This window comes from Panthera tigris, chromosome B1, assembly GCF_018350195.1.
Source record: "Panthera tigris isolate Pti1 chromosome B1, P.tigris_Pti1_mat1.1, whole genome shotgun sequence".
NCBI lineage: Eukaryota > Metazoa > Chordata > Mammalia > Carnivora > Felidae > Panthera > Panthera tigris.
The window spans coordinates 27968625-28256982 of NC_056663.1; the positions used below are offsets into that span (position 1 = coordinate 27968625).

The 288358-nt window shown below is 41.8% G+C and overlaps 2 protein-coding genes, 1 long non-coding RNA gene and 2 pseudogenes across 11 annotated transcripts in view; 1 reads left to right on the forward strand and 4 right to left on the reverse strand.

The window, feature by feature from the left end:
• Positions 1 to 72064: 72064 nt before the first annotated feature.
• RBPMS (RNA binding protein, mRNA processing factor) lies at positions 72065 to 238758 on the forward strand. 6 transcript variants are annotated; one of them, XM_042983128.1, is made up of 9 exons: positions 130904 to 131044; positions 139865 to 139972; positions 140712 to 140769; positions 149891 to 149968; positions 152945 to 152983; positions 154241 to 154303; positions 181125 to 181275; positions 218485 to 218615; positions 221319 to 221545. In XM_042983128.1, exons 1-9 carry the CDS (start codon positions 130971 to 130973, stop codon positions 221448 to 221450), a joined length of 834 nt encoding a protein of 277 aa, XP_042839062.1. In that variant the 5' UTR covers positions 130904 to 130970; the 3' UTR covers positions 221451 to 221545. The 6 variants fall into 6 exon arrangements, with proteins under 6 accessions (XP_042839065.1, XP_042839061.1, XP_042839062.1 ...); XM_042983129.1 differs by having other exon boundaries at positions 140715 to 140769; XM_042983131.1 differs by lacking the exons at positions 130904 to 131044; positions 139865 to 139972; positions 140712 to 140769 and adding exons at positions 72065 to 72081; positions 73207 to 73543.
• Positions 96804 to 102509, reverse strand: LOC122237864. 2 transcript variants are annotated; one of them, XR_006216566.1, is made up of 4 exons: positions 102343 to 102509; positions 101212 to 101317; positions 99254 to 99327; positions 96804 to 98065 (listed from the first exon to the last, which is right to left on the reverse strand). It is a non-coding gene; the product is annotated as an uncharacterized LOC122237864 (long non-coding RNA). The 2 variants fall into 2 exon arrangements; XR_006216565.1 differs by having other exon boundaries at positions 101212 to 102509.
• On the reverse strand, positions 127846 to 128525 carry LOC102965743 (annotated as a pseudogene).
• Positions 238759 to 258885: 20127 nt separating the features above from the next.
• The window catches only part of GTF2E2 (general transcription factor IIE subunit 2), a 78869-nt gene continuing 49396 nt past the window's right edge, over positions 258886 to 288358 (reverse strand). For 2 of the 3 annotated variants that reach the window (XM_042983134.1, XM_042983133.1), the window contains exons 6-8: positions 283659 to 283752; positions 260649 to 260764; positions 258886 to 259393 (exon numbers count right to left, since the gene is read on the reverse strand). In XM_042983134.1, coding sequence (XP_042839068.1) covers positions 259277 to 259393; positions 260649 to 260764; positions 283659 to 283752 — 327 coding nt within the window. In that variant the 3' untranslated portion in view covers positions 258886 to 259276. Of the gene's footprint in view, positions 259394 to 260648; positions 260765 to 277869; positions 277952 to 283658; positions 283753 to 288358 lie in introns of those variants that run through there. The other variant, XM_042983135.1, reaches the window with a different exon arrangement.
• Positions 267921 to 269453, reverse strand: LOC102964476 (annotated as a pseudogene).

The following is a 288358-nucleotide window of genomic DNA, read 5'->3' on the forward strand; positions in this document are numbered from 1 at the left end:
CTTTCCATGTCTCCAACATGTCTCAAAACTAGATGGAAATGGTGTAATCTTGGATGTTTACACTGTGTGTCCTTCTTTTGGTTTAACTGAGAGTCTTGAATTATTCCATCTCTCTAACACACATTAATTTGGAAGTTATATACACTCTGCTTCTATTCTTTGGGTGGTTACCCTAGAAATTCCAACCTGCACCCGTAACCCACCAAAGTGTAAGTTAATCAACATCTTTCCTCTCCTCTCAGGCAATCCAAAAACTTCAGAACATTTAAATTCCATTCCTCCTTAGCTACTTATAAATTGACTTTTTTATATAGTTTAAGTCAACTTTTTTTTTTTAACGTTTATTTATTTTGAGAGAGGGCGAGAACATGTGCTTGCGAGAGAGCGGGGGAGGGGGACAGAGAGAGGGAGAGAGAGAATCTTAGGCGAGCACTGCACCGTCAGCACAGAGCCCTATGAAGAACTTGAACTCACGAACCGTGAGATCACGACTTGAGCCAAAATCAAGAGCTCAACCGACTGAGCCACCCACACGTCCCATGAAGTCAACTTTTAACACACAACCAAGAATTATTCCAACATTTTATTGTCAGTGTTCATTTGCGTCTGCCATTTGCTTTGCTCTTCACTCATTGTGTGTCTCAAACATTCCATATGGGACCTTTTTTTTTTTCTTCCTGCCTCAAGCATTTTCTTTAGCATTTCCTTTAAGAGCTTTTGTTAGTGATGAACTAGCAATTTTTATTTCTCTGCAGTATTTATTTTGTCCTTATTCTTGAAAGACTTTTTTTACCCCTGCTAGATAGAAAAATTCTAGGCTGGCACATTAGTTCTCTCCGTGCACTAAAGGCGTATCACTGTTTTTCTCACTTCCATTGTTTGCTGTTGAAAATCTGCTGTCAGCTGAGCTGCTACTCCTTTAAAGTCAATCTTTTCTCTCTTTTTTTCTGGCTGCTTTTAAGATTTTTCTCTTTATCTTTAGTTTCCTGCAACTTCAGCATGATGTGCCTAAGTATGTTTTACTTACCCTGCTTGGGATTTAACGGGTTTACCAAATCTCTGGATACGTGTCTGGCAGTTCTGAAAATGTTCAGTTATTATGAATTTAAATATTGCCTAGTTCTTTCTCTCCCTTTTTCTAGAACTCCTATTTAACATTATCTTGCGTGTCTCTCAAACCCTCTTTCCCATTTTTCATCTTTTGGTTCTGTGTTGCATTTAGAAAAAATTGTTTTTCTGTTTCACTGTTTCTCTAATTGTGTTTAATCTACCCCCTGAGCTTTTAATTTTGATAAACTTAAAGTTAGTTATTTTTTAAATGCACTGACACTTTTTATAGTAACTTATAACTGCTAATTCATTAATCTACATCTATATGGGTCTTTTTGTGGCTCTTTGTTACTTCCGTTGGTTTCCTTGTAGGCTTGAATGTTTTTAATTATCTGCTGCTCACTGCCCTTAGAAAATTATTTGTGGGGGCACCTGGATGGCTCAGTCAGTTAAGCATCCAACTCTTGATTTAGGCTCAGGTCATGATCTCTCAGTTCATGAGATCAAGCCCCATGTCAGGCTCTGTACTGACAGTGTGGAGCCTGCTTGGGATTCTCTTTCTCCCTCTCTTTCTGCCCCTCCCCTGCTTGTGCATGTGCTCTCTCTCTCTCAAAATAAATAAATATATATTTAAATATATAATAAATATATGTTATATATATTTATATAACTTATGTAATTATATAAATATATATAACATATATTTATTTATTTAAAACAAGAAAAAAAAGAAAATTATCTGTGGAGATGTTCTATGGTCGAAGATGGAGGTCTAAGAGAATTTGAATTTGTTTCTTTGAGGCGTGTGGGTACCTTTCTGTCCGCTACCACTTTATACTTCATTTAGGGTTTAAAGTTTCTTAGCCCACTCAAGTCTTTTGAATCCACAGGAGTAACTATCTGTAGTTATAACTTTTTTTGTGGATTTTGGTTTTCTCCCTTGCTCCTTCTGGCCCAGTTAAATCTCCTCACCCTCCCCAGGGGTGAAAGCAGGAAGGTGGTTTCACTATTGAGAGTCCGCCTTAATGTGAAGGCCTCCACTAAATCTTTATGTTTAGAGGACCCTGGACCTAGCATCTGTGCCTCTCACACCATGAGTCTGTGAAAACCACTGCTCTGTCTCAGGCCAAATTCTCAAATACCATCAGGACAAAAGTAGTTCAGAGAGCTCTGTTTACCGCTGGATTTTTGCTTTCTTTTCGCTTTGGGCCTGATATTTCTTTTCCATCTCATCAGTAATGTGGTCCTTTTATGAAGATCTTAAAACTTTTTTATTCATTATTTTTAGATGCTCTTCGCTGAAAGGTATCTCCTAATAACCTGACTTACCATAAAAAACAGTATCTGGCCACAGAGAGTGAATGCGCCTCAGGCCTTCATTTGATTTAGCTCCTTTCTTGGAAGTTAACACCTCATTCTCTACGGTGAGGCAAGGGCATCCACTCTGTGTCAGTCAAATGTTTAAGGATCTTTGGAAAGCTAGAGTTTTACAACTGTCTTGAGGCAAATAATCCTAAAGGGATTGGAGATAGTCAGAATTTCCACTCTGGAATCTCTTAATACTTCCTCCATCCTGTACTCAAAGCGCTCCCTCCACGTATAAAGTGTACTCTTGGGAAGAGAAAACATCTGATGGATAGGCTGCCTGCTGTAGTCCTTTCCCTGTGGTCTCTGGCTTTCAGCATGGTGAATATGCTGAGTGTTCACCACACTTTATTCCTCCTGCATGGAATCTACCTGAAGAAAGATGGGCACGTGCACCCCACAGTCAAGTTCTGTCCTTGTTTGATTTTGGATCCTGCGATATCCATATGGAGCCTATGTGGGATTGAGAAGGCCGAGAAGCAAGGTAGATGGTAGGGAAGAAGATCTTCTGCGGGAAATGGAGAATTTGGAATACTGTTTTGCTCTTAGTATTCAAATGCTCATTCCTATATCTCCAACATTTTCAATAGGTTAATAATTTCTCGTTACTGTGTTGAATTATCTCAGTTTGGGGGGGATGCTAAAAAATCAATGCCATGTCAAGATTGGTATTAGCCTACCTGGAAAGCTGATCATAACTGCTTTACTACTTTGTTTGCCTGCTTGGCCCCTGTTGCAATTTGAGTTTGCAATGTTTGATGAAGTCATTAATATTAGGTGCCCAAGAGAAGGAGCCCAGTGAAGAGATTAGTAACTTCCATTTAAACAGCACAGAGGAATGAAACCTTTAGCTAGGGAGATTTTGAAAACAGATGTTACTTAAAGAGAAGACAACATGATCATCATTTATAGCTATAGAACCAGGTTTAACAAGCATTTATACAGGACCCATTATGCTCTGTGCACCAGGTTGGTTTTTTTTTTTTTTTTAATGTTTATTTATTCTGAAAGAGGGAGAGTGTGTGTGTGTGAGCAGGAGAGAGGCAGAGAGAGAGAGGGGGAGAGAGAGAATCCCAAGCAGGTGCTATGCCGTTAGCACAAAGCCCAACTCAGGGATCGATCCCATGAACTGTGAGATCATGACCTGATCCATAATCAAGAGTCAGACGCTTAAGCAACTGAGCCACCCAGGCGCCCCCAGGCTAGGTATTTTTAAAACCACAGTCCATTAAATTCAGAAAAAAAGAGTCATGCCCCTTCTTTGGTGTTGAGCAGAGAGATGTGAAAAAAGTAAACTATTTTAGGATTAAGGAAGGAAGAAAATTCTCACTAGACATTATCCCATGTAGGGGAAAATATTTCAGGAATATTTCCTGGAGGCTCAAGGGCACATTTTAAAACTTAAGTTTGAATAATACACTACTCAGTTAAGCCTTTAGTTTTTCTAAAGAATGTGGTAAGAGTCCCGGACATAAGAGATTTACATTTTCTCCGTATTAGTTCATCTTACGTGTTAACTTTAAGGAAATATTGTGCAATGCATGGGGTCTGTGAAACCCATAGTTCGTGGGTTAAGGATTCTCGGCACACAGTGCAACACATGGTGTGCCGGTCTACCAAGGAAGGAGGCACTAGGTGTCTATACGGGGAAGCTTTTCCATCGGGAACAACGCCCTACTTCTTTCTTTTTGATGGCGTACGTTCTACACTATGTTCCTCTGTAACGATTCACGTGTGCTTTCCGTGTCATGCTAAATCTCTGCTTTCTTCTGGGGAGTTATTTTCCCACAGCACCTCGCTCAGTGAGTTGCCCGTGATAAGCAATAAATAATCAAAGGCAGTATGGAATGTAGAGATGTAAGTGCCGGACCTGGCTCTGCCACTCAAGACAGGATAAGCTCAAGTGAAGCGGATGCTTGTTCTTTTTCTCTACTAGTTTTTGTTCGTCCTTCCTTTTGACCAAGAATCCCAGTTCTCGTCAGTCATATGTTCCTTGCTGAAGCAGTCAATGCCCTTTGGGAAAATCTGACCCTACTCTTGGCTCCAGGAGTGAATTAGTCAGGGTTCTCCAGAGAAACAGAACTGAGAGAAAGAGAGAGAGAGAGAGAGAGAGATAGGGAGAGGTATAAAGAACTGGCTCATGTGATTATGGAGGCTGAGAAATCCCACAGTCTCTTGTCTACAAGCTGCGGAACCAGGAGAGCTGATGGTATGAATTCCATTACGAGTAAAGGAAGAAACTGATGTCCCAGCTCAGGAACGGGTAGAGAAGAAATTCTTCCTTACCTCACCTTTTGTTCTAGTCAGGCCTCCAACAGATTGGATGAGGCCCACCTACATTGGGGGGGAGGGGGTCAATCCGCTTTATTCAGTCTACTGATTCACATGTTAATCTCATCCAGAATAATGTTTAACCAAACATCTGGGAGCCCCATATCCCAATCAAGTTAACCATCACAAAGGACAAATCCAGTTTGGCTTAAACCAGTCACCACATCATGTCACCCTGTGGGCCGCAGTGATTGGTCAAAGAGGGGCAAATACCCCACTCTAGGCCAATGAAGTGCAAGACAAGGGGACATTTGCTAGAGACTACAAGGAAAGAAACTTCTTCATCCTTCCATGGAAGTGATGTACACGGATGCTCTTATGTACCTGGACATGAATGAAAAAGTCCATGAAATTTGCTGGTAATCATCTTATGACAACACAGAACCTGGCCTTGATCTATAACAGGCAGTGTAGAAGGCAGAGAAAGATGGGAAAATGAACTGGACCATTGTTGAGATTACTCCACATTGTATGTGGAGCCTATGAAATGAAATGAAATGAAATGAAATGAAATGAAATGAAATGAAATGAAATGAAATGAAACAAAACACAATAAAATATTCCTAACTAATACAATTGGAGTTTGGATGTTATGATCACCAAAGACTCCTTTCAGCTTTTAACATTCAATGAGTCTAGTAAAAACTCTACCCAAAAAGTAAACCATTTTTATTACGAAAAGTGAGTATTCGGTAGGTATTAACCAAGTTGGACCACCTGCATCAAGAAAGTACATCCACTCGGCCACACTGACTCCTCACCCGGAGGGGAGGACCTGGGGGAGGACCAGAGGGAGCCTCGTGCACCTCGACAGTTACGGGCGCAAGACTGAATCTAGACGCTGAGAATATGTGAAGACTGTGTACAAAAATCTCCACCTTCATGGTGCTTACATTCTAGCTGAGGGAGACAGACTATAAACAAATACACGAATAAATAAGCAAATAGCTAAAAGATAGTGTGTTGGACAGTAACGAGTACTCTGGAGAAAAGGGTATAGGGAGTGCAATTTTAAACGGTGTGGGTCAAGGAAGGTGTATTTGCTCTCTGGGGCTGCTCTGATCAAGTACCACAAACTGAGTGGCTCGAATAAGAGAACCGTGTTGTCTCACAGAAGTGTGCAGTCAGAGTCTCAGCAGGGTTTGTTCCTTCTGAGGCCTGGTTCCTATCCGTCTCCTCGCTCCTGGTCACCTCAGACATTCCTTGGCTGGTAGATGGCTATCTACTCCTCGTGCCTTCACACCATCTTCCTTTTGTATGTGTCTGTCTCTGTGTCTGAATTTCCCCTTTACATAAGAACACCAGTCAGGGGAGCCCAGGGGGCTCAATTGGTTAAGCGCCTGACTCTTGATTTCAGCTCAGATCATGATCCCGGGCTTGTGAGATGGAGCCCCGTGCCAGGCTCTGGGCTGGCAGCACGGAGCCTGCTTGGGATTCTCATTTTCTCTCTCTCTGTCTCTCTCTGCCCTTCCCGTTCCCCTCTCAAAATAAATAAACTTAGAAAAAAAGAAAATGTTTAAACAAAAAAAAGAACACCAATCATATTGGATTAGGGGTCCACTGTAATGAATGACTTCACCATACCTTGATCGTCTGGAAGCACCTTCTTCCCAAAGAAGGTCATATTCACAGGTCCTGGGAGTCAGGACTTCAACATCTTTTGTGGGGCCACAATTCAAACCCTAACACGGTTTTACTGTGCAAATGACATTCGAACAAAAGCTTGAAGGTGGGGGGTGGGAGTGAGCCACATTGTGATCTGAGGGAAGGGCATGAACAGCAGAGGGAACAGCATATGCAAAGAAAGACACTGCTTGCTCCTTCAGAACAACATTTTGGTGAGTTGCTATAGAGTCTAAAGCACCAAGCTCAGAGATGACCCATCTACCTCTTAGTGGTGTCCTCCGTAACCTCATAGTCCATTTATTCAAAATGTCAAAGACTCTTCCGCTTCCCAAGAGTATAATATAAGGTCACTGAAAGCAGGGAGTGAGTCCCCTACCTCTTCATATCCTCGTGATGCTCAGCGAATGTGGGTGATGCTGAGGGTGCATTTGCCACACCGTCCTTTGCCTGCCCTCCAGGAACTGGCTTACACCCGAAAGCACAGAAAGAGGCCATGTGGACAAAAGGGAATTTGGCTGGAGGCACTCAAGGTGACAAAGGTAAGAGAGTCAGGTTTCTCATTAAAAGGTGCCTATAGAATTTTGTCGTCATCTCTTGCTACACTGCTTGCACAATCAGCTTCAGTATGTGACCGTCATTGGTTTTTTAACTCACATTTTCTTATCTTTTAAAATCCTATTCTGCCGGTGAAAATTAGAGAAGTAAGAAAGAATGGGCAAGTTTTCTGAAATTAAAATTTAGAACAAGGGGACCCGTCTTTAGTGGAAATCTGACAGCAACTGATCTATTTCAGCTTTAGGTAACGGCCAATGCAGCACCAAAGTTCTCTCTAAAATACGTCAGAGGCGGAACAAGCAGTTCTGTAGACTTCCATTGAATCATCCCTGACCTCCTGCCTTCACTTATCTCCAAGCTGGAATGGTCTCTTGAGCCATCAGCCATCACCACCCAGAGGGCCTCCCCCGTCCCTTCTGTCCTGCTGTGGCCTCAGATAACAATCCTTTCCAGACAGGTTTTGTTCCCACCATGTTTGGAATGCTTCAGAGCAAAACTGAATGTGAATAAGAGCCTAAGTCCCCTCTGTTGTTACTTCCTTTCACTGTCACACCTCACCCTTAGCCGGAGGGGACTGGTGGTTTCTGCTCATGACGGCCCCAATCCCACCTCATTTGGTCCAGGCTTGTTAGGAGACTCAGTTCTTTGTTCCCTTCCTCCTTGTGGCTCTGGGCACGCTTCCTTGCTGCCCCATGCCGGCAACAGTCTCCTCCTTGTCTGTCCAAAGCCCGTTGTGTATCCAAATCCTCATGTAAGACTCTGGCCCTGCAGCTATTTTCGGGTGCCATGTACCCTTGGCCTTTCCCTCAGGCTGGGACAGGAAAACAGAAACATGTTTAAAGGGTAGCAGAGGGAGAAAAAGAACAAATATCAGCTTGGTCCAGAGCCTTGCGCTTTGTAGGGTTTTCAAAGTAGAAATGTTTACATGGCTTCCTTTCTAGGGCTCCCTTCTCTCCTCCGAAATGGAGCGGCTTCATGGAAAATGGGGGTGGGCTGCCCTACGCCTCTTGTGTCTGTCTCAGCAGGAATGCTGGGACGGGAAAGGGTGAAGAATGAACAAAAGGCCTTGTGTATGCCCAACAGAATCTCCTTGGAACCCATAAATACCCAAATATCTTTAAAGGGCTCAGAAATTAATCCATATTGAACATCCTCCAGGCGCCTTGCACATTCATACTCCTTGTGTAGTTTCATCTTCACACACACACACACACACACACACACACACACACACAAAACTATCGTGCGGCAGGTTTTATTATCCTCATCTACAGATACAGAAACTGAAGCTGGCCGTGCTAAGTGCCTTGCTGGGTCACATTAGCTACCTAAGGGGTGGAACTTGACTGCATTTAGTTCTGAGTCCACAGTCTGTGCCTTTTATTCTCGTGACTTATTCATTTTGGAACTGGAAGCCTGTATCTCCCACTCCTCTTCATCCATTCTGTTTATCTTACACCCCCTTTCCTCTGGCAACCATCAGCTTGTTCTAAGTAATACATATTCTTTATAGAAAATTTGGGAAGACAAAACGAAATATAAAAGTAAGCAGTAATTCTACCATCCAGAGATAGTCACTGTGTCCTTTAAAAATTTTTTTTTATTTAAATTCAAGCTAGTTGATATACAGTGTAGTATTGATTTCAGCAGCAGAACCCAGTGATTCACCTCTTACATAAGACACCCAGTGCTCGTCCCCACAAGTACCCTCCTTAATGCCCATCACCCATTTAACCCATCCCTCCACCCAACACCCCACCAGCAACCCTCCGTTTGTTCTCTGCATTTAAGACTCTCTTATGGTTTGCCTCCCTCTCTCTTTTTATCTTGTTTTTCCTTCCCTTCCCCTATGTTCATCCGTTTTGTTTCTTAAATTCCACATATGAATGAAATCATATGGTATCTGTCTTTCTCTGACTTATTTCACTCAGCATAATACACTCTAGTTCCATCCACATTGTTGCAAATGGGAAGATTTCATTCTTTTTGATTGCCGAGTAATATTCCATTGTACGTATATACCACACCCTCTTTGTCCATTCATCAGTTGATGGACATTTGGGCCCTTTCCATAATTTGGCCATTATTGATAGTGCTGCTATAAACATTGGGGTGCGTGGGCCTCTTCAAATCAGCACTTTTATATCCTTTGGATAAATACCCAGTAGTGCAATTGCTGGGTCCTAGGGTAGTTCTATTTTTAATTTTTTGAGGAACCTCCATACTGCTTTCCAGAGTGGCTGCACCAGTTTGCAACAGTGCAAGAGTTCCTCTTTCTCCACATCCTCACCATCTACTGTTTCCTGAGTTGTTCACGTTAGCCATTCTGACGGGTGTGAGGTGGTATCCCATGGTGGTTTTGATTGTATTTCCCTGCTGATGAGTGATGCTGAGCATCTTGTCATATGTCTGTTAGCATCTGGATGTCTTCTTTAGAAAAGTGTGTATTCATGTCCTCTGCCCATTTCTTCACTGGATTATTTGTTTTCTGGGTGCTGCGTTTGAGAAATTCTTTATATCTTTGATACTAACCCTGTATCCACTATGTCATTTGCCAACGTGTTTTCCCATTCTTTCAGTTGCCTTTTAGCTTTGTTGATCGTTTCCTATGTGCTGCTTCTTTTGATGTTTTGGTTTTTGTTTGTGTGTATTTATTTATTTATTTATTTATTTATTTATTGGGGGCAGGGGAGAGAGAACGAGGGAGAGGGACAGAGGGAGAGAGAGAGAGAATCCCAAGCAGGCTCCCTGCTCAGCATGGAGCCCAATGTAGGGCTCAATCCTGTGACCCTGGGATCATGACCTGAGCCAAAATCAAGAGTCAGATGCTCAACTGACTGAACCACCCATGTGCCCCTGTGTTTATTTTTAAATAGACTTTATTTTTTTTTAGAGAAGTTTTAGGTTCACAACAAAATGGAGAGAAAGGTACAGAGGGTTCCCATATTTCCCATACCCTCATTTATGCTATTGAAATAGTTGCACCACAGTGGTATATTTAACGCAATTGATGAGCCAATATTGATGTGTAATTATCATCTAAAGTCCACAGTTTACAGTTCATTCTTGTGAATGAGGTGTACATTCTGTGAGTTTTGACAAATATGTAACAACATGTATCCATTATTACAGTATCATACACAACAGCTCCACTGCCCTAAAATTCCTGTGCTCCACATATTCACCCCTCTCTCCCCCAGCCTCTGAACTTCTTACTGTCTCCATAGTTTTGCCTTTTTCAGAATGTCATATGGTCGGCATCAGACAGTATGTAGCCTTTTCAGATTGGCTTCCTTTCACAAAGTAATATGCATTTAAGTTTCCTCCATGTTTTTTCATGGCTTGGTAGCTCGTTTCCTTTTTAGCCCTAGATAATATTCCACTGTCTGGATGTACCACAGTTTATTTTTCCACTCACCCACTGAAGGACATCTTGGTTGCTTCCAGTGTTGGCCATTATGAACAAAGCTCCTATGAACATCAGTGTGCAGGTTTTTGCCCGGACATAAGTTTTCAACTCATTTGGGTAAAACCAAGAAACATAATCACTGGATCATAGGTGAGTGTATATTTGGTTTTGTAAGGAGCTGCCAAACTGTCTTCCCAAGTGGCTGTACCATATTGCATCCCTACCAGCAATGAATGAGAATTCCTGTTGTCCCACAGCCTCACCAGCATTTGGTGTTGTTAGCGTTTTGGATTTTTGCCATTCTAATAGGTGTGCGGTCATATCTCATCCTTTAACTTTGCAATTCCCTAAGGATGTGTCTGTTCAGATATTTTGTCCCTTTTTAATTGGGCTGTTCATCTTATTGTTGACTTTTAAGAGTTCTTTACATATTCTGGTTAATAATTATTTTATCAGATGTCTTACGTAAATATTTTATACCATTCTGTGGCTTATTTTCTCATTCTCTTGACAGAGTCTTTTGCAGAGCAGAAGTTTTTAATATCAGGGAAGTCCAGATTTAAATTATTTCTTTCATGGATCATGTCTTTGGTGTTATATTTCAAAAGTCATTGTCATAACCAAGATCAACTGTATTCTTTCCTATTATCTTCTAGGAGTTTCATAGTTTTGCCTTTAAATTTAGGTTTGCTCCATTTTGAGTTATTTTGTTGTGAAGGATATAAGGTCTGTGTCTAGATTTTTTTCTTTCTATGTGAATGTCCAGTTGTTACAACACCATTTATTGAAAGGACCATCTTCTCCATTGTATTGCTTTTGTTCCTTTGTCAAAGATCATTTGCTGATATTTATATGGGCCTATTTCTTTTCTTTGTTCTGGTCTAATTTTATGTTATACTATACTATTTTATGTCCTGCTTCTTTTGATGTTTTGGAGTGTGTGTGTGTGTGTGTGTGTGTGTGTGTGTTTTACAGAAAGAGAGAGGTGGGAGGGGCAGAAAGAGAGAGAATCTCAAGCTGGCTCAGCATGGAACCCAAAATGAGGCTTGACCTCACAACTCTGGGATCATGACCTGAGCAGAAATCAAGAGTCTGATGCTCAACCAACCAAGCCACCCAGGTGCACCCCCCCACACACACACATATGTTCCTCCATGTTTTGATAAATTTTGAAAAATTACATTTTTATTTTCATTTAGTTCAAAATTTTAGAAGTTCTCTTGAGATTTATACTTTGAACCATGTGTTATTTATTTTTAAATATTTATTTATTTATTTATTTATTTATTTTGCAATCGCGCGCGCATTGGCAAGAGTGGGGGGGGGGGGCGCGGGGAGAGAAAGCGAGCATGGGAGGGGCAGAGAGAGAGAATCCCAAGTAGGCTCCGTGCTGTCACCACAGAGCCCCATGCAGGACTTGGTCCCATGAACCAGGGGATCATGACCTGAGCCAAAATCAAGAGTCGGACACTTTAACCGACTGAGCCACCCAGACGCCCCCAACCATGTGTTATTTAGATGTGTACTGCTTAACATTCAAATATTCCGGGACTTTTAAGGTATCTTTATGTTCTTGACTTCTAATTTAATTCCACTGTGGTCTGAGAGTACACATTGTATGATTTCTCTTCTTTTACACGTGTTAAGGTGGGTTTTATGGTCCAGAATGTGATCTATGTTGGTAAATATTCCATGTGAGCTTGAGAAGAACGTGTATCCCACCATTGTTAGATGGAGTAATCTATGGACGTCAATTACATCCGGCTGATTAATGGTGCTGTCGAGTTCAACTACGTTCTTTCTGATATTCCGTCTGCTGGATCTTACTGATAGAGGGGGTGTTGAAGTCTCCAACTATAACAGTGCATTCATCTGCTTGCAGTTTCTCTGTGCAGTTTTATCAGTTTTGCTTCACATATTTTGCTGCTCTGTTGTTAAGCACATACACATTAAGGATTATTTCTTCTAAGTAACTTAAGTCCAGGTTTATGCCATGTTGTACAATTTTATGTCCTGCTTTTTCTCTCACTAAAAACATGTTTTTTTCCTAAGCAAAGCTCTTTTTATTCCATAAGTCTAATATTTTTCTAAGTTTATGTATTTATTTTGCCAGAGAGGGAGAGAAAGTGCACGTGTGTGCATGCACCTGCGCGAGCAGGGGCGGGGCTGAGACAGAATCCCAAACAGGTTCAGCGCTCTCAGTGCGGAACCCTTGGCGGGGCACCACCTCCCAAACTGTGAGATCACAACCTGAGGCGAAATCAAGAGTCCGACGCTTAACCGACTGAGCCACCCAGGGGCCCCTAGAAGTCTAATATTTTTGTAATGAACTTAATTCAGAACAATTCGTGATGACTCCCAGTCCTGCCGCAGCAAGATTCCGTTCAGGTGCTCCGGGGCGCGATGGGAAGGGGTACAGGACGTCAGAAGGAGAACAGGCGGAGAGAGAGCCCTCGCAGACATCAGCAAGAGAGATGGCAGAAGAACAGGGGGAAGCTAGTCACTGGGTGAGGGAGCAGGTCAGCAGCAGCATAGAAGGAGCCAACCGTGCTACTTCCATCCTGACACCACCTGACTCCTAGCACAGAGTGAAGACCGGGAGTCCGAGGTGAAAGGAAGTTCGAGTGCTTCTTGACAGAGAAGTCAAGGGCATGCGCGAAAAGAAGGCCAAGAGTCAGAGTCCCTTAAACTGGAAACCAAGGTCAACCCTACTCACCCTGGCTGAGTGTCCAGGACATCTGCTGGATGGGGCCTACCAGTCTCTATTCTGAAACTCGGGGAACTTTCCTATCAGCCACGTCAGACTTCCTGGGCAGCGGAACTAGTTTAAAAGTGAGCTATGGTAGGAGTGCCTGGGGGGCTCAGTGGGTCAAGCGTCCGACTCGGGTCATGATCTCACGGTTGGTGGGTTTGAGCCTTGCCTTGGGCTCTGTGCTGACAGCTCAGGGCCCGGAGCCTGCTTCGGATTCTGTCTCCCTCTCTCTGCCCCGCCCCCACTTGTGCTCTGTCTCTCTCACTGACTCTCAAAAATAAATACACATTTAAAAAAATTTTTTTATAAAAAAAGTGAGCTGCGATAAATGTTGGACTCTTTAGTAATTGCCTTTGGGAATCGCTTCAATCACTGTTCCATTCTATTGGTGTGGGTATAGGCCAAACATTTCCTTATCTTCTGGAACCCTGGCTTTGATTGGCATGTCTATGCTCAGAATGGAAAAGGGGGAAGGGCTCTAAAGGCAGGACTGGTCATTGTTAAAAGAGGAGGTTGGGTGAGGGGTGGAGTCAGTGGCAATGCCCTGTTGCTACTCAATCATCTGGGTTTCAGGCTATTCTTCGGTTCCGGTTCCGAGGCCTCCAAGGTGTACCCACAGTGCAGTTACACCCCGGGCTTCAGGACTTCCAGGCTCCTTAAATGACAGGGCCCCTCAGCACGCTTTCAGTGCCAACCAACTCACTTAGCTACGAAGATAAGACCGGCCTTATCTTGCTCTCTGAGAGAGACTTTGGCATCTTTTATGGATTAAAATTCCTCCTGAGCTGTGTTTTGTTTTTGTTGGAATACAGCTGTTGCTTTTCCATAACAGAATAATAAAGAACACTCTATAATTGGCAATAGGATCCTCTAGTAAGCAACACCTTGAAGCAAGGAGACATCATGTGGTGGAATTCAGAGGAGGACTTTTTCAGCATGAACATGTGAAGCCTCAAACTTTAGATCAATGTCTGATTCACACAGAGGAAGGGCAGTAAGAACAGAGCAGAAGCAAAAAGAAGTACAGTGATATGGTCAGGGTGCAGAGTCAGACTCCCCTGGGTTGTCTCTTGTTTTGTGATTGTCTAGCTTGGTGCTTGTTATTTTCTCTGAGCTTTATTTTCGCAACGTGGCCTCTCAGAGAAAGGTCACTTATTCAGCAACTGTTTATTGAGGATCTACTAAGTACAGTGAGCTCCTGTAGAGCAGAGCCATGTGCCCTTCACCTTCCATCTCAGAGGCTTAGCACAGTATCGAGCAAATTTTAAGCATTCAATCAATGCTTGTTGAATAAGCAGATAAATGCATGGGTGGAAAAAGTAAATGAATGAAGAAGAAATGAATCACTATAGAAATACTAACCTTTGAGAATCTGCTTGGAAGAGTTGAATGAAGGTCAAGATGAAGTGTAAGTTTTTTTTTGTTTTTTGTTTTTAGTTTATCTATTTATTTTGAGAGAGAGAGAGAGGGAGAAAGAGGCAAGGAGGAAGGGGAGGGACAGACAGAGGAGAGAGGGAATCCCAAGCAGGTTCTGCACCGTCAGTGCAACTTGGGGCTGGAACTCACGAACCGTGAGATCATTACCTGAGTGGAAATCAAGAGTTGGACACTTAAGGGCGCCTGGGTGGCTCAGTTGGTTAAGTGTCTGACTTTGGCTCAGGTCATGATCTCATGGTTTGTGGGTTTGAGCCCCGTGTAGGGCTCTGTGCTGACGGCTCAGAGCCTGGAGCCTGCTTCAGATCCTGTGTTCACTCGCTTTCTGCCCCTCCCCTGCTCCTGCTCTGTCTCTCTCTGTCTCTCAAAAATAAAGTTTAAAAAAAATTAAAAGAAAAGAGTTGGACATGCAACCAACTGAACCACCCAGGTACCCCTTGTTTTTTTTTTAATTTTTATTTTAATTCCAGTTAGTCAACATACAACGTTATATTAGCTTCAGGTACAATACAGTGATTCAAAACTTCTATTCATCACCCAGTGATCATCACTAGAAATGCACTCCTGAATCCCCATTGTCTCTTAACCCATCCCCCACCTCCCTCCCCTCTGGTAACCATCAGTGTGTTCTTTGTAACTCAAGAGTCTGTTTCTTGATTTCTCTCTCTCTCTCTCTCTCTCTCTCTCTCTCTCTCTCATTTTTTCCCTTTGCTTATTTGTTTTATTTCTTAAATTCCACATATGAGTGAAAACATATAGTATTTGACTTTCTCTGACTGACTTATTTCACTTAGCATTATACTCTCTATAATTGCTAATGGCAAGATTTAATTCTCTTTTATGGCTGAATAATGTTCCATTGTGTATATATACCACATCTTCATTATCCATGCATCAGTTGATGGACACTTGCACTGTTTCCGTATCTTGGCTTTTGTAAATCATGCTGCTGTAAACATAGGGGTGTATGTATCCCTTTGAATTAGTGTTCTTGTATTCTTTGGGTAAATACCTAGTGGTGCAACTGCTGAATCATGAGGTAGTTCTGTTTTTAACTTCTTGAGGAACCGTCATACTGTTTTTCACAGTGGCTGCACCAGTTTTCATTCCCACCAACAGTGCACAAGGGTTCCTCTTTCTCCACATCTTCACCAACACCTGTTGTTTCTTGTGTTGTTGATTTTAGCCATCTGACAGGTGTGAGGTGGTATCTCATGGTGGTTTTGGTTTGCATTTCCCTGATGATGAGTGATGTGGAGCATCTTTTCATGTGTCTGTTGGCCTTCTGGATGTCTTCTTTAGAGAAATGTCTCTTCATGTCTTTTGCCCATGTTTTTGGTGTTGAGTGATATAAGTTCTTTGTATATTTTGGATACTAACCCTTTATTAGATATGTTATTTGTAAATATCCTTTCCCATTCCATGGGTTGTCTTTCAGTTTTGTTGATTATTTCCTTTGCTGTGCAGAAGGTTTTTATTTTCATGTAGTCCCAACAGCTTATTTTTGTTGTTTCCTTTGCCCCAGGAGAGATATCTAGGAAGAAGTTGCCACGGCTTCTGTCAAAGAAGCTACTGCCTGTGTTCTCTTCTAGGATTTTTATGATTTCAGGTCTCATATTTAGGTCTTTATTCCATTTTGAATTTATTTTTGTGTATGGTGTAAGAAAGTGGTGCGGTTTCATTCTTCTTCATGTTGCTGTCCAGTTTTCTCATCACCATTTGTTGAAGAGACTGTCTTTTTCCCATTAGATATTATTTCCTGCTTTGTTGACAATTAATTGACCATATAGTTGTGGGTTTATTTCTGGGTTTTCTATTCGGTTCCATTGATCTGTGTGCCTCTTTCTGTGCTGGTACCAAACTGTTTTGAGGACTACAGCTTTGTAATATAACTTAAAGTCGGGAATTGTGATGCCTCCAACTTTGCTTTTCTTTTTCAAGATTACTTTAGCTATTTGGGGTCTTTTCTGATTCTATACAAATTTTAGGATTGTTTGTTCTAGTTCTGTAGAAAAATGTTGTTGGTATTTTGATAGGGATTGCATTAAATGGATTGCTTCGGGTAGTATAGACAACAATATTTGTCCTTTCAATCCATGAGCATGGGATGTCTTTCCATTTCTTTGTGTCATCTTTAATTTCTTTAATCAGTGTTTTATAGCTTTCAAAGTACAGGTCTTTCATTTATGTGGTTAGGTTTATTCCTAGGTATTTTATTATTTTTGGCGCAATTGTAAATTGGATTGTTTTCTTAATATCCATTTATGCTGCTTCATTATTGGTGTATAGAAATGTAACAGATTTCTGTACATTGATTTTTTTCTTAGAATTTTTTTTTATTAAGTAAACTCTATCCCTAACATGGGGCTTGAACTTACTACCCCAAGATCAAGAGACACACGTTCCACTGGCTGAGCCAGCCAGACACTCCTCTGTACATTGATTTTGTATTCTGCAACTTTACTGAATTTGTTTATCAATTGTAGCAGTTTTTTGGTGGAGTCTTTCAGATTTTCTATATATAGTATCATGTCATCTGCAAACAGTGAAAATTTTACTTCTTCCTTACTGATTTGGATTCCTTTTATTTATTTTGTGGTTGTTGTTGTTGTTGTTGTCTGATTGCTGTAACTAGGACTTTCAGCACTATGTTGAATAAAAGTGATGAGAATGGACATCCTTGTCTTGTTCTTTACCTTAGGGGAAAAGCTCTCATTCTTTTCCCCATTAAGGCTGATATTAATTGTGGTTTTTCATAGATAGACTTTATTATGTTGAGGTGTGTTCCCTCTAAACCTAATTTTTTGAGTGCCTGGGTGCCTCAGACGATTAAGCATCTGACTTCAGCACAGGTCATGATCTCACAGTTTGTGAGTTCAAGCCCCACGTTGGGCTCTGTGCCGACAGCTCAGAGCCTGGAGCCTGCTTCAGATTCTGTGTCTCCCTCTCTCTCTGTCCCTCCCCAGATCGCACTCTGTCTCTCTCTCTCTCTCAAAAATAAATAAACATTAAAAAATTTAAAAAAAAACTAATTTGAGGGGTTGTGGGTGGAGGGATGGGCTAAATGAGTAAGTGCCATTAAGGAAGACACTTGTTGGGATGAGCACTGGGTGTTATACATAGGGGATGAATCACTGAAATCTAATCCTGAAATCATTATTGCACTACATGCTAACTAAATTGGATGTAAATTTAGAAATAAAAAATAAATTAAAAGTAATTACTTGAGGGTTTTTTTCATGAATGGATGTTGTACTTTGTCAAATGCTTTTCTGCATCTAGTGAAGTGATCATATGGTTCTTATTCTTTCTCTTATTGGTGTGCTGTATCACACTGATTGATTTGTGAATGCTGAACCACCCTGGAAGCCCAGGGGTTAATCTTGCTTGATCATGGTGAATGCTTTTTTTAAGGTATTGTTGAATTCGGTCTGCTGGTATTTTTTTTTTTTTTTTTGAGAATTTTTTGCATCTATGTTCATCAGGGATATTGGGCAAGGCCAGAAGTTAATCAGTTCCATTGTGTAAGGAGCAATGTGGCCAATTGGACTGATTCCACTAATACCCTTAATGATTAATTTCTTAGTTAATAATTGTCATGCTATGGCAAAGAAGCCTGAGAACTGGAAAGTCAATAATTTCATCATTTTGGATTCTTCCTATGTGTCTGGGCCCTGCTAAGAGTCATGTGGTACATGGAAACATCAGCAAGGGAATGCACATTTTTAGCCTTCTCAAGTTTTTAAATAAATTCAGATAAAATAAATTTAAATAAAATCTCCTGGGTTACCTGAAGAAAGCTGAAAGCACTCAAGAAGATGTACTGACTGTCCTGAATATCTGGGTGCTCTAAACAGGTCCTCATTTAGGATTCGAGACTCTCAGAATGGGGCTGCCATACGATAGAGTCACCCCACATGTAACTGGCTGGGGGACTAGGTTAACAGGGACAGCTCTAGGGATTTTTGCTTTGTCATTTCCTCTTTAAACGTAACAGAAAAGTCCATTTAGCTGGGATTCTGGAATATTGCCCACTCCTGCCCTATTTGACTGTAAAATTCAACAAGAGATCATAGATAATAGACTGTAGTCCCAAAATACCTTTAGGGAATCCTGTCAAATGGAACGACTGACGTCAATGACTTCTGCATGGCCTCTGATATTTAGTCCAAACAGTGAGAAGGGGGATCACAAATCCAAGTGCAAGTTCTGCTGAGCGGAGCTAAGTAAAAGACATGCAGCAGAGCCAAGGCTCAGCACAACCCAGGTAACCCTGATGTTCACTTACCTATTTCTGCATAATAAACCACTCCGGAACTTAGCAGGTTAAAACAACATTCTATCTCATGGTTCTGTGGGTCAAGAATCTGGGAGAGTTCAGCTGGACAACTTTTCTGTTCCACACGACATCAACTGAAGTCAGTCAGTGTGATTGGATGGCGATGGCCTCGCCTGGAAGGTCCAATATGGCTCCACTCACATGTCTAGAGCCCTGGTAGACTTCACTAAACGGCTTACCACAGAGCGTGTTCATTTGGCCTCTACAGCATGGAGTCTCCAGGTACTCAAGGACTTACATCGTGGCTCAGGGCTCCGAGGGAAAGTGTTCCAAGAGACTTAGGTAGAAGCTGCAATTTTTCAGAATGTCACTTATGTAGCATTTTTCCCAACCAAGCAAGTCACAAAGGCCAGCTCAGCTCCAAGTAGAGGGGCACTAGACTTTACCTCTCAATGGGAGAAGTAGGAAGAATTTGTGGCCATTATCAACCTAGAACATTGAGGAATGGAAGAAATTTCTACCCAGTGGAAGCGGACACCTACACAAGCATCATTTCACTTTTCTGGGTCCTTCTTCAGTAGCAGGAAGGATAGTGTAGAGATGCAAGGCAGGTTTGGAACCCGTCATCCCAATCCCTCTCAGAGACCACGGGATGCTCTAAACACCCTGGAGACTTGGAGACCCAGGACCTCACCTGGAAGCAGCTTTCTCTGAAACAAACAGCTTACTTTGACCTCTCTCACTGAGCTTCCAGCCCATCTTGTCTACAAATTCTTACACCATTGGAGGTCTCGAAAGACTGGAGGGCCACCTAGGTGGCTCAGTCAGTTAAGCGTCCAACTTTGGCTCAGGTCATGATCTTGCATTGGTGAATTCAAACCCAGCATCGTGCTGACAGTGCAGAGCCTGCTTGGGATTCTCTCTCTCTCTCTCTCTCTCTCTCTCTCTCTGCCCTTCCCCTACTCTCTCTCTCTCTCAAAATAAATAAATAAACTTTTTAAAAAATATAAAAAAAGAAACTGGAGATGCTCATCCTACAGGATCACATTAGACTCAGTGAATGAATCAAAGTACAGGCCCCAAACTGGCACGTCCTACAAACATTCAAGTGCAGGCCTTTCTTCACACTTTAAAGATATATTATTTCACAAGCTTTTCTATTATGTTCTTCCAGTTCCCAAACACTATCAATCAAGATCATGGGTGAAGACAGTCCATGCATTCCACAATAGATGTCTATTTATCAACCAAGGGGCAAGTGCAGAGCTGGACCCAGCAGTACAAAGAAGAAAGGAGAAACACATGGTCCCCTCACACAAGTGGCTCTTGGGCAACAGCAGTAGCCCAACACTGTATAAATATCTTCTCAAAACCCTGAGTAGGGACTATCATGTAACCCATGTACAAATGAGGAAGGAATCAGGCTCAGAGAGATGAAGTGACTTACCTAAGAGCACACAGCAAGGTGCTGGCAAAACTTGGATTAGAATCTGGGCCAGGTTGTGCAATCTCTCAAGAGTTAAAAATTGTCTCGTAGAAAAGCAAGATGCACTTCTGGGTAAAACAGAGAGGCCTACTGAGGGTGCTTGTCTTTGACACCCTCTCTCTCACGTGTAGAACCGTGGAGCTAAGGGTGGAGGACGAGGAAGGAGTTCTGATATCACAGGCAGAACTACTTTTCAAGTCAAGCTACAGTTCCTCCAGGCCCCACTGTCTTATTTAGGACTTTTGAAAAGTATCTACCCCCTCTAGAGCTCAGTCTGGCCATATATATAAAAAGAGCTATAAAACTGTTCATACACTTTGACCCAATTGTCCCATTTTTGGAATACACCCCAAGGAAATATGCAAAAGAGAAAGGAAAGCAAATAGCACAAAGATGTTTGTGGTAACACCATTCATAACTGGAAAAATGGGACGCAGCCCAATGCGCAAAATTGGGAAAAGGTTATGGAAACCATGGTACATTAAGACATTGGAACGTTATGTCGCGAATAAAAGGAATTAAGGTTGCAGATTCTGTTGAGACACCAAAATGCATGTGTAACATCATAGAAAGAGAAAAGAGAAGAATGCAAAAGAGAGTGTACATTCTGTCTACGAAATATAAATCAACATGTGTCCTCACTGATAAGGATCCAAAGTGAACTGTGAGCTGCAAATAGCTGGTGCTCCAAATTACGGCACTTTTCCCTCTGAAGTCCACAGTACCGTGAAAATTCTGAATTTTGGTTTGGGGAAAGAAAGGGCAAAAAAGATTCATCATTCCATTTTTCTTTTCTTTTTTAGTTGACAAACCATGTTATGTTAGTTTCACCTGTACAACATAGTGATTCGACAATTCTACACATTATGAAATGCTCACCAGAGTAAGTGTGGTCACCATCTGTCACCATACAATGTTATTGCAATACTATGACTATAGTCCCTATGCTGTACTTTTCATCCCTGTGACTTATATATTTTATGACTGGAAGTTTGTACCTCTTAATACCCTTTATTTACTTTGCCTGCCTCCCCTCAGGCACCCACCAGTTTGTTCTCTGCATTTATGAGTCTGGTTTTGTTTGTTTTGGTTTTTTAGGTTCACATATAAGTGAAATCATATGGTACTTTTCTTTCTCTGTCTGACTTATTTCACTTAACATAATACCGTCTAGTTTCATTCATGTTGTCATGAATGGCAAGATTTAATTCTTTTTTATAGCCAAGTAATATTCCACACACACACACCACATCTTCTTTATCCATTCACCTGTCAGTGGACACTTGGGCTGCTTCCATATCTTGCCTATTGTAAATAATGCTGCAATAAACATAGGGGTGCAAATATCTTGGTCATGGTGAAGAGAGGGGATTTCCTGATCTGAAGGTTTAATGTGTGTCTTCCATGTGATGTGTCTACAAGAAGCCCCAACTCCATACTCATCTACTTAATAGAAATGCAGAGCTCACTTTGGGGGGTGGGGATGCCTGACCTATACTCCCCAGTCTATGTCTTGATAATTACATATAGTTCTAGGCACCGCACCCCAGGGGAGACTGACAAACTGAACCTCATTTTAAGGAGGATAACTAGAATGTGGACTCACTACAGACCCTGGCTACGGAAGAAGCTTGAGAAGCCTAAGGACTTCTGGCCTGCAACAGAAAAACCTGTTGGGGAAACAAGAAGTGCTCTTAAAGCCCTTGGGAAGCATTTATGTGAAAGAGGTTTGTTTGGAGCTGGGAAGCTCTGAGACTCATGAACAGAAGTTATGGAGGAGCAGAGTTCAAGTCAATATAAGGAGAGTCGTTCAAAAGAGGCAGTGAGTGGCACACCAGCAGAAGTATGTAAGCAAAGCATAGAAGTTTCCAACATGTAACAACTAACAGCCTGTGCCCCCATGACCCTCCGGCTTCACATTTGCCAACTTAAGTGGCTTTATGCTTCAATCAGGGGGCAGGTACAGCTTCTCTGATTCATGAAGCCCAGAGGGGAAAGCGTATATTGAATATGGAATATTCTGCCCTTTATATACTGAGATAATTCTATTGACCCATGTCAACGGGACGTCTGTTTTCAGTTGTTTTCCTAGGACTGATCCTAAGTGTTTAAAGTGCTATGGGGAACCACAGACAGCCCAGAGCTACCACCTGCTGATTTTATTTTTTCCAGTGAAAAGTTAATTGTCCTGAAATGAGCAGCATCTGTGACCTTTGACCTCATTAATCAAGCAAATGATTAATGAGGGGAAAAAAATCCAGCAAACAACTATCCATCACTTTTTGGTGTCTTCCAATCACTACGCTGGGCCATCTGAAGAATGCAAAGAAGTATTAGCCATGATCCCTGCCTTCAAGGAACTCACATAAACATGATGTTCTTGTCTAGTGGCTTCCATACTTTTTAGATTAAAAACTCCTATCAGTAAAAAAAAAAAAAAAAAGTGAACATGTAAATATGTACCCCCTTTGTATGTACGTTAATGTACAAATTTTTTTTGAGTTTATTTATTTTGAAAGAGAGAGCATGCATGCACGTGTGTGTGTGAGGGTGAGTGAGTGGGGGAGGGGCAGAGAGTGGGACAGAGAGAATCCCAAGCAGGCTCCATGCTGTCAGAGCACAGCCCGACCGGGGACTCAATCCCACAAACCGAGAGATCGTGACCTGAGCCGAAATCAAGAGTGAGCCGCTTAACCAACTGAGCCACCCAGGCTCCCAATGTACAAATTTATACATGAGCTACTGTCAAAACATACATTAAATATTCATAAAGTTTAATTTTTTCTTATCTGTTGATAAAAGTATATAAACAGGGGCGCCTGGGTGGCTCATCTGGTTAAGCTTCCAACTTCAGCTCAGGTCATCATCTCGCGGTTCGTGAGTTTGAACCCCACACAGCGCTCCACGCTAACATTGAGGAGCCTGCTTGGGATTCTCTCTCTCCCTCTCTCTCCGCCCCTTCCCCGCACACACTGGCACTCTCTCTTTCTCTCAAAATAAATAAACTTCAAAAAAAGTATATAAACAGAAGTTCCAATATTTTCTTCCCAAACTCCTTACATTATTTTGCTCCCTCACCTCCCACTGCCCTCAAAGTGAACACTCACTCTGGAGACCATAGTTCTTACAACTGAGAAGTAAGTCTGATAATAGCGGGCAAGCTGCAATAGAAACCAGCCCTTCAGGATTTAAGGGAATGGGATATCTGATAAATACCACCATCTCTGAAACATTTTTAGGTCTATTGGTGGATATTGGAGTTGAGGTTTGAGCAACTTTTCCCAAACCAGATTAAAAGAGTTGACTAATAAAATTTTTAAATATAGGTAACTTTATAACAAACTTTATAAAAGGAAGCTTTAAAGAAAATAAGGGCTCTGGGGCACCAGGGTGGCTCAGTCAGTTACACATCCGACTCTTGGTTGTGGCTCATGTCATGATCTCATGGTTTATGAGTTCGAGGCCCGCATCAGGCTCTGTGCTGACAGCATGGAACCTGCTTGGGATTCTCTGTCTCCCTCTCTGTCTGCTCCTCGCCACTCATACTGTCTGTATCTCAAAAACAGATAAATAAACTTAAAAAGAAATAAGGACTCTCATCATTGGATTTCAGTCTAGCTAGCACTTAATGATTGATTCATTAATTCAATATTTTTTTACTGTTTATTTTTGAGAGAGAGCATGTGTGAGTGGAGGAGGCACAGAAGGAGAAGGGGACAGAGGATCTAAAGCAGGCTCAGAGCTGACAGCAGTGAGCCCGATGTGGGGCTTGAATTCATAAACTGTGAGATCATGACCTGAGCCGAAGTCAGATGCTGAACCAACTGAACCACCTCGATGCCCCTGATTCAATATTTATAAAGAATCTGCTATGTACCACTTAGGCACTGTGTTTTAGGCACTGGGGACACAGTAGAAAGAAAATAAGGAGCAGACAGAGTCTCTGAGCTTGTGAGATAATAAACAAGTATGAGGCAGAAAATACACACACTAGCAAACAAATATCTAATTACAAATTGTGGCTCATGTCATCAGAAAAATAAGCAAGGTGGTGTGAGGGAGCTGTTGGTAGGAGGTAGATGACTGGTTTAGATCAGGAGCCCACCAGGCATCTCAGAGAAACCAGATCTATCCCAAGAGCTGAAGACTGAGAAGAGATGGCTGCACAGAAGAGGGGAAAGCATATTGTCAGACACAAAACATGACACCCCAAGCCCCCTACACCCAAGGACAAACTTAAACCATCTTTCAGACACCCTTGGAGCCCATCATGCATGTGTAAAACGCCCTCTGCAGAGCCTGGACCAGAGCTATGCTCGTGTTAGGTACTCAATACACTCAGTGAACGGACATCTGGCCCTAAGAAGAGCTTTCCTATTATTGGACAATTGAGATCCCCATCAATGCCTCACGTACACTCTGCTTTCCTTGATCGAGGCTTCTTGGCAACCGTTACAGATGACTCAAAGTCCAGACGATTGACAGCTATAGACAAACCACCCACTCGTCCTGCCAATGATGAGCACTCTTAGCTGAGCAGGGTTACCATATCCCATACCTGGAGGTAAAGAAAACTGTGGATTTGCTCTAAACTTGTTCAAACGCCTAGCAAGAACACCTGCTCTGTTTCAGAATGAAACAGAATGAGCTCGTTGTAGGTTCCATGCACACCGAAGATGTTAATATATAGTAGGTAGGTTGGATTTATGATGTGGTATCATCTGGGAATCACATTCTGTCCATTAGGTCGAGCTAAGTGCTGTCAGGAATGCAGGGCAGAGCGTGAGGAAGAGAGGGAGCAAATAAGTGGTTCTGGTGCCTTAAGTGAATCCATCTGGACCAGCAGGCCCCTTGGTGGTGGCTCTACAATGGCCGACATGGCTGAGCAGCCGGCAGACTCAATCTTCAGAAGTTTGGAGTTCAAAACACCAGCCCTTTGCTGTTAAGTTTCACTTGCATTTTATGTTCACTCATATGACAAGTAAGCTTTGGGAGAAATCACCCAGTACACACTTTATTTTTTTTTAATGTTTATTCATATTTTGAGACAGAGACAGAGTGTGAGTGGGGGAGGGGCAGAGAGAGGGAGACACAGAATCTGAAACAGGCTCCAGGCTCTGAGCTGTCAGCACAGAGCCCGACTCGGGGCTCAAACTCACGGACCGTGAGATCATGACCTGAGCCGAAGTCGGACGCTTAACTGACTGAGCCACCCAGGCACCCTACCCAGTACACACTTTAGATTGAAAATAAGAACTGCAAATCTGCCCTTGAACTCAAACTTGTCTCACATTCTAGGGTCTTGTGGAAGACAGCAAAACCACTGCAGTTCTCAGAGGTAAAGTTAACGCTCATTTCAGTTCTGAATATCTTTGATAAAAAAAGAGTGAGGAGGAAAGTCCCTTGACTCTGTTTATAGAGAGATAATCCCAGGGCTAGTAAAGTTGGGCATTAAAAAGTATTACAAGAGAAAGATGTCTTTCTAACAGAACCAGGAATAGCAAAGACACTTCTAACATGAAAACCTTGTCGCTTTAACTTCAAAGCAACATGAAATGCATCCCATGGTACTATAAGAAAGTAATTTGAGCCTTTCTCAAGAATGATTCACAAACTTAAAACAGGTAGCGGCCAAATGTGCCAAAATTCAACACGAGAAGAACATTTTCCAGAAAGGGTAGACTGGAATGTGTTTGATTTTAATTCCCAGCAAAACCCAAAAAAAGTTATAAAAAACAGATGGTAAACTAGCACCAAGAAAAGGAACAAATAAAAGGTATAACCAAACTAATTTCAGTTATTTCTTTTAATTTTTTTAATGTTTATTTATTTTTGAGAGAGAGAGAGACAGAGCATGAGCAGGGGAGGGGCAGAGAGAGAGAGGGAGACACAGAATCTGAAGCAGGCTCCAGGCTCTGAGCTGTCAGCACAGAACCCAATGAGGGGCTCCAACCCACAAACCATGAGATCATGACCTAAGCCGAAGTCAGATGCTTAACCAACTGGGCCACCCAGACCCCCTACTTCAGTTTTTTTTTTTTAAGATTTTAAAAGATAAGTGTAAAAAAACATGAAAAGGCCGTGTACGATGTACCATGATTTGCGATAGACATGGAACAAAATCTCTCGCGGTATCCTCTTGCTCAGAGTAGATATGCAGGCTCCACGGGAGGTCGTGGACTCCGTGAGTCCAGTTGTTCGCCCTGCATGAGCCGAAAACAGAGCGATCCCAGGGACCTACGAGGTGTTTGTCCTTGGTCCACTTCCAATAGTGTTGTCAGCCTCCAAATGGAAACATGAAATACCAGTTTATCAGGTTTACTATTGACCCCAGGTTATGAGAGACTGCTGCCATATTGGAAAATGCCACCCAGGCATCCCATCACCTGCTCACCAGCTGCAGCACCTTCTGTGAGCTTCAATTTCCTTCTTTGACTTTCAGGAAAAGGAGAAAAACTTCATGAGAAGGAAACTACACAACAGAAGCAAAATACCTAGGAGAGAGCTGCTGTACATGAGGGTTTCCTCGTGGTCTTAGAAGGTGCCAGGATTCAGTATTGTCTCAACAGCTGAGATGGGTTGATTAAAAATCCAAAACAGGGGCCCGTGGGTGGCTCAGTCGGTTGAGTGTCTGACTTCAGCTCAGGTCATGATCTCACAGTTTGTGAGTTCGAGCCCTGCATTGGGCTCTGTGCCGACAGCTCAGAGCCTGGAGCCTGCTTCAGATTCTGTGTCTCCCTCACTGTCTGTTCCTCCCCTGCTCACATGCTGTCTCTCTCTCTCAAAGATAAATAAAGATTAAAAAAAAAATTTTTTTTAAATCCAAAACAGAATATAATAGGGCAAAAAAACACTTTATCTTCTTTAAGTATACAAAGGTAGGCTATGGGAGAATTAATCTAATATCAACTTGGATTAAACAATTGTTTTTAAGTTCTTGGAATTGTGTAATAAGCTACAAGTTCAGAGTAAAGAGGTTGTATTTTTAAAAGATATGCACAGAGACACCTGGATGGCTCAGTCAGTTAAGCATCTGACTCTTGATTTCGACTCAGGTCATGATCCCAGGATTGTGGGATTGAAGCCTGACTCGGGCTCAGCGCTGAGTGTGCAGCCTGCTTGGGATTCTCTCTCTCTCTCTGCTCCTCTCTTCTGCTCTCTCCCTCCCTTTCTCTCTCTAAAAATAAAAATAAAAATAAATTATAAAAACACATGCACAGTCTGAAGATATGGTTTTAGTGGTGTGGTGTGGAAAAGGGCTAATGGCTGATGTGGCAACAAGACAGAATTTGCTCAATAAAATGACACATTTTCTAGAAGTAAAAGCTGTGAATGAAATTGTTTTCATTCACAGAGATAGTGGCACCTCCATCAGGCTCCTCAGGGGAGTATTCTTGTGCTCGAGGTCTCTCAAGTTCTCTCTCAATACTTGTGTGTGGGGGGGCCTCTCTCTGGGCTCTGGTCTTCCGGGAGGGAAGGATGCCTGGACTGGGCCTGAGTTCTGGGCTCCTGCAGAGGGAAGCTCGTCCCATATTTGGAAACCTGACCTGGCATTATTACCAGGTAGCTGTATGATTCTGTTTCTCACCAAGGTCAGGGCAGTAATTAAAGTAAACAGACTCAGAGTCCCTCCCAGTTTTAGAAAGGTATGCATGCGTCAACCTCCACTCACTTTTAAGCCATGTTGGGGGAGTATCAAATACATAATTATGTGATCGGTTCTTATCACACCGAAGTCTTGTATTTGACAGCACTGATAAGTCATCAGTTCAAGCTACTGTATGTTTACTAAGTGATAAAACCGATTATCTCTTGATAATGAAGTATTCTGTAATTCAGATGTTACAATTTAAGGGTCCTTTTCCTTTCTTCTCCGTTAGCCAAAAGTATCTTGAAGATTTGTAACCTAGTCTCATAAATTCATATCAGGAAGTACGATTGAGTTCTTCCTGGAGCCTAATTATTATTATTATTATTATTATTATTATTACTGTTTTTTGTTTTGAGAGAGAGAGGGAGCAGGGGAGGCGAGAGGGAGAATGCCAAGCAGGCTCGTGGTGAGCAGGACTCCATACCCTCACCCGGAATCATGACCTGAGCCAAAATCAAGAGTCAGTCACTCAACTGACTGAGCCACCCCTTGAACCTAATTGTTTTTAAAACGTCATAATGACTTAGATAACATAGTGTACCTTTTCTTTTCTTTTTGTTAAGTAATTTCCACACCCATCTCCACACCCAACGTGGGGCTTGAACTCCAGACCCAGGGATCAAGTGTCCTATGCTCTACCAACTGAGCCTGCCAGGCGCCCTCATTGTTTTCAAATTTTATTGTTTATAGAATCAAGTTATCCGTGCATCATGTATACAGTGACCATAGGCAAAAGGACAGTATTTATTTATTTATTTATTTATTTATTTATTTATTTATTTTTAAGGTTTATTTATTTATTTTGAGAGCACGCACACAGCAGGGAAGGGCAGAGAGAGAGAATTCCAAACAGGCTCTCCACAGTGCAGAGCCCAATGCACGGCTCGAGCTCATGAACTGTGGTGCCGCTGAGCCGAGCCACCCAGGCACCCAGGACAGTAACATATTTAAGTAAAAGTAGCAGACTGCATCGGGTATGTGCAGAAAGACATTTTAAAAACATTCACAAATATAGATACTCAAAATCTGCTTTCTTTATATAAGACCTTATTCTTCATCTACGACCAAATTTAGTACATGCCAAAGTCATTAAAAACAAAGTCATTGTTCAGTTTTAAGTGTAAAAATGCATCAGCTTTCCCCCTCTCGACAAAAAAGGAAACATTTTAATCATTTTAAAGTGATCAGAACCAGCCAAATGGATTTTTAGGGAGTTTTCCAAGAGCAAAAGAAAGGGGGAAGTGAGCTGCCGTGGAATAAGAAACATTCTGGGTACCTGAATGAATTGTATCCAAAAACATCAAAGATTAGGTTAGCAAAAGTCAAAGTACAGCAGGTCTCATGAGCTCAGAATTGCTACTGAAATATTTGGATACACATATGGTCTGTTATACAGTTTATATTGCTATAAATGTGATACTCATGCGAATCTGGTGTTAAGACATATTAAGAGTGCAACCTTTGTAAACCAAGTGTATTGCAATTTTCTATTGTTAGAAGTTGTTATCAGTAATTTTGTCTCTCAGCCCTTCTCTTGTCATGTTTTACACTAAGCAGGGCTTCCAAGTTAAGAAAATATTCAAAACAGTTGAGAAAATATTTGAAACACTTTTGAAACAGTTAAGAAAATATTTGAGACACTTTCTTTAGCTGCCTTTTATGTGAGACTCCTTGAATGAATTAAACCTGCTTAGCGCTGCCCACACTCATGTTTCCATTGGCAGCTGTCTTCTCTACATTTCACTGGTATTTTTCAATTCAAGTTGTCTCCTTCCATGGCTGTTGTCTATGAACTAATCCATCTTCTAGGCACGGCTTGCCTTTCTCTCAAAATTCTGTTTGCCTGGAGTTCTTCCTTCCTCTGCCCAGAAATCTGTTGCCTTTAGTCTTTCTCTTCTACTGGTTAGCTGTCTGATTTAAAATGCAGATATTGGGGTGCCTGGGTGGCTCAGTTGGTTGAGCGTCTGACTTCGGCTCAGGTCATGATCTCGTGACTGATGAGTTCAAGCCCTACCTCGGGCTCTGTATTGACAGCTTGGAGGCTGGAGCCTGCTTCACATTCTGTGTCTCCCTCTCTCTCTCTCTCTCTCTCTGCCCCTGCCCCACTTGCACTCTGTCTCTCTCAAGAATAAATAAATATTTTAAAAATTAAAATAAATACATAATAAAATGTAGATATTGAATTTAACGTGACTTCTCAGTGCTGTTTGGAAGGGTTTCTAGCAGCAAAATATCCCCCAACCGAATAGAGCAGGGAATTAGTCTAGTGTGCTATATACCTACTGCCATGAGGGTAAATATGAGCGGTGAAATTTAACTTCTAAAAGGGCCCACTGAACTATTACCTTTTATTTTGAAAATCAAATGGGGGCGCCTGGGTGGCTCAGTCGGTTAAGCGTCCGACTTCGGCTCAGGTCATGATCTCGCAGTCCGTGAGTTCGAGCCCCGCATCGGGCTCTGTGCTGACTGCTCAGAACCTGCAGCCTGTTTCAGATTCTGTGTTTCCCTCTCTCTCTGCCCCTCCCCTATTCATGCTGTGTCTCTCTCTGTCTGAAAAATAAATAAACGTTAAAAAAAAATTTTTTTTAAAGAAAATCAAATGGGATTTTATTACGTGGATGTTATACGTGCATCAAATCAATAAATGAGAACCGCCTGGGGCACCTGGGTGGCTCAGTCAGTTATATGGCCAACTCCAGCTCAGGTCATGATCTCGTGACTGATGAGTTCAAGCCCTACCTCGGGCTCTGTATTGACAGCTTGGAGGCTGGAGCCTGCTTCACATTCTGTGTCTCCCTCTCTCTGCCCCTCCCCCACTTGCACTCTGTCTCTTTCAAGAATAAATAAATATTTTAAAAATTAAAATAAATAAATAATAAAATGTAGATATTGAATTTAACGTGACTTCTCAGTGCTGTTTGGAAGGGTTTCTAGCAGCAAAATATCCCCCAACCGAATAGAGCAGGGAATTAGTCTAGTGTGTTATATACCTACTGCCATGAGGGTAAATATGAGCGGTGAAATTTAACTTCTAAAAGGGCCCACTGAACTATTACCTTTTATTTTGAAAATCAAATGGGATTTTATTACGTGGATGTTAAACGTGCATCAAATCAATAAATGAGAACCGCCTGGGGCAACTGGGTGGCTCAGTCAGTTATATGGCCAACTCCAGCTCAGGTCATGATCTCACAGTTCATGAGTTCAAGCCCACATCGGGCTCTGCACTGACAGTGTGGAGCCTGCTTTGGAGTCTCTCTCTCTCTCTCCCTCTCTCTCTGTCTGCCCCTGCCCCACTTGCACCGTCTCTCTCAAAATAAATAAGTAAGCTTATTTTTTTAAAAAAATAAACAAGAATCAACCCATTTATGTTCCATTATATTAGTAAGTCTTGCATTTCACTGGGGCTCTGTTTTGAATTTGCAGCCCTGCCTAAGCTCAATGGCAGATATCTCAGTTTCCAAAAACCCTTTGGCTCTCTCCATGTACATAAATGAGATCATTCTTTTTTCTCAAGGGGGACAAAAAAAGAATAATGACAATCACACTATTTGTAGATCAAACCAAGGACACGGGTGGCAAATTTAAGAAAAGGGATGGTAAAGAAACGGGAGTTGAGGTTGATGCTACAAGGCTCCAAGCCTGGGCCACCGGGAAAATTAATGAGCTCAAGTGTGAGGACAGGTTTGACGACCTGTAAAATGCTGAAATAAAGTCCATGGTTGGGAGAGGTACAGAATAACCAGCCGAGAAGGGAAAGGCTGGGGAAAGAGTGAGGAATTCAGTGTGGAAAGTTCCCATCTCGAAGAGTGAGATGGTCAAGCAGAGACTGGACACGATCATGGTTTCTAATGTCAAGTCGAGTGAGGTAGTGAGTTTGGAACAGAATATCAGGAGTCTTCCTCATAGGGCGATGCTGGAGGTCCCAAGTGGATTAGGAAGAATGTGTACAGGAAGTGTCATCGGTGATGATAATACTTTGATTTCCACAGTATGTATCTTTTCATTTTTTTAAGTTTTTGTGTTTTTTTGTTTTTTTGTTTTTGTTTTGTTTTGTTTTTTTTTTTAGCAATCTCTATACCCAATGTAGGACTCAAACTCACAACCCTGAGATCAAGAGTCTCACGCTCCTCCGACAGAGCCAGCCAGGTGCCTCTGACACTATATTATCTTTTCAGTGCCTTTTCCTCCCATATGTAGTCAGTTGTTATGTCTCTTCTATGCCTGTCTTATTTTAGCTTATATACTCCCAAAGAGCAAGAATGTGTTTTCCTCACTCTGAACAGTGTGCAGTTCAACGTCATTGGGAAGTAGGCTCTTAACTTGCATACTCCTTATCCAGACATGAGTTGGTTTGGCATGGGCTTGGGGAGAGGGGCGTCAGGATCCAGGATACAGAGCACGGAGCTAAGGGTGAGTAGAGAGGGGTTAGAGAAAAACAAAAAACAAACAAACAAAGCAAAAAACAACAAACAAAAAAAACCCACTTAAAAGCCAGCCCCATCGTGAAGGTGCTGAGGAAGTGTAATCCAGGTAGAAGACCACCAGAGGGCATACAGAGCCAGGTAGTAAAGGAGGGCAGAAGGTTTCCGAGTAGGGAGGAAATGCATATTGCGTGATGGTTTTTCCTAACCTCCCCCTCCACTTATGCATTCCCGTTCTGGTGGAAGCTTGGACATACTGTCTTCATATTTTACCCAGTATTGCAAGGCTTTAGATATCATCCAGATCTATACTTTCCCATGTGTAATTTAAAGTCCTTCAAGTCCATTGTGTGTTTGGCCATCTGCAAAGAACCAAACGGTAAAAACATCTCAGAGGCAGGGATGCGTCAGTGGTCTCTTCTGGAACCTTCAGGAACTGTCTCAGCCCTCCTCCAACCTGTCAGTGGGTGTCCCCTGGATCCCCAGATTCATGGACTTGGTTTCCTATACCAAGGGCCTCACCCTCACTGTACCGTGTTTCTCACACCACTGTCTTCATCCCACCAGGCAACCATCTCACAGGTCATCTATACTTTTTGGGCACACTGCCTTCTGCTTTGGTCTCTTTTCGGGTCTGTCTGCATCTTTCTTCCTTGACTCAGCACTTTCTCAGAAAACCATGCCTCGGGGGAAATGCTTGACAAGGTTCAGGAATCTCAGTACTTCTCTGCAAGCAGGCCCTGCCCGGTGCATCTGGTCATTGCAGGGTTCACCCGCACCCTTGGCTTGGGCTGGTTGATTCCATGTTGCTGACGGTCTTGCCCCCATATCGTCCACTATGATGATGCGTGAAGAGTTGAAGGTTGAAAGAGTTACAGTTGTAATGAGAACGCATACGATCATGAGCAAACAAATTTAACACCATATAACTCAAATGAATAAATTAAAACAGCTCAGCTTCATGTGAATCTGCAGCTTTGGGGTCATATTTTCCTTTTTTGCATAAAATTAGAACCAGTTGCTGTGTTTACAGAAAATCCTTTGCTCTGCCAAGCAAATTGGCAGAGAAGATGTTCTTGCAATAAAAAGACAATATCCTAATATCTTTTCCTAGCTCCAACCTATAAAATGCAGTCTCTGTTGCATTGCCAAACATCAGGGAATTATAACTTCCTCCCATCGCTACCAACTCTGCTACAGACAGAAAAGGAAAAGCCAACATCTTTATTAATTCTTTGAATAAATTGTTACAATGCACATGTCAGAGGCTGGAAATTGGGCTGGCCACTAGGAGAGTTACAATTGCAGGGAAGCTGTGATCCCTGGCCCACAGGCACTCACCATCTAGCTGGGAAGATAAGACATGTACAATTAGACACTCTCCTGGGCAGTGCGCCATAAATGCCATGGGAGTGAATGGTAGGGAGCTCAAGAGCCGTAGGATTTCAGAGGAGGGAGAGAAAATTTCTGGCTTAACAGAGGAAGTTCAAGTTGAGCTGGGCTTTTGTTTATTCAATAAATATTTATTGGGTGTCTCTGAGGTCTGGGTACTGTGCTAATTGCTGGGGAAACACAAGAGTGGGCATTACAGACATGGTCCATGGGTCCTCTGGGAGCCTAGGAGGGAAATAGACATTAATCAAGTGATCACACAATTATTTAATAATTACTCATGGTAAGTTGTATCAAGGAAGCAGAGGGAACTATGAGGGCATAAAGGAGCAGGCAGGGAAGACTTCTCTGTGGAAGGGATGTGGTGGCTTGGATTTATAAATGAGTAGGAGTCAACTAGGAGAAAAAAGAAAAGTAAAAAAGAAAAAGAGAAGTGAGTATTTCTGATAAAAGGAACAGCACAAGAAAAGCTCTTGAAATAGGAGTAAACATGACAACTTAAAAAAAATTTTTTTTAATGCCCCTGGAGGTAGAGCAAAAGTGATAGGCAAAAAGGAAGAATAAGAAAAGACTGGAGCCAGACCTTCAGGGTCTAGTGAACAAGGACTTTGGTCTTGATCCCAAGAGCAGTGATAATCTCTGAAGGGATTTAGGAAGAAGGCTTACCATCAGATTCATCTTAAAAATGCTATTCTGGCCTCAATGTGGGGAATGACTGTTCGTAGAGCTCCGGACAGGGTGTGGGAGACCAACCATAGCCAATTGCCCTAGTCCAAGCCATGGATGATGGTGGCACTGGAGAACGGAAGTGGTTGCATTTGGGAGATACTTGGTGGTAAAAAGCTGGTACCAGTTCGTAGCAATAGATCCTTAGATTGTGGAAGCCTTTTCCTCAATCCTGATATTTTCTACCTATGAGAAGTGTTTATCTCAGACCTCCTTCTTGGGAGGGGGCTGCTACAGAGAGCAAATATTCTCTTCAGTTCCCCCTGCCCCCCCCCGCCCCCTCCCCCCGCCAGCAATGACTAAGCTCTAAGTACTGCTCAAGACCAAGTGAGTGGGTCTGCTTTCTTCTTTCCATCTGGCCCTCACCTCTTCTTCTTTTTAATTTTTTTAACACTTATTTTTGAGAGAAAGGGACAGAGGGTAACCAGGGGAGGGGCAGAGAGAGAATGAAACACAGAATCTAAAGGAGGCTCCAGGCTCTGGGCTGTCAGCACAGAACCCAACGCCGGGTTTGAACCCACGAACCATGAGATCATGACCTGAGCTGAAGTCAGATGCTTAACTGATTGAGCCATCCAGGTTCCCAACCCTTCGTTATCAATAAAGCCACTATAAGGTTTTCAATATCCTGGCCTCCATATCTCCTCTGTTTTATTTCTCAAATTTCTTAATGTGGGCAAAGAGATGCTATTTATTAGGGAATCCTTTAAGACTCCCAACAGACTAGATATGGGGATTCCTTGGTGGATGAATAAGATTTTGATAAAAATGGAAGGAAAAGCATTATAGGTGTGGGAAAGGCACAGGGAAAGGAACAAAATGAGGGAAACATTTAAGGTGTGAGTGTGGAAAACTGAATGAACTAGTCCGACTAGAGCTGAAAATCTATGTGGGGAAGTCACTATAATCCCGAGGGAAAGATAGGCTGGGTTAAGATTTGGAAGGTCCAGAGGGCCTGCTAAAAATTTTGGATTTTATCCTATAAGCAAAATAAAAACAAATCACTGTAAGGGGTTCAAGCCGGCGGCATGAGCCAAACAACGGGAGGTATGTAAGGTAAATTGGAGCGTAGAAATCAGTTAGGAGGTTATGACAAGGTCCTGCACTACTGTGAGAATGAATGATAGAGAAGGAGTAAATACAGACAAATGAAAGGATTAGCAGGCCTTCTTTGGAAGATAGATGAGATGGGTGGCATGAAAGAAGAACTCAAGATGGCTCCACAGTTTGCCTTCTAAACTGACAACTTTTGAATGTTTGTGCAAACTATTACCTATTTGTTCAACAGGATATCTTAGTTCCTTAAAATATTTCTTAAAGAATACGGGGAAATACTTTTTATAATGTGGAGTTTAACAAGTTGCATACAAGGCGGGGCACCTGGGTGACTCTGGGTTAAGCGTTCAACTTCGGCTCAGGTCAGGATCTTACAGTTCGTGAGTTCGAGACCTGCACTGGGCTCTCTGCTGTCAGCACAGAGTCTGCTTTGGATCCTGTCTCCCTCTCTCTGCCCGTCCCCCACTCACACACATGCTCCCTCTCTCAAAAATAAATAAATATATATTTTTTTAAAAAGCTCGATTCAGGGGTGCCTGGGTGGCTCCATCGGTTAAGCATCAACTTCGGCTCAGGGCATGATCTCACGGTTTGTGGGTTCGAGCCCTGTGTCGGGCTCTTCAGAGCCTGGAGCCTGTTTTGGATTCTGTGTCTCCCCCTCTCTCTGGCCCTCCCTGGCTCGCACTCTGGCTCTCTCTCTCTCAAAAATAAATAAACATTAACAAAAATTAAAAAGGGGCGCCTGGGTGGATCAGTCCGTTAAACATCTGACTTTGACTCAGGTCATGATCTCATGGTTTGTGAGTTTGAGCCCCGTATCAGGCTCTGTGTTGACAGCTCAGAGCCTGGAGCCTGCTTCAGATTCTGTGTCTCCCCCTCTCTCTGCCCCTCCCCAGGCTCACACTCTGTCTCTGTCTCAAAAACAAACATTAAAAAAAAAATTGTTTTTTAATTTAAAAAATATAAACCAGGGAGTAAAATAAAAGATTTTCTTTTTCCACCTTTAAATGTGGTATGTTCTTTTTCTTATGCCTTTAGAGCACTACTGTGATTTTTTTTTTTTTTTTTTTTTTTCTTTTTAAGTAGACTCCACACCCAGTGTGGAGCCCAGTTCTGGGCTTGAACTCAAGACCCTGAGATAAAGACCTGAGCTGATATCAAGAGCTGGACGCCTAGCTGACTGAGCCATGCAGACGCCCGGAGAGAACACTAGTGTGATTAAAGGAACTGATAAATGACCAAGAATTCAAGAGTCATCAAATATAATTCCCTGAAGAATAAGGAGAAAACCTTAAACTACCCCTTGAGGGTAGTATTAAGCTAATATAAACAATTAGTCATGTAAATCTACCAAGACTGAATATTCAGTACTTCATTTACTGTTTAGTTATGTGAAGACATACCAATGCTGTGAAACGGAAACGAGTTTTAATAACAAATAGCAACAGAGGCTTCTTCGCTAAGGTAGGCAGAAACCCAACCAGGAAGACTTGAGAATGATTAAAATCTTACAATGAGCTGAAGACAAAGTCAACAGAGGAAGCCCCTGGATGATGTAACTAACAGTCTGGATCACTCCAGACTCAAATTAGTCCAAGTGCGTCAGGTGATCTTGAGAGAGAGCTGGCCGAGAGGTGGGGAGGGGCTGATGACTCAATCAAGCTGAGACTCAGGTATAATTAGGTGAGCCCTTATACTAAATGGACACCACAAATCTGTGATTTGGTCTGCACGAGGCTTTATTTTTTACCTCAGGCTCTGTCCTGTGTCAGAATTTGCCAATTATTTTCATGAATCCCATGACAGTTTTGCATGGATCCAAATAATGCCTCTTACTTTTTAATATCCCTACTTAGCCATTAGATTTTGATGGATTGACTTTAATTTTTAATATTGAACTTATTCTGTATTTTAGACCAGGGAGCATGAAGCTATTATGCAGCTAATGAGTTTCATCATTATATACAATAGGATGAACAGTGTTTTATTTAAATCGGGCAAACGTTAACAATCATGCCCACAACATTTTTTTCAAAGCTTCTCCACGCTCTATGGCACACGGCAGAGTTTCGTGGTAGATCTGAAGAAGGAAAAGGAAGAGTGAGGATTGACCAAGGTAGGTCCAGCTCATTGTTTCACTAGAGGGAAGCTTTGTGGATGGATGAGTGGGTGGGTACCCACCGGCTGCACGTCCACTGAGGTGCTGTCATCTGGAAGGTGCTGAGCAGACCTCCTGGCCCCCATGAATCTTTCCTATAGATTTATCACAGTGCCTGAGGCTCCACCATTGCAATTTTCCCCTGGAGTCTTGAAGGCTAATCACATTTATGGTCCTGCTTTGAAAAATCGCAAAGCACCTCTGGGAACACTTTGCTAATACCTCAGAGCGGGTGCTGTAACCAGCTGATCCAGATTGACCGGTAGACCTTTCACGGAAGAAGCAGTAATGTTAAGAGCTTGGGCTTCAGAGTTTGTTTTTTAATTTTTTTTAAGTTTATGTATTTATTTTGAGAAAGAGGGAGTTAGTGGAGGAGGGGGCAGAGAGAGAGAGAGGGAGAAAGAGAATCTGAAGCAGGCTCCGCTCTGTCAGCGCAGAGCCTGCTTCAGGGCTTGAACTCGAACTTTGAGATCATGACCTGAGCCAAGGTTGGACGTTTAACCATCTGAGCCACCCAGGCGCCCCTGGGGCTTCAGGGTTTAAATGTTGCCTCTTACTTGCTGAGAGCAACCTGGGTCACATTATGAACTTCAAGCCTCAGTTTCTTCATCTATAAAATAAGGATAATAATATTTACCTGGAAGGGCAGTTGTAAGGGGAAGATATATGTAAAATACTTCACCATAACAGGTGGTACCTATTTCGGGAGAACCAGGTCAGTCAGCAAGAAGCTGTTAACTCCCAACTGAGCACACGCCCCTCCCTCAGCTCATGAGTATTTCCAGCAAAATAGTGTTTAACCTAGAGGTCCCAAACCTCACACTATGGAGATTTGTTTGTTTTATATAAGCTAAGAGGTACTCAGACACCAACCCCTCAGAGACTCTGATTCAGGAACTACAAGAGGCGTGGAGGTCAAGAGTATAGATTCTGGAGTCAGATTGCCTGGGTTCAAATTCCAGCGTGCTGGCTTACTATCTGTGTCCTTAGGCAAGTCATTTATCTTTTGCACCGTCTCTTCATCTGTAAAATTAGGATAATATCAGTGAAGTTTTACTTCATAGAGTTGTTAATGGTATTAAATTAAATATTATTACTATTAAGCATGGGGAAGGTTCTAGCATCTGATGTTTTAAAAGAGGCTGTAGATGGGGCGCCTGGGTGGCTCAGTCGGTTAAGCGTCTGACTTCAGCTCAGGTCATGATCTTGTAGTTTGTGGGTTCAAACCCCGCATCAGGCTCTGAGCCTGCAGCCTGCTTGGGATTCTGTGTCTCCCTCTCTCTCTGCCCCTCCTCTGCTCACTCTCTTTCTCTCTCTAAAATAAATAAACATTTAAAAAATCATTAAAAAAATAAAAAAGACCGTAGATCATGAGATACAGCTGAGCTGGTGAAACACTTTGCCACAAAGCTATTTATTTTATTTTATTACTATCTTATTTTAAATGTTTATTTATTTTTGAGAGAGAGAGAGAGAGAGAGAGCGAGCATGTGTGGGAGCACAAGAGGGGGAAAGAGAGAGAAGAAGACTGAGGATCCAAAGCAGGCTCTGTGCTAACAACAGAGACCCCAATGCAGGGCTCAAACTCATGAACCCTGAGATCATGACCTGAGCAGAAGTTGGTCACTTAACCGACCGAGCCACCCAGGCACCTCACCACAAAGCTATTTCTAATCAGCTTTCAACCATTGGTCTTTAATATGATCTCAGAGGTAGAAACAGGAGATTCAAGGACATGAAAGAAGAACTTTTGGCAAATGACTGATCACTGACAAGGAAGATGAAAACTAGGAGGAATTGCCTTTTGATCATTCCTTATGTGGATACATTTATGAAACACTGGACCATTTTCAAGGTAAACCATTTATGTCAAGAGGCACAGTCAAAAGATTGGAAGGGAAACCTATAATTACAGCACTGCACATGACAAATCAAAAGTAAATTAATCATTGCCAGAAATGTTTAAAACTGCTTGAGTTATACACTGAAAGTCAGGGGAATAAGATATACCTCATCTTAAAATGGAGAGAATTCCATCAAATTAGATCCAGATGCATCCAGAGCTCTATACCTGTAATACAAGTAGACCAGCTGCTTTAAGAATCAGAAATCAAACGTAGACAGTCAGGGAATGATGAGGGAATGTCAGTACTTTTAGCCACTAAACATGTTATCCATACTTCCAAAATTCAGAGGTGCAAGCAGGCATTTCTTACAGCTTCTCTCTTACTTGTTTTTCTTGACTGTCTTCTCCAAATTCCTTTCTCTTCCTTTTGTATACTGTTATTTACCCTTTTTTTTTTTTTTGAGACAGAGAGAGAGAGAGAGAGAGAGAGAGCGAGCAGGGGAGGGGCACAGAAAGAGGGAGACACAGAATGTGAAGCAGGCTCCAGGCTCTGAGCCGTCAGCACAGAGCCCAAAGTGAGGCTCGAACTTGTGAACTGTGAGATTATGACCGGAGCCAAAGTCGTATGCTTAACCGACTAAGCCACCCAGGAGCTCCTGTTATTTACCCTTCTAAGCAATTGCAAAATCATCCCTGTTGCTAATGACCATGGCATCTAGGTCTATATACATTTTTAATTAAAATTTTTGTTGAGGTAATTGTATGTTTATGTGCATTTGTAAGAAATGATACCAAGAGACTCCTTATACTTTATTTAATTTCCCCTAATAATAATATTTTGCAAAACTATAGTATAATATTACAACCAGGTTAATTGACATGGCTAAAATCCACTGATTTTATGCAGATTTCCCTAGTCTTACTGATACTCAAGTGTGTGCATGTGTATTTTTTAAATTCTATACAATTTTATCATCCAACCCCATGAGAATCATCTTCATATTGCCCCTTTAAATGATCTCTACTTCCTTCCTGCCCCACCCGAAGCCCCAAGTCCCTTACTCTGGAATCCATCTTTCCTCCATCTTTAAAACTTTGTCACTTAAAAAATTTTACATAAATAGGAGCTCCTGAGTGGCTCAGTTAGTTAAGCGTCTGACTTCGGCTCAGGTCATGATCTCACAGTTCATGAGTTCAAGCTGCACATGGGACTCTACGCTGACAGCTCAGAACCTAGAGCCTGCTCAGATTCTATGTCTCCCTCTATCTGCCCCTCCTCCAGTTGTGTTTTTCCTCTCTCTCTCCCTCTCTCTCTCTCAAAAATAAATAAACTTTAAAAATGTTTTACATAAATAGAATCATATAGTATGCATTTTACACTTAGTGTAATTCCCTGAAAATTGACCCAAGTTGTCATGGGTATTGATAGTTCATTCCCTTTTCATTGCTGAATAGTACTCTGTAATATGGATAATCCAAGTTTACTGACCATTAACCTGTAGGAGGACATCTAGGCTGATTGTAGTTTTTGTCTATTACAAATAAGACTTCTATGAACATTCATGTAAAAGTTTTATTTTATTTTATTAATTTTTTTAATGTTTATTTATTTTTGAGAGAGAGAGAGAGAGAGACAGAGCACAAACTAGGGAGAAGCAGAGAGAGAGGGAGACACAGAATCCAAAGCAGGCTTCAGGCTCTGAGCTGTCAGCACAGAGCCTGATGCAGGGCTCAAACTCACAAACCACGAGATCATGACCTGAGCAGAAGTCGCATGCTTAACCGACTGAGCGACTCAGGCGCCCTTTATTTTATATTTTAATGATTTTTTAAGTTTATTTATTTATTTTGAAAGAGACAGAGAGAGTGAGTGGGGGAGGGGCAGAGAGAAGGAGGGAGAGAATTCCAGACGGACTCTACACTGTCAGCATGGACCCGATGGGGGGCTGGGATTCATGAGCTGTGAGATCATGATCTGAGCCAAAACCAAGATTCTGCTGCTTAACTGACTGAGCCACCCAGGGGCCCCTCATGTAAAAGTTTTAGTGTGAATATAAGTTTCCATTTCTCTGTGACAAATGCCCAAGGGCATAATTGCTGGATCATATGGTAAATGCATATTTAGTTCTATAAGAAACTACCAACTGTGCCTGGCTGGCTCAGTTGGTGAAGCATAGGACTCCTGATTTGGGGGTCATGAGTTCAGGCCCCATGTTGAGTGTAGCAATTACTTAAGAAAGAAAGAAAGAAAGAAAGAAAGAAAGGGAGGGAGGAAGGAAGGAAGGGACTGCAAAACTCTTTCCCATTGTAGCTGTACTATTTTACATTGTCACCAGCAGCATATGGGTGACCCAGTTTCTCTATATGCTCGTGTGCATTTAGTATTGAGACTTTTTAAATTTTTTTCATGTTTATTTATTTATTTTGAGAGAGAGAGAGAGAGCATGAGCAGGGGAGGGGCAGAGAGGGAGGGAGAGAATCCCAAGCAGGCTCCACACTGTCAGCACAGAGCCTGATGTGGGGCATGAACTCACAGACTTTGAGATCATAACCTGAGCTGAGATCAAGAGTTGGACCCTTAACCAACTAAGCCACCCAGGAGCCTCCTAGGAGATTTTTTTGTAGACTTCTTGGGATTTTCCACATAGAGAATCATGTTGTTTGCAAATAGAGGTAGTTTTATTTCCTCTTTCTAATCCATCTACATTTAATTCTTTTTCCTGCCTATTGCAGTGACTAGAACTTCCAGTATTATGTTGGATAAGAGTTAGTGAGAGCAGATTTCCTTGCCTTGTTCCCAGTCTAAGGGTGAAAACTTTCATTCTTTCATCATTAAGTATGATGTTAGCTCTAAACATTTTTGTAGATGCTATTATCAAATTTGGGTATTTCCCCTCTATTTCTTTTTTTTTTTTTAATTAATGTTTATTTATTTTTGACAGAGAGAGAGAGAGACAGAGCATGAGCGGGGGAGGGGCAGAGAGAGAGGGAGACACAGAATCCGAAGCAGGCTCCAGGCTCTGAGATGTTGGCACAGAGCCCGACACGGGGCTCAAACTCACAGACCGCGAGATCATGACCTGAGCCGAAGTCGGATGCTCAACCGACTGAGCCACCCAGGCGTTCCTTTTTCCCCTCTATTTCTAACTTGCTGAGAGTTTAACCATGTGTCATTGCTGGATTTCTATAACAAATTGATATGGTAATATGATTGTTCTTCAGCTTGTTGATATGGTGGATTACATTGACTGATGTTTGAATATTGAACCAGCTTCATATACCTAGAGTAAATCCTACTTGGTCATGATTCATAATTCCTTTTATGAGAGATTTTGGCCTATTGTATTCTTTTCTTGTACTATCTTTGATTTTGTTATCAGGGTAATACTAGCTTTATAAAATTAATTTGTAAGTGTCCTCTTCTATTTCCTGGAAGAGATTGTATAAAATAGGTATTAATTCTTTAGGCATTTGGTAGAATTCTCTAGTGAAATTATCTGAGGCTGAAGATTTTTTTTTTGGAGGTGGGGGAGTTTTTAAAAAATAGACCTGGGGCGCCTGGGTGGCGCAGTCGGTTAAGCGTCCGACTTCAGCCAGGTCACGATCTCGCGGTCCGTGAGTTCGAGCCCCGCGTCAGGCTCTGGGCTGATGGCTCGGAGCCTGGAGCCTGTTTCCGATTCTGTGTCTCCCTCTCTCTCTGCCCCTCCCCCGTTCATGCTCTGTCTCTCTCTGTCCCAAAAATAAATAAAAAACGTTGAAAAAAAAAATAGACTTAACTTTTAAAAACGGTTCTGATTTACAGATAAATTGAGAAGATGGTACAGAAAGTTTCCATATATCCTATACCCATCTTAAATTAGTATGGTACATTCATTATAACTACTGAAAAATATTGCTACATTATTATTAACTAAGCTCTACATTTTGCTCAAATTACCTTAATTTTTATCTATTAGCCCTTTTCTGTTCCAGGATTCCATCATCCAGAACACATTACATTCAGTTGTCATATTTCCTTAGGCTCCTCTTGACTATGAGTTTCTCAGACTTCCTTTATTCTTGATGACATTAACAGCTTTGAGGAATACTGATCAGGTGTTTTGTAGGATTTTTCTCCACCAGAATGTGTCTGATGTTTTTCTCAGCACTAGACTGAGGCTGTGGGTTTGGGGGAAGAAGACCACAGGGGTAAAGTGCCATTTTCATCACATCGTATCAGAGATATACTATGAACATGAATTATCATTGTTGATATTGACCTTGATCTCCTGGGTGAGGTATTGTTTGTTAGGTTTCTCCACAATAAATGTACTTGTACTCCCCCCCCCCCCCTTTCCGTACTGTACTGTTTAGAAAGAAGTCACTATGTGCAGCTCATAGTTAAATAGTAGGGAGTTATGTTCCCCCTCCTTGAGGGCAGAATATCTATATACAGTATTTGAAATTACTCTGCATGAGAGATTGGTGTCTTCTCCCTCTTTTATGTGTTTATTCAATCATTTATATGAACTCTTAGAAATGCATTTTGGGTTATAAAATAATACTACTTAATTTTATTGCTATCGGGGGCCCTTCCAGCTGGCTCTTTTGTCCCTTTGACACACTCCCATAATGTGGAGTTTTTGGTTTTTGGAAGGTGGTGTGGGGGAGCCTTGTAGTTATGCATTCAATTTATTTCGTGGTTATATGGTTATTCAGATTGTCTATTTTGTTGTGGTTAAGTTTTGGTAGTTTGTGGTTTTCAAAGAATTGGTCCATATCTTCGAAGTTCGAAGTTTATGAGAGTAAAGTATTTATTTCCTTATTAACTTTTTAATTTCCCACTTCATTTCTGATATTGGTGATTTGTGTCTTTCTTTTTTATTTGTGTTCTTTCAGTCTTGCTAGAAAGTTATCAATCATTTCATGGCACAAGCTTTTTGTTTCATTGATTTTTCTCTATTTTCAATTTTATTAATTTCTGCTCATTTCTTTATTGTTTCCTTCTTTCTGCTTGCTTTGGGTTTATTTTTGCTCTTCCTTATCTAGTTTCTCAAGGGAAGAACTTAGGTTGTTGATTTAAGATGTTTCCTCATTGCTAATATAAGCATTTAGTGCAATAAACTTCCCTCTCAGCACTGCATCAGTAATCAGCTACATCTTACATGTTTTGATATGTTATGTATCCACTTTCATTCAGTTCTGAATATTTATTTTTTAAGATTTTATTTTTAAGTAATCTCCATACCCAGTGTGGGGCTCGAACTCACAACCCTGAGATCAAGAGTTCCACAATCCACCAACTGAGCTAGCCAGGCACCCCTCTATGTAGTTTTTATTAGTTCTTTTGAGTCTTCCTCTTTAACTCATACAATATTCAGGAATGTGTTGTCTGATTTTCTTGTGTTTAGAGATTTTCCTGCTGTCTTTCTGTTAACGATTTATACTTCAATTCCATTATGGCCAAAGAATACACTCAGTATAATTTTAATTATTTTAACTTCATTGAAGTTTGTTTTTTTGACCAGGGTATAATCTAATCTATCTCAGTAAATGTTTCGAAAAATATTTTTAAAATGTATATTCTATTGTTGGAGGAGTCTTCTACAGATGTTAGCTAAATCTTGCTGGATGATTGTGTTGTTCAGATCTGTACCCTAGCTGACTTCATATCAGGCCAATAGTTGTATCCCCTGAGAGGGGAAGGTTGAATTCCCCAACTATAATTGTGAATTTGTCTATTTCCCTTTCCAGCTCTATCAGTTTTTACTTTGTGTATTTTAAGGCACTGTTGTTTGGTCCATACACATTTAGGATAATTGTGTGTTTTCTTGGAAGAATTTTATCGTTATGTAAGGTCCCCCTCTGGCTCTGGTAATTTTCTTTTACCTCAAATGTCTGAAGCTTATTTTATCAGATAACAGAGTCACTTCTGCTTTTTTAAATTAATGTTTGCATGATACATCTTTTTCCATCCTTTCACTTTCAACCTTCCTGTGCTTTGTTTATTGCTGTTTTTAAATTTATTTTGAGAAAGAGAGAGCACCAGTGGGAGAGGGGTAGAGAGAGAGGGAGAGAGAGAGAGAATTCCAAGCAGGCTTCATGCTCAGCGCAGAGCCCAACTCGAGGTTCTATCTCATGAATCATGAAATCAAGAGTTGGATGCTTATCAACTGAGCCACCCAGGTGCCCCAACCTATCTGTGTGTGGGGTTTTTTTAATTTTCCTAAAATATTTATTTATTTATTTATTTTGAGAGAGAGAGAGAGAGAGAGAGAGAGAGAAAGAGAGAGAGAAAGAGAGAGAGCAGGAGAGGGACAGAGAGAGAGAGAGAGGGAGACAGAATCCCAAGCAGGCTCTGCACCATCAACATGGAGTCTGAGGCAGGGCTCAAACTTACGAGCTGCCGTGAGATCATGATCTGAGCAGAAATCAAAAGTTGGAGGCCTAACTGAATCAGCCACCCAGGCACCCCAATCTATCTGTGTTTTGAATTTGGAGTGGATTTATCCATTCTGACAATCTGTCTTTGAATGGTGTAGTTAGACCACTGCATTTCAGGTACTTGTTGATGTTACTACTTAAGTTTGCTATTTTGTTGTTTGTTTTCTGTTTGTTTCCTCTGTTTTTGTTTCTGTTTGTTCTCTTACTCTGCTTCTCTTTTCTCATCTTCCTTCAAGTTACTTGAATATTTTTTAGGATTTCCTCTTGATTTCTTTATAATATTTTTAAAGTTTATTTATTTTGAGGGGGAGGGGCAGTGAGAGAGGGGGATAGAGAATCCCACACAGGCTCTGCACCGTCATCGTAGAGTGGAATGCAGGGCTTAAACTCACACACTGCGAGATCATGACTTGAGCCAAAACCAAGAGACACTTAACCAACTGAACCACCCAGGCACCCCAACTTTCCCCTCTTTTAAATACTATTGCCTTGAGTATCGGATGGTATTATAATTTTTGTTCTAATTATCAAATATGATTTCTAAAACTCATGAGTGAAAGAATTGTCTGTTGTATGTACTCAGATTTCTGTTCTTTTCTTTGTTCCTTCTTTCTTCCTGATGCCCCCAAATCCCTTCTTTCATTATTTCCTTTCTGTTTGAAGAACTTCCTTTAGCCAATTTTTATGGATAGTTTCGACCACGACAAATTCTTTTAGTGTTCCCCTGTCTTAGAATGCTTCTATTTCCTTTTATTTCTAAAGGAGAGTTTCACCAGATATAGAATTCTGTTGACAGATCTTTTCTCTCAACACTTGAAAATTATTGTCCCATTTCCTTCTGGTCTCCATGATTTCAGATAAGAAATTGCTGCCGTTTGAGTCAGTGTTCCCCTATAGATAATGCATTGTTTTTCTCTGCCTGCTTTCAAGATTTGTTTCTTTGTTTTTGGTTTTCAAATCCAAGTCTTGGCATGGATTTCTTTGGATTTATCCTGTTTGGGTTTTGCTTAGCTTCTTAAATCTGGAGGCTGTGACTTTGGTCAAATTTGGGAAGTTTCAGCCAATCTTTCTTCGAATTCTCTTTTAGCCTGCTTTTCCCTTGCATTCTAGGACTCCAACTATATGAATGTTGGATCTTTTGTCATTGTCCCACAGGTCCCTGAGGCTCTGTTCATTTTTTTTTTTTTTCAGGCTATTTTATTTCTGTTGCTTAGATTGGATGCATTCTATTGTTCTGTTCTGAAGTTCACTGATTCTGTCATCTCCACTCTACTGTTAAGCCCATACAATAAGGTTTTCCCCCCTGTTATTATATTTTTCAGTTCTATAATTTACATTTGGTTCTTTTTATTTATAACTTGTATTTCTTTCCTGAAAAAAATTTTGTTTACATTTATTTCAAGAAAATTTATAATTGATTAAAAAAATTTTTAAAGCTTATTTATTTTGAGAGAGAGAGAGAGAGAGAGAATGCACAAATCGGGTAGGGGCAGAGAAAGAGGGAGAGAGAACTCTAAGCAGGTTCCACAATGTCAGCTCAGAGCCTAATGCAGGGCTTGAACTCATGAACTGTGAGATCATGATCTAAGCCAAGATCAAGAGTTGGATGCTCAAACCACTGAGCGACCCAGGTGACCGTATAATTGATTTTTGAAGCATGTTTATGATGGCTGCTTTAAAATCTTTGTCAGATGTTTTCAACATTTTATTAAACTTGCTATTGGCATTAGTTGATTGTCTTTTCTCATTCAACTTGTGACTTGTTTTTGTTTTTGATTTTTTGATTCTTAGTATGATGGGTGATTTTTTTTTTCTTTAAAAAATGTTTATTTGAGAGAGGGGGGGAGGATGTGTGTGCACATGTGCAAGTGAGCAAGTGGGGGCTGTGTGGGCAGGGCAGAAAGAGGGAGAGAGGGAATCCCAAAAAGGCTCCATGCTGTCAGCACAAAGGATAGGTGATTTTCTTTCTTTCTTTCTTTTTTTAATTTTTTAAAATTTTTATTTATTATTTAAAAAAATTTTTTTAATGGTTATATTTATTTTTGAGACAGAGAGAGACAGAGCATGAGCAGGGAAGGGGCAGAGAGAGGGAGACAGAGAATCTAAAGCAGGCTCCAGGCTCTGAGCTGTCAGCACAGAGCCCAACGCAGGGCTGGAACTCATCAACCGCGAGATCATGACCTGAGCTGAAGTTGGACACTCAACCGACTGAGCCACCCAGGCGCCCCAATGCTTATTTATTTTTGAGAGAGAGTGAAACAGAGTGTGATCAGGGGAGGGGCAGAGAAAGAGGGAGACACAGAATCTGAAGCAGGCTCCAGGCTCTGAGCTGTCAGCACAGAGCCTGATGTGGGGCTTGAACTCATGGACGGTGAGATCATTACCTGAGTCGAAGTCAGGTGCTCAACCAACTGAGCCACCCAGGCACCCCAAGGTTGGGTGATTCCCGATTGTATTCTGGACATTTTGTGTATTATGTAAGGGATTCAGATCCTATTTAAATAATTGATTTTAACAAACAGTCACCCTGTTTATGTTTAGCACGTGGGTCCTGGCCTACCTTTCTGGACTGGGGTTCCAAAAGCAGTTTAATTTCCAGAGACTTTGCACTATTATTCAGTGGTTTATCTAGTGTCACTGGGACTCCCACTGGTCCCTGCTGGTAACTCCTGAAAGGGCAAATTATTTTCCCCTGTGGGTACATCTCATTGAGGGAGAAGTGTGGTAGGATCCTCCTAACAGTTTCCTCTCAGCTGCTCCAGACTCTGGATAGAGAAAGAGAGTCTTGGCCTATAAGGGGAAAGGAGGCTTCTTAGACCAGACCACTTGCTGTTGCTGGATTCTTCTTGCCCATTCTGTCCTGACTCCATATATTAGTCAGTTTGGGCTGCCATAACAAAATGCCACAAATTGGGTGGCCTAAACAACAGACATTTATTTTCTCTGTCTGGAGGTGCTATGGTCTGAATGTTTGTGACCCCCAAATTCATATGTTGAAATTTGGACTCCCAAAGATGATGGTATTAGGAGGGAGAGCCTTTAGGAAGTGCTTAGGTCATGAGGGTGGAGCCGTCATGAATGGGATTAGAGTTCTTATTCTTATAAAAGAAGTCCCGAGGAGTTCCCCTGCCTCTTCCACCATGTGAGAGCACAGGTAGAAGGCACCAGCTATGAACCAGAAAGACAGTCCTCACCAGAAGGTGGCCATGCTGACAACTTGATCATAGACCTCATAGCCTCCAGAGCGGTGAGAAATAAATGTCTGTTGTTTATAAGCCACCCAGTCTGTGACATTTTGTTATCATAGCCTGAACAGGCCAAGACAGGATGCTAGAAGTCCATGATCAGGGGGCTGGCAAATTCCGTATCTGGTGAAACCTCTCTTCCTGGCTTGTAGGCAGTTCCCTTCTCCCTATGTCCTCACATGGCCTTTCTTCTGAGTGCACAGAGAAGGGGGTGGTACTCCCTGGGGTCTCTGTCTCTTCATGTAGGGACACTAATCATATTGGATATGGTCCCCACCCTTATGACTTCACTTACCCTTAATTACTTCCTTAGAGGTCTCATTTCCAAATACTGCCGCACTGGGGGTTAGGGCTTCAATATGTGAATATGGGAGGTGGGGGACAGAAACATTGACCTCATGACACCTGGTGACTCTGGGTGGGAGAGAAGGATTTGGGGCCCATGGGGACAAAGGGGCCCATAGGGACAAATCTGCCTGCTGTAGCTGGACCTCTTTGGCTGGTTCTACCTGCCTTGGTATCTCTTGGCAGAAAGGGAAGTCTCAGACCCATTGGGGAATAAGAATGTTTTCCCTGGCCACTTATTTTTGGTAAAACTCCAAATTGAGCACCATTGCTAGTGGTGTCAGAATCACCTCATATCAGAATTTCAGTCGATTGTGGGGGAGGAATGAGCCTGCCTGGGATTCCCTCTGTTACCAGCCTAGAGATCAGAGAATGCCAGGTCTGGCTTGCCTTCTTCTGTAGGGTGGGCATATATAAGATATGTTCTTCCAGTTCCAGAGTACCAAACTTACTCGCTTTCTCCTTACTACCTTTTAGGGATCTCTTTTGTTATTTCCAGGGTTTAAAATTGTGCTTCATGGGGAAGAACAGGGAAAAATGAATCTTCACTACCTGGTCCAGAAAGAAAGCTTTACGCCTCCTTCTGAAAATTGGTGTTATCTTGGTACTAGTATTGATGAAAGGGCTGGGATAGGAAGATTGCATGACTTTCAGCTTGATAAAATTCACTAAGCATTCCAGGTAATCTAGGTAACTGAGATGGAACTCAAGGATTGCCCAAAATGCAGCTAGATGATAAGTATCCTACACGGTACCTTCTTGAATGTCTCTGTATTTCCAAACCACATGGTTTTATCTGGCTGACATTGATGATAATCAGGGCTTCTAAAACCTATGGATCTCAGCCAGCTGGAACTTTTTACAGAACATATGCCCGTTGGAAATTTTTGTTTAATCATTATTTTGATTCAATATGGTAGACTAATCAATACATTGGAATTCAAGTGTAATTTAATGGAAAGAATCTTGGGATAAAAATAAAGAAATCTGGATTCAGGTTTTCTCTCTGTCACTAATTTATCATTCACCCTTGGAGAAATACATTTCTTATTTAAAATGAAAATAATAATTTCCTCCCAGGACTGCGAGAATAAAATGAAATAAAATATGTGAAAGCATTTTGGAAAACACAAAATAGGATATATACGTATGACATCAGTGTTATTCTTCAGTAGGAGCAGTGGCAGTGGCGGATTTTCCTTAATGCATCCACATCCCCAAATGTTACTAATGGCAGATATGAGGTGGTTATCTAGGGTGAAAGCACCTATTATCCTAGCTTGGTTCCAAGACTCTTGATTTCATAACACCCACCTCACTTTATATCTGCTGTACGGCACAAGATGGTTTTTGAAGTTGATGTGAGTAAAAACTGGGTTGAGTCCTTGGTGAGGCACTCATGCTCCCTGCACATATTCGGATCTCAGGGTGTCATGTGCAGAGGCTAGACCAGGAATCAGAAGGCCCGAGCCATTCTGCTTTTTACTCTGAGTTATGTAACCTAGGGGAAGTCACTTTAAACTCTGGAACACAGGGGCGCCTGGGTGCCTCATTTAAGTATCTGACTCTTGATTTCAGCGTGGGTCATGATCTCCCTGCATCGGGGATTCGCTCTCTCTACCTCTCTCTCTGCCCCTCCCCCACTGCTCATACTCTTTTTCTCTCTCAAAATAAGTAAACATGACATAAATGCATACATAAATAAATAATAGATAAATAATAAATAAAAATATTCCACGTGTTGCAAAGTCGCCGCTAGGTTCAGGGTGGTTTAACTGGTCACTGCAGCAACAATCAACCACTGTGGTTTTGCTTGACCAGCAATGCTGTATAGAGTTTAACCAGGCAAGGGGTGGCCTTGTGCTCAGCTTTGCCTCAGGCTTTGCCTCATGGTTCCTTAGCGACGTTTCCTGACTATGCCCCTCCCTCTCCATCCGTGTTACCACGTTGTTATTAAGGTCATTAAGCTCTGACGCCTAGACCATTGCAAAAATCTCCTCGTGGATATCCCAGCTCCCATGTCTTTTCAACAATTCGCCATACATCCCGCAGTAAAGGTCATCTGAGATTGCAGATTTGAAGGAGATCTTAGAGGGAAACTATTCCAGGATTTCCCAAACTATGTTCCTTTGAAGAGCTGTTATACATACCCCTATACACATAATTCTGTGGTTAACTACTCTGGGAAATTCTCTATCGCTCTCTTGCAGATTTACAACTCACAATGTATATTCAAGGCTCTGTGAAATCTTGCTATAGGGAAACCCTCTTACTATTGTTTAACCGAGAGTTCCCCACACTAATTTGACTACAAAACCTTGTTGTTGTTACCACAGAATACCTGTTAACATATCTTAGAAGCAGTGTTCTGAAGAACAGAGTTGAGAAATGCTGATCAGCCAATTTCTAGATGAGGGAACTTGAGTTAAGAGAAGTTAAGTGAACTGTGCAAGGTTACAGGACTATTCAGTGGCACAGCTGTGTCAAAACACCAAGTTTCCCAAATTCCTGATGTTCCAGTGTTTTTTGCATCGCATACACCACCACCAATAAGCCTGGTCTTAAGACAGACAAACCCCAGGTGCCTGGGTGGCTCAGTCAGTTAAATGTCCTACTCTTGATCTTGGCTTCAGGCCATGATCTCATGGTTTGTGAGTTCGAGCCCCACATCAGGCTACACACTGACAGAGTGGAGCCTGCTTGGGATTCTCTCTTTCTTTCTCCCTCTCTCTCTCTGCCCCTCCCCTGCTCATGTTCTCTCCCTCTCTCTCAAAATAAATAAATAAAACTTGAAAAAAAAGACTGCTGAACCAACAGAAAAGGCTTTCCAAAATAATTTGATTATAAGATATTTCTACACAAGTTTTTTTTTTATAATGTATATGTGGAGTAAATAACAGTGTTGAAACAAACACCCATCACCCAGCCTGAAAAGAATATTATCAGACCCAATGAAGCCACTATAGGCCTGTACCCTGTGGTTATCATTCACCTGCTTTCCTTTTTCTTTTTTTTTTAAATTTTTTAAAATTTTATTAGAGAGAGAGCAGGAGCAGGGAAGAGGGGCACAGGGAGAGAGAGAAAATGCTAAGCAGGCTCCATGCTCTGCACGAGCCCCATGAGGGGTTCAATCTCACAACCCTGGAATCATGGCCTCAGCCAAAACCAAGAGTCAGTTGCTCAACCACCTGAACCACCCTGGTGCTCCATCACCTGCTTTTCTTTATAATTTTACCACATATATAGGTACCCCGAAAATACATCATTCTATTGTGCATATCTTGAACATTTAATTAATGGTATTCCTGTAGTTTCCTTCTGCAACTTATAAAGGATTTGCTAATTAATTTGTAAGATTCATCCATTCCTCATTATATAGAATTCCATTGTGTGGATATATCATCATTTATGTATTCATTCTCCTGCCAACTAATATTTGAGTTGTCTCCTTCCCTTTTTATTTTGGTTTATAATAAGCAATGTTGTGTGAAATTGTCTCACATGTACACGCATATCTGATTGTGGCATTAGTATTTCTCTAGGTTTATAACCTCAGAGACAAATCACTGAGTATTAAGATATACACATCTTCAGTTTTACTGAATAATATGAAATAGCTGTTCAATTTACAACTTACATTCATACCAGAGGAGTATGAGGGTTTCTGTTTTTCCACATCCTTGGCAACATTATCTCACAAGACATTAAAAAAAAAAAGCTGGGGCACCTGGGCGGCTCAGTTGGTTAAGCAACCAACTCTTGGTTTCGGCTCAGGTCATGATCTTGTGGTTCATGAGATTGAGCCCCACATTGGGCTCCATGCTGACAGTGTGGAACCTGCTTGTGATTCTCTCTCTCTCTCCCTTTCTCTCTGCCCCTCCTCTGCCTCTGCTCTCTCTCTGTCTCAAAATAAATAAAAACTTTAAAAAAACTTTTTTTTAAGTTATATTACGGAAACTTTCAAACGTGCAAAAATTGTCTTATCACCCATCCTTCAGCTTCCACACTTACCAAGTCATGGCCAATCTTCCATGGGCTATCTTGGAGTATTTTAAAGCTAAAATCACTTCATATTTTAAAACTGCAGAATATATCCTTAAAAAAAACAGACTCTACCTTTTAAAAATTGTGGTAAAACTTACATAGTCAGGTCCACAAATCTTAAGAGGACAGTTTAGTGTATGGTGAAATTTTACACATGCCTCCAGCTGTGAAACCACCACCCTGATCCAGATATAGAGTATTTACAGTCCCCCGCCCCAAAAAGTTTCCTTTGTATGACCTTATAAAAACATAAGAACGATAGCACTATCACACCCAACTTTAACAATAACTCCTTAACGTCATGAAATAGCTGTCGATGTTTACATTTCTTCAATTGTAACATGCTTTTGTTTTTGTTTTTATTTTGTTTGTTTTATTGCCCACTCAAATCAGGGTCCAAATAGAAGCCATCCTTTTTCCTTCCTTGCGGTTTGTTTGATGGACAAACCAGCTTCCCACAGTCTGGGTTTAGTTGAATGCATTTTCCTGGTGCCATTTCACATGTTCCTCTGTTCCCTATTTCCAGTAATGTATTTGTTAAATCCAGAGGCTTGATTAGATTCAGGATCTAGCTTCTGACAAGAGCATTTTGTAAGTCGTGGTGCATTCTTCCATGAGAAGGCACACAATGTTTGGTTGTGTCTGTTTTGTGTGGAAAGGCAGCAGTCACTGTTCATTAATTCATTAGGGTTGCAAAATTGTGAGATGCTATTGTTCCTTTTTCATATATTAGCTAGGACACTTTTCTAAAGGGAGCTTTTCCCTCATTTATTCGGTTACCATGAAATGCAGGTTATATGGGAAATTGTTACATTTAAAATTTTCTATCAACATAAAATATAAAATGATGTTGTGGTTTAAATTTTCTATTTCCCTGATTACTAATAACATTTTCGTATGTCTCATTCTCTCCCTTACCTGTTCTCATCTTTTGTACATTTCCCCACTGAATTGTGTGTCTTTTTCTTATTGATTTTTAAGAGTTGTTCACATATTTTGGATACTGATTCTTTGTTGGTTGCAAATATCTCTTCCCAGTTTGTGGAGTTTAATTTTGGCTTCTGAGAATGTTCTTTGTTACCAGCTTGAATATGCATTTTTTAAAATGTTCATTTGGCCATGTAAAGGGCATAGATATACACCACTAGCAACATGTGCTGTAATTGTAATGTGAGGTTTGCTGGGGAACTTACAGGCAAAGAATCTGCAGAGTGCATGGATCCCCCCACCCTCCACTATCACAAGTGTAGGTGTGCTTAGACAAGGCACAATTTTTTTTTTAATTTTTAAAATTTATTTTATTTATTTATTGGGGGGGGGCAGAGAAATAGAGGGAGAGAGAGAATCCCAAGCAGGCTCTGCGCTGTCAGCCCAGAGCCCGACATGGGGCTCCATCTCACAAACCATGGGATCGTGACCTGAGCCAAAATCAAGAGTCAGACACTCAATGGAGTGAGCCACCTAGGTGCCCTAAGGCATAATTAATTTATAGGGAAATTATAATATGATAATAGGAGCTTCAAGGAAATTAGCTCTTTCTAAAGGAGGAAGCTCTGGACCTCAGCCATTGGCAAGGCTATCTTCTGCTGAACTAACATAGACCTGCTGAAGCAGCTACTTGCTAAGCTACAGAAATGGGAGAGGAAACGAGGCTCCAGTGCCATCTGGATTTGTCTCTCCTTATATCTGAGGTGTTTTGTAATGGGATGTTTTTTCAGGTTGTCGTGCCTGCCATTTTACCAGATATGGAAGTCCTCCAAAGAATGTTTTTGAGGTCAACAGAATGCTCGCATTTAGACTGTGCATAGAATAATATAAGCCACACTACATGTTGCTGCCAGATTAAACTTCCTGAAAATTTCATGTTGTTCATGTTAGCTTCTGGCTCAAAAGCTTTCAGTAGTACCCCAATTCCTACATATTAATGGCCATGTGCTTTAGCTGGACATTCAAGGCCTTCTGCAATTGTGCCCCAGTCAGTTCTTCAACCTTGCCTTTATGCAAATTTCCACCCTACTAAATTGGACTCGTTATTGTCCTTTAAGAGCACCAAGGAATTCTACTGCCTTCTCTCTTCCCTCCAATTAGCCAAGTCATAAGTGTCCTCTAAGATACAAAACAAATTCTCCCTTCTCTGGCAAATGTCCCCTGACCACTCTTGTCTTTTGTGAACAATTTGATTATTGAGTAGGAATGATGACTTTTGACAGTTAGTGCTCACCAAATACCCATGTGCTCTCCACATTTCCCAGCCCCCTTTGCAGTGGGGTGGGGCTACGAGACTAGTTCTGGCCAGAGGACTATGAAGAAGTGACACGTGTCAATGGGCCCACAGCAATTAGGAATTCATGCATTTTCCTTTACCCTTGATTCCACTTCTGTGGCAACCATGTGTCCTAGATGGGGTTGATGCAATACGGGAGGGGACCATCCTACCCACACAGAACTTTATGTGAAAGAGAAATAAATCATAGAACTTTGAGGGTTGATCTGTAACATTGACCAGCCTATCCTTTTTAATGCAGACCTCATTTGATTTGGACAATATAAAAGTATCCTGCTTCTTGACTCTAACATTATTTTTCTTGTGGTTACTCATTATTTTTGCCTGCCAAGCACCACCACTTCTTACTCTGAACAATATCCCCTATTGCAGAGGGATGATCCCTGTGGCAGTGGCTGGTTCTTGTAGCTCCTCATTGACCCACCCAGGGCACCTGATGCAAGCTAAGCCATGATCTCCTCCTCATTATTTTTGACTTGGAATCAAAAGAGTCAGCTCAGACTTTTCTAGTGACTAGATATAAAGTTTTATATACTGGACCTCTAGGATATAAAACTGGGGGCTGCCAGCAGCCATGTTCTGATATGTGGAGAAAGCAAATCTGCAAGAGGACTGAGTTGACACAGGGAAGCAGAGACATTTAAGACCCTGCTTCCAGTTGTTCCTGAGACCTCCATGTTTCTTAATGCTTCCTTACCTTCATGTATCAAAACTTTCTTGGATTCCAAGAGGCAATAAATCCCGTCTAAGTCAGGTACCTTAGACTGTCACCAGTGTCTATCATCTGCAACCTAGTGAGTCCAACTGACATCTATTTACTCTTTCCCCTGTAGAAGTATCACCAAACTAATATAATAGGAGTTTGGAGAAATGGTTGCCTCTGAGTTTGCCTCCACGTGGTAATGTTCCTTAAGGGTACAGGATGCTCTGATCCATAGCCAAGTATAATCTTGTCAGATGCCTTCTACCTTTCTGTCAAAAAGAGCTACATGTAGTATGGCTGCACAGAACCATGGAGAATGGGCTGGAAAATGAAAGGAGTAGGAACCCCGAAGGTACAAACTTAGCCATGCAGGAGGAAACTGAACCACAGGCTGGTTATATGGTGTTAATGGACTTAATGAGACTATCTTTAGACACCAAGGGTTATAGAGTTCTCAAGTCATGCTTCAGCAGGAAAGAGAGCGTTTTCTTTAAAATGTGTTAACTGAAATATTGCAGCAGATGCTATGGATGCCCACCAAATATCTCCTCAATCCATCCCTGAGATCACTGACAGTATCTGAGTCTCTTGTGTGCTTCCTCAGCTCACGTGCCAGACAAGCTGGAAGTACCAGGGAGGGAAAGCCCCCAAGAGTAATTTTAATCCAAGAGGGATGAGAGTTCTTGGATAAATACTCCAATATTCTCACTCCTTGATCGGACAATTCTGAGGTGCATTCTGTTGTCTTAAAGAAACCTCAGTCAGGGGTGGGGGGAGGGGCTCCTGGGTGGCTCAGTCAGTTAAGCATCTGACTCTTGATCTCAGCTCAGGTCTTGGTCTCAGTGTCGTTGAGTTCAAGCACCACACTGAACTCCACACTGCTCATGAAGCCTATTTAAAACAAACAAACAAACAAAAAACCAACCAACCAACCAAACAAAAAAATGTATTTACCCTGTGTAAACACCACATTTCACATGTCTATCATTTTCCCCCTTTCCTGAAATTCCCTGCCATCCCTTTGTGCTCAACCCTCTCTCACCCCCAACCCCTGATAGCCACTGATCAGTTTTATGTCTTTCTTCCAGAAGGTCATGTAAATGGAATCATTTATTATATAGCTTTTTTGAGTCTAGCTCCTTTCACTTAGTAAAATGCATTTGAGATTCATTCAAGTTGTTGAGAAGATTGGTATTTTTTTTATTATTGCTGAGTAGTATTTAATACATGAATATATCATACTGTGTTTATCCATCCACCAGTTGGAGAACATTTGGGTTGTTTCCAGTCTTTGAAGGTTATAGACAATGCTATTAGGCTTTTGACTGAATATAAATTTTAAGAGTGGGATTGCAGAGTCATATGGTATGTTTATAAGAAGCTGTTGAATTGTTTTCCAACCAGCAATGCAGGAGTTATAGCTGCTCCACATCCACATCAGTACTTGGTGATTCTCAGTTTTTAAAATTTTAGCCATTCTGATAGGTGTATAATGTGATCTCACTGTGATTTTAATTTTCATTTCCCCATTGACTAATTATGTTGAGCATTTTTTCATGTGCTTAATCACCGTTCATGTATCTTCTTTGTGTATCTGTTCAAATCTTTAACCCATTTTTTTTAAGTTTATTTATTTTGAGAGAGAGAAAGAGAGAGTGTGAGCAGGGGAGGGGCAGAGAGAGGGAGAGAGAGAATCCCAAGCAGGCTCCATGGTCAAGGCAGAGCCCTACGGGGGGCTTAATCCCATGACTGTGAGATCATACAGATGGTGCCCCCACTTACAGTGGTTTGATTCAATGATTTTTTGACTCTGTGAGGGTGTAAAAGTTATATGTATTCAGTAGAAGCTATATTTTGCATTTTGCCTCTTGATCTTTTCCCAGGCTAGCAGTATGTGGTATGCTCCTCTCCCGTAATGCTAGGTAGTGGCAGTGGACTGTGGCTCCTAGTCAGGCACACATGAGAGTTAACCATCTGGAACTTTTTTTGAGGGTCATCCCACTCAACCTTTTCAAATCACGGATATACCTTTTAATCGGAAGTCTATATTTTAACATAAAGATGGAAGAAGCTCACCATGCCCTTAGCTGAGTTATTTTCCAGAGAAGCAATCTCTATTTTCTTTTTTAAAACATTTTTTAAACATTTATTTATTTTTGAGAGACAGAGAGTGGGCGAGCATGAGTGGGGGGGGGGGCAGAGTGAGGGAGGGAGACACAGAACCCCAAGCAGGCTCCAGGCTCTGAGCTGTCAGCACAGAGCCTGACATGGGGCTCGAACTCCTGGATGGCAACATCATGACTTGAGCTGAAGTCGGACGCTTAACTGAGTCACCCAGGCGCCCTGCAGCAGTGTCTATTTTCGCATTGCACAGCATATTGTAGAAACATGGCTTTCGTCAACTTTTATTTTATGTGGTCACATGCAAGCGTATCAGTCAAGGAGCTTACAGACTGAAAACTTATGTCCTAACTTGTGGTTGTGCTTCTGTTGAAATAAATATGTGCACTCTCTCCTGTGGTCTTGACAGCAGCTCTGAGCAGGAGGCATGCCATTATCACTAGCCCAGTTTTACAAATAAGGAAACCACATCTAAGCAAAATGAAACACCTTTCCCAAAGTTGATACTTAACAAGGGGCAGAGCTTGGGCTCAACATAGATGCCCTGTCTTGAAATTTGCTGCATTTTTTGTGACACCAGTTTCACTCAAAAGAAACACAAATCAACACTAAGCAGTAAGTCCATGATCTCAAACCACTGTTCATATTTTATCATATATAGCTCAAAAAGCTCATTTATTCAATAGTAGCCAGTATGAAGAACTCATTTGTAATTCATTTCTAAACCTCTGTTATTGAAAGTATCAACAAGTGCTTAAAGTGTTTGTTAGTGATTCTGTGACAGAAGCCAAGGGATAAAACTACTTCCGTAATCTCCACATACACACTCCTCCGTTTTTCTTCACTGGCTACTGTTCAGTTCAGATTGACATTCAAGATGCAAACAAAATTTGTTGAATCAGACCAGGTTATTGGTTGTAGCTCAGAATCTCTGACAGCAAGTGTGATGGTCTCCAGTCAGCCAGAAATCAAGATCAGCCCCCATAAGTTCCAGACAGTTTCTGAGAAAATAAGGCTTTTCAAAAAAACATTTTCTAGAATGCTCAACTGAGGTGGCTTCTAACTTGAAAGACCATTCAGCAGACTTGCATCATGGCTAAAAAAACCAGAATTGGGGCACTTGGGTGGCTCAGTTGGTTAAGCTCTTGATTTCGGCTCCAGTCATGGTCTCACAGTTGGTGAGATCGAGCCTTATATCAGGCTCTGCTCTAACAGTGTGGGGTCTGCTTAGGATTCTCTGCCTCTCTCTCTGCCCTCCTCCACTTGCATGTGCTTGCCCTCTCTCTAAAATAAAAAAAAAAGAAAAAAAGAAAAAGAAATGATCTAGCCAAGTCTGCCTATAATGATTTCCACATGCTTTAAATAGGCATAAGCAGCTATAACAGAAGTGTCAGATGAGGCTATTATGCTATTTAGTCTTTAAAAGTCAATAAACATTCTAGCAAACTCATATGCTTGCTCTTATTTTTTTTTTAAGGTGGTGAAGTAAAGAGGGGAATTAGAGACCATTATTTATTTAAAAACTATTCATTCTACAAATATTAGTCCACTGTGTACCAGTCACACAACCTAAGTGAATGTATTATTTTCTTATGTTAATAATGGAAATTAAGTAAGTTTCGGTTAAGATACAAGTGGCAATACCAGGCATACCTGAGCATACGTGAAACCCCAAATATTAGTTGTTTTAGAACATTAAAAAAATTTTCTTTTAATGTTTATTTATTTTTGAAGGTGAGAGAGACAGAGCATGACCGGGGGAGGAGCAGAGAGAGAGGGAGACACAGAATCCAAAGCAGGCTCCAGGCTCCGAGCTGCCAGCACAGAGCCCCATGCGGGGCTCAAACTCACAAACTGTGAGATCATGACTTGAGTGGAAGTCGGACACTTAACTGACTGAGCCACCGAGGTGCCCCTGTTTTAGCACATTTTTTAGATCAACAAATGCACTTTCTGAAGTATTCATGCCAGATACTATAGATATCATTGTGTTAGGTAATTCTGTCAGAGTTAAATCAGTGTCGTGAATGTTTAGAGATAATGTAGAGAGTGAGCTTACTATGCCTAAAACAACCAGGGGGATGAGATGGAAAAGGGGTGGTTGAGAGTCGGGGATGCAGGTGGTGGACAGTGAAGTGAAAGAAACAAGGGGACCTAGAGTAATAGAAAGCTGAATGTAAACGTAATCCCATCACTTGTTTGCTCAAAACCTTCAAATGCTGAGAACACCACTGATCGTTTCCTACCCAATAGCTCTGACTCTTCCTTTCCTTTCCTTCTCTGCAGATAGAAGCCATTTCCCATCTCAAAGGGTGAAAATGCACTTTCCCAGAATTCAGCGCAGCTAGGAGTTCACATGTGACTGGGTTCTGGCCAATGAGAATGGGGAATTCTGCTAGAAGCTTCTGGAAAAGACTTTCTTCCCTGTTTGCACAGACTCAGCCTACCTTTTCCAGGCCATTGAACATAATTTTGTAAAGATCTGATCCTTGCAATTGCTGCACCGATTTGGACACTATAAGAGGAGATATCATGGGACAATAAGAAGAGGTGCCACACAGAGAATGGCAGACAGAAAGATGAACCCACCCAGGGACCACACTTCTCATTATGTGAAATGTTAAAAAAAGTTTTCCTTGTTTAAGTCACTTTTAGTTGAGTTTTTTGTTGTTGCTACCTGCAGCTGAAAACATCCTAATGAACACACTTCATTACTGCCTTAGGATAAAGGTGAAATCACTTCCTGTAACTAATAAAGATTTCAAACTCGAATAATCTGGCCCCCTCTGCCTTTCTAGGCTCATCTCTCATTTCTGCATTCTTTATTTTTTTTTCAATTCTCTAGCCGAAGACCCTCTCTTTCCTTTTCAGGCTAGCTGGAGCCACTCCAACCATTCCTACTTTAACTAGTCCTTACTGCTCATCCATTAGAACTTGGTGAGGGGCACCTGGGTTGGCTCAGTAGGTTAAGCGTCCGACTTTGGCTCAGGTCATGATCTCGGGGTTCCTGTGTTCGAGCCCTGCATGGGGCTCTGTGGTGACGGCTCAGAGCCTGGAGCTTACTTCGGATTCTGTGTCTCCTTCTCTTTCTGCCCCTTCCCCACTTAGACTCTCTCTCTCTCTCTCTAAATAAACATTAAAAAAAAAAACAAAACAAAAGAACTTGATGAAATGTCACATCCTCCTAGAAGCTTCTACTGACCACCCAGAGTATGTATCTGCCACATTTACAAAGTCCCTAGATATCTGAACTTCCACAGTTATAGCACACATTCCATTTTACTGTAACTGCTTAACAAATCGTCTAGACCATGAAGGTTGGGTTTGTGGCTCTCTTGTTCATTACTGAATCCTAAGAATCTATATGGTACCTAGCAGTCATATCTGTGGAACATGTGAATAAGCAAAATAATTTCAAAGATCAATTAGAAAAAGGCAAACATCTCACTAGAAAAATACACAAAGACATGATAGGCAATTTCCAAATGGTTATAAACAGATGAAAAGATGGCCAGCCCCTATAACAATCGAGAAATACAAATTAAAAGAATAATATTTTTCAGGGCACCTCGCTGGCTCAGTTGGTAGAATATGCGATTCTTGACCTTGGGGTTGTGAGTTCAAGCCTTATGTTGGGCGTAGAACTTACTTAAAAATACATACATACGTGGGGTGCCTGGGTGGCTCAGTTGGTTAGATGTCCTACTTCAGTTCAGGTAATGATCTTGTGGTCCGTGGGTTCAAGCCCCTCATTGGGCCCTGGTGCTCACAGCTCACAGCCTGGAGCCCACTTCGGATTCTGTGTCTCCTTCTTTCTCTGCCCCTCTCAAATAAATAAATATTTTAAAAAATTTAAAAAACACACATACATACATACCTACATAAAGGTATAAAAACAGAGTAATATTTTTCACCAACAGATTGACAAAATGAACAAAGGTTTTTCCCATGTTGGGAATGTTGCAGTGAAATGGGTACTCTGAGATACTGTAAGAGCAAGTGTAAATTGCATAAATTTTCTAACCATAAAATATCAATACTTAAACTTGCCTACCATCTAACCTAGTAATTTATTTAGAATGCATTCCAAGAAAATAATCAATGTACAAAGATGTTTGTATATGGATGTTCACCATAGTATTGTTTAACATTAAAAACTGTAGGCAACTTAAATGTACATCCATACAGAACTTGTGCACACACAGTAGAATTCTATAAAGCTTTAAAAAAGATGAGACAGGAAAAACCTAGATGTCTTGATTTGGATAAATGTTCATAATACGTGTATAACTGAAAAAAGCAAGTATCAAGTATTAGTAAATAATGATGCCACTTAAAATACATGTTAAAAATTAAATACCAAATTTAAAACAATTAAACTGATTAATAAATCAGTTGAAACACACTGTTCAGAGAACATCTTGGACCAAGATGAACATATCCAGCCACTAGTTTTGGAACTTTTCAGTCAGCGAATGTTCACTTTACATTCACAACAGTTAATCATACTCCAAAAAGGCACACATTATAAAGTGGGTCACTTACAGTGAAAATTATAGCAATGTTTAGGATTACCGGGACCCTAAATTTACACACACACACACACAGACACACACACACACACAGAAAAGATCTAGTTTTGCAAATTTTCACCCAGTGATGCTTATCTTCCCTAACTAGTCCTATTTTTTGCCTCTTAAAAATGTGTATATTTATTTTACACTAAAGCTGATTTGATAAGACTCTTCTCATATGAAGAGAAATAAGCTTCTAATAAAAATGAAGAAATGCTTGTTTTTCTTTTTCCTGTTGGACAGCCTAAAAAGAGGGGAGAAGTTTAAGATGTTAACTGAATAACAAAATGTGGGAAAAAAGAAGAATCTGGGTGCAAACTACTTTCTTCCATCAAGCCTCCAGGTGAGAACCCCATTTTCACTCTCACTTGTGAGGTGCCAGCTGGTGTCAAGCCCTGGGTCTTTGGGGGATTCCTCAGTGTAAGGTTGCTTCTCAGTGCTCTCCCATCAGATTTAGGATTGGGTTTCTCCGTATTTGTCTACATGCTTTGCAGTTGCCCAAACTGTATTGCTGGTGTTTTCTTTCATTCTCTTTATCCTTGTTTGTTTATGCCTTAAAATAATGATGACAACAACACATCCTTTTCATGTTTTTATCAGAGGATTTGGAACAGAGTGGATAGAAATGTGTATGTTTAGCCTGCCATCTTGAAACCATAAAATGTGACAATCCCTGTAAAGTTTGGAGCACGGTCCCCTGGTCGATGCTGTCGGCTGCTATTATTTTTATTAGTGGTCTTGTTCTCTTACATCTGACTGCTTGGCCTCTTTCTTGGCTTGTCTTTCTCCTTGTTCTGTCTAAGCTTAGATATTTCCTAAGATTCTACTCTCTGACCTCTTATTGTTGAAGCTCACCTATGATTTCAATTCAGATGGCACCCAATTATATACATTATCTCCTATTTCTTCCGGGCTACAGACTCATTTTCCAATAATCAGTGCAATTCTGACACTAGCAAGCCTCATATGCCTGATGCTGAGCTCCTTATCCATAAAACCAGGGATCCCTGAACACCTCTCTTTCTTTTTTTTTCCATTTAGGAATTGGCATCACCAAATCCTTGAAGCCTTGAAACCTGCCTGTTAGTTCAAATGTCTTATTTTCCCTTAACCTCTACACTCAATCATTTGTCAAATTATGTACCTTCCCTTTTGGAAATGGCTTTCATTTCCATCTTTTTTTTTTTTTTTTTTCACTGCTTGTCCGGTGGGAAAAAAAATCTACTTTACTAGCCATTAAAGATTTCTTTCTAAAGGGCAATTCTTAATAATGACTAAATGAACTAAATCCTCAGTCTTTCCTCCTAACACTCGTAGTCTCTCCACATTCCAGACAAGTTAGAGTATTGTAGACAATTGTTAATTGTAACAATTGTTAATTTAGCATTTGACCTTTGATTGTTTATAAGTGATTCTCCAAAAGGCCAGAGGCATTGCTAATTTATTATTTTCCTGAAGCACAATTCAAGTTCCATGTGCTATAAAGTTGGAAATAGGAAAAGTCACTTAATTATAAGTTGGCCTTGCCAACTGACCCACAACCACACCTCAATCTGGTTTTGTTGTTTTCTATTTATCATCATTGTAGTCAGCAATTTTTGTTAAAGTTCTGAAGGGACCATCTATATTTTCCCACTTTACTGTCTTCCAGAAGCACAAGTATATGCTAGAAATGGCCTTTGTGATTCTTGTTTTATAGACAGAACTCGTGTCAAGGGTTACTCTCCTTGCTGATCCTTGAGAATGCCCCCTGCGTTCTGGTTTCCAGAGCCTTGCCTTCACTGTTCCCTCCCCTAGTGGTTTCATTATATATTGCTCCCTAAGTACCCCCCCCCCCACCCCAAACCTAGTGGTTTAAAGTGATAATCGTTAATTTGCTCACAAATGTGTTTACAGTCTGGTCAGGATTCTGACACAACAGCTTGTCTCTGTTTCATGTGATATCGGCTGGAGTGGCTCAGTGTGGACGATCTACCTCCAAGATGGCTCACTCACAAGGCTGGTGGCTGGCATGGGCTGTCACAGGGAGCTCCGATGAAGCTGTGGGTAGCGGGGTTTGGGGAGACGGCTAGGGCTTGAATTTCTTCCATGTGGGCCTCTTCAGGTGGCTGCTTGGGATTTCTCATTACATGAAAGCTGGGTTCCAAGACGGAGGAAGCAGGAGCTGCCAGACAGAATTCTGTCTGGGCTCAGAATTCCCAGAATGTTTCTCCTCCAAACCCTCTTCGTCAAAGCAGAAACAGGCCCAGCTCAGATTCAAGGGGAGGGCACAGAAGTTACAACTCTTGATGGCAAGAGTGGCAATGCGTGTACAAAATGGTGACATTTTGGGGGGCCATGTTTGAAGACTAGATACCACCACTCACTCACCATATGGCCACAACAATACATGTCCCTCTCATATAAAAAATACACTTATCTTTCCCTCTAAAACATGAAAATATCCATCCCATTATACATTTGTTCATAGTCTCGGATGGGGGCGAACAAACCACAGAATAAGGGCCAAACCTGACCTGTGGACTATTTTTGTACAGCCCTGTGATAAGAATGGTTTTTATATTTTTAAAGGGGTATAAAAAACAAAATCAAGAATAGGAACCATCACACAAATTTGACCTGCAAAGCCTCAAATATTTACTCTCTGGTCCTGTACAGAAAAAGTTTGCCAACTGCTGGTCTAGGATATCCCCTTTTAAATGGGGTCTAAATGTAGGTGTGGCTCCTGCAGACGTCCTTCCTTGACTATGGCTCTTCAGACATGAATTCTCTTGATCTGGAGACCAGTGAACTAAACAAAGTATCTGTCTCTCACACACTCAACATCTAATGGTAAGATAGGGACAGAAAACCTGTAATAGACACTCTCATTCAAAAAGGGGAGAGGCAGGGAGCCTGGGCGGCTCAGTTAGTTAAGCATCCCATTCGGCTCAGGTCATGATCTCACAGTTATGAGTTGGAGCCCCGCATCAGGCTCTGTGCTGACAGCTTGGAGCCCGGAGTCTGCTTTGGACTCTATGTCTCTCTCTCTCTCTGCCCTTCCCCTGCTCACTCACTCTCTCTCAAAAATAAATAAACATTAAAAAAAATTAAAACAACAACAAAAAAGGGTGGGGGGAGAGGGGCACCTGGGTGGCTCAGTCAGTTGAGCGTCCAACTTGGGCTCAGGTCATGATCTCACCGTTCAAGAGTTTGAACCTCACTTTGGGCTTGCTGCTGTCAGCCTGTCAGCGAAGAGCCCACTTTGCTTCAGAGTCTCTGTCTCCCTCTCTCTGCCCCTCCCCCACTTGCACTCTCCCCCAAATAAATAAATACAAAAAGGGAAGAAAAGGAGAGGGACATGGAAAGTGACCCATAGCAATTCTGAAATTCATCTGTTCAAATGACACCAGTTCCTTCACTCGGCTCACTCCTGCTCTCTGGAAATGATTCTCAGGGGCTTTATGCTCCATCTTGAGTCATCCTCCCTTTTGAAAACAACCCATCATGGCAGATGAGTAGCGTCCTCAGCCTGCTTCCTGCCTGTAAAGTTGTAGCTCCAGAAGCCTCTTTTCATTATGAACAGTCTCTTTTTCAGTGCAAGCTAGGAGAGATCCTTTAAAAGCCATAGGTTTTGTATACTTCAAGTTATAATCATGTCCCTTAGGCAAAAGCCATACTCCTATTTCTTTCCAACGGAGGCCCTTCTCTGCACTGGGCCAGTGTGAGATTGGTGTGGGCAACACCATCCAGATTTTTAGAAGCCCTGCTATCTAGTTGAAAGGATCTATTGGTACCACCTTAAATCTTTGAGTTATCAATTTATCTATTGCTGCATAACAAGGTACCCAAACTTAATGGCTTAAAACAGCAATCTGTTATTACCTCACAGTTTCTGTTGATTAGAACACCAAGGCTCTGCTTAAGCTGGGGTCTGTTGCCTCAGGTCTCTCAAAACCTGCAACCAAGTGTCAGCTGGGGCTGTGGTCTTGTTTCAGTCAACTCAGGGTACCATAACAAAATATCATAGTTCTGGAAGTTCACAAGTCCAAGATCACGGTGCCAGCCAGTCTAGTTCTTGGTGAAGGGCTTCTTCCCGGTTTGGGGATGGCCACCTTCTCGCTGTATCCTCACAGAGCAGACAACAGAAGCTCTGATGTCTCATAAGGGCACTAATCCCATCATGGGGGCTCCATTCTCATGACCTCAACTAAACTTAATTACCTCCCAAAGGCTCTAATACCATCACATTGGGGGTTAGAGCTTCATTATATGAATTTGGGGGGGGGGTACATTCAGTCCATAACAGGTGTCATTTAAGGCTGCAGTTATGGAAGATCCACTTCCAAGCTTGTCACATGGTTGTTGGCGGCAGGATTCAGTTCCTTGTGCATTGTTGGATTGAAAGTGCCATTTCCTTACTGGTGCTTGGATGGAAGCCTCCACTGCTCCTTGTCACATGGGCCTCTCTCTAGGGCCACTGGCATCACAGTAGCTGGCTTCCATCAAAGGTAGCAAGTGAGAGAGCAAAGAGGGTGTGTAAAAAGGGAGCCATGGTCTCTCTGTAATCTGATCTTAGAAGTGATATCCATCACTTTTACCAGGCTCTGTTCATTAAAAGCAAGCTCACACTCAAGGGGAGGGGACTGCACAAGGGCTTGAAGACCAGGAGGTAGGGAACATTGGGGGCCATGGTGGAGGCTGCCTACCACAGGATCTTTGAGCTGTACCCTTGTCTTGAACTTCACCTAAGGCCATATTCCCAACCCCCCGCTTTTTTTTTAAATGTTTATTTATTTTTGAGAGAGTGAGACAGAGTGTGAGCAGGGGAGGGACAGGGAGAGAGAGAGACCCAGAATCTGAAGCAGGCTCCAGGCTCCGAGCTGTCAGCACACAGCCCAACATGGGGCTTGTACTCAAGAACCAAGAGACCATGATCTGAGCCACCCAGGTGCCCAAAGGTCGTATTTTCATGATCGCACGCTGGATTTGACCTTTGCTGCGAGGCCATTTCTTATTTTGAGAGTTTTGTCCTCTGGAGAAACTAGGAACGACAGTTTTATTTCAAACCCAGGAAGTCCTGGCTTCTTTATGTTTCCTCTAAATTGGGATAAAAATTGAACAGTTTCTTTTCTTTTTCTTTTCTTTTTTTTTTTTTTTTTTTGGCTCATCTCACTTGTAGTATAAGTATCTGAAAGAAATTCTTCAACTTTGTTTTTTCTAGTTTTTTAATATTTATTTTTGAGAGAAAGAGAAACAGAGAGCAAGTGGGGGAGGGGCAGAGAGAGAGGGAGACAGAATCTGAAGCAGGCTCCAGGCTCTGAGCTGTCAGCACAGAATCCGACACGGGGCCCAAACTCAACAAACCTGAGATCATGACCTGGGCCAAAGTCGGACACTTAACCAACTGAGACACCCAGGTGCCCCCCAAAATTCTTCAACCTTTACAACATCTATCCAAATATCTCCTTAACCAGATCCACTTGTTCATTAGGTATCTTTTCTATCTTACATGTACCAGCAATCTTGTTCAGCTAATTGTTTTTCCAATAGATAAATCGGGTCCCCCTCTCTCTAGCCTGTTATGACAATACTCACTGCCCCATAGTAATGCTCTTCACTAGTAGATTCCTCAAAGTTCTTCCAGCTTCCATCCTCCACCTGGTCCCAAAGCCACTGCCACATGTTCTAAGTTTCTACACACCAGGACGTTACCTCTAGATATGCACTTATGTCTCAGTTATCTATTGCTGTATAACAAGCCACCTTCAAACTCAGTGTTTTAAAACAACGGCATTTACTTTTTGGCTAACAGTTTTGCAGTTTGGGCATGACTCCGGAGACAGCTCATCTCTCTTCCGTGTGGCATCAGCTGGGGCAGCTCAACCAGGGCTGGAGTATCCACTTCTAAGAGAACTCACTCAAAAGGCTGGCAATTGGTACTAGCTGTCCGCGGAGAGCGTTCAGCTGGAGCTGTGAGTTTGGGACCTACTTCTCTTCCCCACGAGCCTCTCCACGTGGCTGCAAGGGCTTCCACAAAAGATCGGAGGGAAGTGATTGAATCTCACAACTATTTAGGAGGTAAAAATCAAGAGGATGTTGCCCAATGTGAATATATATACTCCACACTACTGAACTGTGCGCTGAAGAATGGCAAATACGGTTGTGGGGTTTTTAAAGCTACAATTATAAACTAATAAATAAAATCGGGGAAGATGATGATGGCCTGGAGGTGTTGGGGGTGGGAGGTAGGGCGAGAGATGTCAAGGATGACAAAACTCTAAAACATAGCCTCTGGCCTCAAGAACTTTTTGGGTCTAGCAGAGGAGGCAGAAGTGTTAACAGATAATCACAATTCACGTGGTAGATACTGTAGCTTTCTGCTGCCAACACAGGCACAAAACCCATGCCATGCAAACTACCTCAAAATAGATCTTCAATGTCTGCAATTCCCAGAGACATTTAAGATGTAATTATAGGTTTGGATTTCTTAAAGCAAGCCTCAGAATGAACACTGCCAGAGAAACAGAGATAAGTAATAAAACTACAGGTGCGTACAATATTTCCCTTTCAATCTAGTCTGTAACCTTGCAGGCTAGAAGCAAAGCGGTAAAGTAGTGGGCAGGAGAGAAAGCAGATGTTTCGTGGTCATTAGCCCTACTTTCCTAGGATACAAAATCCCTTTGTTGTCTCATAGGTAGCTTGTAGGGCGACTGGAAACTAGTGCTGCTGAGATCTCAGTTTTGAAACTTTCTTTCTTTGAGGTAGTAAACAGGTCAGAAAGATCACTTATATCCTGAATGATCCCTTTCCCCTAAGTTTTATAAACAGCCAGAGTCTATTTACAGATTTTCATTGGGTTTTGTTGGTACTGTATGACCCTACTGTTTTTGCAGGTAAGTCTACGCCATTCTTCATGGGAAGGACAGAAAACAGGAGTCCTTCTTTTCATGGCATATAACCCCCATCCCCATATACTTCTCTGAAAACACCTTGAATGTCATGCTTACCATTGGGATATGTTCTAGGCCTCCCTTCTGTATTGTTAATTGCCTGATGTGTTAGGTGGACCGGCTGAGTGGTGGGATTTTTTATTTTTGAGATCTCATCAGTTGTCTCCACAAATGTTCTCTACCTAGGGTCTCCCCCTGCAAAATAACAACTAATGATCACTACCATGACTCTGCTAGTGCCCTCGTGGGGGCTCTCCATGCTGAGACGCCTCCACTAATTCAGACCCTTCTGCAGGGTCTTGGAAGGATCTGATGATGTCATTCATGCCTGAGAATCAATATCTGATAAGATTTAATGTGTTCATTCATTCAAAAATAATTACTGAATGCCTACTATGCATGAGGCACTATCCAGATGTTGGGAACACAACAATGAACAAATCAAGATTCTCTCATTGCCCGTATTTTCATTTTTTATCCCAGAGGTTTTTAACTGTTAACAATGGACAAAGTGCTGGCTTGGCTTAAAGACAAAGGAATCAGGTTCTACATTTGGAATTAAGCCACATTTCCCTGGGTGGGGGTAGGGGAGGTTCTCCCAGCATCCTGGAATCCTACATCTTCCACCTACTCATAAGTGGAGTCTGACTGGAACCATCAATGACTAGATCAATTGTCATTTTTCTTGGGCCTTTGCCAGGCTCCAGCAAGACAATATCTTTCTGTGGAGTGTATTCAGTAACAGGCACTGGCCAAGGAGAGCAAAGTGCCGGCAGTATCGGAGGCACAGGGGCCAAGACCACCACTCAGCCATTGATCAGGAAGACATTGCCCCCTCGTGGTTCCTTATGTAACTGAGGGAGGGATTGGGAATGGACTGGGCTGTCCAAGTTTCCAGATTAATTGTGGCCCTTGCCTCTTCCGAACTCCCATTGCAATTTCGAGATCCTTGATTTATTTTCATCCAACATACACATTTTCTCCCATAGAGAGACATGACATCAGGACAGCAATTAAATCTATCAAAATCTTCCGACTCCCCCTACCCCCCAACCCAAGGAAAATCCAATAGGTAAATCGAATTATTACCACTCTCTCTCTCTCTTTTTTTTTTTTTTTTTTTTGTCACCATGCTCTGAACACAAGTCTTTTCTTTGCTTTCTACAATTTCAACCAGAATCCCTGGAGTTGTTTTGGGTATCCTGTCTCTAGGACACCAGTTTAAACTCCCTAAAAGCAGGAGTCTTATCTTCACCCCCAGCCCCACCCCACTCCTAGCAGCACTTAAACCAGTATAGGGTGAAGAATGTTGGGGGGGGGGGTGAGGGGCAGAGAGAGATAAACAGTGAAGCAAGCCAATAATTAGAAATTGTGATTGGTGCTGTGCTGGAAAGGAACAGCATGCTGTGTGAGAGAATTCCTGGGCATGGAAAGTGAGGGAGAACCTACTGATAAAAGCAGTTTAAAATTTGTGTTTATGATACAGGACTGGAGAAGCTCTCTATGACCCCGGAAAAGTGGAAATTTCCTTAATAACGTTAGGTTCCATGTACTGTCGACTTAAACTGGGCAGGAATGGATGCTGGGTGCTGTAGCTGTACCAACCTGTCATGTCCTCTGATTGCAACCCCCTGGGAGGTAACTGGAACTATTCCCATTTCACAGGTGAGGAAACAGAAACCCACAGTCCTTCCGAGGTTGGTGCATAAACAGGCGTGCTGTGCTGACCTCCCAGAATGCTGAGCCCTCTTCCTTCTTCAAGCTGCTTTGACCCTCTCTGAAGATCATCTGTGTTGGCCTCCAGTTCGGCGGGCTGTGAGGAACATTCACTTAGCCAACAAATATTTACTGATTGCTTCCTATATACCAGGTAGCGTATTTAAATGGCCGTGGGATTATAAAGATAAACAGGGCACGGTGTGGTCTAGCAGGGAGGCTCTCCAGAAGAGTAAGGGAGGCAGCCAGGTAAATAATTCCAGAACGGCCTGATAAAGGCGGTGAGAGGAGCCTGAGCAGGGGCCCGTAAAGCCTCGCGGAGAGCGACGGCCGGTGCGGGGAGGCTGGAAGGTTTGGGAGGACCCGGCGTTGGCGGGGGTTTGAAGCTGTGTCCTGAAAACGCTGGCCCGGAGCGGGGGGCCCCAGGACGTCGCTCGTTCCCTCGCATCCTGTCATCTCAAGCTGCCAACTAGGAAGGCAGGAAATGGGTGTAAGCCGGTACTGAAAAGGAGGGGCAGGCTTAGGGATAGGGGTGCGAATCCCCGCGGGAAGCAAGCCCACGGCAGTAGCCCATCACACTTCCCGGGCGTCGCGCTGGCCCGGCCTGGCTCCCCGAAGCCCCTCTCCAAGCTGGCGCGCACCGCCACGCGAGTTCGCCAACTCCGGCCCGGCCCGGCCACCGGGGCCCACGGGGGCGCGAGGGAGCTGGAGGACCCGGCCTCCTTCCCTCCCCCACCTCGGCCCTCGCCCTCCGACCTACCGCGGAGTTGGGGGCTGGGGTCGGCCGCTTCCGCCTGCCGCCCGCGGCCCCTCCCCGGCGCGCGCCATCCGGCCGCGGGGCAGCCGCCCCCGGCGCAGCCCCTCCTCCCGCTGGGGGCTTCTCAGTCCCGCGTCCCGTCCCTCTGGGCTAAACCCGGCAGCCCTCGTCTAGGGAGGGAGGAGGGGGGAGGAGGAGAGGGAGGAGAGAGGGGAGGGAGGAAAGAGAGAGAAAGGGAGCTGCTTGGATCCCGTACTTCCCAGAGCCTGCCTGGAGCGCGCACTCAGCGGCTCTCCGGGTCCCAGCGTCCCAGCCGTGGCCCGCGCCCCGCACCTCCTCCTCCTCCTTCGGTCTGGGCACCCCTCGCCCCCTCCCTCCGGCCCCCGCTAGGCTCGGGCAGCGGCCGCCCCCAGCCCCTACTCGGCCACCTCCCCGACTCTCTGGGCTCCCTCCTGGGACGCGCGCCCTCGCCCCATCCTTTCTTCCTTCCTTCCTTCCCTTGCGCCCGCCCTCCCTCTCCAGGTCTCCCTCCCGGGTCCCGATTGTCTCCGTCCCCTTCCCAGTCGGCCCGCGCCTCGCCCTGCCCCGTCTCTCCCTCGCACTTCCTGGGTCGCCCGCCGCCGCAGTCTCGCCTCGCCGCGGGAGTCCGAGCCGCCGGTGCCCCGGCTCCAGCCCCCGCAGCCCGCGGCGCCCGCCCGAGGGAGCCCCGGCGCCCGGGGAAGGGAAAAGTGGGCGAGCGCGCCCTCGCCCAGCCCCGCGCCCCAGCCCTGCCCGGCGAGGAAGGACCGGGAAGATGAACAACGGCGGCAAAGCCGAGAAGGAGAACACCCCGAACGAGGCCAACCTTCAGGAGGAAGAGGTACTGAGGGGGCTCGGTGCGGCGGGGGGTACGACCTGGGGCGCCAGACGCGCGGGCTTTCTCCAGAGTGCGGCCGGCCGGCCCCGGGGCGCCGCAGCCGAGGGTTTGGGAATTGCCCTTGTCCCGAGGCACAGCCCCAGATTGTGGCCCCGAGAGGGGCTCTCTTCGGAGAGCGAGTTTTTGTGGGTTCCAAAAATTGCGTAACTTTAAGGACTTTTCGGAGACTTTAGTAAGTATAATGCTCAGCTTTGTTTGCGTAGGATTTTAAAAGCGGAATCGAGAGCTGGCTCCTGGGTAACCTCCGTTTACTGGGACCCGGAGGGTCAGGTCTTAATTCTGCGACCCGGGCTGGAAGTTGTGGGGTGTGTTGGTGTGGTGTAAGGAAGGAACTCGGGGCGAGTTCTCGTCAAGAGACACCTTCTGTTCCCTACCTTCTCCGCCCCCCCTCCCCCCTCAGTGTTAAAAGTTCTTGGTGAAATATCTTTCCAGCCGAGGCATTTCGAATTAATAGATAACTCATCAGCTGCATTCTTCTCTGGTGAGTCAAAGACCCCAAATCTGGATGATTAGGTTTTGTAAATTTAGGGGCGATGCGGTTGCGGGGAGCAGAATAAAAGAGTTTAAAACTTTACAATTCACCAAACGATCATCGAGGCTGTTTTAATAGGACTTTGACTTCTGAGCGTAAATTTTATGTGATGCGTCCGTAACAACATTAAAACTTGCGGCTGCGGAGCGTTCCTTTGGTAGAAACAAAATTCGGTAACTGTGGGTTTCAGAATTTTGTAGTTAGGTATCTGTGGTATCCGATTAACGTACCTGCAGGAACAAAGCCATTTATCTGGAGTCCAAGAAACAATATTTTTTTCGCCTACTTTTGAAGATCCCACATAGCTGAGTTCTTAAACGTTCTAAAAAGAACTTGTGTGTGTGTGTAGATGCAAGAAAGTATGCATGTAGACATGAACTGTAAAGCATTCTTACAAGTGTTGTGTCCCAGTATATGAAGTCTACAGAATGGTAAACTGATTAGGAGGTTGAGATTATTATGGAGATAATGTGTTGCGTGCCAACTAAGATTCTGATAGTGAAACCGAATGTTGGGGAGGATTTAATTTAGTAAGGGTAAGCCTTCATTGTCCACTTGTGAAAAGGGAACGTTTTAAATGAAGACCATGCAAATCAATGCGAAACACAAGATTTTACTCTTAGCACAGTTGTATGGGGGCAACCCACCTGAATTGTAGTAAGCTGAAAATTGCCTTCACACCTGAGGATAATTGCATTTTATTTTAACCTATTATTTTGGCAAGTGTTATTTACATGCTAGTTCTTTACAACTACTGACCTTCCTCCTTCGTTTTCAAAGAGATGGAGACTTGAATTGAGTTCCAGTTTTTTCTTGAATCTTCGGGCTCCTTTGCCATTTATTTTCCCTACCACTGAAATAAAATTTAAAAAATGACCAGTGTGCTTCTAAGGAGTTGCTGTATCTAATTCACCTAACACACCAATTACTTCAGAAACCTTTCTCTATTTCACTTAGATGGGCAATCTGTTTATTTCTAAGGGTACGGATGTATTGTGTGGAACCATCTTTCTCTGTTCACCCCATTGAGAACACTTGCCAAATGGAAAGGTTAACCAGGCAAACCAAAGGCTTTTTGGCTTCTGGTGGGTAGCAAAAAAAGAGGTTTATATGTTCCAAAACCATAACGTACTTGATAAAATTGAGAGAAATGTCAAATTTCTTTTACTTAACCCATCTCGGCCTCACTGCCACCAGGACTGAGGTGTCGGCCCTGTTCCTGGGGCGCCTTAATGTGTGAGGTGTGCAAGTACAGAACCACAGGTGAACTTAGTGCAGTTACTGCCTCTTACCTGTTCTGTTGCCCTGACAATGTCCCTTTTCAGGTGGGAATGGCATGTGGCTTGATGACGTGTAAGTTTTCGCAGGACAGTTGTTTTAAAACTAAGTGGACAGTTAGGAAGATTTCAGAACCCAACTTGTAGAAGAGGTGGAGTGTAAAGACAGATACGCCATGAAGAGAGAAGGTTTATAATGTTAAAAATTCAGGAAAAGAAAGTAAATAGGCCTTGAATGATCCAGGTAATTTTGCCCTAATTCCCTGTTTTGAGTTTGTTTTGTTTTTGATAAACTCTAACCTCTTTTTTTTCTTTCTTTCTTTCTTTCTAACCCTGAAAACCACAAGTAAAATAAATATGGTATTTGGTGAGTCCCATTAATGTGCTCAGCATTATACAAAACCACCACACTGGACCCTTTCCCTGCCCACCCAGCGATCAGCAATTTGTTCTCCCAACACATTTAAAAGCCTTGGCTGAGGAGTCTCATAAACAGAACACACACATATAAAATGTATATACACATAATGACAAGAGAGGGGAAAAATGTGTTTTGTTGTTTCTGGTGGCCATTGAGATGGCTTGGAAAAGCCAAGTCCAATCATCATTAAGAGAAAATAGTTTATTTCCTAGAACATAAGGGTAATTTAGGCTTTCTCTACCACTTTAGAGAATCCAAGGGTTTTTTTTTCTATTTTTTTAAATGCGTTCCTCTTCTCTCCCAGTACACGTTAGCCCTGTTTGAGAGCTTTTGAAGCTTACTCTGAAATAAGTGACGCCGAAACACTTATTTGGTTCCGACTGTGTAGACTGAACGGTCCAGGATTTAGGAGAATTTTTGCAGCTTTTTGGGGTTGGAAGTTTGAGAACTTGGACAGGACATAGACTTCTGCTTTGGATAGTATTTAAAGCTTTGAGGAAAAATTCTTTTTCAGCTTTGGCTAGCTGTGACAGAGATAATACATCTGGCTTTCTGGATTATAGTGTGCTATACATGTGTATTTCTCTGCAAGATGTCCCATTAAAGAAAAGCCAGTTGTCAAAATCTTACTGGGATCTGAGATTTGTAAGGCTTATGTATAGGGCGTTAGGTAATTTCTTATATCATTTTTCAGTTAGTAAAATAATTCCTAGAATTTGCATGTAATTTTGGACTAGGTAATATTGTCTTTAAACACCTTTGGCGGTTTATACTGGACTAGACTTTATTAAAGTTAATGTATATATAATAGACTCAATTATTTGTCTTGAGTTTTTATGTATCAAGACTTTTTCTGGTAGTAAATAGAAATTTTTGATCACTTTCAAAATAGGTTTTGTTTTTGTTTTTGAAATCAGATAAATCTGTAATTTGGTTTTATTTTTACTTTTATCCAAGTCATGTAGTATTTTTCAGACTGATCACAAATCCTTTCTAAAAGGTGTTTTATTATGTTGAGGCCCTAGTGTCAAAGAGCAATTTTTCCTTAAATTGATCTGAACTTGTACTTAAAACTAGAAAAGCAAAAACTTGGCGTTGTTGGATAAATGACTGAAAAGATGTTTGGCAGATGTTGGGCAAGAATCCTGTAAAGTTGGTTCTTTACAAGCGAATACAAATCTTTACCTCTTTCCTTTTAAAGTGCTTAGTGGAGCTCCTGACTGGCTCAGTCAGAAGAGCTTGGAACCCTTGATCACGGGGTCGTGAGTTCAAGCCCCACATTGAGTATAGAAATTACTTAAAAAAATACCTTAAAAAGAAAGTGCTTAGTAATCTTGCCCAAATATTGGGGTCATGAAGGAAAACTTGTTCCTCTAATTGGCACACAGAAAGGGTATCATATCAGTGTGTGGCAACCTCAGGTTTTCAATCGGGTGTTAAGATTAATCTACATTATGACTTGGACAAAGTGCCAAATGGTTTTATACAGTTTATCCACGTTTGGAGTCTGTTACTTCAAATCAGATCTAATGCAGCCCTGGAATAGAGTTTGGTGATAGTGTTTTAAATGAAAACGTGAAGATTTCCTAGTAAAGTGTTCTGTGCACATCGCAAATATGGCATGCACTTCTGAATTACTATTTTTCCAGAAATGGTCTTAAAATTTCCCTCCTACACCCTCGTGCTCTTGTGCAGTCTTTGTTTCCATGGCATTTGTTTGTTGGATGGATCATTTGATAGGGTAGAGATTTGATAGGGTAGAGAGATGATTTTCATAGGCTCAGGGTAATTTGTGCTTCGAGGACAGTGTTCAGTGTTGGTGATGGTGCAGTAAGTGGGCACGTGTGGATTTGCAGCAGTGATACAAACCCGTGCAGCTTTCTGGAGGACTTTGGTGTTCCATGTCAAAATATGTTCATCAATTTGTTACTTCTGGTAGGGAACATTCTTAAAGATTCTTCTATGTCTTATCCAAGGAGATTGCTAATTAAGTCACGGTATAATTTCTGAAAGAGAATATTAGGTAGCCATGAAAAGCAATGTTTTTACAGAATATATATGTATATGCAGATTTATTTATTTATTTATTTATTTATTTATTTATTTGGTGGCTCAAAGCAACAAGTGCATTCTTACAGTTCTAGTGGCCAGAAATGTGGAATTAGTTTGTCCGCATTGCCACACTCCCTCTGAAGGCAGTATGGGAGAAACTGACTTTTTCTTCCAGCTTCTGACTACATTTTAATTTTTTTTTTTTGTTTTAAGTAGGCTTCATGCCCAACGCGGAGCCCAATGCTAGGCTGGAACTCGAAACCCTGAGATCCCGATGCTTAACCAACTGAGCTACCCAGGGCGCCGTATGTGATGCTAATTCTTAAATAAACCACCCCCCCCCCCAAAACCCTGAATAGCTAAAAAACAATACAATAAAAATTATCTGGTGGATCGCAGATAATTTTTATTTACTTGCCAGTGCTTTTCTGTGCTTTCTAGATTTTCTAAAATGAACATGTGAATGAAATTGCAACAAAACAACAAAAAACAAATGTCTTTTTCGTTGACTATTTCGTTAAATTTTTTTGCCATATCTGTAGGTGTCACAAAACCGTTTTGTTTTGCTCGCAAGCCTTGCTGCAGGAACCCAGACTCTTCTTTTCCTTGTAGCCTTTCTTTGTAGTATTTATCTCCCTCATTCCTTTTATCCTGGCTCATTTTAGTGATGTTTAGCTGCTCTCCTTGTTCTAACATGCTGTCTTAATCTGTCCTTCTGTACTGCTCAGTCCTCTGATGGGTCCTTCGGCACTGATCTGTTCTCTATATAGCAGAGTCCGAACTTGACATTCAGGATTGCCCTAATGTACCCCTGTGCTCCATAAACTATTTGCTTCAGCCATCTTTTCCCTCTTGATCTAGCCTGAGCTGCTTTCAAGGCAGGAGCCAAGTTTCAGCCTACATTGTGCAGGCTACCATCACCTGAATGTTCCATTCCAAAGAAATGGTTTTCTCAGAATTCCAGTAGGAGTTACTTTGTTCTCTTCATTTAACTCCTGGATCATTACCTGTTTTCATGTAATTTTTTTTTTTAAATTTTTTTTAATGTTTATTTATTTTTGAGACAGAGAGAGACAGAGCATGAATGGGGGAGGGGCAGAGAGAGAGGGAGACACAGAATCGGAAGCAGGCTCCAGGCTCTGAGCCATCAGCCCAGAGCCTGATGCGGGGCTCGAACTCAACGAACCGTGAGATCGTGACCTGAGCTGAAGTCGGACGGTCAACCGACTGAGCCACCCAGGCGCCCCGTCATGTAATTTTTTAAAAAAGATCGATGCCATCTTATCACAGAATTCCCAGCACTCAGCACCTACCAAAAGATCGTACCCCAGTACCAGTAAATACCACACACCATACTGACACGTATATGCATATATGATTCTTTATAAACACATAGTTTACAAACATGAAATATCCTCATTGGTAGGGCTGGTGATGATAACTGTGTATAGGTGAGCTGTTAATAAGCAGCCACACCTTTAATACTGAGGTCCGTTGCCTACTGGGGATTTAGGGAAGCTGTGGATGGAGCAGCTGGCAAATTACCTCTCTCCACCTGCCGTCCACAGCCTCCACTGGAGTGCACAGGTGAGCGTGCCTGGTACATGTGACAGCCTCCGCGGGCCTGCTCATTCTGGGGTGCGTTTGGGTTTTCACCATTAGCATTTGGTTTGTGCGGTGAAACTCAAGTTGACCTTTTGGACGCAGACTTCTGGAAGCTTTGGTTAGGTGCAAGAGCACGGAGCACGGAGCTGCCTGTGTTCCCAAACAAGCCTGCTCTGTGTGACAGCCACTTTGGAATGTTTGTGTTCAGTTTCATTTGGCACCTTAGTGTCTGCCTGGGGGAAGGGGAAAGGGAATGCAAATGTTCCTCTTGAACAGTGCTTGCTTTGGTCAAAGAAAAAACTTAAGAAGGAATGAGGGGAATGAACCTTAATAATAGCTAGAGCAAAAGTGGCTGCATGGCTCAGTGGGCTTGAGGCCAGCTAGGAGCAGGTATTTAAATTGATGCTGTTGAGAGGAGGATGTCATCCCTTGATGGGGATGAGTTGATCAGATATGTGGGGATAACTTGGGTAACGACTCCTTGCACTTACATCCCTGTCTTCAGAGAGTACTGGGAGAATATTTGAAACCCCGTCAGTGCATTGGGATAGGGCAAGACTGCATCCTGGCGGAAGGTTGCAGGTTTGAGCTAATCACAGTGAAGTTGCCTGGTTTGTCCTTTTTTTTTTTTTTTTTTTTTTTTTTTTTTTTTGCTGATACAAAAATACTGGAATATTTGATTTTTTGAAATTCTCAGAAATCTTTTTAATGTATTCACGCAGGAAATCATAATTGCTGACTTCTGCATTATTTACCAGGTACTGGCCACTTTATACACACACTACATTATTTTACCCTCCTGGTGAGCTGGGGGAGGTGGTATGATGGTGGTGAAGGTCTTTTTATGGGGAGGGGACTCTAAGTGCAGGTTCTGAGGGTCCCAGGGGCTAGGAGAGCTGGTTTCTGCTGCTCCAGGGTGTGGTGGAAATGGTGACCCTGTGTCAACAGGTAGAACGAAGCATGGGGTTCACATGGAGTGAGAGTTGGGAACACAGTCAACACTGCAAGGAAAAGAGGGTGGAGGGGTTGTGTCAGAGAGGTGACATTTGAAGCTCAGATTCTCAAGAATTTGCCACATGAGGAAGGGGTTGAGACTGTGGGGGGGGGGGGGAGATTGGCCTGTATGAAGACACAGAGGCTTAAAAGAACTTTTGGGGGGAGCAAACAAGGCATGGCAGGGAGAGGAATGGAAGTTAAGGATGAAGCTGGAGGCAGGGGAGGCTTTGGTGGGAGAGAAGGTGGAGGAGCTGGCCTTCCAGGCCAGGACATCGAATCCACTCTGTGATTGGAGTTGCCCTGCGGCGTAGCGGGGACCTGGCATTCTGGGACTTCACAGTGGCAAAGCAGCTGCAACAGGGTTGGGAAGAGGCTGGTACTGCAAGAGTCCTAGTCTCGAGTTGGTGGCTGACAGTGGTGATTCAGCCCGAGGTGTTCAGAGGCCTCAGTTAACTGTCAGCAGAGGGAAGACTGGGAGTTTCATTCGGGAAGCCTCTTGAGTTTCTCTTTTGGACCACCTTGGACCCCCAGCTAAATGGTGGTTGTATTTGTTGAAACAGCAGATTGAGGGGTTGACAGGTGGGGAGAAGGAAGAAAAGGCCACGAGGAGGTGAACATGGGTTTGAGATGCAGAGGAGAGGTCTGTTCTCGACAATTTTCAGAACAGTTCGAGTACGTGGCCGGTAATTGAAAAGGTGGGTGACGAGAATGAGCGCCTGGAAAATTGGAGAGGTGAGGGACTCTGGTTCCTGGGGAACCTCGTAAGGGTGGGCAACAACAGAGAAAGTTGACTTAACACTCAAAGGTATATAAAAACAAAACAAAAAAATTTGGAGGGAGGGGAGCTGGAAATTTGCAGGAAAAAGTGAAGCAAAATATTTTAAAGCACTTTTAGGGACATAAAAGTGCATTCTGTATCTGCCTAGGTTATAACATAATAGTGTTCAGTGTGCTTATCCATTCGAAAACCTGAGTGTGGGAAGGGAGCTTAGAAAAACCTAGGCATATACAGTATTTCCCATACACTTTTTTGTTGTTGTTTTGGCTTTCATCAACTGTCTCTGGAAATCGTTTTCCTCTACAGTTTGCATTAATTCCGGGACTTTGACTCCTCCAACTTTTCTTTTTCCAACCCTGTGCCTTGACTAGAGGGGAAAATCAAGCTACCCTAAGATTTGTAGATGGGTTTGGGACTGTTAAAGATGCTTGTGTTTTTGTAAGAAAAAATTTCCTCAAGTTTTGTTTGTTTTTTTTTTTGGCGGAGGGGGGAATTTATTTGGGTAGGGAGTAAGATGCGCCTTTTGGCAGATCCTTGAACTCCCCTCTTCTCTGGGTCATATTTTCTACTGATTCATTTAGTGCTTTCCTAAAAGCCTGCTGCCCTTGCTGCTCACTTGAAGAAAGTGTCCACCCTTGGAGAAAGAAAGGTGGTCTGGGAATTTTAAGAAAAACAACCACCTGCGTTTGTATTTCCCATAGGTTTTAACCCTGCTGCACCCATTATGATGCACGTTAATGTAGAATGCTGGAGGAAACAAGGAAATAGCCGTAATAAATGCCAGTCACACCAGGAAGATAGTTCCAAATTCCAGGGTGTAATACAGTATTGTTACACAAATTTAAAATGCAGAAGGAATGCTGAAGCAGCCTACCTCAGTCCTGTGGGCCCCTGCGATTTCGCAAAGGTATGAGAAATCTGGGAGTCTGAAAATTGAGGTACATCTCACCCATCCATGCAAGTAAGAGACCAGTTTGTACCCTCAACTCCTTTGTTTCTCCTGAGTCGATTTTTAAATGATGTTCCCCTGCTCTTCCTGACTCCTTAGGTCTGCAGGTAGGTGGCCAACATTATCCTAAGAGAAAGCCTAGAGATTTAAAAAAAAAAAAAAAAAAATGGCTTTGCTTGAATCCACAGGATTCTGTTTTGTGAGAATTTCTCTTCTGCCCACCTATAGGATGGGCAGTGGAGGCCTCCTGGGAGAAGGCACAGCGCAGAAAGTGCTACCTTATTACAGAAGTACCAGAATTTCCATTGTGCGCAGAGGGGAAGTGCTACAGAAGTGTAATTACTTTACCCAGCATGTGTGATTTACAGGACTTAAAAATGTGTGAGTTTCCAAAGAGGCATCTGTTTTTAAACACTGTATCCCTCTAAGCCAACAGGATGTGTTTGGGGGCTGGATAAGGGGTCTCTGTCTCTCTCACTCTTTGACGCGCACGCGTGCACACTTCCGTCCTGTGCCTGCTCAGGGATGCTGGGTGACTGGAGACTGAAAACGTTGGTAATTAACTTCTCCTCAGGGCCTTGCTTATCAGCAGAAGGGAATACCTGAAGTGCTGGAGTCCGGTAGGCCGCTTACCAGGCCAAGTCACTGGTCTGATTCCGCCTTTCCCCCCTCCACTCTAAGCCCCATTCTTTCTCTTCCAGAGCCTCCTAACCCTTTCCCAGTGATGAGCAAAGGAACTGTTAGAGCTAACGAACATGGAGATCATTTTTGTTGCAAAAATTTCCTTTTCTGTCTTAATAGGTGTAAGAAAATTGGCGAGTGGATCAGGTGCATATCCAAAGATAATCAAACTTGTAAAAGCCTGAATGGATTTTTTGCACATTAAGCATTTACGGAGTTGTGCCTACTGTTTTTAAATACTGTACTTGAACAAACCAAATGAGGTGTTATCATCCCATGGTTTAGGAATAAGAAACTGAGGCTCTTGAGAGATTAAGTAATTTGTCTGAAGTTTTACTGCCAGTGGGTAACAGCTTAAAATTTTTCCAGTGGTGCACGAGGTTCATGTGATCTGGGCCCTGCTGGTTTCTGACCTCATCTACCAGGAATCACAGACTCATTCATTATGCTTCAGCTGCTTGGGCCTTATTTAGGTATCTCCTACTTGCCAAACTTGTTCCTGCCTCAGGGCCTTTGTGCGTGCTATCCTGTCTGCCTGAAAAACCCCTACATTCAGATATTTATGAGGCAGCAGCATCCTTGTCATTCATGGAGATCTCAGTTCAGATGTTACCCAGAGAAGTCTTTTGATCTCTAAGTTTAAAGTACCCACATTCCCAATCACTATCCTATCCCTCTTTTATTTTCCAGCTAGTTTTTATTCACTGTTACTACCTTATGTACTTGTCTTCTACCCCTGGAATGTTACTCCTAGGCAGCAGGGAGCTCTGTCTTGTTAAGGCTGTAACTCTCAATGTCTATGACAATGCCTGGAACTGCCCAATAAATTTGTTAAATGACTGGAATACGAATGAACCAGTCAAACTTGAGGCCTGTGCAATGTATCACGTAGTCCTAAATGTTTTCCAGCAGTTTTGAATTACATTTTAATTATTACTGCCTTCAGGATCATTTCTGGATGCCTATCCCCACTTAATTATATCAGAAAGTCAGCACCTGCTTTTAAGCCAGAAATTTATAAAGTTTTTATTTTAATTCCAGCTAGTTAACAGTCTTATATTAGTTTCTAAGCCAGAAATTTTAGATGGTAAGTGATTAGGTCCTTGGTGGGGGGTACTACGTAGCAGTTTTGCACACATAAAGGAATCCTTGCCTTTGTCCAGTTAGAATGGAAACCTAGCACCTAATTCCATAGACCCAGGAGTGAGATGTGGGCCTCACATGGGGTGATAAGTAAAAGTAGGGCAGGATGAATTGGATTCCCGTTCCGCAGTTGTCTGTGGGGTTGTTAAGGGTTACTGTTAATAACCCAGGTGGAATTGATCTGGAGATAGACTTAGCACTCGGTCCTTTGATTTAGTCTAGCCCCAAGCTCAATATGCTTTCCTCCTTTTGCCTACAAAGGGCATAGCTCAGGATAACACAGGCTTTAGCTGGACGAATCCAGCCTTTAAGCACCTGTATGGGTTGCCATGAGGGACAGCATAATCTGGGCTTTGTGAACCTGTATGGAGGAGGCAACTTGGAAACACAGTTTCTACTACTTGGCAGCCTTATGGACTCAAAACTGTTTTTTATTCACCGTAAAGCAGAACAGATGACATTTTAGGAAGAAAAAAATGTAAGCCATCATTACTTTGGTCATCAGACCGCCTGTTAATTGAGCATACTAATGCACTGATGAAAATGCAGGCCGTTGGATTTATCCCCATTTATGGCATTTGTGTCCTAATGCTTGACCTTGAAAAACTTTATTAAATTTAACCATAATCTATGGTCTATTGGTCTTAGAGACAATGGTATATAAATACTCTTATTAGTTCTTGACCAAATCGAATACTTTACTTTTTTTTTTTTTAATTAAAATTTTTTTTTATTTGCTGAGGGACCTAGGACAAGTCTTTAAGCTGCTTGCGTAGACATTTAAACTCCTTTCCTCAGCCAAATTGTGGGGATAGGACAGATAACGCCTGCCGTGCCTGAGAAGAATCGTAACTCCACTCCAGTGTTTCTGCTTCGTTCCCCTTCCGCTTCTGAATCCTGGTATAGAATGCTGTTGTTGGGGGCTTGCTAGCCCAGTTCCATCGGGGTTGGGGAGGGGGGAGGTGGTTTTAAGCCTGAAATTTTGTTTTGCTTTGTTGTTGTTTTTTACTAAGAAAGTCAATGCTTCCCCTTGAGAAATGGGTGGGAGTTTCTGGGTGTGAGCTAACGGCAGGAAATGACCCTCTCTAAACAAAAGGACTTTTTAAGGCCCATCCTGAGTCTTTGTGTTTTGAGGAGGGGTTATGCAGAAAACCTGAGCTAGGAAATGAATCTCTGCTTTAGCCATCCTCATGGGGGAGGGGCGGAAGCAGAAGATCCCTTGCTTGCTTGCCCTCCCAAGTGTCCCAGGTGCCAGGCGGTACCTGCTCTGAGTGCCAGAGCGGTTTAAGAGTAGGGCCTGGGGTGGCTCTTTGGGATAGTGTGGCTTCATACCTCCAAGAGGCAAGAAGGGATCAGGTTAGGCAGAATTACACGCAGTGTGACATTCACCTTTAATCTGGACTCTTGAAAAACCACCACCAGCAAAATGCAGAAAGAGAATGAGGAAAGGGGGAGAAACAATTTGTATGATCTAGGTCTCCGTAAGTAAAAGTGGGTTTATAAATAAAGATTTGAATTACTGTGTTAACTGTTCTCGTTTTTCTAAGTCTGAAGGGATGACCCAGTAATAGCTAGTGACTTCTGCCTCTTGACTAATAGGGGATTTGTAATCATTGCCGCATTAGATAGCGGGGCCCATGTGAAGAAATGTGGGGCCTTGCCCCTGTTTTGGAATGCTCCCTCACCTAGCTTTAAAGTGACCGCTCATTAGATCACGATTTGTACAGCAGGATCCTGGATTTCTGTTGCTAACGAAGTAGTTATGTCTTATCAAAATTATTTTGCTTTTACAAATTCTTGCTGACTTGTTGCAGTGAACTTCTTTTCCAGGCGTACCATTGTTTTTTTTCCAGGAATATAAATCTTCCCACTAATAATTAGAAACACACACTTTGTTGAAAATGGTTTTGTGGTTTAGTTTTCAGAACACTTGAAAACGACAGACACATCTTTTCAAAGAACATTGTTTGTTACATCACTATTTTGGGGCTTTATATTTTTAGCTATATTTTTAGAAAGGCCTGCTGATGTATTTGGTGGGTACTGGTGTGCTAAGGGTAGAGACATGGTTCACAGCACCAGATAACTTAGTGGAACAGCAGAGAGAAGGTTCAAGCTGCTCCTCTGATCCCTGTGTGAAAGGGCTTTGTTCATGTAGTAAATGTGTTGGAACACTGTATCTTAATTATGAATTAAGGGGTGTAGTATCGTTTAAAACAGACCTGATTTTTGTAAATTCCAGGGCTTACAGGGAAGAATTATTCTCATGGAGAATTCCAGGCTGAGGTGTTGGTAGGTTTTCTCATTTTCTTAATACGTAAACTTTTGAGAAAGGTTACTGTTGTAGTGTTACTCATTTACAGATGTGGAGATCTGCACTGACTTAGATTCTTTTGGAGGCTTAAGTACAATCTACATTTGGCATATGTTTTTCATTTTTAAAGTATCTGCTATTTTCCAGTTATCTATGATACCATCACTTGTATTTCTACAAAGAAAAGATAAAACTACCAGTGATCATCTACCCCTCTCCATTTAAGCTGCTTATAACTATGCAACACAGGGCACTGGAATTCTTTGCCTTGAGAACTGTTTCTGCATCAGCCTTCCAAGCATGGTGACTGATACTAAACATTCCCAAGCTGGCATACTTTACATAGGTTAGTTCTTAGTTTAGATGGATTCCTCAGGAGTGGAGTGTATCTGATTTTACTGGGTGAAGGAACAGCTTTTTCTGTAACTCTTCTCATTCCTGCAACTACTTGGTAGACCTTGAAGCAAAGTGAAAATGGCCTGATCCAGGGATGTTTGTGCATTCTCTCCGTGTTCTTGGATGATCAAAGGGACGTGTCTTGCCCTCTGCAAGACCAGCATCTGTTGCCATTTGGTCATAGTGCACCCAGCCTGCTGACTCTGTATCTTAAAAACAAAAACAAAAGTCAGTGGGGAGGGAGCAGACTCAGAAATGCTTATGGGCTTTGGAATATTGTGAGTTTCTGATTTGGGCAAATACATATTTGGGAAGTTTTAACTAGCAACTGTCCCTTTCCTCTCCATTCCAAAAGCTCTACAGGCCTTTAATCAACATGAAAATTGCTTTTTTATATCTTTTGTTGTATATCATGGGTCATGGTTATGCAGAGAAATCTATTGGTGTGAGCTTATCCCGAAGTCAACAATAAAAGTGTTGTTTTCTTTATTCCTTAATAAAGGTAGCCCAGGCAAAGCTTGGATAGTCCTCTGTACAGGAGACCCAGGCATAGAAATCCATTAGTGTGGGGGTGCCTGAGTGGCTCAATCTGTTGAGTTACTGACTTCGGCTCAGGTCCTGATCTCATAGTTTTTGGGTTCGAGCCCCACGTTGGGCCCTGCGCTGACCATGTAGAGCCTGCTTGGGATTCTCTCTGTCCTGCTTGCTCTTTCCTCTCTTTCTCTCAAATAAATAAACTTAAAAAAAAAAAATCCATTAATGTGACCTTCCACTCATTCCAGTGCTCTCTGAAGTCTCTCCATAAAACTAATATGCATTAGATTTTCCAAACTGAAATTGCAATCCTGTTCCCTTGGAAAGACTGCTGTAAATACGTCCCCTTCCTACCCATTGCTAATGGATTAATTTTCAGAGGAAATGTTTCCTATAGGGATGGGATAAAGAGTAAGTGTATTGTTCCTTGTAAAGTCCTGAGGTGGTTTGTCTTTGTTGGGAGCACTAGGATATTAATGTAATTTTTTGTCGCTGTGTTGGAGATTTGTAGTACTCACTTCTGCAGCACTGGGCCACAGCATAGCTTCAGTGTACGACAGAGATTTCCTCCTGGGATATTTTTGCATATTTTAAATCCTGTTATGCACTTAATTCGCCCGGTCGGTTCCCCCAACATTCCTCAGAGGAAGGGTAGTAATGTATTGCTTCTATTTTAGAGATTAAAATAAAATAATGGTAATGAATCCATTGGATTTTTAATTTATTTGGTTTTTAGGATTGAGCTTCTTTCTAAGATTCCTAAGCCAATTTGTTCACCTAATTGGATCACATTGTGTCCCAAGTTTCTTTTCATTTTTTTCTTACCGGAGAATAAATCTCACCCACATTATCCCTTCCTCTCCTTCCCCCACCCTCAGCAAACGCAGGTAAAGAAACAACAACAACAACAAACTAATTCCTTTCTCCACAACTAGCGTTAATATTTTAGTATGTATCTTTCTTATGTCCTTTTTTCACTATACAAGCACACTCCCCTCTATTTTAACAAAGATGAGATCATACTATGAAAGTGTTTACATTCAATTTTTTTTGAAACTTCGCATTATGTCATGAACATCTTTGCGTGCCAGTGGGTACATTTCTTATGCCTCGGTTTTTTTTTTTTTTTTCATGCTGCCTCATTTTTAATTTTTCATACTATGCCATAAGGATGTGCCTTAATATATTTTACCTACTCCTTATTGAGCCTGGAGCTTGTTTCCAGCTTTGTGATATAAACAGTGCTGTACAGCCTCCTAGCTAAGTCTGTGGGTGCACCCTTCGTGATTTCCTAAGCTTAAACTCTTAGAACTGGAATTTCTGGGTCAAAGGGCATGCATTCTTTTTAAGACACTTGATGTTTATTGCCAAATCTCAGAAAGCTTGTACTAATTTATACTCCCACCAAGACTATCAGCAGGCCCCTTTTTCCTGCATCCCCTGCCCCTGAAGTTTTTAAATGTTTCAAAGGTTGCTTCTCTACAGTGGAGTTTTTCCATGTTTGTGTTGTGTGATTCGTAATTAATATTCCAGTCTAATCTGTACTTAGATATTACATATTGATTTTAACAGCAACAAAAAACCCCACCCCATTTTGAGACCTCTCTCAATTGTTTCTCGTATAGCTGTACGCACTAAAAGGCTTCATTTCTGGAGCTGTCCTTCTTGAGTTCAGTTGAACACATTGAAAAGTGTTGACTTTGTGATCTTTGTGTATTAGGTCGTTGATCTGTATTGCTGGCTATAAACTTCATGGCTAGAGATGAGGCCAATACTACAGGCGTTGTTCTGTGTGCATGTACATAGAATTTCACTGAATCACTCCCAACATTTTTCAGGTGAACCACTAACACTGCCAGTTAAAAACTGAATTGTAAAATGCATCTCGTTTTCAGAGATGTTATGCCGTGGAAACCCTGTGCCTCAGAACTGGTAGATTTGACCTATCTCTGCTTTTCTGGTCACATTGTGGGGTGCTCTTGAGGATAGAGATACTCTTGGACACACCGGTCAGTTTGACAGAAGTTTTGGAGGACAGCTAATGAGGACATCCGTGGAAGGAGCTTTTTTATAAAGTTAAAACCGTGCCTTTTATTAGGTGTGGATGGAATGTGCAGCGCACCTACTAGCTTGAATGTTTTCCTCCTCTCTAACTTGAGAGTGTGAAGCTCCAGTGTCGAAGTTACTCCGAGTATTCCTCGGTCCAAGTGGCCACCAGGGCACCTCATGTTCCCCACGGGGTGGTTTTCACTTTGGGTGCCCACAGTGTAGCCAGAACCCCACACTATCTGAAGAGTAAAGCTAGGGTCTCCCTGTACAGGCAGGGCAACATCAGCCCACAAGGCCTCTTTAATTGTTAACAGAACATTCCTACAGAGCACACACCCTCCACAAAGCCTACACACATGTTCTTAGAGTGTGACTCTAGGAAACGAGCAGATGTAATGGAAACCTCAATCTTGACTCATCCTGACTCTTACATATGAATGGAATTTGCATCTCATTTAGCATTGAATCTAACAGTCTTTCAGGGTAAATTCCCATGGAGGTCATGAAACACTGAATTTATATGCATTGTAATGCCTTTCTCAAAGGAGCTGGAAAGTCTTTTGCAAATAAAAACGTGCCTTCTTTTCCTGGCGGCCTTGATTTCAGTTGACAGCTGGCGAAGGAGTCGGTGAAGGGAACATTGTTCAGTGAAGAGGTTCATCTCCCCTGGGGTACAGTCATTAGTCCTGGCTGAAGACAGGCCTTGAACCCAGCGTTGTGTTGGCCGTTCGGTGGGGATGTAGAGGTGGTTACCGAAAAGCAGTTTTCCTGCCGACTTCCTTTCCTACTTGGAAAGACCTAGTCAACACAGAAAACAATGGGAAAATAATACGAGTTCCTATATAAATTGACAAGTTGCGTAATACAGACCGGGCTTAGAAATTCAAAGAGATCAGTGTGGATTAGAGTAAAACAAGCTTTGTGGAAGAAGGAGCTGAGCCTTGTTGACCTGGCAGGATTGAAATGGGTAGAAATGGGCACTGGGGTAGGAATTACTATCATATATGTATATGGAGGTGGGAACGAACGTGGGTGTATTTATATGGCAAGGAGAAACCTTATTGGCTGTTAATTTTTGATGATTAAATAAGAAAATGATAAAGATCAGGATATTATGAAGAACTTGTATTTGTCAGTTGTCCTTGGCTTCCCCAGCCGGGCCTGTTCCATAGATGATAGATCTACAACCTGCAGAACCCAATGCCAATATCATAAGTCTTTTTTTTTTTTTTCTTTCCCCCACTAGGCTTACAATAGACTGTTCAGATTAGCATCTGGAAAAATAAAGCATTTTCCTCTTTGACTATTCTCCCTTTCACTTCCTTGATGCAGCTATTTACTCCGTGACCATACTTGTTTGCGTCTTCCTGCTGCTATTCTGGATAGGATAGCATGGCTGTTTATCCGTCACAGTGTCTCTTGGCTTTAGAAACCAAATGTAGAATTCCTAGGTGAGTCATTCCAAAGATACTGACCTCCTGCAGTATTGAACCCTGGTGATACAGTGGGCAGCAGACAGACATTGTCCTTGACCTTCCTGGAACTTTTCTGTGTAGTGGGGAAGTGTGTATTGTGCAAATAAAAGCACAAGTCAGGATAGATTCACAAATTGATAAGTGCTGTAAAGCATAGCTCCGGGCTCCTGGGTGGCTCGGTTAAGTGTCTGACTTCAGCTCAGGTCATGGTCTCACAGCTCATGGGTTTGAGCCCCACATCGGGCTCTGTGCTGACAGCTCAGATCCTGGAGCCTGCTTCCAATTCTGTGTCTCCCTCTCTTTCCACCCCTTCCCCGCTCATGCTCTGTTTCTATCTCTCAAAAATAAATAAATGTTTAAAAAAAAATTAAAAAATATAGCCGATGTGAGAAAATTGGGTAACCAGGGGATCTTGTTTACTTTGTTCTAGACCTTGCTTACATCGCTTCTTGTATTTAGTTCTTAACTCTATCATGTGGATACCAACCACCATTATTTCTGATGTACAAGTGAGGACCTGAGGCTCAGAGAGAGGTGAATAACTTGGTCTAGGTCACTAATAAATACCAAAGCTTGAATTTGAACCGATAGCAGTTCAAAAATCGGTCCTCTTGTGCTGAACTTCATTGCCAGTCTGGAAGGAATATTCCTCAGAGAAGTATATTCCAAAGAGATCAAGGGGTCTCTTGAACCTAGTGCCTCTTAGAATTCTGCTTTCACAGAGGAATTTGAGATACGGGACTTGCCCAAATCCTCAGTGATCAGTAATGTGGCAACTTCTTTTCCAGGAGGTGAGTCACCAAGTTATACATAGCATCTCTAGTTCCCGAAAATCTGGGTTGCCGTGGACTTCACGCCGTAGTCTGCTCTTTTCCATCTTTTCCATCCCCTGGTCTGGACTCCGAATTACACCCCTAGCCTCCATTGCCTTTCTCACATCCCTAGTCCATTCGACACTCATGGCAGATGATTCTTCCAAATGTGTTACTCCCGTAAATCAGCCAGCATCTGAAAACATTTGCAGATTCCTTGATCAAAAGGGTCTAATGTATATGAAAGTGCTCTGAAGACTGGAGAGCACTGGCCCCACTCTTTTTTGTTGTTGTTGTCCTTAGCGGATAAGATCCAGATTTCTTTCGCTGACATTCAAAGCTCCCCATGCTCAGGCCCTTCTCTGCATTTCCAAACTTGTCTGCTCTCTGTCCGTGTGCACAGTCTCCTCAGCCTCCAGCCCAGCAGCTAGTCTAGTGTTCTTTCTTTTAATAACTTTGTTGAGGTACAATTCACAGCTTAAAATGCACCCTTAATTCAGTAATTTTTGGTGTGTTCAGAGTTGTATAACCATCATGACTCTAATCTTAGGACATTTTTGTTCCCCTCACTCAAGGGAAAAAAAAAAAAAACCAAACACCCAAACCTGTGTTCATTAACCCTGCCTCCCAGCCCCTGGCAGCTGCAAATCTGCTTTTTGTCTCCATGGATTTGCCTATTTATGGACATTTTATACAGATAGAATAATACAGTGGGTGGCCTTTTGTGTCTCATTTATTTCACCTAGCATGATATTTTAGGGTTCGTCCATGTTGCAGCATGAATTGGCACTTTGTTCCCTTTTTTTTTTTTTTTAAAGACCTCTCTGTGCCCTATGGGCTTAAACTCATGTCACAGAGATTGGGAGTTACCTGCTCTACTGGCTGAGCAAGCCAGGTGCCTCGAGTACTTTGTTCCTTTTTATGGCTGAATAGCATTTCCATTGCATGGATCTATACCACATTTTGTTGTATTTAGTTCATTCATTCACATTTTGTTCATTCATTCATTCGTTCAGTTGATGAACTTTTAAGTTGTTGCCACCTTTTGGGTGCTGTGTTCTTACAAAGGTGTTCTACCTCCAAGTTCCTGATCCTCTGGTGGCTAGAATGCACTCTTCTGTCCTCTCCGTGCACTTACTTTTTTTTCCTTCCAGGCTTACCCTGTGGTTTTCCCTTCCATAGGACGATTATGTCAGTCTCTGACTTAGCTACTGAATGTGCTACCTAGTATATGTACTTATGTCCTTTCCTGCATATCTATGTATGTTTGGATGTTGAGCTCATTTTTTTTTAAGACTATTCAGCAAATACATATTGAGCACCGGCTTTGTGCTGGACACACAGTAGGCAGTGGGGGATAATCAATGGACAAAACTAAGGGTCTTGCTATTGTGGAGACTTGAGATTCTAGCAGAGATTACATTCTAGGTGATTTTAAAAATGTATACACACACATATATAAAATTCTACTCTTGTATATTTCCAGCACCTGATCACAAGATGTTATATGGTGTAGATTGTCAGGAAACCTTATTTGATAACAATTACATTGCAATTTTCTTAATAGAATTATGAAGGCCACTTAATCCCCTCCAACCTGTATAGATAGTGGTCTTATTTCTTACAGGCACTATAATCACAGTTGCCAAATTTATTTGTGAAAGTAAAGAGATGGATGTCAAGTGTCCCCTTTGGAGGATGGAAATCAGCTTGGGGAAAGCAAGTCTCCTATCCTCTGACATGTCATGTCTTTAGTCCTTGCTTGTATCTTCTCCTAGGCTGTTCAAGTAGGAGTCTTAATTACTGTATTTTAAAAATTTTATTCATTTATTTTTTGGGGGGGGGGGGCAGAAAAGCCCAAGCAGGCTCTGCACTGTCAGCTCATAGCCCCATGTAGGGCTCAAACTCCAGAACCTTGAGATCATGACCTGAGCTGAAACCAACAATCAGATGCTTAACAGACTGAGCCACCCAAGTGCCCCAGGAGTCCCAGGAGTCTTAATTATTCTATGGATTGGAATCTTATGGAGACCCTGTGGGAGGTAGAGGAGAGAGGGTGGAGACTGTTCCTCACTGTCAAAGTTGAAAAATCTTCCTCTTCCTTCCTGTTCATTACTAGGAAAGCGTTTACTCCGTTCCTGACACAACTTGAGGCGTGCCTGGCCCTGAACTCAGCACCTAAGGAGAGCTGCTGGCTCCTTTACCCATTTGGGCATAATTAACTGTAGTCAGTCAGGTATCTATCTTCTCCCATCTCTTGGAAATGATAGTAACTGGGCTCTTCCAGGATACTGTGAGAACTAACGAGTTAATATTTGTGGAGGCCTGTGGAAATGTTAAGTGCTCAGTGTTGTTCTTATCTTCTCCCTGAGCATGGTTGCCTTATAAGGCTGTCCACTGGGCCCAGGGACTTCTGTTGGGGAGTTGGGCCAGCCTGTGAGGCTACATGACTGTGGCAGTCCAGGACCTTGTTCCCGGAATGGGTTCAGATTTCCTATTTTAATACTGGCGATACCACTTTTTGCTAATTGCTAGTCAGGCTCTCACAAGTACTTTCCTTCCACTTTGTTACATCTATTTTTAGCACCCCATCTCTGTGATTCTTTCTTTCTGAAAACCAAGTATAGTAAAATCCACTTGAACAAAATAATCCAAAGTTCTTAAGTTTTCTGGAAAGGTAAGCTTCTTATCCCAAGAATTATTTTGAAGTAAATTCATTCTTTTTACCCTCTTAAAAAAGAAATGACAGGGGTGCCTGGCTGACTTTGTCGGCAGAGTACACACATGACTCTTGATCTCTGGGTGGGGAGTCTGAGTCCTGCGTTGAGGGTAGAGTTTACTTCATTAAAACAAAACAAAACAAAACAAAAAAAAACAACAAAAACGTCCAGTTGGCTCAGTTAGTTGAATGTCCAGCTCTTGGTTTCATCTCAGGTCATGATCCCGGGGTCGTTGGATCGAGTCCCACATCAGCTCCACACTGTGGAGTCTGCTTTGGGATTCATTCATATTCTCTCTCTCTCTCTCCCTCTCTCTCCCTCTCTCTCCCTCTCTCTCCCTCTCTCTCCCTCTCTCTCTTTTCCTCTCCCTCTCTCCCCCTCTCCCTCTCTCCCCCACCCTTGTCTTCCACTCACATGCTCGAGCTCTCCCAAAAATAAAATCTTAAAAAAATGTAAAATATGCCAAAATGGTGTTGTTGGTCAAGAAAGATGGGTAGAAGGTTAGACTATTATTTCTTATATCCTTGGTGAGCTTTTAGAAATATCTTGGTCATACCCCCTTTTTTTTTAGTGTCGTCAGAACAACAGGTCATTGGTTACTATCTATGATGGCTCAGTGGACTACCCTCGTTCTCATTAATGATACACTTCTGCTTGCTGGGGCAGGTACCGTGTAAGTAAACATAAGTCCTTTTTAGAGGCAATAAACAAACATTTTTTGTGAGCCTTGGACCTCCTGTATCTGAGTGAATGTTTATAGGCAATCTCTTGTTTATAGGAAATGGTGCAGAGTTGGGGAATTTTGGTTCGGCATTAGTAGTTGTGGGAAGTGGGACAAAGTAGGCAGGGTCTGTGACTGGTTAGCTCATTTGATCTCAGAACAATATGCTAATGAACCCAAGGTCACTGGACCATGGGTGTGTAGGCCAGCCAGCTCTGCTCTGCTGGGATTCCAGACCTTGGCCAGGAGGCTGGGCAATGTGTGTCACTGGTCATGAAGCCGGAGCAGATAGATCACCAGACCCAGAAAAGGAACTCAAAACACATGTCCTGTGGATTGTAAACTATAGCTCTTTTTTTTTTTTTTTTTAAAGTTTATTTTGAGAGCGAGAGAGAGGGGGACAGAGTGTATGAGCAGGGAGAGAGAGGTAGAATCCTAAGCAGGCTTGCACTGACAACCTAGAGGCCAGGGTGGGTCTCGATCACAGGAACAGTGAGCTTGTGACCTGAGCCTAAATCAAGAGTCAGATGCTTAACCAGCTGAGCCACCCAGTGGCCCCAACTATAGCTTTTTAATTAATTAATTAATTTATTTTTAATGTTTATTTTTTGAGTGAGAGACAGAGCACGAGCAGGGGAGGGGCAGAGAGAGAGAGAGACACACAGAATCTGAAGCAGGCTCCAGGCTCTGAGCTGTCTGCACAGAGCCCGACATAGGGCTCGAACTCACAAACCGCGATATCATGACCTGAGCTATATAGTCAGAGGCTTAACCAACTGAGCCACCCAGGCACCTCTAGCTTTTTAATTTATGGAGATATTATAGCAGACATTTTGCAGCTTTTGTTTAAAAATTTTTTTTTCTTTCAGGAGTGTGTGGGTGGCTCAGTTGGTTGAGTGCCGACTTCAGCTCAGGTCATGATCTCATGATTTGTGAGTTCGAGCCCTGCGTCGGGCTCTGTACTGACAGTTCAGAGCCTGGAGTCTGCTTCAGATCCTGTGTCTCCCTCTCTCTCTGCCCGTCCCCCATTCATGCTCTCTCTCAGCAATAAATATTATTAAGCATCCTAGGAAAATAGAGTAAAATATAAGAAACAAATTGCTTGTTATCCCACTACTGACAGGTTTGACTTTTGGATTTTTTTTTTTTTTTTCTGTTCTTAACATTCTTTCCTTGGTTTCCATGATTCTATGGACTTTCTCTGCCTCTGTGCCCCTGCTTCTACTTTCTCCTTTTCATCTTTTTTCATTGATTTGGTCCATAAATGATAGCATTCCTCAGAATCTCTGTCCTGTGTCTTATTTCTTATTACCCTGCATGCCCTTGGAGGATGTCCTTTGTTCCAGGGTTCTGTCCTGAGCTTCAGAGTCAAATAGCCAGGTGTCTGTACCACCTCCAGTTGGCTGTCTCCTGTGCATTTTGATAAACTCAGCATGTCCAGGACCTGCAATGTCGTTGGCCTCCTCCTCAAACCTCCTGTGTTCCACATCTGCCACTCTTGAGCCAGTTTCCCACCTCTTCCATTTCCCTTCCTAACCAGTCTATCACCAAACATGACAATTGTGCCTCCCCAATCTCAAATCTGTTGACTTCTCTCCACCTTTCTCCCTTACCATTCCATTCAGGCTACCAGCAAGGCTCTCTGCACTGCTATACCTACCAGCTGTGCCTCCCTATGGTCCTAGCTCTTCGGGACAGTCAGGGTAACCTTTCAAAACGATGGAAATGTGCCCTGTCATTCTGCTTAAAACCTTTGGCACCCCCTTGCCAGGTAGTCTCCTCTGCAATACTTTGTCCCGCAGACTGGGTTTTTGTCACACTGCCCTAATAACATGCCATCTTGTTCACTTATTCGGTAAGCGTTTTTATCACTTACCAGGTCAGACACTAGGTTCTGGGAACAGGCTTCAGGGGGATGGGGAGGGATCAAGACCAGTCTCGGAGTGGGCTTGGTTGGGAGGCTGCGATGACTTTGTTTTTGAGAAAACCCGGGCTAGGACCATGAGGTCAACTGCTTGATGTGTTAGATGGCAGTGCGCGTACACACTGTGCCTAGCTGGGTGTTCGGCACGTGGACGGCCTGCGGTATTTCGTGTTTCAGGTTGCTTTTCCGCCAGACTTTGAGGGATGGCTCCTTGCTGGAACTGTGCATGAAGCACATCGTACAGAGGGGAGAACATCTGATTTCTTCATCTAAAATAAGTTCTTCTGGGGTTTGTCAGTTTGGTTTTGTGTTCGTTTTCTGCTTAAAATTACTGTGTGTGTAGGGGTACGTTTTAATTCAACACAATGAACCCCTTTTGTAAGATTTCAAGGCCTGTTCTATTGCAACGTGGGATTTTCAGAGTTGGGAAATCCCTGTGAACCAGGACTTAGTCTGGTGTCTGGATATACCGGTGACTTATGAGTTGGAAGAGTTGCGTAGATAGTAGCCATGTCCCTCCTTCATTTTGGGTTTGTTTCGCATCATCATCCAGATAAACTAAACAAAATGATAAAGTGTGGATAAGGCCCTCCATTAGTGTAGTCAGTGTTTGTGTAAATGTTAATCCCTAGGAAATAGAACGTTCTTTGCTCTCCAGTCTTAGAGATCCACTCTTTTACTCTCCTTCTGCCCTCTTGATGTTTTCCATTTATTGTTTTTCTTTTGGTGGGGGAAGCTTGTGCTTCATAGGAACACATAGATCTTTTGACCTTATCTAAGAATACAATAAAATCTTGCGTTCGTGATCACCGAAAAGTCTGTTAAAATGTTGAGATATTTTACTTTCATAGAGACACAGAACGAAAATGATCACGTTGACTGGGTATTTAAGCTTTTACCAGAATGTTTGGAATTGTTGGATGCCATCTCTGTTCTTTTTCTCACTGTCCGTGAGAATCTTCACTACTCAGTACCAGATAACTGATTATCAGTAGCTGAAATCAACATGGAGACTCCTCAGAACACCTGTTTCTCATAAACTTAGAAAGTTGCAGAGAACCATAAATACCATGGCTCCTCATTTTTCTGTGAAAAAAATTACAAAGTAGTAAGTACTTGTTATTTAAGATATAAAACTACAGAAGTACATGCAGAAAATAACTTCATGTTCTCAGTCTCCCATCCTCATTCTGTTGCACAAGTGTAATCAGAGTTCATATTTTAATATGCATCTTTCTCTTCATTTAGATGCTGCAGATAAAAATGTTTTCTAACATGCAATACATGATTTGCTCCCTCTATTTTAACTTGACAGTAAATCTTAGATCTTCCATATCAGTGTATGGCAGTAGCTCGTTCTTTTTAATAGCTGTATGGTATTTCACTGGATGTACCATAATATATTTCCTGCTGACTGACATCAAGCCTTTTCTAGTGTTTTTGTTGTTACTAATGATATTTGCAGGAAGCATCTTCATATACAGATACAGGTGTGAGGTATTTCTAATAAAGTAGAATTGTATTTTATGCATTGTTAGAATTTAACCATACATATTCTTACAATTAAAAAAGGAAAATTTGGGGAGCCTGGGTGGCTCAGTTGCTTAAGCGTCCAACTCTTGTTTTTGGCTCAGGTCATGATCTTGTGGTTCATGAGATTGAGCCCTACATTGGGCTCTGCACTGCTAGGGCAGAGCCTGCTTGGAATTCCCCCCCGCCCCCCGCCGCTCATTCTCTTTCAGTAAATAAACCTAAACAAAAATGAAATTTTGTCCATGTGTTCTTTAGGACATATGCTACATCAGTAAATATAATTTATATTTGTGTATATTATGCGGATTTGAATAAATGAACTACATATAATTGGACAGTTTATGGGATTCTTAAGGTTTTTTTTTTTAACTATAAGGCATTGTATAATTTACTCTTTAACTCTAGAACTTGAGTATAATGTAAAGATTCCTAGAAATGAAATTTTTGGATGAGTTATGTGCACTTAAATTTTTAAAAAATTTTTTTTTTTTTTTACATTTATTTATTTTTGAGAGACAGAGACAGAGCACATGCAGGGTAGGGGCAAAGACAGAAGGAGACACAGAATCCAAAGCAGGCTTCAGGCTCCGAGCTGTCAGCATAGAGCCCGATGCGGGGCTTGAACCCATAAACCGTGAGATCATGACCTGAGCCGAAGTTGTACGCTCAGCCAACTGAGAGCCACCCAGGTGCCCTGCCCTTAATTCTTTGATAATGCTGAATTGCCTTAAAAAGACTTACCAATTTATAATGTGGCGCATTCATTTTTCCATATGCTTTCCAGCATAGATGTTATCTTTTTTTTCAATCATTGGCTGAAAAAAATTTTATTTTAATTTGTATTTTTATTAATGAAGTTACCATTTTAATACATTTACCAGTTTTCAGTTTTTTAAACAATTTAGTTATCGATATTTTTCTATTAGGGTTGTCTTCATTGATTTCTAGGCAGTCTTGATTGTAAACATTGTCTAATACAAGTATTTTGGAAATATTTTTCCTAGTTTTTTTTTTTTTTTTTTCTTCAGGTCTTTCAAAGATAGGCTCTAGCTGTCAGTGTTACTGTCAGCGTGACTATGTCCTTAAAAATCCAAGCTTATCAATTGGACGAAAAGAAAAAATAGAACTAATAACAAACTTTAGTAAGGTGGGTGGACAAGATAAACACAAAATCCCAGGAAAGCAGTGTGTACCAGCATAATCAGTTAGAAAACAATGAAAAAGGCAGTTTTGGGGGGAGGGGCAGTAAAAACAAATTTGCAGGACCTACCTGAAGAATACTGTACTCTGAAGGACATAAAAGACTTGAATAAATGAAAATAAAGACTATATTCGTGGATGGTATTCTAAAGTTGTCCATTTCTTCCAAGTTTACAAATTAAATACAGTTCCAATAAAACTTTCAAAGTATTTTTAAAAGAAATTGACAAAAAAAAAATTGACAAACTATTTCTAAAGTTCTACTGGACTTCTAAATGTATATAAAGCCAAGAAAATCTTGAAAAAGAACAGTGAAGGGGGACTTTCCTCACCAAATAGCAAAGCCCAATTCAAAGTGTTAAAAATGTTCTAAAATCATACAATACTAAAGAAGTATGGTATCATAGTTGAAAGAGATCAATCACTAATTGAAATCGAAGACCAGAAAGGTATGTAATGGCAGATTTAAGGTCATAGAGCCAGATAGGGAACTTTTTCATGAAGTATAGAAGTATTTCTCAGTTTTTGAACTGATCATGGGTCCAACTTTTAGCAAAACTCCATTGGGGGATTTTTTTTTGTTATGTCAACGAAAAAGTTAGTGTACTTTGGAGGGGAGGGGGTGCCTGGGTGGCTCAGTCCATTAAGTGTCTGACTTCGGCTCAGGTCATGATGTCGCGGTGCATGAGTTCAAGCCCTGCGTCGGGCCCTGTGCTGACAGCTCAGAGCCTCCAGCCTGCTTCAGATTCTGTGTCTCCCTCTCTCTCTGCCCCTCCCCAGCTCACAGTCTCTCTGTTTGTCTCTCTTTCTCTCTCTGTCAATAAACGTTAAAAAAAAAAACATGAATAAAAAAATTGTACTTTGGGAAAATTAAGCACTCAAGGAATCAACTTAAGGACTTTAACAAAGCTTGAATAGAGGTTTAGAAAAGGAAAATGCTCATGCAAGTCTGCCAAGTCTTTGCGAGTTTCATATTCATTCAGTCAGGGGCGCCTGGGTGGCTCGGTTGGTTGAGCGTCCACCTCTTGATTTGGGCTCAGGTCCTGATCCCAGGGTCATGGGATTGAGCCCCCCACATCAGGTTCCGCACTGAGCGTGGAGTGTGCTTAAGATTCTCTCTCCTGCTTGCATGCATGCTGTCTTAAAAAAAAAACAAAAAAAAAAACTTGGCATCAATTCACAGGGTAGTTAGTATTTTTAGCAATCTCATAAGTTTAAAATATTTGTTTGGAGTCATGGAAATGGCCATTTTTCCCCATCCTTTACATTGGTGCGTGTTGTGAAGAGGAGTAGAAAGTACACACATGGGAGGGGATTTAGAGTTTATAATTAACTTGTGTAAAAAAAATTGGCACAGTTTTGTTTTTCTTTTTTCTTTTTTTCTTTTTTTTTTTTTTGGAGTGGTTTGAGGAGCTGGTCAGCTGCAGAACCTTCTGTTAGCAAACTGATAGCATCTAGGGTGGAGCTAGGGGCGGAAACATGTTTAATCACATACTCACCAACTTCCTGGCATGAAGAAAGTTATCACCAGACAGCAGCTACCAGGCTAATTTAACTTTAGTTCTGGACAGGCCCCTATGCAGCAATCATTTTTAAAGTAAGTTTCTTAAAGAAAATGGAGGCATTATTTGGCTTTCTCTTCCAAGTGACGTTTTCATGCATCCTCCAAAGTGTTTTTGTGTGTGCATATGTGTTAACCATTAAAGATTCCTTGAAGTACGGATGTCCTATCCAAATACAGTATTTAGTATTCTTAAATGTGAAAGCACATCACATAGATGACTTCTGAGAAGTTTTCTGGGTACCTACTACATGCAGTACCCTCTATACAGCGCGTGGGCGAAGTGGAAGGTATTAATAAACATGGAGTTAGAAAAGGCTAGTTGCTATACCAGATAAAAATACAAGTTATCCCTGGGTTGGAAATTGAAGGAAAATTCTTAGAAGCAGTAGTGTTTGGGCTGCGTTGTGTAGGATTTAATCTGTTGTTTTATACACAAATCTAGGCTTTGTTGAAGCATGGGATCCCATGGCACCTCCTTCTGGGGGGAACTTGCGTGCAAGAGAAACACCAGTGTAGGTTTCTGAACATTTAGACCTATCCGAGAGTAGATTTTGGAAATCCTTCCACTGGGCTCATTGTCTTCACTTCTCAGTTGTAAACTAAACTCACACCCAAGCAGCCATAGGAAAAATGAAAACAGCTCCTTCTTTAAAAAGAAATGGAAAGATCACAAGTTCCTCATGGTATTGAATAGATGTGTTTGGCTGAAACAAAGTTGCATCTTCAATGAATATTTGTTTGTCTATTGTTTGTGCCAGAGGAAACTCTTTACAGCAGGGACTCCTATTTATTGCCGTGAGCCCCTGTGGAATTCACAGTTCATTTTGTAGAGATAATTTATCTGTTCATTTCATGTATCCAAAGTGGCCTTGAGAACCAGGACCTGCCTCAAAGGCCTGTGATCAGTTGCAATGCATGTTACAAAGTGCATGCCTTAGACCCTCCTGTGGTGGTAATAAGAGTTGTTCAGCCTCACTTGTGGTCTATCTATCCCCGGTACTGAGTCGCCCTGGGCTTTGCTATCTGGTTTCCCAGCCATCCAGTTATTTGTCCACCAGTGCCTTACCAGGCCTGTCTTTATTCTTACTGTGGCTGGAGATCCAGACTCTAAAACATCTGTAGTATTTGTCCCTTATCTGTTTGTGTGTTCTGTCACCTTGCGGATATTTATAGGCCCCCGGTTCTGCTTTCGTCTGAAGACCCTGCGGGGTAGCACTTGGCAGCTCTGTGCTCTTTGTGTATGTTGCCTTTGGTTGCCTAGCTACCTGTGAGGGAACCTGGTGAGCACGGGTCTGCAAGGGGAAACCTGGGAGTTTTTGGCATGGGTGAGGCTTCCAGGAACTGAGGGGAAACCCACTGTGGGATGAATGGCCACTTCTTCCATTTCTTCCCTACAGCCTTTCCTCATTTCTTTCCTCTTCTACTTCTAGCTCTGGCCCACTGGTGTCTGTCAGGACCACAGAATCTGTGGAGTAAATTGGCCAAGAGTTGGGTGGAGGGGACATCCTGGAAAGAGAATATCTTAGTTTAGATTTTCAGGGACAGAGTCACACGGGTCAGTTGAGAAGAACAGCATGATGGTGAAGAGCTTCTGTTGGATCTGCATTCAGAAAATTGAGAGGAGCTTTCCATTGCTTTGAGCTTGGGAGTGCACCATTGTAGGTTTTGAATGCGATTATCTTGGGCAAGCTACTGAATGTTTCTGAGGTTAGTTCTTCCTGTGTAAATTGGGAATAACGAGATCTACAAGTAGGGTTGGATACAGATTGTAGCAAAAATTAGGGAGAAAGTGTGTCACTAGAATTTAATGTGTTCAGCACATGCAGAGCTATCTGGAAAGGGGTTCTCCTTGAAAAGTGGTTGAGGACAGGTTATTAAAAATCAGTAGGCTGAGATTTTGTGACATTGGACACCTAATTATAAACTAGTTACTGAAGGTTCATGGTTATGTTGGACTCATAACTAGGTTCATAGTCTGTTATGCTTGCTAGTGACTTTTAACCTCTCTAAACCTTCGTTTCTTCATCTCTTTGTAAGAGAATGAGGATGATAAAGCTTCATGGAATCACAAGGTAATGTATACAAAACACATGGCACAGTGAATCTGATCTAGAAAGGAAGCTCTTATTTTTACTTCATACTAAACTTTAAGAGCAGTTTATGCTGTAATAACAATTACATCATTGGCTCTCCTTGGCACTGTTCAGCTTCCAAAATTTCTGTGCCTCTTGCATTATTTTCCCAGAGAAAACACAAGAATAGCATCAGCCCATTATTAAATAGTAATGCTTTACTCCATTATTACTTTAGAAATTTCTATCCTCCTTCAAAAGTTCAGTCCGCATTCCTCAATAATACTTCAGTGTAGGGGTGCCTGGGTGGCCTGGAGCCTGCTTCGGATTCATATTCTCTCTCTCTCTCTCTCTCTCTCTCTCTCTCTCTCTCTCTCTCTCTCTCTGCTCCTCCCCCGTTTGCTGTCTTTCCCCCTCAAAAATAAACATTAAAATAAAATTAAATAAATTAAAAAAAATATTTCCGTGCATGTAAGCATGAGTCTTACTCTGTCAGTATTCTCTGTTCCTGTGTAATTAAGATGTGTATGTACAATGACTTTAACTTGTTTATCCCTAATATCCAGCATGGTTATTAACGTGTGGTAGGACATCACTGAATGTCTCTTGAGTTTAATTTTGCTTTCCCGATTTTTAAAATATTTTTCATTCCATTGACGGTTAAAGTATTTGCAGTGTGGTGATTATTTTCGGTGTTTTATTTCACATTGAATATTAAATTAACTCTGGATATTTGCCTGTTACTGGACTTGCCTTCTTTCTCAGTTTTGTTGGAATAGCTAGTTTCCTTAACCAAGGAATTACGGTATGATTTAGCATACTTCTCAAATACTAGCTAGGTTCCAGACACTGTTCTAAACATTAACGTCTAAGTTCTTATAACAATCCTATAACAAGGCACAGCTATGATCTTCATTTTATACTTGAAGAAATAGAAGAGAGGGTAAGTAACTTGCCTGAACTCACACAGCTTCATCATAAGGCTGGCATTTGAACCTGGGCTACTGTTGACTCCAGCACTGACTTTTTTTTTTTTTTTTAAGTTTTATATATTTATTTTGAAAGAGAGCAAGCAGGGGAGAGGCAGAGAAGGGGGAGAGAGAGAGAATGCCAAGACAGAATCCCAAGCAGACTCCTCGGTGTTAGCATAGAGCCCCTATGTGGGGCTTGCACTCATGAACCATGAGATCATGACCTGAGCAGAAACCAAGGTCAGTCTCTGAACTGACTGAAGCACCCAGGTGCCCCTCAGCACTGGTATTTTTTTTTTTTTTTTTTTAAGTTTATTTATTTATTTTGAGAGAGAATTCCAAGCAGACTCCACACTGTGAGCTGTGGGTAGGGAACCCTACACTGGGCTCGAACCCACGAGATCACGACCTGAGCTGAAATCAAGAGTCAGATGCTAAACTGAGCCACTCAGCACCACCTCCCCCACTCCCAGCACTGATATTCTTACCCACCATCTGCTCCTTGCCACCTGGCATGCTAGGTACCTGAAGGCTTCTGTCTCTTTCATGACCTGTTGCCTATATTGCCTTGACCTGTGCACTGCTTTAGAGATGGCAGCATGGGCTGAACAGGAATCGAGTGAAGTCTAACAACAGAAGATATGTATGTGGAAAGGTTGGTGATGTGTGTCGTCATGTGATGATGATGACAGATGCTGGGTTGACTGTTTATGTTCCACCAGGGCCCAAATCGCCAACCTGTGAACAAGGTTTCATGTGTTCAGACTCCAGGGTGATGATTATTCCTCAGGGGCCAGTCATCCTTTTAATCTTGTGGTAGAAAATTAAAGTGTGTTTCACTGAAGTGTGGTTTATTTTTAAGTTTTCTTTTAAATATTAGTTGAGAAGTTAATTAAGTACCTGGCCTGGGGATCCAGCTTCTTGAATTTCGTCACTGTTTTCACCGTTTTAGAGAGAAGGTTTTCCTTAGAAAAATTAGAAATTGGAGGGTTTCTGTCTTATAGGTAAATCATGAACATTTGGGGCTCTGAACAGGTGGTAGGCTATGACCTGAATCATGTTAGGCAAGCAATAACAACCTCAGATCTTAAAGGCCTTTTGAACAGAGTCTGAAGTTACAGTGTTTGTCAGAGTTTTAAGTAAGGCCCAAGAAGGAGGGAGGGCTTTGCGGTGTGTCGTGTCTTAGGGGGTTGCCATAGGTGTTAGAAGTTGTATGGAGAGCGCTGATTGTTTTTTCGGGCCATGGATCACTTTGAAAATCTGGTGAAACGTACTGGTATTCTCCTCAGAAAACAGACACACACACACACACACACACACACACACACACACACACACACACACACACTGCTGTTCCTGACCCCTTAAGGACCACGCACCTAGGCTGTCGAGTTTATGGCAATTCATCATGGGGGCCAATTTACTGCCCTTTCTTCTGTGTGCCCTCTACTGCCTAGATAGCCTGGCTCTAAAATTCAGCTAACTGGTTGGTTTATTATATTACTGCTTGCATCCCAGGACTATTTGTACTTTAGAGTCTTATTGACTCTGGGGGAAGTGAGTCTTGGAAGAGAAGAAAAACATTCCCTCAGACCCTACCAGGTATTGTCACTGTAGGAGAGAGCTGTTAAGGGGACCCTGCTTTCTAGCTGCCATAGCCAGATAGGAACAAATGCTGAAAGGGGTCCAGTTCGCTAGTCTGTAAAAGCTCCCCATTCCTGCCCTGCCTTCCCTCCCCACCTGGCACACTGGAGCTCTCTCACCTTTATGTACCTTGGCACATGCTGTTCTGTACCCAGAATGCCTTTCCATTCTTCCTGTACCCCAGGAATGTCTGCTCATCTTTCAATACCCAGCTCAATGAAAGCCTTTCTGAACTCCCCTGGCAGTCTCTCTCTCCTCTGTTGCCACAGCAGTTTTTAAAGGCCTGGGTTACAGCACACATATCATGTTGTAATTATTTTTTATATGTTTGGCAGCCTCTGCCATCTGTAAACCGAGTGCTTGTCTTAATCATCTTTGATCATCCAGCATTGTCAGGTGCTTGATATGTTTGCCATCCAGCATTTAAACAGGTGGGTCATGGGGATAGAATGCCAGGATTCAGACTCTGGCTTTGGGACTTTGGGATGAAGCTAGTCTTTTTGTGCCTCTTGTTTCCTTAGCTGTAGGCTTGTGAGACAGGGAAGGGTAGAGGAGGGTGGAGTCAATGTAGGTAGTGCCTGACCCATGGCAAAATATTCAAGTGCTAATCACTGTGACGTTTAATCTTAGTGTTAAGTAGTATTGAGCGTATGGGAAAGCTCTTAAAAATCCACATAATTGGAGATCACACTAGAGATCTAGAAGCTTAGTAGATTCTGTGTTCTCCAGGTTTAAATCCCAGCGTAGATGAGATAAATGAATCTAACATTTGTAAGGCACCCCAAAGAGGCGTGCTGTTGTGCACCTCCCTACAGTCTGTGATTCTTTGCTTTGTATCAGTGTTAACTGCCCTTTATCTGAGGGCTTTCAGCCTCTTAGAAGTAGGTACTAGGGGAATATAACTTATTTTTTTGTTTTTTGTTTTGTTTTACTGGAAATAGAGTGCATACATTTGCTTTGCTTTTAAGACAAGTCATAGGTGGTGAGAAAAACATCACTGAAGGAGTTCTTTCCTTAGGGTGTTTGATTTGTAGGCAGGATAGAGGCGTCCTCCTAAATTCATGACTGTGATAGTCCTACTTTATAACTGGGACTAGTCCAGCCTCTTCTGTTACAAATGAGGGAACTGAGGTCCCAAAAGATGGAGTGATTTGCCATATGACATTATGTCATGGATGTGGAACTATGCCATTGGTCCTCACGTGGATTCACATGTGTGGCTGGGTGGCTGGGGGCGGGGAGCACGTTGGAGTGCCTAGGCGGCCACTTTCTGTGCAGGAGTGCCTGACTGTCTTCAAGCACAAGCTTGCTTCTAGAGAGCCTTCTTGGATTCCCTAGGCAGCATCTCCTTTGTACTTTCAAAACTGAATTTTGCCTAAATTAAAAGCCGTGAAATCCAGGCCTCCTGGAAAGGTTGTTTTCCTCTTTAAAAAAAGCAAAACCATTAAGTTAATGACAGTGTTGGAAACCTTAACCATACCATCCAATGATTGATATACATGTTCCCCAATTTTTGTAGTGAAATAGAAGAACAGTCTGTAATCTTATTTTATAATCAAAGTTTAACCAGTTATAGTAGGTCTCAATACATTTTTTAAAAATTTTATTTATTTTTGATAGAGACAGAGCACAAGTGGGGGAGGGGCAGAGACAGAGGGAGACACAGAATCTGAAGCAGGCTCCAGGCTCTGAGCTGTCAGTACAGAGCCTGACATGGGGCTTGAACTCACAAACCGGGAGATCGTGACCTGAGCTGAAGTCGACTGAGCCACCCAGGCGCCCCAGTCTCAATACATTCTTAAGCAATTGTGTCCTCAAGTCACCCAGCAAGATCCCTTTTATCAACTTCTTGCAGCCATTTCCTTTCATGTTTTGGCTTCTTGGTGTCTACATAGTTTAAGCTCAGCAGCCCAATAAATTGTACTATTCTCTCCAGGTTTCTATAGTTTTAAGAAATGGTATATACATTTGCTGTGGTCTCCTTCAAGATGTAGGTCCATTTGTGCTTTTTAAAATATTTTTAAAGCAAAAGAGGGAGAGTGCTTTAGAAGAAACTAATAGTAATTTATAATAAGTGCCCTAGCCCTAATAACTTTGATTTCTAAAACTGCACTTGAGGTTTAACTGTATGGTTATAGAACCTATGCATAAACTTGGCAAATTTTAAAAAATGTGAAATCACATATGTCCCTTTGCCACTGTTGGCAGCATAGGCCAGAATCCTACTTCTTGCTCTGTGCCTGTAGTATCTCTGAAGGGAAGAAACAAGTCGATGTCATGATTCTCTGCTGTCACGTGGAAACAGCGTACTGTGCTTGAGAGGTGAAAGCAAAGAAGAGGCTTCGTTATGTGTATCCCTGAGATGTACTTTTGGGGCACATTTTTCAGATCTTATAAAGAAAGCCAATCTTTTAATGAATTATTTAATAATTTTTGATCCATTCCCCTAAAGTACATTACAAAATATGTCCACAGAAATGCAATAGTGACAGCATTTTAAAAAGGCCGTGTGGAGAGACTCCTGTTTGAGTTGGAGTAGCTCCGTTACTAACTGGATAGAGTGGGGTAATCGTCTCAGTGATTCTTTTACATGTGTTTAACAATATGTGGATTAACATCATATTGAATAAGCCAGATTTGTAGCCTTCGTCTCATCTTTATTGTCTTGACTTAGATATGGATGAAAGTGCTATGAATTTTAAAAGTTTATTTTGATGGGGCACCTGGGTGGCTCAGTCGGTTGGGCGTCCGGCTTCAGCTCAGGTCATGATCTCAGCATCCGTGAGTTCAAGCCCCGCATCAGGCTCTGCTGACAGCTCAGAGCCTGGAGTCTGCCTCAGATTCTGTGTCTCCCTCTCTCTGGCCCTCCCCTGTTCATGCTCTGTCTCTGTCTCAAAAATAAATAAACATTAAAAAAATAAATTAAAGTTTATTTTGAGAGCTCACGGGAGTGGGGTAGGGGCAGAGACGCGGAGAGAGAGAATCTCAAGTAGCTTCATGCCATCAGCACAGAGCCTGATGTGGAGCTTGATCCCACAAACCGTGAGATCATGACCTGAGCCAAAATCAAGAGTCGACCCTTAACCGACTGAGCCACCCAGGTGCCCCAAAAGTGCTATGAATTTTAAAAATTCCTATGTGTTCTTTTAGTCCAAAAAGATAAATTAAGCACTTGCCATGTGCTTAGCGTTGTGTAAATGGCTGGAATTTAAAGACAAGTAAAACAAGGCTTTTTTCTTAAAATGAGAGCAATGAAAAGTGAAGCAGATAATTGCAGTGCATGGGCAAGTGATGATTTGTGGGTATGATTTACCTGTAGTCTATAAATACATAAAATTGGTTTTAAAAGGAACCAAGGTCTGCTTCCATTAACTTGTAGCTCTTTTAGTAATGGTGTTTATCAGTATAGTTATTACCGATCATACAGTTCTATTGTATCAAGTGAGAGCTTAAACATTTTTTGGTTTAACTTCCCAAAGACTACTTTTTTGTGTGTGTGCACATGTGTCGGGGGGTGGGGAGGGGGGTACCAATCTGATTTGTTAATGGAATTTGACAGAACATCCTATAGTTCTTTAAACTGACACTCCAACTAGAAGTAACTCTGAGTTAACTGCTCAGAGTCTTTGGTTAGATGGAAAACAGCAAAGTAGCCTGCATCTCCTTGCTGTGTGTGTGTGTTTTGTTTGTTTTGTTTTGTTTTGTTTTGTTTTACTCAAGACAGCCTTACCTGGATCTCTTCTGATCTGGTACTGACCAGAGCGGTGCTCACAACTTCTTTCAATGTCCACTGGAAATGTTGATAGCAAGGCCTACTTAATTCCTGCCCAGACTGTGAAGTCTGGAACTGTGAAGTCTGAGGAACTTGCTTAGTTCCTGTGACTGCGACAACTATGTCCATGAAGGTAGTTAAAGAAGATGGTAATGTTAAAGTCGGATGGGTTTCATTAATAGTGTGTGAGAGTGTGGTGTGCAGGTTTGTATGACTAGCTTAAAATCAGGGTAATAGCTATTGTAATAAAAGCAAGTACAGCTTCTGGCTCATTTGTAACTTAGCAATAGTTTAAATTCATTATTTGTTACTCACCGCTTTATTCTTGTTAGGATAAGGCAAGGAATAAATAAATGGAAAAAATCATTACACAATTGTTTTCTATTTGGCTAAATTGCAACACAGGAAAACAACAAAAGAAAAACCCTTTAGCTTCGACATTCCATTGACCCAAGAAAAATCACACACACTCCGAAAACAGCTTTTATTTAGAGAGCTAGACTTCTCTGGAGTCTTCTCATGTGGATCATTCGATAGAAATCCAGTGCAAGCTTCTGCTCCTCTAAAATGATGATGTCTTTTGCCTAAGAATAGACAGACCCTTCTTTCAGTATAGAAACCAGATAAGCTGCCCTACAGTGATCCAAATAGCTAGCGGCTTCACCCCAGCCCCACTCCCAAACTTGACTAACAACACAGCAATATAATTTTACCGTTTAAAACTTGGCTGACCCAAACATGAACTTTTAAAGAAAACAAGAGTCATGACTAAAAGAGATTCCATTTCTTTCCGGGGCCTAATTTAAGATGACTTTCCAGAACTTTGAAAAAACTTATTCTTCCAATGGCCACTTAATTGTGAAACAAAATAAACACCTACAAGGGAGGCAAAATCTAGAGTTCTCTGTGTTTGGATTTTAAAATATTTTTGGGGGGGAGGGTGAGGTTTTTCTTTCTAGGGTTGTCCTATGTAGTTGGGAATAGTTTATCAGGTTCTATGAATTTTAAGGGCAATGACTTAGGAATAACTGATAATTTCATTTCTTAAAGTTTGCCCTGTTAAGCTTTTTTTTTTTTTTTTTTAAACGTTTTATTTATTTTTGAGACAGGGAGAGACAGAGCATGAACAGGGGAGGGTCAGAGAGAGGGAGACACAGAATCCACAGAATCCGAAACAGGCTCCAGGCTCCGAGCTGCCAGCACAGAGCCCAACGTGGGGCTTGAACTCATGGACTGCGAGATCATGACCCAAGCCGAAGTCGGCTGCTTAACCGACTGAGCCACCCAGGCGCCCCTGTTAAGCTTTTCTTAAAACCTGTCTATTCTGCGTGTCCTGGTTATTCAGAACCACTGAATGATGGGTCAGGACCCTGGTGGGCCAGGCTTCTAGACCCTCGCCTGTTGCACTGAACAATACCACCTTCCATCTTGTGTATGCCTTTCCAAACATTTGGAGATGTGATCCTAGGGAACGGAACAAACAGTTTTCAGGAACCACAAGATAGTATTTAAGGTAGCGCAACATAGTGTTGCACAGGCTTTAAGTCAGACAGGCCTGGGTTTAAACCCACACTCTGTTTTGAGGCTTTTTCTTTGGGTAAAAGGAGCCTCATTTGTCTCATCTGTAAACCAGGGATAATTATATTTGCAGTGGCAGAATCATGGGGATGATTACGTGAGCTAGTATATGCATAGGATGAGATCAACCGTCTAGTACTCAGGAATTCATGAAATGGTAGTTTTTTGTTTTGTTGTTGTTTTTAAGTAGGCTCCATGCCCAACATGGAGCTTGAGCTCATGACCCTGAGATCAAGAGTCAGACGCTCTACTGGCTTGAGCCAGCCAGGTGCCCCGGTAGTTGTTTTTATAATTGGCTCATTGTAAGTATTGAGTTGGCCTAAACTCCCATGTTCTGATTTTTGTCATTATATACATGACTCTTGTCCTATTTATGTATTCTCTAAATGATACCTTCCAAGTATGAATGACTTCAAGAATAAAATGAGCATTCAGGCATCTCAGGTGGTCCTGGACCAACGTAGGGACTTCTATGAGGTGATCGAGCTTACTTGTTTGTAGTTTAAGCAATTTTTTTTTTTTTTTTACCTTTTTAGAGACCTAAATCAATAAGTCCCTTTTACCTTTCTAAGCAGTAAAATCAGGGAGCTACATTAGACGGTCTCCAAGTTAAAGTAACTCTGAAATTCTGTGATTGGTATTAGGCCTAGTAATAGAACTGGGATCTTTTAATTTTTACAACCCTTAGGAAGTTAGTTGTATCAAGGATTATTATGAGAGTGGGGGTAACCATGAGTGGTCTTTTGTGCCCACTAAAAACAGAAAAAGAAGTTGGTGTTTGATTCTACCATATTTGCAAAAATAACTCCTTCCTCACAAACACAATTTCGTTTTCCAAGTATAGGTTTGTTTTTTTTGTTTTTGTTTTTGTTTTTGTTTTTTTTTTTTGCATTGGCAAGCTGTTTATGAAATTCCATTTAACCAGCAACTAAGAGCTCTCATGGGACTGGGAAAGGAAGACCTCTCCATCCTCAAGGAATTTATAGTGTAAGCAAGGCTGAATGATACAAAATGAAAAATGTCCTAAAACATGTTTCTAAGGGCCAAATTTTCAAAGACACATGTCCATGTGGTCCAGGTGGTTGCTAACTCCTTGTGAAGGTGCTAATTCAGAATACATGCTCTCTGGAGGCCTTTTAAGGTGTGTTGCTCTCTGATTTGGTTAATTCTCTTTGATAAATATCATAGACCTTTATAATCCAGTACTACTAGTATTTTATGATACATGATTTTATAAGTTCTATGCCTTTGCTATAATTTAGAATCCCGTTCATAATCAATAATCCTTGGGGTGCCTGGGTGGTTCAGTTGGTTAGATGTTCTTGATTTCAGCTCTGTCTTGATCTCATGGTTTGTGGGTTTGAGCCCCACATTGCGCTCTGTGCCAATAGTGCGGAGCCTGCTTTGGATTCTCTGTCTCCCTCTCTGCCTCTCCCTCGCTCGCACTCTCTCTCTCTCTCTCTCAAAATAAACAAACATTTAAAAAAATAATCCTTATGAAGCAAGAGTACTGTGTCGGTGATCTGCATAGATAACTGGTTGCTAGGGGAGACAGCAGCCAAATGGGGATGTATGTACAGGGTTGTATGTCCGTGGGGGGTAGGGTGATGATGAGTTAGGGAAGATTACCTCAAGAATGATCTCGAGGTTTCATAGGTAAGTCATTGAGAGAAAAAGAACCTTTGGCAAGCTTATTTGAATCAACAATATATTGATACAAGGCACAAAAATGTTTTTGGAATAATAAACCTACTCCTTATACAGGGGAGCTCTAAAAATATTTTAAATGTGCTGTCAGATTTTTCTGAGCCTTTTTCCCCTTCAAGCTACACATCTTTACTTTCTTCAACCATTTATATATGCTGTAGTTTCCAGTTTCTTAACAGGCCTGATTGCTCATGTCTGGGTCTCCAGCTTGTTTGTCCCTGCCAGTCTTCAGATAGGATTTTGTGGTCTTGAGCACAGCTTGATAAGAGCTGCAGAACAGGTTGGCAAGTATCCTGTTTCTTTAACATAACTGTTACTTAAGACTTTAGTTTTTTTTGTTGTTGTTGTTAAGCAAGTTACCTGTCTCCTTGCTTCTCCAAGGCTGGTGTATGTGTGGTTTGCCACAGCTTTGCCTAGAGTGCCCTTGCATTCCTTTCATGCAGTTATGGTTTGCTTGTGTTTTTGTTCCGAAAAAGAAAGCGATGGATTCATTGTGTTGAATTGATAGGATTGGATTTTATACTACCAGAGATCCTTGCTCTTGGGCACTTAATAAATGTTTCCTGAATGTAATTGAATAAGTAATGAACCTTTAAATGTCTACAATCTTTGTTATATGTATAGCAGTTTGACCTAGAGTTGCCAGGATTATAGGTCAAACATTAAAATTGATCTTCTCCAGTTAGATAAACAAGTTTACTTCAGAAGAATTTTGCATTAAACTTTGAATGCTCTTTAAAACAAACAGAAATTACATTGTTTTCACTTAGGAAATGACTTATCTGCTCAAGTTTGTCTTAGAGCACAATTTGGATATTTTTCATTCTCATCTTCCTCTTCCCTTGTTGATAAATAGCCCGATGGCTTTTGGTAAAATAATAGTTAATTAACAGGGTTCTCTAAATAGTCTGTAAATTTTCTTTTTTAATTTTTTATGCTTATTTTTGGGGGGGGGGAGGGGCAGAGAGAGAGAGGGAGACACAGAATCCAAAGCAGGCTCCAGGCTTGGAGCTGTCGGCACAGAGCCCGACATGGAACCTGAACTCACAAACTGTGAGATCATGACCTGAGCTGAAGTCGGATGCTTAACTGACTGAGCCACCCAGGCACCCTGGTCTGTAAAATCTCTAAGCCAACTGCTTGTCTTACAACTTTTCTTTCCAAGTTTTAGGATGGTTATTATAACCTTCATTAGGTGCAAAATATAAGTAGATTTGTCCCTTCTGTCCTCCCTGTGTTGTGGAGTAGACTGATAGTCCATAGAATCAGAAGTTGATGATAGTCATTATTTCAAGGGTTAAGAAAAACAAGAGCTGCCATTTTACATGAATGACCTTCGGGTAAATGCCATTTTTGAAACATGAACACCATTTTACCTGAAACTTTTAAGTAAGTGACTTGGGTTGAGGAAATATGGGTTGAAGCAAAAGTATAACTTGATTTCACCTTTTTTTTTTTTTTTTTTTTTACAGAGGAAAGGGAGAATTCCCATTTACCTCTGCAATTGGTATTACTTAGTTCTTTATCCTAACACGTGGGGTGGGAGGGTAAAGGGAGAGGCATTTCAAGTACAGATACTATATTGTTTTATCTTTTTATGTTTCTGTTTCCCTTTGCATTAGTGATGGTATTAGCGTGGATATGCTACAATTTAGGGTAAGTTGTGTTCTATCCAGAGCTAGAGATAGGAAGATGTGGTCTTATTAAAAAAATTTTTTTTCCTGTGGAGAACTATCTGAATTTACTTAGAAATATCAAAAATAGTCTGATGCTATAGTACTTGTGGTTATTTTGGCCTTCCTTATTTTAGATGAAGCTAACGTGAACTGTAATCAGTCACCATCTTCAAGGAAATAATGTTTGGAGGATAAATTTTGTGTGCATCATCTAAAAGCAAATCTCTTTAATCACAAAGCCAAAAGGAAAGGATGTGTTCTTTTTTTCCATGTTTCCTGTTGGATCTTAAAGCCGAGTTGGAGGAATCGTGAATTGGCAAATTCCAAGAAATGAAGTAATTTTGATCATAAAGCAAAATCTTTTCCTTTGAGAGTCCTTTCTCAGGGTAGTATAATGATGTGGAGGCACTGATTTTATTTACAAAGAGAGCCTTAAGTAGGTTGACCTTCTAGTGATTGTCTCCAAAAAAAAAAAAAAAAGGAATGTGGTGGGAAAATCTTTTGACATTCTGAAGATCTGTTTTTAATTTTTTTTTTCTTTTAACAGTTTTTATGTTTTGAGAGAGAGAGAGCAAGAGAGCGGGAACATGAGTGGGGGAGGGGCAGAGAGCGAGAGAGACACACACACACACAGAATCCTGAGCAGGCTCCAGGCTCTGAGCTGTCAGCACAGAGCCCAATGCGGGGCTCGAACCCACGACGCAAGATCATGACCTAAGCCAAATTTGAGCAATCAGCCTACCGAGTCTCTCAGGCGCCACTGAAGATCTGTTTTTCTAAAAGGAGTAAAAAGTTCTTCCTTACAGTTAATCTCCCATTCACTTCTGTCTTGCTAATTGCCAGATTCTTTTTTTAAAAAATAACTTAAAAATTTTAATTGTGGTTTAAAAAAGATATAATTTGCCGTCTTAACAATTTTCTAAATGTACAGTTCAGTTAGAGTCAGCGTATTCATGTTGTACAACATCTCCAGAACTTTTTCTTGCAAAACCGAAACTATTTACCTATTAAACAACTCCCCATTTCCCCATTCCCCCCCCCCCCCCACCCCGGCAACCACCACTCTACTTTGTTTCTATCAATTTGTCTACTTTAGATATCTTACATAAGTGGAGTCATACAGTAGGTCTTTTTGTGACTGGCTTTATCTAACTTAACATACTGTCCTCAGGTTCATCCATGTTGTAGCATATGTTAGAATTTCCTTCCTTTTTAAGGCTGAATAATACTTCATTGTATGTATATACCGCATTTTCTTTGTCCATTCATTTGTTGATGGGCATTTTTGGGTCGCTTCCATCCCTGGCTATTGTGAATTATGCTGCTGTAAACATGAAACATCTCTTTGAGATCCTGCTTTCAGTTCTTTTGGATGTATACCCAGAAGTGAGATTTCTGGATCATGGGGTAATTCTATGTTCAATTTTTTGAAGAATTGCTGTACTGTTTTCCATAGAGGGGGCACCATTTTACATTCCTACAACAGTGCAGAAGGGGTTCAGTTTCTCTACATCTTCAGCAACACTTGTTTTATGGTTTTATTATTATTATATAGTAATTGTCAGTGTTTAACACTAACCATAACCATCAAAGTTTTCAGTGTCCTGGGGTGTACAAATATGAGATTTGTGTGCTGTCTAAAAAGCTAGAGTGTTTTTTTTTAATGTTTATTTTTGAGAGAGAGCATGAGCAGGGGGAGGGGCAGAGAGAGAGGGAGACAGAATTTGAAGCAGGCTCCAGGCTCTCAGCTGTCAGCACAGAGCCCAATGTGGGGCTCGAACTCATGGTCACAAGATCATGACCTGAGCCAAAGTTGGACGCTCAACTGACTGAGCCACCCAGGTGCCCCTAAAAAAAAAAAAAAAAGCTAGAGTTTTAAATTTGTTTGCTTTCACTTAAAAAATATTTTTCTAAGTTTTATTTATTTATTTTGAGAGAGAGAGCGAGCATGAGCAGGGGAAGGGCAGAGAAAGGGAGAGAGAGAATCCCAAGTACCTCTGCACTGTTAACTAACAGCGTGGAGCCCAACATGGGACTTGAACCCACGAAATGTAAGATCATGACCTGAGCGGAAATCAAGACTCTGGCCACTCAACCGACTGAGCCACCAGACGTCCCTGTTTTCTTTCACTTTTAATAGGTTTGTTTCTTGATGTTCATTACAGCCAGTATGGGACTTTTTAACCCATGTAGAAGAAAGCAGTGCAACATTATGGTAGCTAAAGTTGCACATCTCAAACTTGGCACAACTATTATGCTGATACAAAAAAAATAATGTTCAGTAGAACGGATTGTGGGGAATGCATTCATGTCCTACAAGTTTACAAACAACAGGTATACCTATATAGTCGATGCACCAGGGTGTTTCTTGCCCATTTATGGAAATGTTCCAGATACTGTACAGTCCAGGAAGATGGATAAGGTGGTGGATCTACTCAGCTCTCTAGTATTTCACTTCTTCCATCATAATGCCTAATTTCCATCCTTTCTTTGTTTCAAAGTCTTTAGTAGCAAAGTGATTCCTTGCTGTTAAATCTGAGAGATGAACCCTTCAAAAAGAGAAAAAAAAATCCAGTATTTTATGTTTGATAGATCTGTCATCAGTGTTAGTTTTTTATTTTCTGTATTGTCTTAATATTGTATCAGAAAGAGCTTTATAGTCTGCCTCATGCTGACTACAGATCATTAGAGAATCAAGTAAACTTGTATAGAAGATTGCTGGTAAGTTCTGACCAAAGAACATGCAGGGACTAACAATTTTAGAGGATACTTTCTTGGACCTTTAATATGCCAAATGTTCCCGCTGGTGATATAGGCATAAATAAGCCAAAATATACAAAACATTTTAGATTCTTTACACTACATTTTTCTTATTCTCTGCCTCTCCAGATCTTTAGTGGCTTTTCACCATTGCCCTGCATTTTGTAACACTACCATGTCACTGGAAGGTTTTCCTCCCTCACCCCCTCTCCTCTGACTGGCAGCTGCAGAATGCCGATTTGGTGGCGCTTTATCTTGTTTCTGTAAACATTCTTGGCGAGTCACAGCCTGGTGCTTTTTTTGTTTGTTTGTTTTGTTTTTAACTTTGTTTATTTTGAGAAAGAGAATGGGTGGGCAGAGAAAGAGGGGAGACAGAATCCCATTCTGTCAACGCAGAGCCTAACTGGGAACTCCATCTCCTCAATCGTGAGATCATGACCTGAGCCAAAACCAAGATTGGGAAGTTTAACATACTGAGCCACCCAGGCACCCCACATCCTTGTCCATTTTATTTTATTTATTTATTAAAAAAAATTTTTTTAATGTTTGTTTATTTTTGAGATCGACAAAATGTGAGTGGGTTAGGGGCAGAGAGAGAGGGAGACACAGAGACAGAAGCAGGCTCCAGGCTCCCAGCTGTCAGCACAGAGCCCGACGCGGGTCTCGAACCCACGAGCTGTGAGATCATGACTTGAGCCGAAGTTTGGACGCTCAACCGACTGAGCCACCCAGGCGCCCCCTTGTCCATTTTAATTGCATTTCCCACATCCTCCGCCCTCAACCCTGCGTCTTCCTGGAACACTTCCTGTCTTGTTAACAGTGAGGCTGAGTCTCAGGTCTTCATCTCTTTGCCGGCTTTTGTCTTCCTCCCACCGACACTGCCTTCTGGGAGGAGCCAACCGCAGAGGTGGAAGCCCGATCTGGATCTGGCGCGCAGCCCCACTTCCGGTAGCTTCGCCTCAGCCTGCGCCATGTTGGGAGAAGGTTGTGGGGGCGCAGAGAACCCAAATACTTGCAAGGGTTGTATTTAAGATTCGTGAAACCGGAGGAGGGAAAGGTGAGAGGATGGCATTTTGAGTGATGGGAGTGACTGAACCGGGACTTTTGGGAAAGGCTATAGAACGATTTGGCGATTAGCCCACCTTGCTGGTGAGATGACTCTTAATCATTAATTTTTTGTACACTATAACCTTTTTTTTTTTTTTTTTTTTTTTTAACCATGGTATTGTCCTTGGACACCTTTGTTCATAATGCTAGCAGCAGCTCCTCAGTAGGGAGGACAGTTGTGACACTTAATGTTCTGTTGACTAACGACCTGCATCTGGAGGAATGTGCTGGAGGATGTTGGTGGTTTTAAAAATATTAGAGTGTGTCCAAAGTTGTTTTTTTACCTTAAAATATATTACTTTTTTTCTGAAGCATAACGATGGTTTTTTAAAAGATTGAAAAAAATAAAAGGATTTCTGCATTAATTTTGTTAATTATGGCTGGAAAACCAAAAATCTCATCTATGTAATGTAGAAGGAAAAGTCTGCATAGGTAATGGTTAAGAATGCAGGCTTTGAACTGTTGGAGTTGCTGTAATACTTAATCATCTTTTTTACCGTGGGTGGGTTCTTTAACCCTCTGTTTCCTCATTTGAAAAATAGCTTCTATCTCACAGGTTTGTGGTAGGGGTAATTGAATTCATACAGGTCTACACTTCCTTACCTGAAATCCTCAGGACCAGATGTGCTTCAGAATCTTTCAAATTAAAAAAAAATTTTTTTTTTAATGTTTATTTATTTTTGAGAGAGAGACAGAGTGAGCAGGGGAGGAGCAGAGAAAAAGGGAGACACAGAATTGGAAGCAGGCTCCAGGCTCTGAACTGTCAGCACAGAGCCTGACGTGGGGCTTGAACTCATGAACTGTGAGATCATGACCTGAGCTGAAGTTGGACGTTTAACCAACTGAGCACCCAGGTGCTTCAGAATCTTTCAGATTTTGAAAGATGACACAGTACGTAACCCAAAGATAATAAGCACAGTGAGGTTAAGGTAGCACTTTAATAATTAAGCACATTATGTCTGTAGTAAAGCAAATAGTTAACACTGAGTGGGATAAATTAAGGCCATAAGTAAACACTTCAGGTTCTGCTTTGCCACCCATTGAGTTTGCACATACAACCTCTCTCTTTTCAACTCGAATTAGACTTTGAGAGCTTTTAGATTTTGGAATTGTGGATTAGGGTTTGTGGATTCACATGTACAAAGCATTTGTAAACACCATGTAAATGTTAGGTGCAAAACTGATTTCTTCCTATACTTTATAACTTTTGGTTTGCCATTATTTATAAGAATGTTAAATAGACGTTAAATCTTTGTAGTTTAAAGTGGACAAGGTAGGCAGCCACGCGTAACCATATGTATTTTTCACATATTACTATTGCATTTGGGTTTCAAGTCTACTCTTCCAGTTGTAGAAGAACAAGAAAGAGGATGAGGTGGAACATAAAAGTTCTCTGTTCCTCTTAACTCCACTTTGCCTTTCCTACTTCCTCATAGAAGATCTTTAAGTACATCTTCAAAGATTTTAAATAACTTCTGAAATGTTTTGTTGTTGTTGTCACTTGTGGCTTTTGCCTTGACTTGCCTCTCTTAGTTTCACCTTAAATTATGCACACAGAGAAAGCCACCCTGTGGATCTTAATCTTTTGATCTGCTTTGCTGCTGATGGATCATTTCTGGGACATCTAGTGGTGTAGAAAACCTTAAGTTTAAAGGAACTTAAGCACTGCTAAGATTTTAGCTTTCTTGTCCAAAGGGAGGAGCCTCCTGAGTTTATGTCTGTGGGGTTAGATATTTTGTGTGAACTCATGGCTGTGTTATGATTGGCCTGAAAATCTGGTACATCTTATCCTATTAAAACCTTTTGAGAATCTATTAAAGCTCTTATAGTAGGAAATAATTTGACCTTTAGATTTTCATCTTCTTTGTCTACCTAATACATGTGTTATCTGGTTGAAGCTTGACCAGAAGGAGAATGTGGAAATGTTTGAAAGAATAACAAGATAACCAGATACTGGAAGCAGAAACTGTATACTCTATAAAAGGACAAATTTAACATTTCAAGGGAAATGTTATATTTATGTCTGAAAGGAATAGTCCTTGACAAAAGTAAAGACATAGGTATTTAGATATTTCAAGAGAATAACTTCTTCTAGATTAGTTTGTTAACCTGTTGTCTGAACTATAAATTCTGTCTTTACCTGTAAATCAGTAATCCATATGTTCCTAAAAAGAATTATTTTCTCTAGGAAAGCAGATAATTGAGGTTTTTAGGTTTTTCTTTCTCCCTAACATTTATGATTTTGTTGTTTTTTTTTTAATTTTTTTTTTAATGTTTATTTTTGAGAGAGAGAGAGTGCGCAAGCAGAAAGAGAGGGAGACACAGAATCCAAAGCAGGCTCCAGGCTCTGAGCTGTCTGCACAGAGCCTGACGCGGGGCTCAAAACTCATGAGCTGTGAGATCATGACCTGAGCCGAAGTTGGACGCTTAACGGACTGAGCCACCCAGTCCCTCCTCTTCCTTCCTTCCTTCCTTCCTTCCTTCCTTCCTTCCTTCCTTCCTTCCTTCCTTCCTTCCTTTAACATTTTTATTTACTTCTGAGAGACAGAAAACAGATCATGAGGGGCAGAGAGAGGGAGATAGAATCTGAAGCAGTATCCAGGCTCTAGGCTGTGAGCACAGAGCATGATGTGGGGCTTGAACCCACAAACTGTGAGATCATGACCTGTGCTGAAGTTGGCTGCTTAACTGACTGAGCTGCCCATGCCTCTTCAGTTTCTCTATAAATGTATTTGTGTGAGGATTTTGTTAAAGCGGCAGTGAAATCAGTTGAAACATACCAATATGACACACTAAACATAATTTGGATAGTTCACAATTGCCAAAGAACACCTGCTTGAAGTAAACCTTGTTGTTGTTGTTTTTTTTAATATAAACTAATGTGTTACTGTTTCATATTACAGTAATGTGGTATATTAATTTTAAAGGTGATTTTATATTGTGTTTAGTAACTTCTAATTTACTTTAACTTTCATTGTGGTTAATTCATGAGGTAGATTAGGTCAGTTAGTACATTTTATTTTTAGCAGTCTCCCAATATTTTCAATCTTTTACTCCTTTCACAAGTAAGAAACAAGGCCAGCAATTGATAAGGGGGAGGCATTTTTGTTTCAAACTAGCTACTCAGAAACCAAGGAGGTTAACTAAAAAAATAAGATATTTTAGATTCTTCTGTTTTCTTTTTTTTCTTATGTTTATTTTTGAGAGATAGAGAACATGCAAGCAGGGGAGGGTCAGAGAGAGAGGGAGACACAGAATGTGAATGAAGCATGCCAGGCTCTGAGCTGTCAGCACAGAGCCCGATGCGACTCAGGGCTTGAACTCATGGACTGCTAGATCATGACCCGAGCCGAAGTCAGATGCTCAACTGACTGAGCCACCCAGGCTCCCCAGTTTCCCCAGCTTTTTCTGTTTTTTATTTAAAGATTTAGCAGAGTTAGGTTAATTTTTCAGTCCTCAGCTTAATAAACTTATGTTTAAAAAAGGGATGATATTTAGTTGTAGCCTGAGAATAACTTCCTGGGGTATGTATATGCACATGCATGCAGTAGGATATTGACTGCAGCAACAAAAAACAAAATGTGGCTTAAACATAATAGACCTTTTTCTCTCACCTGAAAGTCTAGGATAGTGGTTCATGGTAGGTATGTGGGTCTGTATTCGACAGGGACTCTATATTGTTGTTCTGCCATCTTTAACAGGTAGCTTTCATCATATGGTCTAAGATAGCTGCTCCAGTTCCCACCATCATATTGTCTCGACAACAGCAAAGAGGGAAGAAATGCTCCCGTTATGTAGGCACAACTTAGAACTTGCAGGCAGCACATCACATCATTGGTCAGACCTTGGCAATATAATCCTAGTAAGGGAGTTGGAGAAATTGTGTGCCCAGCTAAAATCTGAAATAGGAAGAATAGATATTGGAGAAAACAGGCAGTTCTTACTAAAGTGTATATTGTATGCAGTGTTTAGTTAACTGTGGATAGTCATCGTTACCAATATTTACCAAAATAAGAAAAGATTCACCCACTCTACAACCATTGGGATCCATAAAGTGCAACTCTTGGATAGCCCAGAAGAATTTCCTTCCAATTGGTCACACATGGAGAGATTTCCTAATTCTTAAGAAATACATGGTGGAAAAAAAAAAACAAAAAAACAAAAAAACTAAAGGTTAAAAAATAAAAGTCCTGCATCTGACTTTCATTGAGATACTTTTAGAACTTCATTGTGTCAGTATACAAAATTTTACCTGTATGGTGTTTTTAACTTAGCAGTGTATCGTGGACAACTCTATATCTGCAATATAGGTCTACATCATTTAAAAAAGAATGTTATATAGCATTTATTTGAGGGAAATTTTAAACATTGCTGTTAATATAAGTGTCACATACTTCATTTGTGATTACATTTTTTTGCCAGATGATGAATTATAGACCGCTCCCTGATATAAACAGGAGATTTCAAAAGCCTCTTAGTTCATTTTGTCCTTTTGCCCGAAAGCCATAGTCTTCTGGTGTTCCTAGATTTTGTGTGAGAACACATACACATGCTGTTAGAAGTAAGTGGGTTCTGCCAAGATAAGGAAACAACTGAAATGGTTTACGATGACAGTGTCCACTGCTGAATTCAGAATGAAACATTTTAAAAAAAGGATCTATTTTCTGGCTATAGATGACTTTCGTGTAATTCTTTTCTGTTAATTAGAACACTAGGATTTAACTAATGTGGTGTAGGTCAGTGAAACAGAAGTTAGTTAACCTGTGCCCATTTTTCCGCATACTGTGTTAATGCTGTAGTATTAAGCATGTATGAAGGTCCTGCTTTGCACGGCATAACGTACAGCCTAACGTTCTTGGTGGAACACCACAAGATGGTTGCAAAGTGACGTCTTTCCAGGGTTTGGCCCCTGTGCTCTTCCTACCATTGCCATGAGGATCAACTCTCTTACTCTTTTCAGTACTAGTCTTAAAATCAGCTCCCTTTCTATTCCTTCCACCTCTTTACTACGTTGCCTCTCAAGTTCAAGTCAAGGCATCAAGGCACCTTATCAAGTATAGAATTTGAAATGGAAGCAGCAGTGCTGAAGAAGAGGGGGTGGCTGGTAGAAATTGGTAAGAATTTGGAAAAGTATAGAGAACAGTGGGTAGAAATAGGTGTAATGGTATACAGGCCTCGACTTCAGGAGTCAGATTTTGAAAGTTTAAGGTTCGAGTCTTGGCTCTGTCACTTTATAGTTTGTTACAAGTTACTTAAGCTTTCTGAGCCTCAGTTTCCTCGTGTATAAAACTGGGACAGAGAGAAGACCTAGTTTATCTGGTTGAAGTTCAGATTAAATGCATGTAATAAAATGCTTGTAATGTTTGGCAACTATTGTATACAACTCTATATACTCTTCATTTCTTCCCCATGTCTAATCGAAATTTTGTGAGACCATACTCATAGGAATAGGTTTTTCTATCCATTGTTTATCTTGTCTATCATCCCTCCTGCGTGTTCTCTGGAGTTGAAGTTAGGCTTAGAAACTGGGGGGTGGGGGGGGGCACCTGGTGGCTTAGTTAAGCATTGGTGAGTTTCATTCTCATTGGTGGAGCTTTGCATCCGGCTCTCCACTGACAGAGGGGGAGCCTGCTTTGGACCCTCTGTCTCCCTCTCTCTGCCCCTCCTCCACTTGTGCATGCGTGTTTCTCTCTATCTCTTGCACACACAAACATTTTTTAAAAATCTCCTCAGAAATTGGGGATATGGCACATTGTGTTTATATTCATTCAGGTAGTAATGCTGGAGAAGAATGACAGGTGACTTTTGCCAGGGAAAAATGGTTTCTAGAGCAGTGCTAATTCCACATTATCAGGCTTTTGAATAGTTTACCATTCTGGCATCTATTCCTTAAATTTTTTGAGCCTGATCAAGAGTCAAAGAAAAGAAATAAAGAGAAAGGAAAATGCGAACGACAAACTTTGTAGCATTTTTAAACTTGAGTTTTTAGTTAAAATAGGAAACCTCTAACGTGATATTTTCTGACTTGGTCCTTCCTGTGGGGCTAAGAATATGTTCTGATATCTTGAAGCAACTTGAATAATGTCCCCTTTCTCCCTGTGGCTCTTAGTAGGCCATCAAGTCTGTCCTCTTCACACACCACTTCCTCTCAGGAGACAGAAGCGAGCATTGTTGCCTCCACCCCACATAGGGAGAAACTGGGCCTCAGGGAGGAGCAGAATTATTCAGATGTGACGAGGAGGCCAGATTCTAGGGAGTTTATGCTTCTCTGATAGTCTCTTTAGTACTTTTCCATTGTTTTAGAAAGAACTCCTTCAGGACCAGAGTATACGGTTTTATGGGCAGAATTTGGTTTCAACAGAAAATCATGAAAAATTACAATTTACATTTAGTTACACTCTAAGTCAACTAGGATGTCCTGTTTAGAAGCAGGGCTCCAAACCTTGTTAAAGAACAGTTTATCTTGCTTTTAAACAAATGGAGGTATTACAAGAGACGCAGATGGAAAGCAGGTTGCCACATCAAAATAAATTAAGACATGGTTTCCTTCTCCCAAATAACTTTCCTCTTAAAACAACGGGTAGGAGAATGGGTTAAAATTACAAAATTTAGATTGTTCTATCTAGTCACTTTACAATCAGGAAGTATGAGGACTAGTCAGTGTTTTAATATTTGTTTAAAAATACACTGCTTTAAAAGCCCTGGAGGTAGAATATTCAATCCCTTGTATGGTAGTTCCTAAGAAATAATAATTAAACAGTTCAGCATGAAATGAATTTATAGATGGACAACTTTGGGATTAATATTCTCTTCCAGGTATCCTTATCTTAGTCTGGTGGCAACTCTGGATGGTTACAAACTCTGTTTGCTTTTATTCCCTAACACCCAGAACTAGACTTTGAGGAGGAAGGTAGGACAGACACTGTGGGTGGCCACTGCAGGTAGGGGCTAGAGAGTGAGCAGAACCCCATGCCCATACCTGTGATGTTGGCTGGGAAGTCCCAGGTGGCCAGTGAATGGTAGCTTTTGGTAGTTTCTTTCCACCCAGCTGAGATCTTCAGTCCCAGTTCCTGCCTTGGGATTTGTGGTACTTGGATTATAGAAGTCATCACATAAAATTCTGCATAATATTTCCAGAACTGCAGTACTATGAAAAAATAACAGGAGTTATAAATGCTGGCTGGCATGGCCTTCCGTAACAACATGGGTAAGTGTAGCTATTAATTGGTCTGTCACTTATGGTTTGATTTGGTTTCTCATTGCCTGAAAGCAGTAAAAATGTTTTCTTAAACCGAGGGAAAACATTTCATTTAAAAATAGAAAAACTTTGGAGTGAAGTTATTTTTCCTTAGCCTTTTATGATACTCCCTGATGAAAGGCAGGTGTATTTCTTTAGCAAAAACCCTACTGCATATATTAAAATGAGTAGAAAACATCAATAAGTATGGTAACTAGCCAGCATTTTAATATTTGTTTAAAAGTAGAGTGTTTTAAAAGCCCTGGAGGTAGAATAATCACTTGCATGCCAAAAGAAATGTTGGGGTCTTGAACAGGCCCTGGGCGCCTATAACATAGCAGGTTTTTTTCATAACCTGTTCTGTAACAGAAGTAGGCAGGCCACAACACGTTTCACTGGCTTGGGCTCCTGAAGTCTTTAGATTTACACCTGCCGTCCCAGTGCCGTAAGCCTCAGGAGATTTCTTTTTCATACTTTCCTAACCTTCTGTCTGATAAACTTCACTTATAAAATGATGTAGATCAGGTATTCTGCCACTGACACAGGGTCTGTACTCCTGGGGTTTTATTGATTAGGCAAGACGGAAATGTCTTTCGTTATTTAGTGGGTGTTTTTGGTATAGGTTGTGTGAAGGTTGTCTGTCAAGCAAAGCAAGAATGCCTTGTGCAGGAACTAAGTTAAGATTCTGATAGATGTAGATTATTATCTCCCCCTCCCCCCAAACAGTTTTCTCTTTGGAAATAGTTCCCATTATTTCAGGCTCTCTAGAGGTGTGAATGAGGCTAGTGTCTTTTCTCAGGGAAAACTGCCATTTTACAAGAGTGTCCCAACAAGAAACAGTCTGTTGGTGATGGATGTATATGATGAGAATGAAGAACGAGCGAGAGACTGGGGATTTCTGTGGCTTTTGGGGTCTAATTTTATTTCTGGAGGTATTTAACCCACTTGTTTTTAAATTGTTTAATATTTATTTTTATTTTGAGGGGGGGCGGGGAGAGAGAGAGAGAGAGAGAGAGAGAATGAATATGAATCCCAAGCAAGCTCTGCACCATCAGCATAGAGCCTGACCCAGGGCTCAATCATGACCTGAGTTGAAATCAAGAGTCAGTTAACCAACTGAGCCACCCAGGTGCCCCTATTATTTTAATTTTTAGAAGTTCATTTATTTATTTATTTTTTAAAGAGACGGCCTTTATTGTAAGGATTTTTACACTGAACAATTCAAAATGTGGTAAAGTTTTCTAGAATTTGCTGATTTGTATTTAAAAGAACTGTTGACAGGGGCGCCTGGGGGGCTCAGTCGGTTAAGCGGCCGACTTCAGCTCAGGTCACGATCTCGCGGTCTGTGAGTTTGAGCCCCGCATCGGGCTCTGGGCTGATGGCTCAGAGCCTGGAGCCTGCTTCCGATTCTGTGTCTCCCTCTCTCTCTGCCCCTCCCCCATTCACGCTCTGTCTCTCTCTGTCTCAAAAATAAATAAACGTTAAAAAATAAATAAATAAAAGAACTGTTGACAAAGATTCACCAGAAATAATCTGAACAAGTGAGAAAATACAGTTGATACTATTGAAACAGTAAAATAATTCCAGGACGTATGGCTTATCCAACACAACAATACCTTAGATGCTGTCACTGATAGGAAAACTGACTGTTTCTTCCTCTTCTAAATACACAGTAGTATAATTGCCAATATTCAGTCACTTCTGTTCTTTCCTGAATGTATAAAAGTTAAAATACCAATTAAAAAACTAATATATCTTCTCTTTAAATGTTTCTTACAGATACAATTTCATTATTTTCATTCAATAGTGGTGTGGTTTAAGAGATTTTTCGTTCACAAATCAAACAGTCCACTCAAAGGGAACTGATAGTCTGTATGCTTATAGTGCAAATAAAGACTTCAGAATGCAGCAACTGACATTTCTAAAATACAAAACAGATAAAATCCTTAGGAGATACATGCAAAAAGCTCTACTGGGCAGCTGGCCACAGAACTAGAACATGGGACTGGTGATTCCAAGGGGACTCCAGGTGCTTCCAAACTCAACTTGAAATCTCATCTTAGGCTTTGTATTTTGCTTTTCCAGTTTCACTAATGACACAAATGTGATTCGAGGCCCTGAAGTATTCATTGTAGTCAAGGGCATATCCTACGACAAACTTGTCTGGGATTTCAAATCCAACAATGTCTGGTTTATAGCCAACACTTTTCGAGGTGTCCTCTTCACCAGCAAGCTTGCAACCTTGACCATCTTTGGATTATGCTGCTTGACCATGGAGAGCAAGGAAGGTTTGCATTGTTTCGCCAGTATCAATTATATCCTCAACAATCAAGACATTCTTTCCAGTTAACGTTGAGAGATCATCTCCACCAATTACTTTTATGTCCCCTGTTGACCGGTCATTATAGTAGCTCTTCAGTCTGATGAAATCTACAGTCATAGGAATGGATCCATCATTATTTCTGTTCCATGCTTTGATATAATCCAGCAGGTCAGCAAAGAATTTATAGCCCCCCTTGAGCACACAGAGGGCTACGATGTGATGGCCACCCATCTCCTTCAACATGTCTCAGGCAAGATGCTCAGTCCTGTCCATAACTAGTCCATGAGAAATAAACACCTTTCCCAAACCCTCAGCGTAATGATGAGGTACACAAAATAAATCTAGGTCATAACCTGGTTCATCATCACTAATCACAACGCTGGGGCTGTGGGTCGCCATAACAGAGCCGATGGGCACACGTGCTGAGGGCAGCCAGAGGAGGAGCAAAAAGTTCATCTTTTGAGAGAGAACTCGTGCATGGGGGAGGGGCAAAGAGAGAGCTCTGAAGGCTTTACACTATCAGCAAGGAGACTGATGCGGGGCTCAAACTCGTGAAACCTGAGATCATGACCTGAGCCTAAACCAAGAGTTGGACAGTTAACCAGCTAAGCCACCCAGGTGCCCCACACCCTTTTGTTTTTAAAAGTCAAATTGTTAGTTAATACTACAAATCTCTCCTGTCTTCTGGGGACTGCAGAATGGTTTGCTGGGTGCAGTGTTGATTTGGGAATGGTCATTAATCTGGAACCACTATAGAGTTGTTCCGTGTTTCTTTTTCATCATTGTTTTAGTTCTAGTATTTCTAACTTTCTCAGATGTTACATCTCTGCTCAGCAGCTTTCAGGAATGAAGCAGTGGTCAAAGGTTATTAGTACTAGCATATAGAACTTATAATTCCTTCTCAGTGCTTTTTCCTTCATATCACTCTACCTTACTCTTTTCTTTTTAATTTTAATTCCAGTATAGTTAACATACAGTGTTACATTAATTTTATTTATTTACTTATTTATTTTAATGTTTATTCATTATTGAGAGAGCAGAGCATGAGCATGGGAGGGGTAGAGAGAGGAGACACAGAATCTGAAGCAGGCTTCAGGCTCCGAGTTGTCAGCACAGAGCCTGATGCGGGGCTTGAACTCAAAAACCGTGAGATCTGAGCTGAGGTCAGACACTGAGCCACCCAGGTGCCCCAAAGTGTTACATTAATTTTAGGTGTACATTGTAGTGCTCTACCTTCCCCTTTTGTCAGTTGCCTCAACAAGGTTACATTTCTGCTAACTCACTATAGGTTGAACTTAAGAGGAAGGTGATGATTAGAATGTATTGTACAGTCGTCAGTGCTTAGCTATGAAAAGTATGGGTGTTCCACAGAGGCCTGTTACCTCTATTCAGAGGTGGCCAAGAAACTAAGGTCCGTCAAGTCCAGCCAATGTGAAAGCAGGACAGAATGACTAATTCATGTTTGATGTGCGGACATGATTGTAACTGGGCATTACCATTGACAGGCATCCAAACCATAGTAAACAAAATACTAGCTATCATGCAGAGAAGAGATAGGGAGTTGCTAGGTTAGAGCACATATTCATCACTGGCATTTTGTCCAGATACTAGATGAACAGGACTGTTGGCATCTAAATTTATTAGCTCTCCCCACCTCTACTCACAAGAATTTTCTGTTAGTGCATAGAAATGGTACGTTTTTTCATTTCCTTCTGTATAGTTCCTGTAATTCTGTCATCTTTGACTTCTGTGGTGATGCTGGGTAAAGATGCCAAATGGTTTTTGTGCCTCCTATTTCTGCCAGTCAACAGGATGTTTATAGTATTTACTGTGGGACATACATCAGGACAAATAGCTTTTAGCATCAAACCATCATTTGTTATATCAGACTGCATGACGTTAGCTCCTGGCATTTGTTTGTATCATATGAAGGATACTTAGCTTTTTATATAGAAATTGTCCTTTTCATACTTAATGGTTATTGTTTGTTAATTAAAACTTTAAAATCTCTTCCTCTCCAAAATGTCAGTGTCTTACAACTTTTAGGGAAAATTATGAGTACTGTTCTTAACAAGTATCTCATACTGTCTTTGAAGCATGGCTGTTTGGCACAGATCTCTTTTTTCCCCTATCCTGTAAGAGATACCAAACTTTACTAATCTTTGTGACTTTTCCAGTAGTATTTCTCAGTGTGGGTTCTATGCACTGCCTATAGCAGTATACTCTAAAGCTCTTGCTAAGATTGCAGCCTCCAAGGTCTTGTTCTTTCTTAATCAGAATATCCAGGAATGAAGACCAAGGATCTTCATTTTAAGTAATCGTGTTGTCCCTGTCATCCTTAGGCACATTTAAATTTGGGTGATCCTTCCCGTAGAAATTTTCTAGCGTGGTCTGTGGACCTGGCAGCTAGCTAGAAATGTAGAATCTCAGGCCCCACTCTAGATCTGCTGAATCGGTCTACATTTTAACAAATTTCTATGTGACAAATTTGAATACTGATTTACCACTTCTTACAAGTAGTAAGTTCTCATTAATCACTCCTTGCCTATTGGCTCGTTGATCTGCTTCTCAGGCTACTTAAAACACCCGCATACTTTTAACATCTCAGAAATTTAGGGAGTGTCTCAGGAGAATTACTCTCAATATTTTCAATAAAGGATCATAGTAAAACTTCATTGTGTCACTAGTTTAAGCACAGCTTGAGTGATTTCCTCCTAAATAAATGCAGGAGTACCTCATAAAATATAATTGCAAATCTGTTTCTCAGACAAAAGGGTCTGATTCTTCTCTGCCTGTGTGAAATTCACTCTGGGTCTGGCTCAAAGACCTCTGCTCCAAGATCAAGCAATGCCTTCGCAACAGGCCCTATGGCATTTGGCAGTGAGAAGCTTTCAGGGGCCACAACCTCATCTCAGTTGGGAGTAAGTATAATTGAATGTCGTTTGTATGTTCTTTTAAAACTAGAAAACCTTCCTGTGGATTTGGTGATGTGTTATGTTTCCCAAATATGTCTGATCAGGAGAATCATCTGTTGCTTGTTAAAAATCCAGGCTCCTAAGCCTGAATCAGAATTTCAGGAGGTAAGATCTATTTTCTGACCAACAGTCTGGGCTTTCTTGCGATCAGGCATATGTAAAACACTGAATTATGTGACCTATTCTCCGGAAGATTAGCTTTCTGATTATATTTTTTGGAGCTCTTTATAGCCTCCCTTTTGGTTTTCTTGAACATATAGTGCCCTGAGAGCATGAGAGAAGCCGTTCAGGATTGTGAGTTTAGTATTAACTGAAAATCGGAAATGGAGATAACTAAGTACTGTATAATAGTGTCTGTCAGGGATTTAACAGTACTTGATTAGTTCTTTCATGCTTTCTATATTCCTTTGAAAATGCCTTAAAGATGGTCAGTAGTATGTCCATTCTACCTGTGGAGAGAGGAGAGAGAGATCTAACTAAGGTGGTGAAGTAACAAGCATCTAGGAGTGTTTGAGGAGTGTGTGCTTGGCAAGCATCTGTGGAGGGAAAGGGGTGGGGTTAAAGTTGGCATTTGCCATCTCTTATCGAAGAACCTCACGTTTAAAACTTGAATGTGCTTTAACCTCAGAGGTGAAACTTCTAAATAATTACTATTTAGAGAAATGGTGCTCCCTTTTCCTTGTAGTTAAACACTTCATGAGCCATCTTTTCTGAACTTCGCAGAAGAAACCTGGTTTTTAATTTTTTTTTGTTTGTTTTGAGAGCGACAGAGACCGCGTGAGTGGGGGGGAGGGGCAGAGAGAAAGGGAGAGATGGAGAATCCCAAGCAGCATGGAGCTCGATGCAGGGATCAAACTCACGAAACTGTGAGATCATGACCTGAGCTGAAACCCAGAATCAGATGCTTAACTGACTGATCCACCCAGGGGCCCCAGAAACCTGGTTTTTAGAAAGAAACAAAATTGACCTCTAACTTAGGATTAGCGGCCTCATTTTATCTTGAACATTAAGACAAAAAGGTAATACTTAAGAAACAGTCTTAGAAACCACTGAATCTGTTATTTGTGTAAAACCATGATTAAATTAAGTAATGTTACCTAGTTTGGGATCTCAAATTCTTATATTTTATAAATTTATGGTTTAAAAAAATTTTTTTAAATTTTTTTAATGTTTATTTATTTTTGACAGAAAGACAGAGCATGAGCAGGGGAGGAGCAGAGAGAGAGAGAGAGAGGGAGACACAGAATCCAAAGCAGGCTCTAGGCTCTGAGCTCTCAGCACAGAGCCTGATGCGGGGCTCAAACTCAACAGACCGCAAGATCATGACCTGAGCTTAATTCGGACGCTCAACTGACTGAGCCACCCAGGCGCCCCTCTTTTTTTTTTTTTTTTTTTTAAATGTTTTTATTTATTTTTGAGACAGAGAGAGCATGAGCCAGGGGAGGGATAGAGAGAGAGGGAGACAGAATCTGAAGCAGGCTCCAGACTCTGAGCTGTCAGCACAGAGCCCGACGCGGGGCTCCAACTCACAGACTGTGAGATCGTGACCTGAGCTGAAGTTGGATGCTTAACCAACTGAGCCACCCAGGTGCCCCTGGTTTTAAGTTCTTAATTGTTTTTGTTTTTAATTTTTTTTTTTTTTGCGTTTATTTATTTTTGAGACAGAGAGAGACAGAGCATGAAGGGGGGAGGGTCAGAGAGAGAGGGAGACACAGAATCTGGAACAGGCTCCAGGCTCTGAGCTGTCAGCACAGAGCCTGATTCGGGGCTCGAACTCACTACCCCAGATCATTACCTGAGCCAAAGTCCCACACTTAACCAACTGAGCCACCCAGGTGCCCCTTAATTGTTTTTAATGGATAGATAAAAAGGGAGCCTTTTCCTCTTAGAATTAAAACCTTTCTATGCAATAATTTAAATACTACCCAATTATGACTTTCTCCAGGATGAATGTATCATTCTTAAATGTCAGATGCAGGAGGAAACTTAGATCCCTAATCTAAGGAGATTTAGATCCCTAATTCAAGATTATAGTGATAGGTGAATAAGATACGGTATCTGCTCTCAAGGAATTTATGGTTTAATTGGGAAGGACTTAACTAAAGCCCGTGAAGCAGTTTGGGAACAGAATGAGACACATGACGGTGGAACAGCAGTGCAACAGGAGTTCAAAGAAGGAAGGAGAGAATTGGAGCACTTGCAAGAAACCTCCTTCCTTGGCAAAAGAGAAGACTTGATTTGGGCTTCTAAGTCCAGAAGTAACCTTTCTACACAAGTGAAGAATAAGTATGAAAGAAAAGGCTGTTACCCTAGAATTAAGCAAGGTGTGGTGTTAAGATTCACCCATTAGAGCAAGAAAGTGCTCAGGGAAGGAAGAAAAGTGGCAGAAGAGAAGGGAATAATATTTATGGAATGTTTATGTGGTGAGGAAACCGATTTTGTTAGTAGTGCTGATTGTGAAGTCAGAAAAACAATAGTTCTGTTATAGTCTTTTCTAAAATCTTGTGTGTGTGTGTATGTATACATTTATTCTGTTTTTTAGAAATTTTTGAGCCATAAGGTGACTGCAGATAAAACCTAAAATTTTTGATGAACGGTGTACTTTCCACCGCAGATTAAGACATGTGGAAGAAAATAAATGATGCTTGTGCTAGCCTTAGAGGGTCATCTAAAGGTTGTGGGCCAGTTGTCCAAGCACCGCTTACAGCTGGATGGTGTCAGAGGGAGGAGGGCATGAGGTTAGGGTTCCATAGTCCTCTTGCCTGGGCTCATAGTACCTGTGATACAATTTCAGGTAGCAAAAAAAAAAAAAAAAAAAAAAAAAAAAAGGTATCATATGTGGCATTAAGCATACTAAAAAGATTTTTTTTTTTTAAGTCATGGGTATATTGTAGTTTGGTATATACATACATTGTCTTAGATTTCTGGTGAGGTTTTATATTCTGTTGTATTCAGAACATAGGGAAATTCTTCCATGAGGTGCCAAATAAATTACACTTTGATAAATAGCTTAGGAGAATAGCCATTTGGAAGAACAATTGAGACGTTTTGGCAAAACAGCATATCTGGGATGTTGGTTGTATCTTCATTTGGTCATATTAGAGCACAGACTCTCTGGAACTGTGATAACTGTTTTAGATGTGCATATCTGAGTCTGTATTCTGGCTAGAGCTGGGCTGGCACAACCAGGTTCTAGGGAGATCACCGACAGGTTGAGTCATGTCCACTCTGAACAATCCTTCACATGCCCCAGGTTCTCTGACAATCTTGAGAATTTTTCCTCAGTTGGAAAGGAACAGTTTTGGAAACTGCCTTAGCTGTTTGAAATTCACAAAATGGAAAATAATGAGCTGGTTTCTGTAAAATGCACTGGTTTGTGCTCTTTACAAGTACTTTATGTCACAGGTGCATACCATGTTAAACTTGGAAAGGAATTCCAGGTTCCTGAAAGGGAATGAAAGTGGTAGAGGTAGTGTGAATAACAGCATTTCACTCTGGGAATCCACTATTAATAATGAAATATTTGTCTTCGATGATACGCAGTTTGCGCAGTGGTCATGTTATTTATTTATTTACTTATTTATTTAATGTTTATTTTTGAGAGAGATAGAATGCAACCAGGGGAGGGGCAGAGAGAGAGAGAGAATATGAATCTGAAACAGGCTCCAGACTCCAAGCTGTCAGCACAGAGCCTGATGGGGGGCTCGAACTCATGAGCTATGAGATAGATCATGACCTGAACTGAAGTTGGGTTCTTAACTGACTGAGCCACCCAGCTGCCCCATGGTTTTTATTTAATAGCTACTTTTAGAATACTGTTTATTATGGGTAACTTTTCAGAGTCTCTTCAGCTGGCTAAATGAAGTCCTCTAAGTTTTTGGATTTGAATAATTTCATTCTTTAGTGTTTATTCTACCCCATCAGCAAGAAGTGTTAACTAGATAGCAGTGGAAGGACTCTGTTTACTTATTTAACAAAGACTTATATAATGTGTCAGGTACTTTTCTAAATGCTTTACAAATAAATAGTCACTTATTTAAACCTCTTAGCAACCTTATGAGGTAAGTTTTATATCTCCCATTTTATAGATGAGGAAACTGAGGCTCTGTTTGGTTTGTAAGTTGTCTAAGATTATTCAGATAATAGACATTGGAGCTGGGATTCAAATCCAGGCAATCTAGCTCTGGAGTTTGTGTGCTTAAAATACTGTGCTCTGTTAGCGTACATAGATTTAATCATGACCATTAGGTCAGTGTTTGTGATAACTGCACATCAGTAGCTCTTTAGCCCATTTATCTTGCTTTGTGCTGACAGCTCTGCTGAATTTTTGAAATGTGTGGTTTACGATGTCACTATGTTTTATTACATGAATCATAAATAAAAAATACAATTTAAATATACATAAATATCTAGTGAAATGTGTATATTTCAGTGGCTTGATTGAAAAGTTCTCAGTGGCAAGAACTAGGTCTTCTTGACTGATGTCCTTTGATTCTGGTAATGCCTTTACCAAAAACCCATCCTTTCACTGGACCTGTGGAGTCGGAATGGAACCTGGAGACGGACTGTCCTACACCTTCACTTTCTCAATAAGGAAAGGGAGGCTCAGAGAGGTCAGTGTCCAAGCCCTCAACAGCTAGTTTTGAAGCAGAGATGGGAATTAAACCACTAGGTTCAATTTAGTGGTATTTTCCTTCCATTACAGTAATTGAAAAGTTTGTGCTGTGGGAGTTCAGATTACATATCTAACATTTTTAAATAGTTTAGATCCATCTGTAAAGCATGTATTACTTTTGTTAATATAGGTTATTTCTCAGCTCCTCAAACCTCACTCATCATTTCTTTGTTTCTGACATTTGTTAGGTCTTCCATTGTGCCTGACCAACACATACAGTTCTACTTAAAAATCCTGCCGAGTTTTCAGACGCCTGCATCTATTTACATAATTATACATACGCATAAGTAATATATTAACTTAATACTGACTTGATTCAAATGACCACATAAATGGTTTACAGACAGAGGCGGTTATCAAATTGAACAAATAGCGGCTCACTGGAAAGGTAGTTCCTGTAGTAGGCTGTGGAATTATTAGTTGTGGCCTAAATACATTGAAGGTATTCTGGATTTGGAAATTCCTGTGATTGGAAAAGCTATGATAATCTAAATTTAAAAGTGGAAGCTTACTCTTACTGGAAGAACACATTATAAGCACTGCGCTTTGCAGTGTTTGAAGAAAGTAACTAATTTATGAATTACAGGAAGTAGCCAACTTAAAGTAGGTTGTATTCCAAATATTCGTCTTTCAGTCATGTGGTGTTTTAAATGCAAACAAGTATTGACTGAATAAATTTTCACACACAAACAGGTTTAGAAAAGTAGGTGGTTATTAAGAGAGCTTACCAAAGCCCTGTTCATATGGGATGTAGCCTGCATATATGTCTGTGTTCTCTGAACTTTCTGGGCTTGACCCTCTTAATCTTTTCCCTGATGATAGTTAAAATAGCAAATATATCAATTCAAAGTATTTTAATTTCCTGTATCATGTGAGATCTATCTTGAATGAGATATAATCAAAGTAGAACATAGCTAAGATATCATGTACTACAATAAAAGGTAGTGATTGAATACATCAAGAAAATTGTAATTTGAGTACAACACACTTCCTTTAAGACTTGCATTTTTTAATATATATTATAAATATATACATTTATTACATATATATATATATATATATATATATATATATATATATAAAATATCTTGCCACTTAAAAAATCAATGAAGAAACGACCAGTCTTCTGATAGAGCTTGGAAATGCAAAGGAATTTATAACTATATAGTTTCACATCCTAGTTTTACCAGCTGATATAAATGTCTTGATTAATGTTTATGTAATTATTTGTCAGGTTTGTCAGGGTTTTTTTTTTTTTTTTAATGTTTATTTAAAAAAAAATTTTTTTTAACATTTATTTATTTATTTTTGAGACAGAGAGAGATAGAGCATGAACGGGGGAGAGTCAGAGAGAGAGGGAGACACAGAATCCGAAACAGGCTCCAGGCTCTGAGCTGTCAGCACAGAGCCTGATGCGGGGCTCGAACTCACAGACTGTGAGATCATGACCTGAGCTGAAGTTGGACGCTTAACCGACTGAGCCACCCAGGTGCCCCTTTAATGTTTATTTTTGAGAGCGAGTGCAAGCGGGGACGGGGCAGAGAGAGAGGGACAGAGGATCCGAAGCAGGCTCAGCACTGAGAGCAGTGAGCCAGATATGGGGCTCGAACTCCTGAACTGTGAGGTCATGACCTGAACCAAAGTCGGACACTCAACAGACTAAGCCACCCAGGTGCCCTGTTTGTGTTAGTTTTTTTAAGTGCGTAGTGTAAACTTTTAGATGATTGAAAGTTCATATACTATAAGAAGTAATAGAGATCCTGTGTGCCTTTTCCCTAATGATACATCTTGTAAAACATCTTGTAGCACAATATCACAATCAGGAAATTCACATTGATGGAATCCACTCATTTTCTTAAGATTTCCCCAGTTTTGTGTGTGTGGTGTCCTATGTAATTTTATCACATGTGCAGGTGTGTGTATCCACCACCACCGTATTTAAGATTATATAGATTAGCCCCATTACCACAAGGAATCCTTGTCATTGCCTTCATAAAACTGCGTATCCCCCTCCACCTCTTAGTCCTCCTTTGTCCTTAACTCTTGCAAACTCATTTGCTTTTCATCTCTGTAATTTCATCATTTCAAGAATGTCCTATAAAAAGAATCAGGCAGTATGTAACCTTTAGGAATTGTTTTACTTTTTACTCAGCATAATTCCCTTGAGATTTATCTATGTTTTTTTGTATTAATAGTTTATTGCTTTTTATTGCCGAGTGATATTCCATGGCAGAGGTATACCCGTTTGTTTAACCATTCACCCTTTAAAGGAGATCTGGCTTATTTGTTTGGTAATTATGAATCAAAGGTTTCTGAATATTTGTGTACGGGTTTTTGTGTGAACATAAATCTTCATTTCTCTCGGATAAAAAGACTCAAGAGTGCAATTGCTAGGTTGTATAGTAATTGCTTTTTTTTTTTTTTTTTTTTTTTGGTAAGTTTATTTCTGAGAGAGAGTGTGCAAGTGCACTTGCAGGGGAGGAGCAGAGAGAGAGAGAGAGAGAGAGAGAGAGAGAGAGAGAGAGAGAATCCCAAGGAGGCTCTCTGCTGACAGCATAGAGCCCAGCTTGGGGCTTGAACTCAAAAACTGTGAGATCATGACCTAGCTGAAATAAGAGATGCTAACTGACTGGGCCACCCAGGCACACACCGGTAATTGCATTTTTTGCTAAGAAACTGCCAAACTGTTTTCTAGACTGTGATTGTACCTTTTTATATTCCTGCCAGCAGTGTATCTAAGACATAGGGTTTCTTCACATCCTTTCCAACGTTGGTATTCTCTTTATTTTTGTATCCGATGAGAGGATTCAATCCACGATGAATGTTAAGCAAGTGGATGATTTAATGAATTTTGGATACTAATCGAATGTATAATGTAGCTAAAATATTGTATACAATAAAAAGTAGTGATTAAACAAATCAGAAATGTTCTCAAATTGAGTAAACTATACTTTTCATGTACCTTGAATGATGCCACTTAATTCATACTTTCAGTTTCCCGTAAAAGTAGATAGGAAGAGGGCAGATGTTGTTATGTCCAAATTAAAGATTTTAGAGATTGATAATTTGCCTAATATCACTTCAAAATTTGTTTTCTCCTTGATAGGAATACTTAAACCATTAACCTTGATACTTTTTAAAATCTTTAATAGAACGAAAAGAGATTTCTCCTTCCTTCTTTGTTTAACGCTTGTCACATGAGGAAGTAGGAGTTGAGGATGCATGACCAGCTGGGGGGGTAGGGTGCTGGCCAGAGCGGAATTTGCCCCTGGCCTTCTAAAGAGGTAGAGAGATTGGTAATAAAAGGGACTCTAAGTCACACTTTTGAGGTTCATATTGTGGAAAATACTTAAGCATGTTACTTCCTTTTACTGTGCAAACTTTTTACCTTTCACCCATTTTAAGCCTGTGTGTAACAGTTGCATGATAATATTATCAGTTGCAGCCTCTCTTAGGATTGATTTGCCTTTGGAGCATAAAAATGCATCTTCTTTTGAGTGGTGTAAGCTACTTTAATACAGATAAAATTTTCTGAGTCCTTACTGAGAACCTGGTACTGAACTTGAGGCATTTCACTTCCTATTAATTTATTTAATCCTTCCAGCAAGTTTGTTAAGAAATTACCCCAGAATTTAATGGTTTTAAACATTTGTTATTTCACAGTTTCTAAGGGTCAGGAATTTAGGAGAAGCTATGGTAGGTGGATCTAGCTCAAGTTCTCTTGAGGATACAGTCAGGACATTGTTAGCTGGGGGCTGCAGTCATAAGAAGCATTGACTGGGGCTGGAAGGTCTTCCAAGATGGCCACATCACATGGCTTTTGACCAGAGGCCTCTCAGTTCCGATCACATGCACACATTTATGTATCTAGTTTCCTGTCTAGGCGAATTCAAACTCTAAATTTTTCTCCATGTTGTCTCTTGAGTATCAGTATGACATGGCAGCTGGCTTCCCCCAGAGCAAATGATCCAAGAGGGCCTGCTTCTGTTGAAGAAGCCACAATGCCTTGTTTGACCCAGTGTTTGAAGTTAACAGACTACATGCTACATGCTAACTACATGCTATCACTTCTGCTGTATTCTGTTCATTAGAGGTGAGTCACTAAGTGAAGCCCACACTGAAGGGGAGGAGAATCCAGCTTCACCTCTTGAATGGAAGAGTACAAAAAATGCTGTGGACATATTTAAAAACTGCCACAAGTAGGTACCATTGTTGTCTCTCGTTCCCAGATGAGGAAATTTCTGAATGGACAGATGAAGGTTCATAGCTAGTGAGTTGCAGAACTGGGATTTGAATCCCAGCAGTGTGGTTCCACATAAGTGCTTATTATTTATTGTTTTAGTACATATCCTCTTTGAGTACTTATCCTGTTGAATGTGTATAAAAATCACAATTTTATTTCCTCATATTCCTCCATATCTGGATGTTCATAAATTATGTGGCTCTCTCTTATGCCTCATTCCTAGTACTGTGACTCAGTTTCACATTTACTCATTTAGTTCCTTATACAAATACTTGGCACCTACTGTTAAGTACTAGGATGCTCACCACTATCATATGGGGAAGAACATTCAGTTTGAAGGCGAACTGACTTGGCATCGAAGAATTTGAAGTGTATATGGAGTCATTTCTCACAACTACACGTGGGGAAACCAACTTTTTCCCACAGCTTTCTAGTTCGTTAGAACTGTGGTGCATTATGGATGGTTATTAAGAGTGCGCTGCAAACTGAAGTTCACAGTGGGATCAAGTTCCTCAGATGAACTTTATCCACTTAAGGTAAAAAACAAATCTTTTACAGCCCTGGGCAGTGTTGGGACCATAGCCCCTGATTCTGAATTTTTTTTCGGGTACTTTGTGACTACAAAAATCTGCTTGGGATAGCTTTTTCTGTATAGCTGGGAGAGGTGGAATGACTTTTTTTCTTATTTTGTGAAGCAGATCTGTTCAGTCATCTGAACTATGCAGAAGGAGAAAGAAAGGGCTTGAGATTTTGGTAAGCTCTTCTTCTGCTTGTACTTCATTTTGTCAGTGCATGGAAAAGGCTGTATGTGGATAGCCCAGATAATCTTTCGGACATTCAACTTCATCGTACTCTATAGGATTAAAATCCTAAGGGCAAGTGCACATTAGGGGATTAAAATGCAAACTTCAGTTTACAATACACAGCATTAATGAATATGTTTGAAAATCTTCATGTTTTAGCAATGCAGGCAGTATAATTGAATGAAGAGTAGGATTATGTGGGCTATCCAAGGTTGAAACAGAGTTAGCCATCAGAAAGTTGACTTAAAAGGGACTAAGGGAAGCCAGCATCGATAAGGAGAGGACTAGAGGTAAGAGGGTAAAGCATCCTGATTTTATAAGGAACTTCTTATTGAACTCTAGGAACCTGACAACCATATACTATGTTGGACAGCAACCATGAGCTTCCTAATGGAGTTGAGTTCTTATATGCGCACATTTATGTATGTAGTTTCCTGGGAAACTCTAAATTCCTGACTTGTTTCTGGTACCCACCTCCCTTTGTATCTGACAGGCCTAAGGAAGTTTCTTAATAATGAGGTTAAGGGCCCACATGTACAGACACATCTGCCTATTCTTGGGTAGTTTCAAACCCTAGAAATTCTTGATTTATCTCTTATCCTTTTAAATATATAGCAGACGTGAGGTATGGCCTAGGTTGGACTTTGGTCTTAAGCAGTTGTATAAACCTGGGAGATGATGAGACCATCTGATTGACTATAAATTGACATTGGATTGGGCCAGGATATCTCCTCAGTGAACACAGTGGTGTGGTGTACCCAGTGCTAACTTGCTGTCTCTGTTTCCTTTGCATATTCTGAGCCCTGCACATACGAGTTTATGGAACCATGGTGGTTCTACTTCTGTATGTGCTCCCATGAGTCTTCTTCCTTCTTTCCCTGATCTTACTGGAAACTTTCTGATCACTTTGGCAAAGGTACCCTGGTGTCCAGGGGCCCAAAGTAAGACTCTAAATTTGGTTATTCTATGGATGCTGATCTTCTACAACTGCATGTCACTCAGGGCAAACACTAGTGGATCCCTCAGAGCTAGGAAGACTTGCAATATGGATAATTACGTTTTAGATGATCAATCTAAAACTAAAACCTGGGAGTTTATAACAACAACATGGTAATAACCCTTCTATCCCATGGTTAATCGCTCCTTGGTGTCTGTAGCACCCTGGCCTCCTGAACCACAGCGTAACCTTCCCAGGGCTAGTAATGGAATGTGTCTTTAAGTCCAGTAGGGGGCCAGGAGAGTGGAACTTGACCACTTATCCCATCTTGAAATCCATGCCAATAAGAAACTGGAGCTTGACCAAAGGCCGGTCAGTTTCTCTTGAGCTGCAACCAGAATAAAATTCCTGGCAGACCATTTTAATGATTGTGGTGATCCATTTTCATAGTGGCAATACATGAATGCGAAATCATAGCAGGCCAACAAAGCAGCCTTTGGAAATGAGATGACAAAGCCATCCTCAGCAGGATTCACTGTTGGGAGTTTTTTGTTTCAGGTGATGCTTACAGAAGAAGCAAATAATTAAATCCATCAATACTTTATTTAAAGAGAGTAAAATAATCTGTATGTAAAATTTAAAAACCGGGCTCTGAACCTCCTCCCCTGCCTTGTGTGTTAAAACAACCCAGTGCTATGGGGTTTATGCTGCACAGATATGTGGAGCTCTTTAACTTTTCTGTCCCTGAAACCAAGTTTATATTACATGATCTCCCAGAAGAAAGCTGGCACTTCCTTGGGAGTTGGAGAGTGCATGATCCCTGTGTTGTTGTTTTAGTGGGAAGTAGGGTGTTGACAAACCAAGAGACCCTTTTGACTGAAGCAAGGATGGTCCTGCTCCTAGGCCCTTAATTTAGAGTCATTGATGCCTGTTTTTAGTTAGATTTTATTTTTGGTGAAGGTACAAAGAAACACTGACTTTTGTCAGAATTGGAATGTGAAGCAAATTAAATGAATATATATACTTCTGCTGGATCAGGTTTGTCCCTATGGAGCCACAGGCAGGAAAATGAGACCAGCTAAGGACAGAAGGATAGGTTGGACCCAAGGTTCCTATTTCCAAATGAAGGAGATCTCTGTGGGCTGTGTGTATTCTCTTTTTAAGAAATGGTTTATGCTTCTGAATATTTAAATGCCTGTGTGTATAAATATGTAAAATTAAAGTTCTCTGTAATAATTCCACCTTCCCTGCTATTGACAGAACAGTAATTTAGTAAACATTATTTCAGTACCTTTCTTTTTTCTTAAGCATCTACTAACTCATAACAACACTTAAAAGAATTAAACTGGGATTATAGACAAATTCTGGTGTTTGCCTTTTCACTTAATAGTCAGGAGCCTTTGTCAGTAGACCTGGTTATCTACTCATCATTTTAAATGTGCAAGCTAGTAATTTTGAATATTTTTTCAAAAAACCTTGTGGATTGTTAATTCATAGTGGATTTGGGATTTATTTATACAAAAGTATATTTAAATCATTATTAAGTTGAAATGGGAGTGATTTTACTAGTAACCATATATTGATCTCTCTATGTTATTGCGTGTACAGTCCTGAATTTTTGTGATCTGTTTGTCTTTTGGTCTACGTTTTCAGTCTTTTTCGTTTTTCTCCCTTGCTTGTGATTCTTTTTATCTCCTTTCCTTTTCTTTTAAACTTGTCTCTAATAATGTTAACCTTTTCTGCCTTTTTGTCATATGAGTATTTGTCATTTGATGTTGTAACCATACTGATCTAGGTTGTGCCTGGGAAATTTGGTTACCTCCTCTTGTTTACCATGTTGTCAGCCAAGAGGTGTCGACATGCGAGCATTTATTGTCTCCTGTGAATATACAGTATTCTTTTGTAGATTTCTAAAGTAATCCAAGAGAGATTTATAGACTATACACTCTGTGCCTAGGATTATGCTTACTACCAAATAAGAGTACCAAATACTCTAAAACAATTTGAAAGACCTTTGAAACACACAAGTATACTTACAGATAAGAATGGGTACCCCGAAAGAAAGACTTAAACCTATAGCACCTTTGAAAGCTTCTTTTGGAGTTTGCATTTATAGGTTTAAGAATTTGGGTAGGTGGATAGAGAGCTTGCAGGGGATAGATTATCATAGATAGAAGTACCCTATGGGCTTCACTCATTAGAATGATGCAAATTAGTGACTTCCGTAGTTAATCATGAATCATTTAGAAAATGAGAACTAGCTTTTCCCAATCCTGTGAATTTGAGATGTACCTCAAGAGGTCAGCTCAGAGCAGCTAGAAGTGATCCCTAACATCTTATAAACACCTAAAAAACATACACAGAAAATGCCCGTAGGCCTAGAGTCTTTGGCCGCTATGGTGTTTACCAGATAGGGCCGCTGGCTGTAAAGTGTGATTCCTGCTGTGTACTGAAATGAAGCATTTGTTGGTTTATATTTTAATGTCTAGATTACCTGCAGGATAATGTGTGTTCTTTGTTAAACATAGGATCTTTCCATTTCAAGGCCTACGTTGACCTTTTTGTCCAGGAAAACACAAACCTGACACAATGACTTTACTTACTAAATTAGAGTTTATTGAAGTCCGTCACTGAAACGTGGCTTGTCTTTCTGGTGGGAACTGGCACTGCCACTGAAGAACACATGGTTAGTTTTATCCGAAATGTAACTAGGGCCTCTAGAGGGAATGCCAGATAAGTGAGCAAAGAAGTCTCCTTGCTCTTACTGTCCAGCACAGGAGATTTCCCCTGGCATTTCTTTCAGTTCTTTTGTGGCAAAGATGAAATCGGAGGTACATCCACAGAATCCATCAGAGTCCCTTTGGGATAGAGCTGTCAGCAGCCTCATGTCTTTCACTTCTATGAGGCATGTTGTGTCCTTGACTAAGAAATGTGTTTCCCCATGTGTCTGATAAAGTAAACATCTGTGATGCTAGAGGCTAGCGCCAGGCACATCTGTATCCACAGACACTTCTGGTATGTTAAGGGCTGCCTTGGACAGTGATTGACCTGCCACAAAGTTCATTTGGTATCATTCATTTGTTATTTTGGGGGACCTTTTTTTCCTGACTGTTTGATCATTTATGTGTCTCAAACTTTTCTTTCACTTTTGGTTACTTTGTGAATGAATTAAGCTTTCTGTTATCATATTTATTTGTATGTTCTGTCTCCTTCACTGGTCCTAAGCTCCCTGCAAGCAAGAAGCATGCTTTTTACCTTTGTGATTTCCACAGACATGGTAAAGACAAATGTTTTGCTACATAATGGTTAAGATTAAAAAAAAAAAGTGTGGGGGTGAGAAGAATGGGGGGGAACTAAACTTGTCTTAAAAAAAAACAACTTTTTTTTAATGTTTATTTTCTTTCCGAGGGGGAGAGAGACAGAGCGCAAGTGCGGGAGGGGCAGAGAAAGAGGGAGACAGAATCCAAAGCAGGCTCCAGGCTCTGAGCTGTCAGCACAGAGTCCGACGCGGGGCTTGAGCTCACAAACTGCAAGATCGTACCTGAGCCGAAGTCGGATGCTTAACCAACTGAGCCACCCAGGCACTTCCCCCCCCCCCCCTTTTTTTTTATATCCACGATCTAGAGCCCAGTCACAAGGAAAAAAGCATGAGTTAGATATTCAGGAAGAGTTTTGTCCATTCATTATCCATTATTTTTTTTTTTTAACTTAAATGTCCTAGTCTGAGGAGATCTAAAAAGGATTCAAAGCATGTAGATTCCAAGCACTGTATTTGTGAGCTTTAGTTGTACTCATAAATATATAATGTAACTATTTGAAAATTATTTCTCCTAGCCAATGTGTTTTGTCAGAGGAGAGAATCTCTCTTCAGTGAGAGAAGAGATATCTTGGCAGCTTCTTGAAACAGATTCACTAGATTATAGGAAATGTAACTTGTGTCCATGTGTAAGTAAAATACTAGACATTTTAGTTGCCTCCAGTTTGAACAGAATTACTGCTTTGAGCCTCTTGTCATCTGTGAGTGCATGGCAAGCTTAGGGCTAATGGGAGTTCAATTTTTTTTCATGTATAACACTTTGAGATACTAAAATCAGCATCACTTCTAATTCTGAAATGTTTACATTAAAAGTTTCCTCTGTAAACTTAAAAATTCTTATTGATGTAAATACTGACATTGTTTATAGTTTCCTAAAGAAAACAATAAAAAAAATCTAGGCAATTCTCCACAAAATAAAGTTATCTAGTACATGCATATCATTAAAAAAAGTATAAATAAGCTAATAAACATTAAAATCACTTCTTCCACCACTCAGGGCTAACCCATATAAATATACCCATTTTTGTGTATATGTCCTGCAAACGCATGTTATACCTCTCAATACATATGTGTGTGGGCTGTTTTACAGAATAAAATCAAACTATTTGTACTTTTTCCTTGAGCATTCTTTTTCTTAGACATAATATTGCATAATACTGCATTTTGATGTAAATGAACCTTTATTTAAAAAAATTTTTTTAACGTTTTTATTTTTTGAGAGACAGGATGTGAGCGGGGGAGTTGCAGAGAGAGAGAGAGAGACACAGAATCTGAAGCAGGCTCCAGGCTCCAAGCTGTCAGCACAGAGCCTGTCGCAGGGCTCGAACTCAGGAACCGGTGAGATCATGACCTGAGCCAAAGTCAGACACATACCCGACTGGGCCACCTACGTGCCCCTGAACCTTGATTTATATCAAGTAATATTTTGATAACCCCCAGATTTCTATTTTGCTGGTAAATTGTTTGACTTGTAAGTTTGTAAAGTATTTTTCTTTAGAACAATACTATAAATGGTAGTTTATTTTCTAAGTTAACTCCCTAAATTTTAATTAATATGTCACATAGCTAATGGACAAATGGTACTCCAGTGTTTAAACCATAGAATCTGCTTATTACATTATTTCCTTGGAAATCTGTAATCCAGTCAGTACCTGGCATAATGTCAGACATAATGGGTACTCAGCAAAATTTGAGTGAATGGGAGCTGGGATTCCCTCTCTTCCAGAGTGTCCTGGCTAGAGCAGCCAGGGACAGATGGTGTTTACTTACTTGGACTGTGGGAAGAACATTGTTGATGGCAGGGAGGGCATACTGAATACAGGATTCCCTCATCATCTGTGTCTTTGGCAGTTGTCAGTAATTTGGCCTTAGCTTTGGTAAAACAAAGTTCCTGGAAAAAGGAGTCTTTATCTCTGGCAAAGTTGAGGGAGACGGGAGAAGGCAAAAGGTAAATTGAATCTAATCAGCATTTGTAAAACAGTACTATCCAAGAGCAATGGAATACACATTTGTTTTTAAGTACACAGCATTTATCATGTTATGGGCCATAAAAGAAGGAATTGAAGGGCAGTTGTTTAAAAATTAAGCCTTATACCTACCATATCATTCAGCTCTTCCACTCCTAGGTAATTAACCAAGAAGAAAGAAAACATATATCCATACAAAGACTTGTACAAATCGATGCATGTTCATCTCCAAAGCCATTTTATTTGTAAAAGCAAAAACTAGAAATAACCCAAATGTCCCATCAGTTGAATGGATAAATGAACTGTGGTGTATCCATACAACCGAATACTACTCGAAAAGGAATAGACTATTAACAGTGGATGAATCTCAGAATAGTTATGCTGAAGTAAAAAAGCCAGCCAAAAAGAATACATACTTTATGGCTCCATTTGTATAAACCATTGCACCATCCATAATCCTAGTGACAGAAGGCACAGATCAGTGATTGCCTGGGGATGTGGATGGTAGGACAGGGTAGCAGGAAACTTAGGTGATGGATATGTTAATTATCTTGATTGTTGTTCTGGTTTCATAGGTTATAATATGTGGAAACTTATCAAATTGTAGGGGTGCCTGGGTGGCTCAGTTGGTCAAGTATCTGACTCTTGATCTTGGCTCAGGTCATGATCTCACGGCTGGTGGGATTGAGCCCTGCTTTGGGCTTTGCACTGACAGCATGGAGCCTGCTTGGGATTCTCTCTCCCCCTGTGCCCCTCCCCTGGTCATGAATGTGCACACACACTCTCTCAATTAAGTTTTTTTTTTTAATATTTATCAAATTGTAAATAAAATGTACAGTTTATTATGTAGTTGGCCCTTGATCCCTGGGGGGATTAGGAGCACCGATCGTCTGCACAGTCAAAATCCACATGTAACCTCTATCTCCCTTATTAATAGCCTACTATTGACTAGGAGTTTTACCAATAACATAAACACATAGTTTGTATGTTATGTATTTTGTATGCTGTATTCTTACAATAAAATAAGCTGAGAAAAGTTATTAAGAAAATCATAGGGAAGAGAAAATACATTTACAGTACTAAACTGTATTGGGGGGAAAATGTGCCTGTAAGTAGACCAGTTCAAACCTGTGTTCGTGGGTCAACTGTATATCAATTATAGCACAATAAAGTTATCTAAAATATGAATGAATAAAAATAAGGCCCTCATGATTCTGAGGCTGTTTACATCATCATAGTGTTGATTACACACCTGCATGCAAATGGCATGATATTTTACTGTCTGCTGGGTCAATAAAGGGTCTTGCCTGCTTTTTGCTTCTTCACAACCAGAATCAATAGAAAGTGTTAGGGTTCTAGAAAATCTCCCAGTTTTGCACTGAGGAAAAATCTAGATTTATAGATGGTTAACAATACGGCATTGAATTTTTCTTAAGGTAGCAACATGATTTCTAATGCCGAACTTCATCAAATTGTATCAGCCTGAGTAGAGAAGAATAGAATATGTGGGGGTGGAGTCAAATTTTCTAGAAATAGAGTAGAATGGTGGTTACCAGGGGATCAAGATGGGGGAGACACAAGATGTTGGCCAGAGATTACAAATTTCCAGCTAGAAATTGTAGAAGTTATGGGTATCTAATGCTCAGCACTGTGATTATAGCTAACAATACTGTATTCCTTATACTGGAAAGTCAGAGTAGATCTTAAATGTTTTCGCCACAAAAAAAGAAATGGTTGCTTATGTGACACAGTAGCTAACGCTATGGTGGTGATTACCAGTATATAAGTATATTGAACCATTACGTTGTACGTCTTAAACTTCCACAATGTTACATGTTCATTATATCTCATAGTGTGTGGGAAGGTGTAGAAAACTTGACTGAAGGCACACAAAACACTAAAATAAGTAGAAAGAAAACCTGGTGATGATAATTCAGTGATTTCTCCTTGCCAATTCAGTGAACACCAGATTCCTGAGGCATTGACTTTTGATGCCCCCTGTGGTTTGTTCAGATACCTGTTCAGTTTTGGCTTACCCTTCTTCCAGAATATACTGTGCCATCACCCTCTTCATCGCCTTGGTTATTAGTATTTTCTCTGCCTCTGAGTCTTGCCCGTTTCCTCTTACACTTTGTGTGATAATATTCTACCTATTCTTTAAGTTCCCAGTCAAATGCTAACATGTTTTTTCTGATCCTCCCAAATGAAAGTGTGTCATCAGTGTTCTGTATTTTGGTAGAAATTAATCACATAATTTGTACCTTAGGCCTCATGGGGTATAGGTCAGTGAAGTCTTCCCTGCTGTTTTGGAACGGAGCAGATGGAGTTATGCATTTTGGCTACTATTTAGATGTGTTAGGGTTATTCAACAAACTTTTTACATTTATTAAAATTAATTGTTAATGCCGACGAGGGAGAGGCAAGGACAAACATGAAAAACCAAAAGTTGTTCCGATTTTTATTTTGGAACCGTGTTTTGCAGTCATTTGATATAGAGCAGACAAGTGGTAGATTTGCTGTTCTCATGACTTCTGTTTTTCTTAAGCTCATATTTTAACTCTGTAGACCTTCTCTTCCCTTCATAGTGTTAGAACCAGGTGTGGCTAATTGGGAAAGGAGAAATAAGTTTGTAAACTTAAATCAGCCAGAGGTAATTCACTCTGAGTAATTCCATAGAAATATTCAGGAGTTGCTTATTGGCATCTTAATGTTAGAATGTTAGTTGGGTTATGGAAAAAATACGAACTGGGTAGGACTCGTGAAGTATATGAAGGAATGTATTTTTGAGATTACAAGTGATAGCTGTTCTCTGGATTGTTCACTGTCTTGATCACTTCTGTTTATTTTCCAGGTCCGGACCCTATTTGTCAGTGGTCTCCCTCTGGATATCAAACCTCGGGAGCTCTATCTGCTTTTCAGACCATTTAAGGTACCTTTTCTCTTTGAGAAATTATAAACGACAAAAAGTATGTGTATAAGCTTCATGGGGGTTTCTGCAGGAAGAAATGATACGTTTGAGAAAGCATCTTGTAAAGTGACCTTCTTACAGGGTTGGTCAGTAAAGAAGATTTAATCACTCAGTTCCAGTGTATGGTCTTAGGAATGGCTGAAATTGCCTTTGTCCTCCCCAACAGCTAATCTAGAAAAGTCTCTTTTACTAATGTGGACATGCATCGGACTCTTTGGCATGTAGAGCAGGCTTCGTGTCCTCCCTGTTTATCATCTGCCAATTGGGAGTATTCTTCTGAGTGCAGACTACCGAAAATACCATCAATTACTGTTACTTATATTGCCAGTGCAATAATATAAGTCAAGCCCTATTCCTACAAGGTTTATTAGTTGGAATACTGTTGTTAATATTATTCTTTAGATATATAAGTTAAGTGTACTTTTAAACTAAGTATTTTTAGACAAAGAACATAACCACCATTACTTTTTCTGTGAGAAGAATGTCCTAAATCTCATACAAAGTAAAACAGAATTTTAAAGAATTACTTGGTATGCTGGGACATCACGAAATGCTTAACACAGTTGCCTGTCCATTGGGACTATCACGATAAAATCACTTTAGAGATAGTTATTTAACGTTGATAGAATTGAGAACGTAACAGGTAATTGGACCACCAAGGAGAAACCTTGAAGGCTAACCTGTGTGGAGGATAAGAGAAAGATGGGGCCGGGTACGTTGTGGGCTGGAGGCCTAGGCCCTCAAGGAGAGCATGTAGAAGTCATGATAAATTCAGGGCTTGTGTCTGAGCTGGTCAGTGAGGACATGTTAGCAGCAGTGCCTGTCCAGGAGCACATTTAGGATTAGGTGGTGGGCCATCTTGATTAATGATGAAACATCCATCCTGTTGAAGCATGACCCCAGCCACAGAGGCAAGACAGATTGAGGGACAGAATTCAGCTTCTCAGGGAGAAGGAGAGAGTAGGATGTGACAGCTGAAAACATCTGGGTAGGAAAGGAAGAAAGAAGGTTGAAGGGGCAGCCAGTTAAAAACCAGCAAAGGTAAGAATCTAGCTTATGTGCTAGGAAGGCACCATGTATTAATAGACCTGCCTCGATTCTGATAGCCATCCCCTTACCCCCTTACTGTAACAATGATGACAGCACAGAGGGAAACAGAAGGGTTAATCATGCTTAGCTGAGAGGAAGTGGGGGAGAAAAGATGATGGTGTGAGGAGAGTGTCAACTTCATAGGATTTCCTGAACATCTTCTGCAGGGTTGCCATTTCTACTGTCTGTCCCTTTTAATTGATTTGATCATCTAAAAGGACAGAATACTGTTAGGTTTTTGTGTGTTATAGAGAGATTTAGCCAGCAAGCTTCTTACATGAATTACCCCCATTGAAATCTCACCATACTCAATTCAGGTGGGTTGGCCTCAGTTTTTCAAATGAGGAAAGTGAAACTTGTATAACTGAATAAATTTTACTCCAGTTCACACATAACAAATGGCAGGGCTAAGATTCAAACCCAAGCAATTTGCCTCTGCCATCCATGTTCTGAACTAGTCTGTGATACTGCTTTTCTGTTTGTGACTTGGGAGCACAATATATCGCTACCCGTGGCGTTGTACTTGAGTGAAATATCCATTTGTCCTTTGCCTCTGAGGCCTCCAGAGTGTTTAAGCCTCCAAGTTTTTCAGAGACAGTGCACCTTGAAAAAGGAAGAGGCAGGACTGTGAATCATGACCTCTCTGGCCAGAAGAGCTCAAGGCCTTTGAGGTAAAATGTTTACAGTAGCTAATTGGTAACATAGTTCTGTGTTGGGAAGATACGAGGAAGAATCAATCCCAACATCCTGCCCAGAAACCCCAACGCTAGAGTCAGGACCCTGGTACATTCCCAACAACCCTCTTTTAATTAAAGTCCCTGGAGGCTGACCCTAGTCTGCAAATCTGTCTTGGCACTGATATGTGTGGTGGTCAATCATGTCAAGTGGTGTTTTTTTCCCCCTTGTGTCATCCATCAGTACAAGCCACCAGCCATTGATTATTTTCAGAAATAAACACACTTTGTTATCCTTATCCTGAAGAGCCAGGAGGGGCGAAGCGAAGGAGTGAAAAGGGAGGGTTTCTATCCTCCTTGAGGATGAGCTGCAGTAAAAAGCCAACAGGGAGTTTTTGCATGTTCCAGTCGGAATACCAGCATGAAAACTGGCTGCTTCAATAAGTAAGCAAAATAACTCAACAGAATTTAGCATCACTACCTGCTAAACTTTTCCTGGCAGTTTTGAAATTTTGCATAAGTAGTTCTACCTAGTACATTCGTAATGTTTTCATGTTATTTTATAGCAAACACATGACCAAGTCATCACATACTTCCTATCTTACTGAATTTACTCCCTTCACTCTCTTAGTTCTGTAAAATGAAAAAGACCTGTTGACAGGAACCCATCTTCCTACTATTATATAATTTCATTGAAAAAAAAAAAAAGGATAAGAAACATAGATACGTGCATAAATTTCAGGATCTGATTTGTTTTAGGCCTTAAGTGTGGAAGCATAGGTAGATGTGTGTGTGCATGCGTGTGTAAAATTTGCTTTCTCAGTTACCTTAAGAAGCATTTGTAAGAAGAGTTAGATGGTCAGGAGTCAAAGGACTCGTTTTTACTTGAGCAAGATGCTATTAAAATTGTTTTTTGGGGGGTGCCTGTGTGGGTCAGTCACTTAAGCCTCCAACTCTTGATTTCTGCTCAGGTCATGATCTCATTCGTGGTTTGGGAGTTTGAGCCCTGCTTTGGGCTCTGTGCCAACAGCATGGAGCCTACTTTGAAGGATTCTTTCTCCTTCTCTGACTGCCCCTCCCTTGCTCGCTCACTCAAAAAAACTTTTTTTTTTTTTTTAAATTGGTTTTTTTTCTTATCTTTTTTGGTCTAAATTTGGTTCTTCTTAATTTTCAGGGCTACGAGGGTTCTCTTATAAAGCTCACATCTAAGCAGGTAAGAATTTCAAACTTGCATATAAATGATCCAATTCTATAATAAATTTGAATTGACTTTCTTCAGGAATGTTACTGGGGCTGAGCATTCTCTTTTTTTAATTCTCATTAGGATTTGAGTTTTGTTGTTGACTTAAAATTAAGGGTGAGATTGGTTAGGAATTAGCACAGGAAAATGATTCATATTCCATTGTCTCCAGCTAGGATGTCTGAGGCTGTCCCTGAGGAAAGCAAACGTAATGCCTCCAGCATGGTTATATTGGGATTGGTCTGTATATTCAAAACAAATTATCCAAACCCACTTTTATTCCCAATTCTTCCTTTAAAAAAACAAAACAAGACAAAACATATAACAGACAAAATTTCGCAGTGTATAAATATCTGTTGATGAGGACTCATGCTGTCTTTCTTGTGTTTTAAACTGCTAAAATCAGGCATAGTCCCCAAGTCTAGAGTGGAGCACAAAAGGTGCAGAATGGAGGGTGGCAATCCATGACCCTGATAGCTTCTAGAAGCTTCTTGAAGATTTTTAACTGTATGCTTCCCCCGCCCCCAAAATGCTGAATACCTTACTTAGCATGCTCACCTCTCAGAGTCACTTTTCATCTCTCAATAAGATATTCTCTGATTCATTATAAATAAGCTGTGTTGCAAGCATCTTTCTGGACTAGAAGTCCAAAGGGATTATCACTCCTCTCTATTCAGTTGGAACAATTTGGTTTACCCAGCTAGTTAAACTTTTTTAAGGTATCCCTTGGGATTTGCCATGGAAATGCATTTTGTAAATTTGATCATGCAGTGAGAGTACAGGGCTTTTATCATTGTGTCATTGTATTCCTTGCACTTACAGTGTACCAAAAGGTGATTCGGTTCTCTTTCCATTTTAAAAGATGAAGAAACTGAGGTACAGTGAATTTGATTTAGGAAAGTAGAGCCTCTTGACCCAAGTTTTCCTCTATTCTCTTGTTCACTGCTGCTCACCTTCCAACCCCTTCTAGATTTTTTTTTTTTTTTTTTTATGATTCTCTAAATCCCCAGCTGTGCCCTTGAAGAACCACTCTCACAATCCCTTTTGATTCATGTTAGAAATTTGGCTAAGCCACTGCGTCATGATTCTTTTGAACTGGCTTTCTTATTTCTTCTACCCATTGCCTGTGGTCATTTCTTTATCTTAGCTCTTCAGTTTGACATCACCTTTGACCCAGAAAAATGTATATCCCCTGATTTGTTTTTTCTTCATATTTTTTTCTTTCCTCAGCCCGTAGGTTTTGTCAGTTTTGACAGTCGCTCAGAAGCAGAAGCTGCAAAGAATGCTTTGAATGTAAGTAGTGATGATGTAATCATTGGTGTTTCCTTGTGAGGTGGGGGGAGGTAATACAACCTCTTTGGACAGGAAATCACATGGATGGAATATGACTGCTCAATCTGATAGGGAGGGATTCATCAATTAGCTATCTAAAGAGATTTTTCCTGGGGTGCCTGGGTGGCTTAGTCGGTTGAGCATTGGACTTCGGCTCAGGTCATGATCTCACAGTTCATGGGTTTGAGCTCCACGTCAGGCTCTGTGCTGACAGTTCAGAGCCTGGAGACTGCTTTGGATTCTGTGTCTCCTTCTCTGCCCCTCCCTTGCTCACGCTCTGTCTCTCTCTCCTCTCTCAAAAGTAAACATCAAAAAATTAAAAAAAAAAAAAAAAAAGATTTTTCCTTGAATTGTGGTCACATGTGCAAACTATTAAACAATGCCCTGCTCTTCTCCAGCTTTTACTGTAATGTTCAAAATACCTGACAATGCCTTATTTTAATTCGGCCCAATCAGTCCCCATGGTCATGTGCAGTTTAGTTTGGCCATTGTTATATTCTCAAAGGCTAAGGCTAACCCAAGAGTAGATCAAAATCTTGGCTTTCCTCATCTCATGAGACTTACATTTTAGGTATGTGGCTTTTTTTTTTTTCCTTTTCATTTTAAGGTTATAGTCTTTATTATCCTGGTTTTCCCCAAAGACATTGTGCTATAATAAATGGCTGTCAGCTGTAACTGAATAGAGATACCTGTGTTTGGTTTGTAGGCTTCTTGTCTACATATGTTTTGAGACTTGCCAGCTTTATTTTAGCAAATATTTTCCTCCTTTAGTATGCCGGGAAACAAAACGACTTAAGAGGAACCAAGCTGAGAGAAGGTGAAAGGAAGCAGCATTTGAGTTCCAGATGCTGAGGGCTGATCCTGAGGTTAAGAGTTGTAGTGAGAATTCTGGATCCACCCTGCTTCAGGCAGTCGGCCTAACTGGCTGTGAATAAGATTGATGAAAGTGGCCAAAAGGATTTAGGGTACTTCTTAAAAGGCAAGTGGCCCCTAGACTGTTGTGGTCTGAGTGTGATGGTATAGACCTTTGTGTTGCTTTGGAACCTGCAGGTGCCCCTCCCAGCTGCTCCTTTGAGCACCTGGGTGCTAAGGCGGACCATACCGAGGAAGGCTGGAGGGGAGACCTGGTGTCCTGGAGACTCCGAGGGCCAAGGCAGAGGGCCTCCAGGGGGTCTGTTTAGTCATCATAATGGTGTCATTGTGACATGATCTTGAAAGGTTTTTAACCTTTGGAAAAAATGTACACACTCTCAGATGAAATGGTTTGCTTGTTGTTCTGGAACATCTTTGGAATCCAGGAGCTCTGAGGAGCTCAGGATTTTCCTGGATTTGGATAAAGTAACCTTCTGGTGAGAAAAACTGCTTCCACACCCTGTTTGTCTTCCACAGAACAAAATGTAAACCAATTATTTATTGCATACCAGTGGTACACACTAAAATGTAAAAATTGTTTTGATTTTACCATTACATAGATATAGCCAGAATTTTCTCAATATAAACAAATTTTAAGCATATCAAAACTGATTCTGTTTAGATGGCGGTGTTCTTTCATTCTTGCCACCATGTTCTTTGTTGTTGTTCCTATAAAGGAAGTTAACAGCAGTTGAAGCTTGTTTACAGAATGGGTTTTCCATGGCTTTACTGTCTGAAGAACACTAGGCTTTTATATAAAGTGGACTTCTCTCATCTGACAGAGTTATCTGACGGTAACTTGGGAAGCACTCCAAGTGAAACAGTTCAACTTCTATTCTATTCTATGGACCTAAGGGTAACTCTTAATATTTACCTATGGATTATTGAACCTGAGCTTGCTTCTGCTCAGAGGCTGACTTATGAGTGCAGGGCATTTATTGAGCTCTTGGTTGATTTCTTTCTTGACATTTTAATTTTTATATATAAAGCATGAGAGGTCTTTGTACCTTAGAAACCATCCTGTAGTTACAGCTCTGGGAATGGAGACCTGGAAAGGATGGATGGCTCAGTCAGGAAGCATATTAAAACTGCAACTAGAAGTAAGCCTTTTGCATCTTCATCCTGTCTCCTTTGTACAACATCTTGATGCTTGCTTCGTCCATGGAATGTTGCTGTGTTTTTCCTGGTGGCGGTGACAGACTATTTAATGCATATTGTCTGGGACAAATGGTCATGATAAAGTTTGGTGTTATGTGACAATGGAGCAGGATTTCTTTTCTCTACAGAGAAAATGGGCCCGTTCAGGACAATGTACTTAATCGTGAAGCTGACACATTCTCTCTATGATCCCACATATTCTGTTTTCAGGGTCATCTTTTCTAATAGGTGAATTTAAAACATACGGTACTCCTAGCTGTTAGAAAATTTTCTCCTCTCATGTCATTTGTCCAGGCTTCTCTCACAAGCTTTTCCTCACATTCCTTTGGGGAAAAGTTCCACGTTGTAATGTTTTGTCTTATTCTACAATTGAAAAACTAAAGCCTCAGTCCAGTAAGTCTCTCTATATAGAATAGTTCACAGTGTTATGAACCACTTCTCCATGCTTCTCTTGTTGTCTTTCTCAGTCATGGTTACTGTCTGGTTATTAGTATTAATAATCAGTCTTTTCCCAAATGACTGATTTTTAAATGTGCTTTCTTCCATTTTTGGATTAAGTCATTTTGATAATTTTACAGAAAAACATGTTCACAGTGAATTAAGTGGTAACATTGAACTTTTATCAGGAGGTTATTCAAATCTTCTAAAGTAAATACATTGTATTTTGTTTTTACAGCAAAAACTCCCAACTTAAGCTAAAAATAACCCAAACCCAGACTTCCCTTCAGGTTATCTATGGTTCCATTAATCCACATGATTAGAAGCCCCATCCATTCTTTAATCTGACAGCAAAATATCTGACCTATCCTTCACCCTTTATACACGTTTGTAATTTCCATACTGGCAGTTTACTGTTTTTCATGCTGATGGAAGGGGTTGCTGATAAACCAAAGTGTCTAGTAATCTTTAGGACTTGTTTATAATTTTGGAATGTAAATCAAATATGGTGAGTAATATTGAGAGTTACCCTGGTTTAGTAAAAATTTGTGCAAGTTTTAAAAAGAAACTTAGGAAATAGAGCAGGTGTAAGGGTAAGGCCCTGAGCAGAGGTGAGAATAAGCCATCCTGGCTTCCTACCAACTGTGAAGACCCCAATATTGCCACTGTTGCCTCGCTGAAATCTTGTTTTAATAAATAAGAGTGAATTGTAGTTAACACTTCAGATCGACAGGCTTGTTGTGGTCCTTGCTTGTGTCAGTTTCCATAACAGGCATTGTCTTACTCTGGTGTTTGGGAATCACTCATCTAAAGTACAGTTGACCCTTGAACATCACAGGGATCAGGGGCTGACCACCCCTTCAGTAAAAAACAAAAACACATCAATAACTTTTGACTCCCTCAAAACTTAATATTCTACTGTTGATCAGAAGCTTTATTGATAATATAGTCAATTAACACATATTGTATGTTATATGTATTGTATATTGTATTATATGTATTGTGTATTGTATTTTTACAATAAAGTAAACTAGAGAAAAGAAATGTTAGGAAAATACATTTACAGTACTGTATTTATTAAAAAAAAGATTTTTTTTTCCATGTAAGTAGGCCCACAGAGTTCAAACCCATGTTGTTCAAGGGTCAGCCGTACCTTGACAGGTTGTGTGTGAACCTCTGGAGTATATGTGCCATTTTGTTTGAAATACCTCTTCCCCTAATTTTATATAGTTGTTACTGGGCTAGGTTTTATTATAGACTCTATTGTAAACTATTATATCAGAATTAGAGAAGTCTGATGCAATCAAACTGTACCATCACTACAATTTGCCTTCACAACTAAACATTGCCTAGATAAACACGATAATTGGCTTTCTCCCAATTATACTAGTTGATGTAAAATATCTCTAATTATCATTGTACCCCCCAAGTCTATTGGATTCTTCTTAAGTTTATTGAGATATAACTCACATAGCATACAATCCATTTGAAGTGTACAGTTCAGCGAGGCACCTGGGTGGCTCAGTGGGTCAAGCATCTGACTTAGGCTCAGGCTATCATCTCGCAGTTCCTGAGTTGAAGCCCTGCATTGGGCTCTCTGCTGTCAGCTCAGAGCCCGTTTCGGATCCTGTGTCTCCCTCTGTCTCTCTGCCCTTCCCCTGTTTGCGCTCTTCCTCAAAAATAATTAACTATTAAAAACGCGCTTAAAAATTGTGCAATTCAATGAGTTTTGATGTCATTCTTAAAATTATACTTAAAATTTTGCCATCTTAGTGATTTTTTAAGTGCACAATTCAGTGGCGTATAATTACATTCACCGTGTTGTGCAGCTATCACCGATATCTGTTTGCAAAACTTTTTCATCATCCCAAACTGTGTAACTGTTAATCAGCACTTCCCAATTTTTCCTTCTAGCCACTGGTTAACCTCTAGTTTATTTTCGGTCTCTAGCCTATTCTGGATATTCGTCCTTTTTGTGTTTGGCTTCTTTCACTTAGTGTAATGTTTTCAAAATTCATCCATGTTGTAGCCTATGTCAGAGCATCGTTCCTTTTTTGGCTGATATATTGTTATATGGGTCTGCCATCTTTTATTTATCCATTCATCTGTCGATGTTTGCTTAGGTTATTTTCACCCTTTTGCTCTTGTGAATAATGAACGCTTCAGTGAACATTGGTGTACAAGTATCTGTTTGAGTCTCTCTTTTCAGTTACATTAGCTATACACCTAGGAGTAAAATTGCTGACTCATATGGTAATTTTATCTTCCACTTTTTGAGGAACTTCCAAACCTTTCCATAGTAACTGCACCATTTGAAACTCCCCCCCAGTTATGTATATGGGATTCCAATTTCTCCATATCCTCCCCAATACTTGTTTTTTAAATTAGGATCATCCTAGTAGGTATGAAGTGGTGATTGGGTTCTTGATAAATGCTTTTTGACTGATTTCCATAGATTTGGGTTCTTTTGGAATCCTACCTGACAGAAACTTTCTTTTAACAGGGATTAGTAACATTTCTGTGATGTCAATTCTAATCAATAGAACTGTGTTACCATTAAATAGCTTAGTTTACCTGTTGATAAAAGAAGGGTAGGAAAAAACCCCAACCTTTACATGATTCAACCTTAATAATTTAAGACTTAGGATTTGTGCTCTTTTATGTACAGTATGCAAGACAAAAAGGAATGGTATTTTCTCAAGGTCTAAAAAGACCTTGGAATAGAAATTAAAAAGCAGTTTGGTTTTGAAGAGGAAAAGTGCAGTCATGCAGACTTACAGTGCAAAGAAGCCTTAATAAAGAGAAAATGAAGAGAAATTGAGGGTATGTAGTATTAAATTCTTAATGATTGAAGAAATTTATCAGTTCAGTAGCGGGTATGGTAAAAAGAATTTTTAGGAAAATCTTTAATTTCTAAGAAAGCATGTTGAAAAGGTACTTGATACTGTCACATGTTGAGAAAACAGCCCATCTAATCCAGGGAAACTTTTGCTTTTCCATCCACATAAATTCCCGGCATTGAAGTAAACACTATGGTTATTTATATCACAGTGATTCCAGCCTTGTACACAATTTCAATTTTGTTGAATAGCTTTAGCTCTCCAACTATCGAATTACCAAACAGTATGGCATTAATGAATCCGTTAGTTCTATACCAGACTCCTCCTCATACACAGGGATATTATTCACTTCCAAAAGTGTTAAAAGGAAATCAAGCCAAAACACTTGTAGATGTTCTAAATGTGAACCTCTACTAGGAGTATACTTTCTTAGTGAAAAGATGTGGCCATAAAGTGCTGGTACAGACTCTGAGTACTGAGGGACACCAGGGCAGTCAAGATAGGCACTGGTCGCACAAAGATATTTTGGCTTTGGTTTGACAGAAGTCTGGACAACAGTCTCTGTTTCCTGTATCACAGGTTTTCCTGATAGGTTGTGCAAGTTAGGACTTTTGATCTTAATATTTGTACAGCTTGTGAGTTAGGTGAATTATTTCCACTAAACAAAAGTTTTCACAAACACAAGCATCCAGATGGTGTATTTCAGCTCCCCCTCACCAAGCACTATGTCAATATGTTTCTTATCAGTTTTAAAATTTTCTCCCTAAATTTCTCTTTGTCTATTGCTCAATATGGTTGAAGAGGCCCAATTAGTGTGATCCCAGCTGGGACTTTTGGATGGGAAATATGCAAGGCTGCCAGATGAGATCATGAGTCCGATCTAATGTTTATCTGTTAAATCTGTTTATAACTGCTTACTCTTGACTTGCAAAGTTCTAAGGCAGCCATTTGACGTCACTGGGTTTGGGACTATGTCTGTGCCGGTCAGTATAGAGTTGCTGTGATGCAGGGTTATTGGACTCTTGTCTTTTTTCTCAACCCCGTGCACTTTGGGACTTGACAAACACTCAATCCAGCTAGCCCCATCAAAAAAATTTGAGATAGGTTCTCCACAAAAGTTACATCACCAAAAGTGACTCATAACCCAAATACAATGTAAAAAAGTAAAAATAGTAAATGATTGTTTAATAAGTTCTAGAATCTGTCAGATTATTTTTCTGTGCTTTTCTCAACGGTGGTCCTGCATTTTTGGGTTGTTATAAAACCTTAGGATGGTACAGCACATAATTTAAAAATTGTTCTGAAAAACAACTAATGAAGATGAATGCAAGGAATTTGTTAAATTTCTAATTAGAGTCTTTGCCTGAAGAAAAGTAGGTTATTTAAATCTATTAAGCATTCACATAAGAAACTGGACAATACAATGCTACTAAAAGAAATCCTAAGAAATGTAGGGCCACCTGGGTGGCTCAGTCAGTTAAGCAGTCGACTTTGGCTCAGGTCATGATCTCACGGTTCGTGGGTTCAAGCCCCACCTCCGGGCTCCGGGCTGACAGCTCGGAGCATGGAGCCTGCTTCAGATTCTGTGTCTCCCTTTCTCTCTGCCCCCTCCCCTGCTCTTTAAAAAATGTTTTTTAAAAAATGCTAAGAAACGTTAACATCATCCCCAAAGGAAACAAGCAGGAAGAGCCACTGATTCTCACATATAAACTGATTTATATTCCAGTGATAAGTATGTGTGGAAATCTCAAGTTCATCAGCTATCACATGGCTATGTGAAACAGCCCTCAGACTTTGCATTGCAGCCTTTTCTGAGGACCTAACTTGTTTAAACTTAAACTCCCTTTTAAATAGCTATTTCGTATTGACCTATCTCCATGGTTCTTCAGATGATTCAGAAATGTTGAGAATCTATTTGCCTCTTTTGTAAATGTAAGTAGAAAATAAAGTTAGTGTTTATGGAACACGAAGTGCAAAGAATGAGTGATTTGCTAGGACTCTTGCTAAGAAGCTGGGCCAGTTTTAGAGTGAAAGCTCTCTAGGCCATTCACATTGCTGATTTTTCTGCAGTGCAGCACATTTTGGCCCCTGAAATCCACTCTTTATTGTAAAATCACTTTTTATTTTTTAGTGAATGATCATACCATCCTAATGACTAGGGGTTACAGAGCTTCCACACTGGCTTAATCTTTCTGAAATTCTGCACAGATTTTAACTTTTGGCCCACAAAGCTTTTGTCTTACTGTATAACTGGAATGCTTCAGAACATTTTAAAGACTTGGGGAGTAGGGATGGGGCTTGACCCCCCTCCCCCCCTTAAAGTGGAATAGAGTGTTTTGACAAGACATTTGTCAATGGCTATATTCTTATTTCCTCACAAGTACATACATTATGAGTTATTTTCTTTCTTTATAATTAGTGTAGCCTTTTCATGCCATTTTAATGGGTATTTAATAATTATTATATAGGAACATTAAAATCTTTAAAATTACAGAACCATAATAGTCAAGGACTTTTATGTACATAAAAATAAAGGGGAGGAGAAATAGAGTAAATGCTTCTGGAATATGAAGATAGATAGCTATATAACCTGCATTGTAAATATGGGATTAGGAGAAATAAGAAATAGTTCTAATGAACATGATTATACGGACTAATCTACAATCTTAAAAATAATACTGTCTCAAAATGCTAATATTTATACAAAAATAAACCATGAAAGATACTTTTAGGACTAAAATTTCTAAAAATGTAGTAAATTTCAATAGAGAATTATTGAAAAATTAAGTGGTACCTAGAGTTACCCGGACATTGAATAGAAGGATCTAAGTTTTTGTTTTCTAGCCGTTGTGGGGCAAGTTAATTTTAAAGATTAATGTTTTAAAATTTAAAATTAAAAGATCTAAATAATTCCCCTAGAGAATGCAGTTGTGTAGAAAATTTCTAGTGTAAACTAGTAACCATTGGTTCTCTTGTATTTTGAATCATTTTTAATCCATTTTGTCCTTTATTTGCCTTACGTAAACCATCGCTCAAAAGTAAATGGATGAATAAATACACAGGACTTAAAGAATAAATTTGGAAACATATTATGGGAAATGAAAATAAGTTTAAATGGAAAGGAATTCATGTTCTCAAGCAGGGTAGTTTATAATAAAGGAGCAAAAACAGGCAGAGTATAATATAAAGTGTTACTGTACTTTCAAAAGCATGAATAAAAATCAGAATTCACACAATATTACAGTATAATTTTTCATAGAATTTTAATATTCATATAGAAGGCCAATGTAATTGTGCAAATGAACATTGAACAGAAGGCAGAAGAAACTGTTGAGGGTTACAGGTCCTGGCTACACCTCAATGAAAAAAAGCAAACAACAAGGTTATGAAAGAATCAGGCTGTTTACACATCTTAGAATGCTAAATAAATGAAAACCCTAATGGAGGAAACCTTTTTAGGTTTAGAAAGGTCCTACCTAACTAGTAGGAAGATGTTGACTTTTCCAGCACTTTACCATGTCATCTTAGTTTATCTGTAGGGGTGTTCACCAAAATACTAAAAACCTACTGTGTATTTGGTAGGGTAGTTCTGTGTATTTCTGTAGAACATTAAGTGTTACTGTGTTGGTACCTGTGAAAAGGTGCCTAAATCTCTAAATTGAGACTGAGAGAGGAGAACAGAAAGTTGCTTCTTGGTAACCAGTTATCATGTCTGAGAGACTTTCTAGTCAAAGGCAGTGTAATAAAAGTGTCAGTCAAGCTGACCTGGTTCAAATCCAGATTCTGCCACTTACTGATTCAAGACCCTCCTCTGGACCGCAGTTTTCCTCCCATTAATATTCTGTTGATAGTACTTATCTCAAAGGGCATAAGGATCAAAGTAAATGCGATAGATAATTTTAAAGCCACTCGCACTCAATAATAGTAAGAATTCTGGTAATTAATGTGGATGATGATCTTCACAAAGGACTGGTTTTCATTCCTTAAGCCCCCTTTGCTACAGTCTGATTTTAAAATAATGTCTGTAGAATCCCAAATTCCACTAGATTCAGAGTAGTTCTGAAGACTTATTTGTATTATAATTAACAGTAAATTGATTATCAGTCCTTTCTTGGAGCTTTTTTGGGAAACAGAGTTGCAATATGGTCCTTAATATTCTCAAGCCTTCAAAATATTGCAAGCCCAACCAATGCCCCCCCCTCCTTTTGTCCATTTCAGGTTCCAGTTGAATCTGTTTAAAACCAAAGACCCCACATCCATTCCATATAAATTCTTTATTTAGCAGCCAGTGAGATTCCTTAGTTAATTGTCAGACAAGCCTTTTTGCAGAGAGGTTTAGCCTCAGCCTTGTTAGATCACCAGTAAATGGCCTGAGGTAGTGCGTTAGAACAGTGGCAGAGCACTGATTTAAGTTGCTCAGAGGTGAGATCAGTTTTGACCTATTTTAGTTCTGTTCTCAGTGCAGCGCAGGAAGTACTTTGCAATGAACTTCTGAAGTTTGGACTTGTTTACATTCTTTCTTACTAACTTGTGCCTAAGCCCCAAACTCTTGGTTGGAAAGAGAGCTTGCAAGGAAGGTCTGTGCTAGATAGTTTTTTCAAAAACCAGTTTAAGGAGCAAATGCTCCTCTCTTTTCTTATTTCTATATTTTTACTGTATTCATCAGAAAATAGATTTTTTTCCCACCCATGAATTGATTTATCTGTAGTGGTTTTTTTTTTTTTTAACTTTTTTTTAATGTTTATTTTTGAGAGAGACAGAGTGGGGAGGGGCAGAGAGAGAGGGAGACACCAAATCTGAAGCAGGCTCCAGGCCCGACGTGGGACTCGAACTCACGGACTGTGAGATTATGACCTGAGCCGAAGTTGGACGCTTCCCCAACTGAGCCACCCAGGTGCCTCTGTAGTGGTATTAATATGTGACTTTGAGAACCAAATAATTTATTAGTATAGATGGCACTCATTTTTGCCCCCAGTAAAGTTGATTTCCAAAAATACTTATTTTTAAATGTAATACAACCTTCCTAAAGAATTGCTGTTATCCTGTTATGCAGCTTAAAAATCAGTAACACCTATGTACACGTTTTCTACTTCCTATTGGTATTTAGTTTTAAGATGACCTAAACTTGGTTGTGCATAGGTTATGCATACATCATGTAGGAGATGCCCCTGGATCTTGTTGACGGGAGGAGTGTTCATTGATGAAAAACTGGAAAGTAGGAACAAGGCTATAAAAATATACTTGGAGGCCTGTTGTGGGCTGTTGTGTCTGATCTTTAAATGGAAGTCTTTCCAAAATGGTTTTGGAAAGTTGAGGCAATGGTCTTTTCAGTTGTAGAGTTTGTTTATATATCGGCACTTGTTTTCCCTCTCCTCCCTCCATCTCTTTTGTTTCTTCTGCATCAGCCACTAATAAAGGTTCAAAGTAAACTTTGCAGAATGATCCTTAAAGAAGATACAGAATGTTAAGCTGGCTCTTCAAATGATCCAACAAGCACTTCAGGTCAACCTAAAAGAAGAATGTGTTAAATGTATTTTCTTAGTCTGCCTACCTTACAAGTAGGACTTACTCTTCATATGCTTTTGTATATAGACGAAGAATACTTGGTTTTTAGAACTCTAAGATTCATTATATTGCACAGTGTTAATCATCTAAGAGTTCATAAGGTATTTTGATACAAACCCACACACATCTATTGTCTCATTTTGCCTGGCATGTGCCTAATATGTGTTAGAGAAGCAGGGTGGTCTCCTTCTTTTCAATGATTAGAAGATTAGTTTGTAATTAGTATGATTGCCTTTTCCTAAACTGACCTGGTTTAGTAATACAAACTATGGCTAAGAATAGGGTTGTGATTTCTTTTATTGGCTTTATTGTTTAGGTTTTTTCCTCCATGCCAAACTCACTGATTGAAGCCTATGATCTGGACTTTACAGAAACCATATTACCTAGAAATCCTGTACACTGACGCACATTATGTTTTATGACTCAAGTTTTTGTTATGATAGCCATAAGGCTCTGGACAAGTACTTGTGGGAAGTGCTTGTGGGACGGACTTGGTTGAGGCAGAACGTCTTTATTTCCCAAATGAGTGAAGCTAACCATTAAAAATCTGAGGAGTGGAGCAACAAACATCAGACTGGATTGTAACAGGCCAACATGAAGCAGATGTGGACCATCACAAGTTTGTTTTGATATTCTTTCAAGATACTGTCTGGGTCAAACCCTTAACTAGATGAAGATACTACCTAGGATCTGCTTCCTTTCAAGCTTTCACTGGTAGTGTCATTTGTTGAGTGGCTTCGTTCAGCAGGTAGTGAGAGTAAAAGATGGTCCTGTAGCTGCTGCCTTTCCCCCTGCAAAGGGAGGAGAGGGGATGGTTTACCGGTGTAGTCATCCCGATCATGAGAACTTGGGGCGGTGTGGTATTAGGACTATACGGTGACGGGGACAGCTAGCAGCACCAGCCGCATCTGGTGTTCGTGTGTGAAGGGTTCTAAAAAGTGCCTTTTTCTCTACCAGAGCAGTTGACCTCTGTTTACCTTCAAAGTCCTCAGAGTGAAAATATTAATGTCAGGATTCCTGAAGGAAAGGATACCTTCTGCACTCTGGCCTATGTTTCTTTCCACATAACATTATCTATTTCAAAGCATCACTGTAAAATACTGCTTTAGTGGGTAACTGTGCTTGAAGTGGAGACCTCCCCTTCCTAACATTGTCAGGGCCCAGGTCTTTCGATCATCCTTTTTAGGACAGTTTGAGAACATAGTGGCAAAAGTTCAAACAATCATGCCCTCTCAACCCTTTGGAAAATAAACTCTGTTTGACTCTGATTCTGTTGACATATTTAAGATGGAGTTTATAGCTTCTTCAAAGACCCTGTCATGACTTTACAGTCATCCTATACAAAGCAGATTCTCCTAGGGCATGGTTATGTACACAGGGGGTGGCTGGCTAACAAAAAGTGTGCATTAGTGGAAAAGAAATAAATTTAGCTGGGGTGGATGGTCCAGATGGAGTCCCAGATACCTCTGAAGTACTTCTACCTGCTTCTCTCAGAAAGTAGATCCAGTCTCTGCAGTTAGCAGTCAGTCCCCCAAAAGGTACTCACATTATGTGAACTAACAGAAATGGGCAAGAGGAAGAGGACAGGCATCAGCTCCCTGCTGGGGGTGGGAGGGGGGGAAGGGTGGTTGGGGGAAATGAAACCAGGTGGAATAAAAGAATAATTCAAAATTACATAGTACTAGCTTGGACAAGAGCTCAGATAATCCTGTTTTGTCCAGTCGTGAGAATCCCACAGTTGTGTATGAATCTCCTCTTTTAAGAGTGGGGGAAGCACCTTTCCAGAAATAACAAAGGAGAAGAAATCCTTATCAATCCATAGTGGTAGCTCCTTAGCTGGTGAGCACTGGGCCACAGGAGTGTTTATCATATGCTAAACCTTAACCATTGACACAACTTTTTTCTTTTTTTCTCTTTTAAATGTTTATTTTTGAGAGAGAGCGAGCAGAGACAGAATCTGAAGCAGGCTCCAGGCTGTCAACACAGAGCCCAATGCAGGGCTTGAATTCACAAACCTGAGATCATGACCTGAACCAAAGTCAGATGCTTAACTGACGGACCCACCCAGGCGCGCCAACACAGCTATTTTCTTAAAAGCAACTCTATGAGATGAGGACAGTTTTCATTTCCAGTTGTGATAGCTGAGGAAACTGAGGTACAGAAGGGTTCAGCAACATAACCAAGATCAGCAACGGAGGTAGATTTGAATGCAGGCCGACTCCAAAGCATACTCCTAACTGTAGCAATTTAAGCCTCTTACTTGGGAGGAGATTCCACCCAAAATTGGTTATGACCTTCATTTGGGGTGCTCTTTTGTATTTGTCACTATAACTATAGCTGATATTTCTGGGAACCTTTTTTTTTTTTTTCTTGGCTTCCTTCACCAGTAAAGGGAAGGGGGCCCACCAGGACCATCTTCTCCTAGTTCTTATCTAGTCCTGGATTTGAGGGAATAGAAACAAGGTTTTCCTCCTTTTGTTATTGGGGCATGTCCATCCTTTACTTTGTGCATTTTGCCATAGGAGTCTGGCTTAGTGAGAGAGTGTGAGTTTGCATGCTGCACTTTATTGAAATGAATAAAAATGATGCCAACAATAAAACCTGTATTCTAGGAAGTGGCCTAGTCAACTAGGAAATACTATTAAAATCCTTTTATTCCAGACCCAGGATGCCTACTGAAGGATGATACTGGGTTTCTCTCCTGTGGCCAGGCTGACTGATTCTGTTAGAACACCGAGAACTGAGCTTGTCACATGTTACCTGGGGAGAAATTACATAGGCTAAAAATCAAGGATAAACCTCTAGAGACATTCCAGACTGGGTGTGGACACGTATTCCTTTGTCACTAAGACTTTCAAAACAGGTTAGTGTCATTGTGTTTTATGGAACATCTGGTTTAGAAACAAAATTATACAAAAAAAAATTTTTTTCCCAAGGCGCTAAAAACAAGGATAAATGGCCTCTAAAAACCTCATATTCACTTGGAAGACTGTTCTAGTAGGCATGGAGCAGGGAATTGTCTGTACCTGGATGCATAGCTCAGCTTCAACCCAAGGGCCACATATACCTACAGAGAGCCCTGGGAGAGGGGTCGCTTTATTCAGGTATGATCCAGATATATTGCCAATGGAGAGGGACCCCTTCTTTTCAAATGAGTGTTTAGGCAAGGAGGACAGTGAGTAATAAGTCAGTGTATTCTAAGGTAAATCCACAGCAAAGATTTTGAGGTAGTTGGATTAAGAAAAAGAACAAGGCATAATTGCTCAGTTTCTCAATAGGCAGTGACCCAGCAGCATGGGCTGTTGTGTTAACAGTCCTGATGTTTCTGCAAGCAATGCCCTATTTAGGGAAAGTATGAAATATGGTTCACATGTGATAGATTCTTCTCCTCACTTGTTCATTCCTTGTGGGATCCCACATCTACCTAAATTTCAACACAGTGGAAACTGAACAACAACCTCCATTATTTTCAGAAAATAATGCAGTCTTTGTAAGATAAAGAACTTCACAGAACTGTAATGTACACGTGTACACAATCATGGGGATCAGAAAATTGAATTCTGGATTCTCCCAGTCAGCTATGAATTTAGGTGGATTACATGACCTTTCTGGATCTTAATTTCTTCATCTGTGTTGGGGAAGATACTGGCATTTTGGGTGAGACTGTATTTATATTGTATCAGACTGCCCTTGTAGTAGAATTCTAACATCCTTGCCTCCTTCCCACTGAATTCCAGTATGGTCTTAAGTCTCGTAACAGCCCCAAAACACTCTCACACGTTACCAAGTCTCCCTAAAGAGCTGGGGAGTGGGTGGGGGACAGGGGCAGTGAGGAGCATTACCCATGATTGAAAACTACTAGATTAGGTGGTCCCAAAAATTAAGTCCTAAAATTCTATGAATTTCATGCTTTATGTAGATAGCTCTCCACTAAGCATCAGAGAACCTGACCCAGACCTCTTCTAGCAACCTGCTTCTTGCGATCTTTACTCAGACAATTGTGGTCTTTTTACATTTTATAAATGGTAATTACATTTTATAAATGGTAAAAAAAAAAAAAAATTCGTAGTTTTCAGAAACGATACGTTGGAAGAAATTTTTGAAATTGTGACATTCATTTTTCCCCCACACTCCTATTTCCTTTTTCCAGTCATCTTTTCTATTTATATTTATTACATGCAACTCTTGAACTTCCCTCCACACTTTTTTTCTGAGCTTCGTCCCCAGAACAGATTACCTAGATAGATGAATGTTTCTTTTTGGCTTATCTTAAGTCATTTTAAGGCTCCAGCTGAATGTATTGTTTTCAGACTCCTAGGGAAACTTTTGCATGTCCCTTGCCTCGAGTCTGTTTCTAATCTGAGTATTTTATGCTGCTTGTAGAAGAGAAAACTGACAATACTCAGAAAACTGTAAATATATTTTGGTCCCCTCAGACTTCAGAATATCTTTAAAGTATGTATTTACCTCCTCCTATCTGGCAGGAATGACCTGTCAATTTTTAGAAAACAGTTTGTATTTCTAACTTTTGTTTTTAACTTCTAAAAGGTAAAAGTTAATTCTTTCAACTTCATTTTTTTTTTTTATGTTGAAAGATTTGTGGTCCTAAGATTATTTCCTGTAGCCAAATGCTCTTTGAAAATAGGAGGCTTTTATTCTTAGCCCTCTTTATAAAATGTTTTAAAATGTAACAGCATGGATAAATGCAGTGAGATACCACTTCACATCTATTAGGATGCCTAAAATAAAAAGGCAATAACCAGTGTAGAGGAAGGTGTGAGAAAGTTGGGCCACTCCATCATTGGTCATGGGGTTGAAATGGTATAGCCACTTCGAAAAACAGCTCCACAGTTCTTCAAAAATGTTAACATAGAGTTACCACATGATTCAGCAATTCTACTCTTAAAGAATTGTATCCACACAAAAACTTATACACAAGTGTTTATAGCGGCCAAAAAAGTGGAAACAACCCAGCGTGCATCAACCGATAAAAGGATAAACAAAATACAGTTTATTCGTACGATAGATTATTATGAAACAGTAAAAATGAAGTTCTCCTTCATGTGGTATAATATACCTCACGTGGTATAATATGGATGAACTTTGGAAAACGTTATTCTGTGTGAAAGAAGCCAGTCCCAAAGGACCATGTATTGTGCGGTTCCATTTATATGAAATGCTCTGAATGTAGGCACATTCAGATACTGAAAGTAGATTCCTGGTTGGAGGGTTGAGGGGAGAGAGGAATGAGTGACTGATGATGGATACAGAGTTTCTTTTGGGGGCTATGAAAATGTACTAAGCTCTGTAGTGATGATGGTTGTCCAAGTCTGTGACTATATGAAAACCCATTGAATTGTACCCAAGAGGGTGAATTTAGGGTTGTAAATTATATTTCATAAAGCTATTAAGAAAAGCATATGATATTCTAATAAGTTTCAGAATAGCATTTAATTTTTAGTTAAATTAACATTAAATAGAAACCGAAGTCATAAATAAAATAGATTCCAATATTGGGTTATTTAGAAAGAAAGGACTCGAATACATTTTGTGGTGGGATGAAAAATCGTTCTAATGTAGTATAGTATAATTAAGCCACTTCCAGCTTGTCCATCTCTTGGCCATATCTTCCCCCACATACCATGATGACTGGAAATCTTTGGAGTACAACGTTTAGGTAATAAGAATCATTCTCTCATTTATTTATCAGCTTGTCCTACTTATTAGCTTCTTTATCAGCTTGTTCTTGTAGCAGTGGAAACTGGTTTTGGAGCACTAAATTTTGGAAGAAGCCAAAAGATTGCTGAGAAAATGGATAGTTACTAATACTCTACCACATCTGTGATCTCAATAAATTAGAATATGAATGCTTTACAAAGCTTATACCTCATCTCTATTATGGTGTATGCCAGTCTCTCGTTACTCCTGAGAATTAAATTGGTTCTTCTTCTCCATAGATACTGTTTAATGTACTGCTGTTTACAGACATGAGCAATCTTCAGCTTCTCTGTTTGATCTTGAAAATTTCGAAGGAACTCAATCCCCCCCTCCCCATGCCCCCCGCCATCCCCACCACCCCATGCCCTGGTCCCACCATACAGATTTCCTCTGGCTTGTGGTATAATAATCATTACCTTCAAAAAGAGAAATGAAAGCATAAAGAGGTATAACTGAGGCTCAGTGAGGATGGCCAGCAGTGGAGACCAGGTAGATCAGCTACCACCTGGTGGAGCTCTGAGTCTCAGAGTTTATTACAGCAGGTTATGACGTAGCTCTGAAGATTTATTGGGGTCACTGCTTGGGTAAACCTGAAGAGGAACATCAGAACTCCAGCTCTCAGATCTGTGGTTTGGTACCAGAAACCAAGATAAGGAGGGAGGTGTGGAGTGGGGAGAAGACGACAAGATCCAGGTACCGAGATTAGATTATGAGGTCAGAGAGCGGTAACTACTAAGTTTGACCTTAATTTGAGCTCCTTTCCTCTGGTTTCTTATTTCCTGGACACAAGATGGGGGTTTCACTGACTTCGTTTGTGAAGGTCAGAAGTTTCTCAAGGCTATGGAAGAACTGAGCAGATTGTTACAAAAGAAAATGGATTTTTAGGCACTGAGGTTTTATTGTATGTATAGTTTCTGGTGACAGATTATTCTCCTTCTGTATTAGCAAGTCTGAATGAATTGGTTAAAACCTGTAACTTAACAGGCATTTGTTTCTCCTTTTCCACACAGACGCCTGGCTGGGCAGGGTTTTCTTGATGCCCCACATTCCTTTAGAGCAGAAGTGGGTCTTCATTTGGAGTTGGGTGTGGAGAAAGGAGCAGTAAAAAACTTACTAGAATCAAACAGGAATCTCTTTTGAGCATATGAAGTTGAATCTTACTAAATTGTTGCTACTTTATTAGTTGTCTTTGACCAAAAAAAAACCAAAAACACAAAGATGTTTTATCTGATCTAATACATCCAATACAGATCCGATCCGATCCACTGGATTACTTGGTCTGAAAGGGGTATATGTGAAATGCCTAGGAGATTCTGATAGGAAATGACCTTTTTTTTTTTTTTTTTTTTTTAAATAACTGGGTTACTTGTGACTGTCCTCCAGAGGAGAGCAGCATCCACTGACCATGGAATGAGTGGTAGAGGGGGCCTGTTACTTGCCAGTGGTTTTCATATCATTCACTGAATGGAATAATCTTAAAACACTTGATGAATTTGTCTGTATTGGGACTTTGTAAAGGCTTTCAGGCTGCGACTCACCAGGAGAAACCAGGCATTGAACACAGTTCAGCCTTGAGAATGTTCCCTCCCCCGGCTTCAGGCCATGAACTTCACCGACCTTTTATAAAAGCAGCGGTGTTGATTACAGCAATTTTAGCTCCAGTTATCTTTACCCTTCCTTTCTCTTGCCCCCTTTTAAAAACATTCAACATATTTCAGTTAGAAGTTGAAAACTAAAAATTAACTACAATAAATTTAATTAGAAATGTTTGGTTATTTAAATGCTTTCTTTTAAAGGTTCAGTATATCAGGAAGTCATAACAGGTGGCAGGGGGATGTTAAAATGCTAGGTCCTCTGCTTTTTGGCCTGCATATATAAAATTGATGAGTGGGTTGTTGAATCAACTTTAACTTAAGTGGTAAAAACAGTTAACCTGCTATGAATACATAGATAAAATAAAATACCAAAATAAGTGAATCTGACTGTATTTCAGATGAGTAATATAATCACACTGAAGGTGGGAGGGAATGGAGAGAACTTACCCAAATAATTCTTGAATATACGTACTGGCCATATACTTTTAGACTAAAGGTCAAAAAGAACTGTAAATATTGAACTTTAGTTATAACAGGTTTGTTTTTATGTTAATACTATTATAGCAATTCTGACAATACTTAGTGTGCCTTCCTGTATTGAGCAAATAAGTAAATGTATAGTGGATAATCTCTCTAGGATGCAGTGGAGGAGTTAGAAATATGGAAAGGGAAGACTAGAATTAACCCAGTGGTGTTAGGTTGGGATTGGTGCTGTCAGTACAAACTTGTCTTTTTAATATATCTGAATAGATGTAGAGAAATAGATACAGATGTGAAAATTGTGTGTGTGAGTATGTGTACGTACATACAAATCTGGGACAATCTGAGTACCAAAACAAATAGTAATTATAAATTATAAAATCAAATAAGCTATGAATCAGTACTGATATGAGTGAACAAATAAATGAATGAATAATAAATGGAGCATAAGAGCTTTTCCTTAGAGTATAAAATAAATATTGAAGGAATGATGAGATTAGCAAATCACCATTTGGCAACTGCAATAGTAATGATTGCCCCAGGTAAGAGTTTTCAATAGATGTTAAAACTAGTAGGTGAAAGTTTAATAGAAACCTGATATTTATATAGTCTCAAGTATCTCCCTATGAGATCTTTATAAAAAAAAAAAAAAAGTAACCTTACTAGTGGAGAAACTTGGCAAGTGATCAGAGTTATCACTAGTAATGGGACAAAAATGACATCATGTACCTCCTGATATGGTGCACTGAGAATGACACATCTCTTCTGTGATATTCCTGCCAAAAATGCATAACCTGAATCTAATCAAGAAACAAATCAGATAAGCCCAAATTGAGGGACATTCAACAAAATAGCCTGTACTCCTAAAAAAAAAAAAAAAAAAGTCAAGGTCTCAGAAGACAAGGACAAAGGAAGATATTCCAGGAGAGTTAAAGAGATGACCGCTAAATGCTGTGTATGATTCTGGACTAGATCCTGGATCAGGAAAACAGATAATCTTTGCTTTTGGGAAATCTAACTGTAAAGGGTAAAGGGGCATCGTGCTTCAATTTACTCTTCTACAGTTCAGGGAGGAAACAAAATTATGTGGAGGAAATCTAGGCAAAGAGCATATGGGAATTCTTTGTACTACATCTGCAACTTTTCTATAAATCTGAAGTTACTTGAAAATATTTTTAAAAAAATAACACACTAATATAGCTGGTTGAGTGCTGTGTGCTAGGATGTCTTGTATTGGTTCTGCTCTGCCTCTTGTAGCACTCCCTGGAAAATCCCTTCTGTGAGCTCTCTTCCTTTCTTCTTTTTAATCTATCAGATGTATAACTTTAAACGTATTTGTAAGAAACTTACAGTACAAAACAGATGTTTTCTTCCCGCTGTCACCACCAGAGTTACCACTATTAACAGGTTAGTTGGTTTCACCATGAACATTCATGGGCTTACACAGATAAAGTGTTCACATACAAATATATAATCTCCTCTCCCCACCCCCAGATCCATTAAACATTGTTGACAATCTTTTTTTTTTTTTTTTTTTTAACCTTCTGTTGCTCTGGACATCTGTGTGTGTGTGTGTGTGTGTGTGTGTGTGTGTGTGTGTGTGTGTGTGTATACACGTACATACAGATTTGCCTCATTATTTACCAGTATTTTTTCTAAATAATGAGTGTTTTCATTGTCCCTTAAACTCTTCGTCAAGAACTGACAAACTGACTTACTTTAATAGTACTATTTGTAAAGATACTGGGATAGCTGGTAGCTTACAGATTTGAAGGTTGTACCAAATAAGACTCTGTCAGGCATCAGGAGGGCTCTGAAGACCTCACTCAGTGACGGGAATTTGGAGACTTTTTCTGGAGGAAGAGACCGTTATGGTGACTTAACGCCAGCCCACCTCCATTTTCTATGTTTCTAATATGTAAGGTTGAAATCCTCAGAAGAAAAAAACACATATGGTCACTTTGGACAGCATCTGTCCCTTGAATAGTCAGAGCTGTTGCTAAGGATGTAAGGGCTCAGCAGACATTGGCCTCTGGGTGCCCTCCCAGAGAAGGACCAGCAAGCCAAGCAGCCATCCCAGAGACCCTCTCTTTCCAGGTCTGTTCTAACTGCTTCATGTCTGGTCTGTTCCAGTGTCTGCTTTCACTTCAGCTGCCCTTTCACTACTGGAGTTACCCTCCACTACAGTGATTCTCAAATAGTCCTATACAAGCAGCATTAGCATCAGCTTGGGAACTTGTTAGAAATGCAGATTCTCAGGTCCCATCCTAAACCTATTGAATCAAACTCTGGAGGTGTGAGACTCTGTTGTTAGGAAGTCAACTAGATGATTCTGAGTCATGCTAACATTTGAGAATCATGGATCTACTAAATCTCATTGTATTAGTTACTCAGTTTAAAAAATTTTAGCATCTCGGCTATGCTCATATTCCAGAGTTCTTCCTCATGGCACAAAAGGTCCTGTGGTCTCACCCTAGCCTGCTTGTACAGTCATTTATCTCCCTGCCGCGCATGCATGTACATGCACATACTCAACCCTTCTCTACATCCTGTCACACACAACTTTGCTGAGCCCTTTCCTGGACTGCCACCTGGTAAATTTCTGCTCTTCTATCACTTCCTCTATGATGCCTTTGCCTCCCCTGTTCCCCAGTCACTTTCTGCCTTGGCTGTGTTTCTCACAAGGCCGTAGACATTGTGTTTATCTGTTTAACCATTAGTTTACCTATACAGCTCCACCACCAGAGTGTGACCTCTGAACTCCCTCAAGGTAGAAACTTAATTTCATTTATTCTTTTGTCTCACACATAACAAGGTTTATGTGCTTGGTCAAATTTTGTTTTGTTTTGTTTTGTTTTTTACTCTTTATCATGAAACTTTAAGCATACCAAAAGGTAAAGAATATAGTAATGAACATCTCTTAACCCATCACCAGAATTTACCAACTTACCATTTTGCCACATTTCCTTCATCTTGTTTTCCTAAGTGTTTCTAAGTAAATGCATGTTGGATCATTACATTTTGTCATTATAGTCTTTGTATTTTAGTACTAAAAGCTAGAGACATTTTCCTAAGTTACTGTAATATCACATATTGACAATTCCTAAATACCACCTATGCCCATTCTGTATTTGGTTTTCTCCATTTTTCCACAAAAGGTCTTTTACATCTGTTTCGTTCTATCAAGGACCACACATTGCATATATGAAGGAAGGTCTCTCTAAGGATAGCCTAATCATTCTAGAATCGCTCTTTTCCTCTTTCTTCCCGTTATTTAGTGAATACATCCTACCTTTTCTTTTTTAAATTAAAGTTTATTAATTTGAGAGGTGGAGGGCAGAGAGAGGAGAGAGAGAATCCCAAGCAGGCTCTGTACTGTTAGCACAGAGCCCGCCGCAGTGCTTGAACTCACGAACTGTGAGATCATGATCTGAGCTGAAACCAAGAGTAAGACACTTAACTGACTGAGCCACCCACACGCCCCTAAACTCCTAACCTTTATCCTCACTCATGTGGGATAACGTTAGTCCAAGACCAGTGACAGTACTAAGGAGTTGGAAGATGTTGTACCTATATGGTCCCAAATCCATGATTTGCAGCCAATAAATCATTCCAGTACCAGGCAGTATACACAAGAAGCCAGTATCACAATAGCTAGAGAAATAGGGGAGCTACTTAGGATGTGGGCTTTGTGCATATTCAATTAATATTTTCTCCATTTTGTCTTCAAGTCACTGGAAGACCTAGAAATTCATTTAACAGTGACTCTCTTTATCCCTAGAGGCTTGAGTCTTCAGGATTTGGTAACTTCACCTTGCCCATTTCCTTCTGTGTATTATATACTAGCCTTTTCCTTATCCTTTTAGGATTATGGGCTTTGATAGAGTTTTTGAGCAATAAATGACATTTTTAAGCTCTCTGATTTGCTTATAATCTTAATCCAATTTAAATAGGAAACACAAATTTGCATTGGGAGGTTTAAGCCCACAATTCAGAAAAACCTTTTAACTTTTGTTTACAAATAGTTAAGTTTTATTTACATTTAAGAGAAAGAGGGAAAGGGTATTTTAAAATAATTCCTTCAACATAGTCCTGAATGCAATAACTGAGTTTGAATTTAAAGCATTACAGTGTGTAAATGCAGAATCTGAATTTTCTTTAGGAGTTGCTAATTGCTCTCTGTAGCTTTTGAGATTGAATTCTTAGGACTTCTAGTGATCAAATACCAGGCCATACACCAGTTGAAGAAGACTGTTCCTGTGGGTTGAATCACCTGTGATGATGGAAAAGGTGGAATTGGAGATTGGCTGATGGGAAAGGGGAAATTTATCTATATGAGGCCACAGAGTGTTCAGAAAGAATATAGAAACTATGGCACAGGAAAGAAAACTGTTAGCATGTTAGCAAGACTAGCTGGGGCTGCCATAACAAAATACCATAGACTGGGATGGTTTAAACAACAGACATTTAATTCTCTCAGTTCTGGAGGCTAGAACATCCAAGATCATGTTAACCAGCAGATTCTGTATCTGGTGAGAATCCTCTTCCTTGGTTGTAGTTCTCACTGTGTGTGTACTTGTGTGGCCTTTATTTGGTGTGTGCTTTTGGAGACAGATCTCTGGTGTATCTTCCTCCTCTTCTAAGGGTATACTACTGACCCCATCTTAGGGGCCCACTCTTAAGATCTTCTCTAAACTTAATTACCTCCCAAGACCCTACTTCCCAATACCATCACATTGGGGGTTAGGACCTCAATATATGAATCCTGGCAGGACCTCAACATTCGGTCTGGGACACCAAAGTATAGGATTTGAAACTGCCCTGGTAGACTCTTAAGAATACGAGACTCTTAAGGATATGTTATTTGTCAGCACTGTCTTTGTACCTCCTAGGTAGGGATTTCAACCTTTGTAGTTCATGGTGAACCTGTGTTGGTTTGGTCACTGTCCTTGAAGAGATTTTTGGCTGTCTGTGTAGTCCATCAGATTGGGTGGCTTCTGAGTAGCTTTATTCTCAAATTGATACCCTATTGCTATCCAGAAACTCTTTCTTCTGGTGACCATGTAAATAAGATACCATTTACAGGTGTAAGAAGAAGATTTTTCTTCGTTATGAGAAGAGTTTTGGCAGATTATAGGCAAGAAAGGAAAAAGTTGATTTTGAAAGGCACCGAGTCCCCTCTTGACTTGGCAGTAATCTTCACCTACAGCATTTAATGTGAAATCACTCTGGCCAGAGAATAATCTTATTAGGCTTTAATTAAAAGCACAAGGTGTTTTTATTTTTTCAGGTCTCCTTATCTATCTTCTTCTTTTTTTATCTTTCTCCCCTGTTTCCTTCCATTTCCATGCTCTCCCTACCCCTGCCCACCCCCACAACCCCCCATCATCCTTTAACATTTAAAATGTTTTTGGCTTGGCTGATCCCTCTGGATAGAAACTGAGCCGAGCAGGATATTGATTACCAAATATGGTATTGCTGCTAAAGATGTTAGAGGAATGTGGCTTGTATTCTAAGCCTCCGGCCTCTGAATAAGCTGCCAAACAAATTAGGTCATTTTAACTTCTGAGCTTGCCTTTTTTTTTTTTTTTTTTTTTTTTTTTTTTAAATAAGGAGTTGGAACTTTGATTTGGAACATGATGGTGGTGTTATTTTAGCTCGCAGAGAGGAGGGGTATGAAGAGGGAGTTGGGGAGGCTTAATTCAGCATGTTTTAGGACACGAGCCATCAGTCCAAGCGGTGTAAAAGGCAAGCATGTTGTGCAGAGCCTCTGTTGACTCTGGAGCACCAGTGGAAGAGCTGAGGCATGGAATTCAGATGTGCAGCCTCATTATCTGAGGCTAGAAGTTCCAGAGGACCGTTGAGAGGTCCCAGGATGCTCTTCTTGTGCTACAATGGCCTGGACCACAGTGCTCAGGTTTAGGAAAGTTCCTTCTTCGGGAAGCAGCAAGTACAATAAAAGTTGGCTTAAAAAAAAAAAAAATCCTTCTTCACGGGAAGGTTGGTGGAGTGGAGTGCCAGGGAGGACACCCTGAAATTGATGGCAGATTGGCAGATTGCTACTATGTGTAGCGGATGGGGTGTTGTGTAAATAGGCACAGCATACCGTTAGCCAGGGACTGCACTTGTCTCAGCAAAGACCACAGCTCTTTGGGTCCATATTTGGAAATATTTATTCTGTTGTGATACTAGTTTTGATAGAGTGAAATGCTCTTACGTGGAAACGGGTGAAAGCAAACTCTGCTTCAGAATGTGGCCTTACTCTTTTTCCTCATTTATGTGTTTGGCAAGATAATACTGAGGTTTCCTAAGTTAAAATGAAATAAAAACAGAACTGTTAGGGAAAGAATTTCTTTTTACCTTTCTTACAACTGGCACCCCCCCTTTTTGCTTTTTGTTGTTGGTTAGGGCTGTACAGAGTGGATTCCTTCTCTTCCCGCCCACCCCTGTTGCTACCTTCAGTTGGTTTCTTCTCAGAGAATGGACAAATCAGGCTCACAAAGAAATTCCACCCACTCCAGGATGTCTGTAGGTCAGGGCTCTGTGGCTTTTGTTGTATCTCCCTGAGGAGCTCTCTTTTTTCCTCCCCCCTTATTTCTCTTACTGCAGTTAACTGTCCAGTCACAGGCTCTTTGTCTCATCTTTGGAGCTGAACCTGTAAAGCTCAGAGTTGTTCATCCTGGTCTACAGAGTCAAAGATTCTTACTAATTTCTTGTGGAAATTGCTCTTTTGTCAAGCTAATTATGTAGAAAGGGGCCTTTGGGACCCACAAGCTCACATGTACACTAAATGGAAAACCTGTGTTCTTAGGATACTCATTTTCAGAAATACACCCCCTTTCCAGGGCATACCATGCAGACAGATGTGGGACCTGAGCCTGTTTTGGATGCACATTTATATACTATACTGGGATATCTTTTTGTTACTGTTGTTGGGATCCAGAATGCATAGCACTGGAAAATAGATAGGAGATTATTTGTTATGATTAGTAACAGAGGCATTCTTGAATAGTAGGAGGGTTTCAAAAGAGATTTATCTTGCCCTAAATCTTGTGTTTTATAATGTTTATGATTTATTGAATGTTTTGTTTTAGGTTAACTGTAATAATAGGGTCAAGGGTAATTGAAATTACTACCCTCTCTTTGGCCCATATAATCTGTTGTCTCTAGCCATGTAGCTAGTAAGCCAGCTATAATCAAAACTGGGATGTTACCACCTCAAGACAGTAAGGCTTTATATAAATTTATTAGCTAATTGGAATTAAATGATACTAGTTACATTGAAATCTTTAATCTCAGTTTCTGTTTTAATAACTCAGTACTACATGTATCACCATTATGAAAGCCCTCTAGTTAGAAAGGGAGGGGAATTTTCTTTATTTATAGGTGATTAAACTAAGGCATTGAAGGATAATACTGTTTTACATCAGTATCAGAACACTTGTCAGGGCCTGGGTCTCCGTGATTTCCAGTATTGTACAGAGCTTTACGTTAATTATTCTTATTGGTAGCCATTAATTGAGGTTTTTAACTCTACTAGGACTTTGCTGGTCCATATTTAGAACTCGAACCTGGGGCACCTGGGTGGCTCAGTCAGTTAAGCATCTGACTTCAGCTCAGGTCATGATCTCATGGTTCGTGAGTTCGAGCCTCGCGTTGAGCTCTGTGCTGGCAGTGCAGACCCTGCTTTGGATCCTCTGTCTCCCTCTCTCTGGTTCTCCCCCGTTTGTGTTCGTTCTCTCTCTCTCTCTCTCTCTCTCTCTCTCTCAAAAACAAACAAACTTTAAGGAGAAGAAAAAAAAAGCCAAAAACTTGATCCTGAAGGTTTTTGTTCAAGAAGAAATAGTTGAAAAAACATGTAACTAAATTTTTGAATTAAGTAAACAAAATCTCCCCTGACTTTCTAGACATGTTGTATTACAGATTTTCACATATTATGTGTAAGTAGTGAGAATGAGTTCTTGCTGACCTTTTTTTCCTGATAGGCCAGGGTTTACTGGTGTGTTTATTTTGTCACCATTCCGGTTTGACTCTAAGGAAATGAAAACATCTTCCATTTGTTCTTTATTTCCAAAGGGCATCCGCTTCGATCCTGAAATTCCGCAAACACTACGACTAGAGTTTGCTAAGGCAAACACGAAGATGGCCAAGAACAAACTAGTAGGGACTCCAAACCCCAGTACTCCTCTGCCCAACACTGTACCTCAGTTCATTGCCAGAGAGCCATGTAAGTCAATCTACTTTTCATTTAAAAAAAAAAAAAAAAGAATAACCAAGAATTGTTGGTGTGCTGCATGTGAAATTACACCACAGGACATAGAGCTGGCTGAGTGTCATTTTCTAATTCTGTGGAGAGGCTGTCTATTCTTGCTGTCTTAATTCCAAATACAGGAATCTTGTTCATGATTGGCTGCCCTAAAAGGTGGTTCAGCTGGATGAGAACTGTAACTACTACAAAATTTCATTTGATGTGCTGTATATTTCCTTAATGTCATCTCGACCTTATTGTAAGGGTGTTTCTGTTTGCCTGAGGGTATAAACCCTTCTTTATTCCCCCATCCCTGGATATGAGAGTTGGTTCTCGGCATTTTACTTCATTTGTTGAAGAACATCAGTTCTGTGGCTTGGGAAAGTAGAATATTAAAAGTGAAAGAAGCAGATATTAAAAAGTTCTGTTTTTGAGAACAGTTGAGCCCATAAATCCAGAGGGAAAAGTAAACACAAAGAATTTATATATTGGAACAGTCAGTTCTGGCAAACCAATACTGATAAATTTAAGGAAATTTAGGGCTTCCTGTTGTAAATTAATTGGGTAAGGACACTAATTGCTAAACAAGTGTTTTACCCCACCTAATGAGCTTACTCCCTTAAATGGCCAGCCTACAGTTTTGCCTTTGATTGAGTAACTTGAAAAGATTGTCTTAATTTTCTTTCTCAAACTCAATCAGTAGCATAAGTGAGGCGTGAGATAGGCCTTAACTTTTCCTTTCATTTTGTAGCCATATGTGATTTAATATGGCAGGGCATTCAAGCAATCCCAAGTGACTTGCTGTTATTTGGAATATTTTTGCCCTATCGTTCTTGATCTTCTTTCCAAACCACATGATCTTGATCTTCCTCCTGCTTTCCTTGTCGGTACGTTTCAAATTTTCTTACTGAAATTGAAGGGCACGTGAGTTTCTTTCTCCCCCCCCATGTCATGTGTGTGTCAGATTTAATTAGGTTATTATGGAAGTTATAGTCATTCTGTAGCCATGTAACTCTTGAGTGCTGCCGCTTGTCAGTGGAAACTAACAGGTAAGAGTTTTCTCCCCCTAGTGTGTTCTAAAATTTTTCTGTGAGGCCAGAAGTCATAATAGAGAAAAAGTTTTGTTCTTCCATGTCCTAGGGAAACCTGAAACCTTTTCTAAACAAGTTTCATCTTATGGCACAGATGCACTACAGGAAGATGAGCAGACATTTCTTAAATGATTCTGTGTCCTTACAGCATTTAGTTCAGTACCTTTTGTATATTGCATGTATTTAATAAATGTTAATTGCAGTTATAAGTGGATAGATTAGTATTTTAGTTTGGCCATTTATAGAGTTTTCTATTTGTATGCCTCTTTATTTCCCTCTGAGATTTCTTCTCTCCTTAGATGTCAGGGAAAAGTATTTGTGAGATACCTTGATTTAGAAGAGAAAACCTGGAGTACCTCTTTAGTTTTCTAGTAAATTTGCTGCTTCAGATCTAAGACTGCTTTGAAAAGATGAATTCAGACAGCAAATGTAATGCTGGCAATACTTACCCTTTCAATTCTTCATTGAATGCTTTTGTTCTGGGACCTCAGTTTTTTTTTTTTTTTTAATCTGCTTATAAAAGCTCTGTGAAATTGGTAGCCAGGGAGGTGATAGTTCACGACAGGGTACACAGAAGCAACAGAGGTGAAAAAGTGGACATCCACAAGTCTCTGAAGTTGAAAGAGAGCTTGAAGTGGAGTTCAGGACACCACTCTGGCCAGCTCTGCCCACCTCCCTTCCCTGTATCCAGAACAGCTCAGAAGTGGTCAGATAGTTTCCATGGCACAGGCAAAACTTGCCTGGGCTGCTATGGCAAAACAAACTTGAAGCTAAAAAAAAAAAAAAAAAAAAAATCCACACACCAGTATATTCTTGAGAAAATAAAAGTTGTCATGATACCTCTTAATATAGCTCCCTTTTACAGCATAGGGGCCTTGATGAACAGCAATTCCACTCTGACTCAGATTGACCTTATCATCCATTGCAATTCCCTCTGGGAATCGTGAACTTCCCTCTCACATATGCCAAATTGTTTTCCCTGAGAGCATGCTGTAGACTAAAAACACCATGGTGTGGTTCTTCACTGGTGATTCCCAATTGCACTGTGCCTGTAATTGGTGTTCAAGGTGTGGTGGTCAGTTCAACCACTGTTAGGAGTAGACTGCAGTGGAATCTTTGAATTGCGGGCCTAGAAAAACCCTGTAGGCTTCTCTGTTATAGACTGTGAGAGAGGTTTTTTGTTTGTTTATTTATTTTGCGAGAGAGAGAGAGAGAGAGGGCGGGCGAGCGCAAGAGAGAATCCCAAGAAGGTTTTGCACTGTCAGCGTGGAGCTCAACCTGGGGCTCAAGCTCATGAAGCATGAGATCATGACCTGAGCTGAAATCAAGAGTCAGACGCTTAACCGAGTCATCCAGGTGCCCCAACAGAGAGGTTTTTTAATGTTTCTTTTTGTTGATGTTTTTATATAGTTGTGGCTGAAAAGTGCCCTTTGTCATCACTAAAGGAAGAACATGCAAGATTCTATTACACAACAGTTTACTTGAACGCTCATTTCTCAGATACCTGTTGAACTTTAATGAGCACTCAGTGTGCTGAATATTGGGGAAGAAGGAGACTGGTTGGTTCCTTAAAAGAGCTATTAGTCCAAGGGATTGGTGGTGGTCAAAGTTGTCAGGAAACTTGGCCCATATAAAGGACGTCAAAGATTTTTTACAGCTTAGTCTAGATTGCCCCAAATCAGACTGCCTTATTTGCTGAGCACCTGCTCTGTGTAGAGAATGGGAAATGAGAAAACCAGCTACTGTACTTGCCAAGGCAGATAGTGGCCTGAAATGGAGAACCTTGGTCTTAAACTCAAAGATGTCAGTAAGAGTTCTGGTTCTGCCTGTCGTTGTGAAGCTCTGTGACCTTAAAGAAAAACATTGAACCTTGCTCTGCTCCTCCTGTTCCCTCAGCTATAAATGGGAATAATACCTTCCTCACGTGCTTGTTAGGAGAGCTCAATAAAACAAGATCCTAAGATTGTGTTGAGGATTAAATGGATATACTATGTAGAGTACCAGGCAAACATAAAGTACAATCTTAATTTTTTTTAAAAAAAGCATTGAGTTGCTTTTCTTTCTTAATAGTTAAAAATAAATATTGATCTTCTGAGGCATCATCACTGTGACTAGCTAACTGTCTTTGTAAATTAGGAGAGACGATGAATGAAAGTCCTATACGGTTCCAGGAAAGTGTAGTATACTTTACTAACGAAATAATTCCCTAATGAAGTTTTAACTTATTCCCTTGTTTATAATAAAGTAAGAAAAGTACCGTGAGAAAGCAAGAAGTAAGAGATACAAAAATTTTATAAATTATATAAAATTCTGCTGGATTATACATTTGCTTGTACAGGAAAGTAGGGTTCTATAGGGTAAGAACTCCACTTTAGAGCCGAAAACAGGGCAAATCACCGTCTCTTGAGTGTTGTTCTCATCTGTAAAATGATGTGCCAGACACTGCTAAGCATTTCACATGAATTATCTCCTTGGATTCTCATTAGCACTATTGGACACTTGAAGAAACAGGCCTTAGGGAGATCCAGTAATTTTGAGGTTACACCGTCATCAGGCATTATGGGTTGAATTGCGTTCTGCCAAAATTCCTATGTTGAAACTCCAACCCTCAGTGGCTCTAGATGCAAGTGTACTTGGAGATAAAGTCTTTAAAGACCTGATTAAATGGGGCCATTAGGGTGGGCCCTAATTCGATATGACTGGGTTCCTTGAAGAAAAAGAGACGCTGGGGATGTGTTCACACAGAGGAAAAGGCCGGTGAGGACATAGTAAGAAAGAGGCCATCTGCAAGCCAAGTTACAGAGGCCTCAGAAGAAGCCAAATGTGTCCCCACCTTAGTCTTAGAATTCGTAGTCTCTAGAACTGTGAGAAAATCCATACCACCCAGTCTGTGGTATTGTGTTACGGCAGCTCGAACAGGCTAGCACATCAAGTGATAGAGCCTGGATTTAAATTCTGACCTGTTACTTTTTAGTTTTGTACCTTTGGTCTAGTTACTTAACCTCTCTCTGTTGTGTCATCTCTAAAATGGCAGTAATAGTTATACCTACTCATAGGGTTGTGAGGATTAATTAACATAAGAGGGCCCCATTCACAAGAGTGACTACTCCGTGACTGTTTAATATGTGCGTGTAAGAACATATATGTTGTGCCTTCTGTTCCTCATAGTTGAGACTGTAGTTTTTCTGCATTTGTATACTCTGCATCTAGCACCTAGGAATACATGTAAAATCAAGATGCTACAGATTTTTTATTTTGTGCTTTTTCATTTGGAACTTTAAAAAATTATGGTGTTATTGAGGCATGACAGGGAAACAATAAAATGCACATATTTAAATTCTATTTTGATAAGTTTTGTCACAATACATAGGGAATATAGTTGACTCCATGCTCTTGGTCTGTTTGCACTGCTTGTGGCATACTGTATTATCATAGTGGCTTTAAAGGTGGAGGCAGCCAATACGTACAGAGCATTTGCTCAGATTTTACCCATTCAACTTTAATTTTAGGGAGTAAGTATCAAAAGGCTCTAGAACTTTGCAATAATTCAGATTCCCATAGTCCAACCCCAGGGATTCTGATTCTGTGGGTCTGGTCTAGGACTTATGCTCTGCATTTTTAAAAACTCTTTGGGTGATTCTGATGCACAGATTTGAGAATCCCCAGCAGAGCAAGGAATTGTAAAGTTAAATTCTACCGCTCACTCCTCTGTTTCCCTCTCCTCCACACCCCCCTCCCCGCCAAAAAAAAAGAAAAATGCTCTATTGAACTGATACTCTTGTTAAATACCTGGTAAGCACATAATCCCTTGGTGAATAATCAGACCACTTCCTTGATTTCTGCCATACCACTGGAATTTCCCATTCATCCAATACTGACCCTGGCTGTGTGGAAGTGAATTTTCTGTTTCATGTCTGAAAAGATCCTAGGAAAGTTCAGAAAACTTCTAAAATGCCTAGCACGTGCCCTTCTGCTTCTGGGGACAACACTCCACAAGCCTAAAATCTGTTAATTTTTGCCTCTGTGGGATGGGGCCACCCAGGGCTTGATCTGAAGCTCCATGTGCCCATGGAACAGAGCCAGGGTACCTGCATTTTCCAAGGCAGCATACACAGCATGTGCTGTTTGAAAGTGCTGTTCAGTTCCCAGCTCTGCTCTGAAAATATGCAGGTGCCTCCAAGTACAAGGTGCTGTGTATCCCACACTGCTCTCCACAAGTGGGGTCATTTAGAAAGCCAGTGACTATGCCTAAGGAAGACCTAATCAAGCCGTTCAGAGGGAGGGAAGGCAAAGACAAAGTTGCAGGTGTTCTGTAGGGATAAGGGCAAGACTGTTTTGCTATGGAAAGCAACTTCCGTAGGGGCATTGGGTGTCTCAGTCTGTTAAGCATCTGACTCTTGGTTTCGGGGTCAGATCGTGATCTCACGGTTTTATGGGTTCAAGCACTGCATTGGACTCCACCCTGACACTGAGGAGCCTGCTTGGGATTCTCTCCCTGTCTGTGCCCCTCCCCTACTCGCTCTGTCTCTGCATCTCTCAAAATAAATTAATTAAAAAAAAAAAAACTTCCTTAGATTTTTGTGTTTTATATTTCATAAAAACAAATAGTTCCAGTTTACTCTGATAAGAGGAAAGTTTTGGTTTCCTCTGCTTCTCAGAGGAAAATTCCAGCAGTCCAGGAAAATATAAAGAAGAAAATAAAAGTCATCCAGGTCCACTGGAGATAACCACCATTAACATTTTGGTGTATAGTATCTCTATCCAGTTTTTGAATTTCAGCATCCTTCAACTTCCCCTTTTACCTTTAAGGTAAAATTCTGATGCCCAGGGAGATTAAATGGCCTGTAGGGCCAAAAATGACATCTGGGCTCTCATAATCCTTTGCCACAGCCTCTGTGTTGCCGTTGCTGTAGGGTACTAGTTCATAGTGACACAGATCCCTCGCTAGAATTAGAGCAGGAGGAGTGGTGGGAGACCCTGGTGGAAGGCCTGGTGTCCCAAGTGAGCACAGCCTGCTGCTGGAATTCAGGTTGTTGACGGAATGATCTGCAGCCTCTTATTAAACGGATAGGGAAGAAAGCAAGCAGCCATTTACTGACCTACTATTCTAATCCTTCGGAACAGTGTGGCCAAAATACCTCTTTTCCACCTAAGAAAGCCCGGAGTCTCACAGCTCATTTTAGGCCTCACTGTGTCACACTGCTAACTTACAGCCCACCAGGAGCTTTGGCTTGGGTTGTTTTTAAGGTATTCCTTAGGGGTGCTTTAAACTCATTTAAGCCTTTAAAGATGATTTTTTTTTTTTTTAATCTCTTAAATTTAGAGAGAGGGAGGTGGGGGGCGGGAAGAGAGAATATGAATCTTAAGCAGGCTCCACACTCAGCTCAGAGTCCAACACAGGGTCTGATCCCAAGACCCTGGGATCATGACCTGAAGCAAAATCAAGAGTCAGATGCTCAACTAAGCCACCCAGGTGCTCCTAAATATGATCTTATTAGAGACCCCAGATGCCTGCATCTAAGGAGATTTCAGGGCAGGTCACTGCTCAGTGAAAGTCAGGCTTCCGTATAATTCTATAAAGCATCAGATTTTGATGATCAGGATGCATTAACTGTAAAATGTTTTCTTATATAGTTGACCAAATTGAACCGTAGGGTTTTTATTTAGTTTTGGTGTACTTCATTCTGAGTTATTTCAGAAAATAAGAGTGACTCCTTTCAACAGTTTAAGTATTTCAATTCAATGAATAATGGCATCATCAGCAAAGAGGAGGGTATTTGACTTCTTTGATTTATACTGGAGGATATGCAGGCAGTTTACTTAAGTGTTTCCCATCATTCAGATGGAAATGGAAATGAGCATGAATGGCAAGAGGCAATACTACAGCTCTGTTTTACATTGATAGTTTCAGATCCTTAGACTTCATCTGTACACTCCTCTTGGAATCATGATAGTATGAAAACAGCATAAATACTCACCAATTTAGTTAAGCAGACTCCGTGATCTCTAGGTGATCCCTGTTTGTAAAGTCCCAAAAGGCTGATTGATGAGCAATCTGCAGAAAATTTTTCACTATTACTTTTTCTTTTTTGAGTTTATTTTGAGAGACAGTGAGTGCTGAAGGGGCAGAGAGAATCATAAGTAGGCTCTGCACCATCGGCATGGAGCCTGATGTGGGGCTCAGACTCACGAACTGTGAAATCATAACCTGGGTCAGAATTGAGAATCAGACGCTTGACCAATTGAGCCACCCAGGCACCCCTTCAATATTACTTTTCAAGGAGATTGAAAACCTTGCCTGCTCCTGACATAAAGGAAGAGTTTGAGAGACCTAGTCCTGCAATTGTTTGAAAATAAAAATAACACAGAAATAGGAGGAGTTGTTTAACTGGATATTGGGTCTGTTATTTAGGGAGATAAAAGATTTGAGTTGGAGATAGGTATGTTAACCACATGATCACAATTTGGGCTCTTCTGCATTTGAGAAATAAGCCCCAATATATTTTTTTTCTTAATTCTTCTCTTTATAAAATAATAGTTTCATTTTGTAAAATGACCATGCCTGATTCATTTTATTGTTAGAGAAGGAAACCATAAATGAAATTTAAAAGGTTAAAAATATGTTTCCCTACCATCCAGGAATAACCACTGTTAACGTTACGTTGTATACGTTTCTACATACATTTTATGCATATATGTATAAAAAATGGTGTGTCAGGTTTTCTGGTTTTGTTTGGTTATAGCATATAATCCCAGCGTCCTCATTTCTTACTCGTGACCAGTTTTCCATCCAGGACTGTGTACCCGAAGCATTATTTTTAAGGGCTTTTCATGTTGAAGGTGTGGAGGTGGTGGTGAAGGTCTTCAGTGCCTGGCGAGAAATTTTTTCTTTCATTTAAAAAATGTTTATCATTTGAGAGAGAGAGGGACAGAGAGCAAGCAGGGGAGGGGCAGAGAGAGAGGGAGACATAGAATCAGAAGCAGGCTCCAGGCTCTGAGCTGCTAGCAAAGAGCCCAACGCGGGGCTCGAACCCACAGACTGCAAGATCATGACCTGAGCTGAAGTCGCCGGCTTAACCAACTGAGCCACCCAGGTGCCCCCCGGCGAGAAATTTTTTCTAAATAATTGGTGGGGAGAGAATGGAGATTGTTGAGCATGGCAGCCTCATGTTTTAAGGAAGACACTCTCCTTCCTTAAGCTGTTGGAAGCTGCACTGGGGAGACAGGAATGGAAGGACACCATAAAATGTCTTAACATAGAGGAAGAAATTCAGTGGTGGTGAGGAGGGCCCTTGCCTGAATTTTTTTCTTAATATGCCTTGAAATGCCACTAGGAAATACCCTGCTGGGGAGGTGGTGCTCCTAGGAAGGAAGCTTCCCTCCTCCCCAGACCTCCACCCCACTTTCACTAACACTAAGTTTTGGGAAAAGAAATTGGTGGTGGTGAGACCACAGATTATTCTTTCACCCGTTTTTCTTACCTCTGTCCTTGCTGATAAGGGTTTTGATGGGAGGGGGAGCCCGGATGTGATGCGGAAGTTGTGGACAACAGCAGTAATGGGGAGTCTTTGGGCAGTCAGAGCCATTGGGAAGCGATATAGGAGAGGGGCCAGGAGATGGACACCAGGAGGAGACAGGAGGCAGCTGGCTTCCCGGTGGAAAGGAGACCAGGACATCAAAGTATGGAAGGTGAGCTTGCAGGATTGTGCTTACTTGGATCATGTGCCCCCCGTTCCCTACAAAGCAACTCCACAGTGGGAGTGTCTAGGAATTCTGTCCTTGTTGTGGACCAGTTTGAAGCTACCAGAAGTGATGTTCACAGAAACATGCCAATGATTTCCATTCTGGGTATTGAGACTTTATAATGATTGACCCGCTGAGCCTCTCACCCCCAGTAATGCCAGGTATTTGTGGGCCCGATTCTCACATCACAGAGAAAGGCCCATTGTCAAGAATCAGGCAGGACATGGATTTGGCACTCAGGATATGTGTGAGGACACCAGGTGCTTAGGCCCCTGGACATTATGAAAAATAAAAACATCAAACAAAACTGCAGTCAGTGAGGACAGCAAAATACTCTTAGAAACCAAGATATCCTAATTAATGCTTATTTCCACGTATGTCCCACTTTGACAAATTAGAAATACTGTTTGCGTTAAAAAAGACCAAATTCACAACACCACACCAGTGTTTACAGCCCGTCTCTGCCTCTGTCATCTCAAACCTGCACACATTCCTAGTTTTTGCTTAATGTGTGTAAATTTTAATAACTAAGTTTAACAATATTAAAGTAATATTAGGTAATGGATGTGACAAGTGGTTTCCATATATATCTTGTTTTATGTGGGAGGTGAGTTATTGCAGCACTGTGTAGATCAGCAAATCTGATCCAATTTACTTATGATACAATTTAATGAGTAGCCTATCTTTGATTAGCAATGGCTGTTAACATTATGCTTTGAATTTGTTTCTTGTTTAATCATTGATTAGCTATAAACAAAGGCCTTAAGAATTCAGGAAGTCAAATCTCCTTGGAAATCACAGGATTCTTTTATAATGCAAATAACTGCCCCAACTTTCATGTTTTGTAAACTTAAATTATTCATTATATCTGCAGAGAAATGAAAGAATAAAGGAGTTAATTTAGTGGGACATTCCAGAAGGAACAGCTAACATAGACTTAATTCTTTTAAGGCCATGTACTCTCCTCACTCATTAAAAAGAGAGCATTTCTCAGTTAAAGTTTGATTCAGTCTCCCTGTTTCTTTCTTCCCTTCTTCCTTTTCACACACTTGTAAATCCTTAAAGAAAGAGGTGCCTTTTCTTGTACAGCAGTTCTCAAAGTATTTTTCTGCCAACCCCAGGTTGGTCTCCAAGACCCTTTCAAGGAGTCCCCGAAGTCTAAACTATTTTCACGAGAGTGGTTTGTTTTTCTCCCTGTGTAGCAGTGGGCGTAATTACTGGCACCTTAGTACATGTCAAGACAGTGGCACCAAACTGCACTAGTCATCATTGTATTCTGTACTGTCCCATGCTTTGTTTAAAAAAAGAAACCAGTTTCATCTAAGAATGTCCTTGATGAAGAGGTAAAAAATATTTTTATTCCATCTCCATTCTTTTTTTTAAATTTTTTTTTTTTTTTAACGTTTTATTTATTTTTGAGACAGAGAGAGACAGAGCATGAACGGGGGAGGGGCAGAGAGAGAGGGAGACACAGAATCGGAAGCAGGCTCCAGGCTCCGAGCCATCAGCCCAGAGCCCGACGCGGGGCTCGAACTCACGGACCGCGAGATCGTGACCTGAGCCGAAGTCGGCCGCTTAACCGACTGAGCCACCCAGGCGCCCCTCCATCTCCATTCTTGATTACACATCACTTGACAATATTTTTGACAAAATGGGGAAGGTACATATTACCATATTAAAAATTAAAACGGGTGCCTGGCTCAGTGGGTTGAGCATCTGACTCTTGATTTCAGTTCAGGTCATGATTCCAGGCTCTTCCTCCGGTTCTGCACTGAGTGTGGAGCCTGCTTGGGATCCCCCACACACACCCCTACCCTCCACTCCCTCCCTTTGACCCTCTCCCCTACTTGTGCTTGCTTGCTGCCTGGTTACTCTCTCAAAAAAATGTTTTTAGGGGCGCCTGAGTGGCTCAGTCAGTTAAGCGCCTGACTTTGGCTCAGGTCATGATCTCACGTTTTCTGAGTTCAAGCCCTGCATCATGCTCTGTGCTGACAGCTTGCTCAGAGCCTGGAGCCTGCTCTGGATTCTGTCTCCCTTTCTCTCTGCCCCTCCCCCTCTCATACTCTGTCTCTGTCTCTCTCAAAAATAAAACATTAAAAAAAATTATTTTTTAAAGAAATTTGAAATTAAAAAAATTTTAATCCATTTAAAAATATGGCCTCCCAGAGATAGGTAGCTTGTGAAGGAAGAAGTATTTCAATATCTTTTACAGGTAATTGTGGATATTCCTTGTTTATATTACGCCAGAAGATTTGTTGCATTGTGGAATCAAACTTTATCCATGAGCTTTTTATGTTGTTAAATTCCATTTCATGCATGATTTTATGATGACACATTGATCTTTTGGAAAATACTGGGTCACTGAATTATACTGATCTTCCAAATGTCAACTCATTTTATTCATTAAAAGAATTTCATTAATAATCACTGATTTCACTGGTGAGGCTATGTTTTCTTTTTCATATACTACAATCAGTACATTGCAATAGATTGCAATAGATTGAATTAAAAGCAGATAATAAGAATAATAAGCAGATAATAAGTTGTCTTCTGTTGCACCAGATATTGAAGTTTTATCCTTACTTGTTTTGGTATATGTAGTTGTTTTTCGTAAAACATATTATCTTAATATGTAATGGGCTTGGTTTTTTAAATGAGTTGATAAATGTTTTTAAAATTTAAGTTTTAATTTTTAATATGATAGAACCATAGTTTGGGGGCATGGAAACCTGCATTTACCAGATAGCTATTACAGATTTGGGGCAGGTGATTAAGTTTGTAGCAGCTGGGGACCCGGGTGACTCAGTTGGTTAAGTTTCCAACCCTTGATTTCAACACAGGTCATGATCTCGCGTCTCGAGGTTCATGAGATTGAGCCCCACATCAGGCTCTGCACTGACAGTGTGTGGAGGCTGCTTAGAATTCATTCTCTCTGTGACTCTCTCTCCCTCCCCTGTTCAACCCCTCTCTTTTTCCCTCTCTTACCCTCCCCTTCTCTCTCTCAAAATAAGTAAACTTTAAAGGAAAAAAAAAAAACACAGCAAGTGCTAAATGTTGATTGATTTAAAAAAAAAAAGAAGTTTGCAGCAGCATAAGCCCTGCAGAGCTAGACTGGAGGAAAACAGTGCCCCTCCAGTGCCTGGAGGTCTGCAGGCTCACATGCCAGCCTCCCATTTGACTAGGGGCTTCTATTTATGCCACTTACTCTCTAGAGACCCTCCCAAGAATAGCTGCATATGTGGTGGTTTTAAGAGCTGGATAATATGTTTCCCATTCATTCTGGGAGAACTTCCTTGGGGGAATGGATCTGGACTGAGTACCTTTCCAAACTATTTAATCACCCCCACCACACCCCCATTACCTGATGTAATACAGGTTCACCGAAGAACCTTGGAAAAGATTAAGGGGGGGGATTAATGTTTTTAAGTTCCTAAACCTAAAGACACATGCTATTAAATTCTGTTGTATTTACTTTGTATTTTTTAACATACAATTTTACAAATGAGCTATACTTTTAAATACAGAGGTTTGAGGCATCTTGAAAGTCACTGGTTTTCTAATAGTATAACATCTTTGTCATGTAATATCTGTATTTTATAACTGAATGCAGAAAATTATCCCCACTCCCATCCAGAGATAACCGTTTTAATGTTTGTGATGAATAGCCATACAAAGATACACGTCTTTATATTTGAGTGGGATTATATATTATTACATGCTGCTCTGATGCCTGTTTTCATTCTCTGCTCTAGGCCTCATTTTACATATCGTAAATATATAGGTGATTTGTAACAATAGAATATCATGTAATCAAGGCTCTTTTCCTTGGGGAAAAGCCTAGCAAAAGTGATGGTTGCTTGGAGAGTTAAGTGAACTGAAAATCTCAAGCTCCTGGTGTAATGTGTGTAGCTGGTGCAAATACGGGTTCTTCATCATCCTCCTCTTCATTAGCTGCTAGGGTTTTAGCTGTCCTGAGAAACGGTGGAGTTGGAGCCAGAAGCACCATCTTGGTTTGAACAGAATAATCTAATTAGTGGCTGAGGGTGAAGGAACGTTAATTAATTAATTAAATATCTGTCTCGAGGTCAAGGAGATCAACCTGGTCAAACATTAACAGCTCTGTGCAGGAAATTATGCTGAGTTCCCGGTTAAGTTTTCTCACTTGAGTTTAGCAAACATTTGAGGGGAGGTGAGAGATAAAAAGCTGAGTGAGGTACAGCTCTGTTTTTGAGGTGTTTTACACTTTCGTAGGGGAAACCAGCCTGTAGATGGCTGCAGTAGAAGGCAGAGCAAGTGCTAAAGTGAAATCGTAGATAATGCCGTGTGCAGATGATAATGCTGGTAATTAGGGAGAATGGGAAAAGATCTCCCGGAGGTCTCTAGACCTAGTATCTGAAGGTGAGAAACATTTCAGTAAGCAGAGAATATGCAGAAGTGATCTACAGACTTGAGGGGGTGGCTTGTGTGAAAGTGTAGGAAGGAAAGGATCAAAGAAGAGCTTGTGGTCTAGTGAGGCTGGAGAGATGCACAGAAGGAAATAGAGGGTGACCACGCTGGATTGGAAGGTGGTGCCGAATCCAGGGCATCCGTAGATACCAGAAGAACAGCACGGGACCCTTTCAGGTATTTTATTCCTTCACAGAGCACATCGCACCAGCACAGTGCTTTAGGCATCTCTGATAAGCATTTATGGACTAAGCAAGCTGATAAAGGAGGCTGGATTGGGGGTGAGGATTAAAATGACATCTGTTGTCTCACCGATTCTGTAGGTTAGAATTCCAGGCACAGGTTTACTGGATGGGTCCTTTAGTCATAGTCTCACAAAGCTGAAATAAATGTGTTGGGCTGGGCAGTGTCATCTTCTGTGCCCACGTGGTTGCAAATTTCAGGATCTTGAGATTGTAGGTAACTGGCTGCAAGTGATTTTTTATAAGCTGTCATTTACTTGAGCCACTGCCAGGGGCCAGTTACAGGCACATACACATATTAGTGCTAATCCTTCATAAAAACTGTAAGGCAGTATTGTCCCTATTTGACAGATGGAGAAAAGCCTGCAGAGAGTAAGTGGAATGCTCTTTTGGTTTGGTTTTTTCCTTTCCTCATGGGCAGAGAAAGATTCTGTGGTGGTTCTGCATGCCTATTGTTCCTCACCTAGGAGGCTGAATTTACTTGGAAAGGAAAACCTTTATTAAAAAATCTCATTACCCTGTGACTTAAGTACAGGGGTGTGCGTGTTTGCATAACAGGACTGATGAAAACATTCCCTGGTGACTTGAATCACCTACAGCTTAGGACCCTTCTCGTGTCTCCTTGGCTACTTTACAGAAGAAACTTGTTTTTTGGGCCACAATACAGAGGAGATTGGGGTCTTGTAGATTTATTTCTGTTTATTTCTCTTGTTTTCAGCATACCAAAATGTAGAGAGAATCAACCCCAGAAACCCATCTACATTCATATTTAAGCTTTATCAAGATTACACCACAACTTGCTTTTTATATCCCTTCTCTCTTTCTCCTCCTCCTAGTCTTTCTAGTTGAATTGTTCAAAGTATATCCATATGTTGCATTTAGTTATGTCTCTTAAAGGTCTTTTCATCTAGAGTAGTTCCCTTCCCCCACCTCCCCCTTTCTTATGCCATTGTTTTGTTGAAAAAAGTATCAGCCATATTGAGAAAAAAAGTCCTGGGTTTTTCTGTTTGCTTCCTTTAGGTGTCTGTGTCCCCTTTATTTACTGCAAATTAAAAGTCTTGATTAGATTTGAAAGGTTTGGTTAAGGAGTCCTAGGTGGTGCTGTGTGCTTTCATTCATGTGGTACTACATTATGAAGTAACCAGTGTTTGGGTCATTCTGTGGTGATGTCAAAATGGGCCTGTGTTCAAGTAGTAATCAGATGATGCCTTCATTGTAAAAGTGACTGTCAACTTCATTTTCATGGCTTTATCCATTGATCTTTACTGCGTTACTTGATTAGGGGTTGAAAAGAGTGATTTTGCTAATTATGTTCATTTTCCCTGAAATAAAGTTAGTTTGTTCATCAGAAAAAAAGTTGAGGAGCAAAATAAATGCTTAATTCTTTCCTTTTATTGCCAGTTTTGAACATAAGGGATTGGTGCCCATTTATCTGTTTTGGGGGGGGGGGGTGTATGACTTTTCTTTTTCTTTCACTTTCCCTGTTTTTGAGTGTCTTAATGAACCTGGGTTTCTGTATTTTCAGGGTGTTTCAGTGGATTGCATTCATTACTTCTGCATGGGGGCAGGGAATCATAGCATCTTTTTGAAGGAAGGAAATTCCGCCTCAGGCGGGGCTTTGTAATCTCCATCATCATTATGAATGATAGAGTCTTTCTGGCTGGTGATTCAGGACTGGTGCATTGCACCTTTGTGTGTTTTCCAAGTGCTTGAGTAGGACCTATCATTCTTGGATTATAATGAGTTTCTTTGGCTATTGGATCAAAGCAACTTTTCTATCTACAGAAATGGCCACTATTACAACTTTGTTGAGGTTAAGATTTTTAGAAAATAGATTGATGTTGTTTTGTATTGTTTTAAATTCAGATTCCTTAATTAAGAACTGCAGTAGAACACTGAGATTACTAGTAGTTAGATAGGATTGGGAATTTCCTTCTTAATTTTAAAAAATATGTGAACAGAAGAGTAATGAAAAAAATTTCTACATGCCCAATGATTTCCCCCCATTAAATTAAACTAAAAATGGAAAGGTGGGACATATAATAGAATGTTCATCAAAAAGAAATGAAATTTATTTCATAAGAAGTGTTTTTGAATTATGCATATAAACATAAAACAGACTGACCAGTGTTTTTGACTAGACGCCTTAAAAATAAGCTCAGGGGACAGAAAGTTAAATATTTAGATTAGTGTGAAATGTTAGTTTTGTAGCTGTGTGTCATTGATGGGAATAGTCCTGGAACATGTCTCCTATGCTTGTTTTAACACCTGACCTTGGTCCCTGGGATGAAATGTATAGATGGGAAGATACGCAGTGATATGGGAGGGTTTGACATTTTTTTCTTTGTTTGTATAAGCCCTTTAGTTGTTTCTTTGCAGTCTCTTTAATACCACTGAAAATGGGGTGGCTTTCTAGAATCAAGACAGTATGGATCTATGATTCCATTATGATCTATTTGGGTTCACTGACTTTTTCCCCACAAAGGCTACACACTTGAGTCTGAGGCTGAACTTACTTGAGTTTTTCATCTTATGTTTGTGAAGAGTGGACTGCTTGCATCAGTAAGTATGGTGCCTAGCACAGAGATGGAAACTTAGTAGGCACTTTATATGACAATGCCTATTTTCCTGTCTCCCCCTCAGCTGGGGATATTATCATATATAAATGAATTCATTCTGTCTGATAAGCAAAATGGCATGGCGTTTTAATGGTTTATTAATAAAATTAGTTTCTTGTCAGATACTGAATGGTCATTTAATTTGAGAGAGGTATTTTTCCATTCGTCTATTCCTCTTTTTTTTTTTTTTTTTTTTTAAGATTTTATTTTTAAGTATCCTCTGTACCCACAGTGGGGAGCGAACTTACAACCCTGAGATCGAGTCTCATGCTCTACCGATTGAGCCAGCTAGGTGCCCCTCATTTGTCTATTTCTAATTTTCTTTATTGGTTGTCTATGTAAGAAGAGCAGTGCTTCCTTGACTACTGTAGTTAATTTTCAGTGGATAATTTTTTCTTTGTCATTTGGTTGAAGGAGAAGATGGTAGGTAGCTCTGTGTTTTCTTTTTTCCCCTCCCCCTCAAAATTAATAATGTGAGCATCCCTCACAGCTGGTGGTTTCTCTTTAAAATAATGATGAATTTGTGTTCTGCTTGACCTCACTGAGCTATAGTGGGAATAAAATGAGATAATGTGCTTTGAAATGTATTAAGTGCTTCATAATGGCACATTGCTACACCAGGAGGGCATGAAGCTCAAGGCTTAAGCATAGCATCATTTGGATTGTCATTTGGAATGTGGTTCCTCCAGAAATACCTTTTTCTTTTCTTGGTTCCTGGGCTCTTATAAAGTCCAGAAATTGTGTTAACACTTAATAGAGACACAAATTGTGGTATCATAACCGTGTCTTGGTCTGTTACGTTCTGGTGAGTGGAGGAATAACCAATAACCAAGAGGATAGACAAGAGAGAGTTCACATTTACAAGTTGATTGTTATCTTGCTTTCAGTGTTAACCATTTTTAATAATCTCCTAATTTTTTATTTTTAACTTTTACAGAAAATTTCAAACATACAAAAGTAGATTCTTAGCCTGATGTTTTGTTGTTTTTAACAGTTTATTGAATCAAGGTCCAAATCTATACCATTTTGACATTGGGCCGGTCCCTTATAAAAATCTTTTTTTTTTTCCCTTACAGTATGTTTGCTGAGGAACCCAGACTGTTTATCCTTTAATTTCTTACAGTGTGAATGATGCTCACTGCATCTCTGTGGTGGTGTTTAGCATGGTCCTGTTTTCTGCATTTTCTTTAAGTTAGTAGTTACAGAGGCTTGAGATTCAGGTTAGGATTGGGGGTCGAGGGCAATATGCACTTCCATCAGAAGGCACACAGTGATTAGTTGTCTCCCCCTATGTAATGGTAACAGCCGTCGAAGATCTCTACCTACATCTGCTGGTTAATTGCCAGCCCTTTTTGTGTGTAGTTATTTACTCCCTTTAATTGTATTTCATGAAATTTATTTATTTTTTAATTTATTTGAGAGAGAGCCCACAAGTGAGGGAGAGAGAGAATCCCAAGCAGGCTCCAAGCCAAGAGTGCGGGGTCCCGATGCAGGGCTCAACGCAGGGCTCCAACTCAGGAACCGTGAGATCATGACTTGAACCGAAATCAAGAGTCAGACGCTTAACTGACTGAGCCACTCAGGCGCCCCTTCATGAAATTTAAAAAAAAAAAACAAAAAACAAACCCCCCCCCCCCCCCATACATTTGCCAAAGAGCTTGTATAAAGATTATACCAACTTATGTAGCCAACAGCCGTGTACTGGAGTACCACAATTCTCTTAGTTTATACACATGGCGTCTGGGACTTGAGAGTCCTAGTTTCCCCTAAGGTCATATAGAGTAGCTAGAGTTGAGTATAGGAGTCATTTCTCAATCTTGTACAGGACATCAGCTTCCTTCTCTTTCGCAGCCCTAGGTAGTTTCTCATCTCCACTTATAAATGGTAGAAGGGAAGAAATAAAGACAAGGTGAGAGATTAAAGAAAGAAAGTGAACAGTTCAGAGACTTAAACATGCAAAAATGACTTCCAGGATATTTCCCAGTTTCTCCTCTCATTTTGATTCCCTGATGCTTATAATGATCCACCATTGATTATCATTACTTAGGGCATTGCATGATCTTACGTGTTTTTCAAAATACACTGACCAAAAACATCAATGGCCTTAGAATCCTAATTTCAGACTTTGCCACAAAGACTTTTTCGTAGCACCTTCATCCATGCCCTTTAAAGACCTTTTATTTAACACTATAAAAAGTACCAAAGCTGGGATCCTGTGGGAACATTCCAAGTTTAGTAACATCATTCACCTAAACATTTTTTCCTAACACTTCTCTCTTCATTTATCAGTAGCTATATTTCTGAAGAAATTCAATCTAGATGTGTTTGATAAATCTTGTCATTAAAAGGTATTTCAAAAGCCATTTTATTATATAGTCAATGTTTCTCAAGCCTGTTTCATTTAAGTTCTTTTCCTAAAATAGCAGTTTAATTTGACTTCTGGCAAATAGTTACCCTCAAAGGTTGAGCTAAGTTTTGAATGTAGTAACTTTGCATAGAAGCTAAATTTAGCTATTAGCCATCTCCCACTTCTAGTTTAAGTCCAAGTGAACTTTTAAAAGTCTAAAATATATTGGCCTCTCCCAAGACCTAGACTCTGATATTAACAAATGCCAAAAGAGATGTGCAAACAGGAAACTCTGTGACTCTTTTTAAAATGTTGTAAGTCCTATAATCATTTTTCCATTTAGCCCTCCCACCCCCCACCCCCCCCCCCCACACACACACAAATAAAAAGATCTACAGTAATCCTGTGGAAACTTTAGAAATCTTTTTGTTTTTCTTGCCCACATCTTCCCATTTATATATTTTAAGTGCTACCTGATACGGCAAACAAATGTAAATGATGTCCTTTCAAAGTTCACTGGCTTCCTCTCTGAAGTCATCTAAAATTCTGGAGCCATAATACAAACCATCAGATAAAGTGTGAGACTTTCTACTTGAGAAACATTAAGTGACTTAAAATGATTAAGTGGAACCAGAAGAGCATTTTTTCCCCCCAGTTTCTAGAAAGAATTGTGTTACTCCCTTAAGTGGATCTGTTAACAAGATTTTAGTTTAGGAGAATGGAAACTCCTTGAGGGGACTGTGTGGAGGTGAATCCTGGCATATAGAGAGAAAGGTGTTTGATGGGGCACAGACCCTAAGGCCAGCTTGGTTGCTAGTTCAGGACCAACCCACGGAGAGCTCCCACCTCTGCCACTGGGGACAGCCCCTCCAGCTGGTCCTCACAACCCTGCCTAGGGCTTCCCAGCCTCTGGCTCTCGAGTCCTCTCCCAAATACCATCATACACTTCTGTGAAAGAGTTCCTTACCACTTGTGCAAAATGTACTGATATTTTAAAATATTTGATGTGTTTAAATCCCAGGTTAGTAGCAGTTATGATAACAGACCTTTTGACAAAAGGATGTCTTTAATTGATGCACATGGCTTTAGTGATGAGAAGAGCTCCACTGCCCTCTGGATAGAGTCTCCCTTCCCTAGCGTGTTGTACAGGCCCTTCGCGAGCCTCTTCTCCAGACACTGGTCCCCTCACAGCTGTGCTCTGGCAGTCTATGCTGCCACTTGTGTCCTCTCTGCCTCTGACCTTCCCACTCCTAGTGCCCATTCCCTGGCTGTAAATTCAGTCTTTGTGTAAATTAGCTGCTTGTCCTTCAGAAGTCACCTTAGCTGTCTCATCCTTTAGAAAGCTTGTCTGACTCTCCAGAGGTGGATTAATTGCCCTTCTGGGCTGGTAGCTGCTGTAGAAAACTGTGTTTTTTTCCTTGCCACACGGTATAGAAATTTCCGGTTACCTCTCCTTCTCCCTCTGTAGTCTCTCAGCTTCTTGAATAATAAGACTGAGCTTTGCATAATGTTAGGTACATAGTATTTGATAAATACTTGCTAAAGTCCTGCTCCAGTTCTGCTACTAACTGGCCCAAATCTGTATACCCTGAAACTTTCACTCACCTATTTTTACTCCCTGGACCTCATGGAACAAGTCTAATCCCATTTTTATATGATAGCCCTTCAGAATCTAGATTTCTGGGGGATAGTTCTCAGAAAGAATGAGACTGTTCCAGAATGAGTGAGTTCTTATACATGAACACAACATGAGGCTCGATCCCACAACCCTGGAATCGTGACCTGAGGCAAAATACAGAGTCGGACACTCAACCAGCTGAGCTTCCCAGGTGCGTTGGTGAGTGTAAGATGTCCTTAAAGTGAAGACATTCTGCAGAGATCAGAGTTTTGGGCTTGATTTTATGTTAATGACTTTGAAGGCTAGGAAACTGTGAAGTTGGCTCTTAAGCACACACAGCCTTGGGGAAACTGTTCTGAGCTGTATGGCTGTCCCTCTATTTAGGCGAATTGCATTCCAGGCTAGTGGAGGGAATGAGTCTTAAAATTTAGTGGCAAGAATTAACTTCGTTCATGAAATGATAAGCGGCAGAGAAATGATGGTGTGTGGTAGGTATGAGAAGAAGGAAGGAAGGTATAAATGGAAACCCTCATCAGTTATGCTGTCCTTGATTCAGAACGAATTGGGAACTATTAGAGATTTATAAGAAGAGGAATTATCAGAAAGAACTTAGCCGTGGGTTTTGAAGGAGATGTGGCTTTTAGGTATTTTCTCATCCTGTAAAAATTAAATGACTGATTACAGATGCATCACCCAAAGTGCCAGGGTGATGATTCAGATAGTGCTGTGCGGCTCCACCCTAAAAAGGACACGTTAGCCTGTCTTTCTGACACATTCTCCCAAAAAACTTGCCCAGTACTACCCCCATCTCTATTCTCTTATTTATTTCCAGCTCCATTTGCCCCCTTGAACCTGATTCTCCTCTCAAGAGTGAGTGAGTGAGTGAGTGTGGGAAAAGTAACTTCTCCAACAAACCTTGAGATAAGTTTCTGTAAGCCCTCAGGCAGGCTTCTCATTCTGTTCTTGTAGCCAGGACAGAGGAATTAACATAAGGAACAGCCCTGGGAGCCAGTGTGGAGTCTCCACACCATGGAAGCCTGGCCCCAGCCGTGATCTCACAGCTGCCCTGAGACACCTTTTTGGGGGCTCCCTCCCTCATTCTGGATGAGATTTGTTCTTCTTCACCCCAACCACCAGCTCTCCAGGTCTCCGAACAAACTTCCGTGCTTGTCTTTTTCATCAGTTCTCAGGAAAGGCCCAGAGGCAGCTCTTCAAACAGTTTCTCTTCCCTCTGGGATGTTTGTAAACTACTGTCACATTACCCACCAACTGGTCTACAGCCACTGGTTACACACACAGCCTGATCTTTTCAGAATTTACCATCCAAGCCCCACACGGGATGTACTGTGGGCTCTATGACCCGCTTACCAGACTGTTCCCAGCCCTGCATCCCATGCTGGGCCTCAGCACTGTGTGAGAAAAGAAAAACTTGGATGGGATCCAGCATGAGGAAAATGATTGAAAGATCAGAAAGAGGCGTTGCTATGAGAAAAGGATAAAGGAACAGGGTAGGTTTAGCTCTGGGAAGAGAGGGAACAGTGAGAGATAATAAGATATGTTGGAAAAAAAAAAAAAGAATTTTTTTTGTTTATTTTTGAGAGAGAGAGAGAGAGAGAGAGAGAGAGAGAGACAGACAGACAGACAGACAGACAGCATGAGTGGGATAAGGGCAGAGAGAGAGGGAGACACAGAATCCAAAGCAGGCTCCAGGCTCCAAGCTGTCAGCACAGAGCCCAAGGCAGGGCTCGAACTCATGAGCCGTGAAATCCTGACCTGAACCAAAGTCGGATGCTCAACTGACTGAGCCACCCAGGCACCCCTAAAGATACTTGTAATTTTTTTAATCCTTGTCTAGTGATGGACTGTCCTTGTGCAAGATGTTCCAGTGCTTAGGACAGGTTGTCTGAGGTGCTCAGGCCCTGGAGTAAGGTATTGCTCTGTGTGTTTTCTGACCCTCCTCTGATTTGCTGTGAGATTTTGATTGTGAAGAGGGGTAGCTGGCATTGCATGGGGACATGTACGATGAGGACGGTGGAGCTTCTGCAAGTATGTTTGCCTAATGGTCCCCGAATGGGGAACCAGGATGTATGTATGGATTCTTTCTTGTTACCATGGTGGTAGTTCTGAGAGCTGGTAAAACCTGGAGTCCGTAAGTAGAGCACGTTTGACCCTGGGGAATCTTCGGGTATGAGAAGTTTAAAAATAATTATGATAATTAGCAGCTATTCATTCAGGGCTGTTTTTTTGGTATGTATTTATTTTTGAGAGAGAGAATAGGCATGTGAGCAAGGGAGGGGCAGAGAGTGGGGGAGGACAGAAGATCTGCACAGTCAGTGCAGAGCCTGATGCGGGACTCGAACTCACAAATCAGGAGATCAAAACCTGAGCCAAAGTCAGACACTTATAAGCCACCCAGGTGCTCCCAGGGCACTTGACTAAACTCTTTATATTATCTCCTTACTCCTCAAAACAGTCTGTTGTGAAGGTACAGTTATTATCCTCATTTTACAAATGAGGGGTCAGGCTCAGAGAGTTTTAAAAATATGTTCAGGGTCACAGTTGGTAAGTTGCCTATCTGGGGTTCAAAAGCCAGGTCAGTCTCTCTGGCCCCAGAGCCTAAGGTCGTTTTGGGTTTTTAACAACTTTATTAAAGTATAATTAAAAAAAATAATTTACATTTTTTACAATTCACCAATTTAATTTTTTTTTTTAACATTTATTTATTATTGAGAGACAGACACAAAGCGTGAGCAGGGGGAGGGGTACAGAGAGGGGGAGACATAGAATCCGAAGCAGGCTCTAGGCTCTGAGCTGTCAGCACAGAGCCCGATGCGGGGCTCGAACTTACAAACTGTGAGATCATGACCTGAGCCCAAGTCGGATGCTCAACCAACTGCGCCACCGAGGTGCCCCACAATTCACCAATTTAAAGTGCACAGTTCAGGGTGGTTTCCTATATTACATTATCAGTCTCTCTTATTTGTCTGTTGTAAAATGTATGTGACATAAATCTTGACATTTTAACCATTTTGAGTTGTGCAGTTCAGTGGCACTAATTATATCTGTGATGTTTTGCAGCCATTACCACTATCTATCTATTCCCAAAACTTTTTCATTGCTTCGAAGACACTAACCATTAGGCTCCCTGTTCCCTCTCTGCTATGCTCCCCCGTAGTCTTTAATTGGTTTTGTCTCTCTGAATTTGTGTCTTCTAGATATTTCATTTAAGTAGAACCATATATGTGTCCTTTAATGTCTAGGTTTTTTCTCTTTATATTTTCAGAATTGACCCATGTTGTATAACGTGTTGGGATTTTTTAATGGCTCGTGCTGGGTTTATACATTTTTTCTTCTGTGTGCTTTTACTGACATTTAACAACTATCACATGAAGGAAATCAGTTTTCATACTTCGTTTCCAGTGTGTTCTTGTAACATTGGAACCATAAGTGTTCTCTTTTTTTCACGCCCCAAATGGTCCTTGTGTCTCTTTGTATTTTTACAAAGCCTTTAAGAAACAAGAACAAAACACTATGTGGTAAAAATACGTGGTCGTAGTAGAAACTCAGGAAGCATAATGAGCAAAAAAGAACTCAAGCATCTATTTATCCACAGAATCTACCATCCAGAGATAAATCATAGTGATACTATTAAATGTATTCTATCACAAAGAGCTGTTGAAATCTTTTACATATCATTTAATTTTCATGACAGCCTATGAGAACAGGTACTTCCCTCCCTCCCCTCCCTTCCCCTTCTTCCTCTTTAATAGTTCCCAGATGAAGAAACTTGGCCTTAAGTTGCTAACTTACCCCAGGTCACAAAGCTGATAATTGGCTTAAACCTAGGGCAACATACCAAAGCATTATGCCCATCCCTCATGCAAAGCGTGTGTGTGTGTGTGTGTGTGTGTGTGTGTGTGTGTGTCTGTGTGTGTCTGTGTGTGTCTGTGTCTTTCTTTCTCCCTCTCTTCCTTTCTCTTTCTGTGTGTGTGTGTCTTCCTATTAATGGGATTGTATTATACATAATGTTCAGTAACCTATTTACTTTGTCACTGAGTATTTTGTTAACATGTGTCCATATTTGTAAATACAGGTCTCTCACATCATCCCTTTTGGTGGCTGTAATTCATGCCATTTTATAGTTATTTAACCAGCCTCTAGAGTTGAACTGTAAGATTCTCCTCCTTGATTCTTTTTTAAAAAACTTGTATGACCATCCTCTTAATGCTTGACCAGCTGCCACTTCTAGATTTGCCAGAGATCTTGCAGGCACCAGGATGGCTTGGGCATGTCTTTTCCACTCTAAGATGTTCTGGTTTCTGGCTCTGGGGAGGTGAAGCACCCCCATGAACCCCTTAGCTCCTATGCAGATCATCCACCAAGGCTCAGAAGTCAGGCCAGAGCCAGCCAGCCTTCCTACTGAGCCTCACACCAGATCTCCCTGAGTTTCATGGCAGAGTAGAACTGGAAAAAGACTTAACACTGACAGGCAGCCTTTTAGAGTTTGAGGGTAATTTGTTTATCACAGACTCAAGATCCTCATGACATAGAATTACTTACTCCCCGAAATAAAGAAGCTCAGCCTAAACTCCTCCAGTTTTCTTTTGGTATTTCAGTGCTTCTGACAGGTTAGGATGCTCCGTTCTCCCCAGTGAACTCTTGCTGTCATTCACATCCCAAGAATGAGTACGGTCTTCAGGAATGAGAGGGTGGGTTGTATACATTAGTGCTGGCCAAGTTTGCACTGTTTATCTTACTGGAAAGTCAACAGTGTGACTATTAACCTCCTGTACAATTAAGACGTAGGCTTTTTGTTATGTTGTTCTTAAACATGTCGCTAAATCTGATTTTTATGAGGCAGAGAGAGATGGGGAGAAAAAGGGAAAATCTGGCCATTCAGGGGGCTGAGAGGGATCAACACCTGGAGCTGCTGTTGGAACTTGCAAGTCTGGCAGCCAGTGGCATTGAGTGGTCAGGGAAGTCTAGATCCGTCTGCAAAGGTACTTGGCCTGGCTGCGTTTGCTTTTACTTACCAGGTTAAGTGGGTCTTTTGAACAGATGAGATTTCTTTAGAGAAGCTGAAGGACAATGAGACTTCTTTTTAAAAGAAGCCTTCTGCTCTTGAAAAAAGAGCACTTGTTATTTAAAAAATTAAAAAGGAAATGCCTTATAGTTAAACGTTAGGTTCCAGTGGTCATCAACTCATTCCTAGTAAAATGAGCTGAACAGTAAATACGAGGCACAAAGAATGAGGAAGAAAACAGAGTTAAACAGAAGTGGCTGAGGGCACACATTCCAAAGCACCACTCCCTGCTGCCTCCTCCTGCAGGTACGGCCCCAGGCAATTTGATGAACCAAGGAATTTTCTTGTAATAAGGATAGATTACCTATTGCATAGATAACATTATTTACACCCCCAGAATGTGTCCTCCCCTCCTTTCCTATGTTCGTGTTGATTACTGCCACTGCTATTTGCTAACAAACACTGTATGATACTGTGCACTTACTCTGTGCCTCTCAGGTTCTCAGTGACTTTTTATGATGAACCTTTGTGATGGTCTGTATTTTTATCAGAGAAATTAGGTAAATTGCTCAAAGTTGTGCAGCCAGCAACATTTACAACTAAAAGACTTCCTTAAAGAGGAGAAACACTGGTTTGACTTTTAGGTGAGACTTTACTGAGTCACTACTCACCACGTTTCCGGAATTACCTCATGTGACACATTCTGACACAAAAAGGTCATTTGTTCTTCTCTTGTCAAATTTTCTTTTCAGTGACCATCTGCTGACTCCCTGAAGTTTACAGCTCTTCCAGCACTTTCTGCATGACAAATCACATCTTCCTAATAGCCTGCACTATGAAATTAATAAGGAGTTCCATCTCTACATAGTGTTCCTCAAGTATAACTTCTGCTCCCCACCCCACCCCACCCTACCCTGCGATCACTGGATATATTCAATTAAGTAAGAATTACGTTTCAGGTTTGTAGAGAATAAGGTCCTTCTGTGGCTCAGCATCAATGCCTCGAATTTGGGCTGGAGAAATAAAAGATGATGGTATTCATCCAGCATCTGACCCACAGTAGGTACTTATTAGTAAATACTCTTTGCAAAGAGGTGGTATAATTTGAGAGAAAGTAGCCCTGACTAAATTTTTGGATAGAGTGGACTTTATTCATCCATGCTGGCCCTGAACTGCGTTTAAGAACTAGTTTAGTCTGTCTTTGTTTTTAATGTTTATATATTTTTGAGACAGAGCATGAGCGGGGGTGGGGGTGCAGAGAGAGAGACATACACAGAATCCAAAGCAGGCTCCAGGCTCTGAGCTGTTAGCACAGAGTCCAACACAGGTCTCGAACTCATCAACTGTGAGATCATGACCTGAGCCAAAGTCCAATGCTCAACCCACTGAGCTACCCAGGCGCCCTGCTTAGTCTCTCTTTGTTGTTTTTTAAGTAATGGCTGTCCAGTTTCTTCATCCATCCACGGGCTCATGGTTCAGTACTGTCAGGAAACATTGTTCATTTCTATCACAGAGTGTCAGATTGAATCGTCCTCCCTGGAACCCATGTCACCTCGGAAAGCCTAGGGGATGAAGAGAAGCAGTTCTTAGACAGCAACAGATGTTTCTACAAGTGAAGTTTTGCTTTGTACTCAGGATTTGATCTGAACGCACCAGATTATAAAACCAAGAATAAAGGAAGGGAGGATTTTGGAGAAGATGGAAAAGGACACGTTTCTGAGTTTTCTGTGTGCTAGCAGTGTTGTTACCTGTAGGCAGGAAGTTCTAGGTCTACTGATGGCTTTGTTCCTATAGGCTTTGCATAGTTCACAGTAATTGGCAATATGTGACTTTCTAGATTTAAGTGATGGATTTTTAGCCTCCCTGAAAGAGATGTTTAAAACACCATGGCACAGAGCAACACTTAGCAGCCTCCGCCATAGCCATCAGCATTGTGGTGCTCGGGCATCTGATACTGAGTAAGGAAGACTTACTTTAGAATGGTGGTGATGATTGGGCATTCAGGTCACTTTTAAAATCTTTCAAATAGCAATCACTATGATGCCATGAGCAATAGGTGTCCTCGTTATTTTGTGTCTTCCTTATATCCTCCAAATACCATTTAGAGGCTGGGGCAGGAATAGTTTGGGAAAACATGTTTATGCCTTGGACTTTTTACATTTGGTACACATGCAGTTTGGCTACGATACTCCTCTTGGCTTCGATGGCCCTGGCTTGTGGCCATGTCAGATTCTCTGGCTGCATAATTCTCAGTGCACTGACAGCCAGGACAGTGGGATGGCTAGGGTGGCCGTGCTGGTGGTGATTATAGTAGAGTGCTCCTACCACCACAGTCAGGTGATGAATGATATACATAACTTCTCTATGTTAATTGATTTGTTTGATTTTATACTTGTAATTTCAGTTTGAATTTCTAGGAGTCAAAATTTTAGTACCACATGAGAAGCTAGGAGGAGCAGTAGAACTTTTCAGCTATCCATATCTAGAGATGATGGCATTTTACGTCAGTGGGTCTTTATCATCCACGTAGGACTGACACCTTTTAGTCTATGGGCTCGCTCTTTTTGGTGATTGGAAAGGCCTCTTGGGAATACAGAATGTTAGCATAAGCTAGTGCCCATTTTTTGTTGTCGTTCCCATAAAGATGGGTACATTTTCACGTGTTGTAAAATTTATGCTTGGAATTTTTTGACATAGCCACCACTATTTAACTCACAGTTCTTTTCAGAACAGGCTGTAGAGCAGGATTGCTCTGACATGAGGAAACCAAGAAGGTGGAAGCAGGGATGACAGGTTTGCTAGTGTGGCCCACCCATCTCTATGCAGTCTCTGCAGCCCAGTACATTATGCTCTACCAATGGTTTGTGAATATTGTCGACATTCGCTGTGCATAAATCAAGGGTAAATAGCTGAGGCCAGCCAGCGAACACAGATGGCGGGAACCAAAAGAGTTGCTTGGCTCATAGAGCAGGAGCTCAGTTCAGACACACATTCCATTGAGAAATCCCTCACACGGCCCATGGGCCACAATGCTTCTGTGTGTCTGGATTTGTGTTATTTGTACCCCAAGGTAGGTTTTGAAGTTCTGACTCCATTCCCTAAGTCAATTTCAGTCTCTTTAAGACCGATAGTTGTGACAAGTTATTCAAGTTTCTGCCTTTTTATCTAGACTGTAACCTGTACAGATATAAACTGACGTTTTCTTAAAAGTCAGTGCCGCTAAACTAGAAATCATTGGGTTGATTATACGTTTCTCAATTTTACATGCTCCTGAATAGTGTAAGAAGTTGCAGCCACTTGGTAATATCAGTTAAATTTAAGAAACATCATTGAATATCTTTTGTGTGCTAAACCTAGGTGCTGGGGGTAGGAGATTACAATTTGGGGAATAAGAAAGGTACAGAAAGTTCATTTTCAGTGTGAGTGATAGAGGGCAGTGATCAAGGTACACACGTACTATTAAGGGAGCTATCGGAAGGATATGTGGTCCATCCTGGGTTTTCAAGAGTGCAACATGCCTTAATGAAGACTTCTTTAGGCAGTACCTGTTCCAGCTGAGAATCAGTTCGGCTTTGTTAACTGTCAAAGAAATACACATCAAAATAATGGAGAGATGTTTTGCTTATAAAATTGTTGGGTTTTGTTTAGTTTTGTATTTAATGATAATTCCCAATGTTGTCATATTAAAAGTTGGTATAAATGTATCTGTTTTTATTGGGAAGATGATATGGAAACAGTCCAGCAGAGTAAGATTTATCAAGGTTCTTAAAAATGCTTATCACCTTAGACATAGGTTCTTTTTGGGTTTTTTTTGTTTTTTGGTTTTTTTTCTTTCTTTAGAGAGAGCAAGCATAAGCTGGAGGGGGGCAGAGAGAAAGGGAGACAGAGGACCTGAAGCAGGCTCTGTGCTGAGAGCAGACATGGACGCTTAACACACAGACACGTAGCCACCCAGGTGCCCCTAGACCTAGTTTTTCTAAGAATTGTCTCAAAGATTTACGCCTAACAGCACTAATGAAAAACTGAACGTCTGCTCTAGAACATGTACTGTGCTAGGCACTGGGGATACAGTGGTGAGCAGCACAGACCCAGGCCCTGCACTCAAGGAGCTTATTATGGTTTAGTAAGATAGTTTTGTAGGTGGTCTGTTTTCACAGACTAAGTGGACCTCTGTCCAAGTAGCTGTTTCATTAAAAAAACACCTGTCCCTCCCCATGTTCTTGAAAATACTTCTCCCTTTTCAACTTTCTTCCCTTACCAAAAATGGTGCTGAATAAATGGGATAAAGGAAAATGTGGGGAGGTGAGAAGAGAAATGGGTTGCGAGTGACAGTTCACCTTTGGATGAGTTGAGCTAGATGACTTTGGAATGTTTACATTGGAGTGGGCATCAAAGCTGCCGATTAATGGGTTATCCTAAACAGAACTCACAATTGAAACAATGGAAGTTGCCAAGGGCCATGACAGAGAGTAGATAGAAGTAGAAGAGACCTGAGCACACACTTGATTACTCTTGGTGTCTCGAGCATTTAGTACAGTTAGCTCCGTGTGCAGAACAGAAGAATTACAGTTGTGATTTGTGCTGGGTGGTGCTGAAGACATCCTTTCAGCTTCTCACCAAATCTTTTGATTCCTCCTTTACACTTCTGTAATTCTTAGGGAGCCAGTGAAAGTATGTGACCTTTTCTGGGAACTGTTTCCTAGGGCTACCACAGTAAGTTACCACCAGTGGGTGGCTGAAAACAAATTAATTCTCTTGCAGTTTAGGAGGACTGAAGTCTGCAATCAAGGTGTCAGCAGTGCTGATTCCTCCTGGAGGGCTCTAAGCGACAGACCCTCTCATGCCTCTCCTAACTGTGGTGGCTGCTGGTAGTCCTCGGCATTCCTTGCCTTGTAGACACGTAATTCCAGTCTCTGTCTCCGGCTTCACATCACCATCTTCTCTGTGTCCTCTCCTCTAATAGGAACATCAGTTGTTGGATTTAGCACCCTCCCCAAATCCAGTATGATTTCATCTCAAGGTCCTTAAATAACTACACCTGCAAAATTCCTGTTTTCAAAAAAGTTTCCAGGTAAATGCTAATTTTGGGAGGACACTGTTCAACCCACTGCCAGAGCTAGTTAGTGTGCCGTGCCACCGAAGCTGGCATATGCTGCATTCTTAACCCTGACACGAGAAGAGTGTGTCCTGATAGGATAGTCTACAAAAGAGTCAGCCTTGGAAGACTGATTTTTGAGGGGTTTACTTAACAGACATGGACCAACTACTTGTGAGATACATGTGAATGGGAGTCCTTGATCTATTTTTTCTTTCAAATTTGATTTTTTTCATCAAAAATGGAATTTGTCATTATATTTAGCCTTTGGTTTTTTCTGGTCAAGGCTTCATTTATCAGGCAAGCTCTCCTTAAGGACTCTGCTTAGGTTTATTCTAGTAAACGGAGTATGCCAAAAACTAGAGATGAGGACCACCCCTGCTCTAAGGCCTGTCACCACCACCACTGGTGGTATGTGGGGGGACGTGGGCAGGATGCTGTATGGAAGGGAGCCTGAACCATAAGACAAAGAGACTAGGATTCTGGTCCCAGTTCAGACACTATGAGTTAGCTGTGAGACCTTGAATAGAGTTCCTGCCCTTTTCTCCAGAGCTTTGGATGAGTATCCAGAATGATAATGGATATACACCCTCTTAGCTGTGTATGAAAATGTATGCAAATACAACATGTTATTAAAACAGGGTTGAAATGTAATCTTATTTAAGAAGTCACATTTATATCCTCTCATGTCTCTCTTCTGTGTATATTTGTCTCCCACATAGAATTGAATTAACCTACAGTTTGATCGTTTCCTCTTCTGAAGGGCAAGGTAGAAGCTATATCCTCTTTTCTCTGTTGTTTTTATCGAGTATAGAGCAAGTGGTTGACTTCTTGATACTTTGTGATCCACTGTGCTAGGCTCTGGGTGAGCAGAGAGTGAGAACATGCAGTCCTGGAGGTAAGTGCTGTGCCTGGGAGACAGAGGATGCAGCAGAACACAGAAAAGGTGCTCCTTCCCTGCCACCCAAGGAAGTGATATCTTAGTAGAGTCCTTTGAAGAAAGAATACAGGTTAAGGCAGTTGAAAGGAGAGAATGCCCTGGCAGAGGGAGCTAGTGTGTGAGGCCTGGAGGTGGGGGAGGAGCAGGCATGGTCCAGCAATGAGAATGATCCTAGACCGTGATGAGGAGGCAGGTGAGAGCCGGGTCTGCTAAGGCAGATGAGGGCAAGATCATATGCAGTCTTCTAGGCCGTGGTATCTGGAGATCAGACACTGTCCTGGGAGCAAGGAGAAATCACAGAAAGGTTTTAATCAGGAGAGTGACATTGCAGAATTGTGTTTTCAAAGTTGTCCTGGCTGCAGCGTGACTGCCAGGAGGACTGTGAGGAGGCCTTTTCGGTAACCCGGTGGTGGTAGTTAAGATGAGAGTGGCTGATGGGACGGGTTCAGTGGGGCCTTGGTGAAAGACCACCAGGTCACCATGGCTTGGGCATCTGACTGGCATCTTTCACTGAAATCTGGAACCGAAGAGGACAGGCAGTGGGAGGGAGGGACTGTGTTTAGTTTCAGACGTGTTGAGTATGAGATTGCCGTGGAATATTTCCAAGTAAAAATATCCAAGAGGCAGAGTAAATACTGACCTAAAGTTCCTGGACCTTGTGTTCTCAACTGCGTTCAGGTTAAGTCCATTAAAGATTATCCGTGTCCCTCTTGCTCTCTGTTGTTTTTGAGAGTCAGTTCATCTTTATCTGTTTCAGTGTGACTTCACACCGGAAGCTTCGCCCTTCTGCATGTTTGTTTCCGCATCCAAAATGAAAAGGCAGACAAGATGATCTTCATTAGCTGTTTTTGTTTAAACCTCTGTCAGACACTGCTCTTTTTTTCTTTTCAAAGGGATTGGAAGATGGAGTTGGGGAAGTTTCTAGTCCTTGTTTGCCAGAATACAATTTGAGCTTTTCCGGTTGTATATTCTTATGCTAAAAAAAAAGGCTTATTCAGATGTATATTGTGAGCCCTCAACAACTGTATCCTTCAGAGGTGCGAAAGGAGAAAGGATGTTGCTGGATCTGGAGTAATGGGAGAGGACTGACCCATCACCCTCTCAGCAGAGGGTCGGATTAGGCCCAGACACAAAGCCCTGGCCCTGATCCTTCCCCTCACTGGGGGGTCAAGAGCCTATGTAGTCAAGGGGAGTCTCTCTCCCCCCCACCCCGCCAAACTGTGGTCATCCTAATGGGCTCAGGGCAGCAAATCTTCTCTTTTTTTCAGCCTTCCCATCCTATTAAGTTGAACAGGATCAGCAGTGACTCAGGAAGGTGAAACCCACTGGAGCCAGCCCATCTGCTCCCCTGCTGCTGCCCGCACCTTTGTTGGTTCATCTGTGTGTGTGAAGGGCTTGTGCTATGGAAAACCTGTCTCTTCAGTTGTTTTAATTTTCTCAAGACCACACATTAGCAACCAAAAAGAATATACAAAATTCAGCTTACTACCCTCTTCTGCCAAGAGAGAGTATGTGGATTTTCAGAGATTCCTCAGCATCCTAGTGAAATGTACGTGTCTGTGAGGGCTTGCTTTGCCACAGGTGTGACCGTAGCCTGGTCCAGCTGTCCCCACCGTGCCTATATTGCTCTGTCACTAGTGGCTCTGGGCCAAGCAGGTGCCGTCAGGCTGGATCTGCTTTGACCCTCCGGTTTCTCTCACAGAACAAATCCACAATCATTGCTCTCATTTGCATTTTCTCTCTCGAAGTATTTCATCCATTCATTAAACAAACTGCTGTGTAGCAGGTACTGTGCTAAGCTCTTTGAGAGCAACATGCATGACACTTGGCTCAAGCATCTTGATCCATTAAGAAAGACAAGAAGGCAACTTGTATCAGTGGTTCTCAAATTTAGGCATCCATCAGATTCACCGGGGGGGGGGGGGGGCAGAATTCTGATTCAGTAAGTCTGTACTGGAGCCAAGAATTTGCATTTCTGCCAAGCTCCCAGGTGATGCCACCATACTTTGAGAAGTACTGACTCACAGGACTGGGTGCACTGTGGGTGCCGTAGTGCAGCTATGAAGATAAAGTTTGGGAGCGCGGAGGAAGGAGTAAATAGTTTGACTTGGCTTATTCACCTTTCTTCCTTTCATTTCACCTGTACTTCCTGGGTCAGATTTTTCTGCGCTTTGTGAGGCCCTAAACGTTCACTTGAGGACTCCCTCAGCATTCCAAAGTACTTCAGGCACTGAAGTCTGTGTTAGGAGAGCCTGTTTGGTTCTGTCCCAGTCATTCCCAAAGTCATCCCAGTGTTCTTTGTTTCTTCCCCTGCTCCGGCTGCTCATGGCCCTCCCTCCCTCCAGTGGGTTTTTTTCAGGAGTTGCAGGAATGAGTTCAGTCTTCAGACTTGGAAGAGGAGCTTACTTTTTCTTTTTTTTTTTAAAGTTTATTTTTGAGAGAATGCAAGAGACAGAGTGTGAGCAGGGAAGGGGCAGAGAGAGAGGGAGACACAGAATCCAAAGCAGGCTCCAGGCTCCGAGCTGTCAGCACAGAGCCCAATGTGGGGCTCGAACTCACGAATCGCGAGATCATGCCCTGAGCCGAAGTTGGATGATTAACTGACTAAGCCACCCAGGTGCCCCAAGAGGAACTTGCATTAAAAACCGTTCCATGCAAACTGAGGGTTGATGGGGGGTGGGAGGGAGGGCAGGGTGGGTGATGGGTATTGAGGAGGGCACCTTTTGGGATGAGCACTGGGTGTTGTATGGAAACCAATTTGACAGTAAATTTCATATATTAAAAAAAAATAATAATAATAAAAAAATAAATAAATAAATAAATAAATAAATAAATAAATAAATAAATAAAAACCGTTCCATGGGTGAGCACAGCTATAACAGCAGTTTTCATTGTTCTCTGGAACCCTGGTGTACCTGGGAGACAAACATGGGGGTTGAAGTCCTCCAGCTACCCCACCATCAAGGCAACCAAAATTCACTACACTTTATTTAAAAAGGGATTCTGGGGAAAGTTAGTTTGAAGAAAGGGTTCCAACTGCTTTTATTTTGAACTTTGAAAATTACTGTTCTGTAACATGTGTTCCGGTTCAAGTCTCCTTTTTGCTCATGGTTTTTGTTTTAGTGTGGCAAATACTGGAAGGATTGGGGAATTTTAGATCTAGTTCCTATGGATATTTCCTAAGTTTTCCTTTAATAAAGAAAACAGTGGTGTATCTTTAAGCAGCTTTTAAAGTTTTCCACCAGGCCCCATTAAGTCTACCAAGCATTATTACACACTAAGTGCTAGTCTCAGAGCTGGCGCCAGGGGTGCAGGCTGGATCCTGCCTTCCTGAGCTCTCACTGGCCAACCGGTGGGCACTTGGTTTTGAGGACTCCTCCTCTCCCCAGTGCCCTCCAGCTCAGAGCGTTTCCACTGGCACGTTTTGAGCTCATCTTCCTCCCGACCAGCCCACTCTGCTGCACATCTCTTGACATTTATGGTAACTCCAGATTGCGTCACAAGGGGAGAAGGGAAGGATGGTGAGATGTGTGACGGGATTTATCCAACGTGAGTTCGCTCCAGTCTCTCTTAGCCTTCACTCCACTACCTGACTTGTACCGTCAGCAGCTTTGGGTTGGGGACTTTGTTTCCAAATGTCCCATTCTGGGCTAGGTTTAGTGCAGATGCAGGTCAGTGAATAGTCTCCGAGCATCAGTCTAGACCCAGTGGGAAGTAATGCTGTAGGATAAAAATGTAGAAATGTCTGGAAATCATAAATTCCATCTGCCAAGGCTGAGATTGAAACCCTGACTCCCCCTATCTCCACTATCTCTCTCTCTAGGATCAGATAGCTTTTGCCAAAAAAGTTTTATTTAATTCCGTGGGAGTGCTTGAATTTATGCCCCATTTCTAGGATCAGATATCATAAAAGACATTTCATTTTTAAAACTTTCACCCCCAACTTGGCCAGTTCCTATTAGGCAACAGGATGAGGAAGGGCTGCTGCCATCAGGCTGCAGGCCCTGCGTAGTCCTCTCTGCTGGCATTTAGAGTCTCCTGCTGTCACAGTAGGACTGAGCAAGCATGGGCTAAGACATTAGTGTGCTGGGTCCTGAGACTTTCTTGACTTTTTTTTTTTTTTCTTTTTTTAAAGGCTCAGAATGTCTTAAAATAGCATGGTAGCTGAAATAACAGTAACAACAACAATAATAGCTTGCCATTCCTGAGAATGGTTGTTTGTTTGAAATCTGAGGCATGGGTTCTGGCAACAGTTTCCACAAGCGGGGCTCCCACAAGAGTTGCTCTAATGGAAATCATATGGTCTCATCATGACCGGAAACACAGAGGTCTGTTAAGCATTCTCCCAATCCCTCTGTTAGGAATTTTCTTACAGAAGCTTCAGACACCTACATACCCTAGAACTGGAAATAAGTGGTGTAGACCTGATCATTTTAAAGAGGCTTATGATGCTACTGTTATCCCCGTCAAATAATATCAGTCTACTCTTTGAGCTAGGCTTTCCAGCCTGGATATGCAAACAGTCTGTATTCCCATCACTAAGTCCTGAGGAGGACTTTTTTTTTTTTTTTTTTTTTTTTTTAAACTGCCTTGTTGAGAAAGGGATTCGGGGAGTCCGGCCAGCCATGGTTACAGCACTCCACATTGTCGAGATCCACAGGCTGCCTTCTGAATGGATAGTCCCTAGTAAGCTCTGGAGTCTCCATCTTTTCAGAAGTTCTTGCCATGCTGGCCAGCTGTGGAAAAACTCCCCAGCTTCACATGCACCTACAGGCTCTGCTGCTTTCCGGTTGTTCCGTACAGCAGTTCCCACATCACATTCAGGGAAGTTCTGTCTCCAGCCCCCTTCCCACACTAAAAACCCTGCCCAGAGCCAGAGTTTTGGCAGATGGCGAGAATGAGTGAGACCTGGAATAAGCAGGCCTAAGGTGACTTCTTCCGTGTGGGAAGGAGTGAAATGACTTGATTGACCTTGGGTCACGTGCACTCTAGACTTCTGGAAAGTCCTGAATGGCAGAGTCTCTAATGGCTTTATAAGTCACCTTTTCCTGACTCCTTCAGCAGTCCTGGGTAGCATCCTTGGCCTACTTGATTTCAGATTTTGACAGGTGATAAAAGCACATACTGAGATTGCTGCTTTACAGAGTCCAGATTCATAACTATTGACTGATGTTATTTTTGCCTTTGCTGAGACGCTCCCTCATGTGTTTGCTGTTACTTTAATGGATTGCTTCCTGATACATTCTGAGCCCCGGGCACTTGCCCTTCAATCTGGCAAACTGCAGCTTGACCTGAATGGAATCAGATTGAGACCAGTCAGTTGGCAACATGACTCACTTTTTTTTCCTAGAAAATATAGTTTGTGTAAGCAGTGACTGTGAATGTTCTGATTTGCATCTTTGTGGAGCTTAACTTTAATCAGGATACTCCAGCCTTTTTCACTTCTATTCTCTGAATTTTTAACATTTTAAATGTCTTGTAGGCACAACGTCTGGCTCTGTGCTTCTGAGTGTTAAATGGGTAATGCTTGGTGATCATGACTTATCGGTTAGTAGTAATTACACTTCTAAGCAGAGAAGTCCTACAGTTCAGGTCTGTTTGGGTCCTGCCAGTAAGCCATTATTCTCTCAGAGACTCTGCAGTGGGTTTTCATGGGATATCTCCTACCAGTTGTCTTTCTTCCTCTTTTCCTCGGAGGGCCACGTGTGCGGTTTTGTGCAGGAAATCCCCACTGTTCTTGTGTTCCCCCAGCTCCAGTTGGAAAGACATCAGAGTGTCCGGGGCAGAGCCCAGGCCCGACATCTCAGCAGGCCAGACAGGCAGCAGATGCCTGTTGCCTTTTTTCACTTTGTATTTACCATTCCCTTGCTTAGAGTTTGGGGACCAAAACCAGCAGGTTATTAAAGGAATGAGAGTAATTTGACTCCTGACATCGATTGGGGCTCGGGGTTGTTTCGTGTTTTGTTTCTGATTTGAAAGCAGCTGTTTGGTAACCACTAACTCTTCCCTTATTCTTTTCTTGCAGATGAGCTCACAGTGCCTGCACTTTACCCCAGTAGCCCTGAAGTGTGGGCCCCGTACCCTCTGTACCCAGCGGAGCTAGCGCCTGCTCTACCTCCTCCTGCTTTCACCTATCCCGCTTCACTGCATGCCCAGGTAATTTATACCCATCGGCCACGACTTCACTCACTCCACCACTGGTCCTTTCAAACCCGGTTCCCCAGAGCACACCGTACAACTAACACCTATCCAAGCTAACAGACCCACCTGCAGGAGATTAATGATTCCCTCTCAATCAAGCTGACACTCCAGGACTTGGGGATCGTCTGACAGCAATGATATCACCCACTGCCTGATGTTTGCCCCAAATGACACCTCTCTCTTCCTTAATGATCTCACCCTCCTATCACACACGAGAGACTGGGCCCAGCCAGCTAGAGGGCGTCACCAGACCGTGGTCGTGTGTGCCTGGTTGCGCGGAAGGGCTGCAGAGGGAGGTGTCCACTTGTCGCAGGACTTACGTGTCTGTGTGTGAACCTGTGTATTGAGAGATCGCTGCTGTCGTGTTCCCTCAGATCTAGTGACCAAAGGGGAAAGTTGGGAGCTTCCAGGAAGACCGCGTGCTGTCTTATATGTGTTACAGGAAAGATTAAGGGTTCCTCTTTCCACTTTTAGGAAACCCTGTATAAAAGGAGGTACCAGTGTAGTTTTGAGAATGTAATTACAAGTCAAGGTGAAGGTCTCTGATCTGACCCACTCCTTCTCAGTGAAGAGTAGCCTGAGTTTTATAAACTCCCTTGTTTCTTCACAAAGATTACTATCTACATACCAACCTTCCTCTTCCCCTGGAAAAAAAATGTTGCTCATAGTTTTGCTTCTAGTGCAAGGAATAGTAATGAATGTTCGGGTTCAGAGTGACGATCAACAGCAAGAGAGAATATAGATTTCATTTGTCTTAGCGCACGTGGAACTCTTTCTAAAAGCAGGAAAGCCTGGTTTCTGAAAAGCTTTGGCCTAGACAGACAGGTGGGCTTTTTTTGTTTTGTGTTTATTTACAAGGCTGGATGAAATACACAGCTTCCCAGAATACTCTTCCTTCTGACTTACAGCTCTTTCATGTTGTACAGAATTCACCGTGTTGTATAAAACACGCACGGGCGGTCCCCCAGCTGACATCCTCACAGGCCACGGGGTCAGGAGTGTTGGTGGCTGCCTATGCTCCCATTCTCTTCCAGCAGGGTTACCAGTGCTTTGTGCACATGCTGACGACCCAGCTGCCCAGGCCCGTACAAGCAGACTGCGGAGAGAGGACCCAGGCACCACCCGGTGTGGTGACCCTCGGTGTGGGAAGGGGAGGTAGAAAGCAGTACCAGTAGTGAGGGAAAAGTAGATGGTGGTGGTGAGAGCACCGGGCACAGAGCGTCACTTCTGGTAGCAGCAGTCCTAAGACTGATGACCCAGGTTCCATCCAGATCAGCTGTGCTCTCTGCTTCCCCTTCCCTTCTCTTCCCTTCCTGCCATTGCTTCCACCTTTGTCTGTGTCAGTGCTTGGTCTCCTGGCAGGTAGCAAGGGAGCGAGAACGGATAAAACTTAAGCCAGTGGACACATCTTCTGCTGAGTCCTCGAAATGTTCGTAGTGGCCTCAGGGATAACTTTGTCGATGACTGGGAGCAACTCAAAGAGGCCCCTCTGTTTGTGGGCCCGCCCCCATCATCCATGGATAAGTCTTCGTTCCTCTTGCTAGAATGCTTAAATACAGGTGGACAGTTGAGGCAAATGTTAATACTATGAAATGGTGCCAAGTTTGTGGAGTCATCTGAATATTGATGGCTTTGGTTAATCAGCAACAAAGCCTTTCACCGTTACCTTGGAAAGGCAAGAATTGACATTGGCCAGAAAGGACTGGGAATGGTAGTTTTGGGGCCCTAACATCTGGGTAACTTGCCCTTTATGTAACGGATGAAATCCAAAGTATATCTGGGGTTGTGGGAGAAGGAACTAAAGAGTCTTAAGAGATTAGAAAGCCCATGCCATTGTGACAAAGGTTAGGGAGAGACAGTGCTAAGATTCAGTGACTCGACCATTTGACTAAACGGGATGTGTTGCCCATGGTGGCACCCTCCCCTGTGAGTTCTTCCTCGATCTCAAGATTTTCCCAACCTGGAATCCACTTGGCTCTGCCACATCGGTCCTAGAGTTGGTGGAACTCTCATCTGATATCAGTGAGATCCTTGTGCTCAACCCCACAACTTGTTTGGAGTCATTCCCAGTGACGCTTGGGTTCTGTATCCTAAAGGCTCGTGAACAGATGTGGTTATTTAAATTTCTTTGTCCAATATGAGAATCATGGAATGAACTGGTAGGGGCTTTACCGATGAGCAGGTCTGGCCTGTTTTACAGTTGAGGAAACAGACTGGAGAAGATGGAGAGAGTTCTCCAGAGTTGCGAATGGCTCTGCCATGACTGGAGCCAGGTCACCTGACTCCCAGGCCTTGCTCTTTCCACGCCTCAGTGCTGGCTCACCAAAAGCTTAACTCTTTGATGCAATTTTGGAAAGGCCTCACTCCAGTGACTCCTTGGATCTTTCTTCTCTCAGTAGATGAGAAGCCTGTAAGAAGAGACTTGGAGGCAAAGACAAGGGAATCAGAACTTAACCTTCACCCAAAGGGTCTGAGAGAATTTTTATTAACTGGAGGTAGAGCAGTGGGGAAGACCAAATGGAGCAATGCCCTTAGTGGATGATTCTGGTTTTGTTTGGAGATCTTACTTGTATGTCTTTGGAGAAGCTTTTATATTATTTTGTTTTTCTTAGCAATGTTGTGCTCTGTTTTGAGACTTGGATTTTTTTTTTCTTCTAGTGTTTCTCTCCTGAGGCAAAGCCCAACACACCTGTCTTTTGTCCACTTCTCCAGCAAATTAGATTTGTCTCTGGGAATGTGTTTGTAACATACCAACCTACTGCAGACCAGCAGAGGGAGCTCCCATGTTGAATTTGCTTGTTAGCTACTTTTCCCCATTTTGCAAAAATTATTTCTTGGTAACATTTGAGAGATTTCAATAAAAATTTTAATCCGAGCAAAAATTATCTCACGTAGACTGCAGCGTTTTGTTTTCATGATGATGCGAGTTTGGAGCTAAGATGTTATCTCTGAGATGGTGGGAGAATTGGGCCGCCGTGGCACTGATCACACACTTCGTGGGAGAGGGCCTCAGAGCACCCAGGGAGACTTGGCCCAGAGTCAAGGGCTTGCTGCCGCAGCCAGTCTCTTCTTGGGTTCCCGAACCATCAAGAGCTGCGCATTGGAAGATTCTCTTTCTAGCATCTGTGGGTCGCCTCTACCTGGAGATCTTGCTTCAACGGGGATGGTGTGTTGGCTATCGGAAGCCTGTTTGAAGCAAATAGATGTGCTTTCCAGTCTGTCCGCCCTGATCCAGAGGAAGGAGGACCCAGGGGACAGAAAGTGTCATTGAAAACGAGTTGCGCCTTCTAGTTCTACTCCAGCTTCCATCTGTGGTCTGGTGCCTCCGGGTCTAAATTGAAGATGCTTATTTGACACCAAATCCCAGTTTTGAAGCATTATTGCATAAGGCAATGGGACTGTAAGCTGCAGTACTGCCTTATTCGTTGTAGAGATGATGCAGCCAACAAGTGATTTCTAAGATCATTAACATTTTTAGACATGATCACCCTGTCCTTGGTATTTGAAATGTATTAAATATATTATGTAAGTCACTGTGAACAGGAGGGGAGGTTTCATCCATGGCTTTTAGGAAAGTTAGACTCTCAAAAGAACATAGTGGTTCCTGTCACGTCATACTCACACATCTCCGCTTTATCAGTCTGGGTTTGGTTTTGCTTGTTAGCAATCATTGGGTCTTGTTGCTGACAGGGCAGAGAGGAAGCCAATAAAGTGCACTGTTCTCATTACATTCTAGAAACAATACCATTTACCCTTGACCAGAGCCACGTTGTTGGGCCAGAAACTTCTACAGGTAAGTAGGGCTGAGAGAGCAGGTCCCGGTTACCTGTTTCTCCTTCAGAGGCCTCATTCGCCCTAACGGCAGATCTTACAGGGCTTAACGACTGGAACCCGTCACCTGCACGTAAACAAAAGGTTTTAACATCCCAACACAAACCTCCCAGGGTAAGACACGCCCCTAGGGAGGTGCCTTGCGACACATTGGAAATACTTTAAAGGTTAGACCCAAAATCAATGTAAAAATGGACCGTGGGAAAGTGACCCAGGCAAACGGAAGAAAGATCACGGGCGGAGACGGGAGCCAAGGATGGTGTGCGGGCACTAACTCCAGAGCTGCCCGCCCACCGCCGTATCCAGGCATTGACTCCGCAGCAACAGGCAGCTTCTGAGAACTGAATCTTGAAACTTTTTAATGAAGACAAATTTTGTTAGGCACCTCCTCTGTCACTGTGCCCTGTGGAGATGACACCAGGGCATCTGGTGTGGCATGGGGTATGATTTAAAATGCGTGGCCCGTGAGAGAGGGAGCGTCTCGAGGGAGCTAGGAAGCCGGGCAGGTGTGAGTGTGCACTCCGGTGAGCACACGGCCCCAGCAGCATGGCGGCGGCGTGCCCTGCCCAGGCGGGACTCCCACAGGAAGGGCACTTTATTTTTCAGCCTCTGCCCTCCTGCTCAGAAGGCAGTAGCCAGTGCCGGAACGGTGGTTGGTCCTGTAGTGGGACTGGTGAGCAAAACCCATGGGAGGGCCTGCAGCACCGTACCCGGCTGGCCAACCTCCCAAAGGTAAGGGAAGAGTCGGGAGATTCGGGGCGTTTGCTTCTGTGCCTCCCGGATGGCATCAGCACTTCTCACCTGAGACCCTGGTCCCTCGAGGCCTGGCTTTCTCCAACAGCTACTGTCTTCCTGCAGTCCAGGGCTTGTGAGTGTCTGGGAGACCACAGCTTTGCAGGACTGCAGAGATTGCTTTTGGGGGCTGATCAGCCCAAGGCTTTAAATTGTTCGTAGACATCGATGAAACTATTAATCCTCTGACATTTCCCTTTCAACCTACAGCTCCACGAAGGCCACACTGTGAGGAGAAACTGCCCCTGGGTGCTCTGTCTCCTGAGTGTGCTAGCCTTGTCTGCTTCTTGATTTGGTTAGCTTTCTGGTCTAGGAGCACCTGGCTTAACTCCCCCCGGAGGCCGGGCTAGGGCAGGCAGGCTGGCCTGCTGTGAGCTCCGGGAATGCGTCTCCCACTTAGGAGCACAGAGCCCCCTTTCTTTGGCCAGCACTGCTTCTGGACTGTTTCTGGGCCTGGCCTTGGAAGGGTTGGAAGTGAAGGCTATGGAGCTTCATGGTCAGACACTGGCTCTGCCGTTTACGAGCTGCGTGACTTTGACTGAACAAGTTCCTTAACCTCTCTGGGCTTCAGTAAAGTAGGGCTAGTAATCCCTCATGTAGAACAAGAGTGCCTGGCACATGGGAAGGGCTTCATAAAGGTTAGTCTTTCAAGGAAATTTCAACAAGGAGAATGAATCCCAGGACTGGCTACTGGTGAAGCTGTGATAGTTCAAGCACGAAGGGCATCTAGCGCGTCTTGACAACACTTGATGCTGCAGAGTCCTCATGGCTTCAGCCAAACGGAAGGCCAGAGGTCGGAAAGAATAAACGAGACCTCGAGGGACAGCCACCAGAGTGACCACACCTGCCCTCCATCCAGCAGCGGAGTCCTGGAGCTTGTGTCAGCACCGGGAGGACTTGTCCCCATAGGAAGTCTCCCCCCGAAGCTGGGTCCGGACACGCCTGCTGGGAGAAAACCTCTCCCTGACAGGAAATAGATCAAGAGTGGGAAACAGCTGAACTCCCAGAGAGACCAAATGGTTCCTGTATGTGGCTTTACTCAGACCCGTTGTCCCTGAACTTTCCAGCTGTTGTCTTATCTTGCTTTCCTATCAGAGAAACTAGAGAAGAGAAAGACCCACAGCTCATCCTGCCCATTCCTCCCGGATTCTCTGGCTCATTCTTCCCACAGTCCATCCGGTAGGATTCTACCCAGCCTCATTTCCAGGTGGCAGACTTAGTTACCTCTCGTGCCTTGGCTGAACCATGGCTTGTTGCTGAACCCCCAGGGGATCCCACCCTGACCAAGCAGGTTCCCTCTCCTTCCTTACCTTTTCTGTCCATCTCATCCCCTCTGCTGTCTGGTATTTGGAGAACTCGGGAGCCCTCACCTCACCAAAGCAGTGAGAGATATAAACATCTGGCCTGTCCTCACCAGCCTCTTCAGAAGCAGGCCAAAGTCAGTTTGCCAGAGTTAATGGGGTAGATGTTCCTTTAGCCAGAGCTGTTGCTACTGAGACCCAAACCTCACCACACTGCAAGCAGCTGTTCAGAAACCTGAATCAGTCCCCTAGTGCTCTATGGCCCTGGCCATGGTTGTGGATCCCAACAAGAGTCCTCGAATTCACCATGGCTATGGTTGAGAGCGTGGCTCAAAGTGGGCCTCTTCTTGGCTAGGGGGCAGCAGGGTTACCTTCATTTGGTGCACTGTTTTACGGGTTTCTTACAAAGCATGTTTCATTTTGTCCTTTGTTAAGGCTCAGCTTTCTAGAGCCTGCGTCTTCTTCCCCAACCTCATCAGCAGTGAGAGCCCCTTCACAAATAATGTGGTCTGACCACCGCAGTACCATGGTGCAGAGGCTCCGACAGACAGGCTGATTTTAATAATTTCCACCCACTCTGCTAACTTTGGGATTTTAAGCAAGCTCATTTTAACCTCACTGAACCTCAGCTTCCTCATCTTTAAGTGGGAAGAATCAGTAAGTACCTACTTCATGGGGTCATTTTAAGGGAAAGAGTGAAATGCTTGGCATGGAGTTGTAATTATTAAGATAGCTCTTCTATTTCCTTCTTTTTGTCAGAACTTGATCTGCCATGGCCCAGAGGCTCCTGAGCCCTCCCTTTGTAGCATTAGAAGCAGTTAGGATATCGGGACTCAAGACGAGCACCCTAGCAAGAGAACCCTAAGGGCCCGGGCTTTGTTCGCTACCAGAGCAAGAATGGCAGCCTGTGGCTGTGGCACTGAGGGAGGCAGGGGCTGATTTTTGGCCTCCTTTCCTAGGAAAGGGCACCCATGTACCATCCAGAAGTACGGGAATTCTAACTGCTTTGGAAACAAAACCAGGGCTACGAAGAAACTTTGGAAATATAAAATGTAGCCTTCGTAAAAAGAAAGTGAACTTTTCCTTGAAGAAAACCAATTCTGACAGGGGGGAAAAAAGAAAATCTACTCCAAATGGGATCATGTTTTATTCAGGATTTGTGCTGCCAGTGGGGGAAGGCCAGAACTCCGTGACAGGATGGGAAAGTGGGACACCCCAACTTCAAGCCTCATCCACTCTGCCATGAAGTACTTCTCGCTTCACCGGGCTCGGCTCCTGGGACCTCTAATGGCCCTCGATAGCAAACATAGTTAAAAATTAACTGACTGACAGAATTAAATATGGATGACAAGCAGCCGCTGTGGACTTAATCTGACACAGGATGTTACATGCTTGGGTGCCCTCGACCCGAGTGGCGTCTTGAGTGAACTTCTGGGATGTCTGAGCACATTTCACATGCCTCTTTGGAAGCAAGAACCTGGCTTGTGCTTAGGACAGACGGGAAAAGAGTCTAAAAGCTCAGGAGGGAAAATTATCTCTGAAGCCTTACGTTTAATTAAGCCCAGCCTTGACTGGTCTTAGCAGGAGGTCTAGACCTCGTCGCTGCCTGGGTCCAAGCCCCAGCAATGTCCCCCCATTCAGATGGGGAGATCTTACAGGGCTCTGGTCTGGGCTGGAGCATCGTGACCTTCTCCAGCCAGAGCTTATTTGCTCACTTCCTTTCTGGAGGTCAGGGTAGGTCAGACGGCCGACTTCACCTCTGGACCGATTCACCGTAGATGTTGACACTTTGCCTAGATAATGGCAACTTGTTCAGTGGCCCTAGGCAAGGAATATTAGATGCCAGACAAGTAGTAAAGAATGGTGAGTGCGTTTTTTGCCCTCTATGTCTGCTGAGAAAGAGGATGGGCTGGCAGTTTGGTGTGGGGGGAGGGCGGTGGGGTGGGGTGGAATGGGGGAAGGATGTTCCTTCAGAGTGATCCTCAGTGGGCCTCATTTCATGAAGCAGAAATTCCTGAAAAGTGTTTTTCCAATTTTGGTGAACACTTTATTAGGTATGGCAGGGGGCAGGAGTGCAGTTTTAAAGAACCCTATAATTCCATAAAAATGATTGGTTTTTTTGTATAGCAGATCAATCCAGTCTCTTTGATGGATTTGTAGTTTCTTGGACCACGCGTGCTTCTGGCTTGGCTGCCTCTCCTTAGCCTGGAAGCCTTCAGCACAGTGTGCTATAGGATCTGACCTGCTTTATTTGGTGATGCTGCTCAGAGTGGATCCTTAGGCCTAGAGCGAGTGGGCCAAGGTTGGTTAGAACTAAAGAATGTGAGTGTCTGGCTGCAGTTGGTTCAGTGTGGGGAAAGCCCCAGCAGGGTAGACAGGGTCCATCTTGCAGACAGTGTAGAAACGTGAATTTCCATGCCTTCAGAAGGAGAGCCTGGCTCTGAATATACGGTGCTAGGGAAACCTGTATTCACATACAGCATCTCCATCAGGAAAGGTGAGAAAGTCTTCGCTGTGTCTTACAGACTAGGTTAGACATCCAGAACACCAGCTGGGCTGGTGGTCTTCCCGCTGTAATTAGCTGTGTTAAGAGCTAGAAACTTGGATGCCATATTGGCATGCCTCAGCTCCTTGATCCACCAAAAGTCACCACTGGAAGGGGCCTTCTCAGCACTCGCGGGTGCTACGTAATAAAAAGATTCTGTGGTCAGATAAATTTGGGAAACCCAGGGTTAAAGCAAGTTTAATAAGTTTCTTCATTGTGGAACTTCTCAGAGTCTGTAATGTGCTTAAATGTGTATCTCGAATCTGCCGAAGGGGCAGAGACTGCATTTCTCTCAAACTTACTTGACCACAGAGCATCTCTAGGCGGCCTGCTTCCAGCCACACTTTGGAAACCTCACTCAGGAACAGTGTGAGTCTCAACTTGGGTGTGCGCGTCATCATCTCCTGAAGGGCTTGGTACATGCAGGTGCTTTGGTTTCTCTCCTAGGGTTTCTGCATTTCTGACAAGTTCCCAGGTGATGCTGGTGGGCCAGGGACCACACTCAGAAACACTGGTCATAGACTTACCCCTTTCTTTCATGGAGAAGGAAACAGCTAAACCAAGGAGTATTTACTAATGGTCACTACCTTTAATTGAGCCAGGCACCTTGGTAAGCACTGCTCACAACTGTTTCTAAAGGCAAGTGTGAGGATGGCAGTCAGTCACCAGAAGGAGGTAGTACAGTGCAAATAATTACACTGTGCTGTTTGCAAATCACTGCAGAAAGACTGGTCTGTAGAGACCAGTCCAGGTCCTCCTGTCCTTGGCAACATGATTGGAAATGGGAATTCTGTATGTGTTTTAATTGTCTGGGCCTTAGTTTTCTCATCTGTAAGTGGAAGAGGATAGAAATTACTCTTATGGATACTCACTACTTTTTCTAGCATTCCATTTTATTTTTGCTCTGAGTTATTTCTGTTTCTGGTGCTCTCCTCTCCTGTCTAACCTCTCAGTAGTCACAGGAGCTGGTGCCGTGCTGAGGTGTCAGAGACTTCAGTGTTATCCTTCGGGGGCACCGTGTTTCAGAAAAGCCTGCCTAAAGAAGAGTGATGGTAGAACCCCAAACAGTGCCCCCCCTCCCCCGCAATAGTAAATTCTAGTGGTAATCCCTTAACTTTACTGGGTAATGAACTCGTGGTAATCGCTAAATTCTCGTGGAGAAGCATCCCAGGGTCTTGTTGCTTCTTGACTTACCGGTCATAATCTGATGGCGTGTTTAGCAGTTTCTGGCACAGAGTCAGTGTTAGTTTGGATCATATATGTCATTACAGGTTCTTACAGGGACTTGAGAAGCTGCTGGGATTGTAGGCAGGATTGTGAGTGGGCTGTGTGTGCACAAGCATGTGCACACACGACAGGATCGTTGTCTTACGTGGAAGGTCAACTGCATAGACTCATTCCTGCTGAATTGCCCATGGAGAGGGAGTCCAGGGAACCACGAGTTTCCCCAGCATTTATGATGTACGAAAGCAGCCGCTAGGCGATGGGCAGGAGTGGCTACTAGTGATCTGGGGCCAAAAGCCACAGCAGAACAAGGAGCTCGAGTGGGTGTCCTCCCCACCCCCTGGAGGACAGCAGTGGTTAGCACAAAACAGCTTATTCACCTGGACCAGCTGCCTGCTGGGAACTCCGTTTGCTCAGTTTGCTCCTGAACTTCCCTACCTGCCCTGCTGCCCAGGAATGTTGGGGAGAAACTCATCCTTGCCTGGGTGGGGGTGGGGGGGTGGGGGGACACTGCCCTCTGCGGGCAAATGGGTGCCACTGCACCTCGGACCTGAAAGAGGGGCAGGCTTGGATGTCTGTGGAGTAAGTAGTGCAGTGAGAAGGGCCCACCTTGTTGGCAAGGGCAGTGGTGTCCAAGCCATGGTGCACGAGAGTCATGAATTTCAGGGCCTCTGCTGACTCCATCACCACCACATCCTCCCTGAGCATCAGCCAATGGACTGAGCTGAGCTGAGTACCGTCTATCCTGGACCCCACAGCCCAGAGTCCGCCTGCTTATCACCCTGGAGTACTTGGGGGTTCTAGGCCAGGCTGACTGCGGTGCTCACGTGCGAGGCTTGTGTGGGTGGAGAAGGCCCAGCATGCGTGACAGGTTAGCTGAAGCTGGGTGGGTGCGTGGGAGATGAAGGGCTTCCTTCTTGCAGTCACTGTCACCAACAGTCATGCCATCCACTGCGCCCCCACCCCCTGGTCAGACCTCCCTCTTCCTGTGTCTCTGAAACACCAACATGTCTTGGCCTCATGGGGCTCAGAGCCCCAGCCCCACACCCAGGCAGCACCAGTCGCCACCACTGTGCTCCCTCCGGCTCCAGCGTGCACAGACCCATCCCCTCCCGCTGTGTGTTTAGGTTCCCAGCCCCCCACCTGCCCCGGGGCTGTGTCCCAGTCCTGTCCTTTACCACCTGTCTCAGGAAGGCAGCTCCAACTCTGCCCTTTGCTTAGTGAGCAAGTGGATTCAGATGCACAAAGCCATAAGCCATGGGTAGGTATGAAATTTGTCTTTATCTTTCTGTCTTCCTTTCCTCCCTTCTGCCTTTTCCCCTGCACCCCTATACTCCTCCCTCCCCCTTCCTTCCCGTCCTTCCGCACTTCCCTTCTTTATTTCTCTCTCCTTTATCCTCCATGTGCTCCTAAATTCCTAAAGTGACCTCTTTTTTAGCGTACCTGCGTGCAAAGAGTTTCTGGTCCCTTCTCTTAATTGTTACTGAGTGTTGGACAACCCTGGCCCTGCCTTAATGAGCTTTAGTGCCTGCTGGTGCCTCCCAGGGAACACAGCTTTGCCCCCTCACAGTGAGGGCGGGGGGGCCCTCTGGAGCTGGTAACCTGATTTCTGGGAATGTCTGATACAGTCCCTCAGGAGATCCCTTGAATGATTCCTGGTATGGGCAGAAGCTCAAAATGCATCTGTGGTCCTTTTAGGTTCCCATTTCCTGAATAAGTGAGGCCAGATGCTGCTGCCCCAGGTTGGGATGGAGTCTCCCGGTATGGCCCTTCGCCCTGACTCAGAACCAGAGAGGAGAGAGCCACCCTGTGAAGAGGTCCTGGGGTAGAGGGAAACGCTAAGGACTTGCGCATGTGTGCCAGGACAGAAGGCCAGGGATCCTGTGTCAGCTTTGTCTGGGGCCCACTCCTGCACAGCCCAGCCTTTAGAATCAAGTTATGAGAGCTAGTGGAGCCTGAACCCAGATCCTGACCCCACTGGGTTCTGTGCACATGGGGATGTCCTTCAGAATACCCAGATATCAGTTGATTTATCCACCTCCCCCAGAATGCTGCTTTATTGTTTATGCTTTGGAGATGTAAGATGCCATGTGAAAAGAGGGTTCTCCAGCAAAGTCTGTTTTATTAAACCATTGAAGTAGGTTTGTCAGGGCGAAGTTCCTTCCAGCATTGCATTCTACTCTAGAAACATGGGCCAGACCCAGGTCATAGATCCATCTTTCGCCTCCTGTCACACTGGGAGGGAGCCACCCAGCCCTCCTGAGTATCTCTTTGGTGTGATTTGTTCTCTCCTCCAGGACAGAGGAGCCATGGTGAATGGGCTTTTTTTGCCTCTGTCCGAAGACTTAGGTGCAAAACGGACGTTGCCAACAGATGGATATCTGTTAAAGCAAAAGTGCACTTGCCCTTCTGTTTGTTTCTTCACGTTTTCCTCAGCATAAGACCGGGAACATTCTGCTAAGCGGACAGAGTGTCACTTGATCCATTTGTTTTGTTGCTGGCCTTCCACTTTAGAAACCTAATGGAAGAGAAAGGGCTACAGGTCCTTCTCAGCAGAGTGAGCAGAGGGCATGGGGTACCAGGTACCCCACAGTACCGAGAGGCCAGAAACCCTTTTCTAAAAGAACCAGGAGCAGAATCTCAAAAATGTCTTGGCCAGACAACTGGCATGGATGGGTCGTGAACCACCCCTTCCTTGTCAAAGCAGGTAGATGTTTCCACACCCTGCCTAGAAAACCATTAGGCAGCCTGCCTCCTAGCCCAGGCCTTGCTGAGTGAGTGCAGAAACGGACTCACTGGCCAGACTTTAGCCCAGCAGTGGGAGCATGGGAGCTGCTGGACCCGGCGTGCTCCAGAGCTGGATCCTCGCTGAGAGCTCGGCCCCTGTGTTCATCAGGGGATGTGGAAGGTTTCTCAGGGCCCTGTTCTGATACTTTTCAGCCCCTTGGGGGGGGGGGGGTCCTGCCCACTGGTAAATGTAAAAGGGCACCATCTTTGAACAGTGAAGGGGTGGCCATCCGACAGGATGCCCTGTGAGGAACGAGAATGTCCACTGGGAGCCCCGGTTCACTGCCTTCTCCCCACATGTCTTTCCAGATGCGCTGGCTCCCTCCCTCCGAGGCTACTTCTCAGGGCTGGAAGTCCCGTCAGTTCTGCTGAATACTATGTAAGTACTTGGCTTGAGTAACAGCCCGTCAGGCGCCTAAACACACCCCGTACAAAGCAGACGCTGCCCGGCGCCCACAGCCGCCTCACTACCTGCGCTGCCCGCCGTCTGCCCGCCATCCTCCCGCCATCCATAAACTCGCGGCGGACCTCCTCTGTGGTGCCGCGTCTCTCTGGGAGATTTCTCCTGGGATCGAGGGAGAGGGACAGATGGTACTCTAGCTTAAGACACCGAGGCCTGGCCTTCCACTTCATAAATCAGCAGCCAGTGCTAGTGTTCCCGTCAGGTGTCCGCACGTCTGGCTAGGACACACCTGCTGCTGGCATTGAACAGCCACCTTCGTCCGGTTACAGGCGCGCCTCATCCCCCCGTGCATGTAGTACTGTGTCGTGGGAGTCTTAGCGATTTATCAGAATTACCTTTCCCTGCATGCATGCACAGTAGAACTTTGAGTAAGTTCTAATCTTTCTGTAATACCTAATCTTTTGACTGAAGGCCAACAGTGTGCTGTTTCCAGTAGGCTTTCCTTAAAGTTTCTTATCCTGAAGGAAGCACTATGCTAAAATGGCATCTTTGTGCCATTTTATTTTAGGCCTTTTCCGAGAACCACCAAATGAGGGGTTTCTTTTTTTTTTTTTTTTTTTTTTTTTAAGATTTTAAGTAAACCATATGCTCAACATAGGGCTCAAGCTCACAACCCCTAGGTCAAGAGTTGCATGCTCCACTGACTGAGGCAGCCAGGCGCCCCCAAATAAATTCTTTTCCTGTAAACATATCATTTGTATAAGATTCCAGATGCCTTCTTTAATTCAGTATCTTGACTGAATTTCGGTTAAATACAAAGCACCATTATTCTGAACTCTAATATGGTGTGTACATTTGGGGAGTCTGCCTTAAATTGAGGAAAGTCTATGTAATGTTACAGTTCTATGGTCTACAGTTCTCTTAGTTTATATCATATCTTCACAAAACAGAAGAAAAACTTTCATGAAACTTTTCATGAACTAGACCTTCAGCCATTTAGAAATGCTTAAGAGTTCTTGTAAAATTATGTACATACCTCTACCTAATGCAGGGTCAGCACAGAGCCCGACCTGGGGCTTGAACTCTAAGAAATAGATGATGAAGGGTGCCTGGCTGCCTCAGTCGATTAAGTATCCAACTCTTGGTTTCAGCTCAGGTCATGATCTCACAGTTTTATGGGTTTGAGCTCTGCATCGGGCTCTGCTCTGACAGTATGGAGCCTGCTTGGGATTCTGTCTTCCTCTCTCTTTGCTCCTCCCCCACTCACATTCTGTGTCTCAAGATAAACTTAAAAAAAAAAAAAGAAAGAAAGAAAGAAACTGTCAGATTATGACCTGAGCCAAAATCAAGAGTCAGATGCTTAACCAACTGAGCCACCCAGCCACCCCTAGATTCCTTTTCTAAAACTACTTATATTTGTCCCTTATTCTGAAATTATGGTCCGTTATCTGTTTTATATGAAATGGTAATGTTAGTGAATGGCAATTATATTTTAAATGTAGTTTCTTAGAAAAAAGTCAGCAGTCCATTTAAAAATTTAAAAAAGAATTTAAACGTGTTACTGTTTTTTGAAATCTAAAAACTTAGTGTTTAGGGAAGACTTTGTCTTCCTGAAAAAACCATTTTTAAGCTTTGAGGTGTATTCTAGGGTCCATTACATCCAGGACTTCCCGAGTCCGTGTTCCACATCCGTATACCCATAATTAATTTTTTAAATGGCGTGTCCCCAGCACTTGCTTCTTCACTTAGAAAAGCCTCAGTCATTTCATCATGAGGGACTTTCCCTCCGTTCCCAGGATGATGCTGGTACAGCGCTGTCATGTGGCTCCAGAAGGCACTGCTTGTGTGCACCTCTGTGTCCCACGACTGTGCTCCTCTCTCAGTTTTCAGAGGCTGGTAGGTGTCCACCTGGAGGTGGCGGGGGTTAGGTAACTGGAGATTCTGAAGCTCACCAAAGAGTTGATGGGTTGAAATAGGTCTGGCATTCAGTGTAAGTGGCTGGTTGAAGAAGTTGTGGAAACTGGAAGAGAGGTGGGCAGGACGGAACCTCGAGGCTCACCAAGATGTAGAAGGTCAGCAGAGGATGAGCAGCTCATCGAGAATGAAGTGACCAGAGTTGCAGAGGAGGGCTGGAGCCCGGAAGTTTGGCAGCGGGGAGCTGCTCGGTGAGCAGTATCGAATGGTGTAGGAGAGTTGAGTAAGAGAGGAGAATACCCTTGAATTTGGCGGTTTCAGTTGGCAAAGTATAGTGGTGGCATTTGGCCTGAGGAAGGATTTTTTTAAGCATTTATATAGGCCAAGGGAAGAACGATCATTAAACAGTTGCATGGTTCCAGCCAATAAGATCTGCACTTTGTTTATACCCACCCACCAAGTTCCAGATCATCCTTCCCCACAGACCTATCTTACCAGAGATCTAGAGGCAGCAGTGGCTGCCGAAGAAGGGCGAGCTAGCAGTTTCCCCCTTCAGATGTGTGGCTGGTGAAACTGTCGGGTCTGTGTGCAGATGGGACGTCTCCTGTGGATGCATCGTTTGTTCTGAGCTAAACTTGGGCCACGGGCCTGACTCCTTCCTCGAGGTCTAGAGGGAGCAGAGGAGAGGTATTAGCAAAGAGGATGGATAATTGTACTCATTACCACCACGCTTGGGGGTCAGGACTCCAATCTCCCATCCTGCCTGAAGTTAGACCAGTTCAGGGTGGATCCATTACTCAGGTTCCTTCTAGTCTCTTGGATCAAGTCCTTTCCAAGACAGCTAATAATCCAGGCCATGTAATTTTAGGGAAATGTAAATTAGAATTGAAAACCATGGTTCTGATGAAATAATAAACGTTTTAGTATAAAATGAATCTTTCAAAAAGGCCAAATGTGGGATAGGTGCCACCAGAGGCACCACTAGGCCACGTGGCCTTCCTCCGTTCATCAGAGGAGACTTCCTTCGTCTGTGGAGAGATGGCACCCGAATAGAAAACTAGAGCAGGAGTGACGTCTGGTGTCAGATAGGACGACCAGTAAGCAGACTCAGATGGCCGTCACGTCCAATGTGTGGAGCACTGGGATGCCGCACTTCCAGATCCTCAACAGTCAGGGCCTGTTTCGTAGGGGCCCCCCAAGGAGTTTTCATTTACTCACTTTGACCTATTTCTAAAGGGAAATCAGTGACTAGACGAGAAAAGTAAGCAAGCTTTATTTATTTATGTTACAAATAAACATATATTATGTGTCTGCTATGTACTAAATATAAAAACGTAAACAAGGCCTGTGCCCCTAAGGAACTCCAGTTCTAACGGCTGGGCGTCATGGATACACGTTTTAAAGAGAGTTAGCACTCAGGCTGCTCCAGGATGAACCTGTTAGGAAGGTCCCAGAGGCACGTGTGGGTGTGCGTGTGTTTACTGTCATTGGTGGCATAAATAAGGCCATCAGAGGTGTAAGTGTAATTGGTGTTTTGGTTTGTTCATCATCTTGCTTGATGGTGTTTAGTCTGGCTACAAGCTATGTCTGCACAGCACTAGAGTTCTGCTAATGGTCCAGCCATGAAGTGGACAACCCCAGATTATGTGCTAATCATTGAAAATGATCCATTTTCCAGATATGTTGAGAACAGGAAAGCATGGGCAAGTTTTTTTTATTTTTGAGAGAGAAAGAGTGGGGGAGGGACAGAGAGAGAGGGAGACACAGAATCCGAAGCAGGCTCTAGGCTCTGAGCTGTGGGCACAGAGCCCGAAGCAGGGCTCGAACCCACGAACAGTGAGATCATGACCTGAGCTGAAGTCGGACGCCCAATCGACTGAGCCACCCAGGCGCCCCTGTTTATTTTAAAATTTGGGTTGGTTTTTTTTTTTTAGTAATCTCTACACAAAACGTGGGGCTCGAGCTCACAACCCTGAGATCAAGAGTCGCATGCCCTTCTGACTGAGCCAGCCAGGCACCCCCAGCATGAGCAGGTTTTTAGTAACTTTTTACAGAGAATGCAAGTTACACAGCTTTTCTTGTTGGGTATCCAAATATAGTTAAATAATAATAATAATAATAATAATAATAATAATAATAATAAATTAGGAGCTGGGGTGGATATGGGAGGGTGCTCTTTAAGAACTCCTATAATTTCCCTGGCCATGGACCAAGACCATAGCACAGAAATTATAAGCACATGTAGTTAGTTACAGCACCAACAAAGGAGCGAAGGACATGGCAAGAGATAAGACTGGAATGTAAAGCTATGTGTATGTATTCCTTATGTTTTGTTTTGGGAGGAACGGGCTAGTTTGTCTCTGGCCATGAGCACAAGGGTCTTGGGGATGCTGCCATTGTCCAGGGAGCCCCAGGCACTGGAGGTCACGACAGAGCTTGGAACTCAGCACTGTGGCTCCTGCAGGGACCCCTGCCTTCTCCCTAGAAGAGTCCCAGGTGCCATGCTTTCTGCCACAGCACACGTGCCCAGGAACCAGGGCGGTGCTTGTGCCTGAGTTGCCTCTCCCCTTCCTCCTGTTAACTGCGTCTCCTGTCTCACTTAAATTCATTAATGCAGTAACTTATCCAGTGAACATCTGCAGCAAGCAAGGTAGTATTCTGGCTGCTGAGGTTACAGGAGCAACGAAAGCAGACAAAATCCTTGCCTGCGTGGAGCTCGCTTTCTGTAACAGGGCCAAGATGGCTGATACGCTACAATTAAACATAAGTCGTCAGGCGGTAAGAAGTGCTAAGGGGAAAACAAGCCAAGCGAGGGAGGAAGGTAAATGTTATGGGCCGGCAGGCGCCGTATGTCACAGGAGGGCAGAGGGGCCAGGGTCAGCCTGGCACTTAGCATTCAGGCGGAGACCCAGAGCTTCCCCAGAGCTATGTGGGTGCCCTTTTCAGAACAGACTCACTTAACTCAAGTTTAGAGAAGAATTTAACTTCTCCAGTCTTGTTGCCTTCCCCTTTGCCAAGCCACCCAGGCCTGTGCTGCAGCGGGCTTACGCTGGAGCAGAGAATGTGCCCAGGCAGCTTGCAGTTTAGCCCTGGGTGCCGATTTGCTTTCCCTGAGCGGCGTCTCCGTTTTCCCAGTGAGGAGCCACGTGCCCTGGTTCTGATTTCCTGAGCCCGGGGTCTGGTAGGTTCCTGCGTGAGTTGTAAAGGCAGGGCCGGGCCTGAAATCCCGTACCAGGTCCGGGACTGTGTGCGGGGCACTCCTTCCAGCCACTGCCATGCATTCGAAAGTGCCCTAAGCTACGGCACCACAGACATCTGCTAGCCACAGAAGCACCCACTGAGCTCATCTACGAAGCACCCCTGTCAGGAAGTGTGGCCAAAGCTGTGATCTCCCTGCTTTTGCCCGTTACCTATTTTCTGTGAGTTTGGCGGGGAGAGCTTCAACACCCCTGAGCACGTGCTTCGGGAGAATTGCCTGACGGTCCCTGGGAGAAGTCAAAAGAGGGCAGCTGTGTCTGAAGACCAGGATATAGGGTCCCGGTGCCTTCACAGAAAAGGTCAGGGCCACCTACGAGGGCCTTGCCCCACCCCCCACCCAACCTTCCCTCCTTCTCGGCTGGAAGGGGAAGTTCAGAAGGCCTGCGTGTTCACTGTAAAGTTGAAAATGAATACAATTTGGACTTGCCTCTGGTGTTTTATGCTTTGGGGCGCCCTCTCACGGGGTCCCTGTAGAACAGACAGGCGCGTGCACTGTCCCTGCCCATGGCGGATGGGGGAGCTGGCGCGGCAACAGGTGCTGCTGTGGTGCTGCCCTGTGCTGCCAGACCCTGGGGGGATGTGGCTGGCGGTGGGACCTCCTGAAAGTGCAGTGCTGGTCTGGCCTTCCTGGGAGGCACCCGAGGCGCCCTCCCTCGAAAGTTCTTGGCACGTGCAGATCAGGTGGAGGACGTGCGGTGCGCTGATGGGTTTTGTTTGCAAAGACGCATATTTATTTTCCTGTCCTCAAGTGACCCAACCTTTCCTAGGAAACTGGAATTTCATTTACTTCTCTTTTAATGTTTTTAAAGTGAAATTCTGGGGAAAACTTTCTTTTTTCCTTAGTTCTGTGAAGAGAGCTGTCCTGGGAAGGCAGGCTTTCCATCAGCCTCACTTGTGATCCCAGAGGACAGTTCAGCCCCCGTCCAGTCTCCATCCGAACCCCGGTGGGGTGTGGGGGAGCTGCATCCCGTGCCGGCAAACCAGTGAGACCATAAGGGGAACCTGAGGTTTGCAGCAGCACCCTGTGCGCCCCCGTTCACGAAGCGCTGCGTGTCTGAATCGGCCCCTCTGCAGGAAGGAGAGTAGCACCGCCCGGGGCCCAACATTCAGGCCTGTTACGGGGAACACGGCCTCTGGCGTCCTTGTGCCGGGAGTCAGCTTCCTGCATCGGCCCTGGAATTCTCGTGAAAACCAGCTGGCTCAGAGGCAGTCATGCCTGCAGAAGAATATTAAGAATTTATGATTTGCTGGATCTCAGCACCTTCGTATTTCAAAATTCTCAAACCCTAGGGAATGGGATATAGTCACAAATGTTTCGTTTTAGTTTGTGTTTTCCAGAAGGTGCTTAGAGCAAAATCGAGCTCATTGGTGCATGTGACCGCACAGGATCCTCCTGGAGAATTGCTTTTATGGCCTTGGGCTGACCAAAGTTGTGGTCTGAGGCAGCTCCTGGAGTTGTTTGGGTTTGGGGCGCTTCCTTTCTTTGCGGGCTGGGGGAGGGCCTTCAGGTCCTGAGCCCTCTCCCCGATGGGGCTTCTGAGCGGTCCCGGGGACCCGGGTCTCGGGACTGTGTGTGCAGCTTTGCTCTGCCCCGCCACATGGTGGACACGCTCGTGCCCTTGAGTGAGCGTGTGAAGACCACGTCCCCCATGGCACGCTTCTCTCCAGGTGCCCTTCCCCCTGGGAGCCACACTCAACTGCCAGAGTCCTTCCCCTCTGACCACGTCCTGAGACTTCGAGCCGAGAGCTTCCGTGCCGCTGGCGTAAGGCCGTTCTCACGTGGTACCTGTTCCCAGCTCCGCATCAGAGGCCTTTGGTCCCTTTGGCATTGGCTCTCTGCTCTTTGCCCTCAGAACAGGCTGGCCGTCAGGCCTCAGGGAACCCGAAGAGTGGGCCGGCCCCGGGCTGGAGGTCACTGCACCCTGTGAATGGCTGATCTCTTCCCCCATCGCAGGTTCCAGGTGTGTGATGGTGGCTGCGATCTGTCTTGTGGGTGTTAATGCCATCTTCGGCGGTGGCGACCGTACTCGAGCTGTTCTACGAAACTGGAGCGTGCCGGTGAGTTCCATGGTCAGAGGCCGAGCAGGTCCTCTGGGGAAGTGGCATGTCCCGGGCAGGGTGTCGGACCAGGGTGGGAGGTAGTCCCAGGCCCTGGGTGACGGGGCCCAGCGGTCTGGGTGTTCCCACCCCCAGATGGTTCTGATGGGTGCTCTGGGCGGAGACATGCTGGTGGGGAGCGCCGGGGTCAGGGCTTTGCTCTCCATTAGCTCCTCCAGCCCCAGCCTGCGTAGGGAAGGGCACCCCGGGAGAGCAGGCTCTCGCAGCACCTCACCCTTCCCTCGTGGGGCCGATTCCTGGCAAGGCTGTCCACACCGCCTTGGCCCACAGCCTGTGGAAGGAGCTTTTCCACCCGAGGGGGTTTACAGATCAACGACACTTTGCCCTTCGAGCCCTTAAACGTTTTTGGAAATTAACCATTTTGGTGAGACTCTTTTTTAGATGTAGTATGTATATATTCCTTCTGACTTATGAATCCAATTATACTGAACATAATGCAACCCTTTCCCGATGACTCAGACATTCTTGTGACCCTCTTTGGAACGAAGTGGTTGCCCTTGGGCACAACTGAGGTAGGATTCTTACTGAATTCCTCCCGACTCTGGACTTTCCTTCTGGGTGATGAGGGTGATTTTGGTGATTTGGTGATCTGTTCATCTCTTCAGTTGATATCAGCTGTTCCTCCTTAATTCGTCAGCTATCTAGCAGCATGTGTTGTCTTAAAACAATAACGTAGCGTTCCCAGAGGTGACCGGCCTGCCGGGTGCGACACGAGGGGCTTCTAGTCTCTCTGGAAAACTTGGCCTTGAACAACAGCCATGCCAAGGGCAGGCCAACGGCGGTATGTCTCGGCCCAAATAAGGCAGCAAATTTCATCCCTAAAAGGGGCCTGTCAAGAAAAGATGAGTCAGAAAGAGGGCAAGATTCCTGCTAAGGACAGAGAATCAAGCAGATCAAGCCAAGGAGGTCGTTAGCACATTTTTGGGACTTAGGTAATTTCTTGCTCAGAATAGCGCCCGTCCATTGGCAGACACACCTCGGGTGCCAGGTTTCGGATCCTACCTCCTCCTGCCTGGACAGGAACCCAGCAACCTGTACTAGGGGTCTTTTCCCCCCACTGATGGGTTTCTCCCACTGACCAAACTTACAACAGGTAAACGTTTTCCATGTCATGTAGGGTGGCTAATATTTATCCCACTAATTCCAGAGCTTTCTAACACATTAGATTCTCCTTTTGCCATGGTTCATTTAATAGCAACGCCCATGCTGTTCTTACCGATATTATCACCTGGTAAAACTTTCTTAAAAGTCAAGTTTTGTTGGGGTCTTTTCTCCCTCTGGTCTGGCAAACTTTAAGGACCCATACAATTTTTTGGAAGCAAGTTAGAATGATTTTTTTTTTAATGCAATAAATTGACCCAAACATCAGCAATTCAGGGCAAATGCGGATCAGCCCCATCAGGAAGCGGCAGCTGGAGCACAGGGTGACTTCATTTAGACAGCGGAAGGGCCTGGTGACCCAGAACAGACAAGAGGTGGGGGTGACCCAGAGCAGACAAGAGGTGGGGGTGGATCCGGGACTCGGGAAGGAGCCGAGTTGGGTTGCGGGCTGCTGGCCAGCATGGGCTAGACAGGGTGCAAGGTGTTGTCGGCACTAGCCATGTTCACCTTGGGGCTTGCCAGTTCTGGGGCCGTCTGTGGAAGATCGAGTTTGGAGGAGGCCTGACATTAGCACTGCTTCTGGCCTGCCCTCATGAGCCCTCGGAGGGCCTGGACCGTGAGGAGGCTGGAGCCTTCTCTGGCTAAGTGTGGAGCTGGAACCCACACGGGGAAGCAGCTTACTGGCCCATGCTTTGTGCTGGTTTCTGGGGCTGACGGGTGCACATGGGGAGAGGTGGCTGGGGGTGTGTATGTAGAATGTGGGGGAGGAGTTTCCAACTCCAGAAGACTGTTCTGGAGACTCGAGACTATGAGCCTTTTTAAATGTTAGTAGCTAGGCTTTTTATTACAAATTAATATTGGTAATTGATTTTTTTAGGCCAACAGGTATAAAATGAAAACTGTGTCCCATGTTCATTGGGAGTTGGGTTGGGGGGGATATTCCTTACCTGACTTTGGGGAGAAATGAATACATGCTGGAGAGACTCTTGGGGAAGAATCACCAGTAAATAGGTCAAGTGCATGTAGAAGGATGGGGGAAACAGTCTCACTGTCGGGAGAAAGAGCTCCAGTTGAGCCCGGGAGGAGCAGCCACGGCCAGGGCTGGCGTCGCTCCTGAGCTGCCGGCAAGTGCCTTGGCCCCAAACCCAGCAGCAACCCCTGCACCGAGGGCCACAGGCCGACCTTTTTGATTGAGGACAACTGACACGAAATGTTTCCGAATTGTAGAATATTCTTTCAGAGAGCAGCATTCTCCGTGCTCTTCAATGGAGACTGTTGTGCCTGACCCCAGACTAGACTGTCTACGTGCATTTTCCTCCCTGTGTGTCCTGTCACGTGCGCGGCGTGGTTCAGCCCCCACCCCTTCAGGAAAGGCTCTGTGGGGAGAGGCCGCCCTGCAAACGGAGCCTGACCCCCCCCACCCCACCCAGCCCCCACCCCTCCGTGGTGCGCTGTGTTCCCGGATGTCTCTGTGTTCTGTTTAAAATGTCCTTGTTAATACATTCCAAGGTTTGAACTCCGTTCTTAGCTAAACCCCTTCCTTGTTTACAGGGACTGAAATAGCCACATTCTGACCTTCTGTTCAGTCTGGGAACATCTATGGCAATGTGGACGCATTCTTTTCCCATGTGAGAATTACATCTACACGGCACAGTTATGGAAAAGCTCGGGAAACTATCAGCTCTCCTCCCCTCTCTTCTCTCTTCCCTCCTCCCTTCCATGGGTTTTCACCTCAAAGCCTTTCTAATCAACCAAAATTACCCAGCCCCACACACCTTGCTTCCTGCGCAGGAGGAAGGGGACAGAGTGATGGGAGGTCAGGGTGGGCTGCTTATTGTCTGGGGAAGCCAGAAGCACCCTCCCACCCCCTCTGCCCCCCAAACTGCTTCCTGGGGCAGCCCCCCGTCAGGGCCAGAGCTGCCCCATGCAGGTGCTGAGGGTGCTTCTCAGGCACCCCAGGCACAGGCTTCTCAGAGGGGGGTGTGATCAAGTCTTAGGGTCACATGCCATTTATTACCCATCGTTCTTGTCTCCTTTGCTGCCCCAGAGTGCAAGTGTCGGAAGTTTTGCTACACGCAGGTAATGATGTCTGGGGTGGAGAAACAAGGACATAGTCTTAGGGAGGAAAATTATCCTTCAGGAGGCTAAACCAATGGCCTGGACAGGGAGGACTCCTCGTGAGGACGCCGAGGAGAAAGGCCTGCAGGCTGAAGTGCCCAGGAAAGGCCGGAGAGGTGGCACTCCCTCCGAGTTCTGAGAGGAGTTTGTGTGGACAGAAGAAGGGGGATGTAAGCATATGTCCCACAGGTTCTTGTCAAAAGTGGGTTCTGACCAAGCTTTGAGGGCAAGAGTCAAGTTAGAAACACATACCGGGAGAGGCAAACCCAAGACGGTGATGGTGGTGTCGGGAATTAGCAGTCGTCCGTGTCACCAGGGGCCGGGTGGAGGGACAGTGACACAAGTGGCGGGGGCGGGAGCTGGAGCCGTGTTATGGTGAGTCTGGGTTCAGAGATGGTGCCTTTGAGGTCACGGCAGCAATGTCCAAGGCACAGCTGACAGCGATGGGGACAATTGGGAACTGGCTGTGGAACCAGAAAGGCCAGCAGTAGCAACGTGCACTTACCCAAGGATGGTTGTTGAGCAGAGAAGGCAGACCCGCTGGGCCCCTGCCTAGGGCTGGAGGACACCGTGGGCACCTGGTCCAGCCTAAGCCCGCGGGCAGGTGTGCACACACATGGAACATGGCCTGTGCTCCTCTGCCTGTCCGTTCAGTCCTTCCTCTCTGTCCCTGAAGGCAGTGTGGCAGCTTGGGTTTCAGCAAAGTCTCAGTAATGATTCAAGACCGCCCCCCCCCCTTTTTTTTTTGCCGCGTCCCCACGTGGGGTCTGGGCTGCCTTCCCAAGATGGTGCTCTGCGATTCCCACATGCAGGCCCCACAGGTTCCCAGCATCCAGGGGCTGCCAAGCGCCGTCCCCTATGAATTGTTCCAAAGTAGGAACAGCCATAGGGTGACTGCTGTTCCTAAGAAACGGCTTCCTGGAATCAACACACAGCTCGGACTGCTGGCCCATGATCAAGTTTGGGATGACGTGGAACTTGTCATTCCAGACCTGACAAGCCGCGGGAGGGCAGGGGAGAGAGCATCTCGTGTCCACTTCCTCGAAGCAGGTTTCCGCTTCTGTGGCCGCCCAGACCCGGGGACGCAAGGGGGCACTGCCTCCTCCCAGTCTGGTGGGGAGGCTCCTTCAGTGTAGTTCAAGGGCAGCAGGTCAGGCATTTGAGGGACTGTGAGGTCACGGGGTCATTGGGAAGGTCAGCTGCTCCAGCCCCAGAGATCATGCTTGGCGCCATGGCCCCTGCCACCTGCCCGGGCCTGCTCCGTGCCGCACACGCCTGGAGTGTGGGACCCTGGTGCCCCAGCCGGGTTCAAGTCAGGGTGTGCAATGGGATGTAGCTCTCAAGAGCGGCCCCTGCCAAGTGTCACAGGTCTTGTGACGTGTACCTAAGATGGGGTGTGCATAGTCTCGGCCCACTCTGCTTTCTCCGTCACTGACCATCTGCCAAGTGACCGGTGATCCCCCCGCCTGTGCTGGGCCCCTGGGGGAGGCAGAGCGGTCAAAGTGAGATTTCCAGAAGGAGTCTATCTCCTGCGCTCCTGCCATTTCAGAGAGCTGTGCTGAGAAGATGAGGCAAGGGTGGAGGGTCATGGAGGTCAAGCCTTGCAGAGCTTGACCTGGGAGCATCTCCAACCCCAGGGCTGTCTGGCTGGGCCTGTGAAAAGCACAGTTAACTGATGTACTGGCACCAACCAACTGAATAGTGGCAGCGGGCTCGAGAGACTGGTGAGTGTCACCCGCATATTACAGTTGAGGCTCCGAGTGTCCAGATCCGTGATCCATAGGTCTGTGGTAATTATGCTAGATCTTCTGACTTGTGGCCCATTGCTTCTGCCATCATCTACATACCAGGCCGTGCCAGGGTTTGCCGGGTCGCAGTGCACGTGCAGCCAGCACTGGGCGGGTCTGGTCTGCATAGGAGTATTAGCTCGTCCGGTTAGTGATGTTTGTTCACAGAATGCTTCTCACTTCAGGATTTACTGCTAAAGACACATCCTCTTAAATCAGTTTAACTTCAGATAGTTAGATGGGTGGTTACTAATAATGCCATTTTCTTTATAGCTTCCTCCCCCCCACACACAGAAGCATTTCCCTGTTCAAAATTCTAGTGTATGCAGAGCTACTTCTGCATAGACCTTTGTGTGCCTTTGTATTTATTTTTGAGAGAGAGAAAATTCCACGCAGGCTCCTCAGTGTCAGCATGGAGCCTGACACAGGGCTCGAACTCACAAACTGAGATCATGACCTGAGCTGAAGCTGGATGCTTAACTGACTGAACCACCCAGGTGCCCCTTTACGTACCTTTTCCACAACCATAAATTTAGGAGTCTTGACGTGTTGGTAGAATGGCGAGAAAATGGAGTTGGACAGAGTTAGAGGTTCTGCAGTCTTCACCTAGGTGAAGCAAACACAGGACCGCGATGGGACTCAGCAAAGTCTCAGTGATGATCCAAGACTGCCCCCTCCCCCCCCCCCTTTTTTTTTTTTTTGCCACAAAGCAAACCACATGTGAGCATTTCCTTGCAAGTGCAGGGGAAGAAGGTCTTGAAAGTTTTCTGGTAAGAGATAAATACGTTGCCCGTGTATCTAAGGTGAGAACGTCGCTGCTCTCGTGAGGGATCTTTGGAGGGTCAGGAAATCTGTGCACACAGGCTGCTGCAGAGACGCCCCCACGAATGTCCCGGGGGTCTCCGCCCTGAGTACTCTCCCCTTCGCGGTCCCACAAGCTTGGAGGAGGGTGAGGTCTCCCCTCACACGTGTTCTTTCTGTTTCAGGCTTGAACAAACCTTGCCCAGTTTTGATCCCTTCAAGACTTTGCCACAGCCTCTATCACACATCTGTTTTTCTCGAAGAAAAAAATATAATAAAAATGTTTTACTCTTTTACACTGTATAATTTTAAGAAATAGTGTGTTATTTGTGAACGCATGGTCTGACCTTTCTGTACAGTTTGGAGATATTTTCAAACGAAACATAAAAGATGTCAATAAAACCAAGAGAGTGAGTATTTTTATACTAAACATTTTAAGTATGAGAGGACGGGTGATCATACACTGGGTTGGATCAGTTTTTTGTGCTTGACTTTTGAATGCTTGTTATTAAAAATATCTATTTTTTTCTTCCAAGCCGCATGTTTGAGGCATGTTTTTAAACGTTACAAAATTTCCGGAATCGTATTGTGAACGTATAGCCATCTGCTTGCCTGGCTCGAGTCCAGGGGACGTTAGGACCGTGGTGTGAGGGACAGAGCTGCATCCTGCAGCCCTAGGCGCAATTCCCCCATTGTAGTAGGACCCTTCCCCAGGACGGTCAGAAGCGTCCAGGAGCTTCTACATGATGGCATGCCGACAGCTGGACAAAGAGGCCTGGCTTTGGTCCGCACTCCTGGTCCGAGCGGGCCATCAGCCCCAGCAGGTCCGGAGGAGCCCACGCAAACGGGGGGCCCAGGTTTGGGTTCTGCTGTTTCCTTACATTGATCCTGCTCCCCCGGGTGTGACCCCCCCACTGGCGCGCGCCTCCCCCAGCAGGCATGGGGGAAGGGAGGTGGCCTTGCCCAACCTGCCTGGCTGCCAGCGGCAGCTCTCATCTCCCAAGTGATTTTGCAAAACATTGGTTGAACTGAGCTGGCGTTCCTGAGTCTGGGCAGCACCGTGCCGGATGAAGCACTTAGAATGTTCTCCCAAAGCCTGTGTGCTCACTGTGACGCCAGCCGCCCCTGTGCCCACGGAGAGAGGGCGCGGCCGGTGGGCGTCTGCAGTGAACACCTTGGAGCTAGCTTCGCAGCCTCAAAACCAGTCTGGTGCGGAGCCTGTGACCACTCGGTCTCTCCCCCTTGTGGCCAAAGAGCCGTGTGTAAAAATAAATCCTCTGCTGCTAATACAGCTAAACATCACACAAGCCTGCTTGCTCACAACATGAAGCCTTAAATGTTTTAATGATTATGTGGTTGGTTCTGGGATGTGTGGGGTCGTTTCTTTTCCATTAGAAATAAAGATACCAAGAAGCTTTTAAAGGTCATTACAAAATCAGTGGACAAGAAGAGCCAGGGTTGAGGCGGTTCAAGCCCTGCTAGGCCTTCAGCACCGCCTGGCCCTTGGGGGAGACGGACATACGCTTGTTTCTAAGGAAGACAAATTCAACCCAGTCCACTATACTTTCATACACTGTTTAAAGGTACCTCACCAGCGTCATTTTTAAAAATGAAGTGCTTCTCCCAGCTGTCGCACCGTTGCTTGGCAAATTCCATTCTGCAAGCTCAAGCGCGTCGCCCCGCTGCGGCCCAGCGGATTCCTTTCTCGTTCTCGGCGCCGAGAAAGCTGAGAACAGACTAAGAAAGAGTCTAGGGATGGGACAGCCGGAGACGACGACTTGGGGCATGCGGTGACACGCTGACGCCCGAGACCCCCGCCCCTTGCGGCCGCCCTCCCGAGCCGGCAGGAAGGCTCCCGGTAGATCCCACCCTTCCCGTGCCTGTTGCTGCACCCAGCAGCCTCCGCATCCACCTCGGCCTGCAGAGCTTTAGCTCAAGAGGATCCGAAGCCGATGAAGGGTCTGGTTGGTTTTCTGCCAACTTAAATATACGAAGTGATGAGCCAGGAATCGACAGCGATGACAATGAAGTGATTTGCATTACCCGCCCCCCCCCCCCAAAGGGAGGGGAAAATCCGCAGTGCTCAATTCTGAGTAACGGCAACAGCGAGCAGTAACTATTCGGTAGTCTTGGTGGGCGCTGATTGCCTCCCTTTTGCAGAGGGACTGTCCACCAGAAGCAGGGGCCAGGCACGCCCCCCAATGTCCCAGAGCCCCGGTAGGACCATAGGAAACCAATACACAGCCCCCCTCAGCCCCCCTCGACCACCACACCGGCCAGGCAGCCTAGGAACAGAGGGCGGCTCGCCCCGAAGGAGAGTCCCTCTGCAGCCTGCCTCGAGCCACCCTGCCCTGGACGTCACCACCACGTCCGCCGCTTTTTCACAAGGGGCCTTAGGATGGGTGGACCAGCGCCCCAGTCAGCACTGTGCTGATGGCCGCAGGTGACGTGCAAGCAACAAGAATGGAGGGTATTTCCCGATCTAACGTGAGCGCCGGATACATACCCACTGACCAGTGACAGTCTGAAAAACTGCCTTTTCTGTCACCTGGTGAGCAGGAATCCCATCATTCTTTTGGAGTTGGGAACTTGGGAGAAGAAAAACGTCTGTTCCCTCTGGTGTGTGTGCATAGCGTCCCAGGCTGCAGGCTCCTAGAACTCGGCCAGCCATCTGTTTGTTTTGTTCCCTAAACAAGTGCTCCCAAACAAGTGTTCACTTGTACCACTTGTGAGCACAAGACTAGCTATCAAACTGACACCTGAAATTAAATACTAGGCCTCTGCCTCTGTGGTAAAACTGCAAATTCAAAGAAATTTGAACAAGAACCTTAAAACTTACAAAATGACAGTCATATTTTCCAGGTAATCATCTCTGGGCTTCATATTCACCGGACCCAGTGCTCGCATAGATGTTAGACCAGCTGGCAATCACCACCGTCATCTGTGAGTTCCCCACAAATCCGGGCATCTTTGGGTCCTGAGTTGTGTGGCATATGGAACCTTCTGGAGAATGAGGCAGGCATGTCTGACATCTTTGAATTCTGTCTCTCTTCACAGCCGGTATCAGGGCAACAGGAATCCACTAGCTATCTCTGAGGGCTCTGGGCTCGGTGCATGTAGCAGGAGGAACACGTTCGGATTCCCTGTGTCCCATACCAACAGGGACATGCAGATTTTGGGTAAAAGGAGCTTTCCTACCCAGTTTCCTCTTAACCTTCAACTCTAAGTCCCACACCTTCTCTTGACATCACACACTCCAACATTCTTAGAAGGCACAAGAATACTGGCCACTGGTGAAGTGTTACCTGAAACTGTAGTCAAGACACCTACACTAAAATGCTGTGATGTTGAAAAACCATATGCAGGTGGCTAACTGCTTAAGGCCCCAAATTAGGAAAAATTGAACACTGCCACGATTAAGCTCTGCTGCGGAACCTTCTAGAAGTACTGAAGTGGCAGTCATGCCTCCCTAAACTGGCCAGGATCTGTAACTGCCCCAAGTCCCCAAAGATACCAGCAATGCCACAAGAATTCCTCCTCTTCCTTTGTCCTTCTCCACAGCACCACGCACAGGTGCTATTTTCCCGCTACTTCCAGAGTCAAAACCACACTACCTCTCGCTCTGTAAGGAAGGAAAGTGGCCCCGTCCCCACAAATGAGAATTTACTTTGCCCATAAACATGACAGTGAGCTTTCCATCCTCCATTGCTCACATGTCTCTCTTGCTTAAAATCCACCTGAAGCTCTGACCAGGCTAAGTAGCACTAAATTAGAAAATTAGGGCAGATTTTTCTTTTTTAATGTTTATTTCTGAGAGGGGAGGGGAGTGGCAGGGAGAGGAGACAGAATCCCCAGCAGACTCGGCACCAGGACAGATGCTTAAACTCAATCCAAACTTGGAGAAATACTCACATTACAACAATTACCTGAACAAGGACCGCTTTCCCCTAAAACTAGAACACAGGCCTTGGGAGGGAGGGGCTCAGCAAGAAAGCCAAACCTGACAAAAGTCAAGTGCAAGGTAAACCTGCTGTTGGTGTTTCCGGAGCTTGTCTTGCCAAATTCAGGCTATCCTTGGCATCCTGTATTTTTACTTTTAAAAACTGCTTAAGTCTTTGCATTGGATATCTTTTGAAGTATGAGTGCTGCACAGTTCCAGGTGGTTGAAAGTCACTGGGTTCTCACAAGGTCTTGCTTGAAACCACATGGTCTGAGTCCCAGGGAGCACGCAGGCCCAGCCCCCTCCCCGCGGAGACTCTTGCCAGGCACCAGCCACATTTATTTCTAATTGAAGTCCTTCTGTGAAATGCTCTTCTTTCTTCTTCTTCACTATAGCCAGAAGGTAGGTCAACAGGCAATGCCAGGGCCTATTCTGGCTCTGTGTTTCCAAAGTGCACTCATTCGGGGCACCTGGCTGGCTGAGTCGGTGGAGCAGGTGACTCTTGATCTCGGGGTCACGAGTTTGAGCCCCACGTAGGGTGCACTCCCCCACCACGACACCACCGCAACAGGGCAGGGATCCCATTAGTGTAAGAAGTGACTTAGAGGCCCTTGAACCTGTCCCCCCTCTGCCCACAGAACACCTAGCAGGACAAGCTCAGGACAAGCTCCCAAAACACACACTGGGAAAGAACGGAACGTCCCGCCCAAGGACAGCAATGCATTGATGACCAGCCATTGCCGCTGTCCACACACCAGCCTTGCCGCACGGGGACAGTGCTGGTCGGCTTGCTAAGAACAATCCAAAGAAGCCTTAGGAAACCCAAAATCTTCCTGACCAATGAAACCTATAAAAACAGTGGCTACAGGGAAGAGGGGAGGTGGAGCCTCACCCCCTTTGCCTCGGAAAGTCATTAGCTGGTAGGAAAGGGGGAGTTTATAAATCCAAATGCCATAATCCCATGTCCAGAACACGTCTTCTCTGCTTGTGATTTCAAACGGCTCACAAAACGGGTCAAGGACTGCACATTCGCTGCGCCCTCCCTACGAACACTGACTGGAGACAGTGGGAGGCCCCACACCGCCTTCTTGTCGATACCCTGCTCCAGGGGTCCCAGCTCCCACCAGCATCTGGCCATGCTTCCAGGCTGTGATGGCGACAGCCACAGGTTCAAGGTTTATGTCTTGTCCGGGCACGGCTGCATCTGTCTCAGCTATCCCCTAAGAGCTCCGGTGACTGTCCTCTGTTGAAGATCAGTATGGTCTTCACCATTTCACTCACCCAGCCACACCCCTTCCCAGTTGCTTTTTTTTCCTTCCCAGTTGCTTTTTTTTTTTTTTTTCCTCTTCCCAGTTGCTTCTAAACGCCCAGCAGCTGCCACAGAAATGGGCAGAGGCAAGAATGGGACTTCAACTCTAACTTGAATTTCTGGTGGATATGGTTTTAGACGCCCAGAAGCCCATGTAAAATATTTCTTCTTAGTGAGACACAACTGGGACCCTGTCACAATTTCCCACAAAGGCTGTGACCTGATCCCTGTACCACAAGAAGGGGTATATGGAGAAAATTCTCTGCTGCACAGCAGGCAAAGCGGATCAAGGCTTCACACACACACACAAAATGCAAGTGAATGAGGTAAAGCTACAGAATTTGCACGTGTGACAATTTAGCAAAACACTGCATTTCTCTAGACCTCAATTTCCTCAGCTCTGAAATGAATTTAGACAAGAGAACAGAAATCAGTTATCAACCTGGTTTACAATACTGGTGAGCACAGGCTTGGCTAGAAAGTACTAGCAATACATACCTGGCAATAAAATATCTTACCTTGAGAATCCGGGATGAGGGCCTTCGTGTCTGTCTCCTTGCCAAACAAGCTGAAATGCTTGAAATGTCCAAAATGCATTTCCAGGCCATATCACCAAGATGGCGACATAGGTCATTCCTGACTTTGCTTCCCCTCACGAGAACAACTACACGAGGACAAAATACCACAAAGAATTCTGGAACACAACAAAGGCAAGGCTGAAGCACCCTCCTGTACCCCGGAGACCAAGACAGACCATACCAGAAGAATAAAGGAGCGGCTACCCACAGACTGCACTGCCGTCCCCTAGACCTGTGGTCCCTCCAGGGGAAAAACAGCCCAGGGTGGCCATCAAGCTCCCCAGTCATGGGTCACTTCTTAGGAGCCCCAATGCCGGTCTGGCTACACAGAGATTTCAGGGGAATCTATGGAGCTTGACCAGGAGACTCTGATGATGACAGAGCAGGGAGGAAGGGCTTGCAACAACCAGCACTTGGATCTCAGCAGCCCACATTCCCACTTGTAGCGCCCAAGGAGCAGTTCTAGCGGCGGCTTTGTTGTTCATCTGCAAAAGTCAGTGACACAGTATGACCAGGGAAGTCGGTGGGGTGCAGATCTGCCTGATTTGGGTCCTCAAACGAAGAGACTTTACAGCCCTAGAGGGAGTGGAGTCATAAGCCTAGCCAATGGTGAGTGTAGCTCTCGGCCCTGCCAGACCAGAGAGCCTGGCCAGAATAGCTAGAAAGCCACATAGCCCACAGCGCTCAGTCTGCCAGGCAGACCTCAGTAGTTTGCAGAGCAAAGCCAGTAGCCCTGTTCAGCCAGAGAACATAGCATGTGGGTTGGCTTGAGTCAAAACAACAGAGTCTTGGGGTACCTGGGTGGCTCAGTTGGTTAAGCGGCTAATTCTTTATTTCTGCTCAGGTCATGATCTTACTGTTCAGGACTTCGAGGCCCATGCTGGGCTCTGGGCTGACAGCACGGAGCCTGCTTGGGATTCTCTCCCTGCTTCTCCCCCGCTCACGTGCACTCTAAGTAAATAAATACACTTTAAAAAAAGTCTTACCGGCTAGTTCTCCTGCTAAGCCTGCACAGGGAAACTAAGTCATAGCCTCAGCCATTGCTGAATACAGCATTCGGCCCACCCAGCCAAGGAACCTCACCAGAGCACACAGGGGGCTGTATGGACCATCCAACAGACCCGCTTACAGTAGCACTTGAACAGAGAGCACAGAGCGTGATCCCCATCTGCAGAGCAGAACCATGGGCCCCAACTAGCCAGGGAATTCAATGTTCAGCCATGCCTGATTTGGGGACACAAACTGAGCTGTGCAGGCAGGCCCTGGGGCCTGTCCTGCTGCCCTCCCAGTGCAGAGAAGCTAATTCATAGCCCCGCCTACTGAGTATAGTACCCAGTCCTGACCATCTAGAAAGCCTGACCATCTAGAAAGCCTGACCACAGAACCCAGGCAACCGTGGAGCCCATCCTATAGACTCACTGCCAGGGAACTGAGCCAGCAGTCCTACCCGACTGATCTCAGCCAGTAACACCCCCAGCACCCCTGAGCTCAGAACCTGGGCAGTGACTTCATCAAGAAATAGACCTGACAGCAAGCCCTACCTGCCCAATGACATTACCAGCAGACACGTCCAGAAAACCAAACTGTCTGTGCCAAAGTAAACATGTACAGTCTTGAGACAAATGGAGATCTATGAACTGCCAAAGAATTCCAGATATTCCTTTTGAGATGTAGTGAATTACAAGAACACACAGACAACGTCAAAAAACAATCAAAGAACAAAACTGTAAGTTCAATAGTGAAATAGAACGCGTTAAAAAAATCCTAGAACTGAAAATAAAGTGACCCCACTGAAGAACTTAGGTTTGAAAAGCACTCACCCATGTAGAAGAATCAGCAAACTGGGGGAAAGGACACTAGAAATTATCCAGTCAGAGGGGCAAAAAGAAAAAAAGAATGAAAAGGAGTTAGAAAACCTACAGGATTTACTGGACACAATCAAAAGAAACAATATTCACATTATGGGAATTCCAGAAGGAGAAGAGAGAGTGTATTTAAAGCAATAATGGCAAAAGACTTCCCAAACCTAGGAGAGAGATACATCCAGACCCCGAGGCCCAGAGGACCCCAAATAGGTTGAACCTGAATAGGGATACACCAAGACACGTTAAAAAAATTGTCAAAAGTCAAAGAATTTTGAAAGCAAGAGAAAAGGAAATGATTTACAAAGAACCCACATAAGACCACCGGAGGATTTCTAATCAGAAACATTTCAAGCCAGGGGAGAATAGGATGACCTATTCAAAATGTCAAAAGAAAAATAAACCTGTCAACCAAGAATTCTATACTTGGAAAAGCTGGCCTTTAGAAATGGTGAAATAAAGACTTTCCCCAAAAAACAAAAGCTGAGGGAAGTCAACACCACTAGACCTGCCTTACAAGAAATGCTAAAGGGAGTTCTTGGAAGTAAAAAGACACTAATTAACATTGAAAAACCACAGAAAGAGTAAAACTCACTGGTAATGGTAATATAGTCAAGGTCAGATTCTGTAACATGATAATAACAGTGCACAGTTCACTTAGAACTCTAGTTTAAAAGTTAAAAAATAAACAGGAAAAAGAACAATAACAATCTGTTATTAGTTACACAGTATTAAAAATACATAAACTTTAATATCAGTAACAAAGTGTGAGCAGGAGGAAAAGTAAAAGGTAAGGTTGAGAAATCTATTGAAGTTATCAGGTTAAAATAAGGTGTTACAGGGGCGCCTGGGTGGCTCAGTCGGTTAAGCGTCCGACTTCAGCTCAGGTCATGATCTCGCGGTCTGTGAGTTCAAGCCCCGTGTCGGGCTCTGTGCTGACTGCTCAGAGCCTGGAGCCTGTTTCAGATTCTGTGTCTCCCTCTCTCTCTCTGACCCTCCCCCGTTCATGCTCTGTCTCTCTCTGTCTCAAAAATAAACGTTAAAAAAAAATTAAAAAAATAAAATAAAATAAATAAAATAAAATAAACGCTACAAAAAAATTAAAAAAAAATAAGGTGTTACAATTTTAAGATATTTTATATAAACTTTATGGCAATCACAGGGAAAAACCTATAGTAATTACACAAAGGAGCATGATAAACAAGTCAAAGCATATTGATACCAAAAGACATCAAAAAAAAAAAAAAACCCACAAAAAAACAGGAGCACCTAAGTGGCTCGGTCGGTTAAGTGGCCAACTCTTGACTTTGGCTCAGGTCATGATCTCCCAGTTTGTGAGATCAAGCCCCATCGTGCTGGTTGTGGCTATTAGTGCAGAGCGTGCTTGGGATTCTCTCTCTCCCTCTGTCCCCTTCCCGTGCTCTCTCTCAAGATAAATAAAAATTTAACAAAATAAAAATTTTGTGTCTTTAAAAAAGACACAAAAATAAAATTTGACACAAGGAATAATGGATCTATAAAACTACAAAAATGAGTCTAAAAAATTTAACAAAATAGCAACTATAAGTCTGCCCATCAATAACTCCTTTAAGCCTAAGTGAATTCTGCAACTGATACACACAGAACACCTATTAAAAAACAAGATCCAATGAAGTGCTGTATACGAGACATTGACTTTAGCCTTAAGGCACACACAGAATGGAGCTCCTCAGTCGCTCAGTCAGCTAAGCATCCAGGTCTTATCTCAGGGTTGTGAGTTCAAGCCCCACACTGGGCTCCAGGCTGAGCATGAAGCCTACTTAAAAAAAGAAGAAGAAAAAAAAAAAAGAGATACACATATACTAAAAATGAAGGGATGGTGAAAGATATTTCAAGGAAATGATGTGGAAAAAAAAAAAGCAAGAGTAGCTGCACATATTATCAGACAAAATAGGCTTATAAAATTGGTAAAGGAGTGTCTGGGTGGCTCAGTTGGTTAAGTGTCCAACTCTTGATTTTGGCTCAGGTCATGATCTCATGGTTTGTGAGTTCAAACCCCGGGTCAGGCTCTGCACTGACAGTGTGGAGTCTGATTGAGATTCTCTCTCTCTCAAAATAAATAAATAAAATTTTCTTAAATGATAAAAAGATACAAAGATCATCATATATTGATAAGAGGGTCAATTCTTCAAGAAGATCTGACAGTTATAAATACTTATGCACCAATATCAGAATATCTAAATATATAGAGCAAAAACTAACAGAGCTAAAAGGAAAAATAAACAGTGAAACATTAGTAGCTGGGGGCTTTAATACCCCACTCAACATGGATGGATCATCCAAAGAACCAGCAGGAAACAGCAGATCTGAACAATACTTACAGACCAAATTGGCCTAACAAACATATACAGAACATTCTCAGGCACGCATGAACATTTTCTAGGATAACCCATATGGTAGGCCAAAAATTAAGTCTCAGGACATTTCATTTAACAAGGTTAAAATCATGCCAAGTGTGTTCTCTGACCACAATGGTATGAAACCAGAAATTAATAAAAGAAGGAAAACTGGAAAATTTACAAATATATAGAAATTAAACACTCTCCTGAACCACCAATGGATCAAAGAAGAAATTAAACAGGAAATTAAAAAGTATCTTGAGACAAAAATGCAAACACAATCTACCAAAACTTGAGATGCAGCAAAAGCAGTTCTTAAATGAAGTTCACAGCAATAAACACCTTTAGAAAAAATGTAAGACTGCAAATAACTCCAAGCATTAAGGAACTAGAAGAAGAACTCAGTCAAAAGTGAACAGGAGGAAAGATATAATAAAGATTAGAGCAAAAAGAAATATGATACAGAACAGATAAACAATAGAAAAGAGGAGTCAACGAGATGGTTCTTTGAAAAGATAAAATTGACATTTTGCTAGACTAACCAAGAAAAAGAGAGGATCCAAATCAACACAATTATAAATGAGAAAGGAAACATTACAACAAATACCACAGAAATACAGAGGATAAGAGGCTCTTATGAACTGTATACGAACAAACTAGACAACCTAGAAGAAATGGAAAATAAGTTTTTGTTTAAGTAAGCTCTATGCTCAACATGGGGCTTGACTCAAGATCAAGAGTCACATGTTCCACTGAGCCAGCCAGGTACCCCAAAATGGAAAACTTAAAAAAAAATTTTTTTTATTAAAATGTTTTTATTATTTATTTTTGAGAGAGAGAGCACAAGTGGGAGAGGGGCAGAAAGAGAGGGAGACACAAAATCAGAAGCAGGCTCCAGGCTCAGAGCTGTCAGTACAGAGCCCAATGCAGGGCTTGAACTCGTGAACTGTGAGATCATGACCTGAGCCAAAGTCGGAAGCGCAATAGACTGAGCCACCCAGGTGCCCCAGGAATACAACCTACCAAGAGAATACAACCTACCAAGTCTAAATCTGGAATAAGCAGAAAATCTAAACAGACCAATTACTAGTAGGAAACTGAATAAGCAATCAAAAATCCCTCAACAAAGAAAACCCAGGACCCAGGATGGCTTCAAGTTGAATTTCACCATTTAAAGAATTAATGCCAATGCTTCTCAAACTTCCAAAAACTCAAAGAGAACATCCCAAAATCATTTTACAAGGCTAGCATTTCAATGGTACCAAAGCCAAAAAGAACCCTACTAGAAATAACTGCAGGCCAATATCCCTGATGAACACAGATGCAAAAAAATCTCAATAAAATGCTGACAAACCAAATTTGACAACACATTAAATAGACCTTTCATAACGATCAAGTGGGATTTATCCTTAGGATGCCACAACACTTTAACGTATGCAAATCAATCAATGTGATACACCATATCAACAGAATGATATAAAAAATATCGACAGAAAAAGCATTTAACAAAATTCAACATCCATTTATGATAAAAACTCAACAAATCAGATACAGAAGGAACATACGAACATGATAAAGGCCATATACGACAAGCCTACAGCTAACATCATATTTAATAGTGAAAGGTTAAAAGCTTTTCCTTGAAGACCAGGAACAAGACAAGGGTGCCCAATCTCACCACTCCTACTCAACATAGTACTGGCAGTGCTAGCCAGAGCAATCAGGCAAGAAAAATAAAAGGCATCAGAACTGGAAAGGAAATAAAACTGTCTCTATTTGCAGATGACATGATTTTAAATAGAGAAAATCCTAAAGACTCCACCAAAAAATTGCTGGATCTAATCAACAAATTCAGTAAAGTTGCAGGATACAAAATTAACATGCGAAAATCAGCAGCTTTCCTATACACTAACAGATTCGATGCAATCCTTATCAAGATTCCAATGGCATTTTCTACTGAGGCAGAAAAAACACTCCTAAAATTTATATGGAGCCACAAAAGACCCCAAATAGCTAGAGCAATCCTGAGAAAAAACAACAAAGTCAGAGGCATCACACTTCCTGATTTCAAGCTACACTATAATGCTATAGTAATTAAAACAGTATCAAATAGTATCAACTAGTATTTGACAAGGGAGCCAAGAACAGTCAATAAAGAAAAGAGTCTCTTCAGAAAATGGTGCTGGAAAAATTGGACATTCATACATATAAGAATGAAACTCATGGAAACAACCTAAGTTTCTATCAACAGAGAAGTGAATAAAAATTGTGGATGGAATGAAATAATATTAACGGAATACTATTCAGCCGTAATAAGGATGAAATCTGCCATTTGAAACATCGATGAACCTTGACAGCATTATGCTAAGTGAAGTATGACAGATAAACAAACGCAAATTCTATGTGATCTCACTTATATGTGAAACCAAATGAATAAAATCTCAAAGGCAAAGAGATCAGACTTGTATCACAGGCAGGAGTCAGGCAGAGGAAATTGGATGGAGGTGGTCAAAAGGTACAAACTTCCAGTTTCAAGATAAGTAAGTATTGGGATGTAATATACTATAGTTAACACTGCTGTATGGTATATATGAAAGGTATTTTTGATATATATTAAGAGAGTAAATCTAAGAGTTCTCACCACAAGGAAAAATAATGTTTCTATTTTTTTGTATCTATATGAGATGGTGGATATTATCTCTTGTGGTTATTTCATAATATATGCAAGTCAAATCATTATACTGTACACCTTAAACTCATGCTTTATGTCAGTTACATCTCAATAAGACTGGAAAATAAAACAGGCTGATGTATATAGACCACAAAAAAGTAGGTATACTTGGAGATAAGCTTGCACCAGAATTTTCACAAGAAAACTAGTTTTGTGTCATAAGACATTTAATGTTTGAAAAGTTTCTCCTTACTGGCAAAACCACCCCCCCCACCCCACCCCTCCCAAAAAAAAGAACTGAAACAAAGGCATGTTGAGTTTCCCATGTTCTAAATTACCGTGGGGAGGGGCACCTGGGTGGTTCAGTTGGGTAAGCGTCCAACTCTTGATTTCAGCTCAGGTCATGATCTCAGTGTCAGGCTCTGCGTTGACAGTGCAAAACCTGCTTGGGGTTCTCTCTCTCTCTCTCTCTCTCTCTCTCTCACCTTCTCCTGCGTGCTCTTTCTCTCTCAAAAATAAAAAAATAAGCTTTTAAATAAACAAGTAAATTACCATGGGGAGCCTTAGTTTTACATCTTCTGGGGCCACGTTTTGGGGCTGGCACGTAAGAAAGACGTAAGCAGTAAGAGGACTATGTAAATGGATGAGAAATAAATAGAAAGGATAAAAACTAAAACAGAAAAAAACCCCTCATCATCTGCACAGAGTACTTGCCACTCTGGGTTTGCCATCACACCTTTTTTGAGAGCACTGAACCTGATTTTTATAATCCACTGCAATTTCAATTTATGATATGCGGACTGTATGGATCAACCCTAAGGACTCCCACACCATGTAACAAGGAGAGGGAAGGAAACAGGTAGTCCGCCACTGAAGGCTGGAACAACCACGCAGACTTCCTATAAATTACCATAACTGTTACGAACCCACGGATTAGATAACGGCTCTCATGAGCTCGGCCAGTGACAGGGAGAGGAGATAGAGGGAGCCTCCCCCCGAAAAACATCACGGTCATATCCAATGAGGAGGATCGGGACAGGGTAAAGGTGATGTTCACGTTGGCCAGAAGACTGGATCCACCTTCGATGGAGATGGCATGAGCCCATGACTTGCAAAATCCAAGAAGCTAAATACTGACTTATGCCAGCTCCGCAATGACAGTGCGGGGCCTGCTTGCGATTCTCTGTCCTTCTCCCTCTGCCCCTCCCCCACTCTTACACACGCACGCGTGTTCTCTCTCAAAATAAACTTTAAAAAAAGCAAATAATACTGACTTATGCTCATAAAAGAAAACATTAAAAATCACATGCAGTGTATCTTTATTGTCACATTTGCTAACAAAGGGGACACGGTGTGTTCCAATTGTGAAATCCGTGTGTTCAGCACCACAGCACAGATGACAGCGTCCGACAAGGTCCCAAACAGGCATCCTGTGGGAGTGAAAGGCCGGAGCTGCCGTCTGCCACTGCCAAGAACAGAAAGAATACAAACTGAATCCACGAACATCTTCGAGTTCCTTCTACAGTGATTTTATTATAAATATGTCCTTTCGGAACAAACAAAATTGTATTCAAGACTATCTGCAAACTTTTTCTAAAGGAAGAAAGGAAGAAAAATGGAACCAGGAACCACTTAGAAAGAGAGATAAGTAGCAAAGACACTTGCATGCCATGCTAAGCGCCTTTCCCCGGAAGTAACAGAAGGTTAACAGGGAATATCACATTAGCCCATTCAATTAAAATACGCTTGGAGTTTGGTACTTTGCTCTTGTTCTGTAAACTGAACTGCTCCTCTCCTCAGTCCTAAGAAATAGAATGGGAAGACAGTCTTCAGAGCCCAGCATCAACAAGAAAGACCTTGACATGGTACTGAACTCTGCTCACAAATAAAACTGTTGGCTATTTGCTAGGAGCAATGTCCGAGTAGTCCTTCAGCACTCCAGCCAGATGTTCATTGTGGGTCTTAAACCGTCGCTTTTTCTGTGAAGCAGGTTTTTTCCTTCTCTGAATAGGGGCCTACAAGAAAAGTAAAAACAGATACAGATATTCAGAGCGGCAGAATGGTGAGGATTTACTAACGACACTCAAACCAGCAGCAAAGAAACCTTTTTCCTGCTCAGTGGCCCAGCCTCCCATACCAATCCCCAGCACAACGGAGCATGTGTTATGGTGCCGTGCACACCCCCATTGAGACTACCTTACCACAACTATTCTCCACACTAAGTGGATTAAAAAAGAGACAGTAAACCTCTTTGTTTTTCATCTCTATCATTAGGTTTAAAAGTATATCCAATAAAAAAAGGATCTGAAATACGGCAAAACTGGGGAGTGGATGGGCACACAAAGAATTGTCAAATATTATTCTCCATTCTTTTCTGTACATTTGAAATTTAAAATCACATGATTAAAAAAAAACCCACAAAGCAATGATAGGAAAAAATACCTCATAAAGTGCTGCAACCACACTAATTCACGGAGATCACTGGGCAGTAAATCCTGCCTTTTAAGGAGTCTTAAAAACTCACTGCATAAAACATACACACACACAATCACAAAGAAGGCGAGCTACAAAGACTGACGGTACACCTGGGAAAGGGGAGGAGCAGAGCAGCTACAGTCTAGGGTGTTGGTGAATTATTCCCCCGACTGGGTTTGTCCTTGGACTACAGACAACTGGTTAGCTGGTACAAGGCAATTAGATCACAAGTCATCTTTCAATTACAAATCCCTCCTCTGATCAAGCTTTGAGACTAAGAGATAGTATCTGGTTCCTAAGGAATCTGAAAGAAAGCAAGGACAATTCAATGTGATCAGGGCTAAGGCAGAGCCAGGTGCCAAGACCACAGGGCTCATGGAGCAAGGGGAGGGGAGCACAATTAAGGTCTTAAAGGCCAAGATGATGAAGCAAGCTCCTTTTAGAAACTGGGGGGGCAACACGTGGGCACTAGAAAACATTCAGTATGACTTGACTTACGAGCAGTCACTGCTAGCACAAGGGCTGGAGGCGTAATGAGGAAAGCTCTCACATGCCTGGGTAGCAGCACCAGGGGGCAGATGTGGGGGCACCAGAGGGCAGAGAGCACCTGTGGCCCTCAATACACCAGACATAAATCGGGCTTGCATCTAAGATCACTGATTAGGACACCGAGAAAATACTGGAAGGGAGAACTGATTACCAGTTCTTCGGAGAGAACAGAAAGCAGGCTCACAGTTCAAAGAACAGAGGATTATGTTTTCGGGTTTTGTTTTTTTTTCCCAGGAGACTACTTACCACTTTCTTTGGTCCAGATTCCTGCATGGAAGAAATACCCTGTCGCTTCAGATATTCTTCAATTTTCTCCTCATCCATTGAATCCACGGTGACACTCCTCCAAAGTTTCTGAAACTCTGCCAACAAGATAGTAGTTGTTTTACAGCAGATATTTACAAGCTATAGCATCTGTGATAGAAAGCCAGGCCTAGATAGGATCTCCTCTGGTCTAAATTAGCACATCTAAGATTTCATTATAAAAACAAAGGAAGTGAGGGGGCCTGGGTGGCTCAGTCCGGTTAAGGACTTAATCTCAGGGTCCTGAGTTTGAGCCCCCAAGTCGGGCTCCACGCTGGGTGTGGAGCCTACTTAAAACAACAACAAAGGAAGTAAGACAAAAACACTCAAGTGCTGGACAGTGAGTAGCAGACTGGGAACACAGACTGGCCAGAATAGTAGTGTTCTATTCTTAGTCTAGTAAATGAAGGGCCATGTCATTGAGAATTCCCTGCTTTCCTGAGGAAGAGCAGTTGACACTTAGTCCAAAAATCAGTTCTCTCCAGTGAAATAATTCAAAATTCCTGATCATTCTCTGAGCTCCGTATACTCCATTTCCTTTCCCTCTCAGTAAAAACAAACAAGAAGGGAGATAGGGAACCAAAGTTTTATATGGGGATAAGGAGTTATGAAAGTTTATTAACAGAAGAAATTTTTGAAAGTAAATACCTAGAGATGGGTGACTAAGAGGTCATAAAGACTTAACAGAGTTTGGGGCAGTTATTTTATAGAATGGCCCTCAATTGGGGGTTGTCTGATTTTTCTTCATGATTAAATTGAGGTAGTGCATTTTTGGCAAGAATATCACAGAAATGATGCTGTGCCCTTCTCAGTGCAAAGCGTCCATGAGGTCAGTGTCTATTACTGAGGCTGAAACTGATCGCTGGTTAAGCTGGTATTGTCAGAGTTCTCCACCATGAAGCTATTATTTTTCCTTTTGTAATTAATAAGGACCTTATGGGGAAATCTACTGAGACTAAGCAAATACTCTGTTTCTCATCATAGTTTTTGCTAACTTTAGCATCCACGGACAGCTCCTGCCTACAATTATTACTTGTGGGTTTGCCTAATGGCAAATTATTTCCATCATTCCTTCCAGATGTGTAAATTAGGATTCTACTATAAGGAAGGACTATTTTTTCTCCATTTGTCCAGTTGTTTATTTGATGTAGTATGGACTCATGGATACTTATTTCATGGATTACAATTGATTACTATCATTATTTTGTTGTTCAAACATGCTGGCTTTGGTCATTGAGATCCCCTTCAAATTGTTCCTGTATCTTTTTTACTTCCCTTTTTATTCTTGGGTATTTTTGTTTGTTTTGTTGAGCACTTATTTTCAGGTACCAAAAGATGTTCCAAGCTCATCTTGTATTTCCCCAAACTTGAAATCAACCAATTCATCAAGGAGTCCTGACTGCCTTTATTGGAGAATGCTGTTTAGAAAACAAAATCTGGGGGCGGGCCTAGGTGGCTCAGTTGGTTAGGCATCTGACTCTTGATTTTGGTTCAGGTCATGCTCTCACGGTCCATGGGATCAAGCCCCATATCACGCTCTGTACTCAAAGTGCAGAGCCTGGATGGGATTCTCTGTCTCTTCCTCTCTCTCTGCCACTCCCCCACTCACGTGCACATATGCACTCTCTCTCAAAATAAACATTTTTTTTAAATCCTTAATAAAAAAAAAAAAGAAAGAAACCAAAATCTGGGCATTGTTTTCTTTTTCGGTCAGGATTTTCTTCTCTTTTTTCCCTCAATAATAGCAAATGATTAGGGGATTCTGAATTTAAAGGCAGATGATGGGTTTCAGCAGAGGACCTCCAAGTATCATGAAAGTCAAGCATGCTCTAACTATAAAGGTAAATAAAACAGGAACAGATTTAGAAATCTTGTAACAAGGAAAAAAAACAGGCTAGAATTTATAAACTCAGATTGGAGCTTCTGAACTGAAAAAATCCCTGTCCCACTCGAACTAAGAATGAAAACTGAGTAACAGAGAGTACGCCAGGGAAGGAAAGGAAATAAGCAAACTCGTTTTACCAAATAATGCATTCACATTTGGGCTATACCCAGACCTTCCCTGTGAAATGCAAACTCAGCAGAATTGTACAGCACACAGCCTGGGAGCCAGACAGCCTGAATGTGAATCCAGTCATTCCATTTACTACGTAACACGGGGCAAGTCACTTAACCTCTCTGCCTCAGTTTCCTGATCTGCAAACAGGGATGATAATAATAGTTGTCTCACAGAGTTGTGCATATTAAATGAGCTAACGTATTGCCTGCAAAGAAAAAAGCACTATGTATACCTGTTACAGTTATCATCATCCAACATCTATCATCTCTTATTTCTAGGTGCTAACACCACTAAATGAAAGTGGTATAAAATACCTAAGAAAAGGACGGGCTAATAGATATAGGATGATCTCATTTACATAAAATAGAAAAAACTAAAATTCTAAAAATTTATTTAAAGACAGAAAGTACACACATATGAAATGAATCATAAAGGTCTGGAAAAACACACACCAATGTATATCCCCAGGCAGGAACAAATAGTTTGCTTGGTGGATTTCCACTTTTGTGCTATACTATTCTTGAAAAAAAATTTTAATATGCTGAGGTACTTACATATTACTAGTAAATTTTCTTAAATACGTCACAACCTAAGAATAAGGAGGATTATGCTTACTATAATTAAAACACATTGCTTTTTCTTATATCCAAATTAGACCTCAGGCTCTAAGAGTACTTGAGTTAAGGTGTGCCACTGCCATTAAAAAAAGGAGCAGAGGGGCACCTGAGTAACTCAGTTGGTTGAGTGTCCGACTTCAGCTCAGGTCATGATCTCGTGGTCTGTGAGTTCGAGCCCCACGTCAGGCTCTGTGCTGACAGCCTAGAGCCTGGATCCTGCTTCAGATTCTGTGTCTCCTCCTCTCTCTCTCTCTCTCTCTCTGCCCCTCTCCTGCTCGCACTCTGTCTCCCTCTCTCTCTCAAAAATAAATACACATTAAAAAAAATAAAAATTAAAAAAAATTTTAAAAGGAACAGATTCTCATATAGCAATGTACTACATCTTCCTGCATTTTCCTTGTATATTAAGATGCTTCCTTTTTCCTCACAAGTATTATTATCCATTTTGCACCTCTAAATACAAGGACATTTCTTAATTCACCTCACCCTCTAAAGTACTAATCCTAAATTTTTGACATTATTATTTCTCTTGTGTGTGACAGAAAAATGCTTCCCCTCAAAATGTCTACATCTCAAACCCCAGAACCTGTGAATGTATTACCTTATATAGCAAAAGGGACTTTGAAGATAGGATTAAAAATCTGGACATGGGGAGATTACCCGGTATTATCTTGGTGGGCCCAAAGTAATCAAAGGATCCGTATCAGGGAAAGAGAGAAGTAGGAGAGTCAGTGGAGATGTGACAGTAGAAGGAGACACCAGAAGGACTAAGGGCCATGAACCAAGAAATCCAGGCTCCTCTACAAGTTGGAAAAGGGGATGAAACAAATTCTCCCTGAGAATCTCCAGAAGGAAGGCAGCCTTTGCTGACCCAGTTGAGACACCAAACTTCCAGAACAGAAAGTAAATGAATAACTTTGTGTTGTTTTAAGCCACCAAATTCATGGTAATTTGTCACAGCAGCAATAGAAAACTAATATACATGGCTTTAGATTCTTCTTCTTTAAAAAGTATGATTTAAAGGGCGCATGGGTGGCTCAGTCAGTCAGAATCCAACTCTTGATCTCGGCTCAGGTCATGATTTCAGGGTTCGTAAGATGGAGCCCCGAATCGGATGCTGCACTGACAGCGCACAGCCTGCTTGGGATCCTCTTTCTTTCTCTCTGCCTTCCTCCTGCTCTCACACGTGTGCATGCGTGCATGCTATCTCTCTCAAAATAAGCATTTTTTAAAGTATAATTTAAGCAGATGAGGTTATACAAACAATTAATATTTCCCTCTCAGCACTCCAACAAATACTTGTTGAGAACTGTCACTAACATGGTGTTACATGCTGGACATCTGTAAAGAATACACACGGTTTGTGTGGCAGTGCGACCGGGCAGAAAAGGCAGACTGTGGTTGGGAAGGATGAAAAAAACTTGGCAGTATTTCATGTTCTTAGTGATCCTACACAAATGCAACCCTGAACAATGGCACTTTTTACTCAGGGTAAAGTGACACCAGCGCAAACAGCAAAGAAAAGAAGCCTTGAGGTAACTCTGAAAACTGCTTTGCGACGAGAGAAACACCACCCTCAAAGGGAAACATACTTTTGAGTAACTACTTTTTAATCTTCCTTTTATTAAGGTATAATTTATATAGAACAAAATTTACACGTTTTGGTGTACAGTTCCTGAAGTTTTAGCAAACATACAAGTCATGTGAACACCATAACAGAAACAATATAGAACAATTAATTCCATGAGTGCAAAAAACATCCCTGTGCTCCAAAGTCAACCCGTCTACCCACCCTAAGCCCCTGGCAACCACGATTATCTGTTCCTATAGTTTTATTTCCCAAGAATATCATAAACGTGTCATATAACTACAATAAGACAATATGTAGCCTTTTGAATTCTGACTTCCTTCCCTAAGCATGACACTGAGATTTATCCACACTACTGGGCATCTCAATACCTTTGTTCCTTTTTGTTGCTGAGCTGTATTCCACTGCAAGCATGTACCACACTTGGAGGCAATTAAGGGACAGTTGAAGGCCATCTGAGCTATTTCCAGGTTTGGGCACTTAAGAATAGAGTTGATATTTATAAATGCATATGGATTTTGAGTGAATGTGGGTAAAAATCTAAGAGTAGGATGGCTGAGTCCCACCATAATATATATTACAACGTAGTAATAAACATTTAACTTTCCAAAGAATATCTTTGGAACCACACTACACATTATGCAAAAATTAATTCAAATCATCCAAGACCTAAATGTAAGAATTAAAACCGTAACCCTTAGAAATAAAAACAGGAGCATACATCTTTGTGATTAGGCAGTGTTTTCTTAGGACGCCAAAAGCACAAGCAACAAAAGACAAACAGATAAACTATACTTCATCCAAATTAAAAACTTTTATACCTCAAAGGACACTATCAAGGAAGTGAAAAGACAACCCACAGAATGGACGAAAATATTCAGAAAGCATGTATCTTATTAGAGACTTGTATCCAGAATAAAGAGCTCTATAAAGAAAAAAATTTTTAAAAACCACCTAACCTTTAAAATGGACAAAGAATTTGAATAAACATTTCTCAAAAAGAAATAAATGACCACTAAGCACATGAAAAGATGCTCAACACCATTAGTCACTAAGGAAATGTAAATCAAAACCACAATAAGATACCACTCATTTCACACCAGAAAGATAGCTAAAATCAAAGTGTTGGCATGGATGTGGGGAAGCTGGAACCCCCAAACATTGGTGGTGTGAATATAAAGTGATGTGGCCAACTCTGCAAAAGCAGCCTGGCAATTCTTCAAAAAGTTAAAGAATTACCACATCCCACTCCTAGGTATAGATTTAAGAGAAATGAAAACAAGTCCACACAAAAACTTGGACACAAATGTTCATAGTAGCATTATTCATAAAAGCCAAAAAGTAGAAACAATTCAACGGTCCATCAGCAGAGGAAAGGATAAATGAATGTGGTATATCCATACAAAGTAATTTTTTTTTTTTTTTTTTTTTTAGTTTACTTTTAAAGAGACAGAGCGCAAGTAGGGGAGGGACAGAGAGAGAATCCCAAGCAGCCTCTGCACTGCCAGCTGTGAAGACAGACATGGGGCTCAAACCCATGAAACACAAGATCATGACTTGAGCCAAAACCAAGAGTTGGATGCTCGACCGGCTGAGCTATCCAGGTGCCCCAAAGTAATATTCTTTTTTAGCATAAGCATTTAATGCTTTATATTTCCCTTTAACCACTGTGGTAGCTGCAGCCTAGAATTTTGATATTCTTTCATTTATTTCAACATTTTTTTCCGCTTTCCTTGTGATTTCCTCCTTGAACCATGAATAATTTCAACGTGTTATTTAATGTCCAAATAGTTTGGAGAATTTCCAAATATATCCCTAATTTCCAGTATAATTCCATAATGGTCCAAGCACATCCTTTGTATGTTTTCAGTTCTTTTAAGTTCATTAAGGTTTTGTGGCTCAGAATACCATCTGTTTTGGTGACTATCTCAAGTGCACTGGAAAGTGTATGTATTCTACTGTTTATTGGATAGTCTGTTCATAAATGTCAATTAGGTCAAGTTGGTTGATAGTGTTAAGACTTTCATATCCATACTAATTTGCCATTGTTTAATTACTGAGAAGTGTTGTGGACTTCAATCTTAACTGTGAATTTGTCTTTCTCCTTTCAGTTTTATCTATTTGTAGCTTTGGAAGCTCTGTTGTTAGGTATTTATTTAGGACTTATTCTTGGAGAATTAAATCCTTAATCGTTACATAATATTCCTCTTTATCCTTGGTAATTCGCTCTCAAGTCTACTTTGATTCTAGCTTTCCTTTGATTAGTATTTGCATGGCCTATCATTTTATATCTTTTACTTTTTTCAAGGAAGAGAGAATTTTATGTGTACAAGTTTTTTGAGTTTTTTGAGTTTATTTTTGAGAGAGTGAGCACATGCGCAATTGGGGGAGAGGCAGAGAGAGAATCCCAAGCAGGCTCCACGCAGCATGGAGCCCAATGGAAGGCTCAATCTCACAACTGCAAGATTATGACCTGCACCAAAAACAAGAGATACTTAACAAGTGAGCCACTCAGGTGCTCCACAAGTTTATTTTTCTTAACATGCAGTGTTATATTAGTTTCAGGTGTACAATACAGTGATTCAACAATTCCATACATCACCTGGTAGTCATCATGACAAGTGCACCCCTTAAGCCCCATCACCTATTTAAGCCATCCCACCACCCTACCTCCCCTCTGGTAAACATCAGTTTGTTGTCAATAACTGTGTTTCTTAATTTGTCTCCCCCACCCCCCAACGCCCTTTGCTCATTTGTCTTGTTTCTTAAATTCCACAAGTGAAATCATACGGTACTTGTCTTCCTTTTACTTATTTAGCTTAGCATTATACTCTCCAGCTCCATCCATGTTGTTAAAAAGATTTCATTCTTTTTTATGGTTGAATAATATTGCATATTGCGTGTGTGACACACACAAGTATAATACATCTTTGGGGGGGGGGGGGGGGAGGGGACAGTTCAAGGTTTTGTTTATTTGAGTAGTCTGTAGCCATTGTAGCCATCATCATGTCTGATCCTGAAAGCAGGGAGAGAAAATTTTTGGACACATTTTGGAGTCTGAGACACTAAGGCCAAAGTGGGCTCCTGGCAGGGTCATAGTCACAGCCAGTAGAGAAGACAGCTCTGAAGCTGTGTGAGGCTGTGTCCCAGGCAACAGCAAGCCATAGCCTGCCCTAGAGAGTCATATGCACAGAAATGTGTACCGGCCTGGGTGGGGCCACGGCAGACCCCTCCCACCCCACCTGGCCTGCACCCTCTTAAGCTATGCCTTTCCCAGTCTCCTTGAGAGCCCACCACCCAACAGCAGTCGAGATGGTGGCTCACTGTGCACATTCACACAAACAGACCTACCCTCCATGCGTACAGCTCCAGGACAGGCAGCCCAGGCAGAGGCACACAGCTTCCCTCATGAGCACACAATACACCCACACTCAAGCTCCATATGAAGCTCAGGTCCAAGCAGAAGCACCTGCAGCCTTGCCCATCACAGGCACAGTGGCAGGGGGTGATCCCTGGGTAGGCAAGTAGGGTGGCCATACCCAGTGTCACAGCCTCACCAGTTGGCCTTTGACTCCTTGATCTCATTCACAAGGTTCTGGGCCAGGAAGATACCAGAGATCTGGAGGAGGGCAATGCCCACAAAGACCCTAGCAACAATGATCAGGTTGTCCTGCAGCCACTTCTCAAACTGGCCCATGCAGCCTTTGGTGTGGATGGAGTCCTGCTGCTCCAGCCCTAGTTTGAGCCAGCAATCGTAGTCACACTGGGTGTTGAGGACATCTACTGGGTCCCTGACAAAGCAGAAGGGTACCCCACAGTGCTCCTGGCACAGGTTCAAGTTGGGGCAGTTGAAATAGATACTGAGGTTACAACCATTAGGCCCTCAGGCTTCACAGCAAAACCAATATTCCTGAACAAAGTCAATGAGGTTCTGGAGGTCAATGTCATCCGACAATCCTTGACATTATTGTTGATGGAAGAAATTGAACTGGTCTTAAATCCAGTCATTGAGTATGAAGGCTCGGATCCTTTCTGCAGCTCCAGGAAGAAGACAAGGCTGAGAAACAAGGAGAAAACCTTGAGGGGTTAAGTGTTCTCCCAGAGAGCCCCAATGCAGCCAGCAAAGTCCAGTGCCAACACGACACCTCCAACCACTACAAACAGCCACATGGGGTGGAGGACTCCCAGGTCTGTCAACATGGAGATTGTGGAAAGAACTCCCTTCTCACCCCAGGCCCATAAGCCAATGGCCAGGAACAGAGATCCCAGTGCCCAAAAGACAATGTTGAAGCCAAATAGGACATATTTTCTGCAGTAATCAACTTTGGGTTCCTGGAAGTGCTGGTGCTTGCCCAGCATGGTCAGCTGGCCCAGAAACTGGAGCTGTGGCCAGGCTAGCCATCCACAGGCCACCCTGGGCTAGAGCAGCCCGGGTTACACCACATCTTCTTTATCCATTCATCAATCAACAGACACTTGGGATGCTTCCATATCTTGGCTGTTGTAAATAATGCTACTATAAACATAGGGGTGCAGGTTTCCCTTTGAGTTAGTGTTCTTGTACTCTTTGGGTAAACACCCACTAGTGCAACTGAATGGTAGGACAGTTCTAACTTTCTTTTATTTTTTAAAATTTACATCCAAATTAGCATATAGTGCAACAATGATTTCAGGAGTAGATTCCTTAGTGCCCCTTACCCATTTAGCTCATTCCCCCTCCCACAACCCCTTCAGTAACCCTCAGTTTGTTCTCCATATTTATGCATCTCTTCTGTTTTGTCCCCCTCCCTGTTTTTATATTATTTTTGTTTCCCTTCCCTTCTGTTCATCTGTTTTGTCTCTTAAAGTCCTCATATGAGTGAAGTCATATGATTTCTGTCTTTCTCTAATTTCACTGAGCAGAATACTCTCCAGTTCCATCCACATAGTTGCAAATGGCAAGATTTCATTCTGTTTGATTGCCAAGTAATACTCCATTGTATATATACACCACTTCTTCTTTATCCATTCATCCATCGATGGACATTTGGGCTCTTTCCATACTTTGGCTATTGTTGACAGTGCTGCTATAAACATGGGGGTGCTGGTGTCCCTTCGAAAGAGCACACCTGTATCCCTTGGATAAATACCTAGTACTGCAATTGCTGGGTCGTAGGGTAGTTCTATTTTTAGCTTTTTGAGGAACCTCCATACTGTTTTCCAGAGTGGCTGCACCAGCTTGCATTCCCACCAGCAGTGAAAAGATACCCTCTTTCTCTGCATCCTCACCAACATCTGTCCTTGCCTGAGTTGTTAATTTTAGCCATTCTGACAGGTGTGAGGTGGTATCTCATTGTGGTTTTGATTTGTATTTCCCTGATGATGAGTGCTGTGGAGCATTTTTTCATGTGTCTGTTTGCCATGTGGATGTCTTCTTTGGAGAAGTATCTATTTGTGTCTTTTGCCCACTTCTTCACTGGGTTGTTATTTGGCTGTTGAGTTTGATAAGTTCTTTATAGATTTTGGATAGTAACCCTTTATCTGATATGTCATTTGCAAATCTTCTCCCATTCTGTTGGTTGCCTTTTAGTTTTGATGATTGTTTCCTTCATTGTGCAGAAGCTTTTTATTTTGATGAGGTCCCAGTAGTTCATTTTTGCTTTTGCTTCCCTCGCCTCAGGAGACGTGTTGAGTAAGAAGTTGCTGCGGCCAAGATCAAAGAGGTTTTTGCCTGCTTTCTCCTCAAGAATTTTGATGGCTTCCTGTCTCACATTTAGGTCTTTCATCCGTTTTGAGTTTATTTTTGTGTATAGTGTAAGAAAGTGGCCCAGGTTCATTCTTCTGCATGTCGCTGTCCAGTTTTCCCAGCACCACTTACTGAAGAGACTGTCTTTATTCCATTGGATACTCTTTCCTGCTTTGTCAAAGATGAGTTGGCCATACGTTTGTGGGTCCATTTCTGGGTTCTCTATTCTGTTCCATTGATCTGAGTGTCTGTTCTTGTGCCAGTACCACTGTCTTGATGATTACAGCTTTGTAGTATAGCTTGAAGTCTGGGATTGTGATGCCTCCTGCTTTGGTTTTCTTTTTCAAGATTGCTTTGGCTATTTGGGGTCTTTTCTGATTTCTATTTTTAACTTTCTGAGGAACATCCATACTGTTTTCCACAGTGGCTGCACCAGTACATCTTTTTACTTTTAACCCATGTCTTTATATTTAAAGTGAGTTTCTTATAGACAGCATATACCAGGGTCTTGCTTTTGTATCTAATCTCAAATCTGTCTTAATTATCATCTGTAGACAATTTACATCTGCCTTAATTATGTTTGAACAGTTTAACAGTGAAAAGTATGTTAGATGATTTTGGACGTTTAAACAGATGGAAATCTGTCTTAATTCGTATATTTACATGATTTACATTTAACATAATTATTAATATGGTTGGAATAAAATCTATCACCTTACTGTTTCTATTTGTTCCGTGTACTCCTTGTTTTTTCCTTCTGTTTCTGTGTTCATGTAGATTAACTGAATGTATTTTTTCTGATTACATTTTATATCTGCTATTAGCACCTTATCCATGCATTTTTTTATTGAGTACTTAACTGACACTTAAAACTGTATTAAGCTTAGGTATAAAACACAATGATTTGTTATGTGCAAAATGACTGCCACAGTAATTAAACACCCATCACCACACAATTTTTTCCCTTGTGATGACAACTTTTAAGATCTACTCTCTTAACTTTCAAATGTACAATACAGTATTTTTAACTGCAGTTACTTATTTTTTGAAAACAATGGTTTTAGTGGTTGTCCTAAGATTTATAATACATGTCTAATTAATCCCAGTGTAGCTACAAGTAAATTATACCAGTTCACATGTAATGTAAAGATGTTATAATAGTCTTCCCTCTGACCTTTGAGCTGTCATAACCTTTACTTTTTTATTTGCTGTAAACATAAAATAGATTTCTATTACTTTTGCTTTATAGTCAGCTATCTTTCAAAGCAATTACTAAAATATTTTTAATTTTTTTTTAAATGTTTATTTTTGAGTGAAAGAGAGCACAAGCAGGGGACCGGCAGAGAGAGAGGGAGACACAGAATCCAAAGTAGGCTCTAGGCTCTGAGCTGTCCACACAGAGCCTAACGCAGGGCTTGAACTCATGAACTGTGAGATTGTGACCTGAGCTGCAGTTGAATGCTTAACTGAGCCACCCAGGCACCCCAAGAATGAATTTTTATTAGACATTTTTAAATGTAATTTAAAAGTAATTTCCTTACCAGAAATCATTATTATATGTTAATGCAGGTCTAATGACAATGACTTATCTCAGTTTCTGTGATACTGACAGAATATTACTCTGAGAGACCAGTTCTCCATTTTTTTTTTTTAATTTTTTTTTTTTTAACACTTTATTTTATTTTTGAGACAGGGAGAGACAGAGCATGAACAGGGGAGGGTCAGAGAGAGGGAGACACAGAATCTGAAACAGGCTCCAGGCTCTGAGCTGGCAGCACAGAGCCCGACGCGGGGCTCGAACTCACGGACCGTGAGATCATGACCTGAGCCGAAGTCAGCCACTTAACCGACTGAGCCACCCAGGCGCCCCTCTCCTTCATTTTTAAAAGACCGTTTTTGGGTGCCTGGGGGGCTCAGTCGGTTAAGCGTCAGACTTTGGGTCAGGTCATGATCTCACAGCTTGTGAGTTCAAGCCCTGCGTCAGGCTCTGTGCTGACAGCTCAGAGCCTGGAGCTAGCTTCAGACTGTGTCTCCTTCTCTCTCTGCTCCCCCACCACCCCCCACACCCCCGCTCGCACTCTTGACACTCTCTCAAAAATAAAACATTTTTAAACAAACAAACAAACAAATACATGGACAGACTTTCTGCTGGGTACAGAATTCTAGGTTGAAATTTTTTTCCCTTTTGATTCTTTAGAGATGTGATTGCATTGTCTTCAGGTTTCCATAGATTCAAATGACAATTCTTTCCTCTGTAAAGAGCTTCCTCCTCTAACTCCCATCAGTATTTTGTCATCATCTTCAACTTTCAGCAGTTTGAATATAAATGTCTGGCTGTTTTTCTGTCATTTGTTTTGGGGGATTATCTTCCTTAAATTCTCTGAGCTTCTTCAATCTTTGGTGTCTATCATTAGTTTTTCAAAATCCTTGACCATTATTTCTTTTGTCCTATTTTCCTTCTGAGATTTAAATTACATATTCAGACCACTTGATATTATCTCATAGCTAATGGGTGTTCTATTTTTTCAGTTTTCTGTTTGTATTTTAGTTTAGATAATTCATATGGGTCTATGTTAAAGTTTACAGATTCTTCCTTTGGTTATGCCAAATTTACTGATGAGTTCTTTTGTCTGTTACTGTGTTTTTCACTTCTAAACTTTTCATTTGATTTTCTTATCATGCCTCTTTGAAATATCCTACTTCATCTTTATTTTTTTTTAACGTTTATTCATTTTTGAGAGATGGAGAGAGAGAGCATGAGTGGGGAAGGGGCAGAGAAAGGGGGAGACACAGAATCCAAAGCAGGCTCCAGGCTCTCAGCTGTCAGCACAGAGCCTGACACGGGGCTCAAACCCATGGACTGCGAGATCATGACCTGAGCCAAAGTCGGACACATAACCGACCCAGGCGCTCCAATATCCTACCTGACTGTACACATTGCCTGCCTTTTCAACACCAGAGGCCTTAACATATAAATCATAGTTATCTTAAATTCCATGTCTAACAATTTCCAGTACTTGTGTCCTAAGAAGTTTAATTCCCTGTCTCAATACTGTATTCCTCTCCTTCTTTTTATTTTATATGTGTGTGTGTGTGTGTGTGTGTGTGTGTGTGTGTAATGAAAACAGGGTATCTTCTGTAGGAAATCTGAGACTGAGACAACTAGTTTTTGTGTCTGGATAGGACCATGACCTTGCTTCTGCTAGGCCTTTAATGCGTCAAGGTAGAGTCATTCTATTGTCAGAACATGAGCTTGGTTTGGAATCTGTTGCTGCTATAGATACCCATAACGCACCACAGGCTTCAAACTGCTCTAGTCACACCTTGTGTTTAGGGTAGAGGCTTGTTTGCCAAAGTTTTTCTCAACGTCTACTCAATCTGCAGTTCTAGGTCTTCTGTTTAGGCTGTATCTCATTATGGTCTGTCTGCCTCCAAGCTCTTGCAACTCTCACAGAATTCCACTGTTATCCATTACTCTACAACTCTTAGCCTGGTACGGGGTGGTAGCTCTCTGAAATTCTGATTAAGCCTTGGTCGTAGCCAAGTACTATGTTCTAGGTAGCTGGCCTGTGGCCTTCTCGATGTTCCTGCCCATCCCTCTCTGCTAAAGTTCTGGGCCCAGGACATATTCCTGCCCCTTCCTTAGGGGTGGAAGGTTTTCTTTCTGCTCTATTCAAACCACAGTTTAAGGCTTTGGTCACACAGTAGAGAGGCAGGAAGAACTAAGACAGGGCTTCATGTCTTTCCTGAAGCATCTACGCCCCGCCCCCCACCAGGCTCGATCATTTGTTAGCATCCAGTGAAGTCTGTGGAAAAGAGCCTGCAAGTAGCTGTGAATTCCCATGCGTTCACGGCCCCCAAGGATTCTACATCTTCCCACCAGTCCAATTTAAGCCAGCAGCAATTCATTAAAATGTTTACCTGAATTCTTCTGATTGGTGTTCATTCTGTATCTGTCTCAGGTAAACAAGTGTTTGCATCCCTTCTTTTCTTGGAGGTACCCATCTTTCCTTAGATTTCAGGTTAAGTGGTTGCCCTGGAACCTCAGCTCTCTGATGGATTCGGGTATAAATCTGCAGTTGTCTAGGGCTTATTATTATTGCTATAGGGGTGGAACAGTGCTTTGACCAGCTTTCTCCATTTTAAGTAGAAACCAGAAGTCCCCAACTATCCACTTTTTCTGCAATGAACAATGTGATTAATGCAACTAGCTGTGCTCGCTACAGGATTATGTGAGAGAAAACAGCTTCAGGTCAGACTTCCAAGTCAGCAATAAAAACATCACTCTAATTCCAAGAAAGCACACAATACTGTTTTAAAATCTATACCAAACTAGAATTTTATATGTCTAATTTACCACAACTGCTGAAGGAAGTATGCCACCCACAAAGTAGTTCAGGCATTTTAACCCATAACTTGTTAAATTCTAGCTACCAATGTGTAAAAATTGTATTCATTTATTTAGAGTAAGTATTACAGAATATAAATGGATAACAATTAAACTGTATACTTTTCTCTTGTAGAAGAAAAAAAGATAAAGAGAATAAAAGTGTAGATGAGAAAAACCTCTTTTACTCAACGGTAAATTTCAGTCAATTCACTTTTTACCAAGCATCTATGTTACCAGCATCGTAAAGGTTCAGTTCTTTGAAAGACAAACTACTGCGATGTTCTACCTTGATTTGTACAGAGCTCATATACTTCAGGCCTCTTCAGACACAATTACACAGGTAATAATACCTATTAAAAGGAACAGCAATGGTCTAGAAAGCTAATATATATATTAATGTACCACCAAAAAGAATATACAATATAAATTTTAATGGCACAATGGAATTGAAAGTACATTAAAACAAAATTTAACTACTTTCTTTTACTAGAAAAGTGATGCTTGAGCTATTTTCAGAGGAAAATCCCTGAATAAAAAAACTCTTCAATGTCTTTGTTATTTTTCAATAAAACATTTCTACATTAATCCCTGCCTTTCCTTAGCTTAGTCCTGTTGCAGTATTTAAGTATTACATGTACTATATAAATGTATCACAGCTGCACAAATACTTAAGATGAACACTGGAAAGCAGGGCCAAATTTTAGAGGCAGGATTCCACAGGATCTGAAATTTAATTACATTTTAATGTATGGGGGGGGGGGGGGGACAGAAAATGTATAGTTGACAGAGGTACAAAGAGAAATAATCTTGTTTTTCTTAATTTTATAAAGTCATTGCAAGAAAAATACATTCAAGATAATCTTTATTTTCTATGAGCCTGGCAAAGACAACTAAAAACATCTGGTACTGGTGAGGGTAAAGAAATGGATACTTTTCCATATACTGCTGTGAAGGGGTAATTTGGTCCCAAAATATTGGTGCAAACTTTACAAAAGGCATTAGGCAAAGTATTGAAAATTTTTTAGGGGTGTCTGGGTGGCTCAGTCAGTTGAGTGTCTGACTTTGGCTCAGGTCATGATCTCACAGTTGGTGGGTTAGAGTTCTGCATCAGGCTCTGTGCTGTCAGCCTGGAGCCTAGCGCCTACTTTGGATTCTGCATGTCTGTCTGTCTGTCTGTCTCTCTCTCTCTCTCTCTCTCTCTTAAAAATAAACATTAAAAAAAATTTTTTTAAGGAAAAGAAAATTTTTTAAATATCGCTTACCTTCTGATCTCACAATTCTATTTCAAGAAAACTACAATATGGAAATAATGAGGCAAGTGCACATATATTTATGTGTAAGTATTAAGCATTATTTATAATAGCATATAGGAAAACAAAAATTAAATTTCCATCTGTGGAGCATCGGAAAAACTGTTTTAAAGCACATCCATAAAATGGAATACTATATAGCCATTAAAAAATAATGAACTAAATAAAACAGCACCAGAGCTCTAGGAAGAGAGTTTCTGAGAGAAGTCCTATATTGGAAGGATAAAGTTTAAATTGTTTAAGCTTCCAGGTAGAAAAGAAAATAGCAGCAATGAAAGAAAAATCAGCGTTGTCACTGGACTTGTCACCAGGAACACCAATTAACGTTATGTTTCCGCAAAAGATCAGCACAAATGTGGCTTCAGACTGCTAAACTGGCTCTGGCTCTCTGCTATGTAACAAAACACAAAACTACAGATCCACTTAGTCAATCAGCCAGAGAGCTAAGGAAATGTGAATAAATAATCAGGTAAGATTTAAACACCTAATATTTTGGTACTATTTGGTATTTCTAATTCTACTAATAATAGCTAATATTACTGTTACTACTATTCTTACTATGCGCCAGGCTCTGTTCCAAGCTCTAAGAACTTTCATATTAACTCATTTAATTATCTTAAGGACAAGACAGATACCGTTACTCCTATTTTATAGATAAGGAATCTCAGAAGTATCTTGTCTAAGCAAACAAGGAGCAAAACTAAGATATAAACCACCAGTTAACTATTCAAACCATCCTCTTAACCACTGCATTTACACTGCCTCTAAATGAATACGATCCTGATATAAGGAAATGCTTTTGTGAAATAAGACATATACCTAAGTTCAGCTACGCTGCGTTCACTTACCTATTTGATTTTTTTAAATTACTACAAATAAACTCTCTCCTTACTTGTTTGCTACATCTCATTTTAGGACATTTGCTTCCATTTACAGATAAAATGAAGGGTAATCTTAAGCATGACTGAAAGCGTCATCATTCAAGATTTCATCTCTAGCTATGACTGCCACCTACTGGGCTAAAACAAAAATCTTCATCAATACAATCAGGACAAACCATTTTGAGTAAAATATGAAAAAAGAGCAAGGAAGATAAATATTACGATATGCATCAATTTTCAGGGGGCCTTCTGTTTATACCATTAGCAAAGACTCAGGTTTTTTTTAAATTAGTGATTTATGCCATACTGACAATTTCAACTAAAAGAACACTGTCTCACCTCTGAAGTTCCTAGGAAGTTCCCCCAGGGTCTCTACACCACTGTATGAACATCACAATGACAGTATGCAAGAGCTACTATATGAGTTCCTATGTCAATCTTCCCTCTGTCTTAGGTGAGCTCACGAACAGAAACCTTATTCACTTGGACATCCGTTGTATCAGTGAATGTGCTGAATCAAAAAATTCATGAAAAGAAGCTTGAAGACAACGTATCTTAATTAACTGTTGTCTATTTTATAAACATAAATCGTACCTTCAACAGAATTCTCAACCCAAGTAGTTTTGCCTCCTGGGGGAACATTTGGTAATATCTGGGTACATTTTTAGTCGTCGCGCTGTAAGGAAAGGTATGGCAGTGACATCTAAAGCAGCCAGGGATTCTACAAAACATCTACAATACAGAATAACAATCCTAACACCAAAAAAAAAAAGATCACCCAGCTCCAAATATCAATACTGCCACTGTTGAAAAACCTTTCTTCCTCCAGCCATCCTTCTTTGAAAGTATAAAGATTAATGAAAAACATCAGTTTATGATAACAAACTGAGCCTACAACCAAATTCTATATACATATATAAAGTACTTTTTATAGTGGTTTAATATACACATGATTTCCTAGCAACATACAAGATATATTATACAGAGAATACAGTATGATTAACCTTTGCAAGTCACAGAAAAACTTCACTTTGTATTTTGCAGACCTTTGCCAAGAGTTCTTTACCACTTAAGGAAAACACTGATCATGGTATATAGGTTGCTATTGCATCATGACACTTGTACTGGTCCATCTGTAGCCATCGCATCCCATAGTGACTCTACACATAAAGGTCAACAACTATATTATTTATATTCTTTTTATATTCTAATATGTGCTTGAACAGATTCAATATTAAAAATATTGAAATAAATTTTTTGTAAAATATAAATCAATTCCTTTTATTTCTCCTTTCTGTTACAGTTAGGGTATTATAGTTTTTTGTTTTGTTTTGTTTTGTTTTTTAAAGAAGTTCTATGCCCAATGTGGGGCTCACAACCCTGAGGTTAAGAGTCACATGCTCTACCGACTGAGCCAGCCAGGCATCCCAGTATTATACTGACTTCTAAGAAATTATGTCTAAAAGTAGGTTGTATCATCTTGAAATTTCATTTTATAAGAGCAAAGAAGATGTTACAAAGTATCTGTCACTCAAGGCCCATTGAATCTGATAAATAAAGGATTAAAAACCACTAGTCTGGGAAAAAAATCAAAGTCTTTACTACAACCTTTGCCTTCACTATTCTCTGCTTGAACCCCACTTCCCCCACAACAGCACACACATGGGCACCATTCTGGTACTTTGCAAGGCTGGCTCCACCTCATTCCATGGCTCCTCCATCCATGGCGGTCTTCTCTGAGCTCTATCCCCCATGGCTTTACTGGCTTGCACATACTACATTTGTCTCTTTCCTAGAATTTGATACAATCTGTAATCATTTTTATTTTTTGTATTGTCTACTTTATCCTTTAGAATATAAACCCCCCAAAAGAGAATGGTCTACCTTGTTCACTACTGTATCCCTATATTTAACAAAATGACTGGGGCATATAATAGGACATCAGTAAATATTTGTTGAATAAATGAATTCATGAATACACTATAATAGACCATTACCAAATCTCAAAAAGTGTCAATCAGAAAATAAAAACAAAAGAACGAAGTTGATAAAATGATACCAATAAGTTTAAGCAAATTACTTAGAGCTATAAAGAGAATCACTTTATATACACAAAAGAGCCCCCCCCCCAATTATATACTTTCCAAACAAATAATGGGGCGAATATATCACGTATTAAAGATAATAAATATAAAATGACATTTCAAAAGGTTAAAAACGACTGTATGTCAACTACAAAGGAAATATATAAACAAAAGACAGGGTACAAAAAAATGGGCAAAAATATATCAGTCAAAAAAAAGGGCAAGGGATTAAAAGAATAATGAGATAAAGTCAGACTTTAAAGTAAAAAAAAATATGAACTACAACCAAGAGGGGATGCTTTATAATGTTTATGGATACAGTCCTTAAACTAGGATTGTCAAGAATGTTTATAAGGTAAAAACTCTGCAGGAAAACATACAGGAAGTACTGGCAAAATTAACAACCAAAAGGCAATGGCAGATTTTAATGTTTGCTCAGTCACTGCTCATATGAAGTAATCAATCAAAATTTAGTATGTAAAAGGTGATCTGATTGTATTTTCCCTTAAAACAAAAACACAACAACAAAAGTAAAATAGATAAACCAACAGCATAATACAGAAATAAGGGAGAATGCCCAAATACAAAAAGTTAGCAATAAAAAGGGAAAATTACACAAAAAAATTAAACACTTTCTAGGGCCACACTCTGCAAAAGCATATGCTATTAAATTTGAAAATTAAAAGTGATTTTAGGAAAGAACACATTGCCAAAAATTCACAAGGTAGGAAACTATATGAAGGACATAACCAAAGAAGATATGAAGAATGCTGTCAAAGCAGCCACAGCCAGACACATGCATGCATGAGTTTTCGTGTTCAAATCTTCAAGGAATTGAATATTCTCACAAGGAAAGAATGGGAAAGGGAAGGAAAAGGACAGGAATGATGGAAGGAAGGAAAAACAGTACTTCTGTTTGGATGTATCCAGCATCACACACAAAACAAATCCTGAGAAAGTAAACAAAAAAGAGAACACTGAATACTGAAGCAAAAATCCTTAATATACAGGAAATGAATCCAGAAATATAGAACATAAAAAAAGGGTTATTCTAGGAGTGTAAGGACAGTTCACTATTAGGAAATCTAGTAATATATTTCAACATATATTAAGTAAGTCAAAAACAACAAAGATCTTAATAGATGCATAATCTGTCAATTTACCTTCCCAATATCTCCAGATATATACAGCTATTTCATAACATAAAAAATACATACACATATCCAGCATGTAAGGTGTGTAAGAATATTTGCTGCAGCATTATTAAATACTTAAAAATCCATTTATCAGGTACACTTATATAATGGAACACTAAATAACCATATGGCATTATAGAATATCTCCAACAGAGAAAAAGCAAATTAGAAAATTAGAAAAATAAACATCAAACAATTTACACAACTTACTTCTAAATGTGTATGATTTTACAAACAAGCATATAATGGTTACTTTTATAATTTGGGTAAAAAAAGTGAAAATCCTCATCTTGTCCTTATAAACCAAGTAATAAGGAGATGGGAAGAGTTTAAGCCAACAAAGGCCATATAAAACAGCAAATGAAAATAGGGATAATTTTAAAGAATAGAACTTTAGAAAAAGATAACGCAAACAGGAAAAGGCTGAGCAAAGTTAAAACAGTGATATCCACAGAAAAATCGCAACAGGGGACAGAAAATAATGGCTTGGTATAATGTTTAGTGTGAGGATTACAGCGGAAATTAAGTATACTCCTAAAATTTCTCCAATGAAATTTTACCAAGAAAACCTAGAGGTCCATGCTATTCTTAGCGAGCTACTGCAACCTCAACATTTGCCTCAAATTACACATCTACATAACAGAGCAGATATGCTACACCATGCTGCCATCTGCAGAGCAGAATACTAAAAATTCCCAGAGAACGTTCAATTATTTTGATTGATAAAGGTATCAAGAAAAATGGTAGGGGGAACTAAACTAGTGCTATACTATATTAGAAAGTGAAGAAGAGAGACAGCAGGTGGAATCAGCAACATGATAAGAAAACTTCAAGCTGAAAAATCAAGAAATAAAAATATAAGCATATTATAAGGGGAAAACCACTCAAAGAATTAAAATAAATCCAGTTAGGGGCGCCTGGGTGGCTCAGTTGGTAAGCGTCCGACTTCAGCTCAGGTCACAATCTCACGGTTTGTGAGTTCGAGCCCCTCACTGGGCTCTGTGCTGACAGCTCAGAGCCTGAAGCCTGCTTCAGATTCTGTATCTCCCTCTCTCTCTCTCTCTCTGCTCCTCCCCAACTCACACTCTGTCTCTCTCTCAAAATAAACAAACACTAAAAACAAAAAAATTTTAAGTAAATCCAGTTAAGTATGGCCACAAATGAAAGGGCCTCCACTTAATGAAAGGAAAAATGTATCTGCTTTTCATTGTAAGATCTTCCTATTGGAACACGTGATACTTGTGATTTTTTTTAATACTGCAAATTGCTTTCAAATGGATTAGCTATGCCAAAGAATAAAGGAATCAGCTATTTTTTTTAAACTTGTAAATATCTTAAGGATCAAGTCCACCGCTTGTTTTTTCAAAGTGTCAAATCAGTATGACATTTATAAAAGTTTTCAAAAAGCAACTCAAGCAATATGAAAACTGCTAAGCCAAACTTTCTTAAATGAGTATCACTACAGTGTACAGAAGGTCAATACTACCTTATTGACACACAGAAAGCTTACTTTATTTATTAGAAAGTGCAGTACAGAATAACTGGAATGCTTTGAAATTTTTTATTTACAGTAAAAAACATTTATTGAGAACCAACTATATATAAGGTACTCTCAATCACGATTTTCCAACAAAACACAACATTCTACTTCCTAAAACAAATCATGGTCATCTGCGTAACTTCAGGTTGACTGAACTCCTATCTACAAGCACCACAAGCCTAATATCTGCAGCCAGATAACAAATAAAAGAAAAACTTAAGAGCTATTGCAAAAATTACAAAATCATAAGACATGTATGGGCTACTAAAGGGACAAGAATTATATGTGCATTTTTATACAAAATTATTCCTTCAATAGAAACTCTTTTATTTAATACAATAAACGAAAGCCACTAGGACTACCAGGCATGCATAACAATAGTTTCACTATTTGGAATTTAATACTACTTTTTTATTTTATGTAATTCTATAATGTTAAGATATTCTGGTGTAAGTTTGTATTACTTTTCAAATTTTATAATTAAAATGGTGTTTAATTCTTTTCTTGCCTTTTTAGTTCAAAATTAATACAAACTTACAGTACAGTCTCACACTTGTTTAAATGAGAATTTTTATTTATTTATTTATTTTTGAGAGAGAAACAGAGCACAAGCAGGGGAGGGTCAAAGAGAGACAGGAGACACAGAATCCGAAGCAGGCTCCGGGTTCTGAGCTGTCAGCACAGAGCCCAACGTGGGGCTCCAAATCACAAACTGCGAGATTATGACCTGAGCTGAAGTTAGTCGCTTAACCAACTGAGACACCCAGTGTCCCTAAGTGAGAATTTCTACTTGTATAGGTATAGATTTCCCATGACTAAACCCTTGTTTAACTATTTTACCTGACAAGTATTAATGAAGTATTTTTAATTAAAATCCAAGCACAGGCACCCACACATTTAGTATAAGATTCACCATAAGCTTATTAGCACCTGACTCTACAAGAGTCAGAGAAAAAAGTCATCTTCCCTATCCAATCTGATAATCAGCTCATAAATTACTTAATATTAGTCACCAACAGAATTTTGTTCTTTTTCCCATCCTGCATCAAGCTTTCCTATCAAGATATGTAGTATTTGTAAAATAATGGAAATAAAGAAATAAACTGGTACAGCTGACATATAAGCATAAAATATCTAACCTACTATATGATTACAAGTACAAATAACCTAAAATCTTTCAAATTCCATATTTCAAATTGCATTCTCAGAAACAATATGTTAGAAGATTAGTTGTGTTCTAAAAGATAAGACTAAAAAAGCACTACTACAAAATTTGTTAACATAGGATTGATTATAATGTTACTTTTGAGAAAGAGACAGAGCAAGGAGCGGGGGAAGGGCAGAGAGAGGAGACACAGAATCACAGCATCACAGGCTCCAGGCTCTGAGCTCTCACAACAGAGACGGACATGGGGCTCGAACTCATGAACAATGAGATCATGACCTGAGCAGAAGTAGGACGCTTAACTGACTGAGCCACCCAGGCACACCTATAATAGGATTATAAATATAAATTTGTCACCCTGTATTTGTAATATTTGAAAACTAAACAGAAAGGCTCACCTTCATCCACAGAAAACTGACAGCTCTTATCATTGAAGAAAAGAATTTTCTTTTTATCAGGACGATTTACAAATAGTATCTGGTCCCCCAAAGCCTTAAAAGACAAAAAAACAAATTTTTTTCAGTTAACTTCCAAATCACCTCCCCCCAACAAAATATTTTTTTTAATAAAAAAAAAAAAGTAGTAGTCCTTTTAAGTCTATTTGACAGAGAGAGAGAGCGCACGAGCACGTGTGCACCAGGGAGGGGCAAAGAGAGAGGAGAGAGAACCCTAAGCAGGCTCAGCGCTGTCAGCATGCACCCCAATGCAATGCTTGAAACCATGACCATGAGATCATGACCTGAGCCAAAACCAAGAGTTGGACACTTAACTGACTGAGCCACCCAGGTGCCCCAGGACTCCTATTTCTTTTAACCTTCAGTATACCATTAGGGTCTACTACACCCAATTTTAATTCTCAAATTTCTTTCAATGAGCAATTCTCACTACTTTTATGTATTGATATTTCAAGAGTTTTATTCTTAGAGATTTCCAAAGTACAAAAAGAAACCTTATTTTTGAAAATATCCAACCTATGTTGCAATTTAATGTAGGTCCACTGGAGCCTTTTATTAATCTAAGAAAAACTGTGTGATCTTAGTGTTCTTACTTTCCCTCTACTTTAAAATATTTTGCCACTTATTTACCATTAGCAATTATTTCCAATTATGCTTTAAAAAGCTAAAATAGTGGGGCACCTGACTGGCTCAGTCAGTTTAAGTGTCTGACTCTTGATTTCAGCTCATCATCTCATGGTTCATGGTTTTGAGCCCCACATTGGGCTCTTTGCTGACAGCATGGAGCCTGCTTGGGTTTCTCTCTCCCCGCCCCCCCTCTGCCCTCCCCAGCTTTCTCTCCCCCTCTCAATAAATAAATAAATAAACATTCTAAATAAATAGTTAAAAGTTTTTTTTAAAAAAGGAAAGAAAGGTTATATCACCTACAAGTGTGATATAATAGTGAAACAATGAAATTCTATCACTTAGAAGTGTGATTCAATTTGTGTTATTGCACTGCCAAACTATTGCATTATCTTTCAGAAGATATAAAGACTACAGAGTGGTCTTTGCTGTCTTTTAGCTTTCATTAAATATTTGACAGTTCAGAATTTTTTATTTTCTGCTCCTTAGAGCAATGACAAGAAAACTGACGGAAGATACTTCACCATTATTAATGAATGAGAACAAGAATACAGAAAGCCTGATAGTAGCACTCACTCTAGACTCTGATGATGGTGAAATTCATTACAGAAATAAAATCTAAACCTGTGAGTCTTTGGACGACAATACCACAGATGAACCACCTCAAGCTTAAGAATCAATGATTGACATATTGCTATGACATATTAAATATATAAGGTATTTTCCTTCAGTTAGTTTTTCAACAAGAAGGAATTCACTGTACAATACTATGTGATATGAACCTTTGCCATTTCACTTTCCTAAAAAGACGTATAATAGTACTCTTTCATCTTTCTGATGTGTTTGCCAAAATACACTTGATACAGAAGTTTGCTATGTTAAAATCTTATAAAAATTTCCAATAAAGTTGTTTTTCACCATCCCTTCATTCTTATTTATATAAATTATTCATGACATAAAATACTTTGAAAAATAGTTCAGATAAAAAGTTCAAAGTAATGGTCATAAAAATGCTCACTAAACTCAGGAGAAAAACAGGTGAACACGGTGAGAACTTCAACAAAGAGAAAATTTAAAAAGAGAGCTGAAAAATCAGAGCTGAAGAATACAATAACTGAAATGAAAAATATAGTACAGGGAATCAACTGCAGATCAAATGACACAGAAAAAATGGATCAGTGATTTGTAAGACAGGGTAGTGGAAATCACCCAATCAGAACAGCAAAAAGAAAAAAGACAGTTTTTAAAAATGAGGATAGTTTAAGGGACCTCTGGGACAACATCAAGCATACTAATATTCAAATTATAGGGATCCCAGAAGGAGAAGAGAAAAAGGAAAGAAACCTACTTAAAAAAAAAAAATGGCTGGAAACTCCTCTGACCTGGCAAAGGAAACAGACATCCAAGTCCAGGAAATACAGAAAGTCCCCAATAAGATGAACAAAAGAGACCTATACCAAAAAAGATCTATGCCAAGATACACTAGAATACAATTATCAACAATTTAAAAAGTTGGTTTTTTTTAGGTTTATTTATTTTGAGAGAGAGAATACAATTATCAACAATTTAAAAAGTTGATTTTTTTTTTTTAGGTTTATTTATTTTGAGAGAGAGAATACAATTATCAACAATTTAAAAAGTTGATTTTTTTTTTTTTAGGTTTATTTATTTTGAGAGAGAGAGCATAAGCAGGGGAGGGGCAGAGAGAGAGAATCCCAAGCAGGTTCTGCACTGTCAGCATAAAACCCAAAGCGGGGCTCGATCTCACAAACCATGAGATCATGACCTGAGCTGAAATCAAGAGTCAGATGCTTAACCAACTAAGCCACCCAGGCACCCCAAGAGGAAGAGTGATTCTTAAAATCAAAAACAACTATTTACAACCTACAGAACCCCTCTAAGACTAGAAGTTGATTTGTCAGACAAAAATTCAAAGGCCAGAAGAGAATGGTACGACATATTCAAAGCAATGACAGTAAAAAACCTGAAACCAAGAACTTACTCTACCCAGCAAGATTATCACTCAGACGTGAAGGAAAGAGAAGAGTTTCCCGTACAAGCAAAAGTTAAAGGAGTTCAACAACCAACCAACCTTATAAGAAATGTTAAAGGGACTTCTATAAATAAAAAGGCCATAACTAGAAGAAAATTATGAAAGAAGGCATTTTAGTGGTAAAGGTAAACATATAGTGAAGGTAGTAGATCAACCACCTATATAGTGTGATGGCTAAAAGACAAAAGTAATAAAATCATCTACACCTACAATAATTGGTCGAAGAACACAAAAAAATAAGATATAAAATATGACATGAAAAACAAAACGTGGGGGGTGGGGCAGTAAAAATGTAGGGCTTTTAGAACATATCTGAATTTACATGACCATCAACATCGATAGACCACTATATACATAGGATGCTATGTATGAACCTCATGATAAACACAAGCCAAATACCTATAAGAGATACACTAAAAAATAAAGAGAAAGGAAAACAAAACACTAAGGAAAAGTATGATCACAAGGGAAGAAAGCCAAAAAAGAAGAAAAACAGAACAAAAACAAAAAAGAAAACAACAAATTAAATGGCAATGAGTACATACCTACCAATTACTACTTCAAATATAAATGGACTGAATGCTCCAATCAAAAGACATAGGGTGGCTGAAAGGATAAAACAAAACAAGATGAAAACAAGACCCATGTATATGCTGTCTACAAGAGACTCACTTAAGATCTAAAGACACACAGAGACTCAAAGTGAGATGAAAAAGACATTCTCTGCAAATGGAAACCAAAAGGAAGCTGACTTGGCAATACTTATATCAGACAAAACAGACTACAAAAGTCTGTAACAGAGTCAAAGACAGCATTACATCATGACAAAGGGATCAATCCAAAAACAGGATATCTTTGTACCCAACATAGGGCCACCAAAATACATAAAACAAATATTAACAAAGTAATAAGTTGACAGTGATAAAGTAACAGTAGAGTTTATACCCCAGTTATATCAATGAATAGATCATCCAGACAGAAAATCAGTAAGGAAATACCGGCCTTAATACATCAGGACAGCAGAATTAACAGATACATACCAAACATATCATCCAAACACAGCAAAATACACATTATTTTCTTTTTAAAAAAAAATTTTTTTAACATTTATGTATTATTGAGAGACAGAGAGAGACAGAGTATGAGCATGAGAGGGGCAGAGAGAGGGGGAGGGGACACAGAATCTGAAGCAGGCTCCAGGCTCACAGAGCCCGACGCGGGGCTCGAACTCACAAATCGCGAGATCATGACCTGGGCCAAAGTCGGACACTTAACCGACTGAGCCACCCAGGCACCCCCAAAATACACATTCTTTTCAAGTGCACATGGAACATTCTCCAGAATAGATAGCACGTTTGACAGAAAACAAATCTCAATAAATTTAAGAATACCTAAAGCATATCATCTTTTTTTTTAAAGTTTACTTTTGAGAAAGAGAGACAGAGACAGAGTGCGAGCAGGGGAGGGGCAGAGAGGGAGGAAGACACAGAATCCGAAGCAGGCTCCAGGCTCTGTGCTGTCAGTACAGAGCCCAACATGGGGCTCAAACTCACAAACCACGAGATTATGACCTGAGCTGAAGCTGGACACTTAACCTACTGAACCACCCAGGTGCCCCTCAAGTATCTTTTCTGACCACAATAGTATGGAAACAGAAATCAGTTATAAGAAGAAAAATGCAAAAACACATTAAACATGTGGAGGCTAAACAATATACTACTATACAACTAATGGGTCAACAAAGAAATGAAAGGAGAAATTAAAAATACCTTGAGACAAAAGAAAATGGAAATACAGCACACCAAAACTTATGAGATAAAGCAAAAGCAGTTCTAAGATGGAAATTCAAAGCTATAAATGCCTACACCAAAAAATAAGAAAAATCTCGGGGCCCCTGGGTGGCTCAGTTGGCTGAGCACCCGACTTCAGCTCAGGCCATGACCTCGCGGTTTGTGAATTCGAGCCC

What these genes read in the sequence shown, in the direction of transcription:
- RBPMS (XM_042983128.1), top strand. Translation starts at nt 130,971, where the DNA reads ATGCCTTCGCAACAGGCCCTATGGCATTTGGCAGTGAGAAGCTTTCAG. An exon ending in TGCTTTTCAGACCATTTAAG is followed by an intron (nt 149,969 to 152,944) that starts GTACCTTTTCTC and finishes CTTAATTTTCAG; the next exon opens with GGCTACGAGGGTTCTCTTAT. An exon ending in TAAAGCTCACATCTAAGCAG is followed by an intron (nt 152,984 to 154,240) that starts GTAAGAATTTCA and finishes TTCTTTCCTCAG; the next exon opens with CCCGTAGGTTTTGTCAGTTT.